The 288,358-nt window shown below is 42.5% G+C and overlaps 4 protein-coding genes, 3 long non-coding RNA genes and 1 pseudogene across 16 annotated transcripts; 6 read left to right on the top strand and 2 right to left on the bottom strand.

The window, feature by feature from the left end:
* Window positions 1–40,123: 40,123 nt before the first annotated feature.
* LOC145860888 (uncharacterized) lies at window positions 40,124–44,944 on the bottom strand. Its single transcript, XR_014380644.1, has 2 exons — window positions 44,206–44,944; window positions 40,124–42,778 (listed from the first exon to the last, which is right to left on the bottom strand). It is a non-coding gene; the product is annotated as an uncharacterized LOC145860888 (long non-coding RNA).
* Window positions 44,945–66,076: 21,132 nt separating this feature from the next.
* On the top strand, window positions 66,077–78,025 carry LOC106571772 (poly [ADP-ribose] polymerase 1-like; annotated as a pseudogene). Its single transcript, XR_014380538.1, has 21 exons — window positions 66,077–66,258; window positions 67,880–68,041; window positions 68,196–68,749; window positions 68,888–69,025; window positions 69,126–69,218; window positions 69,413–69,526; window positions 69,696–69,859; window positions 70,136–70,257; window positions 70,570–70,667; window positions 72,038–72,249; window positions 72,371–72,573; window positions 72,792–72,987; window positions 73,161–73,302; window positions 73,406–73,622; window positions 73,854–73,968; window positions 74,064–74,161; window positions 74,321–74,465; window positions 74,675–74,802; window positions 74,899–74,960; window positions 75,096–75,210; window positions 76,937–78,025. The product of XR_014380538.1 is annotated as a poly [ADP-ribose] polymerase 1-like (transcript).
* Window positions 78,026–78,079: 54 nt separating this feature from the next.
* Window positions 78,080–130,123, top strand: LOC106571760 (protein lin-9 homolog). Of its 3 annotated transcripts, none has more exons than XM_014145189.3 (14): window positions 78,082–78,170; window positions 107,222–107,307; window positions 109,681–109,785; window positions 116,000–116,130; window positions 116,213–116,338; window positions 126,686–126,843; window positions 127,040–127,173; window positions 127,475–127,600; window positions 127,775–127,876; window positions 127,969–128,049; window positions 128,213–128,338; window positions 128,639–128,821; window positions 128,906–129,003; window positions 129,173–130,123. In XM_014145189.3, exons 1-14 carry the CDS (start codon window positions 78,140–78,142, stop codon window positions 129,276–129,278), a joined length of 1,593 nt encoding a protein of 530 aa, XP_014000664.3. In that variant the 5' UTR covers window positions 78,082–78,139; the 3' UTR covers window positions 129,279–130,123. The 3 variants fall into 3 exon arrangements, with proteins under 3 accessions (XP_014000665.3, XP_014000664.3, XP_082818052.1); XM_082961926.1 differs by lacking the exon at window positions 107,222–107,307 and adding an exon at window positions 105,779–105,842 and having other exon boundaries at window positions 78,120–78,170; XM_014145190.3 differs by lacking the exon at window positions 107,222–107,307 and having other exon boundaries at window positions 78,080–78,170.
* An 11,080-nt stretch (window positions 130,124–141,203) lies between these two features.
* Window positions 141,204–187,228, top strand: LOC106571761 (Golgi resident protein GCP60). 4 transcript variants are annotated; one of them, XM_014145195.3, is made up of 8 exons: window positions 141,204–141,528; window positions 179,080–179,221; window positions 179,564–179,704; window positions 179,826–179,984; window positions 180,110–180,284; window positions 182,796–182,994; window positions 183,530–183,814; window positions 184,115–187,228. In XM_014145195.3, the coding sequence occupies exons 1-8, from the start codon at window positions 141,273–141,275 to the stop codon at window positions 184,327–184,329; spliced, it is 1,572 nt and encodes a 523-aa protein (XP_014000670.1). In that variant the 5' UTR covers window positions 141,204–141,272; the 3' UTR covers window positions 184,330–187,228. The 4 variants fall into 4 exon arrangements, with proteins under 4 accessions (XP_014000670.1, XP_014000669.1, XP_014000668.1 ...); XM_014145194.3 differs by having other exon boundaries at window positions 183,527–183,814; XM_014145193.3 differs by having other exon boundaries at window positions 182,796–183,015.
* On the top strand, window positions 165,068–173,924 carry LOC106571762 (uncharacterized). The gene is made up of 4 exons (XR_001320998.3): window positions 165,068–165,852; window positions 166,232–166,313; window positions 168,140–168,203; window positions 168,371–173,924. It is a non-coding gene; the product is annotated as an uncharacterized LOC106571762 (long non-coding RNA).
* A 41,257-nt stretch (window positions 187,229–228,485) lies between the features above and the next one.
* LOC100194790 (WT1 associated protein) lies at window positions 228,486–236,217 on the bottom strand. 4 transcript variants are annotated; one of them, XM_014145168.3, is made up of 8 exons: window positions 235,805–236,217; window positions 234,986–235,023; window positions 234,832–234,887; window positions 234,675–234,733; window positions 234,289–234,416; window positions 232,949–233,127; window positions 230,081–230,235; window positions 228,486–229,675 (listed from the first exon to the last, which is right to left on the bottom strand). In XM_014145168.3, the coding sequence occupies exons 2-8, from the start codon at window positions 235,013–235,015 to the stop codon at window positions 229,035–229,037; spliced, it is 1,248 nt and encodes a 415-aa protein (XP_014000643.1). In that variant the 5' UTR covers window positions 235,016–235,023; window positions 235,805–236,217; the 3' UTR covers window positions 228,486–229,034. The 4 variants fall into 4 exon arrangements, with proteins under 4 accessions (XP_014000643.1, XP_014000644.1, NP_001133291.1 ...); XM_014145169.3 differs by having other exon boundaries at window positions 236,031–236,217; NM_001139819.1 differs by having other exon boundaries at window positions 235,889–236,183.
* A 613-nt stretch (window positions 236,218–236,830) lies between these two features.
* sod2 (superoxide dismutase 2, mitochondrial) lies at window positions 236,831–244,722 on the top strand. The gene is made up of 5 exons (XM_014145196.3): window positions 236,831–236,965; window positions 237,796–237,998; window positions 238,189–238,305; window positions 239,014–239,193; window positions 243,642–244,722. Exons 1-5 carry the CDS (start codon window positions 236,931–236,933, stop codon window positions 243,785–243,787), a joined length of 681 nt encoding a protein of 226 aa, XP_014000671.1. The 5' UTR covers window positions 236,831–236,930; the 3' UTR covers window positions 243,788–244,722.
* A 3,604-nt stretch (window positions 244,723–248,326) lies between these two features.
* LOC106571764 (uncharacterized) lies at window positions 248,327–269,094 on the top strand. Its single transcript, XR_001320999.3, has 2 exons — window positions 248,327–265,442; window positions 268,634–269,094. It is a non-coding gene; the product is annotated as an uncharacterized LOC106571764 (long non-coding RNA).
* The last annotated feature ends 19,264 nt before the right edge of the window (window positions 269,095–288,358 follow it).

The raw sequence follows: 288,358 nt of genomic DNA, 5'->3' as shown, positions 1-288,358 counted from the left end.
ATATTGAGATAAAAATGTTTTTAACTGTGTCATTACTTATGCCATAACCAATTTATTTTTTTGGGGGGGGGGTTAAAGGTCCAATACTGTATATTTATATAAACGTTTTACTCAACATTCCTACAGTTGCTAAGTAGGATGACCCTGACAACCTGTAATATTTATGCAGACCTCCAGTTGACCTTGTGAAATCATCTCGGGGAGCATCCAGTGATCTACGACCACGAGGCTAACAAACTGTCACAATGTGCCCTATAGGTCCCTGAAACCAATGTAAGATGATGCTCCCCTGACGTGCGAAGATCAAGGTCATGTTATCTGATTCCAGATCTGTGATTACAGCCAAACGCTACAGTCTTGACCCCCCCTCCGTCTTGTCATTGTTATAGGGGAATGTGACAGTCGAAAACCTGCTACCATACATATGGTCCCTAACCACAACCCTTTCTATTCTACTATAGTCCTATTGAGCTCCCTCCATTCTCCCTCATATCACTCTTATATCACTATAACATAACATATAACATATAGCTCAGGAAGTGGAGGTAGGTGTGATGGTGATGGGGTGGATGGGGGTGGAGGTACTAAAGAGGCTTTGTGTCTCTTCATTATGACATCATGGCTCTGACAGAAGCTGGAGAAGATGCCCGGGGATCTGAACCGGTGGCACTGTGTGTGTGTGTGGGGGGGGGGGGGGGGGGGGGGGGCGTTGTGTGCATCCCACCCTGGGCTATGGGAGTCCTCCTGTGCTTTGAAAGTCAAACAAAACCTGACCACCAGCAATATGAAGCAGAGAGCAAATCAATTGGCTGTATGCATGTGTGAGAGAGAAGGGAGATAGGGGGAGAGGACACCAGAAGGGAGGTACATGCAGAAAAGGTGAGAAGATACCAGGGTGTACAGCAAAATGTAATATGTTTAAATGTACACTATTGTTAGTGAACATACAGTGCATTCGGGAAAGTATTCAGACCCCTTGACTTTTTCCACATTTTGTTACGTTTCAGTCTGATTCTAAAATTGATTAAATTGTTTTTTTCCCTCATAAATCCATACACCCAGTCGTAAATGTTATGCAGCAGAGAACTCTCTTGGCTCCTTAATATTGGGATTGGAACATCTTTGTCTAGAGAGAGTTTTGCTAGCCCAAACTTTAACGTCCAAAAAGTGAACACTGGAACAATATTTCTAACATCCGAATGTGGGAAATGGTCAATGGGTAGATGTGGAAAATGAATGTCTATTTTGGGATGTCATTAAAATGGTATAAAAATTGTATAACAAAAATACTGTAACTTGGAAAGTGTGCACACTGTTTATGTCAAGTTTCCATCCAATACGTGGTGTAGACAATATGAAAAAGGATGAAACTATTTTTGTTAAGATATGAATGTGATTTTAGTTTTCTAACGAGATCATAGTTTTTCATAGTGTCTGGAACGCACGAACAAAACGCCGCTATTCGGATATAACGATGGATTATTATGGACCAAACCAACATTTGTTATTGAAGTAGCAGTCCTGGGTGTGCATTCTGACGAAGACAACAAAAGGTAATCAATCTTTTATAATAGTAAATCTGATATTGGTGAGTGCTAAACTTGCTGGGTGTCTAAATAGCTAGCCCGTGATGCCTGGGCTATGTACTTAGAATATTGCAAAATGTGCTTTCACCAAAAAGCTATTTTAAAATCGGACATATCGAGTGCATAGAGGAGTTCTGTATCTATAATTCTTAAAATAATTGTTATGCTTTTTGTGAACGTTTATCGTGAGTAATTTAGTAAATTCACCGGCAGTGTTCGGTGGGAATGTTAGTCACATGCTAGTCACATGCTAATGTAAAAAGCTGTTTTTTGATATAAATATGAACTTGATTGAACAAAACATGCATGTATTGTATAACATAATGTCCTAGAGTTGTCATCTGATGAAGATCATCAAAGGTTAGTGCTGCATTTAGCTGTCTTCTGAATTTTTGTGACATTATATGCTAGCTTGAAAAATGGGTGTCTGATTATTTCTGGCTTGGTACTCTGCTGACATAATCTAATGTTTTGCTTTCGTTGTAAAGCCTTTTTGAAATCGGACAATGTGGTTAGATAAAGGAGAGTCTTGTCTTTAAAATGGTGTAAAATAGTCATATGTTTGAAAAATTGAAGTTTTTGTATTTTTGAGGAATTTGTAATTCGCGCCACGCCCTATCATTGGATATTGGAGCGGTGTTCCGCTAGCGGAACATCTAGATGTAAGAGGTGTAACTGATTTTTGTCCTCTGACGTCCTTCAAACAGAGGGAGTCTGGAAGGGCATCAAGGAATCTTTGAGTTGTCTGAGAATTTAAAGCAAGACTTTTGATGCTCCTTGGTTGGGGTCTGAGCAGATTATTTGTTGCGATTGCAAATATAATAAAATGGTGGTCCGATAGTCCAGGATTATGAGGAAAAAGACATAATATTAAGATCCACAACATTTATTCCATGGGACAAAATTAGGTCCAGAGTATGACTGTGGCAGTGACTTGGTCCGGAGACATGTTGGACAAAACCCACTGAGTCGATGATGGCTACGAAGCCTTTTGGAGTGGGTCTGTGGACTTTTCCATGTGAATATTAAAGTCACCAAAAATTAGAATGTTATCTGCTATGACTACAGGGTCCGATAGGAATTCAGGGAACTCAGTGAGGAACGCTGTATATGGCCCAGGAGGCCTGTAAACAGTAGCTGTAAAAAGTGATTGAGTAGGCTGCATAGATTTCATGACTAGAAGCTCAAAAGATTGAAATTGAAATTTGCTATCGGAAATGTTAGCATCACCTCCGCCTTTCCAGGATGCGCGGGGATATGGTCACTTGTGTAACCAGGAGGTGAGACCTCATTTAACACAGTAAATTCATCAGGCTTAAGCCATGTTTCAGTCAGGCCAATCACATCAAGATTATGATCAGTGATTAGTTCATTGACTATAACTGCCTTTGAAGTGAGGGATCTAACATTAAGTAGCCCTATTTTGAGATGTGAGGATTCACGATCTCTTTCAATAAAGGCAGGAAAGGAAGAGGTCTTTATTCTAGTGAGATTGCTAAGGCAAACACCGCCATGTTTAGTTTTTCCCAACCTAGGTCGAGGCACAGACACAGTCTCAATGGGGATAGCTGAGCTGACTACACTGACTGTGCTAGTGGCAGACTCCACTAAGCTGGCAGGCTGGCTAACAGCTAGGGGAGTTAGAGCCCTGTATATGTTCGTAGATAAGATGAGAGCACCCCTCCAGCTAGGATGGAGTCCGTCACTCCTCAACAGGCCAGGCTTGGTCCTGTTTGTGGGTGAGTCCCAGACAGAGGGTCAATTATCTGCAAATTCTATCTTTTGGGAGGGGCAGAAAACAGTTTTCAACCAGCGATTGAGTTGTGAGACTCTGCTGTAGAGCTCATCACTCCCCCTAACTGGGAGGGGGCCAGAGACAATTACTCGATGCCGACACATCTTTCTAGCTGATTTACACGCTGAAGCTATGTTGCGCTTGGTGACCTCTGACTGTTTCATCCTAACATCGTTGGTACTGACGTGGATAACAATATCTCTATACTCTCTACACTCGCCAGTTTTAGCTTTAGCCAGCACCCTCTTCAGTTTAGCCTTAACGTCGTTAGCCCTGCCCCCTGGTAAACAGTGTATGATCGCTGGATGATTCATTTTAAAGTCTAATACTGCGGGTAATGGAGTCGCCAATGACTAGGGTTTTCAATTTGTCAGAGATAATGGTGGGAGCCTTCGGCGTCTCAGACCCCGTAACGGGAGGAGTAGAACCCAGAGAAGGCTCGGCCTCTGACTCTGACTCGCTGCTTAACTTCTCTAGGGCCAGTGGGACGATTTCGTCCCACCTACGTAACAGCCAGTGGAATCCCGTGGCGCGTTATTCAAATACCTTAGAAATGCTATTACTTCAATTTCTCAAACATATGACTATTTTACACCATTTTAAAGACAAGACTCTCGTTAATCTAACCACACTGTCCGATTTCAAAAAGGCTTTACAACGAAAGCAAAACATGGTAACTTCCGGTTTGGAGCGAGTAGTCGCACTTCGCTTCGCTCCACAGGTAATATTACATTTCAGTACATTACATTGGTTTGATTTGTTTGATCTGAGCAATTTTTCTTAGCTAGCTACATAGCCGTCTTTGTATCAAAGATAATTGTGTAGTTTAGAGTAATTAGAGTAATTACCGAGGTTAGCTAGCCAGCTATTTTCGTCCTCCTAACGTAGTCAACACTGCTAGCTAGCCAACTAGCCAACTTCTACCGACTAGCAGCACTGTAGAAACTATTACATTACAACATTACAACGGAACGACTTGATTAGTGTAGTGTTAGCTAGCTACATAGTTGTCTTTGCTGTCTTTGTATCTAAGATAATTGTGTAGTTTAGAGTAATTATCGAGGTTAGCTAGCCAGCCGCGACGCGACGCCGTTGTCCAGACTCCAGACTTAGTCAACACACCTAGTCATCATCAAACCCACTGCTAGCTAGCCAACCGTTACCGACTAGCAGCGCTGTAGAAACTAATACATTACAACGGAACGATTTGACTAGTGCAGTGTTAGCTAGCTACATAGTTGTCTTTGTCATAGCTTGATAATTGTGTAGTTTAGAGTAATTATCGAGGTAAGCTAGCCAGCTATTTTCGTCCCCCGCGACGCAATTTTTCCAAACCTAGCCAACTATTACCGACGAGCAGCATTGTAGAAACTAAATACATTACAAAGGAACGTCTTGATTTGGGCTATGTTAGCTAGCTACATAGTTGCTTTTGTATCATGATAAGGTGTAGTACTGAAACTATCGAGGTTACCTAGCCAGCTACACGTTCAAACAAAGTCAACAACGCAGCCACTGCTAGCTAGCCTACTTCACCAGCCAGCAGTACTGTATCATTTTCTTCATTTGTCAATAAGATTTTTGCAACGTAAGCTTAACTTTCTGAACATTCGAGACGTGTAGTCCACTTGTCATTCCAATCTCCTTTGCATTAGCGTAGCCTCTTCTGTAGCTTGTCAACTATGTGTCTGTCTATCCCTGTTCTCTCCCCTCTGCACAGGCCATACAAACGCTTCACACCGCGTGGCCGCTGCCACTCTAACCTGGTGGTCCCAGCGCGTACGACCCACGTGGAGTTCCAGGTCACCGGCAGCCTCTGGAACTGCCGGTCTGCGGCCAACAAGGCTGAGTTCATCTCAGCCTATGCTACCCTCCAGTCCCTCGACTTCCTGGCACTGACGGAAACATGGATTACCACAGATAACACTGCTACTCCTACTGCTCTCTCCTGTCTGCCCACGTGTTCTCGCATACCCCGAGAGAATCTGGCCAGGGGGTGGTGGCACTGGAATCCTCATCTCTCCCAAGTGGACATTCTCTCTTTCTCCCCTGACCCATCTGTCTATCTCCCCATTTGAATTCCATGCTGTCACAGTTACCAGCCCTTTCAAGCTTAACATCCTTATCATTTACCGCCCTCCAGGTTCCCTTGGAGAGTTCATCAATGAGCTTGACGCCTTGATAAGTTCCTTTCCTGAGGATGGCTCACCTCTCACAGTTCTGGGTGACTTTAACCTCCCCACGTCTACCTTTGACTCATTCCTCTCTGCCTCCTTCTTTCCACTCCTCTCCTCTTTTGACCTCACCCTCTCACCTTCCCCCCCTACTCACAAGGCAGGCAATACGCTTGACCTCATCTTTACTAGATGCTGTTCTTCCACTAATCTCATCGCAACTCCCCTCCAAGTCTCCGACCACTACCTTGTATCCTTTTCCCTCTCGCTCTCATCCAACACTTCTCACTCTGCCCCTACTCGGATTGTATTGCGACATCCCAACCTTCGCTCTCTCTCTCCCGCTACTCTCTCCTCTTCCATCCTATCATCTCTTCCCTCTGCTCAAAACCTTCTCCAACCTATCTCCTGATTCTGCCTCCTCAACCCTCCTCTCCTCCCTTTCTGCATCCTTTGATTTTCTCTGTCCCCTATCCTCCAGGCCGGCTCGGTCCTCCCCTCCTGCTCCGTGGCTCGACGACTCACTGCGAGATCACAGAACAGGGCTCCGGGCAGCCGAGCGGAAATGGAGGAAAACTCGCCTCCCTGCGGACCTGGCATCCTTTCACTCCCTCCTCTCTACATTTTCCTCTTCTGTCTCTGCTGCTAAAGCCACTTTCTACCACTCTAAATTCCTAGCATCTGCCTCTAACCCTAGGAAGCTCTTTGCCACCTTCTCCTCCCTCCTGAATCCTCCTCTCCCTCCCCCCCCCTCCCTCTCTGCGGATGACTTCGTCAACCATTTTGAAAAGAAGGTTGACGACATCCGATCCTCGTTTGCTAAGTCAAATGACACTGCTGGTCCTGCTCACACTGCCCTACCCTGTGCTTTGACCTCTTTCTCCCCTCTCTCTCCAGATGAAATCTCGCGTCTTGTGACCGCCGGCTGCCCAACAACCTGCCCACTTGACCCTATCCCCTCCTCTCTTCTCCAGACCATTTCCGGAGACCTTCTCCCTTACCTCATCTCGCTCATCAACTCATCCTTGACCGCTGGCTACGTCCCTTCCGTCTTCAAGAGAGCGAGAGTTGCACCCCTTCTGAAAAAACCTACACTCGATCCCTCTGATGTCAACAACTACAGACCAGTATCCTTTCTTTCTTTTCTCTCCAAAACTCTTGAACGTGCCGTCCTTGGCCAGCTCTCCTGCTATCTCTCTCAGAATGACCTTCTTGATCCAAATCAGTCAGGTTTCAAGACTGGTCATTCAACTGAGACTGCTCTTCTCTGTGTCACGGAGGCTCTCCGCACTGCTAAAGCTAACTCTCTCTCCTCTGCTCTCATCCTTCTAGACCTATCTGCTGCCTTTGATACTGTGAACCATCAGATCCACCTCTCCACCCTCTCCGAGTTGGGCATCTCCGGCGCGGCCCACCCTTGGATTGCGTCCTACCTGACAGGTCGCTCCTACCAGGTGGCGTGGCGAGAATCTGTCTCCGCACCACGTGCTCTCACCACTGGTGTCCCCCAGGGTTCTGTTCTAGGCCCTCTCCTATTCTCGCTATACACCAAGTCACTTGGCTCTGTCATATCCTCACATGGTCTCTCCTATCATTGCTATGCAGACGACACACAATTAATCTTCTCCTTTCCCCCTTCTGATAACCAGGTGTCGAATCGCATCTCTGCATGTCTGGCAGACATATCAGTGTGGATGACGGATCACCACCTCAAGCTGAACCTCAGCAAGACGGAGCTGCTCTTCCTCCCGGGGAGGGACTGCCCGTTCCATGATCTTGCATCACGGTTGACAACTCCCTTGTGTCCTCCTCCCAGAGTGCTAAGAACCTTGGCGTGACCCTGGACAACACCCTGTCGTTCTCCACTAACATCAAGGCGGTGACCCGATCCTGTAGGTTCATGCTCTACAACATTCGCAGAGTACGACCCTGCCTCACACAGGAAGCGGCGCAGGTCCTAATCCAAGCACTTGTCATCTCCCGTCTGGATTACTGCAACTCGCTGTTGGCTGGGCTCCCTGCCCGTGCCATTAAACCCCTACAACTCATCCAGAACGCCGCAGCCCGTCTGGTGTTCAACCTTCCCAAGTTCTCTCACGTCACCCCACTCCTCCGCTCTCTCCACTGGCTTCCAGTTGAAGCTCGCATCCGCTACAAGACCATGCTGCTTGCCTACGGAGCTGTGAGGGGAACGGCACCTCCGTACCTTCAGGCTCTGATCAGGCCCTACACCCAAACAAGGGCACTGCGTTCATCCTCCTCTGGCCTGCTCGCCTCCCTACCTCTGAGGAAGCACAGTTCCCGCTCAGCCCAGTCAAAACTGTTCGCTGCTCTGGCACCCCAATGGTGGAACAAGCTCCCTCACGACGCCAGGACAGCGGAGTCAATCACCACCTTCCGGAGACACCTGAAACCCCACCTCTTTAAGGAATACCTGGGATAGGATAAAGTAATCCTTCTAACCCCCCCCCCCCCCCTTAAAAGATTTAGATGCACTATTGTAAAGTGGTTGTTCCACTGGATATCATAAGGTGAATGCACCAATTTGTAAGTCGCTCTGGATAAGAGCGTCTGCTAAATGACTTAAATGTATATGTAAATGTAATTAGATTATGTCAGCAGAGTACCCAGCCAGAAATAATCAGACACCCATTTTTCAAGCTAGCATATAATGTCACATAAACCCAAATCACAGGTAAATGCAGCACTAACCTTTGATGATCTTCATCAGATGACAATCTTAGGACATTATGTTATACAATACATGCATGTTTTGTTCAATCAAGTTCATATTTATATCAAAAACCAGCTTTTTACATTAGCATGTGACGTTCAGAACTAGCATACCCCCCGCAAACTTCCGGTGAAATTACTAAATTACTCACGATAAACGTTCACAAAAAACATAACAATTATTTTAAGAATTATAGATACAGAACTATGCACTCGCTATGTCCGATTTTAAAATAGCTTTTCGGTGAAACCACATTTTGCAATATTCTGAGTAGATAGCCCGGCATCACAGGGCTAGCTATTTAGACACCCAACAAGTTTAGCCCTCACCAAAGTCAGATTTACTATAAGAAAAATGTTATTACCTTTGCTGTTCTTCGTCAGAATGCACTCCCAGGACTTCTACTTCAATAACAAATGTTGGTTTGGTCCCAAATAATCCATAGTTATATCCAAATAGCGGCGTTTTGTTCGTGCGTTCAAGACACTATCCGAAAGGGTAAATAAGGGTTACGCGCCCGACGCGTTTCGTGACAAAAAATTCTAAATATTCCATTACCGTACTTCGAAGCATGTCAACCGCTGTTTAAAATCAATTTTTATACCATTTTTCTCGTAAAAAACGATAATATTCCGACCGGGAATCTGTGTTTTAGTACAAAGAGAGAGAAACTAAAAACATGGTGTCGCCCCCTGCACGCGCCTCAGCTCATTGTCCTCTGATAGGCCACTTAACCAAAGGCGCTAAAGTTTTTCAGCCAGCGGCTGGAATTACATCATTCAGCTTTTTCCCAGGTTCTGAGAGCCTATGGGAGCCGTAGGAAGTGTCACGTTACAGCAAAGATCCTAAATTTTCAATAAACAGAGCCAAGAAGCCCAAGGAATGGTCAGAGAGGGTACTTCCTGTACAGAATCTTCTCAGGTTTTTGCCTGCCATATGAGTTCTGTTATACTCACAGACACCATTCAAACAGTTTTAGAAACTTTAGGATGTTTTCTATCCAAAGCCAATAATTATATGCATATTCTAATAATAACCAGATTAAATCGGGTACGTTTTTTATCTGGCCGTGTAAATACTGCCCCCTAGCCCTAACAGGTTAATGGGGAGAACCGTTGAAAGTTTCAGTCGGCTGAATGAGCGACACCGGTTGAGCATTCCTACAGCATTTCCCTCCAGAAGCCATGAGAAAGTTTTCCGGCTGCGGGGACCGTGCAAGGGGATTTATTCTAATGTTATTATCTGTACTTACTGGTGGCACAGATGCTGTTTCATCCTTTCCTACACTGAAATTACCCTTGCCTACCGATTACGTCTGAAGCTGGGCTTACAGCACAGCTATCCTTGCCGTAAAGCGATTGTTCTCCTGTATATTATGAGTACAGCGACTGCAATTAGAAGACATCATGTTAATGTTACTACTTAGCTTCGGCTGTTGGAGGTCCTGACGAACCATGTATAGATAAAGCGTTTGGAGAGAAAAAGTTGAGTGAGGGAAAAACAAAAAATGCAAACGGTAATTAAAAGGTAAAAACCATAAAGTTGTCAGGTAGCAAAGTAAGGTTGGCAACAAAACGCACAGCAAAACGTAAACAAGTCTGCAACTTGTGACCAGAAATGACACGTACAGAGTCGTCACATCAAGATGACCAACACAGATGACTATACTAACATATGCCAACAGGCACTGCTGTTGACTGGGACCCATTGAAATACTAGCCTACTGAAGAATTTGTCATTTAAATGATGTATGATGTAGAATGGGTATATGAAGATAATATTACATAATGCACTGATTTATTTAATTGGAATTTCAAGAATTGCCTGAATTGTCTAACATCTATCTATCTACAGCCTAACCCTTTTTTGTGTCAAACATCTTTGCACAAATAGTAAAGAAGACACTGTTCTGAAGAAGAAAATGTTGGATATGCATTGTATAACAGTTGCCATGGTTGCACAATCGCTGAATGAAGGGTGAATATTGGTTGGATTATGGTCGAGTAATATCTTTTTTGGGGGTTGTCTCACTGGTAGAGTGCAAGGTGTGTTTTTTTTACCAGACAAACACGCTGTACTGTAAGATCAGTGTTTTTCTGTGCATTTGATATTAATAAATACTATATATTATATTAAACGAAAAGACAATAATAATAATTGATGTTCATGCATTTCTCTCGTCATGTCTGAAATTGATACTTAATGCAGGTAAAAATAAGTATATGTTCTTCTCCAAAAAGCTTGAATGTATCAGATAATTTATGCATATGTACATTGGACGGTGCCCACATTCAATCAATAATTCAATCAAATGTATTTATAAATCCCTTTCTACATCAACAGATGTCACCAAGTTCTTATACAGAAACCCAGCCTAAAACCCCAAAGAGCAAGCAATGTGGATGTAGATGCACTGATTGTAGAAGCATTGATTGTGTCAACGCTTAAAAATATCTGGGTATCTGGATTAAAGAAAAGATATCTTTCAAAAAGATATTGATTAATTAGTTAAGAATTAAAATGGGCTTCCACTATAGGAATAGGACATGCCTTTCGTTAAATAGCAGAAAACATAATGAGGAGGGAAACAAGGTACAACATACATACTATGGGGAGTCGCACTCTAGCAACTTTGGGTGAAAGATCTACAATTACATTTTAAAGGCCAATGAATCCACACCTCGCTGGAAGCCCCGCCTTCCACAGTTGATAAGCGTTAGGCTCGGATTCATTCCTTCAATCTAATATCCCTCTTCATAGAGGCCAGAAACGTGCGGTGCGGGCCAAACAGGTATTGTCCCTTGTTTCCCTCTTTCAGGGAACAATAGTTATAGTCATAACGTTACATTCCCTTTCAGTCAGTCAACTTCGGGAACAACATACTATGGGGAAATATAATCATGCCCCAAGTTGACCCCAATGGATACTAAATGAAATGGTCCATGGCAGACCATCCAGACCTGACCATACCAGATGTGGCACTCTGGGTAATGTGCACATGACGCGTTGCCTAGTGACTTTCCACTGTTTCAGCCGTAAGCACACTGTGTGCTATACCGGGAGCAGTAATATCCATGTGAACCTTTTTGCCTGTCAAGACTTGAACCCAGACAGCTGTCAGTACAGGGTTTGCAATGATAATTTCATCACTGGTAAGTGAAGTCCGATCGATTTTGAGTTTAGCTGTTATGCTAACCAGGTGTTAACAACAACACTGAGTTAGCCAAAATTAGCTAGCTAGATAGTAACTTGTGTGTGTGCTCATTCTAATATTATATATTTCTTAATTCCATTATTTTACTTTTAGATGTGCATATTGTTGTGAATTGTTAGGTACTGTTGGAGCTAGGAACACAAGCATTTTGCTACACCCACAATAACACCTGCTAAATATGTATGTGATTTGATTTGATTTGATTTGTAGTGTAGCTATTAGAATGTGTCGCATGAGTTTCATGTTTTGGGGAAGCACTTTTTTTTTTCACCATAAAAAATAATATTTATAACAAAGGATTGCATGCATCTATCGTCACATTTGCAGACTAATGTAAGCCTACTATTCCTAATGTGATGAGTAGATTGGATAGTCATAATTTAGGCTATAATGAGCACTTGGTGAGCACAGGGTAAGGCAGGTCCTCACCAGACATCACCGGCAACAACGTCACCTATGGGGTGGAGGGTCCATCATGGTCTGGGGTGGTGTGTCACAACATCATCGGACTGAGCTTGTTGTCATTGCAGGCAAACGCTGTGCGTTACAGGGAAGACATCGTCCTCCCTCGTGTGGTACCCTTCCTGCAGACTCATCCTGACATGACCCTCCAGCATGACAATGCCACCAGCCATACTGCTCGTTCTGTGCATGATTTCCTGTAAGACAGGAATGTCAGTGTTCTGCCATGGCCAGCGAAGAGCCCGGATCTCAATCCCATTGAGCACGTTTGGGACCTGTTGGATCGGAGGGTGAGGGCTAGGGCCATTCCCCCCCAGAAATGTCCGGGAACTTGCAGGTGCCTTGGTGGAAGAGAGGGGGTAACATCTCACAGCAAGAACTGGCAAATCTGGTGCAGTCAATGAGGAGGAGATGCACTGAGGTACTTAATGCAGCTGGTGGCCACACCAGATACTGACTGTTACTTTTGATTTTGACCCCTCTCCCCTTGTTCAGATGCATTATTCAATTTCTGTTAGTCACATGTCTGTGGAACTTATTCAGTTTATATCTCAGTTGTTGAATCTTGTTATGTTCAAACAAATATTTAAGGTTACTGAAAATAAACGCAGTTGACAGTGAGAGGACGTTTATTTTTTTGCTGAGTTTACATTTTCTACTGTTATCGTTTTTAAATTGTGAACACATAAGCTCAACAATATGTAAACAATGTGCATTGCAAATGCCCATAATGCTAATGCCATCATACTTTAGGCCAGTGGTTCCCAACTCTGGTCCTCGAGTACCCCCAACAGTACACAGTTTTATTGAAGCACACCTGATTCAACTTGTCAACTAATCATCAGGCCCTCAATTAGATGAATCAGGTTTGCTTGTCCGGAGCTGCAACAACAATGTGTGCTGTTTGGGGTACTCAAGGACTGGACTTGAGAACCAATGTGTAGGCCTATGGCTGCATTGGCGTTGCATTCCATTATTACCTGCAAAATGGGTTCACATGGCTGATATCCTGAAAAAAAGTGACAATCAACTAAAACAAATTGGAGCACTTACACCTGAATAAAAAGGTAGGTAATATTAATTTAAGAATACTACACAGACAAATTAGAGGAAGATTCCCTTGCCCTCTTTATTAAAGGATTGTGAGCTGTGAATAATCAACATTGACACTGGTTTGTCTTGAATAATAGTTTTATGTTGACAAATAAAACAAGTTTAAACACTTCACTTCAAAGAATCAACACTATTTCATATAATTTCAAAGTGTTCAAGTAAGCTAACTCATATGTAAAGGTTATATATCTTAGTATGAAGTAGGCTATTATTACTAAAGCATCATTTCAGGTGAACAAAAAATAGTCAATACCAGAGGTGGCCAACATCGCTCCACTGATCCCTGACCTACTTTGTGCTCAGACTTCTGTTCCAGCACAGCAATAACACACTTGATTATCAACTAATTAGGTTTGATACATTGAACCAGGTATGTTAGTGCTGGGCTGGAACAGAAGCTTGCACACCCAGCAGAGTTCCAGTTGTAATAGGTTCATACATTGTTTTACAAATTTTGCTAACATGGGGTGCGGTTTCAACATGGCTACATAAAGACGTGTTCCAAGGCCTATCCACTAAGGGTTGATACTTTTATGTTTTATCCTTTTATCTATCAAAACGAGAACACACTTTGCCCACCTACTGGATCTAGTTACATTTGGGTGGCATTCTTGGATATGTTTGGAACCGGGAAAACGAGACAAAACAATAAGACATGACGAAGACTAGCAACAGGATGGCAGATGCTAACGTTATGGAGATGCTAGTCACCATCCACACAGAAATGGCAACACTACGCTCTGATTTCATAACTGAACTTCATTCCTCTGTGTCAAGTCTACGAGCTGAAATTATGACAGAAGTCCAGTCAACTATGGCGACACAAACCCAAAGAATAAAGGATATGGAAACGTCATTGACCGACATTGATAAGCGGCTTACCGAATTGGAGACCAAAAATTATGAGTTTACCTTCGAGAATGTGAAGTTAAAGGTTAATCTAGATTAACCTGTTTGGGATAGGGGGCAGTATTTGCACGGCCGGATAAAAAACGTACCCGATTTAATCTGGTTACTACTCCTGCCCAGTAACTAGAATATGCATATAATTATTGGCTTTGGATAGAAAACACCCTACAGTTTCTAAAACTGTTTGAATGGTGTCTGTGAGTATAACAGAACTCATATGGCAGGCAAAAACCTGAGAAGATTCCTTACAGGAAGTGGCCTGTCTGACAAGTTCTTGTTCTTCTTGGCTCTGTTTATTGAAAACTGAGGATCTTTGCTGTAACGTGACACTTCCTACGGCTCCCATAGGCTCTCAGAACCCGGGAAAAAGCTGAATGATGTAATTCCAGCCTCTGGCTGAAAAACATTAGCGCGTTTGGATAGTGGCCGGTCAGAGTACTATGAGACTCAGGCGTGTGCACGAGGGGATCCCATGTTTTTACTTTCTCTCTCTTTGAACGTAAACACGCTTTCCCGGTCGGAATACTATCGCTTTTTTACGAGAAAAATGGCATAAAAATTGATTTTAAACAACGGTTGACATGCTTCGAAGTACGGTAATGGAATATTTAGAATTTTTTGGTCACGAAATGCTTCTTTACCATTCAGGTAGTGTCTTGAACGCACAAACAAAACAGAGGATATTTGAACATAACTATGGATTATTTTGAACCAAACCAACATTTGTTAATGAAGTAGAAGTCCTGGGAGTGCATTCTGACGAAGAACAGCAAAGGTAATAACATTTTTCTTATAGTAAATCTGACTTTGGTGAAGGCTAAACTTGCTGGGTGTCTAAATAGCTAGCCCGGTGATGCCGGGCTATCTACTCAGAATATTGCAAAATGTGCTTTCACCGAAAAGCTATTTTAAAATCGGACATAGCGAGTGCATAGAGGAGTTCTGTATCTATAATTCTTAAAATAATTGTTATGTTTTTTGTGAACGTTTATCGTGAGTAATTTAGTAAATTCACCGGAAGTTTGCGGGGGTATGCTAGTTCTGAACGTTACATGCTAATGTAAAAAGCTGGTTTTTGATATAAATATGAACTTGATTGAACAAAACATGCATGTATTGTATAGCATAATGTCCTAGGTGTGTCATCTGATGAAGATCATCAAAGGTTAGTGCTGCATTTAGCTGTGGTTTGGGTTTATGTGACATTATATGCTAGCTTGAAAAATGGGTGTCTGATTATTTCTGGCTGGGTACTCTGCTGACATAATCTAATGTTTTGCTTTCCTTGTAAAGCCTTTTTGAAATCGGACAGTGTGGTTAGATTAACGAGAGTCTTGTCTTTAAAATGGTGTAAAATAGTCATATGTTTGAGAAATTGAAGTAATATCATTTCTAAGGTATTTGAATAACGCGCCACAGGATTCCACTGGCTGTTACGTAGGTGGGACGATTTCGTCCCACCGACCCTAGAGAGGTTATGTTATTAGGGTGCACACATGGTCAGTTTATGGACGTGAATGTGAGTAATTTTTTATTTGCCTTATTTGGGCAGTCTTTTAAACGCATTTAGATGGCTGACTACCTCGGGATGGAACCATCTACCATGCCATTATATACAAAGTAATCGTTAATAAGCGTTATAGTGTAATGTAATTATGCTTTTCATTTGTAGAACTGGGGTTCTTTTTCATTTCTTCATAAATGAAGATGCCAAAGCCCAATGACATTCCTGTTCATTTGCTCCTTCAGTTGGGCCTCATGGTAGGCAAAGTGACGTAATTATTAGGCTATATTAATTTACTTTAGGCCTGCAATTGATTTTTTTAAATTCATTATATAGGCTAGGCTACATGTGACTGTATGGTGTGTGTGTTTGGGCACGTGCATACGAATGCAATAGCGATAATGCTCAAGACAAAGAATAGGGTTACTTATTTCTCATCCACATGTCCATAGAGCTATGTTAATTCCCCTTTATTCAACATAGGACATAGTGAAACTTATTTAATTTTTTCTTAAAAACCCTTAGTGGGCTTCCTTTTAGTAACGTGATAGAAAACAGGGTAGGTACTGTTTTTGGGGTCTGTCATTAAATTTGGGGACTCGGCAGTGGGGGTTACACAAACTTCTTATTAATTGTTTTGTTTTTGTGATGCACTACTCAGTCTGGGTTAAGTTCTTTTGTAATATTACTGTAACATAAACGTTTCATTTAAAGCAGTCTCCTGGAATGTTCGGGGCAGTGGGCATGTGGTCATTCTTAAAAAAGGAAAGGGTTTCAATTGCGATGCTACAGGAGACCCATTTATCTTCAACAGAGCATGCTAAGCTGAAGAGGGACTGGGTGGGCCAGGTGTACTTTTCTTCTTTAAGTTCAAACAAAAGAGGCACTGCCATCCTTGCAAATAAAAATGTCCCTTTTATATTTGAGCACTAAGATGCAGTCCCTGAAGGATGATTTATTTTGATTACAGGTAATGTACTTGGTCAATATAGCCCAAACACAGACTCCCCCCAAATTGTATTATTTAATCAACACTGCAAGGGACTTGGGTTTATTTCAGGTTATTTTAATTGTACTTTGGGTAAATTGGATAAATCGTCAACTGCTCCAATCTCGATTCATAGAGCTTCAAATGCTCTCAGAAGCGTTTGTGATTCATCTGGTTTAGTAGACGTATGGAGAGAGCTAAATTCTAATGTCAGAGACTATACTTTCTACTCTAAACCCCATAATTACTATTCCAGATTGGACTATTTTTTTATGCCTGCTACTTACATTAATGTTGTCAAGTTATGTGCTATTTTTTCTATAGTCATTTCTGACCATGCCCCAGTGTATATAGATATTGAAATTGGCCCCCAAAAAATAAACGCAATATTTGTGACTTAATATGTCTCTGCTTAACAATGAAGGATTCTGCTCAGTGATCATTTATATTTTATCACATTACTGGCTCGACAATCAACTCTCTCCTGTCTCAGCTGCAACTATCTGTGATGCTGCTAAAGCAACCATAAGGGGTTATATCATTTCCCAAGCCTCTCTGATCAAGAAGCTTAGGATGGAAAATAGGGAAAGGTTGGAGGCTGAAGTAAAGCATGTAGAACCTTTTCATGAACAACAACCAACCCAGGTGAATTGAAATTCACTAGCCTGTGCTAAAGCCAAACTCAATTTGGAGCATACAAATCATGTAAAAAAAAAACATTAGTTTTTTAACAAGCAAAAATATGATGAGGTTGGTAACTGTCCGGGCTGTCTACTTGCACACCAACACAAGAACATAATGAAATATTGATTAAGTCTATAAGGATGGCAGATGGCTCCACTTCTTATGATCGATTGCTTATCAATAATATGTTTTGCGACTTCTATCAATCTCTTTATATTTCACAATGTACAAGATTGAACGACGAAATTACAAAATATCTGAATAAGATAATCTTGCCCACTATATCAGATAAGCATAGAAATGGACAAAATGCTCCCTTTACTCCTGAAGAGGTTTGGGAAACTATTAAAGCATTGCCTTCTGGCAAGGCACATGGTATAGATGGCTTCTCTGCAGAGTTATACAAGACGTTCTGGCCTGAGATATGCCTTTTCTTCATGCCTGCTCTAAATTATATGTTCGAAAAAGACATCATACCAGAGTCCTGGAAAACTAATACTAAAAAAGGGCAAAAACCCATTCAACTGCTCTTCGTTTAGACCTATCAGTTTGCTAGGAGTTGATGTTAAAATAGTCGCTTTGAATATCATAAACCACCTTGGCAGAATTAAAGACACTGCACTCACTGTCTCTCTCGATGCCAAAAAGGCCTTTGATAGAGTTTAGTGGAAGTTATTGTTTGCTGTATTAGAAGAAGTTAATCTGGTTATTAATTTAGTCAAATTACTTGATTCTGACCCCTCAGCCACAGTTAACACAAATGGTAAATTATCTGAAAGATTTCCTGTCGTCAAGGCTGTCCTTCATCTCCTGCTCTGTTCTTATTAGACATAGAACCACTAGCTAAGGCAATAAGATGTAGTAATAACGTCAGGGGCATCTCTATGGGTGATGAAGAGCATAGAATTTCATTATTTGCTGATGTTGTGTTTTTATACATGTCTAAACCAGATACCTCTGTCACTGCAGTAATGGACATCATATCTGAATATGGTAACCTGTCAGGGTACAAATCTAACCTTTGAATATCCCCTCTACAATCAATTTAGAAATTATATCTCCATTCCAACTGACTGAAATAGGCTTAAAATACTTGGGCATATATATTACTCCAAATCATAAAGACCTGTTCACTTCAAATTATATGCCTTTGCTCACAAAGATTAAACAGAACCTGAGAACTGGTACCCGTCCAAACACTCTTTTTGGCATGATTGATGTCATCAGGATTCCTTCTCTGCTCAATCTATTCCAAAATATCCCCTGCCATCTCTCTCAGCCCTTTTTCTGAAAATGAATATATCTAAATATACACCACCGTTCTAAAGTTTGGGGTCACTTGAGAAATGTCCTTTTGTCATTAAAATAACATCAAATTGATCAGAAATTCAGTGTAGATATTGTTAATGTTGTAAATGACTACCGTAGCTGGAAATGGCAGATTTTTTTATGGAATATCTACATATGCGTAAAGAGGCCCATTATCAGCAACCATTACTAGTGTGTTCCAATGGCACGTTGTGTTAGCTAATCCAAGTTTATCACTTTAAAAGGCTAATTGATCATTAGAAAATACTTTTGCAATTATGTTAGCACAGCTGAACATTGTTTTGCTGATTAAAGAAGCAATAAAACTGTCCTTCTTTAGACTAGTTGAGTATCTGGAGCATCAGCATTTGTGAGTTCGACTACAGGCTCAAAATGGCCAGCAACAAAGACCTTTCTTCTGAAACTCATCAGTCTATTCTTGTTCTGAGAAATGAAGGTTATTCCATGCGAGAAATTGTAAAGAAACTGAAGATCTCGTACAACGCTGTGTACTACTCCCTTCACAGAACAGCGCAAACTGGCTCTAACCAGAATACAAAGAGGAGTGGGAGGCCCCAGGGGCACAACTGAGGAAGAGGACAAGTACATTAGAGTGTTTAGTTTGAGAAACAGACGCCTCACAAGTCCTCAACTGGCAGCTTCATTAATTAGTACCCGCAACACACCAGTCTCAACGTTAACTGTGAAGAGATGACTCCGGGATGCTGGCCTTCTAGGCAGAGTTGCAAAGAAAAAGCCATATCTCAGACTGGCCAATAAAAAGAAAAGATTTAGATGTGAAAAAGAGCACAGCCACTGGACAGAGGAACTCTGCCTAGAAGGCCAGCATCCCGGAGTCGCCTCTTCACTGTTGACTTTGAGACCTCCATGCCCCAATGAATTGAGGCTGTTCTGAGGGGAAAAGGGGGGAGTGTAACTCAGTGTTTGGTATACTCAGTGTACCTTGTCTGTGAACAGCTAAAACAAGATGGCTCTCAAATGCCACCAATCACCCCTAATCCTTGCTGATACCTCCACCCTCTACGAGAGAGAGAGAGAGCTGGAAAAATACAAAAAAATGACACATACAGTACCATTTTGAAAAGACAAATGTTGCTCAGTCTTGCAGGTGTCCAGTCCAGCAGGCAAATCGCTGAGGGGTATACTACAAAGTAGCATCAATGAGTTAGCCACCTAACTTTGATAAACAACCGGAAATAACTATTTATTTTCTGGTTCATGAAGAAAGCTAAACTTAGATATGTGTTGTAGGTTGTTCAGTTAAGTAGACCATGTCCATTTCAAGCTTATCTTTCAAAACAAATTGTTATTTCAGAATATTTTGGCAAGTTAGCAGGCTAACTCCTTGATCCTCTTTTGTAGTATACCCCTCAGGTGAGACCCCACAGGTTACACTATAAGTCACTCAACTATTTTCAAAATAAGGATTTTATATCTGACACATTGAAACAGACACCTTACTTGACAAGCGCTCTCCAAATGCCCCTAACGTACAGTATGTATCACTTCCGGGCGCGGTTCCTGTGGAGCGCTGGATGGGCAGTCAATGTTTGCTTCATGTATTTTTTATGTTTAATGTTAGTTTTTAACTAGTACCATCTTTGATAACACCCTGAAGTATGAGCAAAACACAGACGCCATCATCAAAAAAACCTACCGGAGACATTACTTCCTCAGGAAACTGAACTCATTCAGTGTACACAAATCAATATTGCAAACCTTTTACAGTTCTTTCATCGAGAGTGTTCTCTGTTTCTCCTTTGTATGCTGGTTCACATCCCTCTGTTAAGAACAGGAACTGCCTCCAAGCCATTGTGAACACCTGCTCTAAGATCACCAGGGTGCCTCTCAGAAGTCTGGCCTCATTCTTTGAGCAGCAGGCCAGGAGGAAGGTCTATGACATCCTGGGGAGCAGCACCCATGTCCTTAACCTGCAGTTCCAACTGCTTCCCCTTGGATGATGCCTGCACTGTCTCAAGTGCCCCACCAATAGGCGCAGGGCACAGGAGGTTGGTGGCACCTTAATTTGGTTGGACGGGCTCGTGGTAATGGTTGGAGTGGAGTAAGTGGAATGCTATCAAATATACCAAACACATGGTTTCCATGTGTTTGATGCCATTCCATTAACCTCCATTCCAGCCATTATTATGAGCCGTCCTCCCCTCAGCATCCTCGTTTGTGCTTGAGGCCATCCAACTGGGTAACAGGACCATTAAGGAAGACCTAGGGACTATTCTCTAAATAGTTTAGCCCTGCCAATAATTAAGAACTGTGGCTACCAAGAAATGTTTGTTTCTTAAATTGCACCATGCACTTTTATCTGATGGCTTGATAAGTGTTTATTTTTTTATATTGCCTGTCTGTTTGTGTTTGTCCACACACACACGCTCTCAAGCTCTCTCTCTCTTTACATTGTCTTTCTTTTCTACCCCTGAAGACGAGCCCCCAGGTCACTACACTGGAAGACCCAGTCAAGGTGAACGTGGTGTGGGCCGTGCATCCTTCCCATAACTCCACCTCCCTTTCTCCCTCCATCCATTTGTCTTTCTTTCCAACCCTCCCTCCCTGGCCCCTCCAGGGCCCTGGCACTCTCTCCCACAGAGGAGGTTAGGGAAGCAGAGACACACAGCCAGAGTGACAGGCAGGTCAGCTGGGGGCCACTGGTGGGTGTGTGATGTGTTCCACTGGGCACCAGATGGCCCCTTGTGTCTCTCTCTGCTCCTCTCTCCAAAGGGTGCCTGGTAGCCCTTGGGCCGGGGCCTAGGGGTCAGAGAACATTTACCCAGTGACCAGGCTCCTCGGATACGGGAGGAGAGACAAAGCCCCAGCTCCTTCAGTAGGCTCCAGCGAGCTGTGCAGCTCTCTTCCAGCCAAGGTTAGAGAGCCCCAGACAGGAGTATTATACTCCTTCCCTCTGGCCGCCCCTTAGGAGCATCCAGCCTGTGTGCTCACACACACACACACACACACACACACACACACACACACACACACACACACACACACACACACACACACACACACACACACACACGCAACTGAGCAACAAGTCTTCAGGGCTCCAGATGACCACTGATTTGACAGCCAAGGAGAAGAGATTGTCACTGATTAGACTAGTGATACCTGCGTGGTTATGAGCTTGGAGGGGGATACTGGACACACACACACACGTCTCACAGCAAGGTCGATTGTCATCACAATGGATTAATGTCTGAGGAGCTGCAGGGAAAAGACAGCGGAGCTGGCTACACTTACTGTTCTGTCGGAGCAAGTCCGGAAGAGCGGGAGAAAGGGGAAAAGAGAGCGAGAAAGAGGGGGGAATGCACAGCACAGGACATGGGTGACTAACTAAACCCACTCATACAGTAAGCCTCCGTTTTACATGACTATAATACACGTGAGTAAATGCTGCTCTGGCCTTCCTGGGGCTTAGGCTACTGTGCATTTTGAATATTATGTGTGGAGAGAGATGGTGCTTTGCTTTCAGACTTATTACACTGTCATACATTTTGTTTGGACACAAGGATTGGGGGAGCGGGGATAGGGGTGGGAGAGTGGGAGACAAGTAACACACACACTTAAAAGTATATACATCTGTCATTTTTGTTTCTCGAGCAACACATATGTTAACTATGTGTCCCCTGTCGTCTGGTGTTCTAGTACAGTATCGTGCGCAGTGTCGCAAATAAACATGCACACACACACCCACAACCACCTAAAGGCATTAAGTTGCAAGGTGGTCCGGTGGAGTCTTGCGCATAACAGCAGTGTGTTTAGTCAGTCTTTAAACAATATGCCAGGCCACAGGAGAGGTCAGTCACACCACCGTAATTCATGCTGGCGCAACACCGCCCTCTAAAGGACACTATGGGAACTACATCCAGCTTGTCCCTAAATTTATATTTTCTTCTGTAAATTTTAAGCCTTTCAAAATATGTAAAAACAATGGATGACAGTAATCGTCTTTCATCAAAAGTCACAAAAAATGTTGGCCTTCTGTGCATCTGTTACTAAGTTTAATTCTCTGCGATAAGTGTGGGTTCAAATCCTCTTCATGTTATAAAGACATCTGTTAGGGTTGAACTGGCTATTTGTATGCATAACCTTTATAATATACCGGGGAAGCTATGCTACAATATTAAGTACATAAGCTACGGATAAATCAACTGCTGAAGACAGGAAGTGCGTCACTAGGATGGGACCAGCCTGCACGCCGACATTAGGAGGAGCAAGTTTAAACCACGCTCCTCCTCCCTCTGACAGGCCAGCATTGAGCGGGAACTATCTCTGTCAGCGTATAAAAGAGAGAACAATAGAATGTGACGCCCTCTTCTCTGTTTGCCCTGCGAGGTATAACAGCGAGACCGTATATATACGAACCACACATATACCACACACGTGTTTGCATTAATTAAAGTACAAATAAATCAGAAGTTACTATGTGCTGACTATTTTGTTCTGATACCAGAAACGAACTGTCGCAACTTTAACACATCACTGAAAGACAACTCTCAAGGCACTCACAATATCTCTTAGTGTGTGTAGATCGCCTTTAACAGGCTAATAATAACTAGACATCTTTTAAATTAGCATGCCCTTGCAAGGCTTGACATTCAGATACATTTTCCAGTGGCACATCGGGCCAGTGCCAACTGAAAGTTACTGGCCCGAATGAAAAGAATACTGGTCTGGGAAAACCTATATCCTATAATGACCTACCCTCTATACACAAATAACTACATTTTAACTTGACAATATCATATTTACATTGGAGGAATAAAATAAAACCAAACAATCGATCTCAAAAAGGGTGTTATTGTTTTGAACAGTCAATCTACAGTTGTAAGGCCCTGTAAAATCTGTTTTATCTTTTGGTAAATTCAGTTTTCACAAATACGTTATTTCCAATTTCCTTGTTTTCCTCGTATTTCAGGTTTTCACTCTCAAACAAATCACACTTTTTATAGAAAAACAACTATGCTTAAACCATGCCAGGAGACCACATTTCAGGTCTGGGAACAATAAAATAAAAAACATTTGGAGGGTGCAGTTGCCCTTTAATTTAATTTCACCTAGCAAGAGACCATTGTGTTTGGTACTGTATAGTGCAAAATGTAAGCTACATGTGCTGGCAGAGTTTGCAAAACAAATGTCCCGCAATTGATACAAATCATCATCATCATATCATTTTGCCAGGTAGGCCTACTTTGCAGTCAACATTTAATTGGGAAGGCTTTTTGGGAAAGCCTTTAGAAATGTTCATAGAAATTGATGATTGATTTGAATTGATGATTGAATTGCAGATCGCAAAGATTCAACCAAGACTTCGGACCAAACCTTTTGAATACCTGGTCTACATACCCATTGTTGCATACCCTTTGCTGTTTCAATAAATCTTGATAAACTAAAAAATAATAATTGTGAACCAAAAACAAACATGACCAGTAAAAAAACATTTCACTGGCACCTTAGCGACCAATTCAATATTGGTGTCACACTGCCAAGTCAAAGGGTCGCTAATGCGCTGACCCTCTCTCTCTCTCTCTCTCTCTCTGCACAGCAGTCCACTCAGCTCACCTCTAGAACACCCCTTTTTCCTTACTTCTTCCTCTCTTCCCTTTTAACAAAGGTTTTCCAGCAGTGCACGACCCCAGTGATTACTCCTGTTTAGCTGCTAACGGCTAGTGCTATCATTAGGACTAATGGTGTCATTAGCTAGCAGGGGCTATTAGCCTGAGCCTGGGCTAGCCAGACTGATGCACTACACTAGCCTGGGCTGGTGATGGCCATTTAGAACAATAATTACACACAGAGACACAGGGAGACAAACAGCCACTCAGCTAATTAGACAAGTGGCTGTAATGAGGTGCAGAAAGATGATGGGGCTGGAAACAGAAAAGGTGAGAAATATTTTCTAGCCTGGGTCGGTGTAAAACAAAGAGGGAGTTCCCAAAGTATTGGTATCGGTTCGAACTGAGAGATGGAAGTATGAGTGGTGTGTCCTATCTCTTTGAATACATCTAGTAGGACTACCATAGAGTCTAAGCTTTGAAGGAAAAGCCAAAGATGAGGAAAAATCCCCCACTAGAGTGATATCTCTCAAATTTCAGTAAGAACTGAGAGTACATTGTTTCATAACTTCTCTACTGGAAGACAGAGAGAGAGTGGAAATTAGATTGAGGCCCGCATATTTTTCCTAATGCATATTACTGCATCTATACAAGACATGGCAATGAATCTGGACTTGGCTTGACTTTGGAGACCACTTTGCAGGTAATAAAATGTATTGATTTGGGGGTAAATGATGACTATGATGGGAGTTTACTTTTGATGTATATGGCCTAAAAACATCCATCACATGTGAAAGCCCTGTCCCTTCAGTAGAGCTGTGTGACCCCTGACCTTTGCTGTTGATAAGGATGTTTTGGGGTTTGAGGTCCTTGCAGACGATGCCCTCCTGATGCAGTGAGTCCAGGGCAGAGACCATCTCGACGGCCCAGCACCTTACAAACTCCTCTGGAATGCTGGCCTGGAAACTGCAGCATACAACTGGTCCAGCTCTGTCCTTATCTGACTCTACTATGTCCTCCACACCAAACACAACACCCCCAAAGCCAGCTCCTCCCCCTCCTCCAGCTTGTGGTGGAGCTGCAGGACATCTGAGTGAATTTGGGGGAGGCTTTGGCCAGCTCCTCCTCTACGGCCTCCAACGCCCCCATTACCGCCTCCAACGCCCCCATTACCACCCCCACACCGGCCATCACCCCAGGCAGGTTAACCAGTAGTTCAGGGGGTCGCCCCTCATCCTCCACCACCTCCTCTTTAAAGCAGAATGGAAATACCAGGATTTAGAACACCAGCTAACTGTAACTGTAAATCGTCATATTGGCATTGTTGCATCACTGGTAGGAGAAAAATGTTGGAACTCCCAAAAATGGCTGAATTTACCGAGTAGCTCCGAGTCTGAGAATGAGTTTATGGCAGAAGATTAAATAACGTTAGTTAGGGAGCCAATAAACCTACTGAAGCCATTCATGTTTGAGCCAATCGTTGCCCCAGATCAAAGAGTTTGTTCTTGATGCAGTAACTACACAGATATGCTGCCTGAAATAACTCAGCTAGAGAGTCGGAGTAGCGGTGGCATAAACTGGTGTGAGTGCGGATGCTGCCAGAAAATGGCTAGAGTATGAGTGTGTGGTTGTAGAGAGAATGTGGTGATACAGCACAAAATCCCAGCGGATGGTTGCTGTATTACATCCAGTCAGCGGTTGCTCACAGCAGTTGACTCTGTGGCCAGTGACCCACTGTTGTTCTTTCATGATGTGGTGAACTGCGGTGATCCACTTTTCTTTTAGCACCTGGACACTCCCACCAGCAGTGGCAGCACAGTACCGCGTTTTATTTTTTTTAAATATATATTTAATTTTTTTTAGGGGTGGATCAGCTTAATATTGCGGAAAGAATATTGCTTCCATCAATGTAATTATCTGCATCATTTCCAATCCCCCATATATTTTTGGGGTAAATATATATATCCATACACGCATGCATACATACACATATATACATACACATACCTATATAAACATACATACTTTTTTAAAGAATATACCTTTATTATTATTCCCGGCAAACCCTACCACCGATCCCCCAATTGGAGAAAACTAATAAACACTTCGGCTTTTACCTTCGATTTATTCATCTTATTGTCACAGTATCCACCGAGGATGGCGCCCCTCCTCGGTCGGGCGGCGCTCGGTGGTCGTCGTCGCCGGTCTACTAGCTGCCACCGATCTATGTTTCTGTGTTCTTCGGTTTTTGTCTGATCTAGCCCGCACCTGTCTCTTGTCTGTCATTAGTGGGGAGGTATTTAGTTTGTTTCTTTGGGTTCGTCTTTGTGCGGGATTGTTTGTTCGTCAGCGAGCAGGTCTGTGAACGTTCTTTGCTTTTTGCACATTTTTCCCCAGCGGATTCTCACTAGAGGAATATTGTATTTGCCGTGCTGCGCCCCGTGCATATTTTTGATTTCTCGGGGTTTACTGTGTTCCCGTGTGGTCTCTGGGCGCACCCTATGCCCTTTTGTTACGCCGAGTGGTTTTTCGGTGCAATAAATATATCATTCTACGACGCTACTGGACTACGTCTCCTGCGTTTGACTCTGCCCCTTTCCTCCTGCCTTAAGAAACTGTGACACTTATACACATTTTACAGATACAGTCTATTTTACAATAGTTCTTTTTTGTTTGTTTTTAGTCCTTCCTCTATTTCTGATGTCCATCCAGTTTGATTACTATTTGTAACTGTGCTATTAAACAAAAGTTCTGAACCGATATACATTTTACAGACCCCGTATGTTTTACATTGTTTATCCTGTTATTAGTCCCACCCTTCAGCTCCATTCAACCCCTCCCATCTATCTCTCAACATCATCCATTTCGGATTTCTATTTGCCATATATTTTTCAACTGTGCTGTGATGCTTCGCAAAACAATTGAACCTTTGTATTCTCATAGCTTCTACAGATTGTAAATTAAAAATAAACATTTTTGCTAAAGTAATTATTATATTATTGATTGACTATGGCTTTTCAAATCACCCAGTATTGCTATCTGCAGCGTTAGTTCTAGGCAAATGTTGCAATTCTTCAGCCATTCCTGGACCTGTGACCAAAAACGAGCTACATATGGACAATACCAAAATAAATGATCTAATGACTCTGCCTCCTCACAGCAGAATCTGCAGAGCTGGAAAGATTGTATCCCCCATACATATAACATTCTATTAGTTGCAAGAAGTTTGTATAGTAATTTAAATGGAAAAATTCGAAGTTTTGAATCCGGCGTTGTTTTGCTTATCAATTCATAAACCATGTGCCATGGAATGGGTACATCGAAAATCTCTTCCCAACTATTTTGCAATTTATATGGCACAGCTGTCAGTTTTTTGGTCCTTAAATGAAATTGGTATATGTTTTTATTTATCACACTTTCTTTAACCATTTATGTTCTTTAATACAGGGCCGACATACAAGTTCCTTACTTTTTTCCCTTCTACTTGCCTCTTCCATTTTTGTGGTAATGCTGCAATTAATTGGTTGTAATTTTGGGTAGAGCAGACATTTCCATATGTCTGTGTTAGCTGCATGTGTGACATCACTCCACCAGTCCTATTTATAATATCATTCACTAAAATATACCTTTTTAAAACATTTCTTTGAAAAATACTTTTTTTTTTATCAATAACTATATTTGAATTTAACCACAATATTTGTTGTATTATTTGTTCTGTCTTTTCAGGTGGATTAAACTGAAATTGCAACCAACTTTCTAAGGCTTGTTTAAAAAATAATGATATTTTGGAGATTATTTCCTTTTCAAACAACCGAAAGTGGGCAGGTGTAATCTGAATAAAGGGAAAAAGGCCCTTCTTGAACATAGGATGAGACATTCATACCAATTTACTAGAAAACCAGTTTGGATTTAAGTATAACTTTGGTATGACTGATGCCTTTAGTGATAGGTCTAATGCTTTAATATTTAATAATGTCTGCCCTCCGAATTTATATTCGTTATATAAATAGGCCCTTTTAATTTTTATCTGGCTTGCCATTCCAAATGAAATTGAATAATTTTTGTTCATATAATTTAAAAAGCAGGTCACTAGGTGTAGGCAAAAACCATAAGCAAATAGTTAAACTGTGATATAACTAAAGAGTTAATCAGGGTGATTTTTCCACCAATAGACAGGTATTTTCCTTTCCATGGTAGCAAGATCTTATCTATTTTTGCTAACTTTCTATAAAAATGTATTGGAGTGAGATCATTTCTTTCTTTTGGGATTTGTATACCGAGTATGTCCACATCTCCGTCAGACCATTTAATTGGTAAACTACATGGTAATGTAAAATTTGCATTTTTTAGTGATCCTTATCATAATTTGGTTTTAATCCAGAGAGGATAGCAAAAGTATCTGGATCCTCTATGAGGCCATGGAGAGACTCTAATTGTGGTTTTAGAAGAAAACATGAATCATCGGCGTACATTGACATCTTAGTTTTTAAGCCACGGATTTCTAATCCCTTAATATTATTGTTTGATCTAATCTTAACAGCTAACATTTCGATGGCAATAATAAATAGATATGCCGATAGTGGACAACCTTGTTTTACTCCTCTAGATAGTTTAAAACTTTCTGAGATGTAGCCATTATTTACTATTTTACACCTAGGGTTACTATACATAACTTTAACCCATTTTATAAGAGATTCCCCAAAATTGAAATATTCTAGGCATTTATATATAAACTCCAGTCATACTTTATCAAAAGCCTTTTCAAAATCAGCTATGAAAACCAGGCCTGGTGTCCCTGATATTTCATAGTATTCTATTGTTGCCAGTTCTTGTCTTATATTATCTCCAAGGTATCATCCATGTAAAAAACCTTTCTAGGATGAATAATATCTGACAATACTTTTTAATTCTATGCGCCAAGCATTTTGCTAGGATTTTTGCATCTCAACACTGAAGTGTAAGAGGTCTCCAATTCCTTAAATTGACTGGATCTTTATTTAAACCACTTGGGTCCTGTTTCAGTAATAATGGTATCAGACCTTCTTGTTGCATGTCTGATAATCTGCCATTTATATAGGAGTGGTTAAAACATGCAAATAATGGTCCTTTGAGTATATAAAAAAAAGTTGTGTATACTTCCACTGGTATGCCATCCAGCCCTGGAGTTTTTCCATCCTTAAAGGCCCCAATTGCATCAAGCAGTTCCTCCTCTGTAATTTGGCCTTCACATGAGTCTTTCTGAACAGATGTTAATTTTACATGATTATTAGGAAAAAAATCAGTTCCAGTTAGTGGAGATGGAGGAGCCTGAAACAAAAACATATTCTTAAAGTACTTTACTTCCTCTTTCAAAATATCATTTGGTGAATCATGTGTGACTCCATCATTTGTAACAAGTTTTAATACACTTTTTTTGGTAGCATTTCTATATTGAAGATTGAAAAATAATTTAGTGCATTTGTTTCCAATATTCCACCCAGTTCGCTTTATTTTTATGATATATTACACTGGATCTTTCTTGAATAAGTTCCTCCATTTCTTTTTGTTTTTCCTCTAACTTATTCTGTGCCTCTATGGTACCGTTTTTATTGCTATCTAACTACTGTTAGTCCTTCAATTTCCTTTGTTAATATGGACTCTTTTGATCTAAATTGCTTTTGTTTTATAGATGAGAACTGAATTGCATGGCCTCTAAAGGCACACTTAAAAGTGTCCTATACAATAAGGGGATCTGCTGTACCTATGTTATGTCTGAAAAAGTCAGTTATAAATTCTTCTGTCCTAGTTCTAAACAATTTATCATCTAGTAGGCTTTGATTAAATTTCCAATGTCCTCGCCCACGTGGCAATTCTGTAAGAGTAATATATATGCCAATTATGTGATGATCCGACCCCTATGAACAATTTAACTTTTGGTGCCAGAGAGAATGGCATAAGAAAGTCAAGACGACTAGCTTGATTAAGCCTCCGCCATGTATATATCACTAGGTCAGGGTATTTAAGTCTCCATATATCCACTAATTCCAATATATCCATGACATTCATGATTTCCTTAAGTGCCTGAGGGTGATAGTTTGTAGTGCGATTTCCTTTCCGGTCCATAGAGGTATTTAAGACCGTATTAAAATCTCCCACCATAAAAATAGAGTCTAGTGTTGCTTGTAGAGTTGATAAATTCTTATATATATATATATATATATATATATTCCAAAAAGCTTGGATCATCATTATTTGGACTGTATAGGTTAATAAGCCATATCTGTTTATTGTCCAATAACATATTTAAAATAATCCATCTACCTTGATGATCTGTTTAGACAATTTGCACATTTGGATCAAAATCACTGTTAATTAAAACCATCACCGCTTTTGAATTTCTTTGCCCATGGGAGAAATATATTTCGCCTCCCCAGTTCTTTTCCACAAAACTTCATCTAAAATTGTTGAATGGGTTTCCTGTAAACAATAGATATTATATTCCTTCTCTTTTAGCCAGGTAAATACTGATCGTCTTTTCTTATTATCTGCTAGGCCATTACAATTGTAACTGGCTATACTTATTTCACCACTTACCATAATGAGACACAACTTTAAATTCTATTTATGAAAATATATGTTTGTAAACGTACCATTAAAAAGTAACATGATGATTGAGTGTCTATATAGCTGTACCATGATATTTGCATTGTTACTAAGTAAACCTCCAATTGGTCCGTACTATTCCACCCACTAAAAGCCTTCCTCATCCCTAGTTGGGTTGTCATCCCAATGCCCGGAAAACCACCCCCGATCCCCTGTATCCCATAGCCTTGAACAGACTGGGATCCATCCTTCGAAAAGAGCACACAGTGCCATTTACCAAATTGAAGTAAATCAATTGCCAAATGCATTTCCATCGCCCTCACCTCGATTTGTATTATATATAGCTGTGGATCATCCTCTATTGTCCCTAACATCTTTTACTCCTTCGCAACAGTTGTGGGATACACACATACACCCACACACACTCAACCCTTTTCCCCCACACAACCATAAGCTCATATTCTCAACAGTTGCACCATCACAGAGCCCAATTCAAGAAAGGTCTTGATTTACAAATGCACTTACAGTTGCAGCTGCATTAGAAGGCCTGCAAGACCGCGCAAAAAAATGGGCAGAAATTGAGAGATTTTATTAACCATTGTCACATCCCACCGTATTGTGGGTGTTTTCCCTGAAACAATATTGACCATATTCCCAATCATCTCCATGCAGTCAGACTTTTGATTTTGTGCCACCAGGGTCACAATAATATACCCCCTCTCTGAATGTCTGAGTGTGACCCCCTCCCCATGGGTTACTGCAGCTAGTGTTGCCAGCACTGCCACTGCCTGGGTGGGGGCACCCCACCGGAATCCTAGGTACAAGGTCGACAAGGTTCTCATGAGCAGCTTTGAGCATTTCTTTGTGTAGTATGCTCTCCCTTTAGGGGGCTTTGGCTTTGCAGGACCAAACCTGCCAAGCGGGCTCAGAATCTTTAGGGGGCAGTGCTGCTCTTGGTCTCTGACTGCATTTTGGCTGCGTAGAGACCACTCACAGCAGGCACATAAAACAGTTAGGGACTTTTCCTTAGTATCTGGGTCATTCAGGTGGGTGTCTTGGGTATAGGGTTGTGGACTGTAGTTCCCCATGATAGGACAATAAATAAATTAAATGTATAATTTATTTTAAAACTGTTCCACCATGATAGGACAATAAATAAATAAATAAGACGTATAATTCATTATAAAAGTATATCCATCATCTGAACAACATTGAAAGCCCTCTCACACCCCGGCTCACAGCAATACATTGGTTCTGGGATATGTAGCCATTTCATTACTCACTCACTCAACTTTCCCAATCATAACAAATCGAATAAAAAGATAAACACACCTACCATCCACACATACTGCGCCTTCTGTTTACTTTGTTTTTATCTTCACCATGTTGAATTAGTGCTTGTGTGTTCCAATTAGTTATATGTGAAGATATATACAAAAGCAATTTTTTTATTGTATTGTTACAATCTATAACCGGGCTAGAATTGTGTTTCATTATTTTCCTCATGTATGAGAACTTTGTAATTTTTTTAATAACCATGGAGTAGTCTTTGTGTCTCTGAACAACTGGTTATCAATATATAGTTTATCGACGACGAGAGCTACTCGTTTCCCTTTTAATCTATTTTCTTTGAAAATTGGATACAGAACTTTACGCCGTTCTGCAATTTCAAGACGGCTCAAGGTCATTGGCCATAGATAAAATTACATCAAATCACGTTAAATCTACCAAAGCTTTGATTGGACTGATCATATCAACATCATACCTTCAAAATCTTAGCTAGCAAGCTAGCAGTCATCATCATGAATTAAGTCGACAATCTACTGGCAAATCCTTTTCAATCCTTGTCATATGAAGAGAAATTATAGATAAAACGTATCGGTGGTCATTGCCCATTGGAAATAAACATTACACAACAAGATGGAAATTGCAAATTCCTGTTCAAGTGAGCACAGCACAACAAGGTGAGTCCAAATATGTATTGTATGCAACTGCATACATTATGTAATATGCCAGGGAGATATGTATACTGTAGCTAAGAAAGTAATACTAAGTGTATGTTGTGTAATAAGCTGTTAGTAGCCCATGTGTCTCACCCTAATAATTTGATCCCTTTCCCCTCATAACTTAGCCTAGCTTTTCTGACTTGGTGGTGCACATGTAGCCTGCTTTAGAGAAATGCAATAATCAAATATTTGTATAGCTTTCATTGTCTGCGTATATGCCCCCTTTATTTATCCTATGGTTCTGACTTGGTGTACAGGGAGAATACTGTAAGAACGGACCATGTTCTGAATTCTGTCACTTTACATTTTAAAAGTCCTGAACAAATAGTTATATTGACTACGTTCATCCTAGCTCGCTCATTGATGTCTTAATTGAAATTACAGATTGCCTCTAATCCACTTGTCGTCCCCTTATGCCATAGTTTGTACATCAACACAGCCATATCAGCTATGTTTTTTAAAAAGGCACTACGTGAAGCTGAATTAATTGTTTCTTTGTCAGACAAAGCTCCGCTGATAGCCAGGTGTAATGGTGGTAAGGATTCACTCCATGGTGCTGAAAGCTCTGGGACAGCTTTATGTAGGTCCTAACAGTTTGCGGGCACCGTTTGTCACCGTTATAGTGCAAGTAATTTATTTTTTAGTTTTGTGTTGTGTAGTGGCATGCAGGCATGCATCTAAAAACATGTTTTAGTTTGCCCTATGAAGATTTACATGGTAAATTCGCCACTGATGCGCACACGCACATATATACACACACACAAACACACACACACACACACACACACACACACACACACACACACAGACAGACTGGAGAATGTCACTCAGGTAGCTGCCTGCCTCTGTCTGCTTTCAACTACTCAACTGCTTAGTCTCACGGTCTTTCTGCTCTTCCCATATGGGATATATTTGCTACACTGTAAAGCGCTAGTTTACATTTGCTTTTCTTATGATACGGATTGTATCGAAGCATCATATCATTATATCATCTAGTTTTCTATGTCTAGTTTTTCCATGTCATTACACAAGCGGGTAGGAGCAACTCTGACAATGGGATGGTGTCACGTCCTGGCCAGTATAAGGTTAATTGTTTTTGTAGTTTGGTCAGGACGTGGCAGAGGGTATTTGTTTTATGTGGTTCGGGGTGGTGTGTTTGTGTAAAGGGTGTTTGATTTAGTATTTCTGGGTTTTTGGTTGATGGTCTATGTGGTTGTATTCTATGGTTAGTCTGGTGTGTGTGTTTCTATGTTTGGTTAATTGGGGTTGGGACTCTCAGTTGAAGGCAGGTGTTGTCTATCTGCCTTTGATTGAGAGTCCCATATATTAGGGTGTGTTTGTGTGTGTGATTTGTGGGTGATTATTCTGTGTATAGCCTTGTGCCTTACCAGACTGTTTATTTGTCGAGTGTTCGTTTTTCGTGGTTTGTTATTTTGTATGTTCATTTTTGAGATTAATTAAAAATCAAGATGAGCATTCACGTACCTGCTGCGTTTTGGTCCTCATTCACCGACAACAACCGTGACAGAATCACCCACCACTCAAGGACCAAGCAGCAGAAGAAGGAGCAGAGGGAATTCGAGTTGGACTGGCGGGAGAAATGGACCTGGGAGGAAGTTCTGGACGGGGCCGGACCTTGGCACCAGGCTGGGGATTATCGACGCCCGCAGTGGGAAATTGAGGCAGCCAAGGCAGAGAGGCGGTGGTACGAGGCCAAGTACGCGCTGAAGGAGAAGCACGAGAGGCACCCCCAAGAAAATTTTTGGGGGGGGCACACGGGTAGTTTGGCTAGGCGTAAGAAGAGCCGGAAGCCAGCTACCCGTGGTTATATGGAGGAGCGTATGGGGTGGAGAGCGCTATGTTTCGCTGAGGAGCGCACTATCTCACCCATACGCACGCACAGTCCGGTGCGCGTTATTCCAGCCCCTCGCAGGTGCCGTGCTAGAGCGGGCATCCAGCCTGGTAGGAGGATGCCTGCGCAGCGCATCTGGTCGCCGGTACGCCTCCGAGGACCAGGCTACCCAACTCCCGCTCTACGCACGGCTACCATCAGGCCCCTGCACAGCCCAGTCTGCCCTGTACGGGCACCCCGCTCGTACAGGGCTACTAGTTCCATCCAGCCAAGACGGGTTGTGCAGGAGGTAAGATCGAGACCGACTGTGCGCCTCCATAGCCCTGGGTTTCCAGCTCCTGTCTCTCGTGCGGACCCGGAAGTGCGTCAACCCAGTCCGACTCGTCCTGTTCCCGCTCCCCGCACTAGCCTGGAGGTGCGTGTACATAATCTGGTAAGCCCAGTACCAGCACCACGCACCAGGCTACAAGTGCGTCAACCCAGCCTCGCCAGTCAACAGTCTTCATCAGAGCTGCCCGCCAGTCAACAGTCATCATCAGAGCTGCCCGCCAGTCAACAGTCATCATCAGAGCTGCCCGCCAGTCAACAGTCATCATCAGATCTGCCCGCCAGTCAACAGTCATCGTCAGAGCTGCCCGCCAGTCAACAGTCATCGTCAGAGCTGCCCGCCAGTCAACAGTCATCGTCAGAGCTGCCCGCCAGTCAACAGTCATCGTCAGAGCTGCCCGCCAGTCAACAGTCATCGTCAGAGCTGCCCGCCAGTCAACAGTCATCGTCAGAGCTGCCCGCCAGTCAACAGTCATCGTCAGAGCTGCCCGCGAGTCAACAGTCATCGTCAGAGCTGCCCGCCAGTCAACAGTCATCGTCAGAGCTGCCCGCCAGTCAACAGTCATCGTCAGAGCTGCCCGCCAGTCAACAGTCGTCAGAGCTGCCCGCCAGTCAACAGTCGTCAGAGCTGCCCGCCAGTCAACAGTCGCCAGAGAGGTCAGACTGCGCTGAACTGCCGGAGTGGTCAGACTGCGCTGAACTGCCGGAGTGGTCAGACTGCGCTGAACTGCCGGAGTGGTCAGACTGCGCTGAACTGCCGGAGTGGCCAGACTGCGCTGAACTGCCGGAGTGGCCAGACTGCGCTGAACTGCCGGAGTGGCCAGACTGCGCTGAACTGCCGGAGTGGCCAGACTGCGCTGAACTGCCGGAGTGGCCAGACTGCGCTGAACTGCCGGAGTGGCCAGACTGCGCTGAACTGCCGGAGTGGCCAGACTGCCCTGAACTGCCGGAGTGGCCAGACTGCCCTGAACTGCCGGAGTGGCCAGACTGCCCTGAACTGCCGGAGTGGCCCGAATTGCCAGACTGCCCAGACTGTCCCGAATTGCCAGACTGCCCAGACTGTCCCGAATTGCCAGACTGCCCAGACTGTCCCGAATTGCCAGACTGCCCAGACTCTCCCGAATTGCCAGACTGCCCAGACTGTCCCGAATTGCCAGACTGCCCCGACTGCCCCCCGGCGATGCCAGACTGGCCCGACTGCCCCTCGACGATGCCAGAGTGGCCCGACAGCCTGGAACGGCCGGAACCAGAGCCACCTCCAGAAATAGGTGGGTTGGGGAGGGGGGGTGTAGCACAGTGCCGTCGTTGACGGCAGCCACCCTCCCTTCCCTCCCTTTAGAAAAGGGGAGAAAAAAAAATTGGTGTTGCTTGGGGTTATTTTTTAAGGTGCTTCTGGGGTAGCACCTTTAAGGGGGGGGTACTGTCACGTCCTGGCCAGTATAAGGTTAATTGTTTTTGTAGTTTGGTCAGGACGTGGCAGAGGGTATTTGTTTTATGTGGTTCGGGGTGGTGTGTTTGTGTAAAGGGTGTTTGATTTAGTATTTCTGGGTTTTTGGTTGATGGTCTATGTGGTTGTATTCTATGGTTAGTCTGGTGTGTGTGTTTCTATGTTTGGTTAATTGGGGTTGGGACTCTCAGTTGAAGGCAGGTGTTGTCTATCTGCCTTTGATTGAGAGTCCCATATATTAGGGTGTGTTTGTGTGTGTGATTTGTGGGTGATTATTCTGTGTATAGCCTTGTGCCTTACCAGACTGTTTATTTGTCGAGTGTTCGTTTTTCGTGTTTTGTTATTTTGTATGTTCATTTTTGAGATTAATTAAAAATCAAGATGAGCATTCACGTACCTGCTGCGTATTGGTCTACCTTTTCTGATGACGATTTCGCATTATCGTCAGAAGACGAAGATACTTGTGACAGATGGACACATTTCGATTTTTTTTTTACAGGTTTTAAAAAAAGGATACAGACAATCCTTAACTTACAAATGGGCAAATTTACGATGCTAAGGGGGGGACTTGCAGAGGGGCACTTACTCTGGTACAGTCCAATCAGTCTTAGGTCCATGGCCATTCATACTGTACTGAATACCAGTGTGACTGTTAACCCTTGTATTGTCTTAAGGGTCAAAAATGATCTGCCACTGTTAAACAGCAGAGAAAACCCCCTAAATTATATTTTTTCATCTTGACATTTGATGACTTTTCATAGAATGATCCCAACATTAGAAAAAGTGAAACATCACCTTTGTTCATATTTCCATGAAAGCTGTACACCACCAGGGTACAAAGATTGTTTTAGGGTCATTTTTGACCCGGCAGTTATAAAATAATTTACACACCACAAAAACCACAAAGATATACAAACACACAAGGACAAATTGAGATTGTGTGCTACTGATTGAACTCAGACAAAACTAAAACTTTATTGTGCATGTGCAGCATCTCCCCTCCACAAACCCACACATGCCTCAAGTTCACAGACAAAATAGACAACATTTGAGACAAAATAAACATTTCTTGAAGCATTGTTTACTAATGGGGAATGCAGTCAGAGGCTATAACGGTGCTGCAGATGACAATCCCCCCAGTTCTCTCTTTGCTGAAGCCATGAGTTCTGTTGAATCTGACAATTAATCTGGATGGTTGTACAGTCGTCTCAAATAAAACTGTGAAGGACCTTGGCGTTACTCTGGACCCTGATCTCTCTTTTGAAGAACATATCAAGACTGTTTCAAGGACAGCTTTTTTCCATCTACGTAACATTGCAAAAATCAGAAACTTTCTGTCCAAAAATGACGCAGAAAAATGTATCCATGCTTTTGTTACTTCTAGGCTGGACTACTGCAATGCTCTACTTTCCGGCTACCCGGATAAAGCACTAAACAAACTTCACTTAGTGCTAAATACGGCTGCTAGAATCCTGACTAGAACCCCAAAATTTGATCATATTACTCCAGTGCTAGCCTCCCTACACTGGCTTCCTGTTAAGGCAAGGGCTGATTTCAAGGTTTTACTGCTAACCTACAAAGCATTACATGGGCTTGCTCCTACCTATCTTTCCGATTTGGTCCTGCCGTACATACCTACACGTACGCTACAGTCACAAGACGCAGGCCTCCTAATTGTCCCTAGAATTTCTAAGCAAACGGCTGGAGGTAGGGCTTTCTCCTATAGAGCTCCATTTTTATGGAATGGTCTGCCTACCAATGTGAGAGACGCAGACTCAGTCTCAACCTTTAAGTCTTTACTGAAGACTTATCTCTTCAGTAGGTCCTATGATTAAGTATAGTCTGGCCCAGGAGTGTGAAGGTGAACAGAAAGGCTGGAACAACGAACCGCCCTTGCTGTCTCTGCCTTGCCGGTTCCCCTCTTTCCACTGGGATTCTCTACCTCTAACCCTATTGCAGGGGCTGAGTCACTGGCTTACTGGTGTTCTTCCATGCCGTCCATGGGAGGGGTGCGTCACTTGACTGGGTTGAGTCACTGACGTGGTCTTCCTGTCTGGGTTGGCGCCCCCCCTTGGGTTGTGCCATGGCGGAGATCGTTGTGGGCTATACTCGGCCTTGTCTTAGGACGGTAAGTTGGTGGTTGGAGACATCCCTCTAGTGGTGTGGGGGCTGTGCTTTGGCAAAGTGGGTGGGGTTATATCCTGCCTGTTTGGCCCTGTCCGGGGGTATCATCGGATGGGGCCACAGTGTCTTCTGATCCCTCCTGTCTCAGCCTCCAGTATTTATGCTGCAGTAGTTTATGTGTCGGGGGGCTAGGGTCAGTCTGTTACATCTGGAGTATTTCTCTTGTCTTATCCGGTGTCCTGTGTGTATTTAAATATGCTCTCTCTAATTCTCTCTTTCTCTCTTTCTGTCTTTCTCTCGGAGGACCTGAGCCCTAGGACCATGCCTCAGGACTACCTGGTATGATGACTCCTTGCTGTCCCCAGTCCACCTGGCCATGCTGCTGCTCCAGTTTCAACTGTTCTGCCTGCGGCTATGGAACCCTGACCTGTTCACCGGACGTGCTTGTTGCACCCTCGACAACTACTATGATTATTATTATTTGACCATGCTGGTCATTTATGAACATTTTAACATCTTGACCATGTTCTGTTATAATATCCACCCTGCACAGCCAGAGGAGGACTGGCCACCCCTCATAGCCTGGTTCCTCTCTAGGTTTCTTCCTAGGTTTTTGGCCTTTCTAGGGAGTTTTTCCTAGGGAGTTTTTCCTAGCCACCGTGCTTCTTTCACATGCATTGCTTGCTGTTTGGGGTTTTAGGCTGGGTTTCTGTACAGCACTTTGAGATATCAGCTGATGTACGAAGGGCTATATAAATACATTTGATTTGATTTGATGAGTGCACGTTTCAGTGCCCAACAGGTTGTAGATCAGATTTTTTCAGATGTCCAGGAGGAATAAAAGAACAATGATTTAGAAGAAGTTTCTGAGAAGAAGATGGGGAAGAATACAACCCAGAGCACGATGCATCATCTTCAGATGAAGAAGAAATTCCCCAAGCTGAAAGAGACATTTTTGACAAAGAACAGCAAAATAACATGGTCCTTGTCACCATATGACAACCAGAGCAGGACGGCAGTACAACATGTCATAAGGATGACCCCAGGGCCCACAAGACATGCAGTTGACCATGCCCAAGACATCGCCTCAACATTCTACATGTTCATCACACCAGCTGTCAAAAAAATCATCCTGGAGATGACAAATTTGGAGGGTTTCCGTAAATATGGAGACAACTAGAAAAGGATGGATGAGATTGACCTGCGTGCCTACATAGGGATGCTGATCTTAGTGTGTGTGTGTATAGGTCCTGAGGCGAGGCTACATGTAGTCTCAGGGATGCACAGAGAGAAAGGCGATTATGATGCCACTGAAAGTCTTTCACACTTTCTCAAGAATGCTACGATTTGATAACCGTGAGTCAAGACCTGCAAGACATGTGAGATACAAACTGGTGGCCATAAGAGAGGTCTGGGAGAAGTGGGTGGAGCGTCTGCCATACCTCTACAACCCTGGGCCTGAAGTAACAGCTGGAGCAACTGGTTACATTCAGAGGTATAATTTTATTTTCATTTCTGTAATGTGATTTTTACTGTTAATTTAATTATGTAATATCATTGATTTTATGTGATTGTTTGATACTGATAGTAATCTCTTTTGTCAAAAGGTCACTGTCCTTTCCGGCAGTATATGCCCAGCAAGCCAGCAAAGTTTGGCATCAAGATATGGGTGGCCTGTGATGCTGTACCGGCTGTCGTAGAGAGGGGACCAACGCGATGCGTGTTGATTGCTCATGATGATTATTTATTATAACTCAAATCACTAATGGAAAAATAACTAAGAGAAAAACGAAAGCGCACAGTTCTGTCAGGTACATAGACTAAACAGAAGACAACTACTCACAAACACAGGTGGAAAAAAACCCTACTTAACCTCTTATGGCTAGGGGGCAGTATTTTCACGGCTGGATAAAAAACGTACCCGATTTAATCTGGTTACTAATCCTACCCAGTAACTAGAATATGCATATACTTATTATATATGGATAGAAAACACCCTAAAGTTTCTAAAACTGTTTGAATGGTGTCTGTGAGTATAACATAACTCAAATGGCAGGTCAAAACCTGAGAGATTCCTTTACAGGAAGTGGCCTGTCTGACCATTTCTGGAACTTCTTTGCCATCTCTATCTTTTACTAAGGATCTCTGCTCTAACGTGACACTTCCTACGTCGTCCATAGGCGCTCAGAGCCCGGGAAAAACCTGAATGTCGTCATCCCAGCCCCAGGCTGAAACACATTATCGCCTTTCTCAAGTGGCCGATCAAGGGACTCTGGGCTTAGGCGCGTGACCTGGCCGCCCCCGTCTTTGTGATTTTTTCCTCTGTTTGCCGAAAAGGAGATTCCCGGTCGGAATATTATCGCTTTTCTACGAGAAAAATGGCATAAAATTTGATTTTAAACAGCGGTTGACATGCTTCGAAGTACGGTAATGGAATATTTAGATTTTTTTTGTCACGAATTGCGCCATGCGCACGACCCTTCTTTACCATTTCGGATAGTGTCTGGAACGCACGAACAAAACGCCGCTATTCGGATATAACGATGGATTATTTTGGACCAAACCAACATTTGTTAATGAAGTAGCAGTCCTGGGAGTGCATTCTGATGAAGACAACAAAGGTAATGAAACTTTTGTAATAGTAAATCGGAGTTTGATCAGGGCTAAACTTGGTCGGTGTCTAAATGGCTAGCCGTGATGGCTGGGCTATCTACTGAGAATATTGCAAAATGTGCTTTCACCGAAAAGCTATTTTAAAATCGGACATATCGAGTTCATAGAGGAGTTCTGTATCTATAATTCTTTAAATAATTGTTATGTTTTTTGTGAACGTTTATCGTGAGTAATTTAGTAAATTCACCGGATGTTTGCGGGGGGTATGCTAGTTCTGAACGTCACATGCTAATGTAAAAAGCTGGTTTTTGATATAAATATGAACTTGATTGAACAAAACATGCATGCATTGTATAACATAATGTCCTAGGGTTGTCATCTGATGAAGATCATCAAAGGTTAGTGCTGCATTTAGCTGTGGTTTTGTTTTTTGTGACATTATATGCTAGCTTGAAAAATGGGTGTCTGATTATTTCTGGCTTGGTACTCTGCTGACATAATCTAATGTTTTGCTTTCGCTGTAAAGCCTTTTTGAAATCGGACAGTGTGGTTAGTTAAAGGAGAGTCTTGTCTTTAAAATGCTGTGAAATAGTCATATGTTTGAAAAATTGAAGTTTTTGTATTTTTGCGGAATTTGTAATTCGCGCCACGCCTATCATTGGATATTGGAGCAGGTGTTCCGCTAGCGGAACGTCTAGATGTAAGAGGTTTTAAGTATGATCTCCAATTAGAGACAACGAGGACCAGCTGCCTCTAATTGGAGATCATCCCCCCAAAAAACATAGAAAACTAGAACCTAAACATAGATATACAAAACATTGAAAAACACAAACACCCCCCGTCACGCCCTGACCTACTCTACCATAGAAAATAACATCTTACTATGGTCAGGACGTGACAGTACCACCCCCCCCCCCCCCCCCCACCCCCAAAGGTGCAGACTCCGAATGCCACAAAAAAAACAAAAGGGAGGGTAGGGTGGGTAACTCCTGTCTATGGCGGCTCTAGTGCAGTCCACATAAACTTATCCTCCAGCGGATCCTCCAGCAGGGGAGGCGGCTCCGGTTCGGGGCGTAACCCCCGCTCCACCCGCTGATCCCTCTGCTTTAGTACCACCGGACCGTGGATCGTCGGAGGAGGAACCGGACTGGGGAGTGTCGCTGGAGGTGCCGGACTGGGGAGCGTCGCTGGAGGCGCCGGACTGGGGAGCGTCGCTGGAGGCTCTGGACTGGGCAGGCGCACTGAAGGCCTAGTGCGTGGAGCCGGGACAGGTGGCACCAGACTGGTGACACGCATTTCAGGGCGAATGCGAGGAGCAGGGACAGGACGTACCGGGCAGTTGAGACGTACTGGAGATCTGGTGTGTATAGCCGGTATCACTTGTTCCAGAACTTCCACACACTTCTTAGGACGAGTACGGGGAGCTGACTCAGGTGGCACCAAACTGACGACACGTTCCTTTGGGAAAAACTTGTGCGTCCTCCACCAACTCAACAAGCCATTTCTCCCTTCTCCAAATACTCCCTCCTCTCCCGGATTGGCTCTGGTTTACTCCTCAGCTCCGCCGACTGCTTCATGTGCCCCCCACCCAAAACTTTCTTTGTGTTTCTGTAGCCTCTCGTGCCTCCCCGGCAGGCTTCTATATCTGTCCAATACTTGGCCCCAAGTCCAGTTTATCCTCTCTAGCCTCTCCTCCAGAGACCAGGAATCCATCTCCTCCCAGGGACGCTGCTTGATCCAGTTGTGGTGGGTAGTTCTGTAACGGCTGTCGTAGAGAGGGGACCAAAGCACAGCATGTTGATTGCTCATGATGATTATTTATTATAACTTAAAACACTAATGGAAAAATAACAAAGAGAAAAACGAAAGCACACAGTTCTGTCAATTACATAGACTAAACAGAAGACAACTACCCACAAACACAGGTGGAAAAAAACCCTACTTAAGTATGATCTCCAATTAGAGACAACGAGGACCAGCTGCCTCTAATTGGAGATCATCCCAAAAAACAACAACATAGAAATAGAAAACTAGAACCTAAACATAGATTTACAAAACATAGAAAAACACAAAACACCCCCTGTCACGCCCTGACCTACTCTACCATAGAAAATAACATCTTACTATGGTCAGGATGTGACAGATGCACAATCCAGCTACGCTTGATGTGACAGATGGACCGAGGGGGCATGTATGTTTACACCTATGCAGTACCTTTAGCAATAATAATAAACCTCTAGTTTAGTAAAGAAAACAATTATGACAGGTGTGTGGTAATAAAACCCATATATTCACAAAGTTTGTGATGAATCACAGGTTGTTTCTTCTTGCAAAATAGATTTGGGGTTTAAAATTCAAATAAGCTGCTTTATTTAGTGAAGGCGGGTCATTTTTTACCCTTAGGACAAGGGGAGTATACAGAATGTTAACACTACACAAGGGTTAAAACCTCTTAAACTTGAAGTCTCCTATTTAGGGGACTTTGAGTGGGTCTGGATTGGTTCCGAATGGCTGATTTTTGTGTACACACATTATTTATCATTTTTGTACTCTGTACTTGAGCTTGTGCCCTCAAAACTGACTACACTTCAGCAATGTATAACTAGTTTTACCAGAAAGGTGAGATTTGTATCTTTCTGGCAGTATAAGCATTAAGCATTGGTCTTGTTTATGGCCCATACTTTTTGGTATGTCTACTTAGGTGGAAATATACATTTTGACATTACATTTAAATTTAACTGGTTTAATATGGATCTATTCAATTAAACAACCATTTTGTACTCGTTCTCTGCTAGTGTATGATTAATTTCCTAGTTTATTTCTCACTTCCCCAATGTCAGGTAGTTACTACGGCTGCTCTTAATATTGCATGATTTGAAAAATAACATATTTTAAATGTATAATACAGTTATTACATTGTAATAATAACCAGCAACATGCACAGTTAACTGTTTTCATAAAAAAAAAGCTAGGCATGAAATTAATCAATCTCCACTCTACACAATGATCCAAAATAAAATATCATGGCTGCCTCTCCTGCAAGTTAACACATGCAATACACCCTCTAGACTTAAGATAATATAATTTTGCCACAGATCATATAATGTATGATCATTCAGATTGATTCCCACTATGACAGATCCTCAGTCTATGAACTCTATGAGCTTGGAGAGGCACTTCTCACTGTCGTACCTGTTGGTTTGTGGGCCGGCCTCTCTCTCTGTGGATATCATCATGGCTGCTTCTGTAGGTGAAAATTCATGACTATGGTTGATTTTCCAGTATCTAGACAGTTCTCCCAGAAGTATTGAGACAGAAAACATAGGGTTAATTAATAGACATGTGTAAGCAGAATGAAGGCAGAGCCCATGTGAGTGTCCAAAGCTGGATCAACATCGAATTGACCATTAGACATGTAAAAAACAGAACGTAAGCAGAATCTGTGTGGATGAGACAAGATAGACCAACAAGACGTGACTGGTCTGGGCCATATCTGATCTTGTGAAGGCTACTGGACATGCACATGGGTTAATCATACATAGACAACATCGGCCTGAACTTGTGAAGACCTTTGGACAGGAACATTAGCTAATCCGTGATAGGCACCAGTAGGAGTGTGCATGTCACACCACCAATAGAATCTATGCCCCAATGTCTGAGCCAATAAGAGAATGGAAACTAAGACAACAAGATTTGTAAAATGGAGTGACAACGTTATGTAAGGGTAAGACTGTATAAAAGCCAAGTCCTAAGAATGAAAATTCAGTTCTTCCATGGAATTGCTCAGCTTTGTTAATGTTTGTAATAAAGTCTAATTGAATTTACAAGTTCCGGTATCTGGGAAATATTTTGATTCAATATTTCCACAACACTTCTCTCCTGCATGAAGTTAACACATGCAATACACTCTCTATACTACAGCCGAGCCAGACTACTGAACAACTCTTGCAATATCACTAGCTAAAGGAAAGTGCTTATTTACAGTGTGTGAGTGAGTTTCTAAATTGTGATCAGTATAGCCCCTCATTGTGCTTCTTGTGTTTCCCAGCCAGCTGCTGTTGGGAGACACCGACTCAACGTCAAAAACTTTGGAACTCAAGAACTCAGATACCCGTGTCAACAACTGCTAACATCTAGCTAGGTTGCAATGGAGCCCGCATCGCCTAGAATAGCTAACGGAAGTTTCCAGCAATGTAGAAGCTGTGTTTATTACACTCTGGTCCAGGACAATATTGACAATCTAGATTTCGAATGCGGCAATTGTTTGCTAGCGGAGGACTACAGGAATGAAGTGGCTATGCTCGGCAAATAAATCTAAATTCTGCGCAAACTTATGGGGAAAACGCAGATTGGAACTTTCTCGTTCTCACCTCCTATGGCAGGACGCCGCTCGGGCCTAATGGATGTTTCCCCATCACCTGTCCCTATACGACTGGCCTGTGCTACCTGGAACTAGCTGCCAAGGAAGTCTTTTCCATCTGCTTCTCCTCCTCGATCCTGTAGTGAAGTAGATGGAGAACAGCAAGTAGAGCGTTCCAATCTGCGCTGATCCCATGTCACAAGTTGTGGAAACCAAAGGCAGCGGCATGCTGTAAGCAGACATGACAGACTGCTAGAGGTTCGGAGCAGATTGACATAAGGAATAGCTTCGCTGCACTTGTGCCTGATCTACCTGCGCCTTCATTGCTGGGATTACCTGTGTCTGCGATGGCGGTGCTGACTCCAACTATGCTGACTTCAGCAGCTGCTTCGTCGTTGAGTTCGGCTCCTTTCCCTCTCTCTGGATCTGACAGGGCACTGCCTTCTGTGGGAGATCTGGACCTATCGCCAGGCCCATGAAAGGATCAATGAACTGTGTGAGGGGTGGGAATGGGCGGATTTCTCAATTCCCTTCTCCGGCGTTGTATTGGGCAGTTCAACAGTGAGGAATGTCAAAAATGTTGTGCTATCCAGGAGCACGAGTACAGGACATCAATAAGCTGCTCCCAAACATTTTAAACCAGCATCAGGAAATTGAGTATATCATGTGGTATTCAATAACATTATGAAGGGCAGCTCAGAACAGCTGAAGATTGATTTTAAAGAACTGATTGGGTCACTACTTGACACCAACAAGCACCCTATAATATCTGGCCCTCTGCCATCCCCAAATCGTGGCATTGAACGGTTCAGCAGACTTTTATCCCTCCATAACTGGCTACGAGACTGTGGTAGCTCTGTGGATGTAACATTTATTGACAATTTTGATATCTTCTGGAAACAAAGCTCGTATTATAAGGAGGATGGTATCCACCCAAATCATTTGGGTTCCTGGATCCTTTCACAGCATTATCAGGCTGCATTGAGACAATGACTGTTCAATGACAGAAGCATCCCAAAAAAGTGCTAAAAATAGCCCATGTTAACATATGTAGCTCAAGAAACAAGGTTCATGAAATCAGTAATTTGCTAGTGACAGATGACATTCATATTCTGTCAATCTCTGAAACTCACTTAGATAATACCTTTGATGATACAGTGGTAGCAATACATGGTTATAACATCTACAGAAAAGACAAATGCCGAAAGGTGGAGGTGTGGCCATTTATATTAAGAACCACATTCCTGTAAAGCTTAGAAAGGATCTCATGTTAACCTCTATGGGCTAGGTGGGACGCTAGCGTGCCACCCGTGGTGCACTCCATCAACAGCAGGTGCATTTCAAGAGCGGCAAATTTGAATCCAAATAAATGTCAAAATTCTAATTTTTCAAAAATACAACTATTTTACACCATTTGAAAGATAAACATCTCCTTAATCTAACCACGTTTTACGATTTCAAAAAGGTTTTACGGCGAAAGCATAAATTTAGAGTATGTTAGGACAGTACATTTACAAGAGTTGTGTGTAATGTTTTGTCAAGTCAAAGACAGGGTCACCAAAACCATAAAACCAGCTAAAATGATGCACTAACCTTTTACAATCTCCATCAGATGACACTCCTAGGACATTATGTTAGACAATGCATGCATTTTTAGTTCTATAAAGTTCATATTTATATCCAAAAACAGCGTTTTACTATGGCATTGATGTTGAGGAAATCGTTTCCCTCCAATAACCGGCAGTCAAGTCAGCGTCACAAATTAAATAATTAAAATTAGAAAACATTGGTAAAATATTATATTGTCATTTAAAGAATTATAGATTTACATCTCTTGAACGCAATCAACTTGCCAGATTTAAAAATAACCTTACTGGGAAATCACACTTTGCAATAATCTGAGCACTGCGCCCAGAAAAATACGCGTTGCGATACAGACTAGACGTCATGTTGGGGAGATCTAAAATCGAAAATACTATGTAAATAATCCATTACCTTTGATTCTCTTCATCAGATGTCACTTCCAGGTATCACAGGTCCATAACGAATGTAGTTTTGTTCAAAAAAGCTCATCATTTATGTCCAAAAATCTCCGTCTTGTTAGCACATGATCTAAGCCAGCCGGACTTCTCGTCATGAACGAGGGGAAAAAATATATTTCCGTTCGTTCAAACATGTCAAACGTTGTATAGCATAAATCATTAGGGCCTTTTTTAGCCAGAACATGAATAATATTCAAGGTGGACGAATGCATACTCTTTTATAACGTATTGGAACGAGGGTACCCAACATGAACTCGTGCGCCAGGTGTCTAATGGGACATCATCGTTCCATGGCTCTTGTTCGGTCAGATCTCCTTCCAGAAGACTCAAAACACTTTGTAAAGGCTGGTGACATCTAGTGGAAGCAATAGGAAGTGCCAAAATATTCCTCAGCCCCTGTGTTTTTCAATGGGATAGGTTTAAAGTCAATACAACACATCAGGTATCCAGTTCCTGTCAGAAAATGTCTCAGGGTTTTGCCTGCCAAATGAGTTCTGTTATACTCACAGACACCATTCAAACAGTTTTAGAAACTTTAGAGTGTTTTCTATCCATATATAATAAGTATATGCATATTCTAGTTACTGGGTAGGATTAGTAACCAGATTAAATCGGGTACATTTTTTTTATCCAGACGTGCAAATGCTGCCCCCTAGCCCTAACAGGTTAAATACTATTGAAGTAATATGGCTACAGGTTCATCTGACTCACCTAAACCCATTCTGGTGGAAAGCTGCTATAGACCACCAAGTGCTAACAGTCAGTATCTGGATAACATGTGTGAGATGCAGGATAATGTGTGTTATATCAACAGAGAGGTATATTTTTTCTGGGTGATTTCAATATTGACTGACTTTAATCAGGCTTCCCACTCAGAAGAAAGCTTCAAACTGTAACTAGTGTCTGCAACCTAGTTCAGGTTATCAGTCAACCTATCAGGGTAGTTACAAACAGCACATGAATGAAATCATCAACATGTATTGATGAAATCTATACTAATGCTGCAGAAATTAGCTTGAAAGTAGTATCCAAATCCATTAGATGTAGTGATCACAATATAGTAGCCATATCTAGAAAAACCAAAGTACCAATGATTTGACCTAATATTGTGTATTAGATCATACAATAAGTTTTGTAGTGATTCCTATGTTGTTGATGTAAATAATATTTGTTGGCTTCAATTTAAGCCTACTAGAAATTGTGTGCCCTCGGACTTGGAGAGAAGCAAGTCATTCCCTTATCTAAGAATAGTAAAGCCCCCTTTACTGGCTCAAATAGCCAACCAATCAGCCTGTTACCAACCCTTTGTAAACTTTTGGAAAAAACTTTCAGCATGCTTATAGGGAAGGACATTCAACAAGCATAGCATTTACACAAATGACTGACACAAATATTGTGGGGGCTGTTTTGTGAGACTTCAGTGGGGCTTTTGACATTTTCGATCATAGTCTGCTGCTGGAAAAACGTATGTGTTATGGCTTTACACCCCCTGCTATACTGTGGATAAAGAGTTACTGTAAGGGGTGCGTAACTGGTGACAGGGAAGTCAAACGCAGGAGAGCAGAACTTGGTGAATAGCCGGAGCAGTTTAATATATAAAACTAATGGCATACAAAATAACAAACACATGGGTACAAAACCCGTAGCGCACCAGTAACACATAGCACAAGTACTTACAATAAACAATTCCCGACAAGGACATGGGGGAAACAGAGGGAAAATATACAACATGTAATTAGGAAAATGAAACCAGGTGAGTGTGAAAATAAGACAAACAAAACAAATGGAAGATGAAAAATGGATCGGAGATGGCTAGAAGACCGGAGACGTCGACCGGCGAACACCGCCAGAACAAGGAGAGGAACCGACTTCAACAAAGAGCTGCAGTTAGTTTCAGAGTGGGTGGCAAGGAATAAGTTAGTCCTAAATATTTCAGAAACTAAAAGCATTGTATTTGGGACAAATCATTCAATAAACCCTAAACCTCAACTAAATATTGTAATGAATAATGTGGAAAGGTTGATGTCAAGTTGATGTCACGTCCTGACCGTAGTAAGTTGTTATTTTCTATGGTAGAGTAGGTCAGGGGGTGTTTGTTTGTTTTTTGTATTTCTATGTTCAGTTTCTAGTTTTTAATTTCTATGTTGGTTTTGTTTGGTATGATCTCCAATTAGAGGCAGCTGGTTGTCGTTGTCTCTTATTGGAGGTCATATTTAAGCTGATGTTTGTCCCACCTGTTTTTGTGGGTGATTATATTTTGAGTAGTGTGTTCTCTCTGCGTCACGGTTTGTTGTTTTTGTTAGTTGAAGTATTTAGTGTATTGCTTTACGTTTCACGAATAAATAAAGATGTGGAACTACAAACACGCTGCATTTTGGTCCGATCCTTCAAACAGCCGTGAGAGTTGAGGTGACTAAACTGCTTGGAGTAACCCTGGGTTGTAATCTGTCATGGTCAAAACATATTGATACAACAGTAGTTAAGATGGGGAGAAGTCTGTCAATAATAAAGCACTGTCCTCTCTTCTTAACAGCACTGTCAACAAGAATAACAATTATAGTACTTTCCTCGGTGCGGTGGGTAAAGATGGTGGTGCTGCACAGTGCAATTTCTCTCACTCAGTGACACTGCTTGAAACAACCTAGAATGAGAACGAAACAGTCAGTGGGGGCAGGGGAAGTGACTCCTGTTCCAGCAGCGGAGGCCTTTTCTAAATAAAAGTCCCTCGACGAATCTAAAAGTCTTGCGCTTGTATTACACCTTTGGGGGGGAGGTGGGAATTTCCTCCCTGTCCACCCCAGCCTCCTGTGCCCTTGTCATTGCATCTTTCGCAAGTAATACAATTGTGGGGAGAATCTTCTCATGTGAGTAACTGCTATTAGTCCTTTCTCTCTCTTTCACGCACACACACACTTTGAGTGGAAAATAAGGAGGCCCAGGTGTTAGCATAGCTAATGAAGCGCTGTGCCACCGGGTATTCAGAATAATGACCTGTGACATAAACCAATCTCTATCAAACATCTGTTTACAACAAGGGCAGGGAGGAAATGGGAGGGAGCGACAGGGAGGGAGGGAGAGATTGTAGGGTAAGTGTGAGTGGGTATACATAGAAAAGGAGAGGAGATAAGGAGAGAGAGAATACAGGAAATATGAAGTTAGTGACAGAGACAAAAGGAAGGCGTGCGTAGTGCACCCTCAGCATACTGCAGCAGCAGAAACACAGTGTCCTCTGTGGAGATGAACTTCCTCAATGCCCATTTGGGGCACGGAGTGAGGAATGATGGTACGCTTGGTCCTCCCACACTCACTGCTCTTCCTCAGGCCCTGGTGAGGAGGCAGGGAGGGAAAAGGCCAGGGTTGAGGGGCAAAGTTAGAGGAGATGAGTGATGTTGTAGGGTTGAGGGACAAAAGTTGAAAGGACATCGATGAAGTAGAAATATTGCATTGAGGTTGTGCAAACATTTTCCTGCCATCCTGACTCCGTCTGTATTCAGCAAGACACATACAGTACATGTTTATGAGTTATTCACGACTTCAGCGGAGGTGTGTGTATGTGAAAGAGACAATGTTTGTGTGTGTGTGTCGTCTGTGCCGTGATGTTCGTTGGTATCTGGCACACGTCTCGCCACAGAACAGGAGAGCTGACAGGGACACACACGCACACCATTACACTCAGAGCACATGGTGGCTTACACACACACACCACTTCAGTCTGGATACATAGGACTGACACACACAAGATTAAGACTAGTTCACCATATAGAGTTACTTTCAAAATGAAGGTCTCCTGGGTTCTCATGTCCATAATCAGAAGAACCTGAGGGGGAAAACATACAATAGAATACCCATTTAAAAAAGACAAAGCATAAACATTACAGTATCCCTCAATCTCCTCTCTTCCCTTCCTCCTTCCCTGCCTTTCCTCCCTCACTCTTAAATATTTTCCGTTGCACCTGCCTGGACCCCCTCCCTCCCTTCCCCTCTCCTTTCCTGACATCTTCATTTATTTTCTCCTTCACTTCTCCTCCTCTCTCTGACATCTCCATTTCTCTCCTGCTCATTTTGTCAGGGGCGAGCTGGAGCATATGTGGTGGTTTGTGTTATTCTCTCTGTGACACTGGCTGGGCCCAAACAGGTGCACGCTAAATAGATATGAATGGAGTTGTGAGTAAACAGAGTGAAAGTGCTAGCCAGGGCGCTAATATAATTAACACACCAACATCAGGGACGAGGGAGAAAAGAGGGGAGGAGGGAGGAGATGCAGGGGTGACCAGCTCTTTCTAACTATCCCCCCTGTCACCAATTAAAAGTGAAAGGAGAATGAGAGATGTTGTAGGGAGAAAGATAAATGTTGTCTTCTGTATGCCGTTGTTCATTAGTTTAGAAACAATGCTGTTATCTTTCGTTAGATGCATTTTGATTTGCACAGAGGAATGGAGAAAATGTCCTACTGGTACTTAGTAGTGTTGCTGAGTTGTGTGTAAACATAGTATGGATTTAGTTTTGTGTAGAACTACAACACTGTAGCACATGTTGTGTGTTGTACTGTATCAATATTATTTGTGTGTTGGTTGTGTTCATAGAGCTGTAGCACTGGCCCGTGTTGAGCTCCATTGATTCTGTGTTGTGTAATGTCTGCTCTGCCAGCCAAGTAATTTCATGCTCCAGTGCTGGAGTCACTTTGCCAACAGCTGTTTGAGAGGACCAGTAATCTAAACTGACCTTGTGGCACCCCTAACACACACACACTTCTCTCACTGACACACAGACACACTGCATTTCAACAGTTAGTATTACACACTGGCTTACATTCCCCTTCTCATTTCCTTGAATCTAGCTGATTTTAAAGACCTGGATACAGTAGGTGAAAACAGGTAACACAAAAGTCTTTCTAGGAGATGAGATGAGTACAGGAAACCACAGGGTGCATCTCAATAGTCTAAAGTGGCTTCCTCTCATTCACCTCGACTTCATCTGCACCGAGCTAAAAGAAACCGGCTCTTTGACTGACCTTTAACTCCTTCCTCCCCAGACTGACCTTATCAATGACCATGTAGGCCCTGAGCTCCACGGCTGGACTCTGCTGGCCCCCTCTGCTGATGGGGGTGGAACACTGTACCCCCAGGGCCTGAGATGGACGTTTACAAAATATTGATTTGATATAACCTTTATGTAGCCAGGCAAGTCATTGAGAAGAAATGTTGTATTTTACAATAATGACTATCAGGGTGCATCAGTAGCCAATGAGATTGTCTGTAGCCACTTACCACTGCCTGTGTTGACCTTTGACCCATGTTTCTTCTCAGATGTTGATTGGATATCTGCTCAGCACGCATCAGATACTCAGCCATCCTTCTCTTCACCGCCTCCCACGTTGTAGAGCTGGGCTCGCTTGGAGAGGGAAAGAGTCGCTCCATGTCATTTTAGCAAGCCCTGACACCCACCTCAGATTCTTCTGAAATTATTTATGTAGTTAGAAACAGGTAAGATTGACCCCCACACCTAATGCCAATCCCACCCCAACAACGGACACCCACTGAAAATTCCACCCCAATAACCAGTATCAGTTCTCCATGTTTGACAAGTAGCATGAAGCTGCAGCTTGGAGTATTGCTTCTCAACTCCTTGTAATGTATTCCCTGTGAATCTGGTGATGGATTTTTTTCCCATTACAGAGAAACTTGTAATGGAAGTTGCTTTCATTATTTAGTGTGAAAGTAGCAGGTTGAGACCACTGTCAAATGCTGTTGAAGTAATATGGCTACAGGTTCACCTGCCTCACCTAAACCCGATTCTGGTAGGAAGCTGCTATAGACCAACAAGTGCTAACAGTCAGTATCTGGATAATATGTGTGAAATACTTTAATTTATGTGATATCAACAGGGAGGTATATTTTCTGGGTGACCAAATATTGACTGGCTTTCATCAAGCTGGCCACTCAAGAAAAAACTTCAAACTGTAAACAGAGGCTGCAACCTGGTTCAGCTTATCAGCCAACCTACAAGGGTATTTACAAACAGTACAGGGATGAAATCATCCACTTGTATTGATCACATCCTTACTAATGCTGCAGAAATCTGCTCTAAAGCAGTATCCAAATCCAGCGGATGTAGAGATCACAATATAGTTGCCATATCTAGGAAAACCAAAGTTCCAAAGGCTGGGCCAAATATAGTGTATAAGCGGTCATACAACAAGTGTTGTAGTGATTCCTGTTTTCAAGAGGTAAATAATATTTGCTGGTCAGTGGTGTGTAATAAGGAGCAACCAAATGCTGCACTTGACACATTTTTGAAATTGCTTATTCCAGTTACTTCAGGAGGCTGAATAAATTTGGCTTGGCACCTAAAACCCTTACAAAATTTTACAGATGCACATTTGAGGGCATCCTGTCGGGCTGTATCACTGCCTGGTAAGGCAACTGCACATCCCACAACCACAAGGCTCTCCAGAGGGTGGTGCGGTCCGCATCACTGGGGACAAACTACTTGCCCTGCAGGACACCTACAGCACCCGATGTCACAGGAAGGCCAAAAGGAGCGAGGACAACAACCAACCGAGCCACTGCCTGTTCACCCCGCTATTATCCAGAAGGCTTGGTCTGAACAGCTGCATCAAAGCTGGGACAGAGAGAACAGCTTCTATCTCAAGGCCATCAGACTGTTAATTAGCCACCACTAGCACATTAGAGGCAGCTGCCTATATACATAGACTTGAAATCACTGGCTACTTTAATAAATGGAACACTAGTCACTTTAATGATATTTACACATCTTGCATTACTCATCTACTGTACCTCAGTCTATCCCGCTCTGACATTGCTCATCCACATATTTACACTACCGTTCAAAAAAGTTTGGGGTCACTTAGAAATGCCCTTGTTTTTGAAAGAAAAGCAAATTTTTTGTCCATCAAAATAACATCAAATCGATCAGAAATACAGTGTAGACATTGTTAATGTTGTAAATTACTATTGTAGCTGGAAACGGCTGATTTTTTATATAATATCTACATAGGCATACAGAGGCCCATTATCAGCAACCATCACTCCTGTGTTCCAATGGCACGTTGTGTTAGCTAATCCAAGTTTATCATTTTAAAAGGCTAGTTGGTCATTAGAAAACACTTTTGCAATTATGCTAGCACAGCTGAAAACGGTTCTTCTGATTAAAGCAGCAATAAAACTGTCCTTTAGACGAGTTGAGTATCTGGAGCATCAGCATTTGTGGGTTCGATTACAGGCTCAAAATGGCCAGAAACAAAGTACTTTATTCTGAAACTCAGTCTATTCTTTTTCTGAGAAAAGAAAGCTATTCCATGTGAGAAACTGCCAAGAAAATGAAGATCTCATACAATGCTGTGTACTACTCCCTTCACAGAACAGCGCAAATGGTCTCTAACCAGAATAGAAAGAGGAGTGGACGGTAGTCATTAAGATAGTCATGTAACACTGTAGGCCTATTAGAAATCTCCTCTGAATATTGTGCATAGATGACAGATTGGGGTTAGGAAGTGGGTATGTGAAAATAACTTTTAATGGAATGCTATTTTTATTGAGATAAACGGTACCGTATTGTAAATGTATATATTTAAAGGATACTGTTTAGTGGCAAGCAACACAATTGTCTGCCTTTTTGTACTGAGGTTTACCAAACCAGCAACCAAGATAAAAGGCAGTGGTGCTGTCAATGTACAGGGATAATAGTGACAAGTGAGTGATTGTGCATGGGATGTGTTCGCTCAGCTCCTGTAGGCTGGTGAGTGATGCCAAATAATAAGAGAGGGCAGGTTTAAGCAGCATTGCTCTGATTTATAACCACATTACCCTGTGGAGCCAGTCAAATAAAACTGCACATAACGATACATCAAAAACAATACAGCCACAGTACACTCAGTCATAATACAGCAGTTCCAAAGAAAGAGGGCAGGGGAGATGGAGAGAAATAGAGTTAAAGAGACAGAGCAAGAGAACTAGGAGAGAGGAAGGAAGAGAGGTTACTGATGAAGTGGGTAGAGTTTGAATCATATCAAAACTTCACATAAAATGAAGATGCATCTAATTTATCAATCTCATTTTCTCAGGGCTTTTTAATATATGTCCCTTTGCCCTCTCATTTCTGCTGATACAGAGTCTATTTTTACTCTAATGATGAGAGAAGACAGTGTGCTGTACTGGTGGACAGTCTATTCCATCAATCCCATTCCTAATTATATTCTTAAGTCCCTGTTTATTCGAATGGTCTTAAAAGTCATGCTTCACTCAGCTGTCAGAGAAATAGCCTTGGTGGGTATGGAAATACCCTTCAAATGTTACAATATGCATTAGAGCTGCTTCAATCAGGTTGACTTTTATAGATCCAGAAAGTCACCACAGGCACCTTTTGGCAATGTCAATATTTGTAAAGTTAATTCATTTGACAACCAATCAAATGACAATCAGGACGAACCAAAACGGCTGAGCAGACAAACAGGGTAAACATCCAGGACCAGGAGGATACAGTCAGTCAATGCTGCACAGTAGTGTTTTAATAACGACACAAAACACATCACATACTGTAGTCTATCAAACTGTGGAAGAGAGAGGGAGAACAGTCTGACAATCACTCACACAACCACATGCTGTTGTATTAGTGTTAGAAAAACCTATTGTGGTATTAGCGCATGTGCCTAGATGCACAGGTAATGTGTTACTGCCCCAGGTAATGTGTTACTACATAGGAGATTAAACATGACTCGTTGTCCCATGTTCAACCCGACATGTCGTGTCCGTCTTCTCTTCATCTCAACATGGTATCAGAAGTGACTTAAAATACTATAACCCATCTCCAATGTTAACAATCTAGTGCACAGTTCGCTTCCTGTTTGGTTGAGTAAAAACTTAAGGAAAGACGAGATACAACAACACTAACAGATCACACTTAGCTCAGCTAACGTTAGCTAGCTGGCAACGTAATGTTAGCTTATGAAGCTTACCACTCAAGAGAGATATCATCAAGAACTTAGCAACTTACAAATCGATATCACCAAGATACACAACCCTTCTTAGAACCACCTCACAGGTCTGAGAGGACAGAGAACACAGCTGTCACGCTCGTCAGAAAGGACGGGGACCAAGGCGCAGCGTGAGTTAAGTTCCACATCTTTAATATACAGTGAAACTAATAAAACAACGAACATGCAATGAACATGAAGTCGTAGTGCTCAACACACTAACACAAAAACAATATCCCACAAAACACAGGTGGGCGAAAAGGCTACCTAAATATGATCCCCAATTAGAGGCAACGATTACCAGCTTCCTCTAATTGGGAACCATACAACTCACCAACATTGAAGACAATGACTGGAACACCCCCCTAGTCACGCTCTGACCTAAACACCATAGAGAACCAATGGCTCTCTATGGTAAGGGCGTGACAACAGCACATGAAACAGTGTGTGTGTGGTGTGGCAGGTGCTCTCACAGTAGGCAGTTGTGCCCGGCAAAATACTTCAATAGATTGCCTTTAGGAATCTCCACATCCTCCGAACACTTTCAGTGGCGCAGGTCCCAGCTCTTGGAAGGACTGGGGGGTGTCCTCTGTCAAATGGACAACATCATAGTGTTTACAGAAACAGTGACAACACGACATACGACTCATGACAGTTCTGGAACGGCTGCAGCAAGTTGGACTCTCAACATAAAAATGTACAAAAAAGAAAAACAGGTCAAGTTCCTCGGACAAATCATCGAGATGGTGTCAGAGCTGACCCAGACATGGTCAAGGCCCTTAGCCACAATCTTTGACCGAACTATGTCGGTTCATGGGCCTGGTAAACAACTTATAAAATTAGGTCCCACACCGGGCAGAGAAAACCAAACCACTCAGGAACCTCCTGAACAAGCAAACCTCCCCCCTTGGGTTGTGCCGTGGCGGAGATCTTTGTGGGCTATACTTGGCCTTGTCTCAGGATGGTAAGTTGGTGGTTGAAGGTATCCCTTTAGTGGTGCGGGGGCTGTGTTTTGGCAAAGTGGGTGGGGTTATATCCTGCCTGTTTGGCCCTGTCCGGGGGTATTACATTACAACGGAACCATTTGATTAGTGTAATGTTAGCTAGCTAGCTACATAGTTGTCTTTGCATCAAGGATAAAGGTGTAGCTAAAGGTGTAGGTGTAGCTTTGAGAAACTAACTTTGAGAAACTAACAAGGTTAACTAGCCAGCTGTATTCGTTCGTTCATGCCGTTTTCCAAACGGCGTCAACACCACAACACCACGGCCACTGCTAGCTAGCCAACTTTACCAACTAGCAGTACTGAAGAAACTAAATACATTACAACGGAACGATTTCATTAGTGTAATGGTAGCTAGCTACATAGTTGTCTCTGTATCAAAGATAAAGGTAAACGCAGCCACCACTAGCTAGCCAACTCTACCAGCTAGCAGTACTGTATCATTTTTAGTCAATAAGATTTTTGCAACGTATGCTTAACTTTCTGAACTTTCGAGTTGTGTAGACCACTTGTGTAGCTAGCAAGACTGACTTTGTTAGCTAGCCAACGTTTAACCTCTCTGGGCCAGTGGGACGTTAGCGTCCCACTCTATTCAACAGCCAGTGGAATCACGTGGCGCGAAATACAAATACCTCAAAAATGCTATAACTTCAATTTCTCAAACATATGACTATTTTACACCATTTGAAAGATAAGACTCTCGTAAATCCAACCACGCTGTCCGATTTCAAAAAGGCTTTAAAGTGAAAGCAAAACATTAGATTATCCTGTTATGGCTAGGGGGCAGTATTTTCACGGCTGGATAAAAAACGTACCCGATTTAATCTGGTTACTACTCCTGCCCAGTAACTAGAATATGCATATAATTATTGGCTTTGGATAGAAAACACTCCAAAGTTTCTAAAACTGTTTGAATGGTGTCTGTGAGTATAACAGAACTCAAATGGCAGGTCAAAACCTGAGAGATTCCTTTACAGGAAGTGGCCTGTCTGACACTTTATTGTCTTTCTTTGACATCTCATTCAATTACAAAGGATCTCTGCGGTAACGTGACACTTCCCACGGCTCCAATAGGCTCTCAGAGCCCGGGAAAAACCTGAATGTCGTCATTTCAGCCCCAGGCTGAAACACATTATCGCCTTTCTCAAGTGGCCGATCAAGGGACTGTGGGCTTAGGCGCGTGCACTGGTCGCCCCCGTCTTTGTGTTTTTTCATCTGTTTGCAGAAAAGGAGATTCCCGGTCGGAATATTATCACTTTTTTACAAGATAAATTGCATAAAAATTGATTTTAAACAGCGGTTGACATGCTTCGAAGTACGGTAATGGAATATTTAGAATTTTTTTGTCACGAATTGCGCCATGCATGCGACCCTGATTTACCATTTCGGATAGTTTCTGGAACGCACGAACAAAACACCGCTATTCGGATATAACGATGGATTATTTTGGACCAAACCAACATTTGTTATTGAAGTAGCAGTCCTGGGAGTGCATTCTGACGAAGACAACAAAAGGTAATCAAACTTTTGTAATAGTAAATCTGATATTGGTGAGTGCTAAACTTGCCAGGTGTCTAAATAGCTAGCCCGTGATGGCTGGGATATGTACTTAGAATATTGCAAAATGTGCTTTCACCAAAAAGCTATTTTAAAATCGGACATATCGAGTGCATAGAGGAGTTCTGTATCTATAATTCTTAAAATAATTGTTATGCTTTTTGTGAACGTTTATCGTGAGTAATTTAGTAAAATGTTAGTAAATTCCCCGGAAGTTTGCGGGGGGTATGCTAGTTCTGAACGTCACATGCTAATGTAAAAAGCTGTTTTTTGATATAAATATGAACTTGATTGAACAAAACATGCATGTATTGTATAACATAATGTCTTAGGTGTGTCATCTGATGAAGATCATCAAAGGTTTGTGCTGCATTTAGCTGTCTTCTGGGTTTTTGTGACATTATATGCTAGCTTGAAAAATGGGTGTCTGATTATTTCTGGCTGGGTACTCTGCTGACATAATCTAATGTTTTGCTTTCGCTGTAAAGCCTTTTTGAAATCGGACAGTGTGGTTAGATAAAGGAGAGTCTTGTCTTTAAAATGCTGTGAAATAGTCATATGTTTGAAAAATTGAAGTTTTTGTATTTTTGAGGAATTTGTAATTCGCGCCACGCCTATCATTGGATATTGGAGCAGGTGTTCCGCTAGCGGAACGTCTAGATGTAAGAGGTTAACGAGAGTCTTGTCTTTAAATAGCTGTAAAATAGTCATATGTTTGAGAAATTGAAGTAATAGGATTTTTAAGGTATTTGAAAATCGCGCCACTGGATTAGACTGGCTGTTGCGTAGGTGGGACGAATTCGTCCCGCGTAGCCCAGAGAGGTTAACATCCTTATCATTTATTGCCCTCCAGGTTCCCTTGGAGAGTTCATCAATAAGCTTGATGCCTTGATAAGTTCCTTTCCTGAGGATGGCTCACCCCTCACAATTCTGGGTGACTTTAACCTCCCTACGTCTACCTTTGACTCATTTCTCTCTGCCTCCTTCTTTCCACTCCTCTCCTCTTTTGACCTCACCCTCTCACCGTCCCCCCTACTCACAAGGCAGGCAATACGCTTGACCTCATCTTTACTAGATGCTGTTCTTCCACTAATCTCACTGCAACTCCCCTCCAAGTCTCCGACCACTACCTTGTATCCTTTTCTCTCTCGCTCTCCTCCAACACTACTCACTCTGCCCCTACTCAGATGGTATTGCAACCTTCGCTCTCTCTCTCTCCTGCTACTCTCTCCTCTTCCATCCTATCATCTCTTCCCTCTGCTCAATCCTTCTCCAACCAATCTCCTGATTCAGCATCCTCAACCCTCCTCTCCTCCCTTTCTGCATCCTTTGACTCTCTTTGTCCCCTATCCTCCCGGCCGGCTCGGTCCTCCCCTCCTGCTTCGTGGCTTGACGACTCATTGCGAGCTCACAGAACAGGGCTCCGGGCAGCCGAGCGGAAATGGAGGAAAACTAGCCTCCCTGCGGACCTGGCATCTTTTCACTCCCTCCTCTCCACATTTTCTTCCTCTGTATCTGCTGCTAAAGCCACTTTCTACCACTCTAAATTCCAAGCATCTGCCTCTAAACCTAGGAAGCTCTTTGCCACCTTCTCCTCCCTCCTGAATCCTCCTCCCCCTCCCCCCTCCTCCCTCTCTGCGGATGACTTTGTCAACCATTTTGAAAAGAAGGTTGACGACATCCGATCCTTGTTTGTTAAGTCAAACAACACCGCTGGTCCTGCTCACATTGCACTATGCTTTGACCTCTTTCTCCCCTCTCTCTCCAGATGAAATCTTGTGACTTGTGACGGCCAGCCACCCAACAACCTGCCCGCTTGACACTATCCCCTCCTCTCTTCTCCAGACCATTTCCGGAGACCTTCTCCCTTACCTCACCTCGCTCATCAACTCATCCTTGACCGCTGGCTACGTCCCTTCCATCTTCAAGAGAGCGAGAGTTGCACCCCTTCTCAAAAAACCTACACTCGATCCCTCCGATGTCAACAACTACAGACCAGTATCCCTTCTTTCTTTTCTCTCCAAAACTCTTGAGCGTGCCGTCCTTGGCCAGCTCTCTTGCTATCTCTCTCAGAATGACCTTCTTGATCCAAATCAGTCAGGTTTCAAGACTGGTCATTCAACTGAGACTGTTCTTCTCTGTGTCACGGAGGCTCTCCGCACTGCTAAAGCTAACTCTCTCTCCTCTGCTCTCGTCCTTCTAGACCTATCTGCTGCCTTTGATACTGTGAACCATCAGATCCTCCTCTCCACCTTCTCCGAGTTGGGCATCTCCGGCGCGGCTCACTCTTGGATTGCGTCCTACCTGACAGGTCGCTCCTACCAGGTGGCGTGGCGAGAGTCCGTCTCCACACCATGTGCTCTCACCACTGGTGTCCCCCAGGGCTCAGTTCTAGGCCCTCTCCTATTCTCGCTATACACCAAGTCACTTGGCTCTGTCATATCCTCACATGGTCTCTCCTATCATTGCTACGCAGACGACACACAATTAATCTTCTCCTTTCCCCCTTCTGATAACCAGGTGGCGAATCGCATCTCTGCATGTCTGGCAGACATATCAGTGTGGATGACGGATCACCACCTCAAGCTGAACCTCGGCAAGACGGAGCTGCTCTTCCTCCCGGGGAAGGACTGCCCGTTCCATGATCTCGCCATCACGGTTGACAACTCCATTGTGTCCTCCTCCCAGAGTGCTAAGAGCCTTGGCGTGACCCTGGACAACACCCTGTAGTTCTCCGCTAACATCAAGGCGGTGACCCGATCCTGTAGGGACATGCTCTACAACATTCGCAGAGTACGACCCTGCCTCACACAGGAAGTGGCGCAGGTCCTAATACAGGCACTTGTCATCTCCCGTCTGGATTACTGCAACTCGCTGTTGGCGGGGCTCCCTGCCTGTGCCATTAAACCCCTACAACTCATCCAGAATGCCGCAGCCCGTCTGGTATTCAACCATCCCAAGTTCTCTCACGTCACCCCGCTCCTCCGCACACTCCACTGGCTTCCAGTTGAAGCTCGCATCTGCTACAAGACCATGGTGCTTGTCTACGGAGCTGTGAGAGGAATGGCACCTCCGTACCTTCAGGCTCTGATCAGTCCCTACACCCAAAGAAGGGCACTGCGTTCATCCACCTCTGGCCTGCTCGCCTCCCTACCTCTGCGGAAGCACAGTTCCCGCTCTGCCCAGTCAAAACTGTTCGCTGCTCTGGCACCCCAATGGTGAAACAAGCTCCCTCACAACGCCAGGACAGCGGAGTCAATCACCACCTTCCGGAGTCACCTGAAACCCCACCTCTTTAAGGAATACCTGGGATAGGATTAAGTCATCCTTCTAACCCTCCTCCCCCTACCCTCCCCCCCAAAAAATATATAGATGTAGTATTGTAAAGTGGTTGTTCCACTGGATATCATAAGGTGAATGCACCAATTTGTAAGTCGCTCTGGATAAGAGCGTCTGCTAAATGACGTAAATGTAAATGTAAATGTATCGTCGGACGGGGCCACAGTGTCTCCCAACCGCTCCTGTCTCAGCCTCCGGTATTTATGCTGCAATAGTTTATCTGTCAAGGGGCCAGAAACTGTGGATTAATGGCAGCATTCACACAAAATTGAACGTGCGAACCACTGCTTTTAATCAGGGCAAAGTGACTGGAAACATGACCGAATATAAACAGTGTAGCTATTCCCGCCGCAAGGCAATCAAACAAGCTAAGCGTCAGTACAGAGACAAAGTGGAGTCGGGCTCAGACACGAGAGGTATGTGGCAGGGTCTACAGTCAATCACGGATTACAAAAGAAAAATCTGCCCCGTCGCCGATCACGATGCCTTGCTCCCAGACAGACTAAACAAGTTTTTTGCTCGCTTTGAGGACAATACAGTGACACCAACACGGCCCGCTACCAAAACCTGCGGGCTCTCATTCACTGCAGCCAACGTGAGTAAAACATTTAAACGTGTTAACCCTCGCAAGGCTGCAGGCCGAGACGGCATCCCCGACCGCGTCCTCAGAGCATGCGCAGACCAGCTGGCTGGTGTGTTTACAGACATATTCAATCAATCCTTATCCCAGTCTGCTGTCCCCACATGCTTCAAGAGGGCCACCATTGTTCCTGTTCCCAAGAAAGCTAAGGTAACTGAGCTAAATGACTACCGCCCTGTAGCACTCACTTCCGTCATCATGAAGTGCTTTCAGAGACTAGTCAAGGACCATATCACCTCCACCCTACCTGATGCACTAGACCCACTCCAATTTGCTTACTGACCCAATAGGTCCACAGACGACGCAATCGCCATCACACTGCACACTGCCCTAACCCATCTGGACAAGAGGAATAGCTATGTAAGAATGCTGTTCATTGATTACAGCTCAGCATTTAACACCAGAGTACCCTCCAAATTCGTCATTAAGCTCGAGACCCTGGGTCTCGACCCCGCCCTGTGCAACTGGGTCCTGGACTTCCTGACGGGCCACCCCCAGGTGGTGAGGGTAGGTAACAACATCTCCACCCCGCTGATCCTCAACACTAGGTCCCCACAAGGGTGCGTTCTCAGCCCTCTTCTGTACTCCCTGTTCACCCATAACTGCGTGGCCATGCACACATCCAACTCAATCATCAAGTTTGCAGACGACACTACAGTGGTAGACTTGATTACCAACAACGATGAGCATCCTGTCGGGCTGTATCACCGCCTGGTACGGCAGCTGCTCCGCCCATAACCGCAAGGCTCTCCAGAGGGTAGTGAGGTCTGCACAACGCATCACCGGGTGCAAACTACCTGCCCTCCAGGACACCTACACCACCCGATGTCACAGGAAGGCCAAAAAGATCATCAAGGACAGCAACCACCCGAGCCACTGCCTGTTCACCCCGCTAACATCCAGAAGGCGAGGTCAGTACAGGTGCATCAAAGCTGGAACCGAGAGACTGAAAAACAGCTTCTATCTCAAAGCCATCAGACTGTTAAACAGCCATCACTAACGTTGAGTGGCTGCTGCCAACATACTGACTCAACTCAAGCCACTTTAATAATGGAAAAATTGATGTAATCAATTGACACTAGATAATGTTTACATAACCTACATTATTCATCTCATATGTATATACTGTACACCATACCATCTACTGCATCTTGCCATATCACTAGCCACTTTAAACAATTCCACTTTATTTACATTTTAGTCATTTAGCAGACACTCTTATCCAGAGCAACTTACAGTAGTGAATGCATACATTTCAAACAATTGTTTTTCTGTACTGGTCCCCCGTGGGAATCAAACCCACAACCCTGGTGTTGCAAACACCATGCTCTACCAACTGAGCCACACGGGACCAACATTTATATAATGTTTTCATAACCTACATTACTCATCTCATATGTATATACTGTACTCTATACCATCTACTGCATCTTGCCATCCTGATGTAATGTATCACTAGCCACCTTAAACAATGCTGCTTTATGTTTTCATACCCAACAATACTAATTTCATATGTATATACTGTACTCCATACCATCTATTACATCTTACCTATGCCATTCGGCCATTATTCATTTATATATTTGTATGTACATATTCATATTAATTTCTTTACACTTGTGTGTACAAGGTAGTTGTTGTGGAATTGGTAGATTACTTGTTTGATATTACTGCATGGTCGGAACTAGAAGCACAAGCATTTCGCTACACTTGCATTAACACCTGCTAACCATGTGTATGTGACAAATAAATTTGATTTGATTTGAGTCTGTTCTATCTGGAGTATTTCTCCTGTCTTGTTCGGTGTCCTGTGTGAATTTAAGTATGCTCTCTAATTTTCTTTCTTCTTCTTCTTTCTTTCTTTCTTTCTTTCTTTCTTTCTTTCTTCTTTCTTTCTTTCTTTCTTTCTTTCTTTCTTTCTTTCTTTCTTCGGAGGACCTGAGCCCTAGAACCATGCCTCAGGACTACCTGGCCTGATGGCTCCTTGCTGTCCCCAGTCCACCTGGTCGTGCTGCTGCTCCAGTTTCAACTGTTCTGCCTGTGGCTATGGAACCCTGACCTGTTCACCGGACATGCTACCTTGTCCCAGACCTGCTGTTTTCAACTCTCTGGAGACAGCAGGAGCGGTAGAGTGAATGATCGGCTATGAAAAGCCAACTGACATTTACTCCTGAGGTGTTGACCTGTTGGACCCTCGACAACCACTGTTATTATTATTAATTGACTCTGCTGGTCATCTATGAACATTTGAACATCTTGGTTCTGTTATAATCTCCACCCGGCACAGCCAGAAGAGGACTGGCCACCCCTCATAGCCTGGTTCCTCTCTATGTTTCTTCCTAGGTTCCGGCCTTTCTAGGGAGTTTTTCCTAGCCACTGTGCTTCTACACCTGCATTGCTTGCTGTTTGGGGTTTTAGGCTGGGTTTCTGTACAGCACTTTGTGACATCAGCTGATGTAAGAAGGGCTTTATAAATAAATTGGATTAATTGATTGATTGATTGAAGATAAATGTTGAAACTATGGTGGGGATCATGTTTTTGAATTCCCTGAGTGCCCTGTTAGGGTGAAAGAGGTTGAGGTGTCAAGGATCAGGGCTATACAACAGATCTCCTTTGTGGAGGCGATGAAGAGCATTGATTGGGCAAGAAGCCACAGTTCTGAAGAAGATATGGTGGTGGATGCACCACAACCAGTTGCAAATGTTATACTTCAATCAAATTATCTGGATACACTTATTGTGAAAAAGGTGGATTTTGTAGCATTTATAGCCACAGTTCTGAATTGTACTGCACAAGTGTCCAAGAAGCTGGACATCATATCTGCAGCTGAGACATTTTTGGGCCTCCAAGACTTAATGGTAGAACTTTAAGGACTACTGTATCCTGGAAATGTCCCACCATCACAGGATCCTTCTGAGCCTGTGTAGGGACCTGATTTAAAACAGATCAGCTGGCTGATTTAGATTAATTAACATTTTGTTAATGACAGTTTGTATGGAATTTTTGCAATTTGTTGTTTAGATGGAGAAAAAAAAAATCTACTTTTTGGATCCTTATCCACCTGTACAGTAGGTGGCGGAATGCACATATAATTGTTGCGAACGACTTTATTTCAAAGAAGAAGAACTACGTCGTGATTGTTGTGGGTACTGCCAGGCAAGTTTGAAGTACAGTCAATTAACCTCATTCTAAATCAAAACAATACAGAAATGGCATATGCTCAAGACGACAAGCTTTACATGCCAAAAGCGCACGTGCATCTTGCAAGGAAACCATTGCTAAGGATTGGCTGCGAATGGCTATCATGGTGCAGGTAACGTGGAGCGTCTTGTTCATTCCGCGAAAACTGCAGAAATGTAACCGTATAAAAACCTTATATACGGATATGATGTTGATTCTGCACTAAACAGCCCATTATTGATATGTTGTGGATTTCCTCTACGAATACAGAATGTTTTTATTGTCGATAAGCCCTCAGTAGCGTTTAAATGGCTTCTGAATTAATTCATGTGAAAGGGCGTTGATTCCTTTACGCGTCTAGCGGCACATTCCTTTGGATTATTATGACTCGGTCAGACATATGCTAACGTTATTTACTTTACCTAAAATCACTCAATTAGTATATCTTCAGATTGCCATCAATTGTGAAGTTATCTTGATGCGTTCATTTGCTTTCCTATAGGCCCATCCAAGGAATTTGGCGTCAGGAACCATTGTCACCTTGACGCATTTACAAATTAGCTAAGGGACAATGTCCACTAATACATTATTCTTTGTCATAATGACTTTTTACTTAACCTATACAATTCCTGAGACTTGTGTGAATTGTGCCAAGAATTTTACATGAGCCAATGTTTACACTTCACAAGTGTAACAAGAAGCTAAAACTGCAAGTGTATGTTGCAGAGCTTCAAGTTCCTTGGTGTCCACATCACCAACAAACTAGAATGGTCCAAACACACCAAGACAGTCATGAAGAGGGCACAACAATGCCAATTGCCCCTCAGGAAACTAAAAAGATTTGGCACGAGGCCTCAGATCCTCAAAAGGTTCTACAGCTGTAACATTGAGAGCATCCTGACTGGTTGCATCACTGCCTGGTACAGCAACTGCTCAGCCTCCGACCGCAAGGCACTACAGAGTGTAGTGCGAACGGTCCAGTACATCACTGGGGCTAAGCTGCCTGCCATCCAGGACCTCTACACCAGGCGGTGTCAGAGGAAGGCCCTAAAAATTGTCAAAGACCCCAGTCATAGACTGTTCTCTCTATTACCGCATGGCAACAGTTTTTACCCCCAAGCCATAAGACTCCTGAACAGCTAATCAAATGGCTACCCGAACTATTTGCATCGCCCCTATTTGCATAGTCACTTTAACTATACATTCATGTACATACTACCTCAATTAGCCTGACTAACCGGTGCCCCCGCACATTGGCTACCCGGACTATCTGCGTTGTGTCCCGCCACCTACCACCCGCCAACCCCTCTTTTATGCTACTGCTGCTACTCTGTTTATCATGTATGCATAGTCACTTTAACCACACCTACATGTACATACTACCTGAATCAGCCCAACTAACCAGTGCCTGTATATAGCCTCGCTACTGTATATAGCCTTGCTACTGGTATTTTTCACTCTTTTTATTTCTTTACTCATCTATTGTTCACCTAATACCAATTTGTATTTATTTTTTTACTTGAAAATCACACTGTTGGTTAGGGCCTGTAAGTAAGCATTTCACTGTAAGGTCTACACCTGTTGTATTCGGCGCACGGGAAAAATAAACTTTGATTTGATATGTGCTTGCTGGTGACTACAGTTTTTTGTTGTTGTCATATTTGCCCTAAAACCTTGACTATATGTATAGTGGTGGTTCCCTCAGGTGTGATTCTACTCAACCCACCCTGACCCTCTTATTTTATTTTCCCCAGTCACCCATGTTTGACGGTAAGGTGCCCCACTGGCACCACTTCTCCTGCTTCTGCCTGCGAGCGGCCGCCCAGTCTCATGCGGACATCACTGGGTTCTCTGACCTACTCTGTTAGGACCAGGAGAAGGTCAAGAAGACCATCAAGACTGGGGAACCACTTGAGGTCAGGTTTTAACTTTTAACCTTTCCCCCAGCATGAAGTCATCTGTGTATCCCTGTGATGCAATTGAAAAGGCACACCTAAAAAAGTGAATGCTCATTGACTGAAAGTCAAAGGTCAAATAACACATTGGCTTCCCTCTTCCTCGCGGGAAAAGGTGACGCAAAGGGCGGGGCCAAAGGAGAGAAGACTCTGAATGACTTTGCAGTGGAGTACGCCAAGTCCAACCGCAGCACGTGCAAAGAGTGTGAGGAAAAAATGTAAAAGTTTAGAAGCCATTATTTACATCTGTTCATTATCTGATATACACATGGCTGCAAAATGGAGTTGCCCTACATCTATTCTTTAACATCTGTTCAATATGAAAAAAGGTTTAAGAATAGAGATTGTCAATTTCCATAAATGCATGAATAGCTATCCTACATAAACCCAAATATACACTATCATAACAGCCCTAACAGCTCTGTGCTCCAGGACTAGATCTGTGTGTTTAACAAGACAGTGGACCCAGAGAAGCCCCAGCTTGGGTTGATAGACCGCTGGTACCATACGGCCTGCTTCGTGGGCCGCAGGTAGCTGGCCTTCAAAGCAGAGTACACCGCTGCCCAGCTCAAAGGCTTCAACACACTCAGTGGAAGATAAGGAGTTCAAGATGCACTCAGTGGAAGACAATGAGTTCAAGATGAGGCTGCCTGCCATCAAATCTGAAGGGTAAGGCTTTGTTTAGTGACGTAATTAAAGATGTAGTCTATTGTTTACAAACTTTAACTTTACTGGAATGTACATAAGTCAGGAGCAGTGTCCCTGATATTCTAGCAGTTCAGTTGATTGAACCTTTTTTTCCACCAGGTGTCAGTACACTAATGAATCTCCCTGATGTTTGACTTACCTTGGCTAAAGCTCTGCTCCCAACTGGCCTGATGTACAAAGTTAATGGGGAATTCAGTGCCTGTCAACTTCCTTCACAGCAAAACTTTCTCTTGAAGGGTGAATTACAGAATTATGTTTGTAAATGTTTTACTTTGGTGGATCAATTGGTCATAATGAATGTAAACGGCTATCTTCTCTCCCCTATTTTTCCTCAAAGAGGAAGGCTGACAAAGTACATAGCGGGGGCATCCAAGAAGAGAAGCACCAGCAGCAGAAGAAGGAGAAGAAGAAAGTGGAGCTGCAGATGAAGGTTCACTCAGATATAAAAATATATTTTTGGCAGAAATGCCGATACATTGATATTTTATTACTTCATCAAATGATTAACATTGTTGTGATTTTGTATGTGTGTATACAAATGTCAATTGCTCAATATGCCCATATGTTTTGCTAATTATGTTTTCTTAATACCTCTCTGTCTGAGTGGTTGTGTGTGTACAGCAGCAGTGCCAGCTGATCTGGGCCATCAAGGACAAGCTGAGGCAGTTCTGTTCCACCATTGACTTGAAGGAGCTGTTCATAGCCAACGAACAGGAAGTGCCCTGTGGAGAGTCCAATGTAAGGAGGCTGATTGTGTGTCTGTCTGTCTCTCATTAGCTGTCTTTTTCTTTATATCTTCATGTCTGTTTCTGTGTCTGTGTCTCATTTTACTCTTTGTGTAAATATGTTTGTGCGTGTCTGATTGATGGGTCAAACAGCCAGTCAAATAGTGTTGTTTGATTGACAGTTGGTGGACAGCCTGTCAGACTGCATGGCCTTTGGAGTGCTGAAGCCCTGCAAGGAGTGCAAGGGCCATCTGGTGTTCAAGACTGCACTGGGGACATCTCTGCCTGGACCAATTGTGTGTTCAAGACCCAGCTGCCCAACTGCAAGGACTGGGTCACCCCAAAGGTATGTCTCCTTCTCTAGGGTCAGTGTCTGTCTGTAGAGCTGCTTATAGAGCTTGATGTTCATCTGGGTTGTGTTCATTAGGGCAAAACGAAGCAATCTTTTGCAACAGAACTAAAACTGGTATTTCTAATTGGACAAGTTCAGATAGTCCCTCTCTGTTTCAGACCGTTTTTTTCTGTGTCGTGCCTAATGAATACGACACAGATCTCACATAACTCACTGAATGCTCATTTGAATTCCACACGCTAACATCTCCTCTAATCTATCCACCCCCAGGAGTTCTATGAGCTTCCCTTCCTCAAGAAGTTTAAGTTCGAGACAGGACTGGGTGTTCTCCAAGGTGGCCCCTGCCCCTCCCCCTTCCTCCTCTGCAGCCGCCCCCAATCCTAGTGCTCTCAGTAACCCCCTCTGAGGGAGTCTCTGCAGGTGAGGAGGAACCAGTAGGTGAATGGGGTGCAGAGGGTGAGAGAACTGGTGAATGGCCTAAGTTGCCTCCTTATTGCTCTGAGGAATCTTGCTGAAATGGAGAATACCATTTTGAGTAAAAGAAAGTTGATTTTACTCTATATTTTGCTTCTCTAGTTTACAGTGAGTCTTGTTGCTCAGTTTGATGCTATAACATGACCAGCCCCATTCATAGTTTTGTAATGTCCATTCTATCCATTCCAATTCTGTCTATATGCCTTCCTCTTCGCTCTCCTCCCCTGTAGACACGCCTCTGACAGGGATGAAGCTGCTGACCGTTGGCAAGCTGAGACAGAACAAGGATGAGCTGAAGGCTGCTGTGGAGGAGCTGCTCTTTGCCTCAGCACCATGAGTGAGTAGCCAATCAACCAGGTGGGGTTGTCGGATTCAACTAGTGCTCACCTTTACAGTAACAAATACATACACATTGTCAGAAGGATAGGTTGGATTTTTTTGTATTCCCTGACCCCATTTAGTCAATTGGTCAATTGTTTTGGCGATAGGCTGTTGGTCGACCGAGATTTCTTTAGTTGAGTAGTCGCAAATAGATTTTTTTTCATGGTGCACAAGACACATGTCTGATTCGCACCTTTCTCAGTGGACTAATCCATTGCGGGGGCCACAGGGATGGTACAGTCCATCACTCTAGGACGTGATACTGAAAATGTACATGGTTATATTATGACAACATGATTGTGCAACACTAATAAATATATTATTTTATAACAAATGTGCTTTCTCTCGCGTTGGATAGCGGAATCTTTAGTGCGCCATTGAATGTGCATTATAGCAAAGTTAACCTGCATATTGGTGTTGGGAACAATGTGGTTGAGGCAGCAGTGGAGTGAGGAGATGAGGAAACAGCCTTTGTCTTAACTGCCTAAGAAAATCGAGGAGAGCGGAAACCCCAACTTAATTAGGTCTATAATCAATAGCCTAACTGTTAAATGTGTCTGGCTTTATAAATCATCCATATACAGTCTACGAAACATTGAGAACACCTTTCTAATGAGTTGCAACCCCCACCCTTTTTTCCCCGCCTCAGTTCGTTGGGGCATGGACTCTACAAGGTTTCAATCACTCCACTATTGCCTATCATAATCACATCAATAAATTGGTTATAAAAAACTCCGAACATCGTAGCAAAATGGATGCGCAGGATGTGAAAAATGAACTCGAAACGGGCAAATCTTTACTGCTTCCTCAGGAGTGAACAGGGAAGTCAGATCTGACTTCAGGCCCTATTGGTCACATGAATGCGATGCATACATGTTTCACGTAAAGAGAGCAAGGGTTGAGGGAATAGGGTATGATTTTCCTAAACAACTGAGGTAGCAGAACTTTTCAGTCAGAAACAAGTAAGAAGCGAAATGGTTGAAATTGTTGTAGCTTCAGCACAGACCGCGCAATGAACACTTGCTGTGGTGCCCCTTTGCTGCAGCAGGGAGGAGAGGGGGACAACGTGCGCCAGTCACACAGGCAATTGCTTTCTTTTTTTGTTTTCTTTTTTTTTACACAGCTTGGCCATCGGGCTCCCTATTGAGTCATTTGTCTTAATTATTTAATCAAACGGTGCGCTTAAAGCATCAGACAAGCTCAGTGCATATAGTTGATTTTATTAAAACACATAGGGTGTGTCTATATATGGAAGGACAGACAACTTTTTTTCAGGGACAGCCCTTATTTCCTAGTTTGACATCTTTGATCTCCCAGAGGAGGTGGAAGGAGTCTGGCGTGCGTGTCTTCTCAGAGGACTTCCCTCACCGACATCAAGTCATCTGGCAAGGCCATGCAGGAGCTGGTCTCCCTGTACACCATCTACCCCTGGAGGGCAGAGGTCAAACTAGATACCCATGCTACAGCAGTAGCCTCTAAGTCTGGAGCCATGGCTGCCAAGAGCACTAGGAGGGTGAAGGAAGAGGAAGGTAAGGAATCGGATGTAGCATTGAGTAATTTAACTGATTTATGGTGGAGTGTTATGTTACAGGCTGCTATGGAAGAGTATATAGTAGTTGGGGTCAATTCCACTTTTTTCTATTTTTGCAGGTGGTAGCAAGGCCAGTAAGAAGATTAAACGGACTGAAAGGAGGGGCAGCAGTGGACCCAGATTCAGGTCTAGAGAACAGTGCTCACATCCTGGAGCAAAACGACATGATCTTTAGCGCTATGCTGGGTCTGGCGGACATCGTCAGGGGAACCAACTCTTACTACAAACTGCAGCTGCTGGAGAACGATGTTCAGAAACGGGTGCCACTTTCTCGCGTCCTCTCATCACTCTCTTTATCCTCCCCATTCACGGCTCATCTCCCCCTTTCCCTTGGCCACTCACTACTTTCCGTGTATTTATCTTCCTCTTTCTCCCTTTGTCCTTTTCCGTTCCACCTCATCTCACCCTTCTCTCTTTCCTCTCCCTCTGTCTCCTGGCTTCTGTCTCTCCTCACCTTTTCTCTTTTTCCTCTGTGTGTAGGTACTGGGTGTTCTGCTCCTGGGGCAGAATGGGCACCACCATCGGGGGCAATAAGCTGGATAAGTTCCATGAGAAGAACTCTACCATGGACAACTTCCTTGGCATGTATGAAGAGAAGACAAGCAACACCTGGGGTTCTTCCCACTTCACCAAGTGCCCCAACAAATTCTACCCTCTGGAAATCGACTATGGACAGGTACAGCTAGAACTCGCAGACACTGCTCAAGCTATGACATCAGCTACAAGGATTGTTTGTGTTCATATTTAAGAAACATGTTGTGCATTTGACTTGACAGGACTGCTTTTTATTGAGAAATGTTTGTGGACTACCCTGATTGGCCCATCCTCATTGGTCATTTCCTCCACCAGGATGAGAAGGCAGTGAAGAGGCTGACAGCCAGTGCTGGCACCAAGTCTGCTGGCCAAGCCTGTCCAGGAACTCATCAGGACCATCTTTGATGTAGAGAGCATGAAGAAGGCCATGGTGGATACTGAGTTTTTCTATAAATGTGTCTATTTGACAAAATATGTATTTTTGTCTTCCTTACCCCCATTTCTCCCTCTCATTTCTCTTCATTGAGAATTAGTCATTCATCTTTTGTCTTTCCTGTCAGATTGACCTCCAGAAGATGCCCCTGGGGAAGCTGAGTAAGAGGCAGATCCAAAGTGCCTACACCCTCCTCAGTGAGGTGCAGCAGGCTGTATCAGAGTTCTGCAGAGTCCCACATTCTGGACCTGTCCAGCTGCCTCTACACCCTCATACCTCACAACTTTGGTATGAAGAAACCACCACTGCTCAGCATCCTGGATTACATTCAGGTGAGGCTACCTGTGTTCTCTCCTTCGCACTCATCCTCTTACTCTCACCCCTAATTAAGAGAACTGGAATTGAGACTTTACTCATACATTTGTGTCAGATCTCAAGCTCTAAGCGTACACTGTCAGTCAAATGTCCTGAGGTACTTGAACCAAATAAGTCAAGTTTATTTGAAAACTCTTCAGTAAGCTATGGTAGATGTTTTTAACCCATTGTGTCCCACTACTGTCCAAGCTAAGGTCCAGATGCTGGACAACCTGCTGGACATTGGGGTGGCCTACGGTATGTTGAGAGGGGCCGAGGATAACAATGGGTACATCAACTACGAGAAATTCAAAGCCAAGATAGAGGTACAGTAGGGCCTGGTGGCTTTTCAATGCTCCTCTCTTTTGTGAATACAGTGCTCTAAAAGTTATGAACTATGAATGTGTTGTATTTGTCATCCACCATGCAAGTTGTTGACAAGACCACAAAGGAGGCAGAGATCATTCTGCAGTACGTCAAGAACACACGCGCTGCTACACACAGCACCTATACACTGGAAGTCGAGGAGGTAAGACTTTCCAGTGTGAAGAAAAAAAGCTATGATGTTTCTTTACTCAATGATTAAGTTAAGCTTTTGACATACAGAAATTCCTTAGCATTTTCCCCCCTTGTTGTTTTTTTTTAACTATACTGTGTGTACTGTGGTGTCTCGCTTCCGCCCTCTCAGCTCTTCAAAATCGTTTGGGAGGGAGAGTACCAGGGGTACTGCCCTTTCAAGGATCTGCCCAATCGTCAGCTACTGTTCTCGTGCCACCAACTATGCTGGTATCCTGTCTCAGGGTCTGCGCATCGCCCTGCCAGAGGCCCCCGTGGTAAGTGTCCACCTCACGTTACAGTGCTACCTAATGCATGGGATGCATAGCCGAAGTTCCTTTTGTTTTTTTTATTAGAAGGTCTTGTGCATGTTATTTTTTGTGCAGTCCATATTTATCAATATATGACAACAGCTCCAGCTCAAATTCAGATTTACTACATTGTGACATTTGAAAAACGCTCACAATGTTGTTTTGACACCTTCCAGACGGATTACATGTTTGGAAAAGGTGTGTACTTTGCAGACATGGTGTCCAAGTTCACCAACTACTGCCACACCTCCCAGTCCAACCCTACTGGCCTCATTCTACTGAGAGAGGTTGCCCTCTGAAACATGTGTGTGAAAACCCAGGTTCTTAGAATGCTGTTAATATTCCATATTCTCTGCAGTCAACAAATATTGTCATTGATTATATATATATTTTTGTACAGGCATGAACGTAAGAAGGCCTCGCACATCACAAAACTACACAAGGGTAAACCAAGTGTGAAAGGTAGGGCTTGATTTGAGGTAATATCAAAATGATCGAAAAGGCAGTATACAATCATGCACTATTTATACCAAAAATTATATTATAGTAACTTACTTGCCATGTAACTCATTATTTTCTTCTGTCTCTCTCTGTTAGGTTTGAGTAGAAATGCCCCAGATTCTAGTGCCATTGTCACTTTAGACGGGGTGCAAGTGCCTGTGGGAAAAGGAACCAACACCAACATTGATGACACAAATCTGCTGTACAACGAGTATCCTTTTCTTCCTCTGAGGGCCTAACTTCTGACTCAGTCTTATACTGTTGCCCATTCTCATCCAATTGAGTTTGTGCACTGCACTTATTGCAGCTCTACTACATTGTTATTACAAATGTATGAGGTTGAAACATAAACTCAGCAAAAAAAGAAACGTCCTCTCACTGTCAACTGCATTTATTTTCAGCAAACTTAACATGTGTAAATATTTGTATGAACATAACAAGATTCAACAACAGACATAAACTGAACAAGTTCCACAGACATGTGACTAACAGAAATTTAATAATGTGTCCCTGAACAAAGGGGGGTCAAAATCAAAAGTAACAGTCAGTGTCTGGTGTGGCCACCAGCTGCATTAAATACTGCAGTGCATCTCCTCATGGACTGCACCAGATTTGCCAGTTCTTGCTGTGAGATGTTACCCCACTCTTCCACCAAGGCAGCTGCAAGTTCCCGGACATTTCTGGGGGGAATGGCCCTAGCCCTCACCCTCCGATCCAACAGGTCCCAGACATGCTCCATGGGATTGAGATCCGGGCTCTTCGCTGGCCATGGCAGAACACTGACATTCCTGTCTTGCAGGAAATCACGCACAGAACGAGCAGTATGGCTGGTGGCATTGTAATGCTGGAGGGTCATGTCAGAATGAGCCTGCAGGAAGGGTACCGCATGAGGGAGGAGGATGTCTTCCCTGTAACGCACAGCATTGAGATTGCCTGCAATGACAACAAGCTCAGTCTGATGATGCTATGACACACCGCCCCAGACCATGACGGACCCTCTACCTTGTAATCGATCCCGCTCCAGAGTACAGGCCTCAGTGTAACGTTCATTCCTTCGACGATAAACGCGAATCCGACCACCACCCCTAGTGAGACAACCATGACTCGTCAGAGAAGAGCACTTTTTGCCAGTCCTGTCTGGTCCAACGACGGTGGGTTTATACCCATAGGCGACGTTGTTGCCGGTGATGTCTGGTGAGGGCTTACAAGCCCTCAGTTCAGCCTATTGCGGACAGTCTGAGCACTGATGGATGGATTGTGCGTTCCTGGTGTAACTCGGGCAGTTGTTGCCATCCTGTACCTTTTCCGTAGGTGTGATGTTCGGATGTTCCAATCCTGTGGTGTAGTTACACGTGGTCTGCCACTGTGAGGACGATCAGCTGTCCGTCCTGTGTCCTTGTAGCTCTGTCTTAGGCGTCTCACAGTAAGGACATTGCAATTTATTGCCCTGGCCACATCTGCAGGCCTCATGCCTCCTTGCAGCATGCCTAAGACATGTTCACGCAGATAAGCAGGGACCCTGGGCATCTTTCTTTTGGTGTTTTTCAGAGTCAGTATAAAAGGCCTCTTTAGTGTCCCAAGTTTTCATAACTGGGACCTTAATTGCCTTCCCTCTGTAAGCTGTTAGTGTCTTAACAACTGTTCCACAGTTGTATGTTCATTAATTGTTTATGGTTCATTGAACAAGCATGGGAAACAGTGTTTGAACCCTTTACAATGATCGATCTGTGAATTTATTGGGATTTTTACGAAGTATCTTTGAAAGACAGGGTCCAGAAAAAAGGGACGTTTCATTTTTTTGCTGAGTTTACTTGTCATATTGTCAAGACTTACATTTTTGTTTTTTTGCTACAGGAACGTAACTTGCGTTTAATATTATGCCATGCCCCCATACTGTACTCCCTAGTCTCTATTTCTCTTAACCTCCCCTCCTCCAGATAAATGATGTATGACGTGGCACAGGTGAACCTGAAGTACCTGCTGAAGATGAAGTTCAACTACCAGACATCCCTGTGGTAAAGGGTGCAGTAGTAGCCCACCACCATTCCTCCAAAAAGATCCAGCTGACCACGTAGCAACCCCACCGCTTCCAGCCCCCACCCCACAACAAAGGACATATTTGCCCCCCTTCACCATCTTCCCAGCATAATACCATGTTCTGTTTTCATTCAGTAGTTTTAAAATCCTTGTCACTATATACATGGCTTATTGCAATAGCAGATGCCTATAAATTGGATTGATGTATTGGCCTTGGTTTTATGCAACTCAGTACGTACCTGTTTCAGTCTTTACTAAGACTGGATCATGAGGTCAGTTTGCCTTTCAGAATGGCTGAATTGAGGTACCTGTGGAAAGAGATTCATCAGAAAACAATATAAAAAGACTTGTCTGTTAAATTGTACATGTGTACCCATAGTCCTAGGTAGTATTTGAGGTAAAAGCAATTCTCTGTTATTTACTCTTAACTGTGCAATTTGGCATCTATGGTCTGTTTCAACAGGCATAATGAGATGTTTCCAAATTAGTAATTTCTCTTTAACCTTCCATTCTGGTCAGAAGATATTGACAAGGTATTGGTTTGGGCTGACAGCATTTAGACAACATTCTGTAAAATAAGTGATTTACTTGGAGTGATTGTTGGTCTTATATCAATCTTGTCATGACTTAATGATAACCTCTGTCTGGAGAATTAATGTCTACACCAAATATGTCAAACATCCACCGTGGCCCACTTACTTCATGTCTGTCATTTGAGGGTATCCTATGAACACTCTGTAAAACAAGGCGAGATTCTCTGAGTGGTCTGGCAATTTAAACAGCACTCTCATTTATGTATTTTTGTCTTATTTGTCTGGATGAATTATACAACTGGGATCATTGGAGTATATATTATTTTTCCTTCAGACAGGACGTTTGAGGTCTGCCAGTCTTCTCAATGATCTATACAACTATAGCTAAATACATTAATTTCATTGTAACCCAATTTGTCCATCCCTTTCCATAAACTATATACCTGAAAATAATAATGTACTGGTTTATTATAAAGATGACCGCTGAGTTAGTTGTACGCGACAGACACCCTCTGTCCCAGAATGCATCTTGACAATACATCTTTGAAAAAGCGGCGCGGCTAATTCAAGATGGCGGAGATGGACCAGCTGTTAGATGAGAGTAAGTAATAACACGAATTTTACAACACGTTTAAGGTGCCAATGCTACTCTGTGAGGTAATTTGTTGTTTAAGGCCTGATGTTATTACTCGGTTATCAGGCCTTATATACTTGTCGCACCCCCCCCCCCCCCCATGAAGTGTTTGTAAGCTCTCGATGTCTAGACTGAAAAGCTAGCTAGTGAGCTAATGCTTGTTAGTTACTAAGTTTAGCTAGCTAGTTATCGGCTAACGTTAACTAGCTAAGTTACACTAAACATAATTAGGCGATGGTCATAATTGCTAGCAAAATTATAGCAACCTTGTAGTCCGTTAGCTAAAGACTAAACTAGCTAATGTTACCTAGCTGAGTTTGAGTGTTCTGTTCATTTCTGAATCTTTTTATCCACTCACATTTTTGAGCCAAGGGTGTAACTAACGCTAAATTATGGGATAATAATTACCCAACCATGATGAGAGGTCTAACTTACTGTTGTTGTAATAACACATTCTAGTTAGCAAGTTGCTTAAATTATCCACTGTTCCCTAAAATATATACTTAGGTTTCTTGCTGCTATCATCTAAAAACAAGCCGCCGATTCAGCGTCTTATCTAAAGCCACTGACAGAACAGCTGTCTAGTGGGTGATGTGAGGCGTCATACTGTGTTGGCTTGCTGTCATCTGACATATTTTTCTGGTAACCTATCAAAGCCACAATGACTGCCAGTTTCCTAGGTATTATTTAGAGGGTATATCTGCAGTTGAACAATAACAAAGCAAATTCCCTGCCCCTGTTTGGTAAAATGCTGAGGGATGGGGGGTGAACTGTATTTTGTGGGCACCCGATTGGCTCAGCGGTTTTAGGCACTGCATCTCAGTGCAAGAGGCGTCAGTCACTACAGTCTCTGGTTCGAATCCAGACTATCACATCCGGCTGTGATTGGGAGTCCCTAAGGGCGGTGCACAATTTAGCCCAGCGTCGTCCGGGTTTGGCCGGGGTAGGCCGTCATAGTAAATAAGAATTTGTTTTTAGCTGACATGCCTAGTTAAATAAAGGTAAAATAAATATAAAATCTCAAATTCATAGAGCTAGCTATGGATGCAAGGAATGACCATCCATGATATAAAAATGATAGTTTTAAGCAATTTTTTACTCGGTCAATACATGTTTTTTTTTGTTGGTACATTTACTGTTTATAAATATTGCATTAAAACAGGCATATATTTTGGGTTCTGATGGGGTAAGACAGTTAGCTCATGAGGAATTTATGGGTTATATTCAATAATTGATGGGTAAATATAATTAAGTCCCAAAAATTGATGTTTGACTGCAGATTGCCTCTTTAACTAGCATTATAATTTAACTCTCTACAATCTCAGACGACCTGCTATTCTTTCCATCTGTGTATCTACCTTTGTCTGTTCAAGGTAGCCTTTCTCAATAATTGACCCTTACTTAGGTTCATAAAAATGACATTCTCTCCAATAGGCATTGTTTTGTGTCACAACACTTTTAGTTTTTGCATACAGATGTCCCTGGGCTAAAGTGTAAATCATAGTCCACAGACTCCGAAGTTCCATTGTGACATAGCTACAAGGCTCTGAGACCACCATCTGCGCACCTCCCCACAATTCTCAACCTATTAATTTGAATGTGTTGGAGAAATTGCTTGAGCTGGGCTGAGAATTCAAAAAGTATGAAAGCCAATGGTTCAATATTCTAGAACACTGCAGTGCATAGTGAATAATAGCGCACATAGAACAGATCTACTGCTTCTTAGACTTGCTTTCAATAAGAATGACAGATCTATAACTCACATTTCGATGTGAATTTGGTCAGGTTGCCCAAAAAGTTACGTATTGCAGTTCTATCTGAGATATCTACTGCAGCCCTCATCCTCCACATACAACACCTGTTCTGCCATTCACATTCTGTTAAACCTGTTGGGGCTAGGGGGCAGTATTGAGAATTTTGAAAAAAATATGTGCCCATTTTAACTGCCTCCTACACATACTCAGAAGCTAGGATAGGCATATTATTATTAATAGATTTGGATAGAAAACACTCTGAATTTTCTAAAACTGTTTGATTGGTGTCTGTAAGTATAACAGAACTCATATGGCAGTCAAAACCCTGAGACAAATTCTAACAGTAAGTGGATATCTGATGTGTTGAATTACTTTTATGCCTATGCCATTGAAACACACAGGGACGTATTAATCATTTAGCACTTCCTACGCCATCCACTAGATGTCAACAGTCTTTACAGTGGTTTGAGTCTTCTACTGTGAAAACTGACCGAACGAGAGGCCTGGTAAGTTGGTCATAAGCGGATGGCCTATACTGCTATGGTGCGCGAGTGCATGTTTGTGTACTCTCGTTCCAATACGTTTTAAAAGAGAATGCAATCGTCCGCCTTGAATATTATTGAAGTTCTGATTGAAAAAGGCCCTAATGATTTATGCTATACAACGTTTGACATGTTTGAACGAACGTAAATATTTTTTCCCCCCCTCTTTGGTGAAGACAATTCCGGCGGGCGACGTTCATGTTTTTGAGTAGCCTACAGGACGCGCTAACACAGCTTTTTTGGACATAAATTATGAGCTTTTTCGAACAAAACTACATTTGTTATGGACCTGGGATTCCTGGAAGTGCCTTCTGATGAACATAATCAAAGGTAAGGGAATATTTACATAGTATTTTTGATTTTTGATCTCCAACATGGCGCCTAGTCTGTATCGCCAAGCCTATTTTTCTGAGCACAGCACCTCGTTTATTGCAAAGTGTGATTTTCCCAGTAAAGTTATTTTTAAATCTGGCAATGCGGTTGCGTTCACGAGATGTTAACCGCTCTAGGGTAGGTGGCACCAAATCGTCCCACCTACGTAACAGCCAATGTAATCCCGTGGCGCGTTATTCAAAAACCTCAAATGCAAAAACTTCAATTTTTCAAACGTATGACTATTTTACACCATTTTAAAGACAAGACTCTCGTTAATCTAACCACACTGTCCAATTTCAAAAAGGCTTTACAACGAAAGCAAAACATTAGATTATGTCAGCAGAGTACCCAGCCAGAAATAATCAGACACCCATTTTTCAAGCTAGCATATAATGTCACATAAACCCAAACCACAGCTAAATGCAGCACTAACCTTTGATGATCTTCATCAGATGACAACCCTAGGACATTATGTTATACAATACATGCATGTTTTGTTCAATCAAGTTCATATTTATATCAAAAACCAGCTTTTTACATTAGCATGTGACTAGCATTCCCACCGAACACTGCCGGTGAATTTACTAAATTACTCACGATAAACGTTCACAAAAAACATAACAATTATTTTAAGAATTATAGATACAGAACTCCTCTATGCACTCGATATGTCCGATTTTAAAATAGCTTTTCGGTGAAAGCACATTTTGCAATATTCTCAGTAGATAGCCCGGCATCACAGGGCTAGCTATTTAGACACCCAGCAAGTTTAGCACTCAGCAAAGTCACATTTACTATAAGAAAAATGTTATTACCTTTGCTGTTCTTCGTCAGAATGCACTCCCAGGACTTCTACTTCAATAACAAATGTTGGTTTGGTTCAAAATAATCCATAGTTATATCCAAACAGCGGCGTTTTGTTCGTGCGTTCAAGACACTATCCGAAAGGGTAAATAAGGGTGACGAGCATGGCGCAATTCGTGACAAAAAAATTCTAAATATTCCATTACCGTACTTCGAAGCATGTCAACCGCTGTTTAAAATGAATTTTTATGCCATTTTTCTCGTAAAAAAGCGATAATATTCCGACCGGGATTCTGCGTTTAGGTAAACAGACGAAAGAAAATAAAGCATTCTGTCGACTCGGGCACGCGCCTAAGCCCATAGTACTCTGATCGGCCACTTGCCAAAAGCGATAATGTGTTTCAGCCAGAGGCTGCCTCGATATCGTTCAGCTTTTTCCCGGGCTCTGAGAGCCTATGGGAGCCGTAGGAAGTGTCACGTTATTGCAAAGATCCTCAGTCTTCAATAAAAAGAGCCAAGATGAAACACAAGTTGTCAGACAGGCCACTTCCTGCATGGAATCTTCTCAGGTTTTGGCCTGCCATTTGAGTTCTGTTATACTCACAGACACCATTCAAACAGTTTTAGAAACTTTAGGTTGTTTTCTATCCAAAGCCAATAATTATATGCATATTCTAGTTACTGGGCAGGAGTAGTAACCAGATTAAATCGGGTACGTTTTTTATCAGGCCGTGTCAATACTGCCCCCTAGCCCTAACAGGTTAATCTATAATTCTTTGAATGACAATATAATATTTTACCAATGGTTTCGAATAGTAATTATTTAATTTGTTGTGCTGATTGACTGGCGGTATTGGAGGGAAAATATTTTCTCAACATCAACGCCATTGTAAAATGCTGATTTTGGATATAAATATGAACTTGAGAGAACAAAAAATGCATGTATTGTCTAACATAATGTCCTAGGAGTGTCATCTGATGAAGATTGTCAAAGGTTAGTGCATAATTTTAGCTGTTTTTCTGCTTTTGGTGACGCCCGTCTTTGCATTGACAAAAAATTACACACAGCTATTTTCAATGTACTGTCCTAACATAACTTTATTCTTTCGCCGTAAAGCCTTTTTGAAATCGGACAAGATTAAGGAGATGTTAAGGAGATGTTTATCTTTCAAAGGGTGTAAGATAGTTGTATGTTTGAGAAATTTGAATTCTGACATTTAATTGTTTTCAAATTTGGCGCCCTTGATATTTCACCTGTTGTTGATAGGGTGTACCAGAACAAAACATTGCGGTCCATATTAGATTTAGATTTGGGGCGGGGGTTAACATGTAAAAACTGGATTTAATAGTTGGGGGAAAAGTAAGGAACTTGTCTGCCCTGCATTAAAGACCAAAATTGTAATGAAGTATACCAGTTTCATTTAAATGGACAGCGGAACACCTTACCAATATCCAATGGTAGCGCCTGGCGCGAAATACGAAAAACCTTAAATGCTATAATTTCAAATTTCTCAAACATATGACTATTTTACACCATTTGAAAGATAAGACTTTCCTTTATCTAACCACATTGTCCGATTTCAAAAAGGCTTTACAGCGAAAGCTAAACATTAGATTATGTCAGGAGAGTACCCAGCCAGAAATAATCAGACACCCATTTTTCAAGCTAGCATATATGTCACAAAAACCAAAACCACAGCTAAATGCAGCACTAACCTTTGATGATCTTCATCAGATGACACTCCTAGGACATTATGTTATACAATATATGCATGTTTTGTTCAATCAAGTTCATATTTATATCAAAAACCAGCTTTTTACATTAGCATGTTTTGTTCAGAACTAGCATACCCACCGCAAACTTCCGGTTTATTTACTAAATTACTCACGATTAACGTTGACAAAAAACATAATTATTTTAAGAATTATAGATACAGAACTCCTTTATGCAATCGCGGTGTCAGATTTTAAAATAGCTTTTCGGTGAAAGCACATTTTGCAATATTCTGAGTAGATATCACGGCTAGCTAATTTGACACCCACCAAGTTTGGCCCTCACCAAACTCAGATTTACTATAAGAAAAATTTGATTACCTTTGCTGTTCTTCGTCAGAATGCACTCCCAGGACTTCTACTTCAACACCCAATGTTTTGGTTCTAAATAATCCATAGTTATATCCAAATAGCTCAGTTTTGTTCGTGCGTTCAAGTCACTATCCGATGGGTGACGCGCCGGCGCGTATCGTGACAAAACATTTCATTACCGTACTTCGAAGCATGTCAAACGCTGTTTAAAATCAATTTTTATGCGATTTTTCTTGTAAAACAGCGATAATATTCCGACCGGGAGACCTTTTTTTTGTTCAAACACTGAAAATTGAAAATTGAGTTTTCACATGCACGCGCGCTCACCCGTGTCATTTGTTCTCAGAACGACCACTTTCCAAGAGCTCTACTGTTTTTCAGCCAGGGACTGCAGAGTCATCATTCCCCGTTCTGGCGCCTTCTGAGAGCCTATGGGAGCCTTAGAAAATGTCACGTTCCAGCAGAGATCCTCTGTTTTCGATAAAGAGCCTATAGAAGGCCAAGAAATGGTCAGAGAGGGCACTTCCTGTAGGGAATCTTCTCAGGTTTTGGCCTGCCATATGAGTTCTGTTATACTCACAGACACCATTCAAACAGTTTTAGAAGCTTTAGGGTATTTTCTATCCAAATCAAACAATTATATGCATATTCTAGTTTCTGGGCAGGAGTAATAACCAGATTAAATCGGGTACGTTTTTTTATCTGGCCGTGAAAATACTGCCCCATATCCTAAACAGGTTAATGCGTTTGAGCCAATCAGTTGTGTTGTGACAAGGTATGGGGTGGTATACAGAAGATAGCCCTATTTGGTAGAAGACCAAGTTCATATTATGGCAAGAACCGCTCAAATAAGCAAAGAGAAACAACAGTCCATCATTACCTTAAGACATGGTCAGTCAATCCGGAAAAATTTTGTGCAGTTGCAAAAACCATCAAGCCCTATGATCAAACTGGCTGTCATGTGGACCGCCACAGGAAAGGAAGACGCAGAGTTACATCTGCTGCCGAGCATAAGTTCATTAGTTACCAGCCTCAGAAATTGCAGCCCAAATAATTCTTCACAGAGTTCAAGTAAAAGACACATCTCAACATCAACTGTGCAGAGGAGACTGCGTGAATCAGGCCTTCATGGTCAAATTGCTGCAAAGAAACCACTAAAGGACACCTGTAAGAAGAAGAGACTTGCTTGGGCCAAGAAACATGAGCAATAGACGTTAGATCGGTGGAAATCTGTCCTTTGGTCTGATGAGTCCAAATTGGAGATTTTTGGTTCCAACCATCGTGTCTTCGTGAGATGCAGAGTATTTATTTAGAATTCTAGGCACACTTAACCAGCATGATTACCACAGCATTCTGCAGCGATAAGCCGTCCTATTTGGTTTGCGCTTAGTGGGACTATCATTTGTTTTTCAACAGGACAATAACACCACACACCTCCAGGCTGTGTAAGGGCTATTTTACCAAGGAGAGTGATGGCGTTCTGCATCAGATGACCTGGCCTCGACAATCACCCAACATCAACCCAATTGAGATGGCTTGGGATGAGTTGGACTGCAGTGAAAGAAAAGCAGCCAACAAGTGCTCAGCATATGTGGGAACTCCTTCAAGACTGTTGGAAAAGCATTCCAGGTTAAACTGGTTGAGAGAATGCCAAGAGTGTGCAAAGCTGTCAAGGCGAAAGGTGGCTACTTTGAAGAATATAAAATGTAAAATATATTTTGATTTGTTTCACACTTTTTTGGTTACTACATGATTCCATGTGTTATTTCATGTTTTTGATATCTTCACTATTATTCTACAATGTAGAAAATAGTAAAAATAAAGACAATCCGTCGAATGAGTAGTTTTCCCAACTTTTGACTGGTACTGTATATCACCAGTAGTATATTTACCGTTTGTTTGGTTGCGGTAATTTCTGTTAATGCATTCAATATATTATTATTATTATTCCGGTCTTTTACCGTTCTTATTGTCAGAGTGGACACATTGTTTGCGGCGAGCACAACCTATTCTACACTTGTGAAAGACAAGTTTTGATTTATTTCATTCCATTTAAGAGTTTTGTCACTTTAGTCATTGTTTTTTATTTGGAGTGCTCCAGTCAATGTTGAGTAAGGAAGCGCACTTGATTACGCATAGAAGTAGGCCTATTGGCTACCTGGCCTGCGTGCAAATGTAGGCATAGGAATGTGCCCATTTGGGGATCTGATTAGTGTTTCTGATTGGCCTAACACGCAACCACTAGTTTGAGAAAAACCACAGATCATTAATGTATTCTTCACCTCAAACATGAAGAAAACCAAGTCTGTTTTTACATCAATTGAGAATGCCAACTCCTCAATGTACTTGAAAAATCTTACCAGCTATTTCCCTTTCCATAACCACTTTGCAGGAAAGGGAAACATGTAATGCTCTGATCCTGTGGAAAGTAAAAAATAGGCCTATCTGATTACTTCTTATCCCTTACGCAAATACCCTACAGTGGTATCTGTCCTGAGCTCACTGCCTCAGGAAACTCTGAGGAGCCCAGAATATTTTATACAATGTTGCAAGGAGCTTCCAGCTGGACCCAAGTTAATAGTTGATTCAATGTTTCAAGTTTGTGGTAGACAGGCCATTTGTAGCCCAATGTGATTTATAAGGTATTTATTTTTATCAGGATATTTTCTACCTGCATGCTGCAATGGTTTTGTCTGTTGGCTTTAAAGGCTATTTTTACATAGTTGGCAATAGAAGTTACTTTTTAGGTTTATCATTTTCATTTAGATTTGGATAGAATTTTGATTAACCACATGACAATCATTTGAGATACGAAGGCGTTATTATAAAGGAAATTAAACTGTTCCATGAAAATGTGTATATGACTGGCACGCTGATCGGTAGAAATGGTTAGATAAATTGGCATTCCACATGAAAGTTTGCAGACTACTCATTTAGCCTATGAATGGCAACTTCAGGGGAGTAGCGGCAGAATCCACAAAAGCCAATAGGAGTGGGAGGAAGATGGACAGGTAAATTATTTGTCTCAACTGATGTTGACTGTACTTTTTTGGGGGGGGGGGGGGTTGATCTCAGGCTCCCTCTTGAGTCATTTGTCATATTTCATCAAACAGTAAGCTTAAAGCATCAGATACGCTCAATGCATATGTAGTTGATTATATTAAAACACAAACAGTGCATTCGGAAAGTATTCAGACCTCTAGACTTTTCAACATTTTGTTTTGTTAAAGCCTTACTCTAACATTTATTCAATGTTCTAATCAATCTACACACAATATACCATAATTGGTCTAGCCTAAATTAAGTAAATTCAGAGTTGGCCTACAATTATAGTGAATTTGATTTTGAATAGCCTAGTAATATGATTTTTTTTTGATTTTTTTTTTACCTTTTTGCTACAGAATATCTCAACCACTGTTTCCATGTCCTCCCATATCTCCTTCATTCCTTTCTCCAGCGCACAGAGAGAGTGGATGTCAACAGTTTAATTAAATATGTTCTGTTGTGAAAACATGTAACAATTGATGTTCCCCAACAGATTTAACTTGATTTCCCAAATTAAGCACTGGGTAGTTGCAGGAACAGGGTTGGAGAGCCAATGGTATACAGAGTTAAGGGCAATATCACCTGTGGCACCTCAAAATAACCGGAGTAGCCTACCCTCACACCCTCATGAGTGAAAAATTAACCGGCAGGAAAGTGGCCTCCATTCACTCTTCCAGTACATACGGATGACATGTATTTTATCTCTTGCCCGTTTCCTGTCCATTTGATAATGGGCCTTTCTAAATCAAAACTAATTTTACATATTAGTAAAGACGAGATTACATTGAGAATAGTCTGATGGGTGAACATAAGATCACTTGATGAACAGTGTGCAGCCTGAGGCAAGGAACAGACTGCATGCTTTTTTTGCCACTTTCTCAAATCATCAATATCCTATAGTTGCATCATGCAGGCCATATCTTTAGATTTGTAAGGTTTGTTTTATTCACAGCTAAAGTTGCCAAGTAACACTAAATCTAGTGTATAGGACCTGTTTCAAACGATCACTTTTATGTTCAACATAGCCACTTCATCTGAACACACTCGCTCCGGAATGGGAAAAATATCATTTCTATTTGATTCAGTTAAATTATACTCTTACTATAAAAATTATATAATTTTAAATAATGGCACAGGACTTAAGATTTCTTGTCAGCTAAATGAACAAGCATGCAGCCTATGGCATGGAGCATAGACAGATAACTCATATTCTGTTCTTCTGAAATAAATGTTCTACATATCATGTTTCTTTAGACCTGCCTAAAATAAATGGATTTATTGTGATGGTGTATATTCAATAGATTTATTAGACATAAAAAAAATATATGTTCTAATCAGCTTCTTGGCGGCCTGGGGATGATAAACGTGTTTATGTTAACTAACGGTCAGTTACCGTGAGACCGGCAGTCTTCTGCATGACAATCAGCTGCTGACAAAATTACATGGGACTCCAGACACCCATGCCATAGACTGTTCACTCTGCTACATCCGGCAAACGATACCAGAGCATCGGCTCTCAGACCAACAGGCTCAGAGACAGCTTCTACCTCCAAGCAAGAAGACTGCTAAATATTCAATTAATGGTACCCAAACTATCTGCACTGCCTCTACGCACACTCACTAGACTATATACAATTGAAGTCGGAAGTTTACATACACCTTAGCCAAATACATTTAAACTCAGTTTTTCACAATTCATGACATGCAATCCTAGTAAAAATTCCATGTCTTAGGTCAGTTAGGATCACCACTTTATTTTTAGAATGTGAAATGTCAGAATAATAGTAGTGAGAATGATTTATTTCAGCTTTTCTTTCATCACATTCCCCACTGGGTCAGAAGTTTACATGCACTCAATTAGTATTTGATAGCATTGCCTTTAAATTGTTGAACTTGGGTCAAACGTTTCGAGTAGCCTTCCACAAGCTTCCCACAATAAGGTGGGTGAATTTTGGCCCTTTCCTCCTGACAGAGCTGGTGTCACTGAGTCAGGTTTGCTCGCACATGCTTTTTCATTTTTTTTTTTTCAGAGCTTTGTGATGTCCACTCCAATACCTTGACTTTGTTGTCCTTAAGCCATTTTGCCACAACTTTGGAAGTATGCTTGGGGTCATAGTCCATTTGGAAGACCCATTTGCAACCAAGCTTTAACTTCCTGACTGATGTTTTAATTTGTTCACATAATTGTCCTTCCTTACGATGTCATCTATTTTGTGAAGTGCACCAGTCCCTCCTGCAGCAAAGCACCCCCACAACATGATGCTGCCACCCCCCGTTCTTCACGGTTTCGATGCTGTTTTTCGGCTTGCAAGCCTCCCCCTTTTTCCTCCAAACATAACGATGGTCATTATGGCCAAACAGTTCTATTTTTGTTTCATCAGACTAGAGGACATTTCTCCAAAAACTACGTTCTTTGTTCTCATGTGCAGATGCAAACTGTAGTCTGGCTATTTTATGGTGGTTTTGGAGCAGTGGCTTCTTCCTTGCTTAGCGGCCTTTCAGGTTATGTCGATATAGGACTCGTTTTACTGTGGATATAGGTACTTTTTTACCTGTTTCATCCAGCATCTTCACAAGGTCCTTTGCTGCTGTTCATTTTTCGCACCAAAGTACATTTATCTCTAGGAGACAGAACGCGTCTCCTTCCTGACCGGTATGACGGCTGCGTGGTTCCATGGTGTTTATACTTGCGTACTATTGTGTGTATAGATGAATGTGGTACCTTCAGGCATTTGTAAATTGCTCCCAAGGATGAACCAGACTTGTGGAGGTCTAAAAAAAAAAATATTAAAAAAATTCAGAGGTCTTGGCTGATTTTCCCATGATGTCAAGCAAAGAGGCACTGAGTTTGAAGGTAGGCCTTGAAATACATCCACAGGTACACATCCAATTGACTCAAATGATGTCAATTAGCCTATCAGAAGCTTCTAAAGCCATGACATCATTTTCTGGAGTTTTCCAAGCTGTTTGAAGGCACAGTCAACTTACTGTATGTAAACTTCTGACCCAATGGAATTGTGATACAGTGAATTATAAGTGAAATAATCTGTCTGTAAACAATTGTTGGAAAAATGACTTGTGTCATGCACAAAGTAGATGTCCTAACCGATTTGCCAAAACTATAGTTTGTAACAAGACATTTGTGGAGTGGTTGAAAAACAAACAAGTTTTAATGACTCCAACCTAAGTGTGTGTAAACTTCCGACTTCAACTGTATACACTCTCACACACAAAACCCACACACATTCACACATACCGACACAACACACATACACTCACACATAATTTGCTGCTGCTACTCTGTTCATTTTACTCTGATCTGTTCTGATGCCTAGTCACTTTACCCTTCCTTTGTGTACAGTGCATTACAAATCAGCAGCTCTTCACAATGCTTGAAGCACAGTGCTGTTTATGACTTCAAGCCTATCAACTCCCGAGATTGGCTGGCAATACTATAATGCCTATAAGAACATCCAATAGTCAAAGGTATATGAAATACAAATGGTATAGAGATAAATAGTCCTATAACTACAACCTAAAACTTCTTAACTGGGAATATTGAAGACTCATGTTAAAAGGAATCACCGGCTTTCATATGCTCATGTTCTGAGCAAGAAACTTAAACATTAGCTTTTTTACAAGGCACATATTGCACTTTTACTTCTCTAACACCATTTTTGCATTATTTTAACCAAACTGAACATGTTTCATTATTTGATACTAAATTTATTTTATTTATGTATTATATTAAGTTAGTGTTCATTCAGTATTGTTGTAATTGTCATTATTACAAATGTGTGTATATATAAAAAGTGGCTATTTTTTCTTTTTTAAATCGATATCAGCTTTTATTGGTCCTTCAATAATCGGTGTCAGCTTTTATTGGTCCTCCAATAATCGGTGTCGGTGTTGAAAAATCATCGGTCGACCTCTATTTCTTACGTTACAGCCTTATTCTAAAATGGATAAAATTGTTTTTCCTAACTCATCAATCTACACACAATACCCCATAATGACAAAGCAAAAACAAGTTTTTTTAAATGTTTGCAAAAACAAAAAATGAAATAACATTTACATCAGTATTCAGACTCTTTACTTTGTACTTTGTTGAAGGAAATGAAACTGTTCCATGAAAATGTGCATATGACTGGCACACAGATCGGTAGAAATGGTTAGATAAAATGGCATTCCACATGATACGTTTGCAGGCTTCGGCAGCGATTAAAGCCTAGAGTCTTCTTGGGTATGACGCTACAAGCTTGGCACACCTGTACTTGAGACTTGTCCTAAAGTCACGACTGCGTTGTCTTGGCTGTGTGCTTAGGGTCATTGTCCTGTTGGAAGGTGAACCTTCACCCCAGTCTGATGTCCTGAGCCCTATGGAGCAGGTTTTCATCAAGGATATCTCTGTACTTTGCTCTGTTCATCTTTCCCTTGATCCTGACTAGTCTCCCAGACCCTGCTGCTGAAAAACCTTCCCACAGCATGATGTTGCCACCACCATGCTTCACTATAGGGATGGTGCCATGTTTCCACCAGACGTGACGCTTGGCATTCAGGCCAAAGAGTTCAGTCTTGGTTTCATCGGGGAATTTTGTTTCTCTTGGGTTAAAGTCCTTTCGATGCCTTTTGGCAAACTCCAAGCGGGCTGTCATGTGCATTTTTTAATGAGTGGCTTCTGTCTGGCCACTACAATGAAGGCCTGATTGGTGGAGTGCTGCAGAGATGGTTGTCCTTCTGGAAGGTTCTCCCATCTCCACAGAGGAACTCTGGAGCTCTGTCAGAGTGACCATTGGGTTCTTGGTCACTTCCCTGTCAAAGGCCCTTCTCCCCATATTGCTCAGTTTGGCCAGGCGGCCAGCTCTAGGAAGAGTCTTGGTGGTTCCAAACTTCATCCATTTAAGAATGATGGAGGCCACTGTGTTCTTACGGACCTTCAATGCAGCAGAGACTTTTTTTTTGTACCCTTCCCCAGACCTACCCTTCCCCTCAACACAATCATTTCTTGGAGCGCTAATGACAATTCCTTCGAACTGGTGGCTTGGTTTTTGCTCTGACATGCACTGTCATCTGTGGGACCATATATAGACAGGTGTGTGCCTTTCCAAATCATGTCCAATCAGCTGAATTCACCACAGGTGGACGCCGATCAAGGATGATCAATGTAAACAGGATGCACCTGAGCTCAATTGTGTGTAGATATTATTTTTTGATCAATTTTAGAATAAGGCTGCAATGTAACAATGTGGAAAAAGTCAAGTTCTGAATTATTTATTTAACTAGGCAAGTCCGTTAAGAACAAATTATTATTTATAATGACGGCCTACACCGGCCAAACCCTAACCAGGACGATGCTGGGCCAATTGTGCGCCGCCCTATGGGTCTCCCGATCACGGCCGGTTGTGATACAGCCTGGGATCGAACCAGGGTCTGTAGTGCCTTAGAACGCTGAGCCACTCGGGAGCCAATACTTTCCAAATGCATTGTATCTACCTCAAATGTCTCATATTTCTGCACGCTGATGTGGTACTGGTACTCTTTATAGAGTTCCTTAAAGTATTCATACCCCTTATTCGAGATTATATTTCAGCCTCAATTCAAAATGGATTAAATAGATTTACACAAAATACCCCATAATGACAAAGTGAAAACCGTTTTTTACAATTTGTTAGCATCTGTATTTCATTTTCAATACATTTGCTATCTCATTTACATTAGTATTCACACCCCTGAGTAAGTACTTTGTAGAAGAACCTTTTTGGCAGATATTACAGTTGAGTCATTCTGGGTAAGACTAAGTGCTTTACACACTTGGATTATGCAACATTTGTCTTTTAAAAAAATATAATTTTCAAAATTCTTCAGCGTCTGTCAAATTGGTTGTTGATTCATTTTCAGGTCTTGCCATACATTTTCATGTAGATTTAAGTCAAAACTTTAACTTGGCCACTCAAACATTCACTGTCTTTTTGTTAAGCAACCCCAGTGTAGATTTGGCCATGTGTTTTAGGTTATTGTCATGCTCAAAGGTGAATTCATCTCCCAGTGTCAGGTGGAAGCAGACTGAACTAGTTTTTCCTCTAAGATTTTGCTTAGCTCCCTTCAGTTTCTTTTTTTACCCTGAAAATCTCCCCAAACCTTAATGTTTACAAGCATACCCATAACATGATATGGCTATGCTTGAAATTATGGAGAGTGGTACTCAGTAAAGTATTGTATTTGCCCCAAACATATTCGGGACAAAAAGTATTGCTTTGCCACGTTTTTACAGTATTACTTTAGTGCCTTGTTGCAAACAGGATGCATGTTTTGGAATATTTGTTTGTTCTGTACAGGCTTCCATCTTTTCACTGTCTTTTAGGATAGTAGTTTCTGGAGTAACTACAATGTTGTTGATCTGTCCTCAGTTTTCTCCTATCACAGCCATTAAACTATATTAAACTCTGCAACTGTTATAAAGTCACCATTGGCCTCATGTTTAAATCCCTGAGCGGTTTCCTTCGTTTCCGGTAACTGAGTTAGGAAGGACACCTGTGTCTTTGTAGTGACTAGGTGTATTGATACAAACTGTAATTAATAACTTCACAATGCTTAAAGTGATATTCATTGTCTGTTTTTATAATTTGTTTACCCATCTACCAATAGGTGCCCTTCTTTATGAGGCATTGGAAAACCTCCCTGATCTTTGTGGTTGAATCAGTGTTTGAAATGCACTTCTCTACTGGGGGACCTTACAGATGATTGTATATGTGGGGTACAGAAATGAGGTAGACATTAAAAACATAATGTTAAACACTATTAGAGTCCTTTATTATGTGAATTTTCAAAATGTTTATTTAACTAGGCAAGTCAGTTACGATCAAATTACCCCGGTCAAACCCTCCCCTAACTTGTTAAGCACATTTTTACTCCAGAATGTATTGTGGCTTGCCGTAAGAAAGGGTTTTGAATACCTTTCATTAATTTGTAAAAAAGAAAATGTGTGTGTATATATAATTCCACTTTGACATTTTGGTGTAGAGTGTGTGTGTTTGTGTGTGTGTGTGTGGGGGGGAGACCAGTGACACAAACATCTTAATTTATACTATTTTTAATTCAGGCTACAATACAATAATGTGGAAAAAGTCAATGTGTTTGTGAACTTTCTGAATAGCTCCATTCTTGTGCATACATTTTTTTTCCTGTTCTTACTATTTTTATCTTTAATCTCTGCAATGTTAGGAAGGGCTCGTAAGAAAGCATTTACTGTGAAGTCTACACCAGTTGTGACAAAAAAAATTCCCAATCACTATTTAATAGAACATCCAATTGTGTTGTTTTTCTAAGTGAACAACAATGCTTAAACCACATTGAGGTCTTTAGTTCAGGTGCGCACCATCCAGACTGTTGTGTGGCTAGTGGTGTTGTAGCACACTTGTGATGGAGTTTTCTACACAAATGGCCACTGGATTAATGCAAGTATGTGTGATTCTGCCAGGTAGGCATAGGTTACGTTGCTGATACCTTTCAATTGCCCGAAAGGGTTAGGCCTGTGGTCACCAACCTTTTCTGAGTCAAGATCACTTTTGCAGTTTTACCTTAACCTCACACAAACAGTTTTGTAGGAATGAGGTTTGGGCAGTAGGCCTAATACATTATCACACCATATTGGGTTTATGATTGGCCTGCCAATATTGTAAATCAGACCATATTATTTTTCAAAACTCGAGCTTTGATGAAATAGATCAGTTGGTTTAGCACTTGTGAGGCACTGTGAAGCATGATTTGAAATAATTAGCTTTTTTATTTTACTGGACTGATGGTACCTGCATCTGATGGTCAACGAGGTCAAATCACAAAGTCCGTGATCTTCAGGTCGAAAAGTAGGGGCTCTAGAAAGATGCCCGAGTTTCCGACTTGGAATTCTGATTTTTCCCAACCGCCACTCATGGGCACTGCTCTCCTTCCTTTCCTCCGGTGAGACTGACCAGAGAGCGGGGACACCGTCTTCCACCTGATGGCGAAACTCAAGTCGAACCGCATGTCTCATGCACAAATTCATGTTGTTCCTATGACCAGAGAAAGTTAAATATTCCTTAATATTAAAATCAACACGACGAGCTACTAATAATAATAAAACGCTGGGCTATCAATACTTGGCTACTCATTCATTGCAGCTGCAGCCCGAGCAGAAGTACGGAGAAGAGCATTTTGTAATAGTGTTGAATAAAAACAGTGGTAGTGCTGAATATTAACTTTTAACATGAACTCACTCATAAAAACAGCAGCTCTTTGCTGTATTCGTAGACAGTCTCTCTGTGGTCATGGTTTTAAAAGTTATTAAATCTTACGTAGGCTAGTAACCTATTCAATTTGGCTGTGGCCAGGGTCATGGGAACACTGCTTACCCGGTGCGCAGGACTTTTGAATCAAGTGCACCTACCGGCAACAGCTCCACACGATTTTAAAAAAGGAGCGTAAGCCTTTTATCGTTCGTTGGCTTTTCTACAGAAATATTTGTTGATCGACTAGGAATGCGATCGACCGGTTGGCGACCACTGGGTTAGGTTATTGTAAGGATCGCTAACGGCTACACATTGGTATAGGCCCTACGCGCACCACTCGCAGCAGGGCTCGACATTAACTAACCTGTTAGGGCTAGGGGGCAGTATTTGCACGGCCGGATAAAAAAACGTACCCGATTTAATCTGGTTACTACTCCTGCCCAGTAACTAGAATATGCATATAATTGTTTGATTTGGATAGAAAACACCCTAAAGTTTCTAAAACTGTTTGAATGGTGTCTGTGAGTATAACAGAACTCATATGGCAGTCAAAACCCTGAGACAAATCCTGACAGGAAACTGAAATCTGTGTCGATATCACTTCAAACATTTGCCATTGAAACACACAGGGGCTTGTGATTCATGTAGCACTTCCTATGGCTTCCACTAGATGTCCCCAGTCTTTACAAAGTGGTTTGAGTCTCCTACTATCAAAATTGACTGAAAGAGAGCCTGGTCACAGGGGATGGGCCATTACGATTGTGACGTCGGCGCCCATGGGTACTCTCCCTTTTCGAAACGTTTTGAAAGACAATGCAACCGTCCCAATGGAATATTATTGAAGCCCTGGTTGAAAAAGCCCCTAAAGATTTATGTTATACAACGTTTGACATGTTTGAACGAACTTAAATATATTTTTTTTGCTCATTCCTGACGACAACTCAGATGCACACGGTACATTTTCACTAGCCTTCGGAGCGCGCTAACACTATTGGGACATAAATTATTAACTTTTTTGAACAAAACTACATTTGGTATGGACCTGGGATTCCTAGAAGTGCCTTCTGATAAAGATAATCAAAGGTAAGGGATTATTTACAATAGTATTTTTGATGGTTGATCGTTCCAAGATGGCTCCAACATTTATAGCCTAGACTTTTTTTCTGGGCATACCACGTCGTTTATTGCGAAGTGTGATTTCCCAGTAAAATTATTTTTAAATCTGGCAAAGAGATGGCATTCAAGACATGTTAATCTATAAGTCTTTGAATGACAATATTACATTTTAACAATGTTTTCGAATAGTAATTTTGTAAATTGTAGCGCTAATTAATCGGAAGCATTTGAGGGAAAAGATTTTCTGAACGTCATGCACCGATGTAAAATGCTGTTTTTTTATATAAATATGAACTTTATCGAACAAAAAATGCATGTGTTGTGTAACATGATGTTCTAGGAGTGTCATCTGATGAAGGTTGTCAAATGTTAGTGCTGCATTTAGCTGTGTTTTGGGTATTTGTGATGCATGCTAGTTGCTTTGAAAATGGCTGTGTGATTATTTCTGGCTGGGTACTCTGCTGACATAATCTAATGTTTTGCTTTTGCTGTAAAGCCTTTTTGAAATCGGACAACGTGGTTCGATTCAGGAGAGGTGTATCTATAAAACGGTGTAAAATAGTCATATGTTTGAGAAATTGAAGTTATAGCATTTGAGGTTTTGCATTTAGCGCGACGCGCTTCCACTGGCTGTTGATTAGGGTGGGACGCAAGCATCCCACTGGCCCAGACAGGCTAAGTACCACTTCATATTTTAAAGCATGGTATTTCTGCATCATGTTATGGGTATACTTGTTATCGGCAAGGACTAGGGAGTTATTTTAGGATAAAATGAATAGAGCTAAGCACAGGTAAAACCCTAGAGGAAAACTGGTTCAGTCTGCTTTACAACAGCCACTGGGAGCCAAAATCACTTTTCAGCAAGAAACTAACCTAAAACACAAGGCCAAATCTACACCGGAGCTGGTTGCCAAGAAGACAGTTCCTGAATGGCAGAGTTACAGTTTTGACTTAAATGTGCTTGAAAATCAATAGCAAGAAAAATATCTGTCTAGCAATGCTCAACAATGAACTTGACAGAGCTCGAAGAATAAAAAAAATAATGTGCAAATATTGTACAATCGAGGTGGGCAAAGACCTTAGACTTACCCAGAAAGACTCTCAGCTGTAATCACTGCCAAAGGTGATTCTGTATTGACTTAGGGGTGTGAACACGCATGTAAATTAGATTTGCATTTAATCATCAATAAATTTGCACAAAAAAATAAAAACATGTTGTTTCCTCTTTGTCATTATGGGGTATTACATGTAGATAGGTGAGGATTTTTTTTTTGTATCCATTTTGAATTCAGGCTGCAACAACAAAACGCGGAATACTCAAGTGGTATGAATTCTTTCTGAAGGCACTGTATACATACACACAAGGATAATCAATGCAATGTGTTACGATACAGTACCTTTCAGACTAACAAGTGCCTCGGCTGAAGAGCCTATAATCAAGAGAAGAGGGAATTAGGCTAAACTTTACAATGGAACTTAAAAAAAATAATAATAATGCAGTAGGGATGTGCATCTTTCCCTTTCAAGACGATTCATTACGCATATGGGCTCCGATAAGTACAGGAAAAATCTATTTCAGTTTGAAACTATTCGGTGCGATCAGAGAACGAGTCGTGCTTGGCTACGCAGTCATTGGTGAACAGACAGTACAGAAGGGGACTAAGGATGCACCCCAGTGAGGCCCCGTGTTGAAGATCAGCGTGGCAGGTGTGCTGTTGCCTACCTTTACCAACTGGCGGTGGCCAGTCAGGAAGTCTGGGATCCAGTTGCAGAGGGGGGTGTTGAGTCCCAGGGTCCTTAGCTTAGTGATGAGCTTTGAGGGCACTACGGTGTTGAATGCTGAGCTGTAGTTAATGAGCAGCATTCTTATGTAGGTGTTCCTTTTGTCCAGGTGGGAAAGGGCCTTGTGGTGTGCAATACAGATTGCATCATCTGTGGATCTGTTAAGGCGGTATGCAAATTGGAGTGGGTCTAGGGTTTCTAGGATGACTGTTGATGTGAGCCATGACGAGCCTTTCAAAGCACTTCATGGCTACAGATGTGGGGTCGGTAGCCATTTAGGTAGGTTACCTTGGTGTTCCTGGGTACAGGGACTATGGCGGTCTGCTTGAAACATGTAGGTATTACAGACTCAATCAGGGACAGGTTGAAAATGTCAGTGAAGACACTTGCCATTTGGTTAGCGCATTCTCAAAGTACATGTCCTGGTAATCCGTCTGGCCCTGCGGCCTTGTGAATGTTGACCTGTTTAAAAAGGTCTTACTCACATCGGCTACAGAGAGAGTGATGACCCTCGTCGTCCGGGACAGCTGGTGCTCTCATGCATGCTTCCGTGTTGCTTGCCTAGAAGCACGCAAAGAAGGAATTTAGCTCGTCCAGTAGGCATGTGACAGTGGGCAGCTCGCAGCTGGACTTTTTGTAGTCCGTAATAGATTGCAAGCCCTGCCACATCCGATGAGCGTTGGAGACGGTGTAGTAGGATTCAATCTTAGTCTTGTATTGACACGTTGCCCGTTTGATGGTTCGTTGGAAGGCATAGCGGGATTTCTTATTAGCATCTGGGTTAGAGTCCCGCTCCTTTTAAGTGTCAGCTCTACCCTTTAGCTCAGTGTGGATGTTGCCTGTAATCCATGGCTTCTGGTTGGGGTATGTACGTACAGTCACTGTGGGGACGAAGTCATCGATGCACTTATTGATAAAGCCGGTGACTGATACTCAATGCCATCGGATGAATCCCGGAACAATTTCCAGTCTGTCCTAGCAAAACCGTCCCGTAGCTTAGCATCTGCTTCATCTGAGCACTTCGTATAAAGCGAGTCACTGGTGGGAAAAAAAGTATTTAGTCAGCCACCAATTGTGCAAGTTCTCCCACTTAAAAAGATGAGAGGCCTGTAATTTTCATCATAGGTACACTTCAACGATGACAGACAAAATGAGGAAAAAAATCCAGACAATCACATTGTAGGATTTTTAATGAATTTATTTGCAAATTATGGCGGAAAAAATAAGTATTTGGTCAATAACAAAAGTTTCTCAATACTTTGTTATATACCCTTTGTTGGCAATGACACAGGTCAAACGTTTTCTGTAAGTCTTCACAAGGTTTTCACACACTGTTGCTGGTATTTTGGCCTATTCCGCCATGCAGATCTCCTCTAGAGCAGTGATGTTTTGGGGCTGTCGCTGGGCAACACTGACTTTCAACTCCCTCCAAAGATTTTCTATGGGGTTGAGATCTGGAGACTGGCTAGGCCACTCCAGGACCTTGAAATGCTTCTTACGAAGCCACTCCTTTGTTGCCCGGGCGGTGTGTTTGGGATCATTGTCATGCTGAAAGACCCAGCCATGTTTCATATTTAACCTGTTGGGTCTAGGGGGCAGCATTTGCACGTCTGGATAAAAAAAATGTACCCGATTTAATCTGGTTACTAATCCTACCCAGTAACTAGAATATGCATATACTTATTATATATGGATAGAAAACACTCTAAAGTTTCCAAAACTGTTTGAATGGTGTCTGTGAGTATAACAGAACTCATTTGGCAGGCAAAACCCTGAGACATTTTCTGACAGGAAGTGGATACCTGATGTGTTGTATTGACTTTAAAGCTATCCCATTGAAAGACACAGGGGTTTAGGAATATTTTGGCACTTCCTATTGCTTCCACTAGATGTCACCAGCCTTTACAAAGTGTTTTGAGTCTTCTGGAGGGAGATCTGACCGAACAAGAGCCATGGAACGGTGATGTCCCATTAGACACCTGGCGCGCTACTTCATGTTGGGTACCCTCGTTCCAATACGTTATAAAAGGCTATGCATTCGTCCACCTTGAATATTATTCATGTTCTGGTTAAAAAAGGCCCTAATGATTTATGCTATACAACGTTTGACATGTTTGAACGAACGGAAATATATTTTTTCCCCTCGTTCATGACGAGAAGTCCGGCTGGCTTACATCATGTGCTAACGAGACGGAGATTTTTGGACATAAATGATGAGCTTTTTTGAACAAAACTACATTCGTTATGGACCTGTGATACCTGGAAGTGACATCTGATGAAGAGAATCAAAGGTAATGGATTATTTACATAGTATTTTCGATTTTAGATCTCCCCAACATGACGTCTAGTCTGTATCGCAACGCGTATTTTTCTGGGCACAGTGCTCAGATTATTGCAAAGTGTGATTTCCCAGTAAGGTTATTTTTAAATCTGGCAAGTTGATTGCGTTCAAAAGATGTAAATCTATAATTCTTTAAATGACAATATAATATTTTACCAATGTTTTCTAATTTTAATTATTTAATTTCTGACGCTGACTTGACTGCCGGTTATTGGAGGGAAACGATTTCCTCAACATCAATGCCATAGTAAAACGCTGTTTTTGTATATAAATATGAACTTGATAGAACTAAAAATGCATGCATTGTCTAACATAATGTCCTAGGAGTGTCATCTGATGGAGATTGTAAAAGGTTAGTGTATCATTTTAGCTGGTTTTATGGTTTTGGTGACCCTGTCTTTGACTTGACAAAACATTACACACAACTCTTGTAAATGTACTGTCCTAACATACTCTAAATTTATGCTTTCGCCGTAAAACCTTTTTGAAATCGTAAAACGTGGTTAGATTAAGGAGATGTTTATCTTTCAAATGGTGTAACATAGTTGTATTTTTGAAAAATTTGAATTTTGACATTTATTTGGATTCAAATTTGCCGCTCTTGAAATGCACCTGCTGTTGATGGAGTGCACCACAGGTGGCACGCTAGCGTCCCACCTAGCCCCAAGAGGTTAATGCCCTTGCTGATGGAAGGAGGTTTTCACTCAAAATCTCACGATACATGGCCCCATTCATTCTTTCCTTTACACGGATCAGTCGTCCTGGTCCCTTTGCAGAAAAACAGCCACAAAGCATGATGTTTCCACCCCCATACTTCACAGTAGGTATGGTGTTCTTTGGATGCAACTCAGCATTCTTTGTCCTCCAAACACAACGAGTTGAGTTTTTACCAAAAAGTTATATTTTGGTTTCATCTGCCCATATGACATTCTCCCAATCCTCTTCTGGATCATCCAAATGCTCTCTAGCAAACTTCAGACGGGCCTGGACATGTACTGGCTTAAGCAGGGGGGCACGTCTGGCACTGCAGGATTTGAGTCCCTGGCAGCGTAGTGCGTTACTGATTGTAGGCTTTGTTACTTTGGTCCCAGCTCTCTGCAGGTCATTCACTAGGTCCCCCTGTGTGGTTCTGGGATTTTTGCTCACCGTTCTTGTGATCATTTTGACCCCACGGGGTGAGATCTTGTGTGGAGCCCCAGATCGAGGGAGATTATCAGTGGTCTTGTATGTCTTCCATTTCCTAATAATTGCTCCCACAGTTGATTTCTTCAAACCAAGCTGCTTACCTATTGCAGATTCAGTCTTCCCAGCCTGGTGCAGGTCTACAATTTTGATTCTGGTGTCCTTTGACAGCTCTTTGGTCTTGGCCATAGTGGAGTTTGGAGTGTGACTGTTTGAGGTTGTGGACAGGTGTCTTTTATACTGATAACAAGTTCAAACAGGTGCCATTAATACAGGTAACGAGTGGAGGACAGAGGAGCCTCTTAAAGAAGAAGTTACAGGTCTGTGAGAGCCAGAAATCTTGCTTGTTTGTAGGTGACCAAATACTTATTTTCCACCATAATTTGCAAATAAATTCATTAATAATCCTACAATGTGATTTTCAGGATATTTTTTTCTCATTTTGTCTGTCAAAGCTGACGTGTACCTATGATGAAAATTACAGGCCTCTCTCAGCTTTTTAAGTGGGAGAACTTGCACAATTGGTGGCTGACTAAATACTTTTCCCCCCCACTGTATACATATAATGTATATAAATATACACAGTGTACAAAACCTTAAGAACATCTGTGGGGCCCCGTGTTGAGGATCAGTGTGGCAGAGGTGTTGTTGCCTACCTTCACCATTCTCAAAATCCCATGATTTTCACCGTTTGGAAGTTTTTACAGTTATCTCTTGCGTGTTTGCCATGTAGTGCGCCTAGGAAAATGGATTACTGTCATCGTTATGAAATGATCAACGTTGCCCGGTATACCTAAAAAAATGACCATGTTTGAAGTACAAAACTGCTCCATACCCAATCAGCATGTAGGCTATAGCCAGATGAGTTTCCAGTAGCTTAATTTTATACCATTTAACTTGATAGTGTGACAAGTTTTTTTTATTGGTCGCAAGAGTGCCAGCGGAATTTGTGTGTTGTTGGTCAACTTAGTTTTTGGTTTGCAATTTGCTTTTTTATAATTTATTCACATCAAAATGTGCAATTAGGCAAAAATAAACACATTTTCTGAAGAGGCAACAATGGCACAGAAATGCCCCAGCCTGTGTATGTCAGGGATTCACATACTGGGGAGGTTGTGGAAACCCCCAGGGCCAGTCGATCATCCCTGTCAGTGGCCCGCTTGGGCCAGTGGAAAAAAATATTGTAATCATGATATTTTTAATCTAGGCTAGAATTTATTTAAAATAACAGATGGATACCCGAAGCTGTTCGTTTTGTCGATTATTTATCACACGTGGGGTGCACACATACAGCCTATAGATAATCTGTCAGGCAGAGAGATCGTGCAGCCCTCAAACAGCTGGTTGTAGCGTGAAGCAAAGACCGACAGCGGTAGGGGTAGGAAAGTTGTTCCATGTTATGATTAGTGGTGTAGTATTCTTTTTTTTTTAGGTGAGGGAGGGCACACTTTAAATGATTTATCATGAGAGGCCCATAAACAATACCTAGTAATGTGCATACTCCAAGAAAGGTTAAAATCTCACCTTTCTGGTAAAAATAGTTATAAAATTGCTGAGGTGTACTCACTTGAGGACAAGCTCAAGTACACAGAACAAATATGATAAAGAAAATATTTCATATGATCCATTTCCTATTCAACAAAACTATATGAATAAGACTTGAAATGACCTAAGCATTCTAAATAAAATAAAAAAGTATATTTTTTTAATAAATATATATTTTTAAAATTAAACTAGGCAAGTCAGTTAACAAATTCTTATTTACAATGACGGTCTACCCCGGCTAAACCCAGTCGATGCTGGGCCAATTGTGCGCCGCCCTATGGGACAATCACGGCCAGATGTGATGCAGCCTGGATTCGAACCAGGTACTGCAGTGATGCCTCTTGCACTGAGATGCAATGTCTTAGACCATTGCGCCACTCGAACCATGAGCAGTTATTACAGATGTTGGCGCTTTCGTTTGTTTCCCACGGCTTCAATTGAAGGTGTGGTTTGTTGCGTTTGTTGCGCTTGTTGCAGTAAAACCATTTGCAGTTATGAGCGAACCCAGTTTTTCGTCACTTTCTAGTTTTAAAAACATGATACAGTAACTCCTCAATAACTCTAAAACATCTCAAATAGAAAGACTGACTGCAGTACCTACCATATGGACAGACTTCATTAGTGTATTTGTGTTGGGAGCATGCAGTCTATTTAGTCAGGCAAGGCCCACATTCTTCTGACATATTTTAGAACGTACAAATTATGTGAATGTCAACGCATAATACGATTGGGATAGGCCGGCCTATTAAAAATTCATTATTCTTAAAGTGGTAATGCATAGATTTGTGGGTGCATTTTTTCTATAGGCTATTACAACAATTTAATAAAATGTAGGTCCTAGAAAATTTGAATTAAGTGGTGGAAAAACTTGTTGAATTTGATTTGTCAATGTCTGTATAAACCCTTGCTCAGGCTGCAAACAAGCATTAAATCACCTGCTATTGAAATTATGCACGCTTCATTCACTTTCCGGTTACATTTTAACCCGGGCCAGCATTTTTCTCCTTATTCATGCCAGGATCTTTCAGATTGGCACTAGCCCGGTGTGATACTGGCAAATTTACCTTAATGATGTGTTGGATTTTCCCCAGACATCTTTTTGGGCAGTTTTACTTTACTGCCTTATTGCAAACAGGATGCATGTTTTGGAATATTTTTATTCTGTTCAGGCTTCCTTCTTTTAACTCTCTTTTAGGTTAGTATTGTGGAGTAACTACAATGTTGTTGTTCCATGCTCAGGAGAAAACTGCTTTAAAGTCACAATTGATTGACCTAGTGAAATCCATGAGTGGTTTCCTTCCTATCTGGCAACTGAGTTAGGAAGGACACCTGTCTTTTTAGTGACTGGGTGTATTGATGCACCATCCCCAGTGTAATTAATAACTTCACCATGCTCAAAAGAATATAACATTTCAGCTTTTATTACATTTTTACCCATCTACCAATAGGTACCCTTTGCGAGGCATTGCCTAACCTCCCTGGTCTTTGTGGTTCTATCTGTGTTTGAAATTCTCTGCTCGACTAAGGGACCTTACAATTATCTGTATGTGTGCGGTACAGAGATCAGTTGGTCATAAAAAAATCATGCTAAACACTATTATTGCACAGAGGGAGTCCATGCAACTTATGGGACTTTTTTACATCAGCACTGTTTAGCCTTGCCATAAAAGGGGTTGAATGCTTATTGACTCAAGACATTTAAGATTTTCAATTTTCATTAGCTGCAAAAAAAATTCTAAACATAATTCCACTTTGACATTATGGGATATTTGGTGTTGACCAGTGAGAGACAATTTCAATTTAATCCATTTTAAATTCGGCTTTAACAAAGTTAAATAAGTCAAGGGATGTGAATACTTTGTAAAGCACTGTATGTATTGCATATGTGTTTGAACTGAGGTTACCAACCTCTTCAAGAGGGAAACAAACGTAGCAGGCGTAAAACAACACCTGAGTGTAGTTCCCACATCCGTTTTTCAGGGGAAATGGGAGTTAGGTTGAAAATACTGTATCCCTGAGAACCGGAAACATCCACTTTCTGAGACCCCACGGAGATTGAGAGGTTGGAGATGTCAGTACCTCATTGGATTAGGCGTCTTTAGTAGATTTACGAATGACTGGCTTAAAAATGCAACACACAAGGGATGTGTTGTAGACCCATAACTAAGCCAATCTGAAGTCTTAACTTGTCAATTGTTATACTGTAGTTGTCAAATAGTCTGAGTCGATGGACTTTATTAACTTATGTCATCCTCATTGTATGATGTGGTAAAAGTCTGTTAATAAGTAGTTTACTCTTCTTGTCTCCTTTCCTGTATGACCAATGATCGCAGGAGACTTGATAAAGCAATAGTGTGGAAACTCGTCCTGTCACCTACGGTGCCTTGCAAAAGTATTCATCCCCCTTGGTGTTTTTCCTATTTTGTTGCATTACAACCTGTAATTTAAATATATTTTTATTTAGATTTCATGTAATGGACATACACAAAATATTCCAAATTGGTCAATTGAAATGGAAAATGTAACTTGTTTAAAATAATGTAAAACTGAAAAGTGGTGTGTGCATATGTATTCACCCCCTTTGCTATGAAGCCCCTAAATAAGATCTGGTGCAACCAATTACCTTCAGAAGTCACATAATTAGTTAGATTGCACACAGGTGGACTTTATTTAAGTGTCACATGAGCTCAGTGTGTGTGTGTGTGTATGTGTATATATATATATATATCTGTTCTGAAAGGTCCCAGAGTCTGCAACACCATGAAGCAAGGGGCACCATGAAGACCAAGGAGCTCTCCAAACAGGTCAGGCACCATGTTGTGTAGAAGTACTTTTTTACAACTCAACCCTGATCTGTATCTGAAACTTTGAACATCCCATGGAGCACCATTTTAAATCCATTATTAAAAAATGGAAAGAATATGGCACCACAACAAACTTGCCAAGAGTGGGCAGCCCACCAAAACTCACAGACCAGGCAAGGAGGGGATAAATCAGAGGCAACAAAGAGACCAAAGATAACCCTGAAGGAGCTGCAAAGCTCCACAGTGGAGATTGTAGTATCTGTCCATAGGACCACTTTAAGCCGTACACTCCACAGAGCTGGGCTTTTACGGAAGAGTGTCCAGAAAAAAATCCATTGCTTAAAGAAAAAAAGAAGCAAACGCGTTTGGTGTTCACCAAAATGCAGTTGGGAGACTCCCCAAACATATGGAAGAAGGTACTCTGGTCAGATGAGACTGAAATTGAGCTTTTTGGCCATCAAGGAAAACACTATGTCTGGCGCAAACCCAACACCTCTAATCACCCCAAGAACACCATCCCCACAGTGAATTGTTGTGGCAGCATCATGCTGTGGGGATGTTTTTCATCGGCGGGGACTGGAAAACTGGTCAGAATTGAAGGGATGATGGATGTCTCTAAATACAGGGAAATTCTTGAGGGAAACCTGTTTTCAGTCTTCCAGAGATTTGAGACTGGGACGGAGGTTCACCTTCCAGTAGGACAATGACCCTAAGCATACTGCTAAAGCAACACTTGAGTGGTTTAAGGGGAAACATTTAAATCTATTGGAATGGCCTAGTCAAAGCCCAGACTTCAATCCAATTGAGATTCTGTTGTATGACTTAAAAATTGCTGTACACCAGCGGAACCCATCCAACTTGAAGGAGCTGGAGCGTTTTTTTTTTCCCTTGAATGGGCAAAAATCCCAGCGGCTAGATGTGCCAAGCTTATAGAGTCATACCCCAAGAGGCTTGCAGCTGTTTTTGCTGCAAAAGGTGACTCTACAAAGTATTGACTTTGGGGGGTTGAATAGTGATGCACGCTCAAGTTCTTTTATTTTTTGTCTTATTTCTTGTTTGTTTCACAATTAAAAATGTTGCATCTTCAAAGTGTTGGACATGTTGTGTAAATCAAGTGATACAACCGCCCCCCCCCCCCAACCCCCCAAAATCTATATTAATTCCAGGTTGTAAGGCAACAAAATAGTAAAAATGCCAAGGGGGTGAATACTTTCGCAAGCCACTGTATCAATGGTCATGAAGGAAGGAGACTGGGAAAGGAGGACACTTCAAAGTTTGGAAAAATAGACTGTCTAAACAATGAGGGAGCAGTTGTGACTTGTCAGGGTATTGTGAGTTTTAATCTATTTTTGATAATGCCATATGTTGTAAATTTCCAGAGGGCTGTCTGTCAAATACTTTGAATGAGAAGCAAACAAAATCTCACAACACGAGAGGACGACACACCCTGGTGTCCATGGAAACGGTGAGATGACCAATGTAGCCCTTCCTCCCATCTATGCCTTGGAACTCTTTAGGGCTCTTATGGATTTTATCTCTGGTAATTCAACCATTATTGATTAAGTCGGCACTGATACTCTTATCAGCACTTCCCATGAGTTTTGCTGGGAATTGCCACGGCCCTCACGATGCGATATTATAATACTTTGGTGCTTGGACGATATGTATTGCGATTCTCACGATGTATGTACAGTTCCAGTCAAAAGTTTGGACACCTGTTCATTCAAGGGTTTTTCTTTATTTGTACTATTTTCTACATTGTAGAATAATAGTGAAGACATCAACACTATGAAATAACACACATGGAATCATGTAGTAACCAAAAAAGTGTTAAACAAATACATTTTACATTTGAGTTTCTTCAAATAGCCATGCTTTGCCTTGATAGTTTTGGCATTCTCTCAACCAGCTTCATGAGGTATGCACCTGGAATGCATTTCAATTAACAGGTGTGCCTTGTTAATTTGTGGATTTTATTTCCTCAATGCATTTGAGCCAATCAGTTGTGTTGTGACAGGGTAGGGGTGGTATACAGAAGATGGCCCTATTTGGTAAAAGACCAAGTCCATATTATGGCAAGAACAGCTCAAAAAAGTAATGATGGACTGTTGTTTCTCTTTGCTTAAAGACATGGTCAGTCAATGCAGAAAAGTTCAAGTGCTGTCGCAAAAACCATCAAGTGCTATGATGAAACTGGCTCTCATGAGAACTTGCACAGGAAAGGAAGACCCAGGGTTACCTCTGCTGCAGAGGATAAGTTCATTAGTTACCAGCCTCAGAAATTGCAGCCCAAATAAATGCTTCACAGAGTTCAAGTATAGACGCATCTCAACATCAACTGTCCAGAGGAGACTGCGTGAATCAGGCCTTCATGGTCGAATTGCTGCAAAGAAACCACTACTAATAGACACCAATAAGAAAAAGAGACTTGCTTGGGCCAAGAAACGCAAGCAATTTTTTTTTATTTAACCTTCATCTAACTAGGCACGTCAGTTAAGAACAAATTCTTATTTACAATGACTGCCTGCCGAGGAACAGTGGGTTAACTGCCTTGTTCAGGGGCAGAAAAACAGATTTTTACCTTGTCAGCTTAGTGATTTGATCCAGCAACCTTTCAATTACTGGCCCAATGCTCTAACCACTAGGCTACCTGCAATGGACATTAGACCGTTGGAAATCTGTCCTTTTTGGTCTGAGTACAAATTGCGACGCAGAGTAGGTGAACGGATGATCTCCGCATGCGTAATTCCCACCGTGAAGCATGGAGGAGGTGTGATAGTGTGGGGGTGCTTTGCTGGTGTCACTGTCTGATTTTTATTTAGAATTCAATGCACACTTAGCCAGCATGATGACTACACCTTTCTGCAGCGATACGCCATCCCATCTGGTTTGCACTTAGTCCCACTATCATTTCTTTTTCAACAGGACAATGACCCAACACACATCTATGCTGTGTAATGGCTATTTGACCAAGAAGCGGAGCGATGGAGTGCTGCATCAGATGACCTGGCCTCCACAATCACCCGACCTCAACCCAATTGAGATGGTTTGGGATGAGTTGGACTGCAAAGTGAAGGAAAAGCAGCCAACAAGTGCTCAGCATATGTGGGAACTCCTTCAAGACTGTTGGAAAAGCATTCCAGGTGAAGCTGGTTAAGAGAATGCCAAAAGTGTGCGAAGCTGTCAAGACAAAGGGTGGCTACTTTGAAGAATCTAAAATATATTTAAGATTGTTTGGTTACCTCATGATTCCAAATGTTATTTCATAGTTTTGATGTCTTCACTGTTATTCTACAATGTAGGAAATAGTAAAAAATAAAATAAAAAATTGAATGAGTAGGTGTCCGAACTTTTGACGGGTACTGTATGTATTGCAATTTGATGCTGTGATTTTATTGCGATTCAATGTTCCAAATATATTGCTCACCATATCTCTGCTGCAGAGGGAGAAGATAGCCATGAGAAAATGGAAATAAAAGTGCTGAAAACAAATTGGCTACCTTTTTTTAAAAAGAAGATGGGGAACAAGCTATGAAGGAAAAATAGCCAACTAGTGCAAGAATGTGATATTGTCTATATAATCGTCAAATAATATCACTTTTTATTGTTTTTTTACTACCCATGAGCAGTTTGTCTTTCTGTTCAAATAACCATCATTGGTCTGATTTGCACAATCAATTCTACCATGTTGACACTTCATTTGTATTTTCAACAAATCAGTGCCCCAGTTTCATCTTAGATGTGGTAGGAAAGTTTAATAAGCAAAACTATCTGCACATTTTAAAAACATGTTTTAACATTATCACCCATATGCTGACCCTGCCCTCCCTGTGTCCAGCCGACGCGGAGCTCCAAGAGAAGCAGACTGTTCAGGGAAGAGGAGGAGCAGCGCCTCCCATCCAGATCCCCTAGAAGGAGCCAAAGGGTCACCTCTGTGCCCCAGGTAAGGGCTCCAGCTCACACAGCTGGGCAATGCAATCTCTCTTCAAATCAAATTAGTCACATGCGCCGAATACAACAGGTGTAGACCTTACAGGGAAATGCTTGCTTAGTTACGAGCCCCTAACCAACAATGCAGTTTAAAAAAAGAAAATATGGATAATAATAAGAAATAAAAGTAACAATTAATTAAAGAGTAGCAGTAAAATAACAATAGCGAGACTATATATACAGGGGGCTACCGGTTAGTTGAGGTAATATGTACATGTAGGTAGAGTTATTATGCATGACTATGCATAGATTATGCATAGATTATAACAACTGAGAGTAGCAGCGGTGTAGGGGGGTCAATGCAAATAGTCTGGGTGTCCATTTGATGAGGTGTTCAGGAGTCTTACGGCTTAGGGGTAGAAGCTGTTTAGAAGCCTCTTGGACCTAGACTTGGCGCTCCGGTACTGCTTGCCGTGTGGTAGCAGAGAGAACAGTCTATGACTAGGGTGGCTGGAGTCTTGGGCAATTTTTAGGGCCTTCCTCTGACACCGCCTGGTGTAGAGGATGGCAGGCAGCTTAGCCCCAGTGATGTACTGGGCCATACGCACTACCCTCTAGTGCTTTGCGGTCGGAGGCTGAGCAATTGCCATACCAGGCAGGGATGCAACCAGTCAGGATGCTCTCGATGGTGCAGCTGTAGAACCTTTTGAGGATCTGAGGACCCATGCCAAATCTTTTCAGTCTCCTGAGGGGGAATAGGTTTTGTCGTGCCCTCTTCACGACTGTCTTGGTGTGCTTGGACCATGTTAGTTTGTTGGTGATGTAGACACCAAGGAACTTTAAGCTCTCAATCTGCTTCACTGCAGCCCAGTCGATGAAGATGGGGGCGTGCTTAGTCCTCTTTTTCCTTTAGTCCACAATCATCTCCTTTGTCTTGATCACGGTGAGGGAGAGGTTGTTGTCCTGGCACCACACGGCCAGGTCTCTGACGACCTCCCTATAGGCTGTCTTGTCGGTGATCAGGCCTACCATTGTTGTGTCATCGGCAAACTTAATGATGGTGTTGGAATCGTGCCTGGCCGTGCAGTCGTGAGTGAACAGGGAGAAACGGGGGGACCGAGCATGCATCCCTGAAGGGCCCCTGTGTTGAGGAGCAGCGTGGCGGATGTGTTGCTATCTACCCTCACCACCTGGGAGCGGCCCATCAGGAAGTCCAGGATTCAGTTGCAGAGGGAGGTGTTTAGTCCCAGGATCCTTAGCTTAGTGATGAGCTTTGAGGGCAGTAGGGTGTTGAACGCTGAGCTGTAGTCAATGAACAGCATTCTCACATAGGTGTTCCTTTTTTCAAGGTGGGAAAGGGCAGTGTGGAGTGCAATAGAGATTGCATCATCTGTGGATCTGTTGGGTCGGTATGCAAATTGGAGTGGGTCTAGGGTCTCTGGAATAATGGTGTTAATGTGAGCCTTGATCAGCCTTTCAAAGCACTTCATAGCTACAGACGTGAGTGCTACGGGTCGGTAGTCATTTAGGCAGGTGACATTGGTGTTCTTGGGCACAGGCACTATGGTGGTCTGCTTAAAACATGTTGGTATTACAGACTCGGACAGGTAGAGGTTAAAAATGTCGGTGAAGACACTTGCCAATTGGTCAGCGCATGCTCGCAGTACGAGTCCTGGTAATCCGTCTGGCCCTGCGGCCTTGTGAATGTTGACCTGTTTGCAGGTCTTACTCACATGGGCTTCGGAGAGTGTGATCACACAGTCTTAGCTTGTCTTGTAGGCTCGTGTCACTGGGCAGCTCTCGGCTGTGCTTCCCTTTGTAGTCTGTAATGATTTGCAAGCACTGCCACATCCGACGAGTGTCAGTCGGTGTAGTACGATTCGATCTTAGTCCTGTATTGATTCTTTGCCTGTTCGATGGTTCGTCGGAGGGCATAGCAAGATTTCTTATTAGCTTCCTGGTTAGAGTCCTGCTCCTTGAAAGCGGCAGCACTAGCCTTTAGCTCAGTGTGGATGTTGCATGTAATACATGGCTTCTGGTTGGAGGACGTCATCGATGCACTTATTGATGAAGCCAGTGACTGTTGTGTACTCCTCAATGCCATCGGAGGAATCCCGGCACATTTTTATTGATCTAGTCACTGGTGCTACCTGCTTTAATTTTTGCTTGTAATCAGGAGGATAGAATTATTTTCGGATTTGCCAAATGGAGGGCGAGGGAGAGCTTTGTATGCGTCTCTGTGTTTGGAGTGAAGGTTGTCCAGAATTGTTTTCCTCTGGTTGCACATTTGACATGCTGGTAGAAATTTGGTAATACGGGTTTAAGTTTCCCTGCCTTAAAGTCCCCGGCTTCTAGGAGTGCCGCCTCTGGGTGAGCATTTTCTTGTTTGCTTATGGCGGAATACAGCTCATTCAATGCTGTCTTAGAGCCAGCCTTTGACTGTGGTGGTATGTAAACAGCTATGAAAAATACAGATAGTGTGGTCTACAGCTTATCATGAGATACTCAGGCGAGCAAAATACATAGTCCACCGCCCCTTGTCTTACCAAACGCATCTGTTCTATCCTGCCGGTACAGTGTATAACCAACCAGCTGTATGTTGATAAGTCGTCGTTCAGCCACGACTCCGTGAAGCATAAGATATTATAGTTTTTAATGTCCTGTTGGTATTTTCATCTTGTGCGTTGGTCATTGGAGAATAAAATCAAAGATTGCACGTTTGCTAGCAAAATGGAAGGAAGTGGAGGTTTTTCGATCGCCTACGATTACTCAGAAGGCTTTTTGGCCCCTATTTCTCCACCTCTTCACGCAAATCATGGGGATCTGTGCCTGTTCAGAGAAAGCAGTATATCATTCGCGTCGGGCTCTTTAAAGGGAAAAAAAGGTTTCTGCCGGTCCGTGGTGAGTAATCGCAATCCTGATGTCCAGAAGTTATTTTCGGTCAAAAGAGACGGTAGCGGCAACATTAGGTACTGTTGAAGTCGGAAGATTACATACACTTAGGTTGGAGTCATTTAAAACTCAGTTTTTCAACCACTCCACAAATTTCTTCTTAACAAACTATAGTTTTGGCAAGCCGGTTAGGACATCTACTTTGTGCATGACAAGTAATTTTTCCAACAATTGTTTACAGACAGATTATTTCACTTATAATTCACTGTATCACAATTCCAGTGGGTCAGAAGTTTACATACACTAAGTTGACTGTGCCTTTAAACAGCTTGGAAAATTCCAGAAAATTGTCATGGCTTTAGAAGCTTCTGATAGGCTAATTGACATCATTTGAGTCAATTGGAGGTGTACCTGTCGATGTTTTTTTTAAGGCCTACCTTCAAACTCAGTGCCTCTTTGCTTGACAACATGGGACAATCAAAAGAAATCAGCCAAGACCTGATTACCTGAAATAATTGTCGACCACAAGTCTGCTTCATCCTTGGGAGCAATTTCCAAATTCCTGAAGGTACCACGTTAACCTCTTACATCTAGACGTTCCGCTAGCGGAACACCTGCTCCAATATCCAATGATGGGCGTGGCGCGAAATACAAATTCCTCTAAAATCCGAAAACTTCAATTTTTCAAACATATGACTATTTCACAGCATTTTAAAGACAAGACTCTCGTTAATCTAACCACACTGTCCGATTTCAAAAAGGCTTTACAGCGAAAGCAAAACATTAGATTATGTCAGCAGAGTACCCAGCCAGAAATAATCAGACTACCCATTTTTCAAGCTAGCATATAATGACACAAAAAACAAAACCACAGCTAAATGCAGCACTAACCTTTGATGATCTTCATCAGATGACAACCCTAGGACATTATGTTATACAATGCATGCATGTTTTGTTCAATCAAGTTCATATTTATATCAAAAACCAGTTTTTTACATTAGCATGTGACGTTCAGAACTAGCATACCCCCCGCAAACCTCTGGTGAATTTACTAAATTACTCACGATAAACGTTCACAAAAAACATAATTATTTTAAGAATTATAGATACAGAACTCCTCTATGCACTCGATATGTCCAATTTTAAAATAGCTTTTCGGTGAAAGCACATTTTGCAATATTCTCAGTAGATAGCCCAGCCATCACGGCTAGCTATTTAGACACCGACCAAGTTTAGCCCTGACCAAAGTCAGATTTACTATTACAAAAGTTTCATTACCTTTGTTGTCTTCGTCAGAATGCACTCCCAGGACTGCTACTTCAATAACAAATGTTGGTTTGGTCCAAAATAATCTATCGTTATATCCAAATAGCAGCGTTTTGTTCGTGCGTTCCAGACACTATCCGAATGGTAAATAAGGGTCGCGCATGGCGCATTTCGTGACAAAAGATTTCTAAATATTTCATTACCGTACTTCGAAGCATGTCAACCGCTGTTTAAATTCAATTTCTATGCCATTTTTCTCGTAAAGAAGCGATAATATTCCGACCGGGAATCTGTGTTTCGGCAAATAAAGGGAAAAACAGAAAGACGGGGGCGGCCAGTGCACGAGCCTAAGCCCTTTGTCCTCTGATAGACCACTCAGCAAAAGCGCTCGTGTGTTTCAGCCAGGGCTTTGAATTACGTCATTCAGCTTTTTCCCGGGCTCTGAGAGACCATGTGAGCCGTAGGAAGTGTCACGTTAGAGCAGAGATCCTTTGTAATGGATAGAGATGGCAAAGAAGTTCAAGAAATGGTCAGACAGGGTACTTCCTGTACAGAATCTTCTCACGTTTTGGCCTGCCAAATGAGTTCTGTTATACTCACAGACACCATTCAAACAGTTTTAGAAACTTTGGAGTGTTTTCTATCCAAAGCTAATAATTATATGCATATTCTAGTTTCTGGGCAGGACTAATAATCAGATTAAATCGGGTACGTTTTTTATCCAGCCGTGAAAATACTGCCCCCTAGCCATAACAGGTTAATCTGTACAAACAATAGTACGCAAGTATAAACACCATGGGACCCCGCAGCCGTCATACCGCTCAGAAAGGAGACGCGTGCTGTCTCCTAGAGATAAACATACTTTGGTGCGAAAAGTGAACAGCAGCAAAGGACCTTGTGAAGATGCTAGTGGAAACGGGTACAAAAGTATCTATATCCACAGTAAAAGGAGTCCTATATCAACATAACCTGAAAGGCTGCTTAGCATGGAAGAAGCCACTGCTCCAAAACTGACATAAAGCCAGACTACGATTTGCAACTGCACATGGGGACAAAGATTGTACTTTTTGGAGAAATTTCCTCTGTTCTGATAACAAAAATAGAACTGTTTGGCCATAATGTCCATCGTTATGTTTGGAGGAAAAAGAGGGATGCTTGCAAACTGAAGAATACCATCCCAACCGTGAAGCACGGGGGTGGCAGCATCATGAGGCACTAAACAAAATAGATGAGAAAGGACAATTATGTGGTTATATTGAAGCAACATCTCAAGACATCAGTCAGGAAGTTGGAGCTTGGACGCAAATGGGTCTTCCAAATGGACAATGACCCCAAGCATACTTCCAAAGTTGTGGCAAAATGGCTTAAGGACAACAAAGTCAAGGTATTCGAGTGGCCATCACAAAGCCCTGACCTCAATCCTATAGAACATTTGTGGGGAAAAGCTTGTGTGAGCAAGGAGGCCTACAAACCTGATTCAGTTACACCAGCTCTGTCAGGAGGAATGTGCCAAAATTCACCCAACTTATTGTGGGAAGCTTGTGGAAGGCTACCTGAAATGTTTGACCCAAGTTAAACAATTTAAAGGCAATGCTACCAAATACTAATTGAGTGTATGTGAACTTCTGACCCACTGGGAATGTGATAAAAGTTTAAATAAATCATTCTCTCTACTATTATTCTGACATTTCACATTTTTAAAATAAAATGGTGATCCTAACTGACCTAAGACAGAACATTTTTACTAGGATTAAATGTCAGGAATTGTGAAAAACAGAGTTTTTAAATGTATTTGGCTAAGGTGTATGTAAACTTCCGACTTCAATTGTACAAAATAAGTTTAACAAATGTTACAGAAAACGCAAATTAACAACAAAAAAACACATAATCGGTTGGAGTCGTAAAACGTCTGCCTTCTCCAACACCATTTTAGTATATTTGCATATCTTTTTAAACCATGAGGAAGTAATGTGAATCATTCCCTATCATTTATCAACTTGTCAGGATCTGATTAACCTAGATGTCTCTAACTTAATTATTGTTCATTTGTTTGGTATGTTTTCTTGTAGAAGTTTACTACTGTGACAACCCCAGATAAGAAAGTGTCTCAGAGAATCGGTCTGCGATTGAGAAACCTCCTCAAACTGCCTAAAGCACACAAATGGTGCATCTACGAGTGGTTTTACTCTAACATAGACAGGTAAGCTGTATTACATACTTTCGCAGTGAGTTATTCTAAGTTCTTTATTCCATTGAGTTCTGCCAACTTTTTCTCCTTCCAGACCTTTATTTGAAGGGGACAATGACTTCTGCCTGTGTCTGAAAGAGTCCTTTCCTAACCTGAAGACCAGGAAGTTGATCCGTGTGGAGTGGGGGACAATCAGGAGACTGATGGGAAAACCCAGACGGTATTGTTCATTATTACAGCATTTTCTCTTTTCAAAGCCTGGCCCTCCAAATCAGATTTTTATTTCAACGCTCTCTTACATTGAACATTGTCGTGATCATATAGGCCTAGACCATGTCCAAAACAACAAAAAATACACTAAGTTCATACATGTTCTGTCATTTAAATTGTAAAGTCATGTCTTTCTTCACAGTACCACTACTAATGTATCCAATCTGGGAAGTAAACTCAATTGAGTATTCAATCATTTTGCTGTGTATTTCTGAAGGAATCAAGGCATTAGAATGTACCAGAGGCCACCTAAATAGAGCTCCTTCTGCTAAAAATGTTTAACCCGGGGGTGGCCTGGCTGGTTATGTACTTGTGGAAAACACTGATCCCTAGCCATCAATGATACATCTTATTTCAGAAAGGAAACACCACGTAGAAACATGTTTAACCATTTTTTTTAATAATGCAGGTTTTGGCGATATAGGCTCTGCTCCTTCAGCATCAATATATACAATTAACTACAAACAGTGAGTGTGGTAAGCTATACCAATCCCCCAAAACAGCAGAGCCAGACTACTGTGTAGCTACGGCAGAAAGCACTGTTTAGATTTTATCAAATGATCCAGCTAAGTCATTTACCATTACAAGGCTGTGTCCTGACTGGCCTATGAGGATCAGGTTACAGTGGATCGTGGTTCTACAGAGATCTCTTCCTCCCGCACAGGGGGAGAGGTATAGAGGGATTGGTGGGGGGGGTTTATGACCTCACGCCCATCATAAATTTTAAGGCAGCAGCCAACTCCCTTCTGGTCTCTAACGTGAGAGACTGGAATGTCTGTGTGCCTTAGGAAGAGTTTACAGCCTAAAACTCCAGAACATCAAATAAATTGACTTTTGGACATTATATTTCAGACAAAATGGTGGTAAAAATGATAGATGGAATATGAAAATGAATGTCGATTTTTGTGATGTCATTAAAAGTTAAATGAAGATGTTATAACGAAAACATTGTAACTTGAAGAGTTATCATGTGTATATGATGTTTACATCCTTTTTGTTGTGTAGAAAATATCCAGATCAAAGAGAACTGTGATTTTAGTTGTCTAAACGAGATCATAGTAAGTTCTAATACCTTGCCTTGTAACTAGCTACGCCCCAGGGAACCCAGAGAGCATGTCATAAAGACGGAAACGCCCCTTTTGACCCGAGGGTATAAAACATGTGCGCTAAGAATTTACATATCAGACTAAGTTGACCATGCGCTGCAGCCACGAAACGCAACACGAGTTTGAGGAAGACAAAGGAACCTCTTAACGATCAATGCTACGGTTGATTACTGTATCTAGGAAGTTGAATTCAAGCAGGACCACCCGGTTATTCTTTTCACTGGTTGTCTACACGGCCCTCCTACCCACGTTGGGAGCATCGACACGGCTGATTAGCCTCCTCAGAAGCTCACTCTCACAGAACGAGTGCAAGGAAACGGACAACTAAGAGAAAGAACATGGTTCTCCCGAGTGGCGCAGTGGTCTAAGGCTAGCTGTGCAACTAGAGATTCTGGGTTCGTTTCCAGGCTCTATCGCAGCCGGCCACGACCGGGAGACCCATGGGGCGGCGCACAATTGACCCAGCGTCTTCCGGGTTAGGGGAGGGTTTGACCGGCAGGGATGTCCTCCCATCGCGCACTTGCGACTCCTGTGGCGGGTCGGGTGCAGTGCACGCTGACACAGTCGCCAGGTGTACGGTGTTTCCTCCGACACATTGGTGCAGCTGGCTTCCGGGTTAAGTGGACATTGTGTCAAGAAGCAGTGCAGTTGGGTTGTGTTTCGGAGGACGCATGGCTCTCGACCTTCGCCTCTCCCGGGTCCGTACGGTAGTTGCAGCGATGAGACAAGACTGTAACTACCAGTTGGATACCATGAAATTGGGGAGAAAAGGGGTAAAAAAAAATGAAGAGAAAGGACTTTGTCCACAAGATGTCACAATCTGAGACTTACACCTGAAGACGGAAGACCAGACCATCAGAGATATCCAACGGACACTTTCAACACGTAAATACATGCATTACAATTCTGACCCATAAGAGCGTTAGTTCGGAGCAAGGTGTTAGGGCCACACTAAGCATAGTTTACAAATGCATCCAAGTGTTGCTTTTCTCTCTTGCTTTAAATCTCCATCTTGTGTAACGTGTCATATTGTGCTGGTCCGCTAGGGACCTGTTGCCATTGAATTAAGCTCTAACTAAGACACATACACAAACAGTCTAGGTTATCATTTAGCATGTTAGTAAATAAATAATCAACTCAATTTGTGTGGTATGGAATGATTAGTGAGAACCGGGTTTGTGCATATTTACAAATTATGCGACGTTCAGAATGAGACTTGCGGAAATTAATCAGTGACTGCTATGAAATCGATATTCTTTGAGTTAATTCGGGAAATGGTAACTCATTAAACAAACTTTTCCCGTGGTACCCCAGGTTATTGAGTTAATGGTTACATGATTAATTTAATCACGTAATTATAAACAGTTAATTATTCGATAAATAGCATGTCATCACGATAACGTCACGACAACTGTATACTCTGAATATTAACCATGAGCTGTGCAACATATGTCTTATTTCTCATGGTGCACTGCCAGGTACCCTTGCTTAAGGCAAGCCGTTTCCATTATAAGCAATGAACGCTTGATTAGGGATGTGACTGTAATTGAATAACCGTGTAACTGTTGGTTATGGATGAAGACCACCATTAAACTAAAATAACTTTCAAAACCGTTTTAAATAGCCCTACATTGATTATTTTTATGAACTTTATTTTCATGTAGATAAACTTTACCTAATAGCGGGAGTGTTTACTAATGATTATAAGCAAAAGTCTGTCTACATCTCCTCTTTCTAACTGTCATTTGATGCTCGAGCAGCTAATGCACGGGATGTAGAAGCGCTAGCCTATTGGCTATGGCACTTCAATGATTATCAATGTCATACTATCGCATAGCTGTCTCTCTCCCCTTCATACTTGTCAATTCATTATCTTGTAGCCTACTTATCTTGTAGCCTACTTTCAGAGCCTAAGGCAGGCCTAGGTTTTTTAAATACTTTTTAAGGAAAGGATAAATATTTGCTTGTGCGTATTACATAAGCTGGTGGCTTTGATTGACATGTCCTTTTTACAGAGGTGTGCGTGTGTGAGTTAGCAGATTCTCTCTATAGGCCTGTATGTGACCGACCGCCTCGATTCGGTCTTATGTATCCACATTTGAAATGGTGTTTTTTACATTGGATAAAAGAGACTCAGAGCTAGAAAATGGTATATCATACACTGCAGTTGAGGAACAATGGGGAAAGTAATTCTGCTTTGAAAGTTGATCAACTTGTAACCCCACTTTTGAGAAAATGGCCCTTGAATGTTTTGTTACACCTACTAGAGAGCTCTTCTTTGTCTACACCCAGTCAGGATCGTTCACACCCTCTTAATCCTTAGTCCCACCCATCTCTTTAAGGATTCATATGTGTGGCCATGTGGTTAACACGCTATATCAAAGTAAGTATGTATATATTTGTCAGAGGCATAGGATACAGTAGCAATATAAAAAACAAAGTGTCCAGATAAAAATATTTTTGTTGTTATTAGATGACGCTTACCCGACTCGCTTGTCTAAATTGATCGGTCATGTGAAGGAAATGCTATAACCCCCACCCACATCTAGCTAAGTGGATGGGTAACTATTGTCTAGACATGTATACTTATTCATGAAATACAATAGATGGCCATAATCACCCCCAGACACACCTGGCTAACTTGATGGGTCATGTAATAATCTGGCCGAAGTGGAGTCTGTTTTAAACATGTAGCTAGCTAGCTAGCTAAACAATGAACCGGTGTAACCACAACTCATACTACTATTAATACAAACATTGTCATAGCTGTAGTACGAATCTGCAGGTAGCTAAAGCTAACAAACTAGGTTCAATGTTAACTAGCTAACATTAGGCTATAATTAGCAATGCAAATGTATTTCTGAGTCGAATAATATTACTACAAGGATCATACACGTAACTTTAGCTAGCGTGCCAGCAAGCTAACGTTTGCCTGCTAACTAACAGTATTAGAAACGTATATCTGGAAAATATAGCTAGACTCTTACCGTATACATGGATGAATACTTCACGGCAGACTGGAACCATTGTAGGTACAAATTGTTTGGTCAGCTTTGTGTCAAGTCACTCCGGTTCACACTGACCGTGGTGTGTGCAGAAAGTAGCCCATCACTTTTTCCTACTTATCTGTCGATAGTGCCTGCTAAATTCAGGGCATCGATGTTATTGGGAAAAAATGCTAATCTTTTGTGGTTCTCGATGGCTAACGTTATATAGTTTAAAAAACAGGGCGGTAGAAAGGACTGTCAACACATACTGAACAACTCACGTTATAGACAGAAGAAGCTACATGGCAGACCAATCCAAACTTATCTCCTGACATGTCCAGCCCATACATTCTCTCAGCCAATCATGGCTAGTGGGGAATGCTCCTGTCTTTCCATGGCTTAACCAACTAGGGTCATAATTTAACAATTGTATTCATATTTATCAATGGAATACAAGTTTGTTATTAAGGCACATGAAAGTTCACATGTTCCAAAAGGCATTTCTGCCAAAAAAGGATTTAGATAAAAAATGTATGTTTATATTGAATCTCCTGTGTAGTAGTGACGTGCGACATACACCTAGTTTCCTGAAACGAGTCACATATTTCCATTCAGAAAGTTTCCTAAAGTAGCCTTTCCGGACTAAAATAAAATAATGAAATGCTCCTGTCATGGCTTAATCTTGTAAAATGCCTTTTCTCAGTAAAGGCCCTTTCTCACCAAGTCTGTTATTTTCTTGCGAATAATTAAGAGGAAAAAAATATGAGCATGTCTTGTTTATAATGCCTTTCACACCAATTGTGAAATATCGTCCTGCCATAATCCGTCAATTATTTATTTGAGACCGCTTTGATTATTTTTTTTGCGTCATAAATAAGCTGTTGACCAATAGAAAGGGTTATCTAGGACACTGCCACTGACAAGGATGCGCACTGCCACTGACAGGTCTGTGGGTTCGTTGTGTGAATTAATACATGTCTTTCTGCCCGTTTTATACGTTCGCAATGCATCAATGCAGCAAGGTATCAATTTAGCCAATGTGATCTTCCCCACCAGTTCATTGCGAAGGCTGTAGCCTATTTTATAGACATTCAGCAATGAAGAGGATCGATGCTTCTCTCCTCAAATAGGCCTAGGCCTATTAGTTTTTTAGAAAAAGTGTCAACATATACACTACTCATTTAAGAGCTAGAGAGAGGGGGAGAGAGAGGCCGGTGGAGATTCAGTACGTGAATTGCACATGAAGCGAACAGTGAAGAAAACCGAGATGTGTAAATTAGAAGTTAGTTACTGATATTTTTTGCATTAATATATTAAGTGTTTGCACAGATTTAGATAAAGCGCTCACTTAAATTAAAATGTGTCATCATAGTCACCCACTGCTTCACTAAAATTGATCATTAGGCAATGGACAGGTTGTGTGCATGTGTCTATTTTATAATGGTTGTCAATTTAATCTTCATGCCTATCACAACTGTTTCTAAACTCACTGTCAACTGCGTTTATTTTCAGCAAACTTAATTAACGTGTAAATATTTGTATGAACATAACAAGAGTCAACAACTGAGACATAAAACTGAACAAGTTCCACAGACATGTGACTAACAGAAATTGAATAATGTGTCCCTGAACAAAAGGGGGGGGGGGTCAAAATCAAAAGTAACAGTCAGTATCTGGTGTGTGGCCACCAGCTGCATTAAGTACTGCAGTGTGTCGTCTCCTAACGGACTGCACCAGATTTGCCATTCTGTGAGATGTTACCCCACTCGTCCACCAAGGCAGCTGCAAGTTCCTGGACATTTCTGGGGGGAATGGCCCTAGCCCTCACCCTCCGATCCAACAGGTCCCAGACAGGCTCCATGGGATTGAGATCCGGGCTCTTCGCTGGCCATGGCCGAACACTACATTCCTGTCTTGCAGGAAATCACGCACAGAACGAGCAGTATGGCTGGTGGCATTGTCATGCTGGGGGCAGCGGATGAGCTTGCAGGATGGGTACCACATGAGGGAGGAGGATGTCTTCCCTGTACCGCACAGCATTGAGATTGCCTTCAATGACAACAAGCTCAGTCCGATGATGCTGTGACACACCGCCCCAGACCATGACGGACCCTCCACCTCCAAATCCATCCTGCTCCAGAGTACAGGCCTCGGTGTAACGCTCATTCCTTCGACGATAAATGCAAAACCGACCATCACCACTGGTGAGACAAAACCGCAACTCATCAGTGAAGAGCACTTTTTGCCAGTCCTGTCTGGGCCAGCGACGGTGGGTTTGTGCCCATGGGCAACGTTGTTGCCGCTGATGTCTGGTGAGGACCTGCCTTACAACTGTCCGCAATAGGGCTTGTAGGCCTGTCTGTGCACTGATGGAGGGATTGTGCGTTCCTGGTCTAACTCGGGCAGTTGTTGCCATCCTGTACCTGTCCCACAGGTGTGATGTTCAGATGTACCGATCCTGTGCGGTTGTTGTTACATGTGGTCTGCCACTGCAAGGATGATCAGCTGTCCGTCCTGTCTCCCTGTAGCGCTGTCTTACGCGTCTCACAGTACGGACATTGAAATGTATTGCCCCAGCCACATCTGCAGTCCTCATGCCTCCTTGCAGCATGCCTAAGGCACGTTCACGCAGATGAGCAGGGACACTAGGCATCTTTCTTTTGGTGTTTTTCAGAGTCAGTATAAAAGGCCTCTTTAGTGTCCCAAGTCTTCAGAACTGTGACCTTAATTGCCTAAGCTGTTAGTGTCTCAACGACCGTTCCACAGGGGCATGTTCATTAGTTGTTTATGGTTCCTTGAACAAGCATGGGAAACAGTGTTTAAACCCTTTACAATGAAGATCTGTGAAGTTATTTGGATTTTTACGAATTATCTTTGAAAGACAGGGTCCTGAAAAAGGACGTTTTTTTTGCTGAGTTTATATATCCCCCTTAACTTTCCTTGTCAGTTTATATGATGGCCTACATTGATTTAGCGTCATCCTATAGTGTAGACTACAACAAAAAATTATCCTACAGAAAGGATTTGAAGGTAAGGCAAGGTTTTTGTGTGATGCACTGCAGGTGACTTTGAATGATGAGTCCTTTTAGGTGGGTCAGTGTGCATGTATAAGTTCACTAATGCTCTATGTCCATTCAGAAAGTTTTCTAAAATAGCCTAGACTGTCTGGACTTCATCTCTTTTTGCAGGGTCAGCATATGTGTGAGGAATGACGACAGGTGCCAGTTTTGCATTGGCTCTCTTATTAAATGGGATGCAACTGAATGAAACGTAGCTAAGCTACGTTTCAATAAAATTCATGATTCATCCTATAGGATACTTAGCCTATATCCTAATGTATTCAGTAGCATATTTTTCTGGAAGTATATAATTCTCTCATTACTGTGTCCCCTCGTGCCACTTTTAACAACATATTGCCATATGGAATAACCACAGCAGCATTGGTGACATGCGAAATGCTCTGAAAAGTGGAGGGAAAAACGCATCGGACATAGTATGAATGGTTTAGTGCATCAAAATTGGAATTCCTCTCCGATCTGACATTTTATTAATTTGTATAATATTTAGAGGTAATAACTTGACTATTAATAAAATGCTACTGATAATAACAAAGTGTCATGGTTATAGTGAAGTTGCAAAGAAAAGCCACGTGTTTCTTTTGAATGGTTATGTCGGTTACTGTGTACATTGGCCTGGCCAATTACCATGATTTCAAATTCCATACTGTCACAGGATATTGCTTGATTGCTAACGGCTAATCGCCATATGGGTGTTTAGCAAGCCAACCGCATGCTAGGTAATGCTAGTATCAACTGCTCATCCAACACAGCTGAAACTATAGCAAGCCTTGATTGGTCATCTCACAGCTATAAAGCGTCAGCTTCCCCACTAAGGTGCATGGTGATAACTTGAAATCTGAGGAAGAAAGCTTATGGTTTGGGTTAGGCAGTAGTAACTATTTCAAATGAAGCTGTACTTGGGTGAATATATTCTTAATGATGGAAAGACCCAGAAAAATTTTGCCGACGACAGACTTGCGCCATCCGAGTAGCACAAGATATCACGCTGCTCGACTGCTGAACAGTGTGTAGCAGCTCGCAGTATTTGGGCCAGGACAATGGTGGTAGATATGAGTCACACTCCACTAAAATGACTGTAGCAGTGTGAGCTGCATCAGGGTATTAGATGCCTTGCATACGCACCATGTACAAGCATGCATGATAATGCACGTAAACTTGCTTACCACTATCCTAAAATGTGTGCCATCTACTGCGATCCTCCAAGCAGATGCTATTGAAGGGGTAGATAGTGTTGGCATCTGTCACCACAACATCGTGTGCTATTGGCAATAGCAATAATAGCAACCATGCCATAACGACTATGTGCAGATGATACAGGACATAACATCCAATGCATTAATTAGCACAAGATCATGGATACGGAGCCTAACCATGCACATGCTCCCATGAATGCAATATCGGCAGCCATTCCATTTATGCAATACTGTGTGTAGATAATGAAGCAAAGAATAGCAGCTACAACCTGAATGTGTGATCATTCCCCACAGCATTAGTTGAAGCCTAAAACGCTTGAATTAATAACAGTAGCTAATGCATGATTACTAGAATGAAACAATCACTACAATTAGCATATGATAGAATTAGAATAGTCACAAAGCTGTCACTAGAATAATACTAATAGAATGCAAAGATGGACCGACAGGAAGGACTACCTATGTAAAATGCATGATTAAAACATGGCTAATAAATCAGCCTAAACCTACTGCTGCAGATAAGGATGAAGTAAATGTAACTACTTTGTCTGAAACTATGCTGTAAAATGTATGCTAATAGTGTGACTCATGCAACAGTATGCACTAATGTGCTAGCAGACACTCCTGATTTGATCAAATCAAACTTTGTCACATGCGCCAAATACAACAAGTGTAGACCTTACCGTGAAATGCTTACTTACAAGCCCTTAACCAACAGTGCAGTTCAAGAAAGGGGTTAAGAAAATATTTACCTAATAAAAAGTAACACAATAAAATAATGAGGCTATACACAGGTGGTACCGGTACCGAGTCTATGCATGGGGGTACAGGTTAGTTGAGGTAATGTGTACATGAAGGTAGGGGTGAAGTGACTATGCATAGAGCAGAAAAGCAGCAAAAGTGTAGCAATACAAGTACACTAATCCAGACCAGTCTGCAAATTAATTTGAATGCATTTCTAGCTTTAAAATGTATCAGGGGAAAACGGTTCCAAAGAATAATAACCATAGTTAAAAATCATTTGTACAACATTTAAAATGTGACTGCCGGCGCAAGTCACAATAACTAACGTGATTGGGATGATCCCTAAAATGTAAGATATTGCTGCAAGGCACCGTATCAGCAGTCTCGTGAGGTGCACGACACACAGTGATAACTAGGCTACTATCCATATTGATGCTACACTAAACAAATTACTGACTGCATAGCGACTGAAATACTATCGAATCACCATAAGCACCATCTCCTGCTCATGATCAGAAAGCATTGCTCCTCACTCATTGAATATCAACGCCTAGGCCTCTATAGCTATCCTAGCATAGGCTACTTTCTAATTGTATGGACGAGGGATGATTCTCCATGATGGGGTGAGTTCACCGAGTGCACAGACTTCCTGAAATCTGGCATTGGGAACAAAGTAGGCTGTACGATAGGCTACTCCCGAGACGACTAAACCTACTTAGCTAGTTAGTTTGTAGATGGCTATTGACGGACAACATTCATGCAGCAACATAGTTGATCCTCACAATCAATGACATCCCCCGCAGCAGCCATACATTTTATCATGAGCATATTGAACCATGCGGGTGAGGTTAAAACACAGCTAGCGAACATTTTCTTAGTGAATGCATCAGAAAACGGCCGCATGCCGATAAACAGCTAGCTACAGCAAGCAGCAGCAGGATATGTGAGCAGAACCGGTCAGTTTAAGTGGATCGCCAGGTAAGGTAAGCGTGATTGCACCAATTAGATGTTAGTAATCTCAGTTGAGGTGGGCACTCAGGTTCCCTTTCTGAACTGGGTTCGCTTTATGGACACCATGGAATCTCTGGGAATATCAATGCAATTAAATCGAATTAAACTTTTTTTTTCATGCACACCAAGTGTACCAGTTATTTGTGTCTGTAATTAACTTAAATGTTCCCCTCTAGGTGTTCGTCTGCATTCTTTTCGGAGGAGCGGACTGCACTGAGACAAAAGAGGCAGAAGATGCGTCTGCTGCAGCAGAGGAAGCTTGCCGACATGTCACACTGCAAAGACCTCCCCGATGATATTCCCCTGCCGCTCGTCATAGGAACCAAAGTCACTGGTACAACACTGTTGTCATGGCAACCAAAGTGACTTGTTAATTATCAGCAGCCCTTACCCTAAAAGTAGCTATCATAGTCACTGGTGAAATATCCACAAACCTGTAGCCATAGCAACCAAAGTCACCTGCATTAGATTTCCTCATTTTTGTATGTGCAGCCAGCTTTGAGTATTGATGATGTCTGTGTGTATTCCAGCTCGTCTCAGGGGAGTCCATGACGGCCTGTTCACTGGGCAGATTGATGCTGTGGATACAGGCACTGCCACTTACCGTGTGACCTTTGACCGGAATGGGCTGGGCACACACACTGTGCCTGACTACGAAGTGTTGGTATGCCTGCCTAGCCTTCATAACACTCATTCAGCATTGATATGTTAGAACCGGGATTCTAACCTCATCAGACACGAACACATAAGTCTTTGGCCATCACTAGCAGTTCTGTCCAAACCCCAAGAAAGCATTACCAACCTAGAAGACAATACATTTTTCTTCCTTGATCACGCTCATATTCTTTCGGAAAATCAGCCGCAAGGGAGGGAACATGTACAAGATATTGCCAATACCATGGTGATTTATTGCATTACCAGCTAGAGTTTATTTAAAATATCTGTTGTGTTTCTTCCCTCTCCAGAGTAACGAGCCTAACGAGACCATGCCCATCTCAGCCTTTGCCCAGAAACAGAGACCCTCCCGCTTCCAGAACTTCATGACCCCACCTAGGGAAACTTACCCCTCTGCCACCACACCCATCCTCATGGTAAGCATGAAACAAGGGCTTCAGTGCACATTATAGTTGCCTTTCCAGTTTTATTTGTGATCATGTGAGATTACGGTGAACGCTTCATGTACTTCTATTGCTATAAGGTGATTATGACGGACCCTTAAATTGAATATTGTTTTGTTTATTTGGAATTGACGCGTCCTGTGACAGGACAACGACCCCCTCATCAGCCAGTCTCCATGGAAAAGCAAACTCTCCGGAGCGGAAGGGGACACACTCGGCGGATTCCCTGTCAAGTTCCTCGTTCAAGTGGTGAGTGTTCCTGTCTTGGCTTTGCCTCTAGGATCATATATCATAGTGTAAATATGTCCCACTAAAATCTCTCCCTCTCCTCTGTCTCCTAGACGAGACTTTCCAAGATCCTTATGATCAAGAAGGAACGCATCAAGCACTTGAAAGATATGAACTCAGAGGCTGAAAAACTGGTATGGTCATAGATAATTCTATAACAATATTATAACAGAATATTTTCATGACCGTATATTCAGTCAAAGAAATTGGAAATAAGTGACAAAAAGTAAATGTATACCACTTCATTCACAAGGAGATTCCTGCAAAAATATTATTTGAAGATGTTTGTCTTTGTAGAAGTCATACTCAATGCCTATAGGCCCGGAGTTCCAGAAGCGTTATGCCACCACAGTACTGGAGCTGGAGCAGCTCAATAAGGATCTGAACAAGGTGCTGCACGATGTCCAGCAGTTTTGCTGCAAGGTGACGACTTCTTTCGGGCTCATCAAATAAATGGGCTATATTTGATAGTTTTGCAGCTAGATGTGTAACATGTAGCCTTGCCTCTTGTGAGGGTACTTAGTGAGAAGACATACCGAAGACTAGCAAAACATCAGCAATAGTTTTAGATTGTCATCAGCGAAAGGGCATCTTAATAATAATGTAAATAAAATGCATTTTTGTTTCCAAAGCTTATATATGAACTTCTTTCTCTTCAGCTGCTCCCAGAACAGTTTTGCAACAACATTAATCTAAGTATGTATGTCCCTGCGCCCTCTCCAGCTGGCCCCAGATCAGGGCATGGCGCCTGCGGACCGGCCCACAGAGCTGCGTCAGCACTGTGAGGAAGAGGCCAAGGAGATAGTGCAGCAGACCAACTCCCTCCGCGACGACCAGCAGTGTGTTTCTAACCCCAGACTCAAACACCTCATCTCAGGCCTCACCGCCTTGTTGCTTCAGATCAAGGTTAGTGTAAGGTACACACACAACAGCCTCACAGTCCTACTCAAGTTATTTGTTTGCCTGATCATGTATTTGTTTGTGCTCCAGTGTCTGGCTGAGGGAGGAGACCTGAACTCCTTTGAATTTAAATCACTGATGGACTCTCTGAATGACATAAAGAGCTCAATAGAGCCCTCCAACCTCAGGTGAGTGCCTCTACATATCACACCCATTCTCTGCCCCAATGTTTTGTCCTATTTAGAGTTATGCAGGGAGATGGATGGCGGTGATAGAAGTCTTCAGAGAAAGGTCTAAGTATGGCCAAGATGACAGGTGCATGTTCACATGGTCAAAATGTGTGTCTTGTCTGTGCAGTTGCTTCCAGAACAACGTAGAGATCCACGTAGCACACATCCAGAGTGGCCTGAGTCAGCTGGGAAACCTCCATGCCTTTGCAGCCAACAACACCAACACAGTCTGAAGCCGGCATCATTACCACACACAGAGAGCAGCCTGGTCAGCACCAACTAAGTGGAACATACACACGCACCATCTCGAATGACTGAAAGAAAAGATGTCCTTTGTGGATCCCTTAACTTCCCCCCAAAAAAGGCCCCACTGAAATGATCTGGTTCAACATGTATTTTTTTAGGTTGTGGGGAAATATCCTGATGTTTATCAGTCTGTCATCCACTTTTATTGTGGATGTCTTTGAAAATTATTTGTTTACTATAATGAAAACGGACATTTTAATGTAAAAAAATGGCCCTGGTTCTCTAAACTAGATTTTGGTAATTGCGGGAATTCACGTACATTTCCTGTTATAGATGATTCTATAGTCTCATGGGCCAAACAGTACATTAAGCAGTTTCTATAATAATCCATATTTATTTATTTTTGAGTGATATAACAATATTTACCATTTGGAGCTTCCCTTTGAGTCAATGTTTTGTGTTCCTTTACTCAACTGGTAGTAAGCACAGGGGAGGCTAAAGAATGTTTTGTACATTTTTTTCAAATTGTAGATATATGTAGAATACCTCTATGATTACTAGGATTTATCGTCAACATTTCTATAACGTACTCAAAGATGGCTTTCGTAATTTTGTGTGCACTGAGAACAGATTTTTGTATTTTTGTAAAAGGTTTGACAGTCTTGAACAGGGCATCACTGATGTAACCGAAATTCAAACACAAAACTGAGTTGGTAAAGTTTGTTACCAAAACCATTTCACCATTGGTTTTGTAAATCTGTATATGGGAATGCCCCAGGGCAATTGTAAATATTCCTTGCTGCATTTTGTATTAAAAATATAGCAAAGCAAACTGATTACATGCATTTGTGACAATTTGATAAGGATAGGTAAAACAAATACTACACAGCACTGGTACATTAAATGTTGTATATATTTTATTTTGCATGTTTGCAAACAAAGACAATTAAAATATACAAAAAAGTGTTTCTTTATAACAAACTGACATCAGTTCATTTTGAAGTTATGAACCCACCACATTCTTTGTTGTTGCTGTGACAGAAAATCCACAAAATTTCAAAAGCCAGACATGGCACTATTTTCCCACTCTGAATCTCAATCTGAGAACTCTTGCTCCTCACTGGCACAAATAGGAAAGGAGTGGGCAAATGTGTCTGGTCTTCACTTGAGGATGCTGGACTTGACATGCTTTGGAGAGGACCTGCTGAAGTTGTTCTGTGATTGAATTGGAGGGATTACCACTCATCTCGAGACCGATGGTTTCATTTGAGGGAAAGTTGTCATATTCAACCAGGACATGTTTTGGCCCTGTGCTAACGCTTATGTTGTTTAAAGACTTGATGTAATGTCAATTTTCCTTGTGATAAAGATGAGTGTTGTTGCACAGAACCGCAACGCTCAACTCGTCGGGTCTCATTTGCTCAACTTTGCTCCTGTTCCCCTCCCAGGATGCATCGTAAACACAAACGATAGTCGAGTGTATGTAGTTGCCCGTTTTCCTGGGTAGTGTTGCCTTTGTATGTGTTTCTTCCACCCGGGTGTTAAGTGGTGGTCTGTGGTGGTCTGAATTAGTCCCAGAATGAATCTCTTGGGGCATTAGGTTATAGGGTTGTGTGAACGGGGCCACAGGGGTGTTGGCAGCAACACCGTTGAGATTCATGGACAAAGGCAACCCTTCCTGGTGATGGGATTTAGCTCGTCGGTTCTGTAACCACACCTTATTGCATTTTAAAGTTGTGGTTTAGTGGCTAGAAGTCCAAGACCATTTTGTTATCATGGAAACTGTTTTGTGTCTTAACCGAGTTGAAATGTGGTGCCTTACCTGAATTCTGGGTTCTGGTAGGCCAGTGAGAGCCTCCAGTCTCTCGCGGCGGTAATGTCAGGGTATTTGGTGTCGGAGTACACTTTCTCCGACACCCCTATTTGCTGCTGGTTGATGGGTCAGCAAAGCCATGCCATCTGCTCTCGGCCCCGTGGGGTTTGCAGAGTTGAAATAGCTTATCCTATCGGCAGAACCATAAATGGTTCAAACCAAGAATGATGGTATGAATATAACATAACCAATGTAGACAGGAAGATTTACAGAGAGAGGGAGACCGTGTTAAACTTACGCAGTAACCAACCTGAATGCAGCATGCTATTCCTCTCCATGTGTCCTCGGTACATCTGGAATTGATTTAGGTCCCTCAGTTTTCCGTGGACGGCAGACATATTACTCGTCTTTTATTCCTAAAATGTGACTGACCACAACGGCCAGATCCCTGGTCTTATATCTGCCCTCATCTCCTTGTGAACAAAGGTGACTAGAAACCAGGGGCGAAAATCTGATATCCACTTTGGAGGGGACAATTACATTAAATTTTCTCAAGAGCAATTCCTGAGGGGGACACCAAAAGTAGTGCTGTAACACAGCCTACATTGTAATATGGTAAATGTATATTGAGGAACCAAAGAAATAAGGTGTTTGCCGTACTCCTAACTACCGGTACCCAAAACTACACAACTAATCACAACAGCAATACCATTGCCTTTAACAAATCTTAGTTCAGTCACCAGTTTAAGTTGAGAGTGGGGGTATCCATGGCATTTTCCAATTATGTTCCTATTTTACTAGTCAAAAAAATTGAGAACCTTTCATAATGTTGCCAAACAAAGACTCAACAAACTTACCTGAGACTCCCTGTCTCTGCCAGTCTGTCCCTGCATATATGTCCCCAACTCTGCTGTCTGTGTGCCATCTGTTGCCTGCTCTGCCTAATGACATCATTGTGAAACATTTCCATTAGAATTTCATTTCTTTCTTATGAACATTTTATCAACTAGTCTTTGAGATATTAGGCTACTAGGGTTCTTACTATGCGTTTTGGTGTATTGAAAAATACTCTGATGTCCGTCTTTTATTTTTCTACCTGGCTGGCTGGCTGGCTACACACACAGTGTGTAAGTTATTTACAGTAGGAGATGGGCTTCTATCATCAATCATTCTATATGGGCTTCGATCTAAAAGGTAGCTAGCAAATGTGAAACGGATTAAAATGACAAGAGTTGACGGATGTATGAGTTCACCATATACACAACATATGCTGCAACCTTTTGTAATTTTTATAGTTTGTTTCATATTGGCTGGCTTCCAACAATAGCTGAATTTGCAAAGCTAGCGAGCACCAATTCAGTTTCAGTGGTGTTTGCTATAATCTTTGCTACCCGGGTTAAATAAAGGTGAAATAAAATAAATAAATAAAAGTTCCCTTGCGACAATTTAGCTTTTGCAACGAGACCATTAAATATATTTAAGACAATGGTAGAAGAGAGTGTAGTTCTGTTCAGTTTGGACTTCAGTTTATCGCTAACCTTATCACAGGGACTTTGAAGCACTAACTTACATCATCTGCATGCTGGTTCCATCTTTGACGACACCACATAAATGGAATAGGTACTAGCTAGCTTAATAGTTAATATTTGCGCGCTAGCTCTGCATATTCAGCTAGTGTGTGTGTGCGCGATTGACTGGATGAACCTCACGGCAGTTACGTAGCAAGCTAAGGAACTGGCAGTGGATCAAACCATTGTGAGGCAAAGGGCGGGGGGGTCGCAATCTTTTGAAACTTAAAAACGCACTATTAAGTGTCTAATCAGCACAATTGCTTTCTTTGCGTATTATTAATATTATTTAAATTACATAGTTATGTTTCAGTGATATATTGGGGTGGACAAATCATATTTTTCCCAGGATGGGGGGGGTCGTGTGTCCCCCGTCCCCCCCGGGATTTCCGCCCCTGCTAGAAACGGATTACATTTAGAAATTAGCCTACCCAAACTGTCACACATCTATTAAATTGTCAAAGTGTTTCATAATAAATGACCATGGGAATGTTACTTCTTTTTGACTGTATGTTTGGCATTGTCAAAGACTGTCACTAGCCCTACTATTGATAAGATCTGGGTTGGTATTTTAATTAAAGGCTGGAGAAAGTTGATTCGTTCTTTTTACTTTCAAGCATCAAACAGCAGTGAGCTGCTGGCTGGTCAGGGCATCATGCACACACCAGTGATCAGCTGAGCTGTTTTATAGCAGGCACTGGCAGCTATTGGAGAGACAAATCATGTCAACCATCATATGATGTTCTGTTGTCTATTCTATTTAGGCCTGTAACCTGTGGGTGATGATACAAAGGATCACAATCAAATACAATTGTATTTGTCACATGCTTCGTAATTAACAGGTGTAGACTAACAGTGAAATGTTTACTTAGGTGCTTTTCCAACAATGCAGAGTTAAAGATCAAATAGAAATAGTGACACGAGGAATAAATATACTGTGAATAACAACGAGTAAAAATAACATGGCTATATACAGGGAGTACCAATACCAAGTTTATGCGCAGGGGTACAAGGTAATTGAGGTAGCTATGTACATATACGTAGGGGTAAAGTGACTAGGCAACAGGATAGATAATAGACTGAGCTGTAGCAGCAGCGTATGTGGTGAGTGTGAAAGTGTGTGTGTCTGTGGCGTCAGTATGCATGTGTGCGCATGTTATGTGTGTGTGGGTGTATGCAGTTTGGGTTTTGGGGTGTGAGCGTGTGGTTCGAGTCCAGTGTGTGTGCATAGTCAGTGCAAGAAATGTAAATGCAGGAAGTCCGGGTAGCCATTTTATTAGCTATTTAGCAGCATTGTTTAGCAGTCTTATGGCTTGGGGGTAGAAGCTGTTCAGGGTCCTGCTGGTTCCAGACTTGGTGCACTGGTACTGCTTGCCATGCATTAGCAGAGAGAACAGTTATTTTTTCAGCCTCCTGAGGGGGAAGAGACGATGTCGTGCCCTCTTCAAAACTGTGTGGACCATGTTAATTCCTTAGTGATGTGGACACCGAGGCACTTGAAGCTCTCGACCCGCCTCATCGTCATCGTTGATCAGTCCTAACACCGTTGTGTCGTCAGCCAACTTGATGATGGTGTTAGAGTCGTGCACAGCCACGCAGTCGTGGGTGTACAGGGAGTACAGAAGGGGACTAAGCACACAACCCTGAGCGGCCTCCATGTTGATGGTCAGCATGGCGGATGTGTTGTTGCCTACCTTCACCACCTGGGGGCAGGTCATCAGGAAGTCCAGTTGAAGAGGGAGGTGTTCAGTCCCAGGGTCCTGAGCTTGGTGATGAGCTCGGAGGGGACTATGGTGTTGAATGCTGACCCATAGTCAATAAACAGCATTCTTACATAGGTATTCCTTTTGTCCAGGAAAGGGGATACCTAGTCAGTTGCACAAGTGAATGCATTGAACTGAAATGTGCATTTCATGGCTATGGATGTAAGTACTATGGGGCGTTAGGCATTTAGGCAGGTTACCTTGGTGTTCTTGGGCACTGGTAGTATGGTGGTCTGTTTGAAACAAGTTGGTATTACAGACCGGATCAGGGATAGGTTGAAAATGTCAGTGAAGATGTCAACGCATGCTCTAAGTATAAGTCCTGGTATTCTGTTTGGCCCTGTGGCCTTGTGAATGTTGACCTGTTTAAAGGTCTTCCTCACATCGGCTACAGAGAGCGAGATCACACTGTCGTCTGGAAAAGCTGGTGCTCTCATGCATGGTTCAGTGTTGCTTGCCTCGATGCGAGCATCGACGGCATTTAGCTCATCTGGTAGGCTCGTGTCGTTGGGTAGCTCGCAGCTGGGTTTCCCTTTGTAATCCGTGATTTTTCTAAGCCATAGCACATCTGACGAGCGTCAGAGCCAGCGTAGTAGGATTCGATCTAGGTCCTGTATTGACGCTTTGCCTGTTTGAGGTCGTAGCGTGATTTCTTATAAGCGTCTGAATTAGTCACGCCCCTTGAAAGTGGCCTTTAGCTCTGTGCTGATGTTGACTGTAATCCATGGCTTCTGGTTGGGGTATGTACGTACCAGTGGAGGCTGCTGAGGGGAGGACGCTCATAATAATGTCTGGAATGGAGTGTCAAGCACATGGTTTCCATGTGGTTGATACCATTCCATTGACTCCATTCCAGCCATTATTATGAGCCGTCTTCCCCTCAACAGCCTCCACTGGTACGTACAATCACTGTGGGGACATCGTCGTCGATGCACTTATTAATGAAGCCGGTGACTGATGTGGTAAACTCCTCAATGTTATTGGATGAATCCCCAAACACGTTCGAATCTGTGCTACCGAAACAGTCCTGTAGTTTAGCAACCGCTTCATCAGACCACTTCTGTATTGAGTACGTCACTGGTACATCCTGTTTGAGTATTTGCTTGTAAGCAGGAAGATAGAGTTATGGTCTGACTTGCCAAAGGGGGGACAAGGGATGGCCTTGTATGTGTTTCTGTGTGTGGAGTAAAGGTGATCTAGAGTTTTGTCATCAATAGTTGCACAGGTGACATGCTGATAAAAATGAGGTATAACGGATTTCAGTTTCCCTGCATTAAAATCACCGGCCACGAGAAGCCTCTGAATGTATATTTTCTTGTTTGCTTTTGGCCCTATACAACTCGTTGAGTGCGATCTTAGTGCCCGCATTGGTTTGTGGTGGTAAATAAACAGCTACAAAAAATAGAAATGATAAATAGTATGGTCTGCACCCAAGACTTCCTTAACATTAGAGATTGCATACAAGCCGTTGTTACTTGTTAAGAAAGAGAGACACCCTTCCTCCTTTCATCTTACCCAAGTCTGCAGTCCGGTCTTGGCAACGCATAGAAAAACAGCAAGATGTATATCCATATCCTCGTTCAGCCACGACTCTGAGAAACTTAGGATATTACAGTTTTCAGGTCCCATTGAGAGGATAGTCTCGAATGGAGCTCATCTAGTTTGTTCTGCAGTGATTGCACGTTCGCCAATAGAATGACGGTCTATTTGCTCGCCAACATAGTTTTGTCAGGCTGCCTGCTCGCCTGCCTCTCTTTAGCTGCCGCTTCCTCTTTCGAGCCCTGGCATTAAGGCCTGGTTGGAGTAAGCAGAACATTCAGAGCATTTTGTCCAAATCGAGGTAAGTGATTGCTGTTCTGATGTCCAGAAGCTGTTTTCCATTTTAGGAAATGGATCTAACTGTCGGACAATTCTTTGTATAGAAATCTCAGACATGCAGTGTATCTAGGTAACATTTCATGTCTCCTTATGTTATGGCTGAAATCTGTTTTCATGGGCATACCAAGACGCAGCCGGCGAGGAAGAGGTATTCGGAGTGGACTTCTAGTCTGACTCAGGAGGCGTGCACACCATCCACCACTTCTAAGTACCACTTCTAAGTATTTTACTTGCAAATGTTCAGTCCTTGGACAATAAAGTAGACGAGCTCAGGGCGAGGATCTATTTCCAGAGAGACATTAGGGACTGTAACATACTCTGTTTCACGGAATCATAGCTCTCCCCGGATATACTGTCCCTGTCCATACAGCCAGCTGGGTTCTCAGAACATTGCACAGACAGCAATAAAGAACTCTCCGGGAAGAAGAAAGGCTGTGGTGTATGTTTCATAATTAACTACTCATGTTTCTTGGTAATTTCTCTGCCTAGAAGGCCAGCATCGCGGAGTCGCCTCTTCACTGTTGACGTTGAGACTGGTGTTTTGCGGGTACTACTTAATGAAGCTGCCAGTTGAGGACTTGTGAGGTGTCTGTTTCTCAAACTAGACACTAATGTACTTGTCCTCTTGCTCAGTTGTGCACCGGGGCCTCCCACTCCTCTTTCTATTCTGGTTAGAGCCAGTTTGCGCTGTTCTGTGAAGGGAGATGTACACAGCGTTGTACCAGATCTTCAGTTTCTTGGCAATTTCTCACATGGAATAGCCTTCATTTCTCAGAACAAGAATAGACTGACGAGTTTCAGAAGAAAGGTATTCCTTTCTGGCCATTTTGAGCCTGTAATTGAACCCACAAATGCTGATGCTCCAAATACTCCACTAGTCTAAAGAAGGCCAGTTTTATTGCTTCATTAATCAGGACATCAGTTTTCAGCTGTGCTAACATAATTGCAAAAGCATTTTCTAATGATCAATTATCCTTTTAAAATGATTAACTTGGATTAGCTAACACAACGTGCCATTGGAACACAGGAGAGATGGCTGCTTATATTTGGGCCTCTGTACGCCTATGTAGATATTCCATAAAAATCTGCCGTTTCCAGCTACAATAGACATTTACAACATTAACAATGTCCACACTGCATTTCTTATCAATTTGATGTTATTTTAATGGACAATGTTTTTTATTTTCTTTCAAAAACAAGGACATTTCTAAGTGACCCCAAACTTTTGAACGGTAGTGTATGTCAATGTTATTCTCAGAGGCAACCCGGAACATATCCCAGTCCGCGTGATCAAAACAATCTTGAAGCATGGATTCTGACTGGTTAGACCAGCGTTGAATAAACCTTAGCCTGTTTGAGTTTCTGCCTATAGGAAGGGAGGGGCAGAATGGAGTCGTGATCTGATTTGCAAAAGGGAGGACGGGGGAGGGCCTTGTAGCCATCCCGGAAGGGGGGGAGGGGGTAACAATGGTCGAGAGTTTTTGTAGCGCGAGTACTACAGGCAATGTGTTGATAGAACTTTGGTAGCATTTTCCTCAAATTAGATTTTTCCTGGCACCACTCCACCAGCGCCCTCAGTCAAAAGTTTGGAAACACCTACTCATTCAAGGATTCTGCTTTATTTTTACTATTTTCTACATTGTAGAATAATAGTGAAGACATCACAAGTATGAAATGACACATATGGAATCATGTAGTAAGCAAAAAACTGTTAAACAAATCAAAATATATAAGTAGCCACCCTTTGTCTTGATGACAGCTTTGCATTCTCTCAACCACCTTCATGAGTTAGTCACCTGGAATGCTTTTCCAACAGTCTTGAAGGAGTTCCCACATATGCTGAGCACTTGTTGGCTGCTTTTCCTTCACTCTGCAATCCGACTCATCCCAAACCATCTCAATTGGGTTGAGGTCGGGTGATTGTGGAGGCCAGGTCATCTGATACAGCACTCCATCGCTCTCCTTCTTGGTCAAATAGCCCGTACACAGCCTGGATGTGCATTTTGGGTCATTGTCCTGTTGAAAAACAAATGATAGTCCCACTAAGTGCAAACCAGATGGGATGGTGTATCGCTGCAGAATGCTGTGGTAGCCATGCTGGTTAAGTGTGCCTTGAATTCAAAATAAATCACAGACAGTATCACCAGCAAAGCACCCCCACACCATCACACCTCCTCCTCCATGGTTCACGGTGGGAACTATACATGCGGAGATAATTTGTTCACCTACTCTGAGTCTCACAAAAACACGGTGGTTGGAACCAAAAATCTCAAATTTGGACGACTCATCAGACCAAAGGACAAGCTTCCACTGGTCTAATGTTCATTGCTTGCGTTTCTTGGCCAAAGAAAGTCTCTTTTTATTATTGGTGTCCTTTAATAGAAGTTTCTTTGCAGAAATTCGACCATGAAGTCCTGATTCACGTTCTCCTCTGGACAGTTGATGTTGAGATGTTACTTGAACTCTGTGAGTTGTAATCTGAAGTGTAGTTAATTGCCGATTTCTGAGGCTGGTAACTCTAATGAACTCTGCAGCAGAGGTAACTCTGGGTCTTCCAGTCCTGTGGCAGTCCTCATGAGAGCCAGTTTCATCATAGCGCTTGATGGTTTTTGCGACTGCACTTGAACATTTTTAAAAGCTCTTGACATTTTCTGGATTGACTGACCTTCATGTCTTAAAGTAATGATGGACTGTCATTTCTATTTGCTTATTTGAGCTTTTCTTGCCATAATATGGACTTGGTCTTTTACCAAATAGGGCTATCTTCTGTAATCCACCCCTACCTTGTCATAACACAACTGAATGACTCAAATACATTAAGAAGGAAAGAAATTCCACAAATTAACTTTTAATAAGGCACACCTGTTAATTGAAATGCATTCCAGGTGACTACCTCATGAAGCTGGTTGAGAAAATGCCAAGAGTGTACAAAGCTGTCATCAAGGCAAATGGTGGCTACTTTGAAGAATCTCAAATATAAAATCTATTTTGATTTGTTTAACACTTTTTTGGTTATCTATGATTCCATATGTGTTATTGCATAGTTTTGATGTCTTCACTATTATTCTACAATGTAGAAAATAGTAAAAATAAAAACTCGAATGAGTAGGTGTGTCCAAATTTTCGACTGTTACTGTACGTGTATGTGACCAATAAAATTTGATTTCATTTGATTTATTCTGGATATAATGACAAAACATTACATAGCCTAGTGGGCTTATTCACATTATGATCTAGTAATGAAATAACATGACAAATACATTTTGTTTTCCATGTTACAACTGCAATTTCAGACAATACAAGGGTTCTACTTGAACTTGAATTTGGAGCTCAGAAATTCAAGTACTGTAATTTGTATTGGTATTTATTATGGGTCCCCGTTAGCTGCTGCCAAGGCATCAGCTACTCTTCCTGAGTTCTGGCAAATTTTAAAACATTACAATACATTCATAACAGATTTCACAGCACACTAAGTGTGTGCCCTCAGGCCCCCACTCCATTATCACATATCTACAACACCAAATCCATCTGTACCCTGTGTGTATAGTATGTATGTTACCGTGTGTATTTGTATGCTTGTGCTTGTGTCTGTGCCTATGTTTGTGTTGCTTCACAGTCTCCGGCTGTACCATAAGATGTATTTTTATGTTTTTTAAATCTGATTCTACTGCTTGCATTAGTTGAGTTGTGTGTGTCTGAGTTGTGTGCTGGTTGTTTAAACAGACAGCTCGGTGCTTTGAACATGTCAATACATCTCACAAATACAAATAGTGATGAAGTCAATCTCTCCTCCACTTGGAGCCAGGAGAGATTGACATGCATATTATTAATGTTATCTCTCTGTGTACATCCAAGGGCCAGTCGTGCTGCCCTGTTCTGAGCCAATTGCAATTTTCCTAAGTCCCTCTTTGTGGCACCTGATCACACGACTGAACAATAGTCCAGGTGCGACAAAACTAGGGACCTGCCTTGTTGATAGTTCTGTTAAGAAGGTATTATGGACAGACTTCTCCCCATCTTTGCTACTGTTGTATCAATATGTTTTGACCATGACAGTTTACAATCCAGGATTACTCCAAGCAGTTTAGTCACCTCAACTTGCTCATTTTCCACATTAATTATTACAAGATTTAGTAGAGGTTTAGGGTTTAGTGAATTATTTGTCCCAAATACAATGCTTTTAGTTTTAGAAATATTTAGGACTAACTTATTCCTTGCCACCCATTCTGAAACTAACTGCAGCTCTTTGTGTGTGCAGTCATTTCAGTCACTGTAGTAGCTGACGTGTATAGTGTTGAGTCATCCGCATACATAGACACACTGGCTTTACTGAGAATTTCTGATTCTATGTTGGCGAGGCTTCCATTAAAGAACACCCTCTGTGTTCTGATAGACAGGTAACTCTTTAGCCACAATATTACAGGGGATGTAAAGTCATAACACATACATTTTTCCAGCAGCAGATCATGATCGATAATGTCAAAAGCTGCACTGAAGTCTAACAAAACAGTCCCCGCAATAATTTTATCATCAAATTCTCTCAGCCAATCATCTGTCATTTGTGTAAGTGTTGTGCTTGTTGAATGTCCTTCCCGCAGTTTCAAACACAACCTCAGTTTCCGCTATCTTCTTCATCTGACTCAGAGAAACTGGCCAATGTTCTCCCAACCCCATGTGCCCTGTTGCTTATGGTGCTTTCATGTCAATTGGGAAGTTAAAAAAAACAGGTCAAATCACGACATCAGTGATCTTCAGGTCGGATTTTTTTTCTTCGAGTTCCCAGTTGTTTTGAACGTTCTGAAATCTGAGATTTCCGAGTTCCGATTTCCCAGTTGTTTTGAATGCAGCATTAGGTCCTGTCTTGGTACGTCATTATTTACATCTTGTAACAGTATCTACCGGAACTTCCGCTAAAAACGGAAGTAGGTACGTGGCCGCTTCAGGCAGCTGACATTCTGCATGATGGCGACAGAGGTTCAGAGCGCCGACCTCAACAATGGCAGTTCTAGCCGGCTCGAAGTCTCCATCGACGGCCTCACCCTCAGCCCCGATCCCGAGGGCGAGCAAGTCGCTGAACCTGACCCCGAGCATGATGCCGAGGACCAGAGCACCACCGACGATAGGGAAGAAGGCGAGTCTTCCAAAACCACGATAGAGAGGAAATGGGGCTTTGGTTTGCTGGAGCTATACAGACTAGCCTTGAAATTCTTCAAAGGTATTTTATATTCGTATTTGATAATAAAAATGTATAATAGCATTTATTCACGATTTGACTAGGTAACGTTAGATTGCTTTTTCATCCCTGTGTTCATTGTTTTCTTGCGGTGCACTAGCTAACATTTAACTAAACGTTAGCTATTTAGCCACTTGCTAATGATGCTTGGCTAACTGACAAAATGCCACAGAAAATTGAAGGTTTTTAATCAATCAGAATCTCTGAATTCCAATGATTGCTGGATGGTGTCTCTTGTTGTTCAGACAACGCAAGAATAAAGGGCTAACTGTAATGTTTATAGTCCAGATTAAAGATGAGGCGACAGTTAACTTGACATGTAATGTGTCGATATGGTCATGTGGATCCTCCACGTAGTTAGCTAGCTGTCAGTCTCTAGAGTCTAGGGAATGAGAATCCAGTTACTAGTTTGACTGGTATGTGGCAGGCACACACCCTCCACTAACCCATGATCATGTCTCAGTTCCATTACACATTGGACGAAGGGTCTTCTGTATGGGGGAGTTTCGTTACTGCCATATCTCCATGTTACTGCCCGTGTTTACAGTCGACTACCTGTGCTAATTAGCGATCTGCATCTCCTAACACCTGTGTATAAACGGAAGATGGACGCCACAAGCGTGTTACTGAAAAATACGGTTGGCTGCAACTGTGTTAAAACAGGACAGTAAGTGTGTATTTTGCATATATGAAAGTAGAGGGATTTATGTTTGTAGAACAATACCGCAATTGACAACCGATACATTTTAGATGGAGTATTTGGCTGTTTTGGCTTCCAGAGCCAATTCACCTTTAAACATAGCCTCTACGAATCTTATCTAACCTGTAGGCTCACTTTTAAAACATTGGTCATACATTGGTTGAATTAGCTTAATTTGAACGTACTTTTCCTGTTGTCTGCAGTTTTTGTCCTTATGTAGGAGGTAATCTGAGACAAAGTATCCACGGAGTAGTGTTAGTAACCAGACTTTCAGTACACTGGTCTGTATATCGGTTTTCTATTTCCGGTTTGTATTTTCAATACCAATGCAATTTGCTCGCGACTTGCACAATATGTCATTAATGGCTGAGGTTGATTTACATTTTATTAGGAGTTATTTTAGTCCAAGGGCTAGACTTCCAAGAGTCCTTAAGAAATGTAAAAAACAGACAGAATATTATCCCACACAATCAGCTGGCAAATTTAACAAGCACTAGCAGCTTATTGCGAGGTAACTTCCTTCGGTCTACAAAGTTTGGTTACATTCGGCTATTGTTTACATATTGTACATCTCATGAAATGCCTTACTAGATACAAGCGATGGAATATCTTGGCACCTCAAGAAGTCGAATAAACAATACTTTACTGTGGACATTTGATCTCCACTACCTTCCGGCAAAAGGACCAACAGCACGGACAACCAGTAAAGTAAACTCAAATATTATTTTATTCAACGTTCTGGCTTGTAGAGCCTTACATCTTTTTTTTACTGTGACTTCTTTCAGACTGACAAAGTATGTGGACACCTGCTCGTCGAACATCTCATTTCATGGGCATTTATGGGCATAAAATCATGGGAATTAATAGGGAGTTGGTCGCCCCTTTTGCTGCTATAACAGCATCCAATCTTCCGGGAAGGCTTTCCACTAGGTGTTGGAACATTGCTGCTGGGACTTTCTTTCCATTCAGCCACAAGAGCAATAATGAGGTCCCGCACTGATGTTGGGCAATTAGGTCTGGCTCGCAGTCAGCATTCCAATTCATCCCAAAGGTGTTCAATGTGGTCAGGGCTCTGTGCAGGTCAGTCAATTTCTTCCACACCGATCTTGACAAACCATTTTTAAGGTGAATCTCGCTTTGTGCACGGGGGCTTCGTCATGCTGAAACAGGAAAGGGACTTTCCAAAAAGTTTGAAGCACAAAATCGTCAAGTTTCATTGAATGCTGTAGCATTAAGATTACCCTTCACTGGAACTAAGGGGCCAATCCCGACCCATGAAAAACAGCCCCAGACCATTATTCCTCCTCCACCAAATTGTACAGTTGGCACTATGCATTGGGGCAGGTAGCGTTCTTCTGGCATCCTCCAAACTCAGATTCGTTCGTCGGACTGCCAGAAGGTGAAGCGTCATTCATTGCTCAGGAGAGCACATTTCCAATGATCCAGAGTATGGCGGAGAGCTTTACATCATTTCAGCCGACACTCGGCATTGTGCATGGTGATCTTAGGATTGTATGCTGCTGCTCGGCCATGGAAACCCATTTCACAAAGCTCCCTTTCAACAGTTCTTGTGCTGACGTTGCTTCCAGAGGCAATTTGGAATACGGTAGTGAGTATTGCAACTGACGATAGCCCTTAAAAATTGTCTAAGCGCTTCAGCACTCGGCGGTCCCGTTCTGTGAGCTTGTATGGCTTACCACTTCGCAGCTGAGCCGTTGTTGCGCGTTTCCACATCACAATAACAGCACTTACAGTTGACCCGGGGCAGCTCTAGCAGAGCAGAAATTTGACTAACTGACTTGTACAGTCGTGGCCAAAAGTTTTGAGAATGACACAAATATTAATTTTCACAAAGTCTGCTGCCTCAGTTTGCATGATGGCAATTTGCATATACTCCAGAATGTTATGAAGAGCGATCAGATGAATTGCAATTAATTGCAAAGTCCCTCTTTGCCATGCAAATTAACTGAATCCCCAAAAAAACATTTCCACTGCATTTCAGCCCTGCCACAAAAGGACAAGCTGACATCATGTCAGTGATTATCTCGTTAACACAGGTGTGAGTGTTGAAGAGGACAAGGCTGGCGATCACGCTGTCATGCTGATTGAGTTCGAATAACAGACTGGAAGCTTTAAAAGGAGGGTGGTGCTTGGAATCATTGTTCTTCCTCTGTCAAACATGGTTACCTGCCGTCATCATTGCTTTGCACAAAAAGGGTTTCACAGGCAAGGATATTGCTGACAGTAAGATTGCACCTAAATCAACCATTTATCGGATCATCAAGAACTTCAAGGAGAGCAGTTCAATTGTTGTGAAGAAGGCTTCTGGGCGACCAAGAAAGTCCAGCAAGCACCAGGACCGTCTCCTGAAGTTGATTCAGCTGCGGGATCGGGGCACCACCAGTACCACCAGCAGGCAGGTGGCGGGTGGACAAACAAAACCCCATAAACTCCAAGCATTTATTATGCAAGAATGGGCTGCCATCAGTCAGGATGTGGCTCAGAAGTTAATTGACAGCATGCCAGGGTGGATTGCAGAGGTCTTGAAAAAGAAGGGTCAACACTGCAAATATTGACTCTTTTCATTAACTTCATGTAATTGTCAATGAAAGCCTTTGACACTTATGAAATGCTTGTACTTGTACTTCAGTATTACATAGTAACATTTGACAAAAATATCTAAAGACACTGAAGCAGCAAACTTTGTGGAAATTAATATTTGTGTCATTCTCAAAACTTTTGGCCATGACTGTAGGTGGTATCTTATGACAGTGCCACATTGAAAGTCACTGAGCTCTTCAGTAAGGCCATTCTACTGAAAGTCTTTGTCTATGGAGATTGCATGGTTGTGTGCTCGATTTTATACCCCTGTCAGCAGCTAGTGTGTCTGAAAGAGCCAAATCCAGTAATTTGAAGGGGTGTCCACAAACGTTTGTGTGTATATATAGTGTAAGTCTGTTTATGCAACTTTAAACATAACATGTGAGGTTCTATAAGGAATAACTTTGGGCTCCTTTAGTCCATTATTCGGCTAACCCTCTACTGCCATTCATACGTCCAGTTACAGTGGAGGAGGCGGATTTGCACACTGAACAAAAATGCAACATGCAACAATTTCAAAGATTTTACTGAGTTACAGATCATATAAGGCAATCAGTCAATTGAAATACTTTCAATAGGCCCTAATATATGGATTTCACATGACTGGGAATACAGATATGTATCTGTTGGTCACAGATGCCTTTAAAAATAAGTAAAAAAATAAAAAAAAGTAGGGGTGTGAATCAGAACCAGTCATTTGGCTCATGCAACGTGACAAACTCCATGTGACAGGAGGTATCAGGCTTTTAATTGTGGCCTGTGGAATGTTATCCCACTCTTCAATGGCTGTGTGATGTTGCTGGATATTGGCGGGAACTGGAACATGCTGTTGTAAACGTTGATCCAGAGCATCCCCAACATGCTCAATGGGTGACATGTCTGGTGAGTATGCAGGCCATGGAATAATTGGGCCATTTTTAGCTTCCAGGAATTGTTTACAGATCCTTGCTACATGGGGCTGTGCATTATTATGTTGGAACATGAGGTGATGTTGGCGTGTGAATGGCACGACAATGGGCCTCAGGATCTTGTCACGGCATCTCTGTGCATTCAAATTGCTATCGATTTAAAATGCATTCGTGTTTGTTGTCTGTAGCTTATGCCTGCTGATACCATAACCCCAGTGCCACCATGGGGCACTCTGTTCACAACGTTGACATCAGCAAACCGCTTGCCCATATACGTCTGCCGTCTGCCTAGTACATTTGAAACTGGGATTCATACGCTGGATAAGTGTGTTCTTCATGGGTCAGTAACAATCGAAGGTGAGCATTTGCCCACTGAAGTGGTGAGGACAACGAGCACTCAGATGCGCTTCCCTGGGACTGTTTCTGACAGTTTGTGCAGAAATTCTTCGGTTGTGCAAACCCACAGTTCCATCAGCTGTCCGAGTGCTTATGTGTCCCGCAGGTGAAGAAGCTGGATGTGGAGGTGCGTGGTCTGCGGTTGTGAGGCCAGACGTACTGCCAAATTCTCTAAAACGACAGAGGTGGCTTATGGTAGAGAAATGAACATTAAACTCTCTGGCAACATCTCTGGTGGACATTCCTGCAGTCAGCATGCCAATTGCACTTCCCTCAACTTGAGACATGTGGCATTGTGCTGTGACAACTGCACATTTTTAAAGTGGACTTTTATTGTCTCCAGCACAAGGTGCACCTGTGTAATGATCATGCTGTTTAATAAGGATCAGACTTTTTTTTCTGCCTAAATGAACATACCCAAATCTAACTGCCTGTAGCTCAGTACCAAGGATTTGCATATTGATAATATTTGAAAGGAAATACTTAGTTTGTGAAAATGTGAAATGAATGTAGGAGAATATAACACACTTGATATGGTAAAGATAATACAAACAAAAAAACATGGGGGTAAATTTTTTCTTTTTTCTGTCATCTTTGAAATGCAAGAGAAAGGCCATGCATTGAGAGAGGATTCTCGATGTTGTCCTGAAGATGGCAGCAGTGTGTGCAATGTTTCAGACTGAGCCAATGAATTACTAAACTACACAATATTTTGTATCAAGTCTGCCAGGAGTTTGCCCAAATGTGCCGACTTGGTCAAATTATACATTTTCAAGTACATAACTGTAGAGAACCGTACAAAAATGCTATTACACACTCCCAGGAAGGTCGTCATACATGATGGATCATGAGCTTCCCATCAGAAAATACACTAACCTTCACATCTAGATGGCCGGGCGGGGTGGGTGTGGAGCCAGAGACACCACTGTGGTTGAACTGTAGAACCCAGTTTGTACATTTTGAAAATTAAAATTTATTTTATCACTGGGACCCTCAGGATGACAAATCAGAGCAAGATTACTGAATATAAGTACATTATTTACCTTCAGGGGTGAATGTATCAAACCAGTTGTCGTTAGAAGTGTTTATTTATTTTTGTGCACCATCCTCAAACAATAGCATGGTATTTTTTTTTTCTCTAATAGCTTCTGTAAATTGGACACTGCTGTTAGCTTAAATTCTTGTTAATCTTTCTACCCATATAAGTCATGTCTATGTCCCAGAATTGGCTGTTTACAAAGTCATTCTAGTCACATTATCGCATATTGAGCAACAACTGTCCTGGCTTAGGGACACCGATCCCGTAGAGGTTAATCAGCTTCTTATGCCACACCTGTCAGGTGGATGGGTTATCATCTTGGCAAAGGAGAAATGCTCACTAACAGGCATTTAAACAAATTTGTGTGCGAAATTGATTTCAGTTCATGAAATGTCAAGTTTATATTTTTGTTTAGTATATAAATTAAATATTCTTCAAGAATCAATGGGTACATATCTTATGCCTCATGAGCTTAGTTCAACTGTTATACCCCATCAGAAGCCAAAATATAAGCTTGTTTACTCAGTTCCACACTAGGCTCAACGTGGTTAATTTATCATTTTGATATCATGCATGGTCAGTCATTGCATCCATTGCTCTATGAATTTTAGAGCGCTTTCATTTCTCCAACCTAAATCAGTTAGTAAGCTTTGTTAAAGTTTAAACTGCTGATTGCCACTTAAAAAAAGGTTCTTAATTTCTGACTATATATATATATATATATATATATATATCTCATAGTTTTGACACCTTTTTCAAGCTTTTAAATGAAATCAAGCTAGACCATTAAACCTTTTTGGCCTAGGCGTCCCGCTGGTGGGACAACTTCCGGTGAAACTGGAGGGTCAGCAATTCAAATAACTAATCATAAACATTTTGGTACATATGTGTCTTATATCAGTTGAAAGCTTAAATTCTTGTTAATCTAACTGCACTGTCTGATTTACAGTAGCTATTACATCAAACATGCCATGCGATTGTTTGAGGACGGGGCCCCAGATCAAACTATTTTTTTCCACCGGCACAGGTTTCATAAATTCTCAATTGGTGATTATTTTTTATTTTTATTTAATTTAAATATTCACTTTTTGAAAGTCTTCTTCTGATTTGTCATCCAAAGGGTCCCAGCTATAACAGGTAGTGTCGTTTTGTTAGATAAAAACCTTCTTTATATCCCAAAAAGTCAGTTTAGTTGGTGCCATCGATTTGAGTAATCCACTCTTTCAACATGCAGAGAAAGGAATTCAAAAATCTACCCCTAAACTGTTTCAACAAGTCAAAATAAGTTTCTATTTACTCCTCAGATACCCTAAAATGTAATCAAACTATAATATTTCTTACGGAAATAAGTATGTTCAATAGGAAACAGATTTTAGCAGGTGCGTCCTGTCTTTATGGCGTGCGCAAACATGAATTTCCAAGACTGTGTCCCTGCCGTTTTTGAGTTACAAGCCTGAAACCTTGAACATAGACTGCTGACACCCTGTGGAAGCCATAGAAATTGCATCCAGGGAGATATTTTCAGTATGCCCTTTATACTGGCCATTCTAAGAGAATGGTCTCTCAAAGAAAAATTCCGGTTGGTTTTTCTTTGAATATTCCTCTACCATATCTATTGTGTTATTCTCCTACATTATTTTAACATTTCTACGAACTTAAGTGTTTTCTTTCCAATGTTACCAATTATATGCATATCCTGGCTTCAGGGCCTGAGCAACAGGCAGTTTACTTTGGGCACGTCATTCAGGCGGAAATTGAGAGAAAAAAGGGGCCTAGCCCTTTAACCTTTTCCAGTGATGAACTTGGATGTCTAATCCAGGGTAGGCCGTCATTGTTAATAACAATTTGTTCTTAACTGACTTAAATAAAATAAATTGGGTGAACTTTGAGCATCTCTATGTCCTGAATGTTTTTGGATTCTAAAAGTAACTTCTGCCAACAAATATTAACGCTTCATGTGAAGTTTTAGTTTCATGAGCTGAAATTCAAGATGGCGGCACCGATAGACATGGCAGCTCTGCTTCTAGCTCCTAAGCAACTTTGCAGTATTTTTTTGTGTGTTATTTATTACGTTAGGGAAAGGAAAGGGGGATACCTAGGCAATTGTATAACTGAATGCATTCAATTAGCCCAGAACGTTTTGTGTTATTACATACACCCGGAAATAACTTTTGGATATCAGAGCGGCAGTAATTTAACAGCATTATGACCAGAAATACAACTTTCCCCAGTTAGATCTTTTATTCTTACCCCCCAGGGCAATTGAACTTATCCCAGAAGCTGCTCCAAGACGCCACAGATAGGGAAAATGACCTGACCAGTCAGAATCCGTACTTCAAGATTGTTTTGATCACACGGACTGGGATATGTTCCAGGTTGTCTCTGAGAATAACATTGACGTATACACGGACACGGTGATGGACTTCATCAGGAAGTGTATAGGAGATGTACGCACTGTAACTGTTAACCTACCCAAACCAAAAATCGTGGATAGATAGATTGCGGCTTTTGCGCAAAACTGAAAGCGCCAACCACCGCATTTAACCACGGAAAGGTGACTGGGAATATGGTTGTATATAAACCGACCTACTCGATTATGTAACAACATTTGAAATTGTTTTTTACATAGGATAAAAGTTGACTCGGAGCTAGAAAATTGTAATATCATTCACTACAGTTAAGGAACAATGAGAAAGTAATTCTGCTTTGATGGTTGATTAACTTGTAACCTCACTTTGAAGAAAATGGCCCTTGAATGTTTTGGTACACCCACTGGAGAGCTTTTCTTTGTCTACACCATTCATTGTTTTCACCCTCTTAAACTTGAGCCCCACCCAGCTCTTTAAGGTTTGTGGCCATGTACTAAACAACCAAAGATTTCAAGACTAAAGCCTGGTTTATACTACGGGTGTGTTCGTAAATTCAATCTAGAGTGCCAGAGTGTGCTCAGGGTGCGCTCTGGGCTTTCTTAAACTGAGCGTTGTCAGATTGTGCGTTCGTAAATTCAGAGCTATTCTCTCTTGGAGCGCACACTGAACGCTCTGGCCGAGGGAGTAGGGTTGATCCGAGCGTTCTGACCTAACAGCAGGCAACAATTTTAATTACGCTTTTTGGCCAATGTTTACTGACACTGGCCATATTCAACGGGTGTTGAGCATTTGTAAATTTGGCCGTTAGATGAGAAATCGGAGTAGATAACCAGAGTGAATTTACCAGCTACGTCTATCGTGTGTGTCGCAGTGACCTCATTAACATTGTAATGAAATGGTTACTTGCATAGTGGTTAAACATGTAGTTAGCTAGCTAAACAATGAACCATAATCCCAACTCGTAACACTACCACCCTGCATGAATCGGCAGGTAGCTAACCAACCAGGTTCAATGTTAGCTAGCTAGCGAACATTAGGCTATAACTAGCAATGCAAATAGCTCTGAGATAGGAATAAAATTACTACTCAAATCATACACGTAATGTTAGTGGGCCAGCCAGCTAACGTTAGGTAGCTAGCTAACAGTACGCTTTAACCTCTTGGGGCTAGGTGGGACGCTAGCGTGCCACCCGTGGTGCACTCCATCAACAGCAGGTGCATTTCAAGAGCGGCAAATTTGAATCCAAATAAATGTCAAAATTCAAATTTTTCAAACATACAACTACACCCTTTGAAAGATAAACATCTCCTTAATCTAACCACGTTTTACGATTTCAAAAAGGTTTTACGGCGAAAGCATAAATTTAGAGTATGTTAGGACAGTACATTTACAAGAGTTGTGTGTAATGTTTTGTCAATTCAAAGACAGGGTCACCAAAACCATAAAACCAGCTAAAATGATGCACTAACCTTTTACAATCTCCATCAGATGACACTCCTAGGACATTATGTTAGACAATGCATGCATTTTTAGTTCTATAAAGTTCATATTTATATCCAAAAACAGCGTTTTACTATGGCATTGATGTTGAGGAAATCGTTTCCCTCCAATAACCGGCAGTCAAGTCAGCACCACTAATTAAATAATTAAAATTAGAAAACATTGGTAAAATATTATATTGTCATTTAAAGAATTATAGATTTACATCTCTTGAACGCAATCAACTTGCCAGATTTAAAAATAACCTTACTGGGAAATCACACTTTGCAATAATCTGAGCACTGCGCCCAGAAAAATACGCGTTGCGATACAGACTAGACGTCATGTTGGGGAGATCTAAAATCGAAAATACTATGTAAATAATCCATTACCTTTGATTCTCTTCATCAGATGTCACTTCCAGGTATCACAGGTCCATAACGAATGTAGTTTTGTTCAAAAAAGCTCATCATTTATGTCCAAAAATCTCCGTCTTGTTAGCACATGATCTAAGCCAGCCGGACTTCTCGTCATGAACGAGGGGAAAAAATATATTTACGTTCGTTCAAACATGTCAAACGTTGTATAGCATAAATCATTAGGGCCTTTTTTAACCAGAACATGAATAATATTCAAGGTGGACGAATGCATACTCTTTTATAACGTATTGGAACGAGGGTACCCAACATGAACTCGCGCGCCAGGTGTCTAATGGGACATCATCGTTCCATGGCTCTTGTTCGGTCAGATCTCCCTCCAGAAGACTCAAAACACTTTGTAAAGGCTGGTGACATCTAGTGGAAGCAATAGGAAGTGCCAAAATATTCCTCAGCCCCTGTGTTTTTCAATGGGATAGGTTTAAATGTAATACAACACATCAGGTATCCACTTCCTGTCAGAAAATGTCTCAGGGTTTTGCCTGCCAAATGAGTTCTGTTATACTCACAGACACCATTCAAACAGTTTTAGAAACTTTAGGGTGTTTTCTATCCATATATAATAAGTATATGCATATTCTAGTTACTGGGTAGGATTAGTAACCAGATTAAATCGGGTACATTTTTTTTATCCAGACGTGCAAATGCTGCCCCCTAGCCCTAACAGGTTAACCTCTCTGGGCTAGGCGGGACGAATTCGTCCCACCTACGTAACAGCCAGTGTAATCCAGTGGCGCGATTTTCAAATACCTTAAATCCTATTACTTCAATTTCTCAAACATATGACTATTTTACAGCCATTTAAAGACAAGACTCTCGTTAATCTAACCACACTGTCCGATTTCAAAAAGGCTTTACAACGAAAGCAAAACATTAGATTATGTCAGAGTACCCAGCCAGAAATAATCAGACACCCATTTTTCAAGCTAGCATATAATGTCACAAAAACCCAGAAGACAGCTAAATGCAGCACTAACCTTTGATGATCATCAGATGACAACCCTAGGACATTATGTTATACAATACATGCATGTTTTGTTCAATCAAGTTCATATTTATATCAAAAAACAGCTTTTTACATTAGCATGTGACGTTCAGAACTAGCATACCCCCCGCAAACTTCCGGGGAATTTGTACTCCCTGTTCACCCATGACTGCGTGGCCACGCACGCCTCCAACTCAATCATAAAGTTTGCAAACGACAACAGTAGGAGGCCTGATTACCTACAAGGAGGAGATGAGGGCCCTGGCTGAGTGGTGCCAGGAAAAATAACTTCTCCCTCAACGTCAACAAAATGAAGAAGCTTATCGTGGACTTTGGGAGACAGCACGTCCCTATCCACATCAACCGCACCGGAGTGAAGGTGAAAAGCTTCAAGTTCCTCGGCGTACACATCACTGACAATCTGAAATGGTCCACCCACAGTGTGGTGAAGAAGGTGCAGCAGCGCCTCTTCAACCTCAGGAGGCTGAAGAAATTCCCAACGCATCACCAGGGGCACACTGCCTGCCCTCCAGGACACCTACAGCACCCGATGATACAGGAAGGCCAAAAAGGACATCAACCGCCTGATCCACGGCCTGTTCAATCCCGCTATCATCCAGAAGGCGAGGTCTGTGCAGGTGCATCAAAGCTGGGACTGAGAGCCTGAAAGAAGCATTTTATCTCAGGGCCATCAGACTGTTAAATACCTATCAGTAGACGGCTACCACCCGGTTACTCAACCCTGTACCTTAGAGGCTTCTGCCCTATGAAGATAGACATGGAATCACTGATCACTTTTAACCTGTTGGGGCTAGGGGGCAGTATTTTCACGGCCGGATAAAAAAACGTACCCGATTTTTAAACTGGATACTACTTACTCAGAAACGAGAATATGCATATAATTAGTAGATTGGGATAGAAAACACGAAAGTTTCTAAAACTTCTTTCTCTCTTTGAACGAATACAACGTCGCCCGGTTGGAATATTATCGCTATTTTACGAGAAAAATCGCATAAATTGATTTTTAAACAGCGTTTGACATGCTTCAAAGTACGGTAATCTAATATTTTGAAATTTTGTCACAAAATGCGCCCGCGCGTCACCCTTGGGATACTGACCTCAACGCACGAACAAAACGGAGCTATTTCAATATAGCTATGGATTATTTCGAACCAAAACAACATTTGTTGTTGAAGTAGAATTCCTGGGAGTGCATTCTGACGAAGAACAGATTACCAATTTTTCTAATAGCAAATCTGAGTTTGGTGAGGGCCAAACTTGGTGGGTGTCAAATTAGCCCGGCCATCACGGCTAGCTATCTACTCAGAATATTGCAAAATGTGCTTTCGCCGAAAAGCTATTTTAAAATCTGACACCGCGATTGCATAAAGGAGTTCTGTATCTATAATTCTTAATATAATTGTTATGTTTTTTGTGAACGTTTATCGTGAGTAATTTAGTAAATACACCGGAAGTTTGCGGTGGGTATGCTAGTTCTGAACATCACATGCAAAAAGCTGTTTTTTGATATAAATATGAACTTGATTGAACAAAACATGCATGTATTGTATAACATAATGTCCTAGGAGTGTCATCTGATGATCATCAAAGGTTAGTGCTGCATTTAGCTGTGGTTTTGGTTTTTGTGACATATATGCTTGCTTTGAAAATGGCTGTGATTATTTTTGGCAGGGTACTCTCTTGACATAATCTGTTTTGCTTTCGTTGTAAAGCCTTTTTGAAATTGGATAGTGTGGTTAGATTAACGAGAGTCTTGTCTTTAAAATGGTGTAAAATAGTCATATGTTTGAGAAATTGAAGTTATAGCATTTATGAGGTGTTTGTATTTCGCGCCACACGATTCCACTGGCTGTTGACTAGGTGGGACGCAAACGTCCCACCTTGCCCAGGGAGGTTAATGGAACAGTAGTCAATATAAAATAGTCCGGGTAGCCATTTGATTACCTGTTCAGGAGTCTTATGGCTTGGGGGTAAAAACTGTTTAGAAGCCTCTTTGTCCTAGACTTGGCACTCCGGTACCGCTTGCCATGCGGTAGTAGAGAAAAGTCTATGGCTGGGGTCTTTGACAATATTTAGGGCCTTCTTCGGACACCGCCTGGTGTCGAGGTCCTGAATAGCAGGCAGCTTAGCCCCAGTGATGTACTGAGCCGTACGCACTACCCTCTGTAGTGCCTTGCGGTCGGAGGTCGAGCAATTGCCGTACCAGGCAGTAATGCAACCAATCAGGATGCTCTCGATGTTGCAGCTGTAGAACCTTTTGAGGATCTCAGGACCAATGCCAAATCTTTTTAGTTTCCTGAGGGGGAATAGGCTTTTTGTCGTGCCCTCTTCACAACTGTATAGGTGTTTGGACCATTCTAGTTTGTTGGTGATGTCAACACCAAGGAACTTGAAGCTCTCAACCTGCTCCACTACAGCCCCGTCGATGAGAATGGGGACGTGCTTGGTCCTCCTTTTCCTGTAGTCCACAATCATCTCCTTAGTCTTGGTGATGTTGAGGGATAGGTTGTTATTCTGGCACCACCTTGCTCGGTCTCTGACCTCCTCCCTATAGGCTGTCTCGTGGTTGTCGACAGGAGGGGACTGAGCACGCACCCCTGGGGGTTTCCAGTGTTGAGGATCAGCGTGGCAGATGTGTTGCTACCTACCCTGACCACCTGGGGGTGGCCCGTCAGGAAGTCGAGGATTCAGTTGCAGAGGGAGGTGTTTAGTCCCAGGATCCTTAGCTTAGTGATGAGCTTTGAGGGTACTATGGTGTTGAACGCTAAGCTGTAGTCAATGAATAGCATTCTCACATAGATGTTCCTTTTGTCCAGGTGTGAAAGGGCAGTGTGGAGTGCAAGGGAGAAAGTATTGATGCTTTGCCTGTTTGACGGTTTGTCGCAGGGCATAGCAGGATTTCTTATAAGCTTCCGGGTTAGAGTCCCGCACCTTGAAAGCGGCACCTCTACCCTTTAGCTCAGTACGAATGTTGCCTGTAATCCATGGCTTCTGGTTGGGGTATGTACGTACAGTCACTGTGGGGACGAAGTCCTCGATGCACTTATTGTTAACCTGTTAGGGCTAGGGGGCAGTATTGACACGGCTGGATAAAAAACGTACCCGATTTAATCTGGTTACTACTCCTGCCCAGTAACTAGAATATGCATATAATTATTGGCTTTGGATAGAAAACACCCTAAAGTTTCTAAAACTGTTTGAATGGTGTCTGTGTATAACAGAACTCATATGGCAGGCCAAAACCTGAGAAGATTCCATGCAGGAAGTGGCCTGTCTGACAATTTCTTCCCCTTCTTGATTATCTCTATCCATTAGAGAGGATCTCTGCTGTTACGTGACACTTCCTACGGCTCCCATGGGCTCTCAGAAGGCGGCAAAAAGATGAATCGTGGCTTTGCAGGCTCTGGTTGAAAAAAAGTAGCGCGTTTGGGTAGTGGCTGGTTACAGTACTGTGAGACTCAGGCGCGTGCCCGCGTCGACCAACTGCTTTGTTTTCTTTCCTCTGTTTACCTAAACGCAGATTCCCGGTCGGAATATTATCGCTTTTTTTACGAGAAAAATGGTATAAAAATGGATTTTAAACAGCGGTGGACATGCTTCAAAGTACGGTAATGGAATATTTAGAATTTTTTTTGTCACGAATTGCGCCATGCTCGTGACTCTTATTTACATTTCGGATAGTGTCTTGAACGCACGAACAAAACGCCGCTATTTGGATATAACGATGGATTATTTTGGACCAAACCAACATTTGTTATTGAAGTAGCAGTCCTGGGAGTGCATTCTGACGAAGAATATCAAAGGTAATCAAACTTTTGTAATAGTAAATCGGTGTTTGGTCAGGGCTAAACTTAGTGGGTGTCTAAATGGCTAGCCGTGATGGCTGGGCTATCTACTCAGAATATTGCAAAATGTGCTTTCACCGAAAAGCTATTTTAAAATCGGACACCTCGATTGCACAAAGGAGTTCTGTATCTATAATTCTTAAAATAATTTATGTTTTTTGTGAACGTTTATCGTGAGTAATTTTAGTAAATTCACCGGAGGTATGCTAGTTCTGAACGTCACATGCTAATGTAAAAAGCTGGTTTTTGATATAAATATGAACTTGATTGAACAAAACATGCATGTATTGTATAACATAATGTCCTAGGTGTGTCATCTGATGAAGATCATCAAAGGTTAGTGCTGCATTTAGCGGTCTTCTGTGTTTTTGTGACATTATATGCTAGCTTGAAAAATGGGTGTCTGATTATTTCTGGCTGGGTACTTGCTGACAATCTAATGTTTTGCTTTCGTTGTAAAGCCTTTTTGAAATCGGACAGTGTGGTTAGATTAACGAGAGTCTTGTCTTTAAAATGGTGTAAAATAGTCATATGTTTGAGAAATTGAAGTAATAGCATTTCTAAGGTATTTGAAAATCGCGCCACGGGATTACACTGGCTGTTGCGTAGGTGGGACGATTTCGTCCCGCCTAGCCCAGAGGTTAAAGCCAGTGATTGATGTGGTGTACTCCTCAATGCCATCAGAAGAATCCCAGAACATTTTGCAGTCTGTGATAGCAAAACAGTCGTATAGTTTAGCATCTGCTTCATCTGACCACTTATTTTATAGACCGAGTCACTGGTGCTTCCTGCTTTAATTTTTCCTGTTTCCTGTTGGCTTATTTCCTTATACAGCTGACTGAGTACAGTCTTAGTGCCAGCATCTGTCTGGTGGTAAATAAACAGCCACGAAAAGTAAAGCTGAAAACTCTCTTGGTAAGTAGTGTGGCCTGCAATTTATCACAATATACTCTACTGTTTGGAAAAGTGTTGCATTAAGTGAGTAAGGAAATGGTTGCATATCCCAGAACCAATTTGTGTCTGTGAGCAGGGGTTGAGAGAGCTTTTTGTGCAGATGAGGGATATACATTTTTTTAAACATTATATATCTTATTTATTTATTTATTGTCCTATCATGATGGAACGGTCCCCAACCCAAAACCCTAGACACCCATCTGAACGACCCATACACTAATGCGAAGTCCTTATCTGTTTTATTGGCCTCCTGTAAGCTGCCTATATGCAGCCAAAACAGAAAGATAAATGCGGTCAGAGACGTACTAGAGCAGCACCGTCCCCTCAAGATTCTGAGCCTGCCTGGCAGGGTTGGTCCTCCAAATCAGAGCCCCCTGATGGGAGAGCATAATATACAAGGAAATTCTTACAGCTGCTAATGAGAACCTTGACGACCTTGTACCTAGCCGGTGGGGTACCCCCACCCAGGTAGTGGCAGTGCTGGCAACACTGGCTGCAGTAACCCATGGGGAGGGGGTCACACTCGGACAATCAGAGAGGGGGCATATTATTGTGGTCCTGGTGGCACAAAATCATCAAAGGTCTGACTGCACAGAGATGCTTGGGAAAATGGTCACAACGGGGACCAGTGTGTGTGTGTGTTTCAGGGGAATGGGGTGGATCTGATCTCCACCTAGGAATTGACGTTGGTTAATCAAATCTCAAATTTGTGCCAACTTTTGCTCAATCTTGCATGCTTTGTCAAACAGCTGTAACTGTAAATGCATTCATAAATCATGTCCTTTCTTGAGTTGGGCTCTGGGATGTAACAACCGTTGAGCATCCAAGCTTATGGTTGATTCTGGGGCAAAGGGGTTGTGTGTGTGTGTGTGTGTGTGTGTGTGTGTGTGTGTGTGTGTGTGTGTGTGTGTGTGTGTGTGTGTGTGTGTGTGTGTGTATCCCACATCTGTTGCATGGGGTGAAGGATGTTGGGGACAATATAGGAAGAATCTGAATTATTCTTTGCTAAAATAATTGCTTGACAAAATTGCAATGTAATGGCAATCCAGGTTATAGGTAACAATCCTTTGCACATTATTTTGCATATTAATTGTTAATGATGGCAATTAAGATACATATATACATACATACGTGTGTGTGTGTGTGTACATATATTTAAAGCAAATTGAGGTGAGCGCATTGGAAATCGTTTTAGCGGTTGATCTGCTTCTGTTCTGTGCTGTGCTCTTTTCGAAGGATGGGTCCTAGCCTCTCAGGGGGCCTAGGGATGTGGGGGGGAACTGGGGTGGTCTGCCGGTCACTGGGATGACAACCCAACTTGGGAAGGGGAGGGGCTTTAGCGTGTGGGATAGTGGAGAACAATTGGAGGGTTTCTTGGTAGCAAAGCAAATATCATGGTACAGCTATATGGACACTCAATCGCTATGGTACTTTTTAATGGTAAATTTACAGACATATTATTATAAATAGATTTTGTATCTCGTTATGTTAAATAGTGAAATGAGTATAGCCAGTTATAATTGTAATGGCTTAGCAGATGATAAGAAGACTATCACTATTTACCTGGCTCAAAGAGAATAAATATATATCTATTGTTTACAGGAAATTCATTCAACAATTTTAGATGAAGCTGTGTGGCAAATGTACTGTGGGGGTTTACTTCTCCCATGGGCAAAAAAACTCTATCACCCCTTTTAACTAACAGTAATTTTTATCCAAATGTGCAACTTGTCCAAATGATTTTAAATGATGTTATTGGACCATAAACATATGGCTCATTCACCTTTACGGACCAAGTAATGAAAATGTATATAATAAATGATCAACCCTGCAAGCAATACAAGACTATTATTATGGCGGGAGATTATAAGACTGTTTTAAATACCTCAATGGACCGTAAAGGTAATCTCACTGAAGACTCACCCTCATGCTCTTAAGGAAATCATGGATATATTGGAACTAGTGGATATTTGGAGGCTTAAATATCATGACCTAGTGAGATATACAGTTGAAGTCGGAAGTTTACGTACAGTTAGATTGGAGTCATTAAAACTCGTTTTTAAACCACTCCACACATTTCTGGTTAATAAACTATAGTTTTGGCAAGTCGGTTAGGACATCTACTTTGTGCATGACACGTCATTTTTCCAACAATTGTTTACAGACAGATTATTTCACTTATAATTCACTGTATCACTATTCCAGTGGGTCAGAAGTAAACAGCTTGGAAAAATCCCGAAAATGTCAAGGCTTTAGAAGCTTCTGATAATTGACATTTGAGTCAATTGGAGGTGTGCCTGTGGATGTATTTCAAGGCCTACATTCAAACTCGGTGTCTCTTTGCTTGACATCATGGGAAAATCAAATGAAATCAGCCAAGACCTCAAAAAAAATTGTAGACCTCCCACAAGTCTGGTTCATCCTTGGGAGCAATTTCCAAACGCCTGAAGGTACCACGTTCATCTGTACAAACAATAGTACGCAAGTATAAACACCATGGGACCACGCAGCTGTCATACCGCTCAGGAAGGAGACATGTTCTGTCTCCTAGAGATGAACGTACTTTGGTGCGAAAAGTGCAAATCAATCCCAGAACAGCAGCAAAGGTCCTTGTGAAGATGCTGGAATATGGGGGAAAATGCACCAAATTCTTTTTCAATCTTCAACATAGAAATGCTACCAAAAATACATTTCTGAAACTTGTTACAAGTGACGGAGTCACCTATGATTTACCAAGTGATATTTTGAAAGAGGAAGCAAAGTACTTTAAGCATATACATTTTTTTTGTCTTCTCTGCTAACCGATGCAAATTTTATAGGGTTTTCTATTAATAATGTAAAATTAACAGTCATGCAGAAAGACTAATGTGAAAATGAAGTTACAGAGGAGGAACTTTTTGATGCAATTAAAGTCTTTAAGTTCGGGGGAACTCCAGGGCTGGATGGCATTCCAGTTTGAGGTATACCAAACCTTTTTTCATATACTCAGGACCGTTATTACATAGGAGTGGTTAAAACATGATAAATGGTAGATTATCAGACACTCAACAAGATGGAGTTATTTCATTATTACTGAAATGGGATATAAGTGGGAAATATAAAGATGAAAAAATTGGAGGCCTCTTATACTTTAGTGTAGTGATGCAAAAATGACTAGCAAAATGTAGAGCTGGGGGGGGAATGGCCCTAGCCCTCACCCTCCGATCCAACAGGTCCCAGACGTGCTCAATAGAATTGAGATCCGGGCTCTTCGCTGGCCACGGCAGAACACTAACATTCCTGTCTTGCAGGAAATCAAGTGCAGAATGAGCAGTATGGCTGGTGGCATTGTCATGCTGGAGGGTCATGTCAGGATGAGCCTGCATGAAGGGTACCACGTGAGGTATGAGGATGTCTTCCCTGTAACGCACAGCATTGAGATTGTCCGCAATAGGCTGAGAGGGGATGGGCAGTCTGAGCACTGATGGAGGGATTGTGTTTCCTGGTGTAACTCGGGCAGTTGTTTCCATCCTGTACCTGTACCGCAGGTGTGATGTTTGAATGTTCTGATCCTGTGCAGGTGTTACACGTGGTCTGCCACTGCAAGGATGATCAGCTGTCCGTCCTGTCTCCCTGTAGCGCTGCCTTCGGCGTCTCACAGTACGGACATTACAATTTATTTGCCCTGGCCACATCTGCAGTCCTCATGCCTCCTTGCAGCATGCCCAAGGCACGTTCACACAGATGAGCAGGGAACTTGGGCATCTTTCTTTTGGTGTTTTTGAGTCAGTAGAAAGGCCTCTTTAGTGTCCCAAGTTTTCATAACTGTCACCTTAATTCCCTACCGTCTGTAAGCTGTTAGTGTCTTAACAACCGTTCCACAGGTGCCTGTTCATTAATTGTTTATGGTTCATTGAACAAGCATGGGAAACATTGTTTAAACCCTTTTATAATGAAGATCTGTGAATTTCTTTGGATTTTTACGAATTATCTTTGAAAGACAGGGTCCTGAAAAGGGATGTTTCTTTTTTTGCTGAGTTTACAACTTTTACATTACTATTACTATAATGGTCTGGTGGTGATGTGGATATTCTCAGTAAACATATCCCAAAATAAAGAAATTACCACTCTGACAAATTTTAATAGGAAGTCAGCAAAAATAGGTAAGATCTTGCTTCCATGAAAAGGCAAATACCTGTATTTGTTGAAAAATCCCCATGATTAGCTCTTTAGTGATATCCCAGTTTACCTATTTGCTTATGGTCTTGCCTACACCTAGAAAAAGTGTTTTAAATTATATGAGGAAATAAATATTCTGTTTGATTTGGAACAGCAAGCCAGACAATATTAAACAGGCCTTTTTATATAATAAATATGAATTTGGAGGGCAGAAATGATTAAATATTAAAGCATTAGACCTCACTAAAGGCTTCAGTCATACAAAAGTTATACTTAAATCTGAACTGGTTCTCTAGCAAATTAGTAAGAATGTCTCACCCTATGCTCAAGAAATACCTTTTTTGCTTTTCAGATTACACCATCTCACTTTCAGTTATTTGAAAAGGAAATCATCTGCTAACTATTGCCATTTTTAAAACAAGCCATAAAGTTGTTTGCAATTTGAATTTAATCCACCAGAAAAGACAGAACAAATAATACAGCAAATATTGTGGTTAAACTCAAATATACTAATAGATTTAAAAGAAAATATTTGTAAAAATATATATATTTTTTTAAAGTATAATCTTTGTAAATAATATCCTAAATATGATTGGTGGAGGTATGTCATACATGCAGCTTACAAAAACATGTGTGACTGACCTGCTCAAATCCGTGTTTGGATAAAAGTAGGCACTCAGAGCTACAACATGGTATATCATACACTGCATTTGAAGAACAATGGGAAAGAAATTCTGCTTTGAAAGTTGATGAACTTGTAAACTCACTTTTGAGAAAAGGGCCTTGGAATTTTTTGGTAGCTACTGGAGAGCTCTCCTTTCAACACCCATTCAGCATTGTTCACACCCTCTTAAGTCTTAGACCCACACATCTCTTTAAGGATTCACATGAGGTCATGTGCTAAACAGTGAGTAGTCAAGATTAAGACTAAAAGTGGTAGTAGCCTACCATAAGGAAAAATTCCAGGTAAACAAAGTGTCCAGATAAAAATATTTTATAAATATTAAATGACACTTACCCAGACTCACTTGTCTAAATTGATGGGTCATGTAAAAGAAATGCTATAACCCCCAGCCACATATTGCCAAGTGGATGGTTCTCTGCAGAAGGTGTAAACGGTACAGCCAAATGGTTACTTGCATAGTAGCAATATCAGAAATTGATAGTATCAATATAAATAAAACAAACAGTATGTACATTAACAATATCAATAACGGTAGTGATAGACGAGGTAGTTATATGCATACAATCAGGGGTAAAGTGGCTGAGCAGCAGGATAAAAAAAAAATGGCCACGTATGCCGTGTGTGTTAGGAGAGAGTCATGTGAATAGAGGCACTGCAGATAGTGCTGATGACTGGTCCGTCCAAACCACGCATGAACAAGGGAATCTATTCGGAGAGCCTGTTTCTGTCCTGCCCTTGACTTTGGTGCAGGGCATGTGATGTTCTTAGCCTTTTCGTCACAAAACTCTTCTCAAAAACATATGTTTCTGGCTGTGTCCAGTCCAGGTGGTGCTTGTACAGGCAGACCATCAATGGATGGAAGGATGTCAGTCTTGCGCAGCTTAAACCTGATCCCGACTGAGTCCGAACGCTCCTTGGCGGCAACACCACCAGGCTCCAGAGCATCGACTCTGTAAAACAGGAAATAACATTCCAACCCTGCACAACCTCAATTCACCTCCAAAGTGTAGATAAGATTAACCTCCTATATAATGCAATGAAAATGATTTTCACCTGAAGTGCTGGTACTGCTTGAACTGTGGCAGCGGTCTGAAGTACGGAGTCAGGTGTTGTTGTCAAACAGGTTTCCACCAGCACCGTACCATCCTCCAGTCCAACCAGCTGTGGGATGTTGACCCCTGTCACAGTGCTGTCCTTCAACACCAGCAATCTCAGACAAAGTGTTCACTCTGGTCTTTCTGAATCGCTGCTAGATGAGGCCGAGGCACCAATCGGGGGCACACTTGGTGTGGTGAAGAGATTGTGCATGTAGTTGATGACTGCGGTTCTGCCTTTGCTGGATGACATGCCTTCATCAATCAAGTAGTTTACTTGTTGTGGTATTCCTTCACAGCAGACACCAAACAAGCCACACTTGCAAGGAGTTAAAAAGTAGATGGGTCCTGGCTGTATAGGGTCAGGAGGATAGTGCACCTGCAAACAAAAGGACATTAAGATAAATTACAATTAATTGTCTCACCCCTGTCAGTCTGTCTTAGGGTCAGAAGGAACCACAAAAGAACATTTGAGAAGTTAATGAAAAGAAAATGTAATGTAAAATATTTTTTTAATGCGTTATCATCAGGTAAGTTTCACTTTCTTACAAATGTGCAGAGCAGCAGCACTGCATACAGAAACATCTTGGAAACTGGAAGTTAAAATAACGCACAGTCCGACTACACGTACCTCTTAAATACAGAAATGTGAGATCATTCGTAGTCCCAATCATGTTGGAGGCCAATTAAGTAATCAAAACGTGTTTATGCTTTACATACCAAGTGTTGTCATCGATTCCTTGTAGAGACGCGACACTGCTGCTTTTGTCACATGTTTGTGTCCTGGGTGTCAAGTGTTTGTCCTGGGTGGCGTCCTGGTAATACTATTGCATTATCCTTGGCGTAGTTGTTGAAGTTCACCACTCGCTGCAAGTCCTCATGCTTCAGGTGTAGCTTGGGCCAGCTCTCTTTTTGATGGGGCATTAGGCCATTCTCCTTGTATGACTGGTGGAGAGTCAGGCGTGTTCTACTGATGCTGAAAGACAAATTCCAGATACTAATATTTTGGCATTATTATACCATAGATAGCCAGGTGTGTGATGGTGACTACGGCGAACTTGATGGGTCATGTAATCATCTGGTGAAGTGTTTTGTTTTGACATGCTAGCTAAACAATGAACCATAATCCTAATCCATAGAGTAAAAGGGTAAACCGAGTTTGTTTCTAGTAATCTCTCCTCCAGGCTTCTTCTTTTTCTTTGGACTTTATATGGCAGTTGGCAACCAACTTGAAGGTGCGTTACCACTACCAACTCGACTGGAGTGTGGACCTCTGTTCATTGAACAATCACCCACGTGGGTATATGCTCCTAAAAACCAATGAGTAGATGGTGAGAGGCGGGACTTGCAGCGTGTCAAGCATCACAAATAGAACCAAGTTCTATTTTAGCGCCTGGTTACGCAGACGCTCGTGAGCAATGTGGGTGCAATGATTGAATAATATGTATGTGTAAATGTATTTTGCAATGCTCGCGTACAAGCTGTAACGTGAAAAAGGCAAGGGGTCTGAATACTTTCTGAATGCACTGTGTATATACTGTACTGTATTTTAGTCAATGCCACTCAGACATTGCTCATCCTTTATATTTATATATGAATTCCTTTCTTTTACTTTTAGATTAATGTGTGTTGTTCGATACTACTGCACTTTTGGAGCTAGGAACAGAAGCATTTTGATTGGCTGGGCCTGGCTCCCAAGTCTGTGGGTCAATGCCAACCCATGGCTGCGCCCCTGCCCAGTCATGGGAAATCCGTGGATTAGGGCCTAATGAATTTATTTCAGTTGACTGATTTCTTAATATGAGCTGTAACTCAGCAAAATCTTTGAAATTGTTGCATTTAAAATATATATATATATATTATAAGTTTCGTTCAAATCAAAAAGGGGTGTTGTCAAAATGTGATTGAAATCAAATAGAACAACCTTTGAGACACGGACAGTCTAAGACCATCGACAAGCAGTGTGTAGTTTCCAGAGGTCAGCCTTTGGAGATCCTTCTGGGCCTTAGTGACTTGACTTTTACTGCTTAATTATAGGCTGACTTACTGCTTAATTATAGGCTGACTGCCTTCCAATCTTCATAATTAAATGCACTTGGCTTCACATCAAAAGAAAGTCCCTCTGTTTCCTTTGAAGGGCCATTGAACGTAGACCACATAAACATTTCATAGCCAAAAGATAAGCATGGAAATCTGAGCCAATGCCATTACCATCGCTTCCGATATACACCTTTAAAACAGAAATCTGAAGGTTGTGGGTGACCCTGTTCCGCCCCACTTCTTGTGTCGTGTTTTCACTTTGAACAAAACAAGGGGGTTGAGTTCTGAGCCTCCTTGGGCTGGCCTTCTGGGCTAGGTGTGTCTTTGCGCTAATCCCGCCTACTCAAATGACCCTGCTGCCCCAGAGCTGGAGAGGAAATGAAAGTCATTAGCAACCTAACGCTTCAGCCGCCAGAAACAAAGAGCAGACGAAGCCAACAAGCATCATTCTCTGTTCTTGGATCAGAATCAACTTGATCCCAAAGGGGAAAAAGAAGCGAGAGACTGCTCATGACGAATCCATAAACCGGGTAAACTTTAACAAGTGGAAGAGTGACCGACATGGCCCCCATTCTCATGGACTGGTAACATTAGGTAAGTGTTGGGTTGCGTGTTTAGCCTGCTAGTTATGTTAGCTGCTAACCTTAGTGTGTTCAATGTTCAAGCTAGCTAAGACGACTTAGCTAGCTAGCTTAGCTAACATATTTGGTATTGACTGTTTTGTACTCAAAGGAATCTAACAATAGCATCATGTAGCTGCACTGCATAAACCCCACAAGATGCTCAATGCCTTTATTTCAACTAGCTAACGTTAGCTAGCTGAAGCTAGGTATGCAGATTGTTGACATAGTGTTTTGTTTGTAGATAACGCTAGCTAGGTGGTAGACAGCATTTCCGGAACCGGACCAATCCCCAAAAAGTATCTAGCTATAAAATTTGGTACAGTAACATCACACGAACATGTATTTCTCAGGGAGATACTGGTGAACATGGTCTGATTTCAAGGGAACCTGAGACTACAAGTTGTGGTTGTGAAAACTCCAACACTGAAAGAGGTAAGAAATGTATGCAATTTCTGTTATGCTTTGACTCAATAATTATTTTGTTAGTTATTGACCAAAATAGTTTGTTTGCCTGTTCAGCACATTCCCTGCCTATATACAGCGTTGATTCCTACCTAGAATTAACCCAACTGAATGAATACCCATCATGGCCAGTAAAGTAAACAATGGCTCATTTGCATGACATATTGGTGGACTATGGGCAATGAAGTCATAGGATGGTACAGTAGCATGACACATCTTACATGGTTATTGCATGACGTCACATTCTATGTGCAGTGTATTCAGAAAGCATTCAGACCCCTTGACTTTTTCCACATTTTGTTACGTTACAGACTTATTCTAAAATGGATTCAATAGTTTTTTTTAATCATGATACTACACAGAATACCCCATTTAATTTATTACAAATAAAGATGCCTTATTTACTTAAGTATTCAGACCTTTTGCTATGAGACTAGAAATTGAGCTCAGGTGCATCCTGTTTCCATTGATCATCCTTGAGCTGTTTCTACAACTTGATTGGTGTCTGCCTGTGCTAAATTAAATTGATTGGACATTAATTGGAAATGCAAACACCTGTCTATATTAGGTCCCACAGTTGGCAATGCATTTCAGAGCAAAAACCAAGCCATGAGGTCGAAGGAATTGTCCACAGAGCTCTGAGACAGGATTTTGTCAAGGCACAGATTTGGGGATGGGTACCAAAAAATGTCTGCAGCATTGAAAGTCCAAGAACACAGTGGCCTCCATTGTTCTTAAATGGAAGAAGTTTGGAGCCACCAAGACTCTTCCTAGAGCTGGCCGCCCAGCCAAACTGTGCAATCGAGGAAGGGCCTTGGTCAGGGAGGTGACCAAGAAGCCGATGGTCACTCTGATAGAGCTCCATGATCGGAGAAACTTCCAGATGAACAACCATCGCTGCAGCACTCCACCAATCAGGCCTTTTAATGGTAGAGTGGGCAAACAGAAGCCACTCCTCAGTAAAAGGCACATGACAGCCCTCTTGGAGTTTGCCAAAAGGCACCTAAAGGACTTTCAGACCATTTAGAAACAAGATTCTCTGGTCTGATGAAACCAAGATTGAATTATTTGACCTGAATGCCTAGCGTCACGTCTAGAGGAAACCTGGCCCCATCCCTACAGTGAACCATAGTGGTGGCAGCATCATGCTGTGGGGGTGTATTTCAGTGGCAGGGACTGGGAAACTAGTTAGAGGTGTACCTACCAACAGGACAACCACCCTAAGCACACAGCCAAGACAACGCAGGAGTGTCTTCAGGACAAGTCTCTGAACGTCCTTGAGTGGCCCAGCCAGAGCCCAGACTTGAACCCGATTGAACATCTCTGGAGAGACCTGGGGGAAAAAAGCTGTGCAGCAACACTCCCCATCCAATCTGACATAGCTTGAGAGGATCTGCAGAGAAGAATGGGAGAAACTCCCCGAATACAGGTGTGCCAAGCTCGTAGCGTAATGCCCAAGAACACTCAAGGCTGTAGTCGCTCCAAAAGTGCTTTAGCAAAGTACTGTGTAAAGGGTCTGAATACTTATGTATTTGTAAAAATGTGATTTCAATTTATGTCTAAGATATTTGCCAAAATTGATTTAAAAAAAACCCTGTTTTTGCTTTCGCATTATAGGATATTGTGTGTAGATTGAGGGGGGAAAATGATTTAAATCATTTTAGAATAATGCTGTAATGTAACAAAATCAAGGGGTCTGAATACTTTCCGAGTGCTCTCTGTATGTAAAGGACACTGTTGTGACAGACCAGGTAGTAATGTAAGCCCCCCCCCCCCCCCCTCCCATTTATCTGTAGTCAACACAGCATTGATGGTGATTCACAATCCTGGAGAGCATTGAAGTGGTTGAATTCATAAATGGTGTGTACGTTCTCGCTATAATGTGCTCATGTTCCATAAATATTATGTGATCAAAATCACCTTTTTTTTGGTATATGCGCAGTATGCAGTCTGATGTATACAGGAATTGAAATTGCAATGTATTGACGTAAAAATGTATTTTCCCAATGTCAACCTATAATGCACAGGATAGTTTGGACCTGTTGGATGGAAGAAACCAAGTCAACCATAGATGATGACGAACATCCTAACCCTTCAGCTACACTACATGCATCACCATCAAAAGTATCCATGCGACGTTCTATCTGGTACACCAGAAACCAACCAAATCAACTTAGTCTCATTATTTCAATTCACAAGATAGAATGCACGTCAGCCATTGAAAATGTAACCTCTGTAGTAGGCCCGTTAGGATGCATTGCGGTCTTACCGGCTCTGATGACCTAGTAGGTGTTGAAAGGTGGGAACCAGGAGCAGCACATAGCTTTGTGGTCTGGAGGTGTGGGACCTGGCAAAAGGGTTTTAATTCCAAACTGCTGTGTGTGTGGTTGGCACTGGCCTCACGAGAGGCTGTGGCACCATGTAGGCTTTGTACCTGGGAGCTGATAGATGGTGTATTCAGACTCCTTGACTTTTTCCACATTTTGTTACGTTACAGCCTTATTATAAAATTGATTAAATCGTTTTTTTCCCCCCCTCGTCAGTCTACACACACTACCCCATAATGACAAATCAAACACAGGTTTTTAGAAATGTTTGCAAATACATAAGTATTCAGACCCTTTACTCATTACTTTGTTGAAGCACATTTGGTAGAGATTCCAGCCTTGAGGCTTTGGTATGATGCTACAAGCTTGGCATACCTGTATTTGGAGAGTATCTCGCATTCTTCTCTGCAGATCCTTTCAAGGTCTGTCAGGTTGGATGGGGAGTGTTGCGGCCCAGCTATTTTCAGGTCTCTCCAGAGATGTTCGATCGGGTTCAAGTCTGGGCTCTGGCTGGGCCACTCAAGGGCATTCAGAGACTTGTCCTGAAGCCACTCATGCATTGTCTTGGATGTGTGCTTAGGGTCACTGTCCTGTTGGAAGGTGAACCTTCACCCCAGTCTGATAACCTGCTCCAGAGGGCTCAGGACTTCATCAATGATCTCTCTGTACTTTGCTCCGTTCATTGTTCCCTCAACCCTGACTAGTTTCTCAGTCTCTTCCGCTGAAAAATATCCCCACAGCATAATGCTGCAACCACCATGCTTCTCCGTTGGGATGGTGGCAGGTTTCCTCCAGGCATGACGCTTGGTATTCAGACCAAAAGGTGCCTTTTGGCAAACTCCAAGCGGACTGTCGTGCCTTTTACTGAGGAGTGGCTTCCATCTGGCCACTCTACCATAAAAGCCTGATTGGTGGAGTGCTGCAGAGATGGTTGTCCCATCTCCACAGATGAACCATCGGCTTCTTGGTCACCTCCCTGACCAAGGCCCTTCTCCCCCGATTGCTCAGTTTGGCCAGGCAGACAGCTCTAGGAAGAGTTTTGGTGGTTCCAAACTTCTTCCATTTAACCTCTCTGGGCTAGGTGGGACGTTTGCGTCCCACCCTAGTCAACAGCCAGTGGAATCCCATGGCGCAAAATACAAATACCTCAAAAATGCTATAACTTCAATTACTCAAAAATATGACTATTTTACACCATTTTAAAGACAAGAATCTCGTTAATCTAACCTTTGATCGTCATCAGATGACACTCCTAGGACATTATGTTATACAATACATGCATGTTTTGTTCAATCAAGTTCATATATCAATAAACAGCTTTTTACATTAGCATGTGACGTTCAGAACTAGCATTCCCACCGAACACTTCCGGTGAAATTACTAAATTACTCACGATAAACGTTCACAAAAAAACATAACAATTATTTTAAGAATTATAGATACAGAACTCCGTTATGCAATCGCGGTGTCCGATTTTTAAAATAGCCTTTCGGTGAAAGCACATTTTGCAATATTTTGAGTAGATGGCCCGCCATCACAGGCTAGCTATTTTGACACCCACCAAGTTTGGTACTCACCAAACTCAGATTTACTATAAGAAAATTGGATTACCTTTGCTGTTCTTCGTCAGAATGCACTCCCAGGACTTCTACTTCAACAACAAATGTTGGTTTGGTTCCAAATAATCCATAGTTATATCCAAATAGCGGCGTTTTGTTCGTGCATTCAAGACACTATCCGAAGGGTGACGCGCCGGCGCATATCGTGACAAAAAAATTCCAAATATTTCATTACCGTACTTCGAAGCATGTCAAACGCTGTTTAAAATCAATTTTTATGCAATTTTTCTTTTAAAATAGCGATAATATTCCGACCGGGTGACGTCCTTTTCGTTCAGACTCATTGTAAAATGGACTCTTCACGTGCATGCGCACGCCCGTCTCATTGTTCTCAGATCGACCACTTACCAAATGCGCTACTGTTTTTCAGCCAATAATTGCAGAGTCATCATTCAACGTTCTGGCGCCTTCTGAGAGCCTATGGGAGCCTTAGAAAGTGTCACGTTACAGCAGAGATCCTCTGTTTTGGATAGAGATGACAAAGAAGGCCAAGAAATGGTCAGAGGGCGCTTCCTGTTTGGAATCTTCTCAGGTTTTGGCCTGCCATATGAGTTCTGTTATCCGGCCGTGCAAATACTGCCCCCTATCCCCAACGGGTTAAGAATGATGGAGGCCACTGTGTTCTTGGACTTTCAGTGTTGCTGAAAGGTGGAATTCAATCAAGTTGTATAAACATCTCAAGGATGATCAATGGAAACAGGATGCACCTGAGCTCAATTTCAAGTCTCATAGCAAAGGGTCTGAATACTTATGGGTAGGTTCTAATTTTCGGAGTAAATAACTCACGGACAATAGAGAAGCTTAACCAAGTTTAATTCTATCCAAAGGGTTGATACAGCTGGATTCAGACAATTGACATTTCACACAAGCACTGATATTTAACCCTTTCTCCTAGGCTGAGTCTCCTCCTCCACAACTGAACAGCCAATTCATCTGTTACTAGACAGAACCTTAGTGATATCTGTTCTGCCTCATCTAACCTGACCTCTACCCCAAAGTTCTCACTCCTCCCCAACTCAAGGCTGTCATGGTTATTGATAACAGAGACTGTCTCTCTCCTCCCATAGGATCCCTGATGGCAAACAATAACATATCCTGACATAATGTAAACTTTATACATTCCCCCCCTCTCCTTAGGTTCTAAGATCTCCACCTGTCTCCCCTACACATTCCAAAGCCATCTGACTCCTACAGATAACCATTAACTTCTGATATAACAACCATTCTCTATCATCCCTCAGATACTATAGTATTACTTCTGATCTATCATGTCTCTAGTATAGCAATGTTCAAAGTTTACCCAGAATCCACATTTATATAAGTTGGGTATTTTTGTAAAAATAAAATTGAAAGATTACTACAAACCTGTTTTCGCTTTGTCGTTATGGGGTATTGTTTGTAGATTGAGGATTTGTATTTATTTAATCCATTTTAGAATTAGGCTGTAACGTAATAATGTGGAGAAAGTCAAGGGGTCTTAATACTTTTTAGATGCATTGTATGTCCTGCCTTGTATGTGTGTGTTTATTTAAGTTCTTCAAGTGTTCAGTTGTCATGTAATTGTCCCAATTTTGGGTGGAAGAGTCACTTTTACCTTAAGTTTAATTGTGAATTACAGTTGAAGTCGGAAGTTTACATACACTTAGGTTGGAGTCATTAAAACTCGTTTCTCAACCACTCCACAAATGTCTTGTAAACAAACTATAGTTTTGGCAAGTCGGTTAGGACATCTACTTTGCATGACACAAGTCATTTTTCCAAAAATTGTTTACAGACAGATTATTTCACTTATAATTCACTGTATCACAATTCCAGTGGGTCAGAAGTTTACATACACTTGACTGTGCCTTTAAACAGCTTGGAAAATTCCATAAAATTGTCATGGCTTTAGAAGCTTTTGATAGGCTAATTGGCATCATTTCAGTCAATTGGAGGTGTACCTGTGGATGCATTTCAATGCCTACCTTCAAACTCAGTGCCTCTTTGTTTGACATCATGAGAAAATCAAAAGAAATCAGCCAAGACCTCAGAAAAAAAATACGTAGACCTCCACAAGTCTGGTTCATTCTTGGGAGCAATTTACAAATGCCTGAAGGTACCAGGTTCATCAGTAAAAACAATAGTACGCAAGTATAAACAACCATCGGACCACGCAGCCGTCATAGCGCTCAGGAAGGAGATGCGTTCTGTCTCCTAGAGATGGACATACTTTGGTGCAAAAAGTGCAAATCAATCCCAGAACAACAGCAAAGGACCTTGTGAAGATGCTGGAGGAAACAGGTACCAAAGTAGCTATATCCACAGTAAAGCGAGTCCTATATCGACATAACCTGAAAGGCCGCTCAGCAAGGAAGAAGCCACTGCTCTAAAACTGCCATAAAAAAGCCAGACTACTGTTTGCAACTGTACATGGCGACAAAGATTGTACTTTTTGGAGAAATGTCCTCTGGTCTGATGAAACAAATTGAGCTGTTTGGCCATAATGACCATCGTTATGTTTGGTGGAAAAAGGGGGAGGCTTGCAAGCCGAAGAACACCATCCCAACCGTGACGCACGGGGGTGGCAGCATCATGTTGCGGGGGTGCTTTGCTGCAGGAGGGACTGGTGCACAAAATAGATGGCATCATGAGGTAGAAAAATTATGTGTATATATTGAAGCAACATCTCAAGACATCAGTCAGGAAGTTAAAGCTTGGTCGCAAATGGGTCTTCCAAATGGACAATGACCCCAAGCATACTTCCAAAGTTGTGACAGAATGGCTTAAGGACAACCAAGTCAAGGTATTGGAGTGGCCATCACAAAGCCCTGACCTCAATCCTATAGAACATTTGAGCAGAACTGGAAAAGGCGTGTGTGAGCAAGGCCTACAAACCTGACTCAGTTACTCCAGCTCTGTCAGGAGGAATGGGCCAAAATGCACCCAACTTATTGGGAAAGCTTGTGGAAGGCTACCTAAATCGTTTGACGCAGGTTAAACAATTTAAAGGCAATGCTACCAAATACTAATTGAGTGTATGTAAACTTCTGACTCACTGGGAATGTGATGAAAAAATAAAAGCTGAAATAAATCGTTCTCTCTACTATAATTCTGAGATTTCCCATTCTTAAAATAGTGGTGATCCTAACTAACCTAAGACAGGGAATTTTAACAAGGATTAAATATCAAGAATTGTGAAACTGAGTTTAAATGTATTTGGCTAAGATGTATGTAATCTTCTGATATCAACTGTGTGTGGATTTTTACATGAGTCAAGTCTTATCATGCAGCAAGTAGTCCCAATCATCCGTGGATCTGTTACTACAGCAGTGTTAATGCTGATGCGAGAGAAAAAAATCACAACACTGAAGTTATTAGCGCTACTGTCAATGGCCTTTCCAAGTTTTCATAGTATTGATTCTAACTCGGTGTAATTGTATATTCATTTCAGTTTCATCAGGAAAAGGTAAAATACTTGTAATGAGCGTAATGGCTGCCATTCTGTATCAACAAAAGTTTCCTACCAAGCCCCTTGCACTGATGTTCCTGGAGAAACTCTTGCCTGGTTGGTAGTGGTACAGAATGGCAGACACTGTATACACACCACTGTATCCTGTGCACATGCCAAATAAACATTTGATTTTTTATTACATAAATGGATAACTCAGGACCCTGTCTTTCAAAGATCATTTGTATAAATCCAAATAATGTCGTCATCATTATAAAGGGTTTAAACGCTGTTTCCCATGCTTGTTCAATGAACCATAAACAATTAATGAACATGCACCTGTGGAACAGTCGTTAAGACACTAACAGCTTACAGATGGTAGGCAATTAAGGTCACAGTTATGAAAACTTGGCTCACTAAAGAGGCCTTTCTACTGACACTGAAAAACACCTAAAGAAAGATGCCCAAGTTCCCTGCTCATCTGTGTGAACGTGCCTTAGGCATGCTGCAAGGAGGCATGAGGACTGAAGATGTGGCCAGGGCAATAAATTGCAATGTCTGTACTGTGAGACGCCTAAGACGGCGCTACAGGGAGACAGGACGGACAGCTAATCATCCTCGCAGTGGCAGACCACGTGTAACACCTGCACACGATCGGTACATCCGAACATCACACCTGCGGGACAGGTACAGGATGGCAACAACAACTGCTTGAGTTACACCAGGAACGCACAATCCCTCCATCAGTGCTCAGACTGTCCGAAATAATAGGCTGAGAAAGGCTGGACTGAGGGCTTGAAGGCCTGTTGTAAGGCAGGTCCTCACCAGACATCACCGGCAACAACGTCGTCTATGGGCACAAACCCACCGTCGCTGGACCAGACACGACTGGAAAAAAGTGCTCTTCACTGACGAGTTGCGGTTTTGTCTCGCCAAGGGTGATGGTCGGATTCGCGTTTATCGTCGAAGAAATGAGCGTTACACCGAGGCCTGTACTCTGGAGTGGGATCGATTTGGAGGTGGAGGGTCCGTCATGGTCTGGGGCGGTGTGTCACAGCATCATCGGCCTGAGCTTGTTGTCATTGCAGGCAATCTCAACGCTGTGCGTTACAGGGAAGACATCCTCTTCCCTCATGTGGTACCCTTCCTGCAGGTTTATCCTGATATGACCCTCCAGCATGACAATGCCACCAGCCATACTGCTCATTCTGTGCTTGATTTCCTGCAAGACAGGAATGTCAGTGTTCTGCCATAGCCAGCGAAGAGCCCGGATCTCAATCCCATTGAGCACGTCTGGGACCTGTTGGATCAGAGGGTGAGGGCTAGGGCTATTTCCCCCCCCCCGGAGTTTATATGTAGTGTTGTTCTCTTACCAGTGTAAGAATCTAATGTACCATCCTATGACTTCATGGCCCATAGTCCACCAATATGTCATGCAGATGAGCCATTGTTTACTTGACTGACTACGCTGGATAATTATTTTAAGTCCGTTAAGAACAAATTCTTAATTACAATGAAGGCCTTCCCCGGCCAAACCCTAACCCGGACAACGCTGGGCCAATTGTGCACCACCCTATGGGACTCCCAATCACGGCCGGTTCTGGTGGGTAGTTCACACTAGGTAGGAATCAATGCTGTTTATAGACAGGCAATGTGCTGAACAGGCAAACATTGCTAACTATTTTGGTATTTTACCAACAAAATAATTATTGAATCCCAAAACATAACAGAAAATGCAAATACAGCATTTCTTACCTTGGTCTATTACCAACAAAATAATTATTGATTCACAAAGTAAAATAGATGTATACAGCAATTCTTCAGTGTTGGGGTTTGCACAACCACAACTTGCACAGTCTTCCGTTCCCTTGAAATCAGACTGTCTCCACCAGTATCTCCCTGAGAAATTTAGTATTTTGTGTTTATTAATGATCCCCATTTAGCTGCTGACAATGCAGCTGCTACTCTTCCTGAGGTCCAGCAACATTAATAGTTATATACAGTTAAAATTATGACATTACGTTTCGTAACACTTTACCCAATACATTTAGTGTGTTCCCTCAGGCCACTACTCCACTATCACATATTTACAATACAACATCCATGTGTACGTGTGTGTCTGTTTTGTCTGTACAGTCCCCACTGTTCAATATGGTATATTTGTAATGTTTTTTTAAGTCCTGTTCTACTGCTTGCATCAGTTACCTGATGTGGAAAAGAGTTCAATGTAGTACTGTGCACCTCCCATAATCTGTTGTTGACTTGAGGATTTTTAAGAAATCTTTGGCATGTTTTGTGGGCTATGCATGGTTGTCCGAGCTGTGTGCTAGTAATTTAAACAGACACCTCAAAGTATTCAGCATGTCAACATTTCTTACAAAAATAAGTAATGATGAAGTCAGTCTCCTCAAATTTGAGCCATGAGAATGGCTCAAATGCATATTATTGTTAGTGTACTTTTAAGGGCCAGCCATGCTGCCCTGTTCTGAGCCAATTGTATTTTTCCGAGGTCCCTCTTTGTGGCACCTGACCACATGACTGAACAGTAGTCCAGGTGCGACAAAACTACAGCCTGTAGGACCTGCCTTGTTGATAGTGTTGTTAAGGCGGCAGAGCTTTATTTTGGAAAGACTTCTCCCCATCTTAGCTACTGTTGTATCAACATGTTTTGGCCATGACCGTTTACAATCCAGGGTTACTCCAAGCATTTTAGCCACCTCAACTTGCCCAATTTCCACATTTTTATTTATTACAAGATTCAGTTGCGGTTCAGGGTTTAGTGAATCATTTGTCCCAACTACAATGCTTTTAGTTTTTGAAATGTTCAGGAATTTATTCCTTGCCACCATTCTGAAACTGCAGCTCTTTAAGTGTTGCAGTGACTTCACTCGCTGTAGTAGCTGACGTGTAGTGTTGCATCATCCTCATACATAGGCACACTGGCTTTACTCAAGGCCAGTTAAATTTCATTAGTAAAATTGATAAAAGTAAGGGCTTAGGCAGCTGCCCTGGGGAATTGCTGATTCTACCTGGATTATGTTGGAAAGTCTTCCATTAAAGAACACCCTTCTGTTTGACAGGTAATGCTTTATCCACAACATAGCAGGGGGTCTAAAGCCATGACACATACATTTTTCCATCAGCAGACTGTGATCAATAATGTCAAAAGCCGCAAATAAAAAACAACACAGCTCCCACAATCTTTTTAGCATGAATTTCTCAGCCAATCATCAGTCATTTGTGTAAGTGCTGCGCTTGTTGAATGTCCTTCCCTACAAGCGTGCTGAAAGTCTGTCAATTTGTATACTGTAAAATAGCATTGTGTCTGGTCATGTTTTTTGCCCCCAAAAGTTTACTAAGGGTTAGTAATAGGTTGATTGGTTGGCTATTTGAGCCAGTAAAGGGGGCTTCACTGTTCTTGGGCAGCAGAATTACTTTTGCTTCCCTCCAGGCCTGAGGGCTCAGACTTTCTAGTAGGCTTAGATTGAAGATATGGCAAATAGGAGTGGCAAAATCACCACTGTTACCTCAGTAATTTTGCAACCAAGTTGTTAAACACCAGTGGCTTGTCATTGTTGATAGACAACAATCATTGTTTTACATCTTCCACACTCTATGGAATTTGTAGTGTTAGCGTTTGTTGCTGGCATGTCGTACCCAAGTTTGCTAATCTTGCCAATTAAAATTATCCACTGGCTTCCAGTTGAAGCTCGCATCCGCTACAAGACCATGATGATTGCCTACGGAGCTGTGAAGGGAACGGCACCTCCATACCTTCAGGCTCTGATCAGGCCCTACACCCAAACAAGGGCACTGCGTTCATCCACCTCTGGCCTGCTGGCCCCCCTACCTCTGAGGAAGCACAGTTCCCGCTCAGCCCAGTCAAAACTGTTCGCTGCTCAGGCACCCCAATGGTGGAACAAGCTCCCTCACGACGCCAGGACAGCGGAGTCAATCACCACCTTCCGGAGACACCTGAAACCCCACCTCTTTAAGGAATACCTAGGATAGGATAAAGTAATCCTTCTAACCCCCCCCCCCCCTTAAAAGATTTAGATGCACTATTGTAAAGTGGTTGTTCCACTGGATATCATAAGGTGAATGCACCAATTTGTAAGTCGCTCTGGATAAGAGCGTCTGCTAAATGACTTAAATGTAATGTAAAAAATAAAGTAATTGGCAATGTCAGAGAAATACATGTTTCTGTACCAAATTGTACAGCTAGAAGCATTTTTGGGGGGTGGTCCTGGGCAGAAACTGCTGTCTTACCACCTAGCTAGTTAGCATTATCATCTACAAACGAGAGAGACTACCATGTAAACAATCTGCATATCTAGCTTTAGCTAGCTAACCGTACCTAGTTGAAGTAAAAGCATTGAGCATCTTGTTGGTGTTTATGCAGTGTCACTACATGATGGTATCGTTAGATTCCTTTGAGTACAAAACAGTCCAAATTCAGATGTAAGGTAGCCTTGTTAGCTGCTAGCTTGAACATTGAACACACTAAGGTTAGTAGCTAACGTAGCTAACAGGCAAAAAACTCAACCCAACACTTACCTAACGTTACCAGTCCATTAGAACGGTGGCCATGTCAGTCACTCTTCCATCGGTTAAAATTAATCCAATGTTTGTCATGTTTATGGATTGGTAATGAGCAGTCTTTCTCGCTTGTTTTTATCTTTTGTGGTCGAGTTGATTCAGATCCAAGAACAGAGAATGATGCTTGTTGGCTTCGTCTGCTCTTTTTATTTCTGGCGGCTGAAGCGTTAGGTTGCAAGTGACTTTCACTTTCTCTCCAGCACTGGGGCAGTAGGGTCATTCGAGTAGGCGGATTAGCACAGAGACACACCTAGCATAAAAGTCCAGCCCAAGGCGGCTCAGGGCTCAACCGCCTTGTTTTTGTTCAAAGTGAAAACACTACACAAGAAGTGGGGAGGCATAGGTTCACCCACAATCTGCGGATTTCTGCTTTAATACAGTCACAACATTGTGTAAACAGGTTCTAAAGTTGGACTCCTATTCTTCAGTGAAGCTGTGCATTGCAGTCATTGTTAATTTCTCCCAAAGGGCATTGGCAATATAAGAAGTGCACATTTAGAGAGCGTGTCTCTCTCTTGTCATTTGATCTTGTCTAATTGAGACCTTTTCTACGACAAAGGTCAGACATGGCTAACTTCTTCGCTGACTGTATACACTGTAAAAGGGACATGTCAGTCACCATTCGCTAGCAACACACTTAGCAACAAGATGTTCTGTGTGCCATTTCCAATATAGGCCTGTCTAGCAATGAATGATCAACATATTATTTGCCTTGATAGTGTATTGCAGAGTCTAGCCCATTAGCTGGTTTGTCTTGTCCTCAGATAAGGATGGCAAGGCCTTCCACCCCACCTATGAGGAGAAGCTTCGTCTGGTGGCCCTCCACAAGCAGGTGTTACTGGGGCCATACAACCTTGACGCCTCTCCAGAGGTGGGCTTCTTTGACGTCCTGGGAAATGATCGCAGGTAACCCACCTCCCCTGTGTGTGTGTGTGTGTGTGTGTGACTTTTTAACTCCAGCTGACACTCCAGCCCTAGTGCTGCTGCTGTGTTTCAGGAAACGTGAGGAAACAGTTTGGAATCAGAGCTTTTCCTCTTCACGTTTTATCAAGGTTTTTCACAGCTGTGTGAAAAGAAAGTTGTCCCCCATCTCTATCTCCCGCTCATTTAAATTCAAAGGGGCTTTATTGTCATGAGAAACATATGTTTACATTGCCAAAGAAAGTAAAATAAACAAAAGTGAGAAGAAAAAAAATTGAACATCTACAGTACAAAAAAAACGATACTATCCCTCTTTCCCCTCTGTAGGAAAGAGTGGGCTGCTCTGGGTAACATGGAGAAGGAGGAGGCTATGGTGGAGTTTGTCAAGCTGTTGAACAAATGCTGTAACTTATTTGCACCCTATGTCACCTCCCACCAAATAGAGAAGGATGAGCAGGAGAGGAAACGGTAAGATGTCCAGGAGGACAGACATTTCTGCCCATCACAGCAACATGGTGGAAACTAGCCTAGGAGTTAGGGAGTTTACTCAAGTTTGTGTTTTTGTCTCTTTCCTTCCATCTCACCTCAGGAGGGAGGAGGAGGAACGACAGCGCCGGGAGGATGAAGAGAGGGAGCGACAGAGGCAGGAGGAGGAGAGACGGATGATCAAAGAGGAGGAGAGGCTGAAGAGGGAGGAGGAGGAGAGGAGGCAGTTGGAGGAGGAGAGGCTACGGGTGGAGCAGCAGAAGTGAGTAGTGTATCTTTGTGTGTATGATAGATTATCAATTTCTTTAGCTACAGTGTTTATGTAGTCCAGTTTTCGTTGAAGGAAGGGTGATGAGTTGACTCCATCCTCCCCCTCCCTGTGTGCAGACAGCAGATCATGGCAGCACTGAATGCCCAGACGGCGGTGCAGTTCCAGCAGTATGCTGCCCAGCAGTACCCAGAGAGCCCTGAGCAGCAGCTGGGTCTCATACACCAGCTACAGGAACAACACTACCAACAGTACATGCAGCAGCTCTACCAGGTCCAGCTGGCACAACAACAGGTACACACAACAACATTCTATGCACCTCACATCTTCCTCAAGCAAGTGGGTAGGCCAATGACATCACATCAGACCAACTCCTTAACTGATTTTTGGTTTTTGAATGAGTTTTCTTTTAAGCCACCTACAAATTTCTGTAATGAATAAAATATTACCACTACCTTTTTAAAAATAAACACAATTTAACACCATAACAATCGCTTTTGTCTTTTAAACGCCCACACCAGTAGGAATCCACTTTTTTGAGCTGAAAGACGATGACCAGAGCTTACCCAAGTCAATAAGTCATAGTTTTAGTCAAAGTATGACATATGGTAGGTGTTCCAGTGGCATGCATTGAAATGCGTGGCTTTCTTTTGCAAAATAACTATGAATTAACGGACATATTTTCAAATAATTGTCAACCAACAGTGCCTTCAGGAAGTGTTCATACCCCTTGACTTATTCCACATTTGTTTTTACAGCCTGAATTCAAAAGTGATTTAATATTATTATTTTTTTTACCCAGCTAAACACAATACCCCATAATGATGAATTGAAAACATGTTTGTATAAATGTTTGTAAATATCTAATTTTTCATAAGTATTCACACCCCTGAGTCAATACTTTGTAGAAACACCTTTGGCAGTGATTGCAGCTATGAGTCTTTTTTGGGTAAGCCTTTTAAGAGCTTTCCACACCTGGATTGTGCAACATTTGCCTATTATTCTTTTTAAAATTCTTCAAGCTCTGTCAAATTGGCTGTTGAATGGCACACACACAATCCATCTCTCAATTGCCTCGAGGCTTAAAATCCTTCTTTAACGTCGCTAGGGGGTGTGGGACGCTAGTGTCCCACCTGGCCAACATCCAGTGAAATTGCAGAGCGCCAAATTCAAAAACAGAAATACTCATTATAAACATTCATGAAACATACAAGTGTTAAATATGGTTTTAAAGATAAACTTCTTGTTAATCCAACCACAGTGTCAGAATTCAAAAAGGCTTTACGGCTAAAGCATACCAGGCGATTATCTGAGAACAGCGCCCAGCAGACAAATCATTACAAACGGTTAGCAGCCAAGAAGAGGAGTAACAAAAGTCAGAAATAGCGATAAAATGTATCACTTACCTTTGATCTTCTTATGGTTGCACTCCGAAGACTCCATATTACACAATAAATGTTCGTTTTGTTCGATAATGCCCCTCTTTATGTCCAAAAACCTCAGTTTTGTTGGTGCGTTTTGTTCAGCAATCCATTGGAACAAAGCGCGGTCACAACAGACAGACGAAAAATCTAAAAAGTACAATAGAAGTTCGTAGAAACATGTCAAACGATGTTTAAAATCAATCCTTAGGTTGTTTTTGTCATAAATAATAAATAATATTTCAACCGGACAAAAGCTTCGTCAATAGAAAAGGAGAAACAAGAAAGGGGTGCTCCCGATCACGCGCTGGACTCATGTCTGGAAATTTCCACTGTCCACTCATTGAAAGTGCTGTATCTCCCTTATTTTTCAGAGTAGAAGCCTGAAACAATGCCTAAAGACTGGCCACATGTAGAAGAAGCCATAGAGATCGTTAACTGGGTCCTAAGTCTTTGTATGGTGGATAGGCTTTCAATGGAAAAACAGCCTTTCAAAATAATAGTACTTCCTGGATGGATTTCACTCAGGTTTTCGCACAGACATTATTTTAACAGTTTCGGAAACTTTAGAGTTTTCTATGCATATCCTAGCTTCTGGGCCTGAGTAGCAGGCAGTTTACTTTGGGCATGCTTTTCATCCAAAATTCCGAATGCTGCCCCCTACCCTAGTGAAGTTAACCTGTCTTCTCCCCTTCATCTCCACTGATTGAAGTGGATTTAACAAGTGACATGAATAAGGGATCATAGCTTTCACCTGGCTTCACCTGGTCAGACTGTCGTGGAAAGAGCAGGTGTTCTTTTGTACACTCAGGGTATTAGCCCACACAGCTACAAGGATGCACTTTCATGAGATGTTTAGGACCTCATATTGAAACTTATAGAGACCCCAACTGATGTATAGAACCTTAGAATCTTAAGTATCTACTTTGGTTTAGATACAAGCATCATGAAACCTCTAACACAAATTCATTTTACTTAGTCCAAAAAACGGATTTTCACCAACTTGCTTACCACTTTTTCCATGTAGTTTCTTCCTTCAGTGTCCATGAAATGATGACCTCTTCCTAAATATTTGGTAAATTATTAATTTTGTGTATGGTTTCCTAGAAACAAGGGTGGCTCAATTTATCCCACTCTCCCCTATTTATACTTGGGATATCGCTTTTCAACAGGAAAAGTTCAGAAATAGCTGGAGGACGGCTTTAAATACTGATACTAAAACATTTCCCTAATTAGTGATTTTATCAACTTGTGTTTTCTTTCGTTTTTTATGTAGAGATTTTTTGTGAGCATTAAGGGAGAAATTATGAGATTATACAGATGTCTTAATTCTGCTGCCCTCCCAGTCATTGACCCTCCGTTTCCCCCTCCCTCACCCTTCCAGGCAGCCTTACAGAAGCAGCAGGAGGATGCGGTGGTGAAGGCCACCCTGGAGGCCACTAGTGAGCCTGTAGCTGCAGCGCTCCCGGCTAGAGAGAAGGTCCCCTTGCTCAATGGCCAGTCAGACTCCCACTCTGAGGGCATGGACAGAGAGCCAGAGCGTTTAGAGCCTGCTGAGGAGGCCACTGAGAATGGGCCAATAGGTACACACACGCAAAGGCCAGGTACAAACACACATGCATGCACACACACACAACGGCCAAGTATACCTACATACATACATGCATACATCCACAAGCGTGCACACATTCCAAATTGTAATGTGATGCCTTACTCTCTACACTTGGTGATGCGACTTTGGGGATCAGAAAGGGATGAACAGGTGTAAGGGATACGTGAAGGACTCCACCCTAACCCTTCGATTGGCTAAGAAGTTGCTGGCCAGGATGCCAATTTCTGGTTTGTAATCAAGCCATGGAATCCATTCATCGGTTACAGCAGAGTATCTCTGCCTACTTTATCATGCATAGAACAAGGAGACAGTGTGCCAGTATAGCCCTAAAGCCAGTACTGCATCATCTAGTGAAAATGAAAGGAACTTTTACTACTCAAAATCATAAATGTGTTTGTATCCTGTATTTTTCTGAAATGTTGTACCTGAGAAATGGATGTACATTGTGCATAATCTGCCACTGTTATATTTACACACCCCTCTCATTCCCTTCTCTCCCCTAGCAGACTCTCCCCCGGTCATAGCAGCCCCCTCCATGTGGACGCGACCCCAGATCAAGGACTTCAAGGAGAAGATTCGGCAGGATGTGGACAGTGTGATCACGGTGGGGCGTGGCGAGGTAGTGACAGTGCGAGTGCCCACCCACGAGGAGGGCTCCTACCTCTTCTGGGAGTTTGCCACGGACCACTACGATATTGGCTTCGGAGTCTTCTTTGAGTGGACAGATGCCGCCAATGCCTCGGTCAGTGTGCACGTCAGCGAGTCCAGCGACGAAGACGAGGATGAGGACGGTGAGGAGTGGAAGATGAGATGCCTGCTGGATTTTTAATGGGATGTTATGGGTTCTTTCGAGAGACCCAGGATACAGTTCTACTGAGGGCTTATACCTGCTTGTTTGTCATAGTTAATATTTTTTAATGTCTTAAACATAGCCCCTTATTGTTAATGTGTATGGTCCTTTCATACTGCTAGTAAAACACTAGGCGGCTATTCACTGAAAGCCACCTCAGACCAGATGAATATAATCTTGTAGTGTGATCCAGTAGTTACTGACCAGCCCCCCTGATGGTCTGTGTTCCCTCTATTTCCAGGTGAGCCCCCTAGTGAGGAGGAGAAGGCTAAGAAAGAGGCAGGGAAGCCGCAGGTGGATGAGATAGTGCCGGTGTATCGGCGGGACTGTCACGAGGAGGTCTATGCCGGCAGTCACCAATACCCTGGCCGTGGGGTCTACCTTCTCAAGTTCGACAACTCTTACTCTCTTTGGAGGTCAAAAAGTGTCTACTACAGAGTCTACTACACCAGATAAGCCTGGAGGGACTACAGGAGGCAGGGAGTGTGTGTTTGAAGAGAGGAAGGGGAGATGAGATGATCTGTTCTGGACTAGATCTCCAGAGGGCGATAGAGTTGCGTCAGACTCCCATTGGAGATGGGACTCCTGTCTGTTTGTGTGTGTGTGTGCTTACACCTCATTGGAGCCTGTGGAGTCCGGGAGGTAGTTAACCCTGTAGTGTATTCACCACCTGTCGTCTTCTCGCTCTTAGAGATCAACTCTAGGACTTTCTTGTATTTAATGGCCATCTTTACTGCCCAAACATCATCTAACCCTAGTCTGCCCTGTCATGTCATTGTTATGGCTGTGCTTCTCTCTGAGTGAGACACTCCTTAACCTGAGTTTTTAAATTTAACACAACTGAAGTCCATACAGGGTTGGGGTTTTGTCCAATGAGAGAAGTCATTGATCAAACGGAGTCCAAACATAGTGACACACTACACTACAGCACCATGCCTTTGTACTACAGAACGAGTCCCTCATAGACCACCACGGAGTAACACTAAAACACACTCATCTGAACACAGTCAGTTACTCCTCAAGTGGCAACGCTTCTATTGAAAGAGGTACGCCCAAATCCACATTAGCCCCTACCAGCTACATACTTCTGGTGATCTGAGAGGGTTGGATTTGACATACGCCATGTTGCAGAATTTCTAGTATAGCCTGTCCTAGGCCATGGTGGAGCTATTATCATATTGATATTATCTAAGCAATCCTTTCAGATCTCCACAAGTGCAAAAGGGGGAGGGGCTAGGGATTCATTTGGGATTGTACACTGTTCAACTGAGCCAAGGATGATGAAGGGGTTGGAAGAGGGATATGACATGTATATTGAAAAGTTCTGTATCTCAAAATGGAATGCTGAAAAAAAGCAAGATTGTGTCTAAAAAGCATTTAATTCATATTTATTATTCACCCTTGTAGGATCATTTTTGTGTCTGTATAATATTTGGGTGTATTTCATCTCCAAACAGTGGCCTCCCTGCTTCAGGAGACATGTCTCTCTAGTCTTTAGATGCCTCCTTTCCTTCATGGCCACTGATCTCAAAGGACATGAGAGGTGAAAATTATAAGGATGGAAACTTACCCATCTTTCCCTATCAGTGGCTATGAAGGACAGCAATCCATTAAGGTGTATTGGGACACCCCCATGTCTCTTCTGAAGGAGACTGGGCATTGTCATCTATTGATCACTCTGTGTGTTGAGTTTGTCCATGGACTGGAGATGCTAATCTGATTTCATACATACGAACTGCCGGCTAATAACTTAGAGGGAATCATCAGTTGAAACAAATTGATATCCCCACCCCTGTTTCAGTAAAAAGCTGAGGGATAGGGCTGGAGAAAAGTAACCACTCTCAAAATTAATTGACAGAGCTATGGATGCAAGGACTGACCGACCATGATTACAATTAGTTTTAACCATATATAGTGCTTGTTTACATTTACTTTGTTTACCAACATTGGAGTGAAACAAGCCTATATTTGAAGTCATGAAGAATTTAACTTAGAAATGCCTCAAGAATCAATGGGAATATTTCATTAATTCCGAAGTCCGAAGAGGATGATGCAACTGCAGATTCCCCTTTAAGATGAGTTTTACTGTGACATCTCTCTAGCATTTGATCTTTCTGTCCTAATTGATGGATTGATTCCGATTTTCCCTCTCAAATGACTGTCTGCTATCTCTAAACTGAGATGATCACGTCTAGCTCTCTAGTCATCCATGTCTCTTGTTGAGAGTAATCAGTTACTAACTGAACTCAGACTGAGCTCTGAAGGTGTATTTTTCTTTAACTCTTACTGTATGCTCTCTTAGTTGTTTATTTTGTTGCCATTATTTGGTATTGTCCAGTCAGATGTTCCTCCACATTGCATCTGCATGCTTTGTGTTTCACTTGAAGTCAGTCAGATAGCCACCAGGGTTTGTTTATTTAAAGAAGAAAAAATATTTAACCTTTTATTTAACTAGGCAAGTCAGTTAAGATCAAATTCTTATTTTACAATGACGGCCTACTCCGGCCAAACCGTAACCCGGACGAGGCTGGGCCGATTGTGCGCCGCCCTATGGGACTCCCAATCACAGCCGGTTGTGATATAGCCTAGAATTGAACTCGGGAGCTGATGATTCTGTATGAATTGTTCTTCTTTGAAATACTTTTTCAATGAATCATACTATTGTTTGGTTTCTGATGGGTTTCCAAGTCTCCTTTCCATTCAAAGATGCCTGACATTACCTTAACACTTAATAACGTCCGCTGTGCCGAGGTTGGTTGCACAGTGTCATCAGACGGGCTCATCAACAGGGGTCAGAAAGAGATTGGCTTACCGGTAGGCCTTATTCTATTTCAATCACCAACTCCCTCTCCTCGTTTTAGTTCGTACTGGTTGACTTGTGTCAAGTGATAGGATTGGAAGGTGGCAATGGTTTTGACCCAGAAATTGAGAAATACATCATGCAAGGCACTATTGATGGTAAAGCTAGTTAGGAGCCACAAAGTTCAAGAAATCCCCATTATTGAGGTCTTTCATTGTGTTCTGTTCGTTTGTCTGAAGTACTTTTGCTCACCAACTTTAAGCCTCATGATACAGATTGTTCTAGCCTTGTATATCATTATATAAATGGGTTTAAGTGTGGGTTCTAGAGATGGGGGAGGCCATGAGTTGATGCACTGCAAAGTATGGAGAAGGGGATATTATGTACATTGTTCCCAAAAATAGTCAAACTCTAAAGTGTAAACTGAAAGACTGGATGAAATGTGGGGGGAAAAAAGCTCATCCATTTTTGTATTGCTTTGACTTTTTTTGATCTGTATGAGTATAAAGAAGAATCTGGCATATTTAATATTGATTAAACTTATGTTCATCTCTATTAACTGAATGTCAAATTTATTCTCACATTTAAAAAATGTAAATGTAAAACGTACAGTTACAGTGTGTTCAACTCTATTAAAGTCAAGGGGTTTTGCCAAGGTTTTATTTAAATTACTCCTGTCTCACTATGGGTAATGCCTGGGGGTGGAGTCAATCTAGGAAGATACAATCACACATCTAGACAGGAGAAACTGCCACTCCACTTCCCATATAAGGGGCTGCAGTCTGCTCATTTCTTAATTTTCTTTTACCCTCACATGCCCTAAGGATGCCCCCAGACTCCTACGGGAGGGTTTTTATATGGACTACTTCCACGACAGAATCAAGAAAGCCCACACTCCTGTACATTTTTTAAGTGTTTTAAATGTCAGCATTTCAACCAAACAGTACAACATTGCACAGAAGACACCTGGTGTGGAGGGGAACACTGCCACAAAACCTGCACTGAGGAAACATGATGCACAGTGTGCCAACTGTGGAGTGTTCTAGAGTCCCCACATAGAGCTGCAGGAGGAGGGATGGAAGGAAGTGCCTGAACCACCTGAGGGTACTTTGCAGAAGAAAAGGAGGAGCCGCGACCAGAACAGCCAGAGCTACATCCGGCCGCTCTGAGTATGAACTTGGGGAGGTATCATGTCAGAACTTCAGACCATTTAAAACCTTGCAATCAAGATGGCATACAGACACCCCACGTACACAAACGCACTACATACATTAACTTTCAGGACTGAGAACAGTAGAGGAGAGGATGGCTGTTCTGGGGTGCAGGTTTACCCTCTGAAACCCATGATTTGGGAGGAACATGCTGACCCGCCTAGATTTTTATCCAGCACTCCCCTCTCTGTGCTTAACTATTGGGCATATTTATCACTTTTAAAACCATTTTAGAGTGGATATCTGATGCAATTTATTGTGATATTATCCACTCTTACTCCCTCTGATAGGCACCACAGTAGAAGCTGACATTTTAACAACCTAAACGGCAGTTTTACTTCATTGTAAATAGATATTTTTTTCACACAATGGAAACAACATAAGCAATAACTGCGACCATTCATCACACGTTCAAAAATCACTAACCACCGCTCCCCTCCCAGTATCCAAAAGAACAAGTTTCCATCACCTACTTTCTAATCAAGTTATTTACCTCTTCCCTCAAACCAAGTCCCCTTACAAACCTGGTTTAGGGTATCCTATCCCCACCCTTCCCTTTAAACCTAAACCAGGTTCTTATCCTCTACCCAACCCCTCCACTATTTTTATTTTATGTTAAGAAAATTGATATTTCTAATTTTACATTTCAAATCAATTTGAGGAAGAAACAAGGAGAACTCCACCACCCCCTCCTTGTACCTTGCTAAACCAGACCTTCACTAGACCGATACATGGAGAAGAGGGCATGAAGCCCTGAGATGTGCCTACCAGTCACAAAGTTTGCCGTCATCCCATCTTCATCTTTTGACACAAAGCTGTCACAGAGAGAACAATAGAGCGAGACCTAAAGAGCAGCCCTTCAAGGGTATTTCCACTTCTCTGTGGCTGATGGTGTCTCCTACTGCCGAGCCCCAACGATGACTGCTGTCTCGTCCCGGAAACAAAGAGGACCTGGCTGGCTTCCTCCAACACTTCACAGGTGGACACCCACACGGAGGATTGTGACAGACCACAGATCTGATCACAGTGGGAACACCCAATCCACAACTTCACCTTCACAAGTACACTACCGTTCAAAAGTTTTGGGTCACTTAGAAATGTCCTTGTTTTCCATGAAAACATACATGAAATGAGTTGCAAAATGAATAGGAAATATAGTCAAGACGTTAACAAGTTTATAAATAATTGTGTCTATCAAACTTTGCTTTTGTCAAAGAATCCTCCATTTGCAGCAATTACAGCCTTGCAGACCTTTGGCATTCTAGTTGTCAATTTGTTGAGGTAATCTGAAGAGATTTCACCCCATGCTTCCTGAAGCACCTCCCACAAATTATATTGCCTTGATGGGCACTTCTTACGTACCATACGGTCAAGCTGCTCCCACAACAGATCAATAGGGTTGAGATCCAGTGACTGTGCTGGCCACTCCATTATAGACAGAATACCAGCTGACTGCTTCTTCACTAAATAGTTCTTGCATAGTTTGGATATAATATAAATAATAGCAGTACAATCTTATACATGCATGCTCATATTTGAAAGACCTAGCAAGGCTAAAAGCATGTCAGCCCAGCCTGCTCAGTTCATTGGAATCGTAAAAAAGAAGAGAAAACATCCTAAATATATCGCAAGACCAGTCCTTTTTTTTATGTCCATTACATGCAAGACATATTTCATGTAGTCCTCATTATATCCTGTTATATTCCAACAAAAAAGGAACATAGATTCTAACGGCCACTAATGACTGCAAGTAAAAATTTGTCTTAGGCATCACATTATATCCTGTTGTATTCCTGTTTTATTGTGCCATGGCTGTGCCAGTGCCATGGCTGTGCCAGTGCCAGAGCTGACCGCAAGCCACTCTCTTATGGGAAGGCATACTCAAGTTCAACTCACAATCGACTCCGACACAGCCACGGCACGACAGCCAAGAGCACATGCAGTACTGACAATCCAGAGCGAGGTAACCTGTAAAACCAACCGTCTCTCCACCCATACACATGTTTTTTATTCCAGGGTCGTTGCTCTGTCACCTCGGCTGTTTTACACCTAGGCCTATATCATTAGGATCAAGAATATAAAAGGTAGCATAAATAGCTTATATAGAAATATATATATACACACCTCTCTCACTTAGAGAAGTGCTTCCATAAGCCAATTACTGTATTTGTTCTACCGTTAACTTGAATTACTGTATCCCAGTGTTAACCAGCCCGCCACACACTAGACACAACAACCTTGTTGACAATACCTAATCCATCCATTTGGTGGTGTGTATCGGAAGAATAATCATCCTTTACATTTTTTATATTGAGATGTATTTTTTAAATGTAAAAGGGTAATACCAATTATTTTAGGATCGTATAGGCCTATTCCAATAGAGAACCTATGCAGGGTTTTTTTATTATATAATCCTTTATCCTAGCCCTATAATACACCTATTCATATTTATTAAGTTTTATCTTAAAAGCTAATCATTTCGATTCACATCGGCGAACAAGGGCCGCACTATATAACAGTTTTTAAGTCAAAATATACCCGACCTCTACAATTAGGACCTATCATATTAAACAAAGAAAAACTACCTTGGTATTTCTAATGTACAATCTTCAAATTAAATACATAAAAATTCATTAAAAAAAAAAAAAAGGTCAGCCTTACCCATTCTCGCCTTCCCCTAAATCAAAGCCTGATATTACGTCTATATAGTCCCAAGTTCCATATTGCCTAACTTTTTTGGGGGATTTTCTTCTGTCTAGTGTCTGTGTTCTTTGGGACATCTTCATCTTTTCTTTTAATTGGCCAATCTGAGCCAGTGTCTGTTTCTCAAACTAGACACTCTCTAAGAACTTGTCCTCTTACTCAGTTGTGCACTCCCACTCCTCTCTCTATTTTGGTTAGAGCCAGTTTGTGCTGTCCTGTGAAGGGAGTAGTACTCAACGTTGTACGAGATCTTCAGTTTCTTGGCAATTTCTCGCATTTCTCAGAACAAGAATAGACTGACGAGTTTCAGAAGAAAGTGCTTTGTTTCTGCCCATTTTGAGCCTGTAATCGAACCAACAAATGCTGATGCTCCAAATACTCAACTAGTCTAAAGAAGGACAGTTTTATTGCTTCTTTAATCAGGACATCAGTTTTCAGCTGTGCTAACGTAATTGCAGAAGGGTTTTTCTAATGATCAATTAGCCTTTTAAAATGATAAACTTGGATTAGCTAACACAACGTGCCATTGGAACACAGGAGTGATGGTTGCTGATAATGGGACTCTGTACGCCTATGTAGATATTCCATAAAAAATCTGCCGTTTACAGCTACAATAGTCATTTACAACATTAACAATGTCTACACTGTATTTCTTATCAATTTGATGTTATTGTTAATGGCCAAAAAAATTGCTTTTCTTTCAAAAACAAGAACATTTCTAAGTGACCGCAAACTTTTGAACGGTAGTGTAACTTTTTAAAAGTTCAAGCACTTATATCACTACTGTTTTACGCGACCACCGTTCACTGTGCACTAAATCATTCCCGTTCATACCTAGCAGACATCAATCACCTTACTATATTTTTGCACACCCACTTTGAATTTATTTATTTTGGGAAATCCTCTCACTGCTCAAATGGTCATTCTATCTGACAAAACTGTTTTTTAAACAGATTGCAGTATATTTTATCAATGGGTTTTTATAGTCCTCAAAACATCTTTAAAGGCAGCTATTTTTGGCCAAAATGTTTTTGAATGGAGCTGCTGTTTTTTTACTGAGCAAAATGGCAGCAGGCAACTCCACAGAGGAAGGCTGTATGGCAAACACTTTTGAAGCCAAACCTGATAAACTTAAGGCAAAATATATTACAAAAAGCTATGTAAACTCAGCCAAAAATCAAAGCCCCCTGATATCCTCTACAAAACCAAAAATTGCTCCAATGCAAACCATTGAAAATAAGCAAAAAGTTTCTTAGACGAAAGGAAAAAGAACGAAACAGGGAGGGACCTACCTGAATTTGTCCAATAGAAACTAATTTTTCTCTGTTTGCTTCGGTTTGGTTCTTTACGGGTTCTGTAATGAATACACCCCTACTCAGCAATTACCACAAAACTAATTCCAAACCCATCTGTGGAAAGCTTTATTCAAAGCACCATTCAATCAATAAGAAACCTACCCTCCCCAAGCAATACTGTCAGTGCAGAAACCATCTGCACTTACACAACCGGCCCATGAGGTTGACAAAAGATGGTTTCTGCACTTACACAACCGGCCCATGAGGTTGACAAAAGATTACCGGTCACAATATTAAACCAAATCCAAACTCGGCACAATCAACTCAACCAACAACTTAAATCCACATCCCTATCAGCATTTGTGACTCGTTTCAGGAAACAAGGTGTATGTCACACCTCACTACTTCACAGGAGAGGAATTTTCATATTTATTTTGATTAAATTGTGTTTTTTGCAGAAATGCCTTCTGGAACATGTGAACTTTCATGTGGCTTAATAACAAACTTGTAATCCATCTGTAAATACGAATAAAATTGTTAACCTGTTGGGGTGTAGGGGGCAGTATTTTCATGGCCGGATGAAAAACGCACCCAAATTAAACTGGTTACTACTCGGGCCCAGAAACTGGAATATGCATATTATTAGTAGATTTGGATAGAAAACACTCTGAAGTTTATAAAACTTTTTGTATGGTGTCTGTGAGTATAACAGAACTCATATGGCAGGAAAAAACCAGAGAAAAATCCAACCAGGAAGTGGAAAGTCTGAGAATTGTAGTTCTTCTTTTGATTCTCTATCGAAACTACAGTTTCTGTGGGGTCACGTTGCACTTCCTAAGGCTTCCATTGGCGGTCAACAGCCTTCAGAAAGTTCTTTCAGCATTCTCCTGTCACTGGGCAGATAATAGGAGCTCAGTCAATCAGTGGACTGCTGATCAATGGGATTGGATATGCGCGGTCCCGCGAGCGTGCCATTCCTTCTTTTTCTTCTTGAATGAATATGCGATTGTCCGGTTGGAATATTATCGCAATTTTACGTTAAAAATACCATAAAGATTGATTTTAAACATCGTTTGACATGCTTCTAAGTACGGTAATGGAACATTTTTACTTTTCGTCTCTGGTTCCGCGCTCCGAGCATTTGGATAAGTGATCTGTACGCACGAACAAAACGGAGGTATTTGGACATAAATATCGATTATTTTGAACAAAAACAACATTTCTTGTGGATGTAGCAGTCCTGGGAGTGCATTCTGACGAAGATCAGCAAAGGTAAGAGCATATTTATAATACTCATTCTGAGTTTAGGTGACCCCAAACTTGGCGGGTGTCTGTATAGCTTGCTGTGATGGTGAGCTATGTACTCAGAATATTGGAAAATGTGCTTTTTCCGTAAAGCTATTTTAAAATCTGACACAGCGGTTGCATCCAGGAGTAGTCTATCTATAATTCTTTAAATAATTGTTATGTATTTTGTCAACGTTTATGATGAATATTTTGGGAAATTGATGTGCACATTCACCGGACGTTTTGGTGGGAATACATTTTCTGAACATCACGCGCCAATGTAAAATGCTGTTTTTGGATATAAATATGAACTTTATCAAACAAAACATACATGTATTGTGTAACATAATGTCCTAGGAGTGTCATCTGATGAAGATTGTCAAAGGTTAGTTCTTCATTTAGCTGTGTTTTGGGTTTTATTGACACATGTCCTTGCTAGGAAAATGGCTGTGTGATTATTTTTTTCTATGTACTCTCCTAACATAATCTAATGTTTTGCTTTCGCTGTAAAGCCTTTTTGAAATCGGACAATGTGGTTACATCAAGGAGAAGTGTATCTTTAAAATGGTGTAAAGTAGTTGTATGTTTGAGAAAGTTGAATTATGACATTTTGTTGTTTTGAATTTGCCGCCCTGATATTTCACTGGCTAGCGTCCCACGTAGCCCATAGAGTCTAGTTGGTTTAGCCACGGACAAAAGCCAGGAACCTTCACACTAGCCATGATTGGCTAAGATAATGGGTGGGCTGGACATGCCGGGAGATGAGTTTGGATTGGTCTGCCATGTAGCATGCTTCTGTCTATAATGTGAGCTTTTCAGTATGTGTTGATAGTCCTTTCTACCGCGCTGTCCTTTCTGTTACAACAAGATCTGTTCTAAAAAAGCACTAAGTGTTTCCCAAATGTGGCCAACCGACCTCGATTCGGTCTTATGTAGCAAAATTTGAAATTGTGTTTTTTACATTGGATAAAAGTAGAGACCCAGAGCTAGAAAATGGTATTATCATACACTACAGTTGAGGAACAATGGGAAAGTCAATCTGCTTGGAAAGTTGATACACTTGTAACCTCACTTTTGAGAAAATGCCCCTTGAATATTTTGGTAAACCAACTGAAGAGCACTTTGTCTACAGCCATTCAACATCATTCACACCATCTTAAGCCTTAGCCCCACCCATCTCTTTGAGGATTCACATGAGGCTATGTACTAAACAACCAAAGATTTCAAGACTAAAGGCTGGTTTATACTATGTCTATCGACATGTCTGTTTGCAGTTGTCACAGTGACATCATGAACATTTTATTGTCGTCCGACATCAAACTTGTCGTGGTCGTTATGAAAAAGTATAAACACAAAAATGACAAAATGCATGACATTGGCAGCCTGGTCGTCCAAAATAGCATAACTGGTGTATTTTAACACCAATAAACGCATTCGTATAAAAATGAATTTAGTATATGTCAATGCAGCAAACCAGGCAACTATAAGCAACTTTCTAAACAATGTTTTTGTTTGTTTCTAGCTTGTTAGCTAGCTAGCTAATGTTAAGTTAGCTGGCTATCCAGCTCAAATAATGATCATATCATAAAGCTGACAATGTCTTCACTTTAGCATTTGTTTTCATTATTACAGGAAAATAAACTCACAACAAGCCAATTACAGAAAATTGCTTAAGGTTGTGAGTGTGATGAAATAAAAGCATGGCATTCTACCGGAGAATTTTAGAACATGGACACTGTCTCATTGGCCTAACATTATATCCTAATTTGACTTTGGCGCAGGTCATGTTCTTCACATTAACATCTCTGGTTAACACATACTATGTCAAATAAAATCAATGGTTATTTGTCACATGCACAGGATACAGAATGTGTAGTGAAATGTTTACTTGCATAGTGGAGTCTTTTGTTAGACATGTAGCTAGCTAGCAAGCTAAACAATGAACCATAATCCCAACTCATAACATTACTACCCTGCATGAATCTGCAGGTAGCTAACCAACCAGGTTCAATGTCAGTTAGCTAGCTAAAATTAGGCTATAACTAGCAATGCAAATGGTTCTGAGATATGAATAATATTACTACACAGATCATACATACATCATCAGACCACAATGTTGTCTACCTTCGGCCAACCTACTGTTGGCTCCTGGAGAGGGAGAAACCCACAGTTAAAATTGTCCAGATCTGGAACAACAACTGTATCACTTGTCTCCAAGGGTGTTTTGACTGTACTATGTGGGAGGTATATGGTCTCCAGGGGTGTTTTGACTGTACTATGTGGGAGGTATTTGGTCTCCAGGGGTGTTTTGACTGTACTATGTGGGAGGAATTTGGTCTCCAGGGGTGTTTTGACTGTACTATGTGGGAGGTATTTGGTCTCTAGGAGTGTTTTGACTGTACGATGTGGGAGGTATTTGGTCTCCAGGGGTGTTTTGACTGTACTATGTGGGAGGTATTTGGTCTCTAGGGGTGTTTTGACTGTACTATGTGGGAGGTATTTGAGGATAAACTATGTAAACCTCTGTTTTGAGTCAGTTAGTGCCTAATAAGACCTGTAAAATCTTCCCTACCAATAGAAAATGTAAAATCACTACATAATAGGAAGAAGGCAGTTTATGCTGAGGGTGATGGACAGGCTTTAAGAGATCTACAACATGAGATCAAAAGACAGATTTTTTTTACATTTACATTTAAGACATTTAGCAGACGCTCTTATCCAGAGCGACTTACAAATTGGTGCATTCACCTTATGATATCCAGTGGAACAACCACTTTACAATAGTACATCTAAATCTTTTAGGGGAGGGGGGGGGGGGGGGGTTAGAAGGATTACTTTGTCCTATCCCAGGTATTCCTTAAAGAGGTGGGGTTTCAGGTGTCTCCGGAAGGTGGTGATTGACTCTGCTGTCCTGGCGTCGTGAGGGAGCTTGTTCCACCATAGGGGTGCCAGAGCAGCGAACAGTTTTGACTGGGCTGAGCGGGAACTGTGCTTCCTCAGAGGTAGGGGGGCCAGCAGGCCAGAGGTGGATGAGCGCAGTGCCCTCGTTTGGGTGTAGGGACTGATCAGAGCCTGAAGGTACGGAGGTGCCGTTCCCCTCACGGCTCCGTAGGCAAGCACCATGGTCTTGTAGCGGATGCGAGCTTCAACTGGAAGCCAGTGGAGAGAGCGGAGGAGCAGGGTGACGTGAGAGAACTTGGGAAGGTTGAACACCAGACGGGCTGCGGCATTCTGGATGAGTTGTAGGGGTTTAATGGCTCAGGCAGGGAGCCCAGCCAACAGCGAGTTGCAGTAATCCAGACGGGAGATGACAAGTGCCTGGATTAGGACCTGCGCCGCTTCCTGTGTGAGGCAGGGTCGTACTCTGCGAATGTTGTAGAGCATGAACCTACAGGATTGGGTCACCGCCTTGATGTTAGTGGAGAACGACAGGGTGTTGTCCAGGGTCACGCCAAGGTTCTTAGCACTCTGGGAGGAGGACACAATGGAGTTGTCAACCGTGATGGCGAGATCATGGAACGGGCAGTCCTTCCCCGGGAGGAAAAGCAGCTCCGTCTTGCCGGGGTTCAGCTTGAGGTGGTGAGCCGTCATCCACACTGATATGTCTGCCAGACATGCAGAGATGCGATTTGCCACCTGGTTATCAGAAGGGGGAAAGGAGAAGATTAATTGAGTGCCGTCTGCATAGCAATGATAGGAGAGACCATGTGAGGATATGACAGAGCCAAGTGACTTGGTGTATAGCGAGAATAGGAGAGGGCCTAGAACAGAGCCCTGGGGGACACCAGTGGTGAGAGCACGTGGTGCGGAGACAGATTCTCGCCACGCCACCTGGTAGGAGCGACCTGTCAGGTAGGACGCAATCCAAGCGTGGGCCGCACCGGAGATGCCCAGCTCGGAGAGGGTGGAGAGGAGGATCTGGTGGTTCACAGTATCAAAGGCAGCAGATAGGTCTAGAAGGATGAGAGCAGAGGAGAGAGAGTTAGCTTTAGCAGTGCGGAGAGCCTCCGTGACACAGAGAAGAGCAGTCTCAGTTGAATGACCAGTCTTGAAACCTGACTGATTTGGGTCAAGAAGGTCATTCTGAGAGAGATAGCAAGAGAGCTGGCCAAGGACGGCACGTTCAAGAGTTTTGGAGAGAAAAGAAAGAAGGGATACTGGTCTGTAGTTGTTGACATCGGAGGGATCGAGTGTAGGTTTTACAGATACTGGTGGACAAGGATGCATACAAGCAAAGGGTGGAGAGGACACTCTCCTCAGGAACCTCAAGGGTGGCCTGGCAAGGGATAAAATCCATGGCTGGTCCCCCCCACATAGGCACATAGGCAAAGGGAAAAACCACTGCTGACCTTGGGAGACATGAGGGCCAGAATATGGCAAATGAATTTCATGTTTTCTTCTCTCGATTTGAATCAGACAATTTTGTGTCAGAGGTTAAACAAATGGAAGCATCATTACAAATGTTTAAGAGGGTTGTTGTTAAACAGGCTGATGTTTTGAAATTGTTCAGGGGATGCAATGCACACAAAAATCCCACGCCTAGACAAAATATGTATTAAAGCACTGTGCTGAACAATTAGCTGGTGTTTTTACTACATATTCCAATCCTTGTTCAACCAGCAACACGTGCCAGTATTGTGGAAAAGCAAAATAAATCCTAAAGCATCTAATCCCTCTGTGCTGAATGACTACTGCCCTGTCGCCTTGACATCCTTTGCTTTGAGAAAATTGTGAAAAGTCAGATTGTCAGCGCCACCCAGAAGTTCAGCCCAGCAGAGGAGTTGATGCCATTCTTACTCTTCTCAACATGGTCTATAGACATCTAGAGGGCACTAAATCCCATGTCAGGGTTCTGTTTGTTGACTTTTCTTCTGCCTTCAACACAATACAACCTAAAATTCTGGCACAGAGACTCATAAGGGACTTTTCCTTAGATGGGGGGCTAGTCTTGTGGCTGTTGGACTTCCTGAGCCAGAGGTCACAGCGGATCAAGGTGGGTCCCCACGTGTCAGACATACGCACCACCAACATAGGCTCCCCAAAGCGATGTGGTTTGTCCCCACTCCTGTACATCTTGTACACTTGTACATCCTGACAGACACCTCGTTAAGTTCGCTGATGATACTGCCTCGATCAGCCTGTTGCATGATGACGAGGAACACCATGGCCCGGTCCTAAATGACTTGGTAGAGTGGTGTGATGAATCTCACATGGTACTCAATACCAACAAGACCAAAGAGATGTGCATAGACTTCAGGAAGCGTACAACACCTTCCTCTGCAACATCTATCAGAGGTCAGAACATAGATTGTAGAGGAATAGAAATATCTGGGTGTCCTCTTGGACAATAAGCTTCAGTGGAGTAAATGTTCAGACCTGATCTACAAAAAGAGTGAGCAGAGATTGTACTTTATCAAAAAGATGGGATCTTTTAATGTTGACTGTACTATATTGATTCTGTTTTACAATTCTTTCATTGAGAGAATTTTTGCTTGGTTTGGAAAAAATATGCTAAGAAGGATTACACCACAGCAAGCAAAGTACTTGGAATCAAACAGACAGGCTTGGATGAGATCTTGAAGGTCAGGGCCCTCAGCAAGGCTCACACAATCATTTTAGACCCAAGCCACCCCCTGTACCCGGACTTTGAACAACTCCCCTCTGGGTGCAAATAGAGCACCCCCGGCAGGAAATACATAATAAGATAATTTGTGCCGGGTGTGATATCCCTCCTAAACAGCTCGGGTTAATGTTCTGTTAGGTTCTAAATGAACCTAATAAAACTCACGGGCGCTTAATAAAGCTCAAACCAAGATTATACACCCATTGGGTGAACAGCTGCATAAGACAAGGAACATATTCACACAAGCACTGGTATTTAACCCTTTCTCCTATACTGAGTCCCTCCTTAGCCATCTGAACATCTCTGTTGCTATCCAGAAGATTAGTGATATATGTTCTTCCTCACTTCATCTAACCTGACCTCTGCCCAAATTGCTCACTCCTCCCTAACTCACGGCTGTCATGTTGACTTGTACCAGACTATGTCTCTTCTCCTCCCATAGGATCCCTGATGGCAATAACAATAACTTATCCTGACAGAATGCAAACATTATACATTACCCTCTCTCCCCCAGTGACATGAATAAGTATATTTCATATCTAAAAGTCAGAACCCATCAGTCCCCCCTGTTGAACATTAACATACTGTTCATCATAATATAAACTTGGAAATTACTTATCAATGAACAAACAATAAAACATGATTAATATTCACAGCTGATTATTATGTTTACAAATATACGACTTATGGCCTCTGATCTATAATCACACTATGCACACTCTTATTTCCATTTCTCATCGGACAACAGAATGACATTCCTGCTGGAGCTTTTGGCTTCCTCCATTTTAGCTGTAGATTTTGACTTTCTCCATTTCCTCCTTCTGGTTCCTAAGAGAGTGGTAGCACAAGACTTGAAAAGCAAAACGAAACACAAAACATAACAGTATTAATATTGTGTTAAGCTATACATAATTATATATGCAAAGAACAACCAAAGTGATAACATGACAATTCTCACTCTCTCTTCGCCAGACTCAATGTCTTCAGGATACTTTCCTGCTGGGTTCCACAAAAATGAAGGTTCTAAAAAACATCCTCATGCTTTCACCCAGTCTTCCCCCTCAGACCACAGGCCCCCGAGAGGTGTTCCCAAGCCATGCCATTTTCACTTTGCTCAACTTTACCTCTTCTTGAGGAAATTCAGCACTGAATATACATTTCAACATCAATGCGCTCCGAAAATTATATCCCAACAATGCTACTAAAGTAACCCCTGCTACTACTAACAATGCCCATGACGCATACCTCAAAATCCCTCTAGCCACCAACCTCTCCAATGACCTGTATTCTGCTACATTCTGTACCTGTGGATAATACTCTCTTGTGCTCAGGTGAGATTGGTCCCAATCTTCTGGGAGATATGTCAAGTGTTTGCTGGCTGTTATAAATGTGGTAGAGATTAATGACGCTGAAAGAGTATACAATTTAACAAGGCTCTGAGTCACAGATATCTTGAAAGTTGACAATAGTGTCTGAAATGCCAACACTATCTCGGCTACTCTCACTATGATGTGGGTATGTGTAACGTTCAATTTAACGTCATAATAGTCTCTATATTGTGCACAGGTAGCTGTCTCCCTCTCCTATGAGCTATCTCCTGTAACAATATACATTGAGTGGTATCATCCCCCAGAGACTATCAACCCAACCTTAATTTATGAGCCCAACAGATCTTCCCCCAGTCACATTCCATTCTGCTTTACACCCTTATGTAAACATTCTGTCTCAAACACAGGCCTCATATGTACCTCGCCTCCTGACACAAATACATTTGCACATAAATCATTCCATCTAACCCATAACACATTAGTCACTACTATAGTTATAACCATGCTAAAACATTCTCAAATCAATTAGTCAATATACACCAATCCCTCCTCTGGAACTACGATCACTCTTATGTTCCACGACACCTAACAACAGATTGACTTGAACAGGGAAGAGAGAAAATCCATGTTTAATAATTTTACACCATCCTTGATCCGACAAAACTAGGGAAAGAACCGTCCATCCGTTCCATTCTATGCCCATGGGATGCTAGTCTCAATCCCATCTCCTTCGTTTTCATCCTTGGGTGTTAACGCAAGACACATACTAGGAGCCTTGTATGCAATTAATTGTACCGTATCATGTAGCAATCCCTATGTATTGATATGCTTTAACATTAGGATTATGATGACATTGTAAAATAAAACCCCCTTCATGGTTGACTCAAGCTATCATCTAGTGAGTTCTCTAATAACCTCCCTCTCGGAGGACACTTAAAGATAATGTTTCTAGAGAGAAAAATCCACCCTAGACCCAATAAATTCCAGCAGTGCCCCCACCCCTCAGAGTTTGAGAGTAGCTCTCACTCGCTGTATCCCAATCATAATTTAAACCTTAGATAAATTATCCAACCCAAATTTAAAATGACAGTCATTAGTGCTTTACTTTTAGTTTAACACTCGAATTCAAGCTTCTCAACCTTGCACACATCATCACGGTTAGAATGTACATTTATAAACGGGACCTTTTATTCCATGTAAAAACTCTTCTCATTACAACCCCCATTTGTCCCTGTTTTACTGTTGCAAGTGGCATGGTAATGACAGATCGGTATCTCAATGCATTCTTAGTCTGAATTGCTATACATTTTGCAGTGTGCAGACCTCCTCAATAAACCTGACACCTGAACTAAACAATTACGGGCACGGTTGACCACACCCCCCTTCTCCCGGCACTTATCCTTCTAGCCTTCTAGCGTGTCTTCATTGGTTCTTCTTCAGATAGCGTTACAGTTCATCTTCCCAACGGCACATACAGTTGAAGTCGGAAGTTTACATACACTTAGGTTGGAGTCATTAAAACTCATTTTTCAACCACTACACACACTTCTTGTTAACCTCTTGACGCACGTTAAGGACAGGGGGCGCTATAGCGAATTTTGAAAAAAATAAGTGCGCATTTTAAACGTCCTCCTACTCAAACTCAGAAGCTAGGATATGCATATAATTAATATATTTGGATAGAAAACACTCTAAAGTTTCTAAAACTGTTTGAATGGTGTCTGTGAGTATAACAGAACTCATATGGCAGTCAAAACCCCGCGACAGATCCTAACAGGAAGTGGAAATCTGATTTGTGGAATCAGTTTCAAGTCTTTGCCTATGAAACACACCATGAGTTAGGATTCATTGAGCACTTCCTAAGGCTTCCACTAGATGTCAACAGTCTTTACAAAGTGGTTTGAGTCTTCTCCGGTAGAAACTGACCAAAAGAGAGGCTTGGAAAGTTGGTCATAGGGGGAGGGCCATTACTACTATGACACGGTAGCCTCCCCTTCCGAAACATTTAGTAAGACAATGCAATCGTCCGCCTTGAATATTACTGAAGCTCTGATTGAAAAAGGCCCTAAAGATTTATGTTATACAACGTTTGACATGTTTGAACGAACGTAAATATAATTATTTTGCACATTCGTGACGACAAGTCCCGCACGCTTCAGTACATTTTGAGTAGCCTTCGGAACGCGCTAACAAGAAGAAGTTATTGGGACATAAATTATTAACTTTTTCGAACAAAACTACATTTGTTGTGGACCTGGGATTCCTGGAAGTGCCTTCTGATGAAGATAATCAAAGGTAAGGGAATATTTACAATAGTATATTTGATTTTAGATGGTTCCAAGATGGCGCTAACCTGTATCGCCTAGCCTATTTTTCTGAGCATAGCACCTCGTTTATTGCAAAGTGTAATTTCCCAGTAAAGTTATTTTTAAATCTGGCAATGCGGTTGCATTCACGAGATGTTAATCTATAATTCTTTGAATGACAATATTACATTTTAAAAATGTTTTCGAATAGTACTTTCGTAAATTGTAGCGCTGTTTCACCGGATGCATTTGAGGGAAAATATTTTCTGAACATCACGCGCCGATGTAAAATGCTGTTTTTATATATAAATATGAACTTTATCGAACAAAAGAATGCATGTATTGTGTAACATGATGTCCTAGGAGTGTCATCTGATGAAGATTGTCAAAGGTTAGTGCTTCATTTAGCTGTGTTTTGGTTATTTGTGATGCATGTGGTTGGTCGGAAAATGGCGGTGTGGCTATTTTGACGATGTACTCTCCTAACATAATGTAATGTTTTGCTTTCGCTGTAAAGCCTTTTTGAAATCGGACAACGTGGTTCGATTCAGGAGAAGTGTATCTATAAAACGGTGTAAAATAGTCCTATGTTTGAGAAACAGAAGTTATTACATTTGGTTATGAATATGGCGCTCTGATTTTTCGCTGGATGTTGATCCTGAATACGGGATCAGCGCGTCAAGAAGTTTTAACAAACTATAGTTTTGGCAAGTCGGTTAGGACATCTACTTTGTGCATGACACAAGTCATTTTTCCAAAAATTGTTTACAGACAGATTATTTCACTGTATCACAATTCCAGTGGGTCAGAAGTTTACATACACTAAGTTGACTGTGCCTTTAAACAGCTTGGAAAATTCCCGAACTGATGTCTTTAGAAGCTTCTGATAGGCTAATTGACATCATTTGAGTCAATTGGAGGTGTACGTGTGGATGTATTTCAAGGCCTACCTTAAAACTCAGTGTCTCTTGTCTTGACATCATGGGAAAATCAAAAGAAATCAGCCAAGACCTCTGAATTAATTTTTTTAGACCTCCACAAGTCTGGATCATCCTTGGGAGCAATTTCGAAACGCCTGAAGGTGCCACGTTCATCTTTACAAACAATAGTACGCAAGTATAAACACCATGGGACCACGCAGCCATCATACCACTTAGGAAGGAGACGCGTTGTGTCTTCTACAGATTAACGTACTTTGGTGCGAAAAATGCAAATCAATCCCAGAACAACAGCAAAGGACCTTGTGAAGATGCTGGAGGGAACAGGTACAAAAGTATCTATATCCACAGTAAAACGAGTCCTATATCGACATAACCTGAAAGGACACTCAGCAAGGAAGAATCCACTGCTCCAAAACTGCCATTAAAAAAGCGAAACTACCGTTTGCAACTGCACATGGGGACAAAGATCGTACTTTTTGGAGAAATGTCCTTTGGTCTGATGAAACAAAAATAGAACTGTTTGGCCATAATGACCATCATTATGTTTGGAGGAAAAAGGGGGACGGTTGCAAGCCAAAGAACACCATCCCAACCGCGAAGCACGGGGGTGGCAGCATCATGTTGTGGGGGTGCTTTGCTGCAGGAGGGTCTGGTGCACTTCACAAAATAGATGGCATCATGAGGTAGAAAAATTATGTGGATATATTGAAGCAACATCTCAAGACATCAGTCAGGAAGTTAAAGCTTGGTCGCAAATGGGTCTTTCAAATGGACAATGACCCCAAGCATACTTCCAAAGTTGTGGCAAAATGGCTTAAGGACAACAAAGTCAAGGTATTGGAGTGGCCATCACAAAGCCCTGACCTCAATCCAATAGAAAATGTGTGTGCAGAACTTAAAACGCGTGTGTGAGCAAGGAGACCTACAAACCTGACTCGGGTACACCAGCTCTGTCAGGAGGAATGTGTCAAAATGCACCCAACTTATTGTGGGAAGCTTGTGGAAGGCTCCCCGAAATGTTTGACCCAAGTTAAACAATTTAAAGGCAATGCTACCAAATACTAATTGAGTGTTTGTAAACTTCTGAGCCACTGGGAATGTGATGAAAGAAATAAAAGCTGGAAAAAATCATTTTCTCTACTATTATTCTGACATTTCACATTCTTAAAATAAAGTAGTGATCCTAACTGACCTAAGACATGGAATTTTTATTCAGAATAAATGTCAGGAATTGTGAAAAACTGAGTTTAAATATATTTAGCTAAGGTTTATGTAAACTTCCGACTTCAACTGTATGTAACTCTTGCCTGTCACATTTGATGACCCTTGATAATGTCCCGATTTCAATATCCAAATAAATGATTACGTTTTTCCCAAATACACAAGTCTCTCACCTGAGCGCCACCACCATTCTGTCTTGTCCATTTTCCCACCAGTACACCAGCAGCATGAGAAAAGTTTGAACGTGATCTCTCTCCATGTTCACTCCACATGCACGGTCTCAGGACTCATGGCACACTCCTATCGCCAATACACAAGTTGATGGCTTGTACTCAGGTCACAGATAGAAGTGTTTAAAAGTCACTGTCGTATTGAACGCCTTTGTCACTCTTTCTTCAGCCGGTTAGGGAGGGTTTTGAAGTGTGTGAACTGTTCGCGGTCAAATCAGCAATACATATATCACAATCCATTTGGAGTAACTGTTAACTCTTATTAACATATATTTTTCCGTCTATATGCAGACTGAACAAAATACATTTGTGTATTTACCAAAGGGCCGGGGCACCAGGGAGCTGGTAATTTCCCCTTTGAACACATGAATCACATTGTGATTAAAAAACAAACAACACTGCATGTTAAATAAAAAATAAACAAATTTGAATAAACAATCAACTTAGAATTACAACTCTTGACAACTCCATAAAGAAATAATGGTATCCCACAAGGTAAAGGTAAAATAGACTAGAGACTGGTGTCTCCCGGTTTTGACCCTTGCCTACCTTGACTCTGAACCCTGCCTGCCTGACCATACTGCCTGCCCTGATCTCGAGCCTGCCTGCCACTCTGTACCTCCTGGACTCTGACCTTGTTTATGATCTTTTGCCTGTCCACGACCATTCTCTTGCCTGCCCCTTGGATTATAATAAATATCAGAGACTCAAACCATCTGCCTCCCGTGTCTGCATCTGGGTCTCGCCCTGTGCCCTTATATACCTTGTATTAGAATCAATACTATTGTGTCTGCAAATGTATTACTGGAGAATACGGGTGAGCTAATGTCTTATTCCAGTGTTACGCCTCAAATATCACTGTTGTTAACACACATTGCCAAAATTATTCACACTTGTCTTCCTATTTCCACATAATCCCCGCCCCAATAGGGCATAAACCAACCTCTCTCGTTATTGATACTGCTAAAATACTCAAATCATGTTCAAACAACATTTGAATATCTTTATCCTTTTTTTAACCATGGATGAGGCACTCCTCCAGACACTTTATCCATCCACTTGCAGTATACTGCCTCACAGCCACTGCGGCTGAGACTTTCACCCTCTCATTACAGGTTTAACAGGGAACCAACTCCACCCGGTTCTTAACCCCTAGGACTTACCCTTTGCATATCAGGTTTGAAGGTAAGACCCAGGTGCAGACAATGTCGAAGTAATAAAAGATTATTAAATTGAACACGAGCAGGCAAAGGTACAGGACGGCAAGCAGGCTCAGGTTCAAGTCAGGCAGAGGTTGGTAATCCAGAGTAGTGGGGCAAAGGTACAGCACGGTAGACAGGCTCAGGGTCAGGGCAGGCAGAAACAGGAGACAAAGGGCTGTGAGACATGGGTTTAACTGTGGGCACATTACATTTTACATTACATTTAAGTCATTTAGCAGACGCTCTTATCCAGAGCGACTTACAAATTGGTGCATTCACCTTATGATATCCAGTGGAACAACCAATTTACAATAGTGCATCTAAATCTTTTAAGGGGGGGGGGGTTAGAAGGATTACTTTATCCTATCCTAGGTATTCCTTAAAGAGGTGGGGTTTCAGGTGTCTCCGGAAGGTGGTGATTGACTCCGCTGTCCTGGCGTCGTGAGGGAGCTTGTTCCACCATTGGGGTGCCAGAGCAGCGAACAGTTTTGACTGGGCTGAGCGGGAACTGTGCTTCCTCAGAGGTAGGGGGGCCAGCAGGCCAGAGGTGGATGAACGCAGTGCCCTTGTTTGGGTGTAGGGCCTGATCAGAGCCTGAAGGTATGGAGGTGCCGTTCCCTTCACAGCTCCGTAGGCAATCACCATGGTCTTGTAATGAAAGGTAGGATGTATACGAAGGGTCCGGGGCAACAGAAGACGAACAGCAGAGGGGCTAATGATTTGGAGATGGGGAAACTGGCCGATAAACCGGGTGGAGAGTTTGCGGGTTTCCACCCGGAGGGGCAGATCCCGGGTGAACAGCCATACCTTCTGCACGAGATGATACCGAGGAGCCAGGGTCCGGTGGCGATCCGCTTGTCGTTGATACCTGGAGGTGGTCTTGAGGAGGGCCGACCGGGCTCTCCTCCAGGAACGACGACAGCGGCGGACAAACATCTGGGCAGAAGGTAAACCAACCTCCTCCTCCTGCTCAGGGAAGAGCGGTGGCTGACACCCCAGGGAACACTCAAAAGGAGATAGGCCCGTGGCAGAGCAGGGAAGAGTGTTGCGGGCGTATTCGACCCACACCAGCTGCTGGCTCCAGGTGGTGGGGTTGGTGTAGACCAGGCAGCGCACTGTAGTCTCCAGATCCTGGTTGACTGTTGGACTAGGGGTTGGAATCTGGAGGACAGGCTAGCCGACGACCCAATGAGGGTGGAGAACGCCTTCCAGAACTGAGACGAGAACTGAGGACCCCGGTCAGAGATCATGTCGACCGGTAGTCCATGGATCTGGAAGACATGCTGCACCATGAGCTGGGTCGTCTCCTTGGCAGAGGATAGTTTGGGGAGAGGAATGAAGTGGGTGGCTTGGGAAAACCGATCCACAACAGTCAGGATGGCGGTGTTGCAATCAGATGGGGGAAGACCCGTGACAAAGTCCAGGAAGATGTGGGACCTGAGGGATATGCAGAGGTTGGAGGAGACCAGCCGGAGCTTGTTGAGGAATCTTGTTTTGTCAGGGACCACGGTGGGCCACCAAAAGCGTTGTCGCACAAAAGCCAGGTTCTGGCGGGAGCCTGGGTGGCAGGTCAGTCTGGAGGAGTGGGCCCACTCTAGGACTGTGAATTGAACCACGTCAGCCATGAACATCTGGTTATCTGGACCCCCCCTACCAGGGTTCGGCTGGGAATGCTGCGCCTTTCCCTATACCCTTGTTGAATGCCTTCGCCAGGCACAAGGTGGGAAGGATGGTCTCAGGCTTCGGGGTAATAGCTGTGGGGCTATACATGAACAGCAGGGCCCATGTAGCATGCCTGGAGTTGAGGTGTTTGGCGGTGTGGAGATACTCCAGATTTTTGTGGTTGGTCCATACGATGAACGGGTGTTCTGCCCCATCCAGTGCCTCCATTCATTCAATGCCATCTTCACTGCGAGAAGCTCACAATTTCCCACATCGTAATTTTTTTTAGGCGATGGGAGAAGAAGGCGCAGGGATGTAGCTTCAGGTCCAGGGCAGAATGCTGGGACAGACGCATCGGCCTCCACCACGAACTGACGGGAAGGGTCAGGATGAACCAGGATGGGAGCAGTGGTGAAGCGGTGTTTGAGGTCCCGGAATGCCCGGTCAGCAACAGGGGACCACGTGAACGGAACCTTGGGAGAGGTGAGTTCTGACAGGGGGGGAAGCCAGGGTGTTGTAACCCCAGATGAAGCGGCGATAGAGGTTGGCGAACCCCAGGAAATGTTGCAGCTGCACCCTGGATGAAGGCTGGGGCCAATCCACCACTGCTCTCACCTTCCCAGGATCCATCTGGACACTCCCAGCGGAGATGATGTAACCCAGAAAGGGGATGGTGGAGCGATGGAACTCGCACTTCTCTGCCACGACAAACAGCTGGTTTTCCAGGAGGCGTTGAAGAACCTGTCGGACGTGGAGCACATTTCTTGGGGGGAGCGGGAGAAGAGGAGGATGTCATCAATGTAGACGAAGACGAACTGGTTCAACATGTCGCAGCGAACATCACTTACCAGAGCCTGGAACACAGCAGGGGAGTTGGTGAGGCCAAATGGCATGACCAAATATTCGTAGTGGCCGCTGGCCATGTTGAAGGCGATCTTCCACTCATCCCCCTCCCGTATCTGCACCATGTGGTAGGCGTTCCATAGATCCAGCTTGAAAACACGTGACCCCCTGAAGCGGCTCGAAGGCCGTGGAGATGAGTGGTAGCGGGTAGCGATTCTTCATCGTTATGTCATTGAGTCCCCGGTAGTCGAGTCCTTCTTCTCCACGGTAGTCTTGTCCTTCTTCTCCACAAAGAAGTACCCTGCACAGCGGGAGAGCAAGAAGGACGTATAAATCCTGCAGCTATGGAGTTCCTGGGGCGGAGTGGGTATAGGGAGATGGTCAATCCCACAGTCATATGGTCAGTGCGGCAGAAGCGAAGTGGCCCGGGCCTTGTTGAACACCTCTGGAAGGTCCTGGTACTCCGCGGGAGTGGCAGAGAGGTCCGGGACACTTTCCAAGCCCCCAGGAAGACGTCCTGGGGTAGGTTGTGCTGACTTCAGACACTGGGCGTGGCAGAAGGGACTCCAGCCCATGATGGCACCCGTAGACCAGTTGATGAGAGGATTGTGTCGCTGAAGCCAGAAGAATCCCAAAATCACGGGCATCTGGGGGTACTTGATGAGTAGGAATTGAATGGTCTCACTATGATTCCCTGACACACGTAGGTTGATGGGAGTGGTGTTATGGGTGCCCTGGCCTATAGAGCGCCCGTCCAGCACTCTAACATCCATGGAAATGGAGAGGGGCTGAGTGGGGATGTTCAGCTCGGAAGCCAGGTTGGCATCTAAAGAGCTCTCATCGGCCCCAGAGTCAATAAGGAACGGAGAGATTTGGATTGGTTACCCCACAGCAGAATGACATGAAAAGGGGTGCGAGTAAGGGAAGCAGAAAAGTTCTCCATATGGCCCGCCAGAGTACTCGCTCCTACCGGTGAGCCTGGTCTTTTACCGAGCAAGAGGACAGAAAATGACCAAAAGCCCCGCCATGCAGACAGCTCCTTGTGTTGATCCTGTGTTCAAGTTCTGCTGGCGATAGCCCAGCTCTGCCTAGTTGCATAGGCTCGGGACACAGAGCCTTGGCAGTCCTCGGTGACTCTCGAGGAAGGTCGGGAAACCTCGGGTGCTCTCGGCAATGGGACCGTCGGGGACTTCCGGGATTTCGGTACAGGTCGGCAGACAGGCTCAGGGTCAGGGGCAGGCAGAGTGGTCAGGCAAGCGGGCTCAGAGTCAGGACAGGAAAGGGTCAAAACCAGGAGGGCGAGAAAAAGGGAGACTGAGAAAAGCAGGAGCTGGGACACAAAAACGCTGGTAGACTTTTAAAATGAACTGGCAACAGACCAACAGAGAACACAGGTATAAATGCACATGGGATGATGGGGAAGATGGGCGACACCTGGAGGGAGGTGGAGACAATCACACAGACAGGAGAAACAGATCAGGGTGTGACATTAATAAAGCTCAAACCAAGTTTACTCACCCATTGGGTCATACAGCTGCATAAGACAAGGAACATATTCACACATGTATTTAACCCTTTCTCCTATGCTGAGCCCCTCCTTACCCATCTGAACAGCCAATACATCTCTGTTGCTATCCAGAAGATTAATGATATATGTTCTTCCTCACTTCATCTAATCTGACCCCAAATTGCTCACTCCTCCCTAACTCACGGCTGTCATGTTGACTTGTACCAGTGTGTCTCTTCTCCTCCCATAGGATCCCTGATGGCTAACAATAACATATTCTGACAGAATGTAAACGTTATACATTCCCCTCTCTCCCCCAGTGACATGAATAAGTATATTTCATATCTAAAAGTCAGAACCCATCAGTTCCTATCCACCCAGTAAGGCCAGCAGGCTTGTCTATTATATTATATTATTATTATATTATTATTATATTATTATTATATTGTTCTGTCCTCATTACTATCATTAATGTGTTAATTATATACCACGTTCAATTATTAAGCAATTCAATTAATCAAATAACAATTAATTAAGTAGTAATCTGGGGCACCACGGGATAAGTTATTTAACAAGCTACTATCTCCCTTCTAAACTCTAAAGATATAAATATCTCTTACATCAGTCACAGGTCAAATCATTAATTGTTATTACCTCATCAGTCTCATTCTGAATGTTGCAAAACTCTTGGATATCTGCACGAACCCTAGCATAAATGATGAATCAGCAATTTACAAATTGGCTTAATTATTCATTTACTAACTAACTAAATAATCACACAGAATTACTTAAACACACAAACAGGATAGCTTACACATTGATTGCTACACAATGCAATGAAAAGTCCCTAGTGGACTAAACCAGTATGACAGCTTGTTACACAAAATGGCAGATTCAAAATAGAGGGAAAGGGAGAGACAAAGGAATTCCACTATCGTACAGGCAGCTGATAACTATGCTCATGGAAATGCAAATACTTTGCACATGAACAGCCGCTCATTCGAAAGAATTGCAATATATTAACATACGTATTTACGTGTGTATGTCTTTGCTGTTGCTCTGTTGAAAACACTCAATCCATCTACGGAGAGTAATTCGACAGAAAGTCTCTGGTTGTCCACCAGAGATCACCATGTCCTTTGTAGTTGTAGTAGGTTTCGGAGTATCTGTGAGAACAGATCTTCCAGAGGAAGTGTTCGTTAGAATGGATCTTTCAACGTACCACCCGGTGGTTCTCGGTCAAGTTTGCTAGACTAAAGTACTCAAACAGCTGCAGACTGAATGTTCCTGTGTAGTAGTCTTCTTCTAGAGAGAGTTTTAGAGTTTCTAACCATTTCGTTCCTTTCAGCTCATGCTGTCGGTCCCGCTGATCTAATGTAGAGCTCAAACCATTTAACACGCCCGTAGCAACCCGGCAATGTAGTGGTCTCTAGAGATTTACATTTCTTAACCATTTGTAACGTATTCAGCTGGCGCTGCACATAACTTGTCTCACCTCGCAATCTTGGAAAGTGTTTGCATATTCGACATCCTTCAGCATATCTTCCGGAGCGCTGTCGTTACACCTGTAACAACAGAAAGAAAGAGGTCACAACTTTAAACAAATGCAACACATTACGATTATTTTGAGAACAAGAAATGGGTGATAGATACACATACGTGTCACATGTGATGTTATCCACAGCTACAGCAAACTCCTCTGAGGTATCAAACCTGGACCTGGTTAGGATCTCTGTGGCAGATGTTGCAGAGGCAGCCTTTTCATCTGTAGAGTGATACCCGGATGCAGCAGATACAATCTCAGGTTCAGCTGTAGATTCAGGCACAGTGTTAGACATTTCACACTCTGTTTCAACTGTAGGTAGGGACTCGGACTCAGGTGCAGACTGGAACTTGGGTACAGCAGACACTGCCTCCTGGGTCTAGGTCTCAGCAGAGGCAGCCTCTTCATCTGTAGAATGATACCCAGGTGCAGCAGATACAATCCCAGGTTCAGCTGTAGATTCAGGCACGGTGTTAGACATTTCACACTCTGTTTCAACTGTAGGTAGGGACTCAGGCTCAGGTGTAGACTGGGACTTGGGTACAGCAGACACTGCCTCCTGGGTCTCAGTCTCAGCAGAGATAGCCTCAGTCTCAGCAGAGTCAGCCTCTGTATCATCTGTAGATTAGGACTTAGGCACAGTGGATACAGCCTCAGTCTCAGAAGACGCAGCCTCCTCTCTACTCTGGGACTCAGGCTCAGCAGATGCACATGTTTCAGTATCAGCGTCTTGTTTGACTCCATCCACTCTGGTACTCTTTGGCTTAGAGGTGACACTTTGTTTCTTTGGAGAGGATAATGTTTCCCCAAACATCTTGGTAACAACACTGTGATAATCATCCTTGTCATCATCACTAATATCAGAGTCACTGGTGGAACTGGAGCTGCTTGAGCTGCTGGAGCTGTCGCGTTCATCGCAGCTGTCCTCTTCACCAGCTTCTTTAGGTACTTTGGCCTCCTTGTTGCTATCACTGACAGGTTGTAGACTCTCGGATCTGCTGTCGTCTACATATTCACGGTTGTTCGCTCTCCTGTTGCTCATCCAGGATCTTTTTCTGTAACTACCTTTAAGGATCGAGTGAGATCCACGCTGCTTATAGGACATGTCCACCAACTTATTCTTGATATGGTCCTCCACCAGACTTTTCTTCTGCGTACCAGTGGAAGACTTATGTGATCTAGGCTTAATGTGGCTGTGTGAAGCACCCTTGTTGTCAAATCTGCCAACCTTTGATGGTGGGATGCTGCTGTCAACACCACCCTTGTGGCTGCTGCTACCGGAAACGTTGGGACTCACCTCGAGGACTTTAGGTGCTATCTTGGATTCTTCTCTTCTCCTATGGTTTACACAACTCTCGTTCTTGTCTCTGCTGCCTCTGTTGGTCTGGGATTGGCTGCTGCCGCTGTCGGTCTGGGATCGGCTGCTGCCGCTGTCGGTCTGGGATCGGCTGCTGCCGCTGTTGGTCTGGGATCGGCTGCTGCCGCTGTTGGTCTGGGATCGGCTGCTGCCGCTGTAATGATGTCTGTGTCTCTCACCAGTCTTGCATTGCTTGTTGACGGGTTGACCGTTGGAGGGTTGCAGTATCCATTCTTGAGGTATACGACGTTTCACCTTTGCAGCAGAAGGAGCAGCAGAAACGGTTGGCCTTCTGTTGTAAGCATTTGGCGTTCTGTTGTAACCGTTGGTCTTGCGTGACAGCCCTATTGCATGACTACTTTGTTGAGACCTGTGTCTGTCAGGCATAGATCGAGATCTTACATCAAAGGCTTGAGTGTGTCTCGGGTAAACGGTGCATTGTGTGCAACCAAAGAGTTTCCTTCGTACATGTTGTACTCCTCTGTTTTACAAGCATTTCGCTACACTCGCATTAACATCTGCTAACCATATGTATGTGACAAATAAAATTTGATTTTATTTGTTTTGTACAGCCTGTCATTAGCACCTCTTTCATGCCACCTTCTCTGTTGTATGTTGCGCAAGGGAGAGGGTGTGGACTCTCTCAATTCTGTATACTCTTCAACTCTTAGGTCCATATCGTGATGGTGGTAGTATAACTCGTCTCCCTTGTTGTATGTAGAGTAATATCCGTGTGACATGGTATCTTGTTTATCATTTCTAATTCTTGTTATTTTGAAAGTCATTGACACTGTCATTGGACCATCTTCACGGTTCAGTTGCAATGTGCACACTGAGATGTGCACAGTCTGTGTAACTAATCTTATATATGGCAGAGGCTCCTCCTAAAAACCTCAAGGTCATTTGAACAAATCCCCCATATTTGTCATCTAACAGACTAGATGTATCTTGATGTCTTCAGCACGTAGGAGTTGAGCTGACACAATGGTAAGCCTGTGGGAACTCAAAACATCCAACCACCGCAGGATCGTCCAGCCGCTGATGAATCGTCCAACCAATGGTAAGCATATGGGAACTCAAAACATCCAACCACCGCAGGATCGTCCAGCCGCTGATGAATCGTCCAACCACTGCTGAATCGTCCAACCACTGTTATGTCTATGGGAGCTCAAAACATCCAACCAGTGCTAGATCCTCCAACCACGGCTGAATCGTCCAACCAGTGTTATGTCTATGGGAGCTGAAAATATGGGAAATGTTCAGCTTAGCTTGGTCAGTGACAGAATGAGAAGGTTTTAGATTTGGGAATCTAGAGTGGACGGAGTTATCAGCACCCAGGGCTGGATCCTCCATCCACGGCTGTAATATCCAACCACGGCTAAACGTATGACAATTTAACCTTATAACAAGGGCTCATTGTTCAACCAGCAGCCTTTTCAGCGACCATACAAGCAACCTGGAATGTGAACATTCGAAAGGTGGTATGTCTACCAGTTAGACTGTTTATGGAGCTAATGTATATGATGGTGACAGATAATGAAGACCTCGCCGACGAGATGGTCGCCGATATATTCAAAGAGAAACAAAACAGATACTATGGTAAATACACCAACTACACCCTCATACTGAGCAACAGAAAAAGTGTGAATAACTATGATCGGTGAATGTTAAAACAAGTGGCTAATCATGTCACTCACACAACGTGGACTGGTAAGGTAATTCAATCATCCCATCAAAGTCTACGTGTGTATACAAGCTTTTGTAACCTCTGAATAGGTGGACCTTTAGGATATTGTTATGTATGAGATATGACAAACTGTGACAGTGAAAGAATTGGGTCAGACTCTTTTTTTTATTGTCCAGTATATCAGCAAAGCATACAAGTGGTAGAAATCCGCATACAAGTGGTAGACATCAGCGATCTAGAGCGCAATACAAAATGTGTCAATGTCAAATTGGTACGATTCTTACTTTTCAGTGTAGGAAACACACATTATCATCGAAAGTAAGTCAGGCACTGAGCCCAAGTATGTACATGTTCAATTGGTCGGCCAAGTTGTTTTGTTGGATCTTACACAGTGAATGGTTTCCAGGTAAATGAGCATGTCATGTTCCACATGCCCCGTGAGTACTTTTACGAGGTCAGTGGCAGTCTTGATATGTTCAGACTTGCTGCTTGGTAGGCGCAATGTCCATATGAATCTTTTCAGATGGTCTCTGTTGAGTTCCCAGAGTACATGCAACACCTTCTCCATCACAGCAGCTTTGTGTACATTGATAGCTTTGCGGTATCACAGGCTCTAGCTGACTTGAGGTGTGGTTACGGTCGCTGCCTTCGATCGTCTTCACCATGTCATTACGATGGATTTTTTTCAGCGGGATGGTCAACACTGATCGGGCTTCATCTCCGTAGCGCAACGCGATAGCTTCTGCTATCTGGGTTCTATCAGTCATATAATCCAAGTCAGCCTCACTGATGGGTTGTCGATCCTTGACCTGTATCTCGCTCATGAAAAACCTGAGCTTCTCAATACCATCACGGGTCAGATTGTCCAAGATGTCAAGTATGTCCTCAGGTAACATACCATTATCATCAGGTTCTGCGGAGGATCCATGTCTGAATGTTTGTCCACCTGGGTAGTTCTTCCAGGTTGTCATCAACAGATTACTGGTAGCATCTCCCTTCCTCCTCGCAGAATCAATCAAGGGCTGGGCCTTGTCATGAGTGCCTTGTATACACTGGATACTCTCCAACTCTTCATCTGTTATCATCCTGTGCATAAAGAGAACATCGGCAACATGGTACAATCGGTTCATGTTGCCAAAGGCCTCCTGTATGTAGCTGAGTCTTTTTCGGGTAAGGATATTCATGGTATCGGGTAGGTAGTGTGTGGCAAAGGTTCACTTTGTTTAACCTGTTGAGGGTAGGGGGCAGTATTTACACGGCCGGATAAAAAACGTACCCGATTTAATCTGGTTATTACTACTGCCCAGAAACTAGAATATGCATATAATTATTGGCTTTGGATAGAAAACACCCTAGAGTTTCTAAAACTGTTTGAATGATGTCTGTGAGTATAACAGAACTCATATGGCAGGCAAAAACCTGAGAAGATTCTGTACAGGAAGTGCCCTCTCTGACCATTCCTTGGGCTTCTTGACTCTTTTTATTGAAAACTTAGGATCTTTGCTGTAACGTGACACTTCCTACGGCTCCCATAGGCTCTCAGAACCCGGGAAAAAGCTGAATGATGTCGAGGCAGCCCCTGGCTGAAAAACATTAGCGCCTTTGGTAAGTGGTCTATCAGAGGACAATGAGACTGAGGCGTGTGCACGAGGCGACCCCATGTTTTTATTTTCTCTCTCTTTGAAATAAAACACAGATTCCCGGTCGGAATATTATTGCTTTTTTATGAGAAAAATGGCATAAAAATTGATTTTAAACAGCGGTTGACATGCTTCAAAGTACGGTAATGGAATATTTAGAATTTTTTTGTCACGAAACGCGTCGGGCGCGTCACCCTTCTTTACACTTCGGATAGTGTCTTGAACGCACGAACAAAACAGAGGATATTTGAACATAACTATGGATTATTTTGAACCAAACCAACATTTGTTATTGAAGTAGAAGTCCTGGGAGTGCATTCTGACGAAGAACAGCAAAGGTAATAACATTTTTCTGATAGTAAATCTGACTTTGGTGAGGGCTAAACTTGGTGGGTGTCTAAATAGCTAGCCCTGTGATGCCGGGCTATCTACTCAGAATATTGCAAAATGTGCTTTCACCGAAAAGCTATTTTAAAATCGGACATAGCGAGTGCATAGAGGAGTTCTGTATCTATAATTCTTAAAATAATTGTTATGTTTTTTGTGAACGTTTATCGTGAGTAATTTAGTAAATTCACCGGAAGTTTGCGGTGGGTATGCTAGTTCTGAACGTCACATGCTAATGTAAAAAGCTGGTTTTTGATATAAATATGAACTTGATTGAACAAAACATGCATGTATTGTTTAACCTCTATGGGCTAGGTGGGACGCTTGCGTCCCACCTACTCAACAGCCAGTGTAATCCCGTGGCGCGTTATTCAAATTCCTCAAAAATGCAAAAACTTCAATTTTTCAAACATATGACTATTTTACACCATTTTAAAGACAAGACTCTCGTTAATCTAACCACACTGTCCGATTTCAAAAAGGCTTTACAACGAAAGCAAAACATTAGATTATGTCAGCAGAGTACCCAGCCAGAAATAATCAGACACCCATTTTTCAAGCTAGCATGTAATGTCACATAAACCCAAACCACAGCTAAATGTAGCACTAACCTTTGATGATCTTCATCAGATGACAACCCTAGGACATTATGTTATACAATACATGCATGTTTTGTTCAATCAATTTCATATTTATATCAAAAACCAGCTTTTTACATTAGCATGTGACTAGCATGTGACTAGCATTCCCACCGAACACTGCCCGTGAATTTACTAAATTACTCACGATAAACGTTCACAAAAAGCATAACAATTATTTTATGTCCGATTTTAAAATAGATTTTCGGTGAAAGCACATTTTGCAATATTCTCAGTAGATAGCCTGGCATCACAGGGCTAGCTATTTAGACACCCAGCAAGTTTAGCAATCATCAAAGTCAGATTTACTATAAGAAAAATGTTTTTCTTTGCTGTCTTCGTCAGAATGCACTCCCAGGACTTCTATTTCAATAACAAATGTTGGTTTGGTCCAAAATAATCCATCGTTACATCCAAACAGCGGCGTTTTGTTCGTGCGTTCAAGACACTATCCGAAAGGGTAAATAAGGGTTACGAGCATGGCGCAATTCGTGACAAAAAAATTCGAAATATTCCATTACCGTACTTCGAAGCATGTTAACCGCTGTTTAAAATCCATTTTTATGCTATTTTTCTCATTAAAAAACGATAATATTCCGACCGGGAATCTGCATTTAGGTAAACAGACGGAAAAAAATAAAGCATTCGGTCGACTCGGGCACGCGCCTAAGCCCACAGTACTCTGAGCAGCCACTTGCCAAACGCGATAAAGTGTTTCAGCCAGAGCCTGCCTCGATATCGTTCAGCTTTTTCCCGGGCTCTGAGAGCCTATGGGAGCCGTAGGAAGTGTCACGTTAGAGCAAAGATCCTAAATCTTCAATAAAAACAGCCTAGATGAAACACATCATGTCAGACAGGCCACTTCCTGCATGGAATCTTCTCAGGTTTTGGCCTGCCATATGAGTTCTGTTATACTCACAGACACCATTCAAACAGTTTTAGAAACTTTAGGGTGTTTTCTATCCAAAGCCAATAATTATATGCATATTCTAGTTACTGGGCAGGAGTAGTAACCAGATTAAATCGGGTACGTTTTTTATCCGGCTGTGTCAATACTGCCCCCTAGCCCTAACAGGTTAACGAGAGTCTTGTCTTTAAAATGGTGTAAAATAGTCATATGTTTGAGAAATTGAAGTAATAGCATTTCTAAGGTATTTGAATAACGCGCCACGGGATTCCACTGGCTGTTACGTAGGTGGGACGAAATCGTACCACTGGCCCTAGAGAAGTTAAACAAAGAGATTGGGCCATGTTCATGAAAAAGTGGTGAAAAATATGTTTCGTGATCCAGAAACGTTGTCTCCCGTCATGCCGAACTAGTTGCATACTGGAGAGGGCCTGAACAAATAATTTCGGCCAGTCCTCAACTGACAGCTTCATTAAATAGTACCCGCAAAACACCAGTCTCAACATCAACATGTGAAGAGGTGACTGGCCTTCTAGGCAGAGTTCCTCTGTCCAGTGTCTGTGTTCCTTTGCCTATCTTAATCTTTTCTTTTTATTGGCCAGCTGAGCTATGGATTTTTCTTTGAAACCTTGCCTAGAAGGCCAGCATCCCGGAGTCGCCTCTTCACTGTTGACGTTGAGACTGGTGTTTTGCGGGTACTATTTAATGAAGCTGCCAGTTGAGGACTTGTGAGGCATCTGATCTTCCACCACATCAGGCGGGATTCAGTGATCGGAAAATACGTTATACAAAAATAGCATAGACAAACAACAACTCTAAGTCAATCACACATTTTAAAGACTACAGTTCATGCAATAATTTCATTTACAATTGCATTGTTTACCTCAGCTTCGGCTCCCGTCCGTACAGCAGGCGATAGGGCGAGTACTCGATGGAAGCCTGGACGCTGATGTTGTATGCTAAGAGAATTACCTTAAGGTTGTCCTCCACCGTTCCTGGTAACCGACAAAGGACTTGGCCATGACAGTCTTGAGGGTCTGGTTCATCCAAACCTGGAAAAGGGGGTATGAAAGGGATATCAATTGACAATGTAAGATATTGAAATACACTATATATTCAAAGGTATGTGGACACCCCTTCAAATTGGATTCAGCTATTCAGCCACACCCATTGCTGACAGGTGTATACAGTTGTGTACAGTACACAACCATACAATTATCATAGACAAACATTGGCAGTAGAATGGCAATACTGAAGAGCTCAGTTACTTTCAACGTGGCACCGTCCTGTGATACCACCTTTCCAACAAGTCAGTTCGTCAAATTTCTGCCCTGCTAGAGCTGCCCCGGTCACCTGTAAGTGCTGTTATTGTGAAGTGGAAATGTCTATGAGCAACAACGGTTCACTTGCAAAGTGGTAAGCCACACAAACTCACAGAACGGGACTGCCGAGTGCTGAAGTGTGTAGCGTGTAAAAGTCGTCTGTCCTCGGTTGCAACACTCAACTGAGTTACAAACTGCCTCTGGAAGCAACGTCAGCACAATAATTCTTTATGAAATGCACAATAGCTTCATGAAATGGGTTTCCATGGCTGAGCAGCAGCACACAAGCCTTAGATCACCATGCGCAATGACAAGCCATCAGCTGGAGTGGTGTAAAACTCGCTGCCATTGGACTCTGGAGCAGTGGAAATGCATATCTCTGGAGTGATGAATCATTTGTATTTTATTTGATTATTTAACCTTTATTTAACTAGGCAAGTCAGTTAACCTCTCTGAGCTAGGTGGGACGTTAGCTATTCAACAGCCAGTGGAATTACGTGGCGCGAAATACAAACACCTCAAAAATGCTATAACTTCAATTTCTCAAACATATGACTATTTTACACCATTTGAAAGATAAGACTCTCGTTAATCCAACCACATTGTCCGATTTCAGAAAGGCTTTACAGTGAAAGCAAAACATTAGATTATGTCAGGAGAGTACCCAGCCAAAAATAATCACACAGCCATTTTCAAAGCAAGCATATATGTCACAAAAACCCAAACCACAGCTAAATGCAGCACTAACCTTTGATGATCTTCATCAGATGACACTCCTAGGACATTATGTTATACAATACATGCATGTTTTGTTCAATCAAGTTCATATTAATATCAAAAAACAGCTTTTTACATTAGCATGTGATGTTCAGAACTAGCATACCCACCGAAAACTTCCGGTGAATTTACTAAATTACTCATCATAAACGTTGACAAAATACATAACAATTATTTTAAGAATTATAGATACAGAACTCCTTTATGCAATCGCTATGTCCGATTTTAAAATAGCTTTTCGGCGAAAGCACATTTTGCAATATTCTGAGTACATAGCTCAGCCATCACAGGCTAGCTATTCAGACACCCGCCAACGTCGGGGCTAAACTCAGAATTACTATTAGAAAAGTTGGATTACCTTTGCTGTTCTTCATCAGAATGAGGACGAACAGGACTTATACTTCAACAACAAATGTTATTTTGGTTCCAAATAATCCATAGTTATATCCAAATACCTCCGTTTTGTTCGTGCGTTCAGGTCACTATTCAAAGGGTAACGCGCGAGTGAATTTCGTGACAAACAAATTCAAAATATTCCATTACCGTACTTATAAGCATGTCAAACGCTGTTCAATTTTTATGCTATTTTTCTTGTAAAATAGCGACAATATTCCAACCGGACAACGTTGTATTCATTCAAAGAGGGAAAGAAAAAAATGGCGAGGTCTCGTGAACGCGCATCTCCAGTCTCTCTGTCACCAGGCAGTCCACTGACAAACTCTGCTGCTGTTATCTGCCCAGAGACAGGAGACGCGTCAATCCGGTTTCTGAGGGCTTTAGAGAGCCAATGGAAGCCTTGGAAAGTGTCACGTCACAGCACAGATACTGTAATTTCAATAGAGATGCAACAGAAGGACTACAAATTGTCAGACAGGCCACTTCCTGCTTGGAATCTTCTCAGGTTCTTGCCTGCCATATGAGTTCTGTTATACTCACAGACACCATTCAAACAGTTTTAGAAACTGTAGAGTGTTTTCTATCCAAATCTACTAATAATATGCATATTCTCGTTTCTGTGCAAGAGTAGTAACCAGTTTAAATCGGGTACGTTTTTTATCCGGCCGTGAAAATACTGCCCCCTATCCCAGACAGGTTACGAACAAATTATTATTTATAATGATGGCCTACCGGGGAACAATGGGTTAACTGCCTTGTTCAGGGGCAGAATGACAGTTTTTTACCTTGTCAGCTCGGGGATTCAATCCAGCAACGTTTCGGTTACTGGCCCAACGCTCTAAACACTAGGCTACCTGCCACCCCAAATCATGCTTCACCATCTGGCAGTCCGATGGACTGTCGGACGCCAGGAGAACCTGGGGGAAAACGTTTTTTTTTGTCCCAATCATCTTTGCAGATCTTCTCCAAGTCATTAAGGTTTCGAGGCTGATGTTTGGCAACTCGAACCTTCAGCTCCCTCCACAGATTTTCTATGGGATTAAGGTCTGGAGACTGGCTAGGCCACTCCAGGACCTTAATGTGCTTCTTCTTGAGCCACTCCTTTGTTGCCTTGGTCATGTGTTTTGGGTCATTGTCATGCTGGAATACCCAACCACGACCCATTTTCAATGCACTGGCTGAGGGAAGGAGGTTCTCACCAAAGATTTGACGGTACATGGCCCCATTCATCGTCCCTTTGATGCTGTGAAGTTGTCCTGTCCCCTTAGCAGAACCCCCCCCCCCAAAGCATAATGTTTCCACCTCCATGTTTGACGGTGGAGATGGTGTTCTTGGGGTCATAGGCAGCATTCCTCCTCCTCCAAACACGGCGAGTTGAGTTGATGTCAAAGAGCTCCATTTTGGTCTCATCTGACCACAACACTTTCACCAGTTGTCCTCTGAGTCATTCAGATGTTCATTGGCAAACTTCAGACGGGCATGTATATGTATTCTTGAGCAGGGGGACCTTGCGGGTGCTGCAGGATTTCAGTCCTTCACGGCGTAGTGTGTTACCAATTGTTTTCTTGGTGACTATGGTCCCAGCTGCCTTGAGATCATTGACAAGATCCTCCCATGTAGTTCTGGGCTGATTCCTCACCGTTCTCATGATCATTGCAACTCCATGAGGTGAGAACTTGCATGGAGCCCCAGGCCGAGGGATATTGACAGTTCTTTTGTGTTTCTTCCATTTGCGAATAATCGCACCAAATGTTGTCACCTTCTCACCAAGCTGCTTGGCGATGGTCTTGTAGCCCATTCCAGCCTTGTGTAGGTCTACAATCTTGTCCCTGACATCCTTGGAGAGCTCTTGGCTATGGTGGAGAGTTTGGAATCTGATTGATTGATTGATTGCTTCTGTGGACAGGTGTCTTTTTTACAGGTAACAAGCTGCGGTTAGGAGCACTCCCTTCAAGAGTGTGCTCCTAATCTCAGCTCATTACCTGTATGAAAGACACCTGGGAGCCAGAAATCTTTCTGATTGAGAGGGGGTCAAATGCTTATTTCCCTCATTAAAATACAAATCAATTTATAACATTTTTGACATGTGTTTTTCTGGATATTCTGTCTCTCACTGTTCAAACAAACCTACCATTAAAATTATAGACTGATCCTTTCTTTGTCAGTGGGCAAACGTACAAAATCAGCAGGGGATCAAATACTTTTTCCCCCACTGTAAATCTCCCTCATTCACTTCCATTTTACCTCCAGAGCTCGGTCTAGCTGATATTTCACTCTGTTTGAACTTGACCCCAGTCTTCTTCGACACACTATGTCCCGTTTTATCACCATCTTCATCAAATTTAGATTCAACCTCTGCTTTCCTCATTCTCGACAACCTCTTCTTCCTCTTTTTCCTCCTCCATTCCTCCCCTGAAATCCACATTTCTGTGACCCTGTCTCAATATTCCTCCTCTCCTGGCTTTGCTAGCGGCCCGGTGGCATTCCAACATAACTCCATCTCATCATCCAACCTTCAAGATTCCAGCCTGAGATTCCCAATCCTAAGCATGTTGATCGATTTGAATGACTAAAGAGATCCTCCTTTGGCAACGAGCAAGAAGAGTCTTGGCAGTAGCAGTCAGACAGATATTTGTAGACAGCACCACCGAATGGCTAGGATGACTTCAGACACAATCTTGGCAGCCAAACAAGGCCGTGACTTCACTGTCTGTAACTTAGTCTGTACATTCAAACTTTAGACATATGGAAATGTATAATTAATTTGTTTAATGACCGTACATTATCTATAAAATTAAATAACCAACAGAGAATAGTGAGACACTGGACAGAGTGAGGGGATTCAATGCTCCTGGACTGTTTTGAGAATACTGATAGGAATATGTTCAAGGACTTATTTACCCACTATTCATCCACTAAAATTGAGGAATACACATCAATCACAAGCATTTAAAAAAAAAAAATTGATGATGTTGTACCCACAGAAAAAATCTGGATATACCCAAACCAACAAATCTGGGTGAACAGAGAAATCTGTGCCATGTTGAGAGCCCGTATTGCTGCATTCAATGTCAGCAAAGCAAACTCTGATGACACGATGCATACAAGGCGAGCAGGTACAAGCTCCGGGAATCCATTAGGGATTCAAAAAGACAACATAGACTCAAACTGGAATCACAATACGACAGCTCAGACACACAACCCGTGGCAAGGACTACATGCTATTACGGACTACAAAGGCAAATCCAGCTGTGTGATGTCTGCCCATCCCAGACAAGGTTACAAAACACTCTATGCTCGATTTGAAGCCACCAACATCGAGAAACCCTGGAAGACTCTTGCTGCTTCGGAAGACCAGGTGCTTCTTATCTCTGAGGCTGACACGAGGAAAACTCTCAAGAGACTGAATACTCACAAAGCCGCCGGCCCAGATGGCATCCCTGGCCGCGTCCTCAGAGTGTACACCAACCAGCTGGCAGGCGTCTTCTTGGACAGGCTGTAGTCCCCACATGCTTCAAGACAACACCCATCATTCCAGTGCCCAAGAACACCAAAGTGACATGCCTAATTGACTATTGCCCCGTTGCAGTCACCCCCGTCATCATGAAGTGGTGCGAGAGGCTGGTCATGGAACACATCAAAGCCAGACACAATGAACCCATTCCAATTTGCCTACCTTTCCAACAGATCCACTGAAGATTCCATCTCCATTGCTATCCACACGGCCCTATCACACCTATGTAAGAATGCTGTTTATTGACTATAGTTCAGCATTCAACACCATTGTTCCTTCCAAGCTTGTCACTGAGTCTCAAAACCACCCTCTGCAACTGGATCCTGGACTTCCTGACGGGCATAGCACAGGCTGTGAGGATTGGCACCAACACCTCCCCCACTCTGACTCAACACTGGGCCCCCCCAGGGATGTGTCCTCAGCCCACTGCTGTACTCTATGTTCACCCATGACTGCGTGGCTAAGCATGACACCAACTCCATCAAGATGCTGACGACAGTACACCACTGTTGTAGGCCTGATAACTGACAACAAAGAGTCAACCTACAGGGAGGAGGTCAGAGATCTGGCAGTGTTGTGGCAAGACAACAACCCTTACCTCAACGTCAGCAAAACAAAGGAATTGATTGTCGACTTCAGGAAGCAGTGAGGAGGACACGCCCCAATCCACATCAACGAGAGTGCAGTGGAAAGAGTCAGCAGCTTCAGGTTCCTCAGCGTCCCCATCACCAAGAACCTCACATGGACAGACAGCACCACTGGCCTGGTCAAGAAAGCATAACGGCACCTCCACTTTCTCAGGTGGCTGAATAAATTCGGCATGCCTCCCTGGGTCCTCTTCAAATTCTACTGCAGCACCATTGAGAGCGTCCCGACCGGTTGCATCACAGCCTAGTACGGTAACTGCTCCTTCCATCTGGCAGACGGTACCGGAGCATCAGGTCCCAGACATCCAGGCTCAGAGACATCGAGACATACCTGCAAGCCACCAGACTACTGAACTCTTGAACAGGGACAGGTCTCTTGCACACACTACTGAACTCTTGAACCAGGACTGACCGCCGGCACAAGTCTCTTGCGCTGGCTCCCTGCACCTTGCCACACATGTACACAAACGTGCTCCCACTCACACGCTACACACACTCCATGACTGATGCTACTGGACTCCTATTTATATTACTGCACAACGCCTATTTCTTATTGCACAATCTATCGCACAATTCAACAGCATGTGTAAATATCCCACTTTAATTCATTCGAGTGCCTTCTTGTATTACATTTTTTGCAAAAATTCATTCAGCTTTTATTTTTTAGTACCCTTTTATTTATTTTTCTATTGTTGTTGCATTGCCGAGTGGTGAACCTGCAAGTAAGCATTTTGTTGCAATGTGTACTCCACACATATAATACATGTTCAGTGTCTTCGGAAAGTAGTCAGACCCCTAACCCAGACCCCTAACCCTAACCCTTTTCCACATTTTGTTTGGATACAGTATTATTCTAAAATGTATTAAATCGTTTTTTTCCCTCATCAATCTACACACAATAGCCTATAACGATAAAGCAAAAACAGGTTTTTAGAAATGTTTGCTAATTTGTAACAAATATCAAACTGAAATATCACAATTACATAAGTATTCAGACCCTTCACTCAGTACTTTGTTGAAGCACCTTTGGCAGCGATTACAGCCTCAAGTCTTCTTGGGTATGACGCTACAAGCTTGACACACCTGTATTTGGGGAGTTTCTCCCATTCTTCTTTGCAGATCCTCTCAAGCTCTGTCAGGTTGGCTGGGGAGCATTGCTGCACAGCTATTTTCAGGTCTCTGCAGAGATGTTCAAGTCCGGACATGCAGAGACTTGTCCCGAAGCCACTCCAGCGTTGTCTTGGCTGTGTGCTTAGGGTCGTTGTCCTGTTGGAAAGTGAACCTTCGTCCCAGTCTGAGGTCCTGCGCACTCTGGAGCAGGTTTTCATCAAGGATCTCTCTCTACTTTGCTCAGTTCATCTTTGCCTCTATCCTGACTAGTCTCCCAGTATTGCAGCTGAAAAACATCCCTACAGCATGATGCTGCCACCACCATGCTTCCCCGGAGGGATGGTGCCAGGTTTCCTCCAGGCGTGACGCTTGGCATTCAGGCCAGAGTTCAATCTTGGTTTCATCAGACCAGAGAATCTTGTTTCTTATGGTCTGACAGCAGTGGCGGTCAGTGCCGTTTAAGATGGCGGTCAGTGCCGTTTCACAACTTAGGTGCACATTAGTAAAATAACGTCATCGTCAGCATAGCTAATAAAACGAATGCTACAATTCTGCAGTAACATTACAGTGTACAGTCAGTAAGCAGTTACACCGGTGGGCCCCGGTGACAATAAATTAGGAAAACCAAAAGTTCCAATGTTGTGTTGGAAAGTCATAGCCAGCTAGCTAACATAACATACCTCTGTTTGAGCAGGGTGTTTCAGTAGGCTAAACTAGCTAGCTGCATTTGCTAGCTAAGTGAAACTGAAAGTGAAAAACAATTACTCTCTCTCTCTCTACTTCTCTCTTGCTTCTCCATTTTAGAAGAAATGAATTTGTTAAACTGTTCAACTACTGTCTTTCTCTCTCTTTGAGTCAACTACTCACCACATGTTATGCATTGCAATGCTAGCTAGCTGTAGCTTATGCTTTCAGTACTAGATACATTATCTGATACTTTGATTGGGTGGACAACATGCCAGTTCATGCTGCAAGAACTCTACTAGGTTGGAGGACGTCCTCCGGAAGATGTCATAATTACTGTGTAAGTCTATGGAAGGGGGTGTGAACAATGAGCCTCCTAGGTTTTGTATTGAAGTCAATGTACCCAGAAGAGGATGGAAGCTAGCTATCCTCCGGCTGCACCATGGTGCTACCCTACAAAGTGCTGTTGAGGCTACTGTAGACCTTTGCAAAATATGTATATTTTTTCTTTGTGATATCCAATTAGAGTCTTTTCCCATCGCTACAACTCCCGTACAGACTCGGGAGAGGTGAAGGTCAAGAGCCTTGCGGCCTCCTAAACACAACCCTGCCAAGCCACACTGCTTCTTGACACACTGCTCGCTTAACTCGGAAGCCAGTCGCACCAATGTGTTGGAGGAAACACCATACAACTGGCGACCGTGTCAGTGCGCATGCGCCCAGCCCTTCACACGAGTCGCTAGCGCGCGATGGGAGTAGGACATCCCGACCGGCCAAACCCTCACAACGCTGGGCCAATTGTGCGCCGCCTCACGGGTCTCCCCGGGTCAAACTCGGGTCTGTAGTGACACCTCAAGCACTGGGATGCAGTGGCTTAGACCGCTGCTCCACTCGGGAGGACCCACAAAATAGTGTTTTAATCAATTGTTTGGTGATCTGATTATATTTAGTATAGTTTTATCTAAAAAGGATCACTTTTTTAATGTTTTACAATTTTTATGAAATTCACTGAGGGATGGTCCTCCCCTTCCACTGTCTGAGAGTCTTTATGTGCCTTTTGGCAAACTCCAAGTGGGCTGCCATGTGCCTTTTACTGAAGTGTGGCTTCCGACTGGCCACTCTACCATAAAGGCCTGATTGATGGAGTGCTGCAGAGATGGTTGTCCTTCTGGAAGGTTCTCCCATCTCCACAGATGAACTCTAGAGCTCTGTCAGAGTGACCATCGGGTTCTTGGTCACCTACCTTGGTGGTCCCAAATTTCTTCCATTTAAGAATGATGGAGGCCACTGTGTTATTGGGGACCTTCAATGCTGCAGAAATACACAATCCTGTCTCGAAGCTCTACGGACAATTCCTTTGACCTCATGGCTTGGTTTTTGCTCTGACATGCACTGTCAACTGTGGGACCTTATATAGACGGTGTGTGCATGTCCAATCAATTGAATTTACCACGGGTGAACTCCAATCAAGTTGAGGAAACATCTCAAGAATGATCAATGGAAACAAGATGCACCTGAGCTCAACTTTGTGTCTCATTGCAAACGGTCTGAATATTTATGTAAATAAGGTACCGGATTTTATTTATACATTTGCAAAAATGTCAACTAACTTGTTTTCGCTTTGTCATTATGGGGTATTGTGTGGATGAAATGTTTTATTTAATCAATTTTAAAATAAGGCTGTAACGTAACAAAATGTGGAAAAAGTTAAGGGGTCGGAATACTGTATTTGACTAATGAACTTGATAACCATCTGCTTCACTAGAATATAGGAAATACATTTTGATTTAATTTGAGAAAGGCTTTACATATGGTCAGAGGGAGAAGAAAAATCCAAATCACTATCATATTAAAAGTCTTTATTGATATTTGGTCAGTACATGAGAAGGATGGAAGTCAGAATAATGAATTCAACAAGGTACATTGCGTAGAAGCTACACACATTGTCAAACAGAAATGTATTTTGCCAAGGATTAAAAAAAATAAAAGTCAACATCTAAAAGATAACATCCTTTAACATTGCAAAGCTACTAAAGTGAACTGTGGTTTGACTTTTATTGAGCATGACTACAACACCAGATGCTTGATCATTTGAGTTTGTCAAGAGTTCAAACAAGAATGTTATCAATCTACATGTTCAAATAACCAAGAGACCAAAGAAAAAAAGATCTAGCTTGAATCATACAAAACTCAAGTCATATGCACATACATTAATTAATTTCACGTAATGTTCCTGTTTAGCAATGCAATTATTTTCTTTAACTTGTGGAAGAGGTATCACGATAGGCAAAGGAGAGGAGAAAAAGTTCTGGACAGCAGTTCTGTGTTACCAACTATGCGTTTGTGTCTCGTATAAAAAGAAAAAGACAAATTACGTGTTATTATAAAGTACATTACAAAACTGTGCCACCGCTCGCGCTCAGGCCGTTCTGAGCCTGCCGCGACCCCGCAGTCCTGTTGCCCTTGACTACCGGGGCAGACTTGTCTTCGTGGGGGTCGGTGTTGGAGTCTGTGTCGTTCGAGTGCTGCGTCAAGGACGTCTCGCTGCCCGTCGGGGAGTCCACGCTCTCATACCCTGTGCTCAGCTGGCTCCCGAACCCCCCTGCTGCTGTACCCCCTGCACCGCCACCAGTCTGGCCCCCCGCTGCCTCCTCTGAGTGGTTGGAGAGTTTCGTCTCGCCCTCACCGGGGCTGGAGACCATGGGGGACGGGGGAAAGTCTTCCTCTGTGCTGCTGACCTCGCGGTACAGGCTGGGGGTGGTCGCCGCACCCCTCTGGGAGGACGAGCTGCCATTGCTTGGTCCGTTGGAGACCCTTCCGCAGTCTTTCCCAGCTTGGGCGGAGGGCTGCTCGGGCTGGCTGGGGGGCTCGGCGGAGGGTGAAGTCCTGCTGGGGCCTGCCCCAGCGGAGGCAGCCTGAGCTGGGTTCTGGGAGAGCTGCTGACGGGTCTCCCTGAGCTGCTGCTGGAGGACCAGGATGGTGCTCTGCATGCCCTCTACTTCCTCATCCAGCTGGATGATGAAATCGTTCAACTCTGGGAGGGATGAAAACGGACAAAGCCACAGGTCAGAATACAGGGAGATCGGACGCAGTCAGGTTCAAGAAAGAAAGACAGCCCCAGGTAAATGAAGGCAAACATTTATTTTTTTTTGCCCGGAGGAAAATACACTGAATATTAGAAACATGTCTAACAAATGCCTTAACAAAAGCTCCTGCATCTGAATGTACAGGTCTGCTGAATACACACAGGGGAGAATATAGCTTCTCCAATGCAGAGGTTACAGACCACACTTTACTGTAGCAGATTAATAACCTGGGGAGCTACAAAGCACACATGGGTGTTCATTGTGCTGAAATGTAACATTTAAAGCTTACATTTTTTATGGATACTATTTGAACCCAGGTCTGAATAGATGGAGGTGGGCTGTTGTGTTCTCACCGTCTTGGCTGCTCTTGAGCTCCTCGCTGTACTTCTTCTGCAGGGCCAGCTCTGCCTCCAACTGGGCGATACGTCCCTGGGACAGTTGCCTCCCCAGCTCCTGGTTCTCCTGGATCAGCATCCGGCACTTGGCCATTAGCTTCTTCCCCGTCTGGCTGCAAGGGAGACAGGCCTCACATCACACAATGAACCAGGGCACAGCCAAATGCCACCCTCAGGCAAGGGCAGCCCAATCAGTCCAGTGACCTAACTAGGTGGTCACTATGGTGGTGTTCCAGGTTATAATTTATGCAGTCAAGCTCTGTAGATGATCAGATCACCTCACATTGCTTGGAGAGGTGTTTAACATTGCAGGTACCACATTGAGATCTTCTGATATGTGCAGAATGACTGCATTTAAAAATAAAATAAAAATAAGACATGGAACACCACCGTCCCCACCCATCCACTAACACTATGAATCTTGCCTATCCATACAGCAAGTTTCCATTTTCCAAAGTAGTACAGTTATAGATAGATACCGGAGACCATTTGGACTTCGCAAAGGATACCAGCAACAACAGCATAGATGCACATTCCGATAAAACACTTATGCAGCAGCAGTACCTTTACCTTTTGAGTACCCCTATGCATATTTTACTACTACAGGTGGGCACCTACACAGTCAGCAGGATGAGAACCAAGTTAAAGTACCCAATTTCAGCAACCGTACATTTGGTTTCTACACACCCAAATTGTACTTTCAACAGCAAATTAGACCCAAAGAAATCCTAGTCTGTCACAACCGACCAGCTTCTACTGGTGTGAGTATTACTCAGTCAGCACCTTGGACAAGGTCACCTGAGGTAATAATGCACTAACCACTGCAAAACATCCTATGCTGACTCTTTTAAACAAGGAAAACACATGCTTAAATTGCATTGACATTTCAGAGGTACCATGGCAGCCAGGGAAATCAACTTCAGAAGTCACCACATCACTTGAAACCTAGGAACACTGCATGTCGCAACAGACTATAGATACTTCCTAAAAACACAGCAGCTTGGACACTGGTTCCAGAAGCATTTGTGAAAATCATACTACTGAAAATGAACTGTGAGAGGCAACTGATGAGATTTGAGATTACATTTCGTAATACTTGACAACAATGCATTGTCTGACAAGGATGTTGCATTCAGCTTTACCACATCGAAACAAGTATTTTTGACCATCAATAGAATGACGTTAGCCAGGTATTGGAAAAATAAAAACCAGACATTCTTAGGAGAAACTGAATGAGCAGCTGATAGTGGATTTGAAGTCTAAAAGATTACAAAACACACAATTGTGTTACTCTGGTTGCTACCTGAAAAGGTCAAGGGCTATCAACTCTTCTTGCTTGCCATCAACAACGTAAAATGTTGCTTCTTTTAAGAAAACTACTTCCAATGGATCATACCCATCATTGCTGGAGTCTTGTGGTGAGTACAGCATAATAGTAATTTTAGGGGTTGTTCCCACCACGAGTGTTGTAACTATATTGATGGCCAGATATCCAAGGCGGGATATAGGCTGTTTATTGCTCTGTTTAAAATTGAAAAACCAAATCAATGAATTGCATATTGCCGATAAATTACAATTTCCCCAATTAATTACATCCGTAAAATGTCAACTGGAATTGACCCCCCCACCCCCCAACCAAAAAAAGGTTTACGGTTGCTAGGGGGGAGGGAGTGTGAGGTCAACAACATAAATACACAAAGAACAATATCATATTGGACTGAATAAATACATTCTCATGAAGTGGTAACATTACTTGTTTCACACATTTGTAATCATTATGAGAAAATATCACTCAAGCACCAACTGCAGTGTGTACGTTTTACAATGAACAATTTGGAAACATCGAGCGTCAAAATAATGTAGCCTACGGGATGTTCTTTTTTCCAAGGTCACCAAATCGAACAGAGCAAATGTCTGACACACTGCAGTGCAAGAGTATTTAAGAGAACCAAAAAGAGGAAAGTAAATGAAACAGAAACATAAGAGGCAACTCAAAAATAAAACATGTAAATACACTCTACCCGTATGTGGGCCCATGCTCAAAGACACAGGCAATCAGACCCCCGATCACGCACGCCTTAACCATAGTCAATTCTGGACTGAGGGTCTGGCTCCTCCCCCAGAGTCTTAAACATTCTACTGGCTCCTCCCTACAAAGTCTTACAGTTTATCCTAGAACCTTTCCCACAGTATTTTCATTGTATTCTACAATTTGTCCAAGAGTCTTAGAGTCTCAGGAGCACTAGTGGGTATGGGTGTGGCGTTTTCCACTTAAATGTCTTTAGCTAGCGGGGCATTGTCTTTAAATGTTCAATTGGTTATTTAGGCTAAGGGTGCTCTCCCTGCTCCGGCAGTTTGCCCAAGACTGCCTCAATCGCCACCATAACAACCCCCCCCCCCCCCCCCCCCCCCCATTTAATAAGGCAACTGTCTGGCTTGGGCTGAGAGAGGGAGGGTGGGGGGCATATCCGTGTCGGACGTGACCACCTCTTCAGGAACAGTCCCGACTCCTTCAGGGCCCCTGGACGGTGAGGGGGGGATGAGAGAGCTGAAACACAAGTGTCACCTGACCATACTGTTTTTTTTTCATTCAGTTTAGATTATGTGATATGTAGCTGGGGGACAGTAAAAGAGTACACAAAACATGGATGGCAGTTTGTTTTTTGTGTTTTTGGTAAAGTCTGAGTCTTGTGGTGAGTACAGCATTTCTCAGCCATCCCCCCCACCATGATTCCTGCATGCCTGCAGTGGGGGTGGGGGGTGTGAGGAGGTCTTGACTTTTTTTGTGGGGGTGGGAGGAGGGGGGGTTATTTTGATTGTCTTTACCTATCTGGTGTAAATTTCCAGGCACTCAGTTCATTTTGGGCCTGCTCCAGTTTGTCTTTAGTCTGTTCCAGTTCACCCTTCATTTTGAGGAAAAATAAGTTGATGGCCGGGTCTACCATGGATGACCGCAGTTGGGCGGCACTGGGTTGCTGTACTTGCTTGAGGTACTGGATCTGGGTCTGCAGGTTGAAAGAGATAAGTGTCAATAAAGGCACAAGCACATAAACTCAACTTAGAAAATCCCTCCTTAAGCTTCTGAAAGTTAACAAAAACACATTGACTGAGCTATAAAAGCAGTCCCCATTACTGTAGCTGAACAAAGTCTTGCTTACACGTTATTTACCGAACTTTGTAAATCATTATTGAAAGTAAGTTATTGCCTTCAAAAGACACCTTCCTGTTAAACTACAGCGTAAAAGACAGCTTTGGGATGATTAGCCTAAGTGTGGGACTGGACTCATCTTGTACACTATAACTCTGCGTAACATTTTATGCACCCAACTAGCCGAGTCAGTTTGATTGAACTCAGTTGCCTGACAGAAGGAATGGCATTTGCTGTTGGGTGAGCTGCTATGCAGTCATTCAGAGAGTGAGAGGTCTGACAAGTAAGGCTTCACATTGTCACCAGTAGTGATATGGGGGGGGGGAAATTCGATACAGTTACATATTAGGGATATCATTTTTTAAACATTCTTTTACGATATATTGTATCATTTTGACAATATCGTAATATTATTTTGCGCTACTTGGCTGTACCAGCACTAAAACTAGTTACTTCATAGCTTGTTCTCCGTCATCTTTTTAAATAGGGAGTCAATATGTTTTCAGCACTTATTTCCATGACTGATCAAAACTAGTTTTCAAGACTCTTGTCCCTCTGCAGCAGACATATGGTAAGCAATATGTTTTGAACATCGAATCGCAATAAAAATAATAGAATCGTGAGAATCGCAATACAAATTGTATCCGCACCTAAGTATCGCAATAATATTGTATCGTGAAGTCCCTGGCAATTCCCAGCCCTAGTGGCCAGTGTTTATGTTAATGTTGGTTCTAGTGTTATTTTGTTTCCATCAGGAGTATGACACTAAAGACTTGGGGCGAGCAGGGAGGAGTAAACTATTGACAAACCATTGATAAGGTGGAAACTCTGCTATACTGTACCCCCCTTTCCCAGCGCAGCTTGGGAATAGGACTTAGACTAAGGTCAATACCTACGCTTGTATCCAAAAGGTTGAGGTCTACTGCGTGACAAACAGTTTGTTACTAAAATAGGCCTACATATCCCCCAGTCCCCTCACTTAGAAAAACAGCAGGAAGTATTGCAGTGGGATACTTACTGTACACTCTTGCATTTCCTGCTCCTTGGTAGCGAGCCGCATGACCAGGATGTTCTCCCTGCGTGACGCCTCCTGCTGCTGCTGCTTCAGCTTCTCCTCAGACTCCTTCAGCCCAGTCACATCATTCGCTGAGACGGTGAGTGGAGAGAAACAAGGCACAGTTAACCTGTGTCAACTGAAAAGGAGCCATCAACACCTAAACAAAAACAAACTTAAAAAAGGTGTTACATGTGGGTATTTGTTCTTCTAAAATGCAAAACTGATAACCAAAGCCTACCACTAAAAACATAGGATAATCCTTTCCTATCAACAGCTGACACTTTTATTCTATTGAATGATGACTTGGTAAAATGTTGGAGAAGGCCTACATTGTTTGGAGCACTTACAATTCAGATCAGCATATTTTGCCTCCAGGATCTGGACGTAGGCTTCATGTTGGTTCCACCTAAAGAACCAATAATAAACATGAACACACTTGTTATCACATCCAAACAGAAACAATCATCCCACCCTCCTCCATCTACAGTAGTGTTATCTATTTACCTCACACACAGTTCCTCTCTGGTCAGGGTCTTCATGTCAGATTCACTGAGGCGAACCTGAATGAAGATGGGAAAGAGTCAGCAAGTAAAAGGCTTTAGCTGCATATAACTGTCAATACTGGAATCTTGGTTAACAAATAGAGGCGCCCTCTCACCTTCTTTGGAAGAGGTTCCTCATTTGTCATTCTGAGCTCTGAAAGGGAAGTAAAAGTACCAATTAATTGAGTGGAAGTTTCAAGAGCAAGCCATTCATGATACATGAGTTGCTACAACAGATCAAGCAAATATTCTGGAAGTTACTTTTCGTAACTGGCTAGGAGCATTGAGGTATAAAATAATGGTTTAGAGAACATTTTCGCTAACCATAACATTTAGCTAGTTCTTCTGACCTACTGCGAAAAAGTCACGTCCGGTCGGGGCTGCATAAAAAGTGGCATGTTTTTAGGTTCTCTCTAAAATGATTACGTTAACTAGCTAGCGAAATTGCTATTGTTACCATAATAAACCAACTAGCTGCAGTTGCTAGTAAACTTGAAGTATTCAAATATTTGAATGTGCATGTGTCAGTCTCATCCATTCTCTTTGTTTGCTTTAGTTCTAACGTTAGCTAGCTAGTCCACATGCATCTCCCATGTTAACAGAGTGCAAATCCACAACACGAAATATTAGCTAGTTTGCTACTATACTAGCTTAACTGGCTAACGTTACGTTTAGCCACCTAACGCTACCTAGTTAAAAACGGACTTCTATTACAACTCCGATTCTTTATGTTATAATCGATAAACGTGATAGCAATAACATTCATTTGTGTTTGTTAAATTTTAAAGCATTTATTGGCAGGATAATACGCAATGGCCAGCCAACTGTTACATTAGCATGTCTCGACAAGAAAACAAAATAACTAACACCTCACATTTGGCCCACGTCAGACTTACGAGCTACCTTGGAATTCAGTCTAACGATGTGGTACCTACTTTTAAGGATGATCTCAAATAAATGTATAAAATGTGCATCGCCTTAAACTGTTTTACCAAATATGTTCAGCTAACGTTAGCTACCTGTCGATTATCGTGTTCTGCTTCTTGTTGTCACAAAATGGCGGAGAAAGAAGAGACTCCAGACTCTCCCCCTGCAAAATTAGCGTTCCTCTTCCTTTCGCGGAGTCGTATTCGCAAAACCCTGCCGCAAATGAACACTTACCGGACCCGTTTCCTTCAATATTCGAAACCAGTATGTGTTTAACGCCTTAGTACTAATATGCAACGTTACAATCTGATTTTAATAGGTTTCTAACTTAATCATTGTTATTCGAATTCGCCACGGTAGGGATTCGGTGTCGCCGCCATCATCCGAGAGACGATGGCAACCACAGCAGCGCATCATAGCTCTCTACTTGCTACAGTGCTGAAGGGGCGGGCTGAGTTCACATGATGCTTATCAGATATGTTAGGCTAGCTAACTTTGTCACTACAGAATAACATAAATTTCAATTACTATCCATCCAAACCATTTAGATTAAACATGTTTTGAACTAGTCAGATAAATAGTTTTTCAACATCTTCGGAAAATGCTAAAAAACGGGATCCACAACATGCATTACTCTACGTTTTGCTATAGGTTCCTGTCATTAGTTGGCTAGCTGGAAAGTTAGATGTGTTGAAGTGTAATCAGTTGAATTCTGCTTTAAAGTAACATTAAACAATATTGTTTTAAAATGTCAACCAGGCATTAATACAAGAGTTCACCTGTCAAGTTTGCTAAACGTGAGAAATGCAGCTTGGGTAAAAAAAAAAGTCAAGGCCATCCGGAAGCAAATGGGATGGGTGGAACTATGATATAGAATGGGGGGGGAATGTGTTCTAACGCTCGAAATGTTTTTATTTTGCACAACGTAGCTAATCCCTTTTGCACTAAACGTTATCGTAAGTATACAGTACAAATAATGTTTGCCTTGTATACGGTTTGTAGTAAAATGTGTTTGTATAAATAAATACGTTTCCGATGCCACCCCCACGTATTGATGTGGTATCTTCTAACAGTGATGTTGAATTTCAAGGGCAGTTCTACTTCTATTCTGAACGGTGAACGGTGTGAAGAAACATGAGCATGCTAAGCAGAGTGGGTCAAGTGCGCAGGTAAAACTACAAAATGCAATGAAGTTATCCATTCGGTAACAAGCCATGATGTATACACGATGAAGGGCAATAACAGACGAATGTTGCTATTGTTACGTTGTTAGTTTTACATGAGGATTGTTAGTTATAGTTGTTTAGTTAGCTTGTGTTAGTAGTTACCTTTTAATAGTTACTAGTAAGTAGCTAGCTACTCCCATATAACGATCAGCATTACCCAGCGTGTTACTGGCAATTCAGAAATTACTGACAGTAATCTCTTCGTTTAACAAACTGTTTCAACAAGTTGGTAAGCAGAAATGGTCTTACTTGTGCATGTGGTCGGCGAACAAGTATGCGTAAAAGTTGTCAATATTAGCTATATACCCTGCCATTATTTTGACACTTGTGTTTATTGCCTTGTTTGTAATAGACAGCATCATGAGTCAGGCCTTGACTTGACAACTCAACACCTTCCCCAGGCCGCAACAGGCAACTTCATATTTATCTCATCTGCCAGGACTAGAGCAAGTTGCTATCTATTCTCAACTCAAGTAGCTTGTTAATCTTAGACAAATGTTGTGAATGATACGGTAGACCCCCCCCCCCCCCCAGAAATTCCGGTCAATTGTGCAAGACTCTAAAATCAGAGAGAATTTGACCCTGTGAACTCTCCCTAACTAATCCAACCTCTTCCCAGACTGTCAGCTGGGGCCATGAGCTGCTTCTAAATGGAAGCTGGCTTGCAGCAACCATTACTGGTTGAGCTGAAAACAGTTTTACTGCTTATGCTTGATAACATTTCCCACGGACTTGAATGACATTGACATAACTCTATTTCCTGGCGGCTTTAGGTGTGCTGCCACCGTGAGCCCAGTCCTGGGCACGGTGGCAGCCAGATGGAAGCACTCGCTCCCTGACCTGACCTATGACTATGGAGCCCTGGAGCCCCACATCAACGCAGAGATCATGCAGCTCCACCACAGCAAGCACCACGCCACCTACGTTAACAACCTCAACGTCACAGAGGAGAAGTACCAGGAGGCACTGGCCAAAGGTGAGAGGAAAGCCTGCTGCTTAAGACCTTAGTGATTTACAAAAAGTGGTGATATTAGGGATTGTGTAGTTCATGGATGAGGTTCCTTTTTGAACATTTAATTGAGCCATAAATGCATACCTGTCCTGTATTTACACTTGTAGTGTGTAGCCAATCCTTTACCTGCATGTGTACATGTGGTGTATTTCAGGTGATGTGACAGCACAGGTTTCTCTCCAGCCTGCTCTAAGGTTTAATGGAGGAGGCCACATCAACCACACCATCTTCTGGACAAACCTCTCCCCAAATGGCGGTGGAGAACCACAGGGTGAGTAGCCTCGGACACCAGGCTTCTCTCTCGTTGTTCAAAAGCCTGGGGTAGTTTTTGGTAGGAAGAAGCTAAGTAGGGGTGGAGTCTAGATGGAAACTAGTGACTTGTTGCCACAAACCAATCCACTATTTTGCGTGGGTGGAGCTCCGAACAGAGGTGGTATAAGATTTTTTTCTGACTTGCATCAAGCTAGCTAGCATAAGATCCCAAAAATAATGCAGCATAGGCTACAAAATTGTTTCCGACCCGGTAACAAAAGAGACGTGGACAAAACAAATAGGACATGCCTCTCCTGAGGGGAAATGTCATATGTATGCAGAGCCAATCAAATCCAAGTGTTAACAGCCACTGTGCCCATTGAAACGTAAAATCCAATACTGAAGTTCTCCAGACTTCCAGATTTAGAAGGCCTCTCAAGACTACATGGTGAGCAGCACAATTGGGAGTTTGAAGCAGCAGTTTGAGAAACTTCTTTCCCCTAATTTTTCACTTGAACTATTCTTCACACGTTGTATATTATAATTTGTAACTATCACGGGTTTATACAATTTGTGGGAAAGTAGCAACTAGGGCCTATATGTTCCACTTGCATTTTCAATTCAGACTCTTTCCTGAATTTGCTAAATTGTTCTTATGGGCAACCCATTGGAAACTTGTATGTAATTCATCAGTCTGATCATTCTTTGTTTGTCCATCCTGTCACAGGTGAGCTGGCAGCGGCCATCAACCGTGACTTTGGCTCCTTCCAGGCACTGAAGGACAAGATGTCTGCCGCCACTGTGGCGGTCCAGGGCTCAGGCTGGGGTTGGCTGGGCTTCGACAAGGAGAGCGGGAAGCTCCGTATCACAGCCTGCCCTAATCAAGACCCACTGCAGGGAACCACAGGTCAGTGGCTACTGGCTAGGTCCCAGTACTGTTATGTTATCTTGTTCATGTCTGTCTGGGGCTCAAACAAGGGTACAGTGCCTGTGAATGACATACAGTAGTGATGCACCTATTACATTTTTGTCCGTTTCCGATATTTTCCTTGCCAAAAAATCCCATACCAATATTTAAAATATTTGCGGCCTTTTTAAGCATTCTAGTACAGTTAAATAGTTAACACACACATGGACGCAGCGGTCTAAAGCACTGCATCTCAGTGTAAGAGGTGTCACTACAGTCCCTGGTTCGAATCCAGGCTGTATCACATCTGGCCGTGATTGGGAGTCCCAATTGGCCCAGCGTCGTCTGGGCCGACATTGTAAGTAAGAATTTGTTCTTAACTGACTTGGCTAGTTAAATAAAGGTCACACACACCACACTGACCAAAAAGTTATTTTGTTGGCATTTACCTATGTTCCCATTACCAGTGAAACATAATCAAAACCTATTTCTTTCACTTACTTGCTGTGCTGTTTCGTTGTTCAGTTTCATTCTCAACCAGGATTTCTATGGAACGCCGTTTGGGTCTTTGCGTGTCAAAAAAAGATGCATGTAAAATAACACTGTCGTGTCAAATAACACTTTGACCAATCAAGACCTGAATATGACTGCACGTCACAATTGAATGTGTTCATACATTTGTTACATAGTTATTACGAGTGATAGTGTAATCAATGTGTATTTCATATGTCACAACTATTCATCGATATGTGTGCTATGATGCTGGTAAAGTTGTCTCGCGCATTCAAAACACATTTTTGAATGCCATAACTAAAAATGTGGTAAGCATATGCGTTCATTTGTTAGATTGCAATTCATTTCCTAACTAGACTGATGTTACTGTGAAACAGATGGTCATAAAGATAGCTAGCTCATGGATGCAAACAATGTTCTTCCCCAAAAACATAGAAAAACAACAATCTAGGTGTCATCTAAAATAACCCTTATTTAAAAAAGTTGTTATTTGATTAATGGTGGTTGGACCATCTGTGAAGCTAGCCACAATAAGAATTAGCCACAATAGTGGACTTTGTGGTTAGCCTTCAAAATAAAAGTATGGTATAATTCTACTATTCGTATACATTTGCATCACTGTCAATGACATAGTGCCTTCAGAAAGTATTCACACCCCTTGACTTTTTCTACATTTTGTTGTGTTAATCCACTTTAAATTCAGACCTTAAATTGAGATGTTTTTGTCACTGGTCTACACACAATGCTCCATAATGTCAGTGGCATTATGTTTTGAGAAATGTTTACAAATTAACTAAAAATTAAAAGCTGAAATTTTTCCAAGCTGTTTAAAGGCACAGTCAACTTAGTGTATGTAAACTTCTGACCCAATGGAATTGTGATAGTGGTGTGTGTGTGTGTGAAATAATCTGTCTGTAAACAATTGTTGGAACATTACTTGTGTCATGCACAAAGTAGATGTCCTAACCGACTTGCCAAGACTATAGTTTGTTAACAAGAAATTTGTGGAGTGGTTGAAAAACAAGTTTTAATAACTCCAACCCAAGTGAATGTAAACTTCCGACTTCAACTGTGTGCATGTCTCTCTCTCTTATGTGTGGGTGTATGTATGTCTTTGTCTGACTGTAAGGTCCCTCAGTTGAGCAGTCAATTTTAAACAGATTCAACCACAAAGACTAGGAAGGTTTTCCAATGCCTGGCAAAGAAGGGTACCTATTGGTAGATGGGTTTAAAAAATAAATAAATTAAAAAGCAGACGTTTAATATCCCTTTGAGCATATTAATTATACTTTGGATGGTGTATCAATACACCCAGTCACGACAAAGATACAGGCATCCTTCCTAACTCAGAAGCCGGAGAGGAAGGAAACCGCTCAGGGATTTCACCATGAGGCCAATAGTGACTTTAAAACAGTTTTAGGGTTTAATGGCTGTGATTGGAGAACTGAAGATGGATCAACAACATTCTAGTTACTTCACAATACTAACCTAATTGACAGTGAAAAGAAAGCCTCCACAGAATAAAAATATTCCAAAACATGCATCCTGTTTGCAACAATGCACTAAAGTTTTTTGTTGTTGTCCTAAATACAAAGTGTTATGTTTTGGGCAAATCCAATGCATTACTGAGTACCACTCTCCATATTTTCAAGCATAGTGGCGGCTGCATAATGTTATGGGTATGCTTGTAACTGTTAAGGACTGGGGACTTCTTCAGGATAAAAAAAAAATAATGGAATATAGATATAAACACAGTACAAATTCTGGAGGAAAACCTGGTTGTCTGCTTCCCACCAGACACTGGGAAATTAATTCACCTTTCAGCCGGAATATAACCTAAAACACAGGGCCAAATCTACACTGGAGTTGCTTACCAAAAATACATTGAATGTTCCTGAGTGGCTGAGTTAGTTTTTACTCATATCTACTTAAATCTATGGCTAGACCTGAAAATGGTTGTCTAGCAATGATCAACAACCAATTTTACAGAGCTTGAAGAAATTTGAAAAGAATAATGCGCAAATGTTGCACAATCCAGGTGTGGAAAGCTCTTAGACTTACCCAGAAAGACTCACAGCTGTAATCACTTCTACAAAGTATTGACTCGGGAGTGTGAATACTTAAAATACGAGTCAAAAGTTTTGACTCACCTACTCATTCAAGAGTTTTTCTGTATTTTTACTATTTCTACAATGTAGAAAAATAGTGAAGACATCAAACTATGAAATACTACATGATTCCATGTGTGTTAACTAAAAAAAGTGTGAAACAAATCTAAATATATTTGAGATTCTTCAAAGTAGCCACCCTTTGCATTGACAGCTTTGCACACTCTTGGCATTCTCTCAACGAACTTCACGAGGTAGCCACATGGAATGCATTTCCATTAACAGGTGTGCCTTGTTAAGTTGTGGAATTTCTTTCCTTAATGCGTTTGAGCCAACCAGTTGTTGTGACAAGGTAGGGGTGGTGTTCAGAAGATTTGTTAAAATACTAAGTCCATGTTATGGCAAGAACAGCTCAAATAAGCAAAGAGAAACGACAGTCCATCATTACTTTAAGACATGGATGTCAGTCAATCCGGAATATTTTAAGAACTGAACGTTTCATGAAGTGCAGTCGCAAAAACCATCAAGTCCTATAATACTGGCACTCATGAAGACCGTCCCAGGCAAGGAAGACGCAGTTACCTCTGCTGCAGAGGATATGTTCATTAGAGTTATCAGCCTCAAATTGCAGTCCAAATAAATGCTTCAGAGTTCAAGTAACAGCCACAACCCAACATCAACTGTTCAGAGACTGCGTGAATCAGGCCTTCATGGTCGAATTGCTGCAAAGAAACCACTACTTAAGGACACCAATAAGAAGAGACTTGCTTGGGCCAAGAAACACAAGCAATGGACATTAGACCGGTAGAAATCTGTCCTTTGGTCTCTCCAAATTTCAGATTTTTGGTTCCAACTGTTAAGTTCATGTTTTAAGTATCCCTATATTTCTGTTATTACGGGGCTATCACTCAGTCAAGAGTGCGCCTGCGCAGGAAGTCAGTTCGTTGATGGACCTAGCCTAGAGTGCAATGGCTACCTTGTAGTGTGTTCATACGGTATAGGAAACTTTGTTAAACTGGAACCTTGTCGTTGTCATTTCGAGTTACCACCAACCACCATGTCTTTGTGACGCCGAGTTGGTGAATGGATGATCTCCGCATGTGCGGTTCCCACCGTGAAGCACAGAGGTTTGATGGTTTTCACTATCATTTGTTTTTCAACTGGACAATGACCCAACACACCTCCAAGCTGTGTAAGGGCTATTTGACCAAGGAGAGTGATGGAGTGCTACATCAGATGACCTGGCCTCCACAATCACCCGATCTCAACCCAATTGAGATGGTTTGGGATGAGTTGGACTGCAGAGCGAAGAAAAAGCAGCCAACAAGTGCTCAGCATATGTGGGAACTCCTTTATGACTGTTGGAAAAACATTCCCGGTGAAGCTGGTTGAGAGAATGCCAAGAGTGTGCAAAGCTGTCAAGGCAAGGGTGGCTACTTTGAAGAATCTGAAATATAAAATGTATTTTGATTTAACACTTTTTGGGGTTACTACATGATTCCATATGTGTTATTTCATAATGTTGATGTCTTCACTATTCTACAGTGTAGAGAAAAGTAAAAATAATTAACCCTTGAATGAGTAGGTGTGTCAACTTTTGACTGGTACTCTATGTAAATTATTTTGCTTTTCATTTAATACATTTGCATGATTTCACTGTTGTGTGTAGATGGGTGATAATACAAATCAGTTTAACCCATTTTGAATTCAGTCTAACACTACAAAATGTGTAAGTCAAAGGGTATGAACACTTTCTGAAGGCACTGTATGCCTAGTTAAGTTACTGTTGAATGATTTTACTTAATTATTATTTTTTTTTCTCCCCAGGTCTGGTCCCCCTGCTGGGTATTGATGTGTGGGAGCACGCCTACTATCTACAGTACAAGAATGTCCGACCCGACTACGTCAAAGCCATCTGGAATGTCATCAACTGGGAGAACGTGAGCGAGCGCCTCCAGGCCGCCAAAAAGTAGACCATTTCCCCCTCAGAACACACACACACTGGCTCTTCCTTCCTGCCCCAAACCTTACCCCCGCAGACCTTACTACCTTAAGAGCGCACAAAATACCCTCTTAACCCAAATGAAGATGGCTGCTGTATACCGTACCAGAGAGCATATTCAGTCTGTAAAGCTGTTTGTTTGTCCGACTATAGCTAGGTTTCCATCCAATTGGCGACAGATTTTCATGCGAGTATTCTAAAATCGGCATTAGAACAATGTGCATTTTCCCACGAGATGTTTCCATCAAATTGACTTGTTGCTGTGCGTGATGACAGTGCACATAAAAATACCTTATGCGGTTAGATTCCCAAGTACCAAATAAAAAAGCAAGTTAAATGTGTTTATCGCATTTAACTGTAATGATGGTTCTCACAAATGTTGAGTTGTATTCCGAGTGTGCCCAGTCTTGTATTGTCACGTGTCCTCTAGTGCACGTATAGCTTACATGATGAGATTATTATAATCAAAAGAGGGAGAATTTTTATTTGTCAAACAGCAGACAAGCATCAAGCTCATCACCATGCACTTTCACCTCCCTGTGAAGTCATAATTTACTTAATCTGTAGACTAATAAACTGCATGCTTTCCCGACGAGTTGTAGTGGGATAACCTCACATATCATTGTGTGACTCAAGTTTACTTCGATATGATTGTTATTTTATCAGTATTTGCTCAAATGCATTTCCACTGATATTTCTCGCATAAGTAAAAAAAAAAATTACAATTTTCTGTTTCCATCAGGCCTGTCATGACTTTTTTTATTTTTTAATACATTTTTATTTTTTTTCAGACCTGTACTTTACTCACAAGGTTGGATGGAAACCTGATTAGTGTTGCACAAATATTAGGTAAATGTGATTGAGGCAAATGTTTTTGATGTGATATAATAAAATATTTAGTTTGAATTGTATCTGCTTTGTTTTAATTAGCATAATACAAAAATCTCCATTTAAAAAAATCCGCTGCATCTGTGGTGACAGAGCTAGAGCGGTGTTTGTCAGATCATGAGACATCCCGAAAATCGGTCTTCTCACAAAATCGTCTGTAGCGTCAGAACGGTTTGCCCTACAAACTATGACACCTCTGGAAAGATGACTCTCACGAACATGTACTCGTCTGAAGGTCCCTCGGTACCAGTTGAGAAAAATTAATGGAAGTTTATAATGAGAATGTTTTAATGCCAAAAATATGGTGTTAAAAAAAGTTTCCTGATCTTTCTTGCATCTCTCAGATATAGTACAACCACTTCAAAACAAACTTCCTATTTTAGGGGGAATCTGTTCCATGTAGTGAATCTGTTATTCAATGCATTTGTATGGGCTAATAGCAGTAAGGCACCCAAAAATTTTCTGCAACTTACATTTTTTTTTTTTTTATCTTATACTTCAAAGGGTCTTAGAATATCAAATGGCTAACTGACCTTCTTAAAACAATTCCATAACTTAGTAGCCCCCCCAACCATCTTAGACTCTCTGATGGTTAAAGGTCAGTGTCACTCATGTAAAGTGGAGTGTAATAGCAATGTAATTAATCAGCATGCACAATGTCACACTACCAAGCTGTTTGTATGTCTGTATACACATATTTCACAAGATGGATACGCTGTCCTGAGGTTCAAAGGCGTGAGAGAAGTTTAAAAAGAGCTGCAAATGAATACAATTTATAAAAGAATACGGAGCGCTGTTGGAGTATAACTAATCGTCAGTATAGTGGAGATGCTTATTGTTTTAATTTAAACTCTGACATCCACACACAGCAGGTCTGGGGAAATGCCTCTTCTGAAAATTCCTTCACAGTGATTTTATAATAATTGGCAAGAAAGGATGCTGGGAAACTGTTTTCATATGATACTGAAGGAGAGCCTATCCAAGCCATATAGATACATTTTAACTTAATTCATCATAAAATATTGAGTCCATAATTTTGTTATTTGCTAACTCTCTGGTCTGTCACCATAACAGCAGTCAGCTAAATTCACCAGTACAGTCAGTGCTATACTTTGAAAAGGTGATCTAGAAGATGTCAGGTAGGTAGGACTGGCTTGTTTTGAAAGGACAGTTTGTCTGAACTTGTCATTCTTTGCTAACTGAGCAAGATCAGTATATGATCATGAGACTCATGATCACTGTCATTTAAAATGTTCACCAAGAGGTGGTGCTATGTCTTTTTATATATATTTTACTATGGTATCTTATTCCAACAAACTATTGCTGTTTCCTCTTTTTATATTGACTTTCTAAGGAATCTGAGAACTAAAGTGTATTTTCAATGAATTCGAGATTAGAGGCTTGGTTCTTGAAAGGTTGTTGTCGTCATGACTTATGAAGTTGGGCTGAGCTGGCTGCATATCTTTGCTTTAGCTTTGATTTGACTTCAACCCTGCTACACTCACTTATGTTACTCTTCATTTCCTCCCTTTGCTCTGACAATGGCCTCTTGAGCTCGACTCCAGAAGATGCTTCTCTTCTTGACATCTGTGTAGTGCAGTCGGAAACTCCATGCTGCCCTTTGAGTGGCTCCCATCTCTGTACAGATTTCTTAGGGCCGATGTTCATCCATTTTCTGCATGGGCTAGCGGCCTTTGTTTTATGACCCCGTTTGCCTAGCTTCTGTACCGTAACCATACATTCCATCAGAGCATAGTGGTTTCCATACAAGGTGCTTTGATTATGTCAACCACTATCTTCTACCTTTTTCTTGGAGAGCTTAGCAAAGTATCCATCTGGTAATATAGCTGGTGTGCGTATGCAAGAGTGTGTGCATTCAGGAAGGAAAAACTTTCTGATTCAAGGGGAAATAAATCTAAGGACAAGTTTAGTGTCTGACCAAATTTCTCCCAGCTGTTTTGATGCAGTCAGCCAATCCTCCCCTCTGATAACGATTCGGACCCAGCTGGCCAATAGACGTCAGCTCCAAGAGCGCTGCCCACACAATGGAGGACCCTTCTTACTCCTTGGTATTGTCATGTGGCGTTAGTCATCCCATGGTTACTGCTAGCTCACTACCACCTTATGTTGGTATTCTTATCTTTCATTATTAATGGGGCTTGTAAAGCAAATGTCCCCACTTTATAGCTTCGACATACTTCTTATAGTTATTATTTAGTACTCAACTCCTCTTACACCGTTTAAGCTAGAAACGCCGTTGAAACTTTAACGTGAAGACTAGTCTGGATTGAGTTGCTTTTGTACATATTTTCAACTTTAAAAAAAAATCTACCAATTGTGACATAACTCCGAACATTTACATTCACGGTAAATGCAACAATTGACACACCCACTACTTTGACCGCTGCCAACAATTGAGACTAAGAGTTAGAGCGTATGAGATCTACTTCTCTGCTTTTCAAATGAGAACTCTGAAAAAAATAACTTATACCGATCAAACGATAGTTGTTTAACTAACCGTGCCAGACATTTCTTCAACTTTTTAATAAAAAACTAAAATGTTGACCACTTTCCCAACAAGTTGGACATCTACTCCTCCGCTATTCAAATATGTGCTACGGATCTAATGATACAGCTGTTTAAGTAACTGCATTAACTTTTTTTTATATACAGTACCAGTCAAAAGTTTGGACACCTACTCATTCAAGGGTTTTTCTTTATTTATTTTTTTACTATTTTCTACACTGTAGAATAATAGTGAAGACATCAAAATTATGAAATAACACATGGACTCGTGTAGTAACCAAAACAATGTTAAACAAATCAAAATACATTTTTATATTTTAGATTCTTCAAAGTAACCACCCATTGCCTTGACAGCTTTGCACACTCTTGGCATTCTCTCAACCAGCTTCATGAGGAATGATTTTCCAACAGTCTTGAAGGAGTTCCCACATGCTGGTTGCTTTTCCTTCACTCTGCAGCCCAACTCATCCCAAACCATCTCCATTGGGTTGAGGTCGGGTGATTTGTGGATGCCAGGTCATCTGATGCAGCACTCCATCACTCTCATCATTGGTCAAATTGCCCTTACACAACCTGGAGGTGTGTTTTGGGCCATTGTCCTGTTGAAAAACAAATGATCGTCCCACTAAGCCCAAACCAGATGTGATGGTGTATCGCTGCAGAATGCTGTGGTAGCCATGCTGGTTAAGTGGGCCTTGAATTTGAAATAAATCACTGACATTGTCGCTAGCAAAGCACCCCCCTCTCCATCACACCCTCTCCTCCATGCTTCACAGCGGAACCACACATGCAAAGATCATCCGTTCACCTACTCTGTGTCTCAAAGACACGGTGGTTGGAACCAAAAATGTCAAATTGGACTACAGACCAAAGGACAGATTTCCACAAATATAATTTTTTGAGGGGATACTACATGATTCCATGTGTTATTTCATAGTTTGTTTTCACTATTATTCTACAATGTAGATAATAGTACAAAAATATGTAAAACCCTTGAATAAGTTGGTGTCAACTTTTGTTATATATTTATTTATTATATAGTTTTATATATATATACACTTCTTTTTGTCATTTAGCAGACGCTCTTATCCTGAGCGACTTACAGTATTGAATGCATACATTTCATACATTTTTTTCCCCCCCATACTGATCCCCCATGGGAATCGAACCCACAACCCTGGTGTTGCAAACACCATGCTCTACCAACTGAGCCACACAGTAAAACAAGGAAGAAGCCACTGCTCCAAAACCGCCATTAAAAAAAGCCAGACTACGGTTAGCAACTGCACATGGGAACAAAGATTGTATTTCTTGGGGAACTATTTGGCCATAATTACCATCGTTATGTTTGGAGGAAAAAGGGGGGAGGCTTGCAAGCCGAAGATCACCATCCCAACTGTGAAACACACTGGTGGCAGCATCATGTTATTTACTTTGACAATAAGAACTTATATATACACTTTTTTGTACCTGTTTCCTCCAGCATCTTCACAAGGTCCTTTGCTGCTGTTCTGGGATTGATTTGCACTTTTCGCACCAAGGTATGTTCATCTCTAGGAGACAGAACGCGTCTCCTTCCTGAGCGGCATGACGGCTACGTGGTCCCATGGTGTTTATACTTGCATAGATGAATGTGGTACTTTCAGGGCGTTTGGAAATTGCTCTCAGGGATGAACCAGACTTGTGGAGGTCTGCTTTTTTTTTTTCTGAGGTCTTCGCTGATTTCTTTTGATTTTCCCATGCTGTCAAGCAAAGAGGCACTGAGTTTGAAGGTAGGCCCTTGAAATACATCCACAACTACACCTCCAATTGTCTCAAATGATGTCAATTAGCCTGTCAGAAGCTTCTAAAGCCATGACATCATTTTCTGGAATTTTCCAAGCTGTTTAAAGGCACAGTCAACTTAGTATATGTACACTTCTGACCCACTGGAATTGTGATATAGTGAAATAATCTGTCTGTAAACAATTGTTGGAAAAATAACTTGTCATGCACAAAGGAGATGTCCTAACTAGAGGTCGACCGATTATGATTTTTCAACAGCGATGCCGATTATTGGAGGACCAAAAATTATGCAGAAAAGCTAATTCATGCTTTTGTCACTTCTTTATTAGACCACTGAAATGTGGTACTCCCCGGCTAGGTGGATTAAGCAATAAATAAACTTCAGTTTAAACTAGAATCCTGACTAGAACCCAAGCATTTGATCATATTACTCCAGTGCTAGCCTCTGTAAGCTTGTTCAGTATGATAGCGTATTGCTGTCGAAAGCTATAAATTTGAATTTCTACATCCGAGAGCATAAACTGGAAGTTGAAGTACCCCAACGTTAGCCTACTACCTGCCCCTAAATCGTATGTAATTCTCTTAAATGAACTTAAACTTGATGTAATGGACCAGGTACATCAATCAAATACAATCAAAGAAAGTATTATTTACCTCATCTGAATTCCACAACAGAAGCTAGCAAGTGTTTAGCCATTTTCACTGGCTAACGTTGAAGTTCAGCTAGCCACGGTTAGCTGTCCTCAGCTATCCATTAGCTCGAAAAGCTATCGCCAGTTTTTGTACAGCGCGACTCAGACCAGAGCATACCGGACCTATTCTCTCTCCTTTCCCCGATTTTCTACCGCATGCTCTGGACATTTACACCTGGATCTTGCAGCTATTGGCAACGTCGGTCACGGAATTAACACACATTATTACGGAGCTAGCCAGCTGAAGAGTTCCGTCAGCCACTCCTGGGCTATTCCTGAGCTAGCCAGCTGAAGTGTCTCCTGGGCTACAACTCACCTATCCTGACCCGTTTTACTGCCGATGCGGAGCCCCATCGGGTCTTCACGACTGGACCACCGACGTTATCTGCCCGAGGGAGTTATCCAACTGGCCCCTCCGTCGCGACGTAACCTGATCGCCCATCTGCGGCCCGCTAATCGTTAGCTGTCTTTTCGGCTGCGATCTGAATAGGTCTATCGGACACTTTTCTTGGGCCACTTTAACTAACTATTTTGCCAACTTGGACTGGTCCCCCCCTTCCACACGGAACCCCACTAACCCACAGACGGAAACGCATGAGGTGGCTAAAAACAGACCTCCCTCCCATCTTCCACCAGCTTGCTACCTATGGCCCGGCTAGCTGTCTGAATCTCACTGGACCCTTTGATCACTCGGCTAAGCATGCCTCTCCTTAATGTCAATATGCCTTCTCCATTGCTGTTCTGGTTAGTGTTTATTGGCTTATTTCACTGTAGAGCCTCTAGCCCTGCTCATTATACCTTATCCAACCTCTCAGTTCCTCCACCCACACATGCTATGACATCTTCTGGTTTCAATGATGTTTCTAGAGACAATATCTCTCTCATCACTAAATGCCTAGGTTTACCTCCTCTGTAGTCACATCCCACCATACCTTTGTCTGTACATTATACCTTGAAGCTATTTTATCGCCCCCAGAAACCTGTTCCTTTTTCTCTCTATTCTGGACGTCACAGACGACCAATTCTTATAGCTTTTAGCCGTACCCTCATACTTATTCTTCTCTGCTCCTCTGGGGATGTAGAGGTGAATCCAGGCCCTGCAGTGCCTGCCTCCACTCCTACTCCCCAGGCGCTCTCTTTTGATGACTTCTGTAACCGTAATAACCTTGGTTTCATGCATGTTAACATTAGAAGCCTCCTCCCTAAGTTTGTTTTATTCACTGCTTTAGCACACTCTGCCAACCCGGATGTCCTAGCTGTGTCTGAATCTTGGCTGAGGAAGTCCACCAAAAACTCTGAAATCTTCATCCCTAACTACAACGTTTTCAGACAAGATAGAACGACCAAAGGGGGCGGTGTTGCAATCTACTGCAGAGATAGCATGCAGAGTTCTGTCCTGCTATCCAGGTCTGTACCCAAACAATTTGAACTTCTACTTTTAAAAATCCACCTCTCCAAAAACAAGTCTCTCACCGTTGCCGCCTGCTATAGACCCCCTCGGCCCCTAGTTGTGCTCTGGACACCATATGTGAACTGATTTCCCCCCATCTATCTTCAGAGCTCGTGCTACTAGGTGACCTAAACTGGGACATGCTTAACACCCCAGCCATCCTACAATCCAAGCTTGATGCCCTCAATCTCACACAAATTATTAATGAACCCACCAGGTACAACCCCAAAGCCGCAAACACTGGCACCCTCATAGATATCATCCTAACCAACGTGCCCTCTAAATACACCTCTGCTGTTTTCAACCAAGATCTCAGCGATCACTGCCTCATTGCCTGCACCCGTAATGGGTCAGCGGTCAAACGACCTCCACTCATCACTGTCAAACGCTCCCTGAAACATTTCAACGAGCAAGCCTTTCTATTCGACCTGGCCCTGGTATCCTGGAAGGATATTGACCTCATCCCGTCAGTAGAGGATGCCTGGTTATTTAAAAAAAATGCCTTCCTCTCCATCTTAAATAAGCATGCCCCTTTCAAGAAATTTAGAACCAGGAACAGATATAGCCCTTGGTTCTCCCCAGACCTGACTGCCCTTAACCAACACAAAAATATCCTGTGGCGTTCTGCATTAGCATCGAACTGCCCCCGCAATATGCAACTTTTTAGGGAAGTTAGAAACCAATACACACAGGCAGTTAGAAACGCCAAGGCTAGCTTTTTCAAACAGAAATTCGCTTCGTGCAACTCCAACTCTAAAAAGTTCTGGGACATTGTAAAGTCCATGGAGAATAAGAGCACCTCCTCCCAACTGCCCACTGCACTGAGGATAGGAAACTCTGTCACCACCGATAAGCCCACTATAATTGAGAATTTCAATAAGCATTTTTCTACGGCTGGCCATGCTTTCCACCTAACTACCCCTACTGCATTCAACAGCACTGCACCCCCCACAGCTACTCGCCCAAGCCTCCCCCATTTCTCCTTCTCCCAAATCCATTCAGCTGATGTTCTGAAAGAGCTGCAAAATCTGGACCCCTACAAATCAGCTGGGCTTGACAATCTGGACCCTTTCTTTCTAAAATTATCTGCCGAAATTATTGCAACCCCTATTACTAGCCTGTTCAACCTCTCTTTCGTGTCGTCTGAGATTCCCATAGATTGGAAAGCAGCTGCTGTCATCCCCCTCTTCAAAGGAGGTGACACTCTTGACCCAAATTGCTACAGACCTATATCCATCCTACCCTGCCTTTCTAAGGTCTTCGAAAGCCAAGTCAACAAACAGATTACCGACCATTTCGAATCCCACCGCACCCTCTCCGCTATGCAATCTGGTTTCAGAGCTGGTCGTGGGTGCACCTCAGCCACGCTCAAGGTCCTAAACGACATCGTAACCGCCATCGATAAAAAAACAATACTGTGCTGCCGTATTCATTGACCTGGCCAAAGCTTTTGACTCTGTTAATCACCACATCCTCATCGGCAGACTCAGTAGCCTTGGTTTCTCAAACGATTGCGTCGCCTGGTTCACCAACTGCTTCTCTGACAGAGTTCAGTGTGTCAAATCGGAGGGCCTACTGTCTGGACCTCTGGCAGTCTCTATGGGGGTACCACGGGGTTCAATTCTTGGGCCAACTCTTTTCTCTGTATACATAAATGATGTCGCTCTTGCTGCTGGTGAGTCTCTGGTCCACCTCTACGCAGGCGACGCCATTCTGTACACTTCTGGCCCTTCTTTGGACACTGTGTTAACAACCCTCCAGACGAGCTTCGATGCCATTCAGCTCTCCTTCCGTGGTCTCCAACTGCTCCTAAACACAAGTAAAACTGGGTGCATGCTCTTCAGCCGATCGCTGCCTGCACCTGCCCGCCTGTCCGGCATCACTTCTCTGGACGGTTCTAACTTAGAATTTGTGGACAACTACAAATACCTAGGTGTCTGGTTAGACTGTAAGCTCTCCTTCCAGACTCACATCAATCATCTCCAATCCAAAGTGAAATCTCGAATTGGCTTCCTATTTCGCAACAAAGCATCCTTCGCTCATGCTGCCAAACATACCCTCGTAAAACTGACCATCCTACCAATCCTCGACTTCGGCGATGTCATTTACAAAATAGCTTCCAATACCCTACTCAACAAGCTGGATGCAGTCTATCACAGTGCCATCCGTTTTGTCACCAAAGCCCCATATACTACCCACCACTGCGACCTGTACGCTCTCGTTGGCTGGCCTTCGCTTCATAATCGTCGCCAGACACATTGGCTCCAGGTCATCTACAAGACCCTGCTAGGTGGGGTCCCCCCTTATCTCCGCTCGCTGGTCACCATAGCGGCACCCACCTGTAGCACGCGCTCCAGCAGGTATATCTCTCTGGTCGCCCCTGGAGCCAACTCCTCCTTTGGTCGTCTCTCCTTCCAGTTCTCTGCTGCCAATGACTGGAACGAACTACAAAAATCTCTGAAACTGGAAACACTTATCTCCCTCACTGGCTTTAAGCACCAGCTGTCGGAGCAGCTCACAGATCACTGCACCTGTACATAGCCCATCTATAATTTAGCCCAAACTACTACCTCTTCCCCTACTGTATTTATTTATTTATTTTATTTATTTTGCTCCTTTGCACCATATTATTTATATTTTATCTCTGAACTTTCTTCAAACTACAAATCTACCATTCCAGTGTTTTTCTTGCTATACTTTATTTACTTTGCCACCATGGCATTTTTTTGCCTTTGCCTCCCTTGTCTCACATCATTTGCTCACATTGTATATAGTCTTATTTTTTATTTTTTTTCTACTGCATCATTGATTGTATGTTGTTTTACTCCATGTGTGTAACTGTGTTTTTGTATGTTGTCGAACTGCTTTGCTTTATCTTGGCCAGGTCGCAATTGTAAATGAGAACTTGTTCTCAACTTGCCTACCTGGTTAAATAAAGGTGAAATAAATAAAATAAAAATATATTTTTTTTTTTATACATTCTAGGGACAATAAGAAGGCCTGCGTCTTGTGACCATAGCGTACGTGTGTACGGCAGGACCAAATCGGGGGGAGAGGTAGAAGCAAGCCCGACCAAACCCTACCCATCAAGTTTAAGTTAAGAAAATTACGTACGATTTAGGGGCTTATTTGAATAGATAACTTAATATGTTGTAGTTTGTCCATAAAAGTTGTATACTAGTTGAAATTTACACTATAATAGTATTACATTAAACTATTACATTAAACTATAATATAACATTCCAAAGGCCACAACAACAGCCTGATCAACTTTATGCGATGCAGATGTGTCGCACTGCATGCTTGAGGCAAATGGTGGTCACACCAGATATTGACTGGTTTTCTGATCCATGCTTGGTATCTGTGACCAACAGATGCATATCTGTATTCCTAGTCATGTGATTAGAGCATAATGAATTTATTTCAGTTGACTCATTTCCTTTATAAGAACTGTAACTTAGTAAAATCTTAGAAATTGTTGCGTTTTATATTTTTGTTCAGTGTATTTTAGGTCATGTTCTCAGAGTGTTCAGAGAACATTAAGAAACTACGCTCTTCTGTGGGAATTTCAGTACTTAAGCAATACATTTTCTGCAGGTTTCCTCATGGTCTTAAAACCCAAAAATGAACATTCCCAGAACAGGCAAAATGTTTACTTCCATTCTCAGTTACCGGTGAGGAAACTTATGGCTAGCTCGGCATGTGTGTCCATACCCTATCATTCTAATTCTAAATGACAGCACGTGGATGACCTCAGCCGTACACACATACGGCTGCGTTTTAACAACCAGGGTACGGCAGCCACACTTCTCACCAGGGGACAAGACCCAAACACATAACAGTTCCACGCTAACGGAACCATGAAATGGAAGTTGGGGAAAACACACACACATGCAGACATGCACAAGCATGTACTCACGCACACATGCACGCACGCACGCACACACACACACACACACACTGGTGGTGCCTTGATTGGTCTTACACACTGAATTTCCTAAGGGTCATCCTCGCTGCTATAACAACACACAGGGCTCCCCTGCTGCAGTGGAGAGTGTCTTTTATATCTATCAGGATTACATCACCTTGTTAACTTTAATTATCAAAATACTGTAATTACTAACAGATCTCCAAACCAGGGAGTGTGTGCATGAGTATAGATGTCGCGAGAATTTTCCTAATGCATCCAGAAATGCAAATGAGCCTGGTGAGTGGCTGAAAATGAATAGTTCTCTTTCTCTCCATGCGAGGGCAGTCGAGTCATTGGGATCAGGACTTCCTATTATTATGTTCTCTCTCGCTTGCTCAAATACTAGGCCTAAGTCCTATTACTGCAACATTCAAATATACAAAAATGTATCTGAAATGCAGCCATACACATCAAAAAGTGTTGTTTTATATAGCTAAACACAATATTGATATTGTAAGGTTACGAATGAACTCAACATTTTGTCCCTGGGGTGGCCTAGCAGTTAGGGCGCGCACATATAGGCCTACCGTGTCGGTGTGGGTTCGATTCCGGCCAATGCCCTTCTGGAACAAATAACTCAATTCTCCGATTGACTTGATGTACAGTGGGGGGGAAAAGTATTTGATCCCCTGCTGATTTTGTACGTTTGCCCACTGATAAAGAAAGGATCAGTCTATAATTTTAATGGTATGTTTATTTGAACAGTGAGAGACAGAATAACAACAAAAATATCCAGAAAAACGCATGTCAAAAATGTTATGAATTGATTTGCATTTTAATGAGGGAAATAAGTATTTGACCCCCTCTCAATCAGAAAGATTTCTGGCTCCCAGGTGTCTTTTATACAGGTAACGAGCTGAGATTAGGAGCACACTCTTAAGGGAGTGCTCCTAACCGCAGCTTGTTACCTGTAAAAAAGACACCTGTCCACAGAAGCAATCAATCAATCAGATTCCAACCTCTCCACCATGGCCAAGACCAAAGAGCTCTCCAAGGATGTCAGGGACAAGATTGTAGACCTACACAAGGCTGGAATGGGCTACAAGACCATCGCCAAGCAGCTTGGTGAGAAGGTGACAACATTTGGTGCGATTATTCGCAAATGGAAGAAACACAAAAGAACTGTCAATATCCCTCAGCCTGGGGCTCCATGCAAGATCTCACCTCGTGGGGTTGCAATGATAATGAGAACGGTGAGGAATCAGCCCAGAACTACACGGGAAGATCTTGTCAATGATCTCAAGGCAGCTGGGACCATAGTCACCAAGAAAACAATTGGTAACACACTACGCCGTGAAGGACTGAAATCCTGCAGCGCCCGCAAGGTCCCCATGCTCAAGAATACATATACATGCCCTGGTATAAGCAAAACATCTCTCCAACTACAGACGCCAGTGTCTCAGGTCAGGCAGTTTCTGTTCCCTCAAAAACACCTTTTAAGCCCAAGTCCACCTTTTTTCCCATCGTCCAGAATGCCACACTAAATACATTTGCCAAGAAGGTGAATTTTTAGGTGGAGAATCTGTTTAAGGGTAAAATTGACTCCAACCAAACACGACGTAACCTTTCTAAGACAGAGAGGGATGCAGTTGAATCATTTTCCAAAAACGAATGGGTTGTGATTAAAAAAGCAGACAAAGGTGGCGCTACAGTAGTGTGGAGTAAAGACATATGTGACAGAAGTCTACCGTCAATTAGACAATGATGAATTCTACCAATCTCTTACCTTCAACCCTACAGAGGACCTAAAAACTGAATTGAAAGGGATCCTCACAGAAGCTAAGCTACATTTCAGACTATGAGTTCAAATTTCTTTTCAATGGTAGTCTCCACGTATGGCTTCTTTTTACCTTCTTCCAAAAGTCCACAAAAGTCTTAAATCCCCCAGGCAGGCCAGTCATTAGTGGTAATGAAAGTCTGACAGAACCCATCTCTAAGTACATTGATTACTTTATTAAGCCTTTTCTGACGTCACTCCCAGCCTATCTTCAAGATACCACAGATGTGTTGAACAAAATTAAGGAATTGAACAATATAGGTACAGCTTCCTTTTTAGTCACCATGGATGTGGAGTCTCTATACACCACCATTGAACATGATCAAGGATTGGCAGCTATGCACCATTTCTTGAGTACCTCGACTTGAAACTAAGATGCCTCCCACAGAATTCATTGTCTCACTGACTGAATGGACTCTTAATCATAACATCTTTATCTTTCAGGACCGTATTTTTAAACAGGTCAAAGGATGTGCCATGGGAGCTTGCTACAGCCCTTCCTACGCTGGTTTGTACTTGGGTAAATGGGAAAATGACTTCATTTTGGATCCTTCTAATAACCATTTCTTTGACCGGATTATATGGTGGGGACGCTATATTGATGATGTTTGCCTTTTTTGGTCCGGCTCAGAAGATTAACTTATTTCCTTCCACCAATACCTTAACAGCATTAACCCTAACATCAAACTTACTATGGAGTACAGCAAGGATAACACTATTTTTCTGGACCTCGACCTCAGTAAAAATGACAAAGGTTGTTTGCACACATCAATCTTTAGGAAGCCTACAGATGGGAATACCATTCTGAGGGCAGACAGCTTTCACCCCAAAAGGCTAAAAGAGAATATTCCATATGGCCAATTCCAAAGAGTCCGCAAAATTTGCGATCAGGAAACGGACTATAGTGTCATCTGCTGAATTGGAGAATCGCTTCTTGAATCGGGGCTACAGCGTTCAGGTCCTGAAAGATGCAGGTATAAGGGCTGGATTACTTGACAGAGAGAACTTGTTGCGAAGCGGAGTGCCTCATGATGCATCAGAGAGAGTGTATTTTGTTACAAAATACAGCACTGAAGCAGAGAACATTAAAAGAATCATAAAAAATAATTGGGGAATCATCCAAAGTGATACGCTACTACGCCAAGTCTTTCCTGAGACACCAGTCATAAGCTTTAAGAGATGTCCTACCCTAAAGGACAAATTAGTCCACAGCTATCTTCCGGGTGACTCTCAAAAAACTTGGCTTGGCCACAAACCCAAGGGCTCTTTTAAATGTAACCAGTGCAACCATTGTAGAAATATTGCACAGAAAAAGTATTTTGTTGATACAGCTTCCAAAATGGAGTATTACGTCAAGCATTTCATTAACTGCAAAACCACTCATGTCATCTATAGATTGGAATGTCCACAGTGCAAGGTGTTCTACATTGGACGGACAAAGAGACGCCTTCAAGACCGCCTAGCGGAACACAAGTACGCCATACGGGTAGGCAATGACGACTACCCCATGGCAAGGCACTACACGTCCTTACACCATGGCAACCCTGCCTCCCTACAAGCTATGGGTATTGATCATATCCCGGCCTCTATTAGAAAAGGGGACCGTCTTAAACAGTTAAACCAAAGGGAAAGTTTCGGGATTTACAAACTACAGGCCACTAAATACCCGGGTTTAAATGAAGATATGGATTTCTCACCCTTCCTGTAGGGTTGTGATGGGTCCATTTGCTGTCATCTAGTGGACATTTTGCTCAATTGCCCTCAGCTATGTTTAGACTCTTGTTGTTCATGTTTTGCTGTGTTCTAGTGTACTATGGAATATATTGCTTTCTTATTCTTGACACTTCTCCCAGCCATATTTAAGGTTAGAACTACCTTTTTAAGTGTTCTGATACTTCTAGCTTGGAGTTGTATTTTTATGATTTCACTTTAAAGTGTGTATAGTATTGCTTACTAGGTGTGTCCAATCAATTTTGTAACCACTCCCTGTTCAAATTAGGGCTAATTGGAAAAGCTGTTAAAAAGAGAACATTGTATTATTTCTTTGTTCTCCCTGACGAAGGCCATGCAGCCGAAACGCCTCGGATTTTTAAAAACATTTTCTATTGAACATGCCATACTAATAAAGGCATTTTAATCAATTATATGAGCAGTGCCTTGGTCCTCCTTTCTTTTTGATGACCAACTCACCCCTTTTACCAAAGAGCACCTTCTGTCTACCAACATTTACTATTGTGTACCTTAGTAGTGCTTCCCTTCCTCCTCTTTCTACATATACATGCCCGTCTGAAGTTTGCCAATGAACAACTGAATGATTGAGAGGACAACTGGGTGAAAGTGTTGTGGTCAGATGAGACCAAAATGGAGCTCTTTGGCATCAACTCAACTCGCCGTGTTTGGAGGAGGAGGAATGCTGCCTATGACCCCAAGAACACCATCTCCACCGTCAAACATGGAGGTGGAAACATTATGCTTTGGGGGTGTTTTCCTGCATCAAAGGGATGATGGATGGGGCCATGTACCGTCAAATCTTGGGTGAGAACATCCTTCCCTAAGCCAGGGCATTGAAAATGGGTCGTGGATGGGTATTCCAGCATGACAATGACCCAAAACACATGGCCAAGGCAACAAAGGAGTGGCTCAAGAAGAAGCACATTAACCTGTTTAGGATAGGGGATAGGATTATTACTCCTGCCCAGAAACTAGAATATGCATACAATTATTTGATTTGGATAGAAAACACCCTAAAGTTTCTAAAACTGTTTGAATGGTGTCTGAGTATAACAGAACTCATATGGCAGGCCACAACCTGAGAAGATTCCATACAGGAAGTGCTCTGTCTGACCATTTCTTGTCCTTCTATAGCCTCTTTATCGAAAATAGAGGGTCTCTGCTGTAACGTGACATTTTCTAAGGCTCCCATCGGCTCTCAGAAGGCACCAGAACGTGGAATGAGATCTCTGCAGTCCCTGGGTGAAAAACACTAGGGGTTTTTGGAAAGTGGTCGTTCTGAGAACAATGACACGGGTGCACGCGTGCATGTGATGACTCCATTTTTTATTTTCAGTGTTTGAACGAAAACAAGGTCTCCCGGTCGGAATATTATCGCTATTTTATGAGATAAATCGCATAAAAATTGATTTTAAACGGCGTTTGACATGCTCCGAAGTACGGTAATGGAATATTTTTTGTCACGATATGCGCCGGCGCGTCACCCTTCGGATAGTGTTTTGAACGCAAGAACAAAACGCCGCTATTTGGATATAACTATGGATTATTTGGAACCAAAACAACATTGGGTGTTGAAGTAGAAGTCCTGGGAGTGCATTCTGACGAAGAACAGCAAAGGTAATCCAATTTTTCTTATCGTAAATCTGAGTTTGGTGAGTGCCAAACTTGGTGGGTGTCAAAATAGCTAGCCATGATGGCCGGGCTATCTACTCAGAATATTGCAAAATGTGCTTTCTCCGAAAAGCTATTTTAAAATCGGACACCGCAATTGCATAAAGGAGTTCTGTATCTATAATTCTTAAAATAATTATGTTTTTTGTAAACGTTTATCGTGAGTAATTTAGTAAGTTCACCGGAAGTTTTCGGTGGGTATGCTAGTTCTGAACGTCACATGCTAATGTAAAAAGCTGTTTTTTGATATAAATATTTACTTGATTGAACAAAACATGCATGTATTGTATAACATAATGTCCTAGGAGTGTCATCTGATGAAGATCATCAAAGGTTAGTGCTGCATTTAGCTGTGGTTTTGGTTTTTGTGATATTATATGCTAGTTTGAAAAATGGGTGTGTGATTATTTCTGGCTGGGTACTCTCCTGACATAATCTAATGTTTTGCTTTCTTTGTAAAGCCTTTTTGAAATCGGACAATGTGGTTAGATAAAGGAGAGTCTTGTCTTTAAAATGGTGTAAAATAGTCATATGTTTGAAAAATGTATGTTTTTGGATTTTTGAGGTGTTTGTAATTCGCGCCACGCTCTATCATTGGATATTGGCGAAGCGTTCCGCTAGCGGAACATCTAGATGTAAGCGGTTTTAAGGTCCTGGAGTGGCCTAGCCAGTCTCCAGACCTTAATCCCATAGAAAATCTGTGGAGGGAGCTGAAGGTTCGAGTTGCCAAACGTCAGCCTCGAAACCTTAATGACTTGGAGAAGATCTGCAAAGAGGAGTGGGACAAAATCCCTCCTGAGATGTGTGCAAACCTGGTGGCCAACTACAAGAAACGTCTGACCTCTGATTGCCAACAAGGGTTTTGCCACCAAGTACTAAGTCATGTTTTGCAGAGGGGTCAAATACTTATTTCCCTCATTAAAATGCAAATCATTTTATAACATTTTTGACAAGTGTTTTTCTGGATGTTTTTGTTGTTATTCTGTCTCTCACTGTTCAAATAAACCTACCATTTAAAATTATAGACTGATCATTCCTTTGTAAATGTGCAAATGTACAAAATCAGCAGTGGATCAAATACTTTTTTCCCCCACTGTAGTTCCAATTTTCAAATATGGACAGTCCAGGGTTATTTTATCCCTGACCTTGATAAGAAAAATCAATACCACAGACATTTTTGGAAAACATAAATATTAAACAATGAGAACTGTGAGTGGGCTACAGCAATATTAGTTTCCATTCATACAGTGTCGGGTAAATTGCCACAGTAGATGTGTTTACTCTTACTGTAAACAATGTGACCAAGCCACAAAACAATTTCACATTACTAAAGGTAGTTGTGTCTTTAGGAACTTGAACCAGCACTGAAATTGACCAGTGAGGTTCATTTCTTCCCCCTTGTCTCTGCTTGTTCCAGGTTGAAGGACATTCCACCCTAACACCCTGCAGATGTAAAGAGTTTGTTGTGAACCTCCCTGCCACCAGGATAATCATATCGCAGGATATTATTCAGTAGTGTGCAACATCACAATTTAGATAGAAATAGATTAGCCCATGTTATTGTTTATCATGTTTTGTCAAAACATAATTTATGAAGCTCATTCTAAAATACCCACGTGTTTTCTGTCCCAAGGGATTGCACTGTGAGCAGCTCTTCAGTTTAGACAAGAATTAGTTTAATTAGGTGTTAGTGGCTGCAGTTCATCTGTCTAATCCCCTGCAAAGAGAGAGAGAAAGGCATCAATGTTACAATGCCGTATTAATTTAATTGAATACACAGTTGAAGTCGGAAGTTTACATACACCTTAGCCAAATACATTTAAACTCAGTTTTTCACAATTCCTGACATTTAATCATAGTAAAAATTCCCTGTCTTAGGTCAGTTAGGATCATCACTTTATTTTAAGAATTCTGAAAAGTCAAAATAATAGTAGAGTTATTTATTTCACCTTTTATTTCTTTCCTCACATTCCCAGTGGGTCAGAAGTTTGCATACATTCAATTAGTATTTGGTAGCATTGCCTTTAAATTGTTTAACTTGGGTCAAACATTTTGGGTAGCCTTCCACAAGCTTCCCACAATACGTTGGGTGAATTTTGGCCCATTAGGCTTCCTTGCTCGCACACGCTTTTTCAGTTCTGCCCAGAAATGTTCTATAGGATTGAGGTCAGGGCTTTGTGATGGCCACTCCAATACCTTGACTGTGTTGTCCTTAAGCCATTTTGCCACAAATTTGGAAGTATGCTTGGAGTCGTTGTCCATTTGGAAGACCCATTTGCGAACAAGCTTTAACTTCCTGACTGATTTCTTGAGATGTTGCTTCAATATATCCACATAATTTTCCCTTCCTCATGATGCCATCTATTTTGTGATGTGCACTAGTCCCTCCTGCAGCAAAGCACCCCCACAACATGATGCTGCCACCCCCGTGCTTCACCATTTTTCCTCCAAACACAACGATGGTCATTATGGCCCAACAGTTCTATTTTTGTTTCATCAGACCAGAGGACATTTCTCCAAAAAGTACGATCTTTGTCCCCATGTGCAGTTGCAAAATGTAGTCTGGCTTTTTTATTGCGGTTTTGAAGCAATGGCTTCTTCCTTGCTGAGTGGCCTTTCAGGTTATGTCGATATAGGACTCGTTTTACTGTGGATATAGATACTTTTGTAGCTGTTTCCTCCAGCATCTTCACAAGGTCCTTCACTGTTGTTCTGGGATTGTTTTGCACTTTTCGCACCAAAGTATGTTCATCTCTAGGAGACAGAACGCGTCTCCTTCCTGAGCGGTATGACGGCTGTATTGTCCCATGGTGTTTATACTTGCGTACTATTGTTTGTACAGATGAACGTGGTACCTTCAGGCATTTGGAAATTGCTCCCAAGGATGAATCAGACTTGAATTTCTTTTCTGAGGTCTTGGCTGATTTTCTTTTGATTTTCCCATGATGTCCAGCAAAGAGGCACTGAGTGTGAAGATAGGCCTTGAAATACATCCACAGGTACACCTCCAATTGACTCAAATGTTGTCAATTACCCTATCAGAAGCTTCTAAATCCATGACATCATTTTCTGGAACTTTCCAACCTGTTTAAAGCCACTGTCAACTTAGTGTATGTAAACTTCTGACCCACTGGAATTGTGATACAGTGAGTTGTAAGTGAAATAATCTGTCTGTAAATAATTGTTGGAAAAATGACTTGTGTCATGCACAAAGTAGATGTCCTAAACGACTTCCCAAGACTATAGTTTGTTTACAAGAAATTTGTGGAGTGGTTGAAAAACAAGTTGTAATGACTCCAACCAAGTGTATGTAAACTTCCGACTTCAACTATATACCAATGGTTTACATCTTGTGGTAAACCCTCTGTATTTTCTCTGGTGAAGTCTATTCTTGATTGTTGACTTTGACACAGATATGCCTACCTCCTGGAGGGTGTTCTTGATCTGGCCAACTGTTATGAAGGGGTTTTTCTTCACTAGGGAAAGAATTCTGTCATCCACCACAGTTGTTTTCTGTGGTCTTTCGGGCCTTTTGGTTTTCCTGAGCTCACCAGTGCGTTCTTTCTTTTTAAGAATATACCAAATAGTTGATTTGGCCACACTTAATATTCTCGCTATCTCTCTGATGGGTTTGTTTTGATTTTTCAGCCTAATGATGGCTTGCTTCATTGGCAGTGACAGCTCTGGACTTCATATTGAGGATTAACAGCAACAGATTTCAAATGCAAATGCCACACTTGAAGTCAACTCTAGACCTTTTATCTGCTTACTTGTAAATTAACTAATGAGTGAATAACACACACCTGGCTTTGGAACAGCTGAGCAGCAAATTGTCCAATTACTTTTGGTCCCTTAAAAAGGTGTATGCAAATAGATCATACAAGTGGTTAGGCATTTTCAACAAACAAAATATTTCTTAAAAGGTCTAGAAGAGTAGTAGTCAATTTCTCCTCAACGCTCAAACATGAAAGACTATAGTGCATGTTGTTAATGTTAGTTTTGTGTGTGCAATTAAGGGTAAGGCGTGCTGCTTTGTTTTGAGCCAAGCTGCAGCTTTGCTAGGTCTTTCTTTGCTGCACCCAACCACTTTACCAGACAGTAATCAAGATGGGACAAGATTAAAGTTGATCTTTGTGTCAAAAATGCAGAACATCTTTTTATTACAGACTATCATTTTATGTGTGCTCCCCATTTTCACAACTTTGTCTATATGACTTGACCATGACAACTGACCATCCAATGTTACTCCTAGGAGTTTAGCTTCTTCAATAAGTTCAATGGTCACACCCTTTATGCACAACTCCACTTGAGGTTTTGTTGTAAGAGTACTTTGAACCAAATAGAATGATTTTGGTTTTAGATGCATTGAAGACCTTTTTATTGTCAATTGCCCATTCTGACACTGACTGTAAATAAGAGTCTCAGTGAGCTTACTTGCTGTAAGTGCTGATGTGTAGTGTGCAATCATCAGCACATAGTCGTTTTAGCTTCTTGTAAGACAAGTGGCAAATCATTTGTAAAAACAGAGAAGAGTAACAGCGCAAGGCAACTGCCCTGAGGAGTACCGCACTGTACATATCTGATGTTAGAGAAGCTTCTATTGGATAAGTAACTCTCCAACCATGTGATGTCAGGTGATGTAAGGCCCTAACAAGTGAGTTTTTTTCAATAAAAAATGTGGATAAATAACATCAAAGGCTGCACTGAAATCTAGCAATACAGCTCCAACTATCATCTTATTATCCATTTATTTTAGCCAATCATCAGTCATCTGAGTCAGTGCAGTACAAGTTGAGTGCCCTTCCCTACAGTATATGCATGCTGAAAGTCAGTAGTGAACTTGTTCTTTAATATAAAAAATAGCATTGCTGATGCCATCTTTTTCTCCCTGTGTGATGACATTTCCTTTTCCTGTGCAGGTGGGCTCTCCCGTCAACATGAGTCTCCTGCTGCTCCTGCCCCAAATACACACACACACACACACACACACACACACACACACACACACACACACACACACACACACACTATTATGAATGTTCCCCTATTTACATGTTTGTGTGTTCTGTGTCAGAAGTGAGCGATGGTAAGCTTTGAGAAGAGGTTGTCTGGTGTGGGAAGAGGACATACAGAAAGGTGACATATTAGTCTTTCCCTACACCCTACCCTTATCCCCTACTCTCACCTTAGCCCCTTCATCTTAAACCACTAACCCTTAAATTTCCAACCTGACCTGATGCGATTAAGATTATCCTACCAACGGGACATTAAAAACTGTAACATCTTATGGTTCACCGAGACATGGCTGAACGACGATACGGACAATATAGAGCTAGCGGGATTTTCCATGCACCGGCAGAACAGACGTTACCTCTGGTAAGACGAGAGGTGGGGGTGTGTGTCTGTCAATAACAGCTGGTGCGCGATGTCTAATATTAAAGAAGTCTTGAGGTATTGCTCGCCTGATGTAGAGTACCTTATGATAAGCTGTAGACCACACTATCTACCAAGAGAGTTCTCATCTATATTATTCGTAGCTGTCTATTTACCACCACAGAACGAAGCTGGCACTAAGACCGCTCTCAACCAACTCTATAAGGACATAAGCAAAGAAGAAAATGCTCACCCAGAAACAGCGCTCTTAGTGGCCGGGGACTATAATGCAGGCAAACTTAAATCAGTTTTACACAATTTTTACCAGCATGTCACATGTGCTACCAGAGGGAAAAAAATCCTAGACCACCTTTACGCCTACACACAGAGAAGCATACAAAGCTCTCCCCCGCCCTCCATTTGGAAAATCTGAACATAATTCTATCCTCCTGATTCCTGCTTACAAGCAAAAACTAAACCAGGATGTACCAGTGATTCGCTCAATATGGAAGTGGTCAGATGACGCAGATGCTACACTACAGTACTGTTTTGCTAGCACAGACTGGAATATGTTCCAGGATTCATCCAATGGCATTGAGGAGTACACCACCTCAGTCAATGGCTTCATCAATAAGTGCATCGACAACGTCATCCCCACAGTGACTGTACGTACATATCCCAACCAGAAGCCATGGATTACAGGCAACAGCCGCATCGAGCTAAAGGCTAGAGCTTCCACGTTCAAGGAGCGGGAGACTAATCCGGGCTGACCAGTGACGTAAGCCTACCAGATGAGTTAAATGCTTTTATGCTCATTTCGAGGCAAACAACACTGAAGCATGCACGAGAGCACCAGCTGTTCTGGATGACTGTGTGATAACGCTCTTGGTAGCTGATGTGAACAAAATCTTTAAACAGGTCAACATTCACAAAGCTGCTGGGCCAGACGGATTACCAGAACGTGTACTCAAAGCATGCACGGACCAACTGGCAAGTGTCTTCACTGACATTTTCAACCTCTCCCTGACTGAGCCGTAATACCTACATTTCAAGCAGACCACCATAGTCACCGTGCCCAAGGAAGAGAAGGTAACCTGCCTAAATGATTACCGCCACGTCGGTAGCCATGAAGTGCTTTGAAAGGCTGGTCATGGCTCACATCAACAGCATCCTCCCGGACACCCTAGACCCACTCCAATTTGTATACCGCCCCAACAGATCCACAGATGATGCAATCTCAATCGCACTCCACACTTCCCTTTCTCAACTGGACAAAAGGAACACCTATGTGAGAATGCTGTTCATGGACTACAGCTCAGCGTTCAACACCATAGTGCCCACGAAGCTCATCACTAAGCTAAGGACTCTGGGACTAAACACTTCCCTCTGCAACTGGATCCTGGACTTCCTGATTGGCCGCCCCAGGTGGTAAGAGTAAGCAACAACACGTCTGCCACACTGATCCTTAACACTGGGACTCCTCAGGGGTGTGTACTTAGTCCCCTCCTGTATTCCCTGTTCACCCACGACTGCGTGGCCAAACACGACTCCAACACCATCATTAAGTTTGTTGACGACACAACAGTGGTAGGCCTGATCACCGACAATGATGAGACGGCCTATAGGGAGGATGTCAGAGAACTGGCAGTGTGGTGCCAGGACAACAACCTCTCCCTCAATGTGAGCAAGACTAAGGAGCTGATCGTGGACTACAGGAAAAGATGGGCCGAACAGACCACCATTAACATCGACGGGGCTGTAGTGGAGCGGGTCGAGATTTTCAAGTTCCTTGGTGTCCACATCACCAACGAACTATCATGGTCCAAACATACCAAGACAGTTGTGAAGAGGGTACGACAAAACCTTTTCCCCTCAGGTGACTGAAAAGATTTGGCATGGGTCCCCAGATCCTCAAAAGGTTCTTCAGCTGCACCTAGAGAGCATCCTGACCAGTTGCATCACTGCCTGCTATGCAGGGGCGGTTCTGGGGGGGGCAGTGCCCCTGTGACAACAATTTTGGACCCCCTTGTGGCCCCCCTAAATGTGGAGTATGAAATTAAATCATGTTTACATAACATTTTTGCTATCGTTCTTTTTTTACATCCGTTATTAGACAGTGGCAACACGGAACACTAATGATTATGAACATGGTCTTTTGCCTGCTAATGCCTGCAATGCAGTGAAGAAAACGATATGACAACAATAACGTCTAATGTAACTGGCCCCTCTAACAGTACAACTGGCCCCAGTTGAAATGGTCTAGAACCGCCACTGCTGGTATGGCAACTGCTCGGCATCTGACTGTAAGGCGCTACAGAGGGTAGTGTGAACGGCCCAGTACATCACTGGGGCCAAGCTTCCTGCCATCCATGACCTATATAATAGGCGGTGTCAGAGGAAAGCCCATAAAATTGTCAGACTCCAGTCACCCAAGTTATAGACCGTTTTCTCTGCTACCACACGGCAAGCGGTACCGGAACGCCAAGTCTACGACTAAGAGGCTCCTGAATAGCTTCTACCCCCAAGCCATAAGACTGCTGAACAATTAATAAAATCGCCACCGGACAATTTACATTGTTCCCCCCCCTTTTGTACACTGCTGCTACTCACTGTTTATTATCTATGCATAGTCACCCACATGTACAAATTACCTCAACTAACCTGTACCCCACACTCTGACTCGGTACCGGTGCCCCCTGTATATAAACCTCATTGTTGTTATTCTTATTGTGCTACTTTTTTATTACTTTTTATTTTAGTCTACTTGGTAAATATTTTCTTATTTCTTGAACTGCACTGTTGGTTAAGGGCTTGTAAGTAAGCATTTCACTAAAGTCTACACTTGTTGTATTCAGCACATGTGACATCGTTTGATTTGATGTGTGTGTGTGTGTGTGTGTGTGTGTGTGTGTGTGTGTGTGTGTGTGTGTGTGTGTGTGTGTGGTGTGTTATAGGAGAAGTACCTGTGGCAGCACTCGGAGCTCCACGCCATGATGGCCGACTTCTTGTATATCCTGTTACTACGAAAAACTGTGCGACATCTTCATGTTTGCCCGCAAGGACTTCTCCCCCTTTGCCTCCTGCCGACCCCTGGGGGGCACCTTCAACACCTCACCTTGAGGAGATACTGGCTGTGTCTCAATAGTCTAGTAGCTTCCTCTCACAGGCACTTCAGTGAGGACAATACTCTTCTGGTTAGCACTTGTCACTAGTATGTACAGAGGCCCTCAAGATCATCAAATATGAGTTATTTGATGTTTTGTATGTTATTTTGTGCTACTGTTTTTACTGTCTACTGTTTTTGTTTATGTGAGCTGCACTAAAACACATTCCAATCAATTCTGTTGATATGGCAATCACAAGAGTTAGTTATGTCCGTTGGTGTGAATAAAATAAAATGTATTGTATTATGTCATGTCTTGTATATTTTCCATGCTTTACTTCTGTTGAAAAACTCGAGTAACTTTATTTCAGTAACTGCTACTTTGCTTTGGCTCTGTGATCACCCCATATATTTGTAAGAATAAAGTTATAATTGAAAATAATGCTAACATTTGGATAACCTTAGCGATATACACTGCTCAAAAAAATAAAGGGAACACTAAAATAACACATCCTAGATCTGAATGAATGAAATAATCTTATTAAATACTTTTATCTTTACATAGTTGAATGTGCTGACAACAAAATCACACAAAAATAATCAATGGAAGTCCAATTTATCAACCCATGGAGGTCTGGATTTGGAGTCACACTCAAAATTATAGTGGAAAACCACACTACAGGCTGATCCAACTTTGATGTAATGTCCGTAAAACAAGTCAAAATGAGGCTCAGTAGTGTGTGTGGCCTCCACGTGCCTGTATGATCTCCCTACAACGCCTGGGCATGCTCCTGATGAGGTGGCGGATGGTCTCCTGAGGGATCTCCTCCCAGACTTGGACTAAAGCATTTGCCAACTCCTGGACAGTCTGTGGTGCAACGTGGCGTTGGTGGATGGAGCGAGACATGATGTCCCAGATGTGCTCAATTGGATTCAGGTCTGGGGAACGGGCGGGCCAGTCCATAGCATCAATGCCTTCCTCTTGCAGGAACTGCTGACACACTCCAGCCACATGAGGTCTAGCATTGTCTTGCATTAGGAGGAACCCAGGGCCAACCGCACCAGCATATGGTCTCACAAGGGGTCTGAGGATCTCATCTCGGTACCTAATGGCAGTCAGGCTACCTCTGGCGAGCACATGGAGGGCTGTGCGGCCCCCCAAAGAAATGCCCACCACACCATGACTGACCCACCGCCAAACCGGTCATGCTGGAGGATGTTGCAGGCAGCAGAACGTTCTCCACGGCGTCTCCAGACTGTCACGTCTGTCACATGTGCTCAGTGTGAACCTGCTTTCATCTGTGAAGAGCACAGGGCGCCAGTGGCGAATTTGCCAATCTTGGTGTTCCCTGGCAAATGCCAAACGTCCTGCACGGTGTTGGGCTGTAAGCACAACCCCCACCTGTGGACGTCGGGCCCTCATACCACCCTCATGGAGTCTGTTTCTGACCGTTTGAGCAGACATATGCACATTTGTGGCCTGCTGGAGGTCATTTTGCAGGGCTTTGGCAGTGCTCCTCCTTGCACAAAGGCGGAGGTAGCGATCCTGCTGCTGGGTTGTTGCCCTCCTACGGCCTCCTCCACGTCTCCTGATGTACTGGCCTGTCTCCTTGTAGCGCCTCCATGCTCTGGACACTACGCTGACAGACACAGCAAACCTTCTTGCCACAGCTCGCATTGATGTGCCAACCTGGATGAGCTGCACTACCTGAGCCACTTGTGTGGGTTGTAGACTCCATCTCATGCTACCACTAGAGTGAAAGCACCGCCAGCATTCAAAAGTGACCAAAACATCAGCCAGGAAGCATAGGAACTGAAAAGTGGTCTGTGGTTACCACCTGCAGAACCACTCCTTTTTTGGGGGTGTCTTGCTAATTGCCTATAATTTCCACCTGTTGTCTATTCCATTTGCACAACAGCATGTGACATTTATTGTCAATCAGTGTTGCTTCCTAAGTGGACAGTTTGATTTCACAGAAGTGTGTTTGACTTGCAGTTACATTGTGTTGTTTAAGTGTTCCCTTTATTTTTTTGAGCAGTATATTATATATATATATATATATATATATATATATATATATATATATAACCTTAGCAACACATATCAATGAATTTAATCAGACAGCTGGTAAAGATGTTAAATTATTCATCAATTTAGAGATGGCAATGCATTTACTAACTATGAAATGTTAGTAAATTTAACGTAATAACAAAACTAACAACTTTTAAGTCAAACAATTTCAAAGTCAAGATAAAAATAGGTCCAAAATTTGACACCTTTGATAAAGATTAGCAAAAAAAGACTATAAAATAAATAACACATATAAGGACCAACAAGTAACGTTAGTGTATTTAACTAATGGTGAAAGCTAGCTAGCTGGAGCAATGGTCAGGTAAAGTTCCAACGTTAGTCACACAGCTTTTACTTTGAAAATCCTTAGCAGAAATATCCTGTGGCAGACCCTCTTTTCTACACCCACACCATCTCTGTTCAGTAATTAAATCTTGTGGATGACATATAAAAAATTATTAATGCAGTCCAAATGATTATCCGTCTTCGTTATTTAAGTTTGGATGTTGACTGAACGAACGGTACACCGATGGGTCAGTAAGTGTAGAGAATCATTGTACCATCTAAACCACTGTGAAATATCTTTTCAATAACCAAAAATATTGTGTTCTCAGCTGTTTGAAGCTGGTGTACAAAACTGAAAGTAAAAGATGCAAAAATCGAAACTTAAAGATGCCCTATGCAGAAATTGCTCAGCCATTTCCTGGTTGCTAAAGTTCTAACAGTTTGCCTAATTTCAGTTTATGTGACAAACCAAGCAAGTATAGTGTAGAGAATCATTGTACCATCTAAACTGCTGTGAAATATATTTTCCATAACCAAAAATATTGTATTCTCAGCTGTTTGAAGCTGGTGTACAAAACCAAAAGTAAAAGACGCAAAAACAAATCTAAAGAATGGGAAGCATATAAATAGCGCACACAGAACAGCTCTAACGCATCTTAGGCTTGCTTTCAATGAGAATGGAAGATCTCTAACTCAGATTTCTTTGTGAATTTGGTCGGGTCGTCCAAAAATTACACATTGTAGCTTTAATATGATCTAAGATTAGCTAATTACTGATCTCATGGACTTTGTATCTGAGGCTACATATATTTATGTGAGCTAACTTTAACCGTTTCCTGTGTAGCTTATATAAAACTGAACTCATAATGATAATAGGTTGTATTTCTAATAATTCTATTTCTCATAACAAATAATGCCTTATCTTGTTTAGATCGGCTGCAGCAGGGTGCTCTATTCTTCGTGCTACTTCTGCATAGCTTTCTTGTTGGACTGTTGTCTCTTCTGATTGGGGTGTTGTCCTGTTAGCATTAGGGGTAGACGGGTGGGGGGTTGCTGTCCACTAGAAGGGATTTGACGTTGCAGGCTGGAGCTGGTCTATCTGGATGGAGCCTGGTGGTGTAGGGTTGAGCTGGCCTCTGCAAGGTGCCCGATGGAGCAGGGTGGTGTTTGCTGCTCTGGATGGGGCCTGATTTTTATGGTGGAGCTGGCCTCTCTGGAAGGGAACCGATGGTGTAGGGTGGAGCTGACCTCTGGAGGGGGCACGATGGTGCAGGGTGGAGCTAGCCTCTCTGGATGGGGCCTGGTTGTGTAGGGTAGAGCTGGTCTCTCTGGATGTGGCCCTGTGGTGTAGGGTGGAGCTGGTCTCTCTGGGTGAGGGCTGCTGGTCATGATCTTGGAGGATATATGGCAGAGTTTCTCTTATTTTGGTATTTGCTTTGTCCCAGAGCAGTTTCTTTCAGTTTCCTAGAGAACACCTTGACACCCTGTTTGTTCAAGTGTACTAGGTCGTACATCAGCTGGGGGTGAATGTCACGGTGGTTCGCTAGGTAAATATTGTCCAAAAGAGCACAGTGTGGCTGTGTGTGTTGGGAATGGAAAATGCTACTGTGGCCCCAAGATGTCTACACTCAAGTGCCAAATATCTGCAGGAGAGCAAGCTATTTTATCTGTCTATGTGTCTGATTTTCCCAACCAATACTGCTTCACCAGCAACATGCAGAATATTAGACTTGGGATGGTAATGACATTAGATGATGCAAGTCTGGGATGGAGAGAGGGAGAGCTAGACAGAGGTAAAGGGAGAAGGAGGGAGAGAAAGAGAGGGAAGGAAGGAAGAGAGATCATCCTTTAACCTTTCCAATACTGCTGTTAAAGCATTTATACATTGAAGTACACTTTAGAAATACTGTGCTTACCTGAAGTTGATATCATTTTTTCCATTATGTGGTTGAATGATCACAATCAGGGTGTGGTGTGTTGGAGTTGTGACCTGTCTGGTGATTTTCAGATTGAGATAATCCTGTATTGTATTCCTGTGACAGATTCAACTAGTTGATCCTATTTCAGCCACACTCAGTAAATCCCTAGCCCTTGAGTCACTGGCCGCTGCACCGCAGATCACTGGACTTCAGTGGAACACCATCTGTGAAATTACTTGTATTCGGTGGCCATTGGACCCAGGGAGATCTGGAAAACCAAGTGAATGAACTATATGACTGATTGCAAAAATCACTGAAGCTGGAGACTCATATCTCCCTCACTAGCTTTAAGCACCAGCTGTCAGAGCAGCTCACAGATCACTGCACCTGTACATAGCCCATGTGTAAATAGCCCATCCAACTACCTCATCCCCATACTTTATTTATTTATCTTGCTCCTTTGCCCCCCAGTATCCCTACTTGCACATTCATCTTACACACATCTACCATTCCAGTGTTTAATTGCTATATTGTAATTACTTCACCACCATGGCCTATTTATTGCCTTACCTCCCTTATCCTACCTCATTTGCACATGCTGTATATAGATTTTTCTACTGTATTATTGACTTTGTTTGTTTATTCCATATGTAACTCTGTGTTGTTGTATGTGTCGAACTGCTTTGCTTTATCTTGGCCAGGTCGCAGTTGCAAATGAGAACCTGTTCTCAACTAGCTTAACTGGTTAAATAAAGGTTAAATAAAAAAAATATTAATGATACTGTAATATGGGATCAATTAATCAATTATAATTGGATCAATTGCCAAAGGGAACGCAGAATCTCTTGAATTTTAACAAACCAAGCCCTCATCAACACTTCCTACAGTATCAATACTTCTGGCTGATTCTTTAAGACAGTACAAGAGCAGTGAAACACTCAGTCGCCCAGGGGCATGCATGAATTCCTATAAAATAACCAGCCAGGTCGCACCAGATACACTTCAGTATCCGAAGTTTTTACAGGTCCCCAGGACGTCGGAAGATTCCTTCAATACCGTCCACTAGGGGCAACGTGAGCCCCTATTACCATCTCGTAGGCTCACGCTTGCTAGGGCGCTGTGGAGGGGGATAGAAGAAGGACTTAAACCACGAGCTACGGCTCTGAGGATTATGGGTTCAATCCCAGTGCTAGGCAGTCTAGTGATGTGCAGGTTGACTCATAACGAGCGGGTTGAATAAAGAGAAACTGTACCTTGAAATATCCATAAAAGTATAATTCTTCTGCAATTTAAATAGGCTACATTGAGGTTTTTCGTTCATTATTTTAGGTTATGTGGTATTGTTCCGCCCCTTCAAGCCAGTGCCTCCACTCCTCCAACGCCATCTTGGCTGCCAGAAGTTCCCGATTTCCTACATCATAGTTTCTCTCAGCAGGATTGAGACAATGGGACAAGAAGGCACAGGGATGCAGCTTTTGGTCCTGGGCAGACCACTGTGACAGGACGGACCCCACTCCAAAGTCAGAAGCGTTGACCTCAACCACAAACTGATGGGATGGGTCTGGATGGATGAGGATGGGGGCTGTAGTAAACCGATGCTTAAGCTCCAAAAACGCCCTGTCAACAGCTGGGGACCATGTGAACGGCACCTTGGGAGAAGTGAGTGTCGAGAGGGGAGAAGCCAGGATGCTGTAGCCCCGAATGAAGCGGTGGTAGAAATGAGCAAATCCTAGGAAACGTTGCAGCTGCACTCTGAATGTGAGTTGGAGCCAATCCACCACCGCTCTCACCTTTTCAGGATCCATCTGAACATTCCCTTCAGAAAAGAGATAGTGGAGCGATGGAATTCACACTTCTCTGCTTTCACAAACTGGTTCTCCAGGATGCGCTGGAGGACTTGTTGAATATGGAGGACATTTCCTTGTGCAGAACGGGAGAAAACAAGGATGTCATCCCGGACACTGGAGAATCGAACGCCCTCCTCACCTCCGCCATGAAATCCTCCAGACGAAGGCAAATGGCGGATTGTTGCTCCCAAACCGTCGCAGCCCAGGTGAGCACCCTTCCAAATATTATCAGATATACTATTTTCGAAAAATCCGAAGGGAACGAAGAGGGCTACAGCTCAAAGATGAGGGAGCACTGGGAAAGAAACACCCGGTATATTCCAGGATCCCCAGCATAGAGCTCCGGAGGAGGTAAGCGGGGTTCTCGGGAAGCCTGGGTAGACTGTACAAAATCACCACTGAGCGTCCGGGAGATTTTCGTTGTGGCATGCTGCCTGATAGATAGTCCACGGAATTGATACCAATAATGTTTTGAAACCCTGGTCGAGGCATTCCGCCAGCGTGTGGAGTCCTTCCATAAGGTCCTGGAGTAGCTCCTCTTGTCTTCCAAAGGTGGCTCCATGCATGGAGACAGTGTTGTGGAGCTGGTCCAAGTCTGCTGTGTCAGTCATGGCCAGTTCGTACTGTAACGACACAGGATGAGACCCAGATGCAGACACAGATGGTTCGAGTCTCTGATATTTATAAAAATACAAAGGGCAGGCAAGAGGAAGGTTAAGGACAGGCAGAAGTTCGTAATCCAGGTCAGAGTCCAAAAGGTATAGGGCAGCAGGCAGGCTCGAGGTCAGGGCAGGCTGAACTGTATGGCAGGCGGGCTCAGTGTCAGGGCAGGCAGAAAAGGTTGGAACCGGGAGGACTATAAATGTCAGGGATTTCGTCGTCGTCAGACGATATGGCGAAATCATCGTCGGAAAAGGAGGACCAAAATGCAGCAGGACTGTGTTTGTTCATTTTGAACATTTATTAACTCAAAATGAATACCAAAAACAACAAAACAAACTCACGATATACTGACAGTCTTCTCAGGCTCATACATGCTAGACAAAGAACAATCTCCCACAAATGACAAACACAACCACACCCTAATATATGGGACTCTCAATCAAAGGCAAAGAGAAAACACCTGCCTTCAATTGAGAGTCCCAACCCCAATTAATCAACCATAGAAACACACTCACTAGACTCCACATAGAAATACATAAACATAGACCATAATCCAAAAACCGGGAAATACTAAATCAAACGCCCTTTTACCAAAACACCACCCCGAACCACATAAAACAAATACCCTCTGCCACGTCCTGACCAAACTACAATGACAATTAACCCTTATACAGGCCAGGACGTGACAATAAAAAACAGGCGTACGGAACAACACGCTGGTAAGCTTGACGAAACAAGATGAACTGGCGACAGGCAGACAGAAAACACAGGTATAAATTCACAGGGGATAATGGGAACAAATGGGAGACACCTGGTGGGGGGTGGAGACAAGCACAAGATAGGTGAAACAGATCAGGGTGTGGTAGTCTGGTAGTGAAAAACGTAGGCCTAAAGCACATTTTCCACACTTCCAGCCAATGACCCATCAACATTCTAACAGTCTAATCATTTGGTTGTGTTTATCAAGGTCTTAGGTAATGTTAGATACTAAAAAGCAATTATATCAAAGAACATAATTGTTTTTCCTATAGTTGTACATTTAATATGCTGGTAGAAATTAGGTAAAACGGATTTAAGTTTCCCTGCAGTAAAGTCCACTAGGCGCGCTGCTCTGGATGAGCATTTACCTGTTTGCTTATGGCCCTATACAGCTCGTTGAGTGCCATCTTAGTGCCAGCATCGGTTTGTGGTGGTAAATAGACAGCAACAAAAAATATAGATGAAAACTCCCTTGGTAAATAGTGTGGTCTACAGCTTATCATGAGATACTCTACCTCAGGTGAGAAAAACCTTGAGACTTCCTTAATATTAGATTTCGTGCACCAGCTGTTATTTACAAGTAGACACAGACTGCCACACCTTGTCTTACCGGAGGCAGCTGTTTTATCTTTCCGATGGACCAAAAACCCCGGCAGCTGTATGTTATCCATGTCATCGTTCAGCCACGACTCTGTGAAACATAAGATAATACAGTTTTAAATGTCCCGTTGGTAGGATATCCTTGATCGGAGCTCATCCATTTTGTTATCCAATGATTGCATGTTGGCTAATAGGACTGATGGTAGAGGGGGTTTACTCACTCGCTTTTGAATTCTTAGAAGGCAGCTCAACCTCCGCCCCCTTTTTCTCTGTCTTTTCTTCTCGCAAATGATGGTGATTTGGGCCCTTTCCCAAGAAAACAGCATATCCTACGTGTCGGACTCGTTAAAGACAAAATCTTCGTCCAGTTCGAGGTGAGTAATCGCTGTTCTGATGTCCAAAAGTTATTTTCTGTCATAAGTGACGGTAGCAGCAACATTATGTACAAAATCAGTAAAAATAAAAAAAAATCACGTTGTTTGTAACTTAACAAAATAGCACAGTTGGTAAGGAGCACGTAAAATGTCAGCTATCCCCTCCGGCGCCATTCGTTCACTAATGATACAATGTAGTCAAGCTCAAGGCATATTTCTGTCCACAAGTCAACACAGAATATGAAACCTACGCTTTCAGACAACTGAGACATAATGAAAACTAAACCTTGGATGCTTACCACACAAGATTGAGGCAATTAGCATCCACATGCGAGTTTGAAAACGTCACAGATAATACTAAGCTGCAGTTCCGCGCGCCTCCGCTGGATGGCGCTAACATATGGTTCAATGGCTCTCCAACAACTACTTGGTACAGACAGGGCACAAGAGATGTCGGATAAACAAGCTGCAGGCATAGAGAATGCTCAATCAAAATTACAAAAATAACTTTCAGTGTGTGCTGTACAAAGGAAAAAGTATAACAAAGCCAGGGCAACAAAAATGAAAGTGACAAACGTCAAAACAGAACATGCAATAAACTATGGAGGAAAATTCCCAAAGGATGTGGAAAGTTGAATCACTTTAAAAAATGCTTTAGATCACAAACCACCGAGTCCACTCCTCCAGTTGCTGAAAAACTAACCCAACAGCGTCCGAAACACAAAGTGCATAAAGTGCAGTCACATGATGTCATGAAAACAGAAAAACAAGACACCTCAACAAGCTCTGATGATGATTATGTGTGTGTTGTGTGTACACTACAGAAACCGTCACAACCACACATCCAAGTTACCATTATGAACACAACTGTGGATGTTATTGTTGATTCGGGAGCAAGTGTTAACATTGTTGATGATGTCACATATGACAAGTTAAAGCCCAGCTGTGAAGTAAAACAGGCTAAGGCAAACATCTTTGCTTATGGCACATCCAAACTACTTACACTGAGAGGAAAATTCACAGCATCAGTCTGCTCCAAGACAAAGATGGTGGACACCACTTTCTATCTAATCAAAGGTGACTCTGGCTCACTACTTAGCTGTCAGACAGCAACAGACCTTGGACTTCTGAAAATAATCAACTCTCTGTCCACTCCAAGTGAACCTGCTGATGGTTCATTCATAAGCCAGCAAACCAATAAATACCAGGACCTCTTCCAAGGTATAGGAAAACTCAAAGACTTTCAAGTGAAGCTTCACATTGATGACACAGTGCAAACAGCAGAACAACCACACAGGAGGATTCCTTTTGACATGAGAGAAAAAGTTCAACGTGAGCTTGACACACTAAAAAGCCAAGACATCATCGAAAAAATCAGCGGGGCCAACGCCAAGGGGTATCCCCCATGGTGGTCACACCAAAACGCTTGCTAAAGTTTGTGCTGTGTCGACATGCGCCTTCCTAATACAGCAATACAACGTGAACGACACATCGCACCAATGGTTGACAACCTCATCCATGATCTGAATGGAGCATTGGTATTCTCCAAGCTATATCTTAATGCTGGATACCACCAGCTTGAGTTACATCCAGACTCAAGGTATATCACAAACTTCACTACACATACTGATCTCTGGAGATACACCACACTGAACTTTGGCATAAATTCAGCTGCCGAGGTGTTTCAAAATGCAATACAGAAAGTGCTGCAAGGCATTCCTAATTTGAGAAACCTGAGCGATGACATCCTAGTCTACGGGTGGGTCTCAAAGCTGTGTTTCAGAGATAGAGAGACAAAAATCTCACGCTGAACAAAGAAAAATGTGAATATACCAAAACACTTGAGTTTTACAGCTATGTTTTTTCAGAGAAAGGCATTTCGGCGGATCCAAAGAAAATCAAACTCATACAGAATCTGCCAGCACCTCAAAATGCCTCGGAAGTTCGCAATCTACTGGGCATAATACAATAGTGCTCACGGTTCATACCAGACTTTGCAACAACCGCACAGCCTCTTTGTGAGCTCACCAGAAAATATCACACCTGGTCATGGGGACCACAGCACCAGTCTGCATTGAAAATAATAACAATATGTCTGATGCAGCAGACGACGACAGCCTACTTTGACCCAGCCAAGAGGTTGACACTGTTAGTTGACGCCAGCCCAATTGGTTTAGGTACCATATTAAGTCAGCACAACCCAAAAAGTGACAATGACGCCCATATCATCGCATATGCCAGCCGTGCGCGTTCAGAGGTGAACAGCACTACTCACAAACCGAGAGATAAGCTCTGGCGATCATCTGGGCATGCGAACACTTTCACTTGTATCTCTACGGAGCTCACTTCACGGTCATCACAGACCATAAACCACTAGAGCTTCTTCAACAACCCAAAAGCTACACCCCAGCATGACTTGAGTGATGGAGACAGACTACAAACCTACAACTACACTGTGAAGTACAAAGCCGGTAAAGACAACCCTGCCGACTACATCAAGATATCCCATCGCAGGGGCAACACCACAAAGAACCTCTCGCATGGCAGAGGAATATGTGAACTTTATCATTGACAACACAGTTACCAAAGCGACATTAAAAGCACTCTTTCGCATGAGACATCAACTAACAATCAATGCACAAGCAAAAGTCATTCTGAGAGGAACATGGCTCGTTCTTCCAATCTCTCTCCAAAACAAAGCTATCAACCTAGCTCACACAGGACATCTAGGTATTGTGAAAACAAAACAGCTACTGAGAGAGACGGTTTGGTTTCCAGGCATAGATCACATGGTGGAAAAAGCAATTCAGCATTGCATTCCATGTCAAGCTGCCACTGTAGAAAATCATATTAGATTAGATTCAACTTTGTCATTCAACAAGTACAAGTAGAGTACAACGAAATGCAGTTAGCATCTGACCAGAAGTGCAAATAAAAGAGTGCAAAAAATGTACAAGTGAAAGAATTAAGTACAATGTATGTTATTAAGTGGGATGTATAAATGTGCAATGAAGACAAAGTGCAAGGAGCCATGCAGATGAAATGCAGGGATAGCAGCAATGAGGTTACCGAGGGTGACATGTACAACTGAATAATGTCCTTAATTAAACTTTGCAAAGCAATGTCAGAGTCCAGTAGTACTGTTAAGAGTGCAAATAGAGTAATGCAACAAGGTCCCTGAGAGGCAGTACCAAGCTGTGGGTGGGTAGATATAGCTAGTGCCGTCTCACAGAGTTCAGCAGGGTTACAGTAGATGGAAAGAAACTGTTCTTGAGCCTGCTAGTGCGGGAACGCAGAAACCTCCTGCCTGAAGGTAGGAGGTAGGAGGGCAAACAGTTTGTGGCATGGATGTGAACGGTCTCCGATGATGCCGCGCGCCCTACAGCACTGCTTGTGCTGGAGGTCTACGATGGCAGGGAGCTGGGCACCAGTGATGTGTTGGGTGGTTTGCACCACCCGTTGCAGGGCCTTCCGGTCGGCCACGGAGCATCTGCCAAACCACACTGTGGCGCAGATAGTCACAATGCTCTCGACCAGGCAGCGGTAAAAGTTCACCAGGATCTTGGGAGACAGGCGGGCCTTCTTCAGCCTCCTCAAAAAGTACAGTCGCTACTGCGCCTTTTTGACCAGGGTTGAGGTGTTGAGGGTCCAGGAGAGGTCCTTGGGGATGTAGACACCCAGGAATTTGAAGCTGGGCACACACTCCATCTCAGTGCCATCAATGAGAACTGGGACATGGCTGCAGCTTTTAGACTTCCTGTAATCCACAATGAGCTCCTTGGTTTTCTTTGCATTAAGGGCCAGATTGTTGTCAGTGCACCATGCAGCCAGGTGCTTGACCTCCTCCCTGTAGGCTGACTCATTATTGTCACTGATCAGGCCTAACACCGTGATGTCATCTGTGAACTTCACGATGGTGTTGGAACTGTGTACAGGAACGCAGTTGTAGGTGAAAAGGGAGTACAGGAGGGAGCTCAGCACGCAGCTCTGTGGCACCCGGTGGTCAGGTTCAGGGTTGAGGAGGTGAAGTTGTCTAACCTGACAGACTGGGGTCTGTTGGTTAGAAAGTCCAAAGTCCAGTTAGAGAGAGAGGGGCTGATCCCTAGGTCATGGAGTTTGGTGACCAGCCTAGAGGGAATGGCCATATTGAATGCTGAGCTAAAGTCTATGAACAGCATTCTCACATAGGTGTTGGTTTTGTCCAGGTGGATCAGTGCAGAGTGTAAAGCTGTGGAGATGGCATCCTCTGTAGACCTGTTCGGTCGGTAGGCAAACTGGTGGGGATCCAGTGTTGGAGGGAGGCACAACTTAAGGTAGACCAAAACCAGTCTTTCGAAGCACTTCAAGATCGTGGGGGTGAGTGCAACAGGTCGGAAGTCATTCAGGCTTGATGTGGTTGACTGCTTCAGCATTGACACAATGGTTGCGGTCTTGAAGCACGTGGGGACAACCGCCTGGGCCAGTGACAGGTTGAAAATGTCAGTGAAGACCTAGGCCAGCTGCCCAGCACATGCTCTGAGCACACGACCAGGGACGCCATCAGGACCAGCAGCCTTGCGTGCATTCATCCTTCTCAGTGCAGACAACACATCTGCGATGGATAGTCTGAGGGGGAGTTAGTCTGGGGGGAGCTCAGCTTTGATGGCTGGATCTTTGTTCTCCCTGTCGAAGCGAGCATAGAACCTGTTTAACTCGTCGGCGATGGAGAAGTCGCTGGCTGTGGGGGTAGGGTTTTTTGGCCAGTAGTCTGTGATGGCTTGGATGCCCTGTCAGATGTGTCGAGGGTCGGAGTTGTTGTTGAAGTGCTCCTCAATCCGCAGTTTGTGGTCATGTTTAGCCATCTTGATGCCCTTTTTCAGGTTGGCCCTGGATGAGCTGTAGGCTTCTGCATCCCCGGATCTGAAAGCAGCGTCGCGTGCCTTTAGCAGTAGTCAGATCTCTGTTCATCCAAGGCTTCTGGTCGAGGAAGGTCTTTATTAGTTTATGGGTGGATGACATTGTTGATGCAGATGTTGATGTAATCCAGAACGGAAGAAGCATATGTTTCAATGTCCGTATGAGAGTCAAGGGTGGCCTGAGTGGCAAACAATCTCCAGTCTGTTTGTTGAAACTGGTGCTGTAGTAATGAGTCTGACCCCTCTGGCCACACTTTGACTGTCCTCGCTGATGGTTTCACATGTTTAATGAGGGGGTAAATACTTGGGGAGTAGGAACAGTGAAAGGTGATCAGACTGTCCCATGTGGGTGAGGGGAGTGGCTTTGTAATCCTCCGGAATGTTTGTATACACGTGGTCTAGTGTATTGTCTCCTCTAGAAGGGCAGGAGACATTTTGGTGGAATTTGGGAAAAACAGTTTTCAGATTTGAGTGGTTAAAATCCCCTGCAACAATAAAAGCACCATCAGGATGTGCAGTTTGCTGTTTGCTAATAGCAACCTGCAGTTCTTTCATTGCTAGTTTAGCATTAGCATCCGGAGGTATGTAGGCTGCAGTAACAACAATGGAGGTAAGCTCCCGAGGCAAGTAGAAAGGCCTGCACCTAATCATCAGGTACTCCAGATTGGTTGAGCAGTGACTCCCTGTTATGTTACTGTCTGTACACCATGCTTTGTTTACATAAATGCACAGATCACCTCTCCTGGTCTTACCAGAGTCCTCTACCGTACGATCAACCCTGAAGACGTCGCGCCCCTCTAGCCCAATAGCGTTGTCGGGTATACTGTTGTTTAGCTACGTTTCTGTGAAAATCATGACGCCGCAATCCATAATCTTTTTTTGTCAGATGATTCTTAGTTGTATTTTGTCCATTTTGTTCCCCAGTGACTGGATGTTAGCGAGGAAAAGTCTAGGTAGTGAAAGCTGATGTGGGGTTAGCTTTTGCCTAGACCGGAGGCCACCCCGCTTCCCTTGCCTTTGTTTACAATCTTGACGCCCCCTCCGGGCACTTCCTCTCGGCGATGTGTCAGTCTCCCAGGGTGTCTTCGCGATCTCCAGTGGAAGTTGTAAGTTGTCAAAAACTCTCTTTGTGCATTGTGTTCCAATACCCTTGAATTCTTGTCGGCTATATAGAGTGTACGTCAGGCTGTACTGAGTGAATAAACTAAGAACTATTAAGTAAATTACTGCTAAATTCGCAAAATCTAGAAGTATCAGTCGAATTCTGTGGTCCTTTCCTATCGGGTGGCTACCTACTCGTAGTTGTCAATGAATACTCAAGGTATCCGGAAGTTCAAATCGTAAAGTCCCAATCTGCCACTTCTGTCATTCCCAACCTTAACAAAGTTTTCTCCTCCTTTGGAGTACCTGGAGACTGTAAAAACAGACAATGGACAGTCCTCCAATGGACAGTCCTTCACAGATTTCAGCCACTACCTTGGATTTAAACATAGAAAGATAACACCTTACTGGCCGAGAGCTAATGCCGAAGCAGAACACTTCATGAAAACACTCAAGAAAACTGTCACAGTCACAAACTCTGAAGGAAAACGTTGGAAACAAAATCTGTACAGTTTTCTGAGAAACTACCAGAGCTGATGTTTGGAAGAAAACTCTGTGCTACACTTACTACAATGCCTCACTTTGCACCAAACACCAAGCTATGTGACACTGATCAACGTGCAAAGCAACGCATTAAAGAGACTGCTGACTACAAGAACCGAGCGCGACCCTCCACATTCAAACCAGGAGACACGGTATTCCGCCAAAGTAAAAACTCATGACACCCTACGATCCTAAACCTTACAAAGTTGTGAGAAGCAAAGATTTGGATATAGCGGTGACGTGCTCTGGATGTCTGGTAATAACCAGAAACTCATCCTTCTTCAAAAATCTCCCACCGTCAATACCTGTTGACTTCGACCCCGAGCTGTCGGTAGAAGAGGACGACCTGAACATTTTTCCACAGGCCGCTGAACAACCAGATCAAGTCCCGGATCCAGATCCAAACCCTCTATACCCTATGAGAACCAATAGAAGACCTCCAAGATATCTCATTGAAGAGATGCAATTAATTGAGTTCAAAAACTGTGAAATAGTTCAAAATCTTAATGTTGTATCCCAAGTGAAATTTTTACCGACCAGTAGTGATAACCTAAGTTTCTTTATTTTGAAATAAGGGATAGATGTAATGTAGTGAACGTTATGCCATAATCCAGTCCATGTATTCGTACTGTGGGATTCCAGTTCCATGTTTTACAGTAGCCAGACGGCGGGAGGGATATGCCATGTGAACTATGTAATGCCAGCATACTTCTGAGTAAAGTTAAATTAAAGTATACGAACGCCCCGACCTCAGTTCTTAAAAACATAAGCAATCTAAATAACTGGATGTTACAGACAAATCAACTGTACATTTCGGTGTTCCTCAAGGTTCCGTTTGAGGACCACTATTGTTTTCACTATATATTTTACCTCTTGGTGATGTCATTCGGAACATAATGTTAACTTTCACTGCTATGTGGATGACACACATTTCGATGAAACATGGTAAAGCCCAAAAATTGCCCTCCCTGGAAGCCTGTGTTTCAGAGATAAGGAAGTGGATGGCGGCAAATGTTTTACTTTTAAACTCGATGCTAGTTCTAGGTCCCAATTTGGTCCTGCCGTACATACCTACACGTACGCTTTGATCACAAGACGCAGGCCTCCTTATTGTCCCTAGAATTTCTAAGCAAACAGCTAGAGGCAGGGCTTTCTCCTATAGAGCTAAATTTCTTTGGAATGGTCTCTCTGTCCATGTGAGAGACGCAGACTCGGTCTTGACCTTTAAGTCTGTATTGAAGACTCATCTCTTCAGTAGGTCCTATGATTGAGTGTAGTCTGGCCCAGGGGTGTGAAGGTGAACAGAAAGGCACTGGAGCGACGAACCGCCCTTGCTCTCTCTGCCTGGCCAGTTCCCCTCTCTCTACTGGGATTCTCTGCCTCTAACCCTATTATAGGGGCTGAGTCACTGGCTTACTGGTGCTCTTCCATGCCGTCCCTATGAGGGGTGCGTCACTTGAGTGATCTTCCTGTCCGGGTTGGCGCCCCACCTCGGGTTCGTGCTATGGAGGAGATCTTCGTGGACTATACTAGGCCTTGTCTCAGGGTAGTAAGTTGGTGGTTTGAAGATATCCCTCTAGTGGTGTTGGGAGCTGTGCTTTGGCAAAGTGGGTGGGGTTATATCCTGCCTGGTTGGCCCTGTCCGGGGGTATCATCGGACGGGGCCACAGTGTCTCCCGACCCCTCCTGTCTCAGCCTCAAGTAATTGTGCTGCAATAGATTGTGTCGGGGGGCTAGGGTCAGTCTGTTTTAACTGGAGTATTTATCCTGTCTTATCCGGTGTCCTGTGTGAATTTAAGTATGCTCCCTCTAATTCTCTCTCTCTCTTTCTCTCTCTCTCTCTCTCTCTCTCTCTCTCTCTCTTTCGGAGAACCTGAGCCCTAGGGCCATGCGACAGGACTACCTGGCCTGATGGCTCCTTGCTGTCCCCAGTCCACCTGGTCGTGCTGCTGCTCCAGTTTCAACTGTTCAGCTTGCGGCTATGGAACCCTGACCTGTTCACCGGACATGCTACCTTGTCCCGGAACTGCTGTTTTCGACTCTCTCACTCTCTATCACACCTGCTGTCTCTAACTCTAAATGATTGGCTATGAAAAGCCAACTGACATTTACTACTGAGGTGCTGACCTGAGGCACCCTCTACAACCACTGTGATTATTATTATTCGACGCTGCTGGTCATCTATGAACTTTTGAACATCTTGGTCATGTACTGTTATAATCTCCACCCGGCACAGCCAGAAGAGGACTGGTCACCCCTCAGAGCCTTGTTCCTCTCTAGGTTTCTTCCTAGGTTCCTTCCTTTCTAGGGAGTTTTTCCTAGTCACCGTGCTTCTACATCTGCATTGCTTGCTGTTTGTGGTTTTAGGCTGGGTTTCTGTACAGCACTTTGTGACATTGGGTTATGTAGAAAGGGCTTTATAAATACATTTGATTTGATTGATTGATTATCTTTTTGTGATTTCAAAATTCTGACAAATTAGCAACGTAAAATCCAAACATTTAGGAAAAGTCAGGGAAGGAACAGGAAGTAGCTTTTTTTGGGGTGATTTCTTTTATTTACAAAATCAAATGTCAGTGGCCGTTGGTCTATGGCAGTTCTAGAGTTAAACAGACAACCCAGATTAGACACCTAGTTGGTGACAAACGGCCCAGGCTATTAATTGCCATCTACTGTGGCTGTCTGCTACACTCATTACATTACATTAAATACAACACTAAAGCAGCTGCGAGTTCAAAGCAGTACTGTGTGAATAAATGGGCTCTGGGACGAATGGCCTCATGTAGGGAATGGAGTCTCACTTCCATGATCAGTTCTGTGGTCATTTAAACATTCTCTTTAAGGACACATTTCTCCCCTTCTCCCCCATTCTCTCTTCCTCAGCATCTCTCTTTTCTCTCCCCGTATCTCTCTCCCTCATCCCTCTCTTTATTTTTCCTTCTCCCTCCTTCTCCCACGCCATCATCCTCTCTCCCTGGGAACCATAGACTTCTAAACTCTTAGAAAAAAGGGTTTAAAAGGGTTCTTCGGCTGTCCCCATAGGAGAACCCTTTGACAAACCGTTTTTGGTTCCAGGTAGAAAAGTTTTTGGTTACAGGTAGATCCCTTTTGGGTTCCATGTAGAACCCTCTGTGGAAAGGGTTCTACATGGAACTGAAAAGGGTTCTACCTGGAACCAAAAATACCCTAATTTTCACTTGAAACATCACTCGTGTTTAATATGCTAAATTAAACATTCTGTGCACATATGACCCCAAAGTGATCTGTTTTTGTCATTTCAGATTTACATATGATAATTTGAGCAGTTTGTTACTTTTTTTCAAAGTAACTTTAGTTAAGTAAACTATATTTAAGGGTAGCTTTAGTATAGCTTAACTTCTGAAGTAATTGGTAGCCTGGTATGCTATATTTTTAGAGTAGCTTCCCCAACACTACTAGCCCCTCTGCAGCTGTTTGCGTATAGGGACAAAAATAGAAAATCACGTCATGCTATTAAAGAGTTCACCAAAGTATCCCAGTTGAAAGTAATGACTCTGAACGCAGCACTCAGCTCTGACTTGGCTGTGAAGGAGATGCCCAAGTGGACTGGTGTCTCATTAAACCATCATAGTGTTTCAAACCCGACTTCATTAGTTATTTTACAGAAACAGTAAAGATACTGTATCTGTGTCAATGTCAAGATCACTTCATACATCTCTATCAGATGTTAAATATAGATTCTCCTAAGACAATATAACAGAGAGGCTTAGTGTATGTAGCCCCCAGATAAAATCATTGTAGCCATTACCCATAATCCTCCAGCTTATCCATGTAGTTAATGGGCCAATTTGTTACCCAGAAACCCTTGGGTTTGCTCTGTCGACTTGGAAAGATTTTCCTCCAGTGACCTCAGAATGTATATTACATATACGTAATGTCATAAATCTATCTTATTTTATGTTTACTGATTATGTGTAAAAAAATAATCATGACTGAGGCCTGTGTGTTTGTGTGTGCGTGCGTGCGTGCGTGCAAGTGTTTTTATGTCTTAACGACCGATGAGAGTAGCTTCATATTCCACAGGCAGTCAAAGAGGTAAGTTATTAACAATCGATCAGTCACAGTATTTATACAGTTAAGGGACTGAGAAAGGAAATACACTCTCCTCTCCTCACCTCCTCTCTTCTCTACTCAATTAAAATGGCAAGTCCAAACTCTATTTTTCCAGGATTTTTTTCTTCTCCATTTCAGACGGGAATGTTAGACAGTTGCATCACTAGATGGTTTTAATTGGTGACAGAATTGGGATATGGGGTGAAACGTCTCTTAGGTGACCTACTTGCCTGGAAATCAGTTTGACACAAAAATATTCAACAGCTTTTCCCTCTTTTATAGCCCCGATAGTGGTATGGAGTGTGTGTGTGCGTGCATGTTTGTGGTATTTTTGTGTTTCATAGCCTTACAATGTTAAAATCATAACAACATGTCTTGTTGTATTACAACGAGTTCACTTTTTAATAGCAAGATGGAATGTAAGCAG

This window comes from Salmo salar, chromosome 15, assembly GCF_965601325.2.
Source record: "Salmo salar chromosome 15, fSalSal1, whole genome shotgun sequence".
NCBI lineage: Eukaryota > Metazoa > Chordata > Actinopteri > Salmoniformes > Salmonidae > Salmo > Salmo salar.
This window is presented reverse-complemented; position numbering and strand designations above follow the sequence as displayed.

Excerpts from the sequence above, each read along its gene's own strand:
- LOC100194790 (XM_014145168.3), bottom strand. The coding sequence starts at position 235,015 with ATGACAAATGAGGAACCTCTTCCAAAGAAG. Across the intron at positions 233,128-234,288 it reads AGGAAATGCAAGAGTGTACA|ACCCAGATCCAGTACCTCAA; the intron begins GTAAGTATCCCA and ends TTCAACCTGCAG. Across the intron at positions 230,236-232,948 it reads TGGAAATTTACACCAGATAG|CCAGACGGGGAAGAAGCTAA; the intron begins GTAAAGACAATC and ends TCTCCCTTGCAG.
- LOC106571760 (XM_014145189.3), top strand. The coding sequence starts at position 78,140 with ATGGCGGAGATGGACCAGCTGTTAGATGAGA. Across the intron at positions 127,601-127,774 it reads CCACCACACCCATCCTCATG|GACAACGACCCCCTCATCAG; the intron begins GTAAGCATGAAA and ends GTCCTGTGACAG. Across the intron at positions 127,877-127,968 it reads TCAAGTTCCTCGTTCAAGTG|ACGAGACTTTCCAAGATCCT; the intron begins GTGAGTGTTCCT and ends TCTGTCTCCTAG.
- sod2 (XM_014145196.3), top strand. The coding sequence starts at position 236,931 with ATGAGCATGCTAAGCAGAGTGGGTCAAGTGCGCAG. Across the intron at positions 236,966-237,795 it reads AGAGTGGGTCAAGTGCGCAG|GTGTGCTGCCACCGTGAGCC; the intron begins GTAAAACTACAA and ends TGGCGGCTTTAG. Across the intron at positions 239,194-243,641 it reads CCCACTGCAGGGAACCACAG|GTCTGGTCCCCCTGCTGGGT; the intron begins GTCAGTGGCTAC and ends TTTTCTCCCCAG.
- LOC106571761 (XM_014145192.3), top strand. The coding sequence starts at position 141,273 with ATGATGGCGACAGAGGTTCAGAGCGCCGACCTCAACAATGGCAGTTCT. Across the intron at positions 179,985-180,109 it reads CTACGGGTGGAGCAGCAGAA|ACAGCAGATCATGGCAGCAC; the intron begins GTGAGTAGTGTA and ends CCCTGTGTGCAG. Across the intron at positions 180,285-182,795 it reads TCCAGCTGGCACAACAACAG|GCAGCCTTACAGAAGCAGCA; the intron begins GTACACACAACA and ends TCACCCTTCCAG.